Source organism: Pan troglodytes, chromosome 17 (assembly GCF_028858775.2).
Source record: "Pan troglodytes isolate AG18354 chromosome 17, NHGRI_mPanTro3-v2.0_pri, whole genome shotgun sequence".
NCBI classification, from domain to species: Eukaryota; Metazoa; Chordata; class Mammalia; order Primates; family Hominidae; genus Pan; species Pan troglodytes.
The window spans coordinates 60,935,628-61,206,221 of record NC_072415.2 but is presented as its reverse complement, the minus strand read 5'-3'; the positions used below and the strand labels follow the sequence as shown (position 1 = coordinate 61,206,221).

Genomic DNA, 270,594 nt, shown 5'->3' with positions numbered 1-270,594 from the left:
TGTTGCAATTTTTCCAATAGAGGCAAGATTTGGAAGAGCCCCATCATCAGACCACACAGCCTGGGTATCACTGAATGCAGCATTCATGGTGTTTGAGTTCAGAAAAACAACATAGCAAGTCATATTAATGTGCTAACAAGTTCGGGTGGTTTTTCAGGGACTTTTGGTGTTTTCTTTGTACACTGATTTTGGTTTTAGAATTACTTAAGAGCCATTAAAATATACAGAAGTTAAATAATTTTATGGCGGGGTGCGGTGGCTCACACCTGTAATCCCAGCACTTTGGGAGGCCAAGGCGGGCGGATCACGAGGTCAGGAAATCGAGACCATCCTGGCTAATACGTTGAAACACCGTCTCTACTAAAAATATAAAAAATTAGCCAGGCATTGGGGTGCATGCCTGTAATCCCAGCTACTGGGGAGGCTGAGGCAGGAGAATGGCGTGAACCCAGGAGGCGCAGTTTGCGGTGAGCCGAGATCGCGCCACTGCACTCCAGCCTGGGCGACAAAGCAAGACACCTTCTCAAAAAATAAAAATAAAAAATTATGTTCGTACTTATTTAAGTAATATGATAAACAAAATAATTTCAGTCATCCCTAGGGAATCATACGATTTCTGGTTTCCTTTGTGTAACAGAGGTTTGTACCTGACTCAGATGTAAAAACCATTACTCTCATGTTTGAATCAGATAGCTAGAATTATCTACAACAAAGGCTCATGCTGGAAGAATTAAAGCGAGGTCTTTCAGGGCTTAGGACTAGCAAAGAGAGGGGGCCCTAGGGAAGCCTGTTGTCCCTAGCATGTTTACTGGGAGCTGAGGTTAAGCAGATGCGGAAGAGGTAAAAAAAAAAAAAAAAAAGAGGCGAGGCTAACATCTAGGGAAGAAACAGCAAGCCTGTCTGCGGGGGCCACCAGAGGGCATGTTCACTACCAGCAACACACACACGCGCGCACACACCCACCCACACACGCCCACACAGCCCCGGAGGCCACGGGAGACAGGTGAGGCCATCGCCCTGGGAGTGACAAAGTGACTCCTCACCTGCTCCACTGCCTTGGGGGCAGGGGAGTGTATGACACTTCAAGCGCTCACTGGCTCTTCCTCGCCAGTGGATTGGGGGGTCCCAGTGATTAGGTCTGGGCTGTCATGGTCAGGAGGGCCACAGCTTTCTTCAGGTTGTTCCTCAGACATCTCAGAAACCACACTGACCACAGGAGCAAAACAAGAAGCACAGCTGTGCAAGAGGTATACAGCCAGAAGTGGCCAAATTTATGCCAGCCAATAAAGAAGCCCATAATGCGGCAAGACTCTAGTCCTGCCACCCGCGGTGTGGGGACACGACGAAGGAGCAAGTCCAATCAACAGTCCTCCGCGTCCCTCCAGCAGTTGAGTCAGGAAGTCAGGTGCCAGGTCCTCTCGGGACAGAAACTCCAGAGATCTGGGTTTTCTGCCCTCTGAGACTGGACCTGCGAGAATCTTCTTATTTGGAAGGAGGTGGTTGGTAAAGGAAGACAAAATAAGGCTGGAAACAGACCCAGACACATTTAGAAACAAACGGAGCAAATGAAGCACTGGGGAGAGTCACTTACTGAAAGCCAGACACCTCAGGACAATGTGGGTGGGGTGTTTCCAGGGAGGACGGAAACTTTCACCATCAACTTCCTGTCAACTGAGTGTCTGACCCCACCCCAAGTGTACTTGTGTGCTAGGACCGCCGTAATAAAATACCACACTGGGCAGTGTCAACAACAGACATTCATTTTCTCACAGTTCTAGAGGCTGGAAGTCCAAAATGGAGGTGTTGCAGGGCTGGTTTCTCTTGCTGCTCCTCTCCTCAGCTCGCAGCTGGCCGCCTTCTGCAGTGCCTTCACATGGTGCCCACCTTCTGCAGTGCCCAGCTTCTGCAGTGCCCAGCTTCTGCAGTGCCTGCCTTCTGCAGTGCCCACCTTCTCCAGTGCCCGCCTTCTGCAGTGCCTGCCTTCTCCAGTGCCTGCCTTCTCCAGTGCCTGCCATCAGCAGTGCTCACCTTCTGCAGTGCCTTCACATGGGCTTTGCTCTGTGACCGTGCATACGTGGCATCTCCTCCTCCTCTTATTGTAAGGACACTGTGCCACCATAGGAGGGGGGCCAGACCTTTATGACCTCACTTAACCTTAATTACCTCTTTAAAGGTCTGATTTCCAGGCCAGGCAATACCAGCACTTTGGGAGGCAGAGATGGGTTGATCAACTGAGGTCAGGGGTTTGGGACCAGCCTGGCCAACATGGCAAAAACCCGTCTCTACTAAAAATATAAAAATTAGCCAGCCGTGGTGGCAGGCGCCTATAATCCCAGCTACTGGGGAGGCTGAGGCAGGAGAATCGATTGAACATGGGAGGGGAAGGTTGCAGTGAGCCAAGAGCACACCACTGCATGCTAGCCTGGGCGACACAGTGAGACTGTGTCTCAAAATAAATAAATAAATAAAGGTCCGATTTGCAAATACGGTTACATGCTGAGGTATTGGGGGTTAGGATTTCAATATAGGAATTTTGCGGGGAGACAATTCAGTCCATAACACCGATAAAATCGCATTGTGCAAGGTGTGGAGGTCCTGGGCTGGAGCTCTGTCCTTACTGAGCCCCTACCTGCAGTGGCAGCTTCATTCACCTTCATGAGAAGATGAAGCAGTAGCTCCAGGAGTGGCCCATCTCTCACCCTTCCTCAGCCCCTGGCAAGGATGAGGTAACACCGAACTTTGGCCCAGACTTCTGTCTTTGAACTACAGGGCATTGAACCCACACTGAGAGCTCACTGTATCTATCATGGTGAAGGTGGAACAGAGACTATGTTCTAGGTAGACCTCCATGGCACTGGGCCCTGGGCACAGATCCAAAATCTCAGCACAGCATGGGCTGCCTCAGGTGCCCTTTTGGATGAAGAGACACCATTACTGAGACAGCTAAGCAATACATAGAGCTCCCAGGCCTGGCTAGAACACACGTCTGACTCCAGATGCAACATCACATGCTGGGCCATGAGTCACCTCTCTCAGACACTGCAGATTCTGAGGAGCTATGAGACTTAGACTGCTTTGCTGGCAGCTATACTCTATGCCTGCTCAATGGGTCTTCATCAAGTATAGTTAGTAGTATCGAGCTTCTACTTCCACTAATGTCAGAATAGGTAAACCAGAACAATTGTCCCACCAAGAACAACTAGAAAAGCTGGACTAATATGAAAATTATTGAAGGCATCAAAGAGCCCAGATGAGAGTGAAAAATTACTGAGCCAAGATCTCTGGAGAGCAGAAACTCAAGCAGATAAGGCAGGTTTCTGGGGCCTAGATGCATTTACTGATTGTACAGACAGCTGATAAGACTGAGCATGGCTTTTGAAAGCTTCATAGGCTGCTGGGCGTGGGTGTGCAACAACAATAGCATATAAATCAGAAGTGGAGTGAATGGAATTAATGTATTTCTAAGGCACTCATATTGTCTGAGAAGAGGTAAATGTACTAATTCCTTCTGGAATTTGATAACTCAAGTATGTTGCAATATCTGTTTGACCAACAAAGATCTTATTTTTAAAAATATGTAACTACTGGCTGGGTGCGGTGGCACATGCCTGTAATCTCAGCACTTTGGGAGGCCGAGGCAGGTGGATCACCTGAGGTCAGGAGTTAAAGACCAGGCTGACCAACGTGGAAAAACCCCGTCTCTTCTAAAATTACAAAATTAGATAGGTATGGTGGTGCATGCCTGTAATCCCAGCTACTTGGGAGGCTGAGGCAGGAGAATTGCTTGAACCCGGGAGGCAGAGGTGGCAGTGAGCCAAGATCATGCCATTGCACTCCAGCCTGGGCAACAAGACCGAAACTCCATCTCAAAAAAAAAAAAAGTAACTATCAAGTTAAGAGATGAGAAAATTGAATAATTTTTTAAAAGACAACAAAGAAAAGAGAACATAGACTAACTGGGGCAAAGAGAGAGTAAATAATAACATTTACACTCAAGTGAATCAGTAATTACATTAAATATAAATGGGCTAAATGCTCTAATTAAAATATAAAAATTGTCTGGCTTAATTAAAAAAAACAAAACCCAATTATAAGGTGCTTGCAGGAAGCATGCTTAAGAAACACAGAACGGTAAAATTAAAGTATGAAAAAAGATACAGCAATCAAAAACCTAAAGAAAGTTGGGGTAGCAATATTAATATCAGAAAAAATAGATTTAAAAGCAAGAAACATTACTAGAGGTAAAGAGGTCTTTTATAATAATGATAGCTTTAATTTACCAGAAAGATCTAGCAAATCTATATTTGCATGTATATAACAGCACTGACTCAAAAATGTAGAAAGTAACTAGAACTAAAAGAAAAAATAGACAAATCCAAAATTATAGTTAGGAAACCGTAATGCATTTTTTTCCCAAAACTTTGAGGAAAACAAACAAAAAGTCTGAAAGGAATCTAAAGGACACACCATAACTGGAGAAACTGACCCCAAATAGCCAATACCAAGACATATTCTAGTAAAATATTAGACTTTAGAAAAAAAAGGAGAAAAATCTTTTGGATACATAGGCAAAAACACCAAGTAACTTACAGGAGAAAGAAAATGTGCTTGTCAAAAAACATTTTGATAGCAACATTTTATGTCAGAAGAAAATGAGTACGCTATTTAAGATACTCAAGGAAAGAAGATAAAGGCCAAGATTTTTTGTTTATCTAGCCAAGTTAACTTCTTATTTGTTTGTTTGAGACGGAGTCTCTCTCTGTCGCCCAGGCTGGAGTGCAGTGGTGCAATCTCAGCTCACTGCAACCTCCGCCTCCCAGGTTCAAGCAATTCTCCTGCCTCAGCCTTTCAAGTAGCTGGGATTACAGGCGCCCGCCACCACGCCCAGCCAATTTTTTATATTTTTAGTAGAGACGGGGTTTCGCCATGTTGGACAGGCTGGTCTCAAACTCCTGACCTCAGGTGATCCACCCGCCTCGGCCTCCCAAAGAGCTGGGATTACAAGCATTAGCCACCGCGCCCGGCCAATTTTTTGTATTTTTTGTAGAGACAGGGTTTCACCATGTTAGCCAGGCTGGTCTCGAACTCCTGACCTCAAGTAATCCGCCTGCCTCAGCCTGCCAAAGTGCTGGGATTACAAGTGTGAGCCACCACACCCGGCCCAAATTAACTTTCAATATGAATATTGCAGAAGAATTACATGCAGAACATTAAAAAGGATATTAATTCTATAGCCTTTTCTTAGGAAACTGCTAAGGAATGGCATTTTGATGTGTGTGTGTGTAAAACTTGAGACTGCATGAAGGATATAAAAGAAAAAGTACACGTATGATACTAACTGTATGCTCCCTAGAAGAGGAAGAGCAAGAGCAGGGCGAAGTAGAATGGGGCAAGAATACACACACAAAATAATCTTTCCAACTGTTTTCAGTAACCAAATTTGGATAGTAGTATATCATTTTCCACTAAAAGAAACCACTGCTTCAGGGAAAGATGTCTGGGACAAGAATTGTACAAGATGAGCCTGGAGCATCTCGTTTTACCAGATGGAAAAGAAGCTTTCAGAAACACAGGAGCCAACTAGCACTCCAACTGCCCAAATATGGGACAATTTGAACATCAAGGGTAATTACTGCAATGGATGAAACACATCAAATGTGTTTAAATCCATTGGTTCATTAGAACACACACACACAAAAATTCAAATTGGTTACCCTTGGAGGATTGCTGAGAAACCAAGTCTCTATTTGGAAAACTGGTAGGGAAAGGGAAATAATTAAGCATTTATCTTGCCTTTTCTATTGAATTGTACAATTGGGAATTAAATAGTAGATGAGGTAAATTTTCTCTTTCTAGAAGTATTCTAGCAAATGAATGAAGGAGGAATGATAGAACTATAATATCACTATTTTGCAACCTTGAATGAATTGATGCACCTAGACATTGAACACCAATACCTTCTAAATCTCATAAAGAGGGAATTCCAGACATTTGGTGCCTCCTTATAGAAAAAAACAAAAACCAAGCAACTATTCATGAAGACTTGTCAAAAAACAACAACAAAACCAACATAATTCTGATTAGTCCTCTGCCGTCAATTACTAATCTACAAGAAATACAGAGGATAGAGGAATATGTTAAATTATGCCATGGAAATGTAATCAGCAAAATTCAGAATATGGCCGGGTGTGGTGGCTCACGCCTATAATCCTAGCACCCTTGGAGGCTGAGGCAGGCAGATTGCTTCAGCCCAGGACTTCAAGACCAGCCTGGGCAACATGGTGAAGGCCTGTCTCCAAAATAAAACAAAAATTAGCTGGGCATGGTGGTGCGCCTGTAGTCCCAGCTACTCAGGAGGCAAAGGGGGATCACCTGAGCCCAGGAGGTTGAGGCTGCAGTGAGCCAAGATTGCACCACGGCATTCCAGCCTGAGTGACAGAGCCTGTCTCAAAAAAAAAAAAAAATGAAAAAAGAAAAGTCCAGAATAAGAGAAACTCTACCAATGACCTGGTTTTTTAAAACAAATTATGAGAGAGACAGAAGAGGAAAACTACAAATTAAGAGACATATAAAAACAGTTTTTAAAAAGTCAAAATTAAACTGTAGTGTTTAGGTATTTATACTTGGATGACAAAATCATGAAGACAAGAAGATAATTACCATAAAAGTCAGAATAGTAGATATTCGGGTGGGGTAAGATGATGGCTATGATTAGCAGAGGGCACTTGCTTGCAAGCTTCTATCTTCTTACATGAGTGGTGGTTGCAAAAATATTCACCTTATAAAAATTCATTAAGCAGTACGTTGTTTTATGTGATTTTCTGAAGGTGTGTTATATTTAAAAATAAAAAGTTTTTTGAAAGTCAAAATTGTAAAAACATGATTCACAAATTTGACCTGACATATATATAGAACACTGAACCCAACAACTACAGAACACATATTTGTTTTAAGGACACAGACAATTTACAAACATATATCAGGTTTGGGGCCATTAATTTGCAACAAATGCCAAAAAAAATGAAGTCACAGAATATATTCTTTGACCACTGTAGAAATGAAATTTTAATCAATTAAAAGATCCTATAAAATCTCCATATGTTTGGAAATTCATAAACTTCTAAGTAACACTTAGATCAAAGACAGTATCAAAAAGTAACTTAGAACCAAATATTTATTTTCTTTCTTTTTTTTTTTTTTTTGACGTGGAGTTTCTCTCTTGTTGCCCAGGCTGGAGTGCAATGGCACGATCTCGGCTCACCGCAAGCTCTGACTCCCAGGTTCAAGCAATTCTCCTGCCTCAGTCTCCCGAATAGCTGGGATTATAGGCATGTGCCACCACGCCCAGATAATTTTGTATTTTTAGTAGAGACAGGGTTTCTCCATGTTGATCAGGCTGATCTCGAACTCCCGATCTCAGGTGATCCTCCTGTCTCGGCCTCCCAAAGTGCTGAGATTACAGGAGTGAGCCACCATGCCCGGCCAGAACCAAATATTTCTGAACCAAGTAATAATATGTAATATAAATCTCTAAACCTGTGGCATGCATCCAACACTATGCCTAGAGAGACATATATACCTTTAATTGCACAACTGAAAAGGAGAAATACTAAAAGTTGACGATCTAAGCATTCTTCTAAAAAAAACTTTTTTTTCAAAGAAGGCAAATTAACCCCCCCAAAAAGTAGAAGGTAAGAAATAGTAATGATAAAAACAAAATGAATAAAATACAAAACAAATAAAATAGAGAATTCAACAATGCTGAAAATTGGTTATTTGTTCAAAAAAAAACCAATCAATGGCCAGGCACAGTGGCTCACGCCTGTAATCCCAGTACTTTGGGAGGCCGAAGGGGGTGGATCACCTGAGGTTGGGAGTTTGAGTCCAGCCTGGCTAACATGGTGAAACCCCATCTCTACTAAAAATACAAAATTAGCTGGGTGTGGTGGCACGCAACTGTAATTCCAGCTACTCAGGAGGCTGAGGCAGGAGCATCACTTGAACCCAGGAGGTGGAGGCAGAGGTTGCAGTGAGCTGGGATCACGCCACTGCACTCCAGTCTGGGTGACAGAATGAGACTCCATTTCAAAAAAACAAGAAGAAGAAAGAAAGAAATCAATCAATAAGCTACTGAGTAATTTAGAAAGGGTGAAATCCAAACAACCAACATGAGGAATGAAATAGAAGCCATCACTGCAGATACCACACATATTCAAAAGATAATAAGGGAGCTGGGCGTGGTGGCTCATGACTGTAATCCCAGCACTTTGGGAGGCCAAAGTGGGCGGATCACTTGAGGCCAGAAGTTCCAGACCAGCCTGGCCAACATGGTGAAACCTCATTTCTACTAAAAATACAAAAATTGGCCAGATGTGGTGGTGCACACCTGTAATCCCAGCTACTGGGGAGGCTGAGGCACAAGAATCATTTGAACCATGGAGGCAGAGATTGCAGTGAGCCAAGATCCTGCCACTGCACTCCAGCCTGAGTGACAGAGAGAGACTATCTCACAGAAAAAAGAAAAGACACTTTGGGAGGCCGAGGTAGGGGGATCACAAGGTCAAGAGATCGAGACCATCCTGGCCAACATGGTGAAACCCTGTCTCTACTAAAAATACAAAAATTAGCTGAGTGTGGTGGCTCGTGCCTGTAGTCCCAGCTAGGCAGGAGAATCGCTTGAACCTGGGAGGCGGAGGTTGCAGTGAGCCAAGATCATGCCACTGCACTCCAGCCTGGCAACAGAGTGAGACTCCATCTCAGAAAAAAAAAGAAAAAGAAAGAAAGAAAAGAAAAAAGATGATAAGGGGATATTATGACAACTTTGGGCATTACACTGGAAAATTGACAATGAACAACTTCTTAACAAAAATACCCCTTAATCAAAACTGACACAAGAATAGAAAATCTAAATAGTCCATATATATCAAGGAGATTAAATTTATTACTAAATCCTTCCCCACAAAGAACACTTCACTTCCAGACAGCTTCAGTGGTAAGTTTTTACTTTTAGGGAAACCCTTTCACTACTGTTACACAACTTTTCCAGAGAATAGAAAAAGAGGAATAATTCCAAACTTATTTTTTATTTTTATCTATTTATTGAGATGGAATCTCGCTCTTGTCTCCCAGGCTGGAATGCAGTGAGCAGCATGATCTCTGCTCACTGCAACCTCTGCCTCCCGGGTTCAAGCGATTCTCGTGCCTCAGCCTCCTGAGTAGCTGGGATTACCAGCATTCACCACCACGCCCAGCTAATTTTTGTACTTTTAGTAGAGATGGAGTTTTGCCAAGTTGGCCAGCCTGTTCTCGAACTCCTGACCTCAGGTAATCCTCCTGCCTCAGCCTCCCAAAGTACTGGGATTATAGGCATGAGCCACTGTACGAAACTTATTTTTTTAAAACATAGCCTTGATACCAAACCTGACAGCAAAATTACAAAAAGGGAAAATGTTAAGTCCAGTGTCATTAATATCAATTTTTGAAATCCTTTAAAAAATTAGCAAACCAAATCCAGTGATATATAATATAAAAAGGATAATGTATCATGGCTAAGTGGAGCTTATTTCCAGACTGCAAGAGTGACAGCTTTGGAAAATCAATCATTATAATCTACCACACTTTCATAATGAAAGTGAAAAATCATATTATCTCAATAAATGCAGAAAGGACCAGTATAGCAAGATTTTGAAATACAAGATCAGTATAAAAATCAGTTGCATCTCTAGGGTCCAGCAGTAGTTTGGAAATTAAATTTTAAAACAGCATCAAAAAAATTAAATACCTAGGAATAATTCTAACCAAAGATGTTCAAGATGCCTATGTTTAAAACTATAAAAACATTACTGAAAAAAAGATCTAACTAAATAAAGAATGATATCATGCTCAGAAATTGGAAGACTCAATATTGTAAAGATATAAATTCTTCCAAAACCAATCTACAGATTCAGTGCAAGCCCAATCAAAGTTCCCTTTTTGTGGTAACAGGCAAGGTGATTTTTTTTTTTTTTTTTTTGAAATGGCGTCTCGCTCTTGTAGCCCAGGCTGGAGTGCAGTGGTGTGATCTCAGCTCACTGCAACCTCCACCTCCAAGGTTCAAGCGATTCTCCTGCCTCAGCCTCCCAAGTAGCTGGGATTACAGGCTCCTATCACCATGCCTGGCTAATTTTTGTATTTGTAGTACAGATGGGGTTTCACCATGTTGGCCAGGCTGGTCTCAAACTCCTGACCTCAGGCGATCTACCCACCTCTGCCTCCCAAAGTGCTGGGATTACAGGCGTGAGCCACCACACCAGGCCCAGATAAGGTGATTTTGCAATTCAAAAGGAGATCGGGTGCAGTGGCTCACGCCTGTAATCCCAGCACTTTGGGAGACTGAGGTGGGCTGATCACAAGGTCAGGAGATCAAGACCATATTGGCTAACATGGTGAAACCCCGTCTCTAATAAAAATACAAAAAATTAGCCAGGTGTGGTGGCACGTGCATGTAGCCTCAGCTACTCAGGAGCTGAGGCAGGAGAATCACTTGAACCCAGGAGGTGGAGGTTGCAGTGAGCCGAGATCGCGCCACTGCACTCCAGCCTGGGCAACAGAGCGAGACTCTGTCCCAAAAAACAAAAACAAAACAAAACAAAAAATTCATAAGGAACTGCAAAAGGTCAAGAGTAGCTAACATCATCTTGAAGAAGATCTCCTCTGTCAGGAAGCAAGATTCATTAGAAAGCTAAAATAAGACATTATACTGTTATACTGTATAACAAACATAGACAGACCAATTGATATGGTTTGGCTCCGTGTTCCCACCCAAATCTCACATCAAATTGTAATTCCCAATGTGGGGAGAGACCTGGTGGGAGGTGATTGGATCATGGGGGCAGATTTCCCCCTTGCTGTTCTTGTGATAGTAAGTGAGTTCTCACGAGATCTGGTTGTTGAAAAGTGTGTGGCATATCCCCCTTTGCTCTCTCTTTCCTGCTCTACTATGGTAAGATGTGCTTGCTTCCCCTTCACCTTCTGCCATGATTTTTTCTGAGGCCTCCCCAACCATGCTTCCTGTACAGCCTGTGGAGCTGAGTCAATTAAACTTCTTTTCTTTGTAAACTACTCAGTCTCGGGAAGCTTTTTATAGCAATGTGAGAACAGACTCATACACCAATGGGATAGAGATGGATCTATGGCACATGCACACTTATGGAAAAGGCAGTACTGCAGGACAGTGGGAAAAGGGTACTCATTTCTATTCAATAGCTCCATGGATATCCACATGAAAAAGGAAAAGAAATGTGACCCTCCCACACAGCATACACAAAAATCAATCTAGATGGTAGATCTAAAGATGAAAGGCAAAACAAGATTGCTTCCAGAAAATAATATAGGAAAATATCTTCATGCTGTCAGGGTAGGGAAACAAACAGAACACAAAAAGTACTGAACATAAAGGAAATGATTGCTAAGTTTGACTGCATTACATTTAGGAACTCCTGTTCATCAAAAGACACCACGAAGAGAATGAAAAGGCAAGCCGAGGAATTGGCGGTAATCGTTGCTGCACATATTAAAGGTCCCATCTCTAGGATGTAGAAAGCATTACCAAAAACTGACATCAAAAACCCAGTAGAAAAATAGAGTAAAGTATTGAACATGTTTTCAGTTTTAGCACCAGAGGACAAACAGAAAAAAAAAATTAAATCGACAGGCACTTCAGAAAAGATTTCCAAATGTCCAATAAACATGAAAATGTGCTAAACCTCATTGGTAATCAGCAAAATGCAAATTACAACTACAATGAGACACTATTACTCACCCACCCAGCAGCTAAAATTAAGAAGTCTAACAAGAATTGCTGAGTGTTGATGAGGAAGAGGATCAATGGAAGCTTCCAAAGACTGTGGTGGGAGTATAAATTTATACAACCACTTTGGAAGACTGACATCATCTAGTAAAGTTAAATATGTACATACTCTATGACCAGAAATTCCTCTCTCAGATATTTTTCTCAATGGCAATGTGTAACACTATGAGACTTGTACAAAAATGTTCATAATAGCCTCACTTGTAATATTAAAAAAATGAAAACTGTAAACAATGCAGCTGTCCAACAATGACAAAATAGTTAAATACATTATAATATATTCATACAATGGAATACTATATAGCACTGAAAACAAATAAACTGTACTCACTGAAAATGAATGAACTATATGCAACAATATGGATTAATATCCCAAGTTGCAGAAAAGTACTTAGAGTATATTTCCATTTATTGAAAATGTAAAAATGCAAAAATGCAAAATGAAACAAGCTTGTCCAGGCTGCAAACATATATGGTAAAACTAAAAGAAAAGTAGACTGATCAATACAGAATTCAGGGACATGGTTATCTCTGAAGGCTAAGGGGCAGGGATGGCACTGGAGAGGGCTAACAGGGGACTTCAGAGGAAATAGTACTGTGTTCTATTTCTTTGCCCAGGTGGTGAGTATATGAGTGTCTATTGTATCATAACTCTTCATACCTTACTTACATTTTATTGATATTCTTTTATACATACTCAATATTTTATTTTGAAAATATTTTTTGAATAAGCTGTAAGCATTCACAAAAGGTGAAAATTGCCTATAATGACATTTTGGCCCTACCCCAGGATTAAACACTCTTCATGATCTGGCAGTTCTCCAAATTTTGTTCTCTGTGCTTGACTAACACATATATGTGTGTGTGTGCGTGTCTGTGTGTGTATTGGGTAAACTATACATTCATTTTCACACAGGCAAACAAATGAGCATTCCCCAGATTTGGAGAACTAATGATAAGCAAGTCCCTATTAGGCACTTTTGGAAACAGAAACCCTACCCCAGAACCCTTGCTAGCTGTGCAGGGGAGAAGGGGCATATTGGAAGATCAGGAGATTTATGGGGCGTTCCTACTCGGGGACAAGATGCACATTTTTTTTTTTTTTTTAGTCTGCTTGCATTGTTCTTGTTTGTTTCATAATGTATTGAGTTGATTAAAAGGGCTCAGAGTCTGGTTGAGGAGATACGCATTTGTAAACAAACATCCAAGAATTCCTAGCAAATGAATGTACTCGTTCACCAACGAATCTTTTTTTTTTTTTTTTTTGAGACGGAGTCTTGCTCTGTCACCCAGGCTGGAGTGCAGTGGCATGATCTCAGCTCACTGCAGCTCCATCTCCCGGGCTCATGCCATTCTCCTGCCTCAGTCTCCCGAGTAGCTGGGACTACAGGCACATGCCACCATGCCTGGCTAATTTTTTGTATTTTTTAGTAGAGACGGGGTTTCACCGTGTTAGCCAGGATGGTCTCGATCTCCTGACCTCGTGATCTGCCCACCTCGGCCTCCCAAAGTGCTGGGATTACAGACATATGCCACCACGCCCGGCCTCACCAATGAATCTTAAAAGACAGCACAGGGCGGGTGCAATAGTTCATGCCTGTAAACCCAGCACTTCAGGAAGCCAAAGCAGGCAGATCACTTGAGGTCAGGAGTTCAAGACCAGCCTGACCAACATGGTGAAACCCAGTCTCTACTAAAGATACAAAAATTAGTTGGGCGTGGTGGCAGGTGCTTGTAATCCCAGACACTTGGGAGGCTGAAGCATGAGAATCACTTGAACCTGTGAGGTATTGCACTTCAGCCTGGGTGACAGAGTAAGACTCTGTCTCAAAAAAAAAAAAAAAAAAAAAAGCACAGGCTGTAGGAGTGAAAGAGAGAGGTACCTGTGTGTCTTAGGGCTAGAGTAGAACGACCTTAGGATTATAACAGAAAATCTGGATTTACCTCTTAGACCTGTGTGATCCTGGAAGAGTCAGATCCACCTTTCTTTCTTTTTTCTTTTTTTTTTTTTTGAGATGGAGTCTCACTCTGTTGCCCAGGCTGGAGTGCAGTGGCGTGATCTTGGCTCACTGCAACCTCCGCCTCCCAGGTTCAAGCAATTCCCCTTCCTCAGCTTTCATATAACTGGGATTACCGGTGTGCGCCACAACACCTGGCTAATTTTTGTATTTTTCGTAGAAATGGGGTTTCACCCATGTTGGCCAGGCTGGTCTCAAACTCCTGATCTCAAGTGATCACCCGCCTCGGCCTCCCAAAGTGCTGAGATTACAGATGTGAGCCACCGTGCCCAGCCCAGACTTATGCTTACTCAGGGGGAGTCCGGCTATAATGCAGCCCTCATTTTCCAAGGTGGATGACCAGAAAGTATCTTGTTTACTCATCAGCAAGAAGGCCTGGGAGGAGCGGAGGGCAGGGGTCTGGGCACGACAAGAAAGAACAGAGGAACTGTGCTTGAGAGAAATCTACCCAAGAAACAGCCACTCACATCCTAAGAAACACAGGGTGGTTTCACTAAAACCTCATCAGTTTGGCATCTCTCTTCCCTTTCCATTTCTTCCTACTGGGAAGTCCAAACTAGAGTTTGTGCTTTGAGTCCTGGCTGAGCTGCCAAGCAATTTGCCTCCGGAAGCCTCTGCTTCCTCATCTCTGTAATGGATCTGAATCGCCTATTGCCAAATTATGGACGGAGCAAAGCAAAATCAGGTAAGGAATAGCATTTTGTAAACTCGAAAGTGTTAGGCATTACTAGTTCCTTTTCTTCAGGGTAGCCTTTGCAGAACCACTGGAAAAAGAGTTTGCTAAGCAAATGAAGGGTGTCGCCACCTGGGCAGAGGGAAGGTTTTGCCTAGAAAACTATTATCTGGCATTTCAAAATAAACATTTGACCGCCATCACAAATGATTCTTAAATCATTCTTCCAGGGCCGGGTGCAGTGGCTCACGCCTGTAATCCCAGCACTTTGGGAGGCCGAAGCGGGCAGACGGCTTGAGCCCAGGAGTCCCAGACCAGCCTGGACAACACGGTGAAATCCCCTCTCTACAAAAAAACACAAAAATTAGCTGGGTCTGGTGGCACGTGCCTGTAGTTCCAGCTACTCTGGAGGCTGACGTGGGAGCTTGATCCCGGGAGGTTGAGGCTGCAGTGAGCCATGATTGAGCCACTGCACTCCAGCCTGGGCCACCAAGCAAGACCCTGTCTCAAAAAAAAAAAAATCATTCTTCCCCTAAGTCACCCAGGAACCCCTGCATGACAGGGCCTCACTTGACCACACCTGGATTGGAATGTCCCACACGTAGTTGGCTCTGAAGAAATGTAAGGCTGCAGGACTGCTCCAGGGCCTCAGCTGGGAACCCCGCCCATCCCTGCCTTGAATGGAACCTGTAATAAGCCTAGTTTCCTAAAGCTCCCAGGGAGGCAGGATCAGTGGTTGAGAGCCAGGCTTTTGTGGCTGCGTTGAGTACTAGTCACAACTCACCGGCTGTGTGCCCTTGGGCAAGTCACTTCATGGTAGCCTCTGCAAGCCTTCCGTTTCTCATCCATACAACAGGGACGGGGAAAGCCCCTCCTCACAGGGTTGCTGTGAGGATTACATGATTCCAAGCACTGAACAATGCCCAGCATTCAGGGAGTCTTCATAAAGTATTGGCTGTCACGCTCAGGGAAGAAAACCAAATCTAACTATGAAAAGCCAGTTTCCTCGGCGTAGCCTCATTGTGAGCTTTGGTGCCAGAGATGGACTCAACTGAATGGTGGCTTTTCTCCGTGAGCATCCTCTGGTCCTGAGAAAGGACAGCTAGAGGGGCCTTTGGCCTACGCCTCAGCGGACTCAGGTTTCGGCTGATACTCGGTGGCAAGTTCCTGAATAAGAGCCAGTAAGGCTTGTCACAAAGGTCAATGGTAAGCGAGGCCACCCACCCACGCCGCTGAAGCTGCCATGAGCTGTGACCCCAGCTGAGGGACCACAGGCGGACCAGCGAGGTTCCTGCGCATGCGCTATGCTGCTCACTTCCCGGCATTGAGGCGCTGCACCCAGCCTCCCCTCCTGGCGGGGACCCTCAGCCCCAGACACAGCCACTAGCCTAGGCATAATTCAGTGTTCCAGCTTACTTAGGAGAGCCCGGGAGTTCATTTCAAAATGTCAAATGATCCTTGGTGACTAATGGCCCCTGCTGTGCTGAGTATCTTCACAGAGGCTGTCCTTCCGCACCCCCAGGGCTCTGCACTCCGGGAACATCTATCTTGGTGTCTGTGGCAAGGAGCTGCCATGTCGTCAGATCGCCCAAAAAAGCCAGGGAGCCACAGAACTGCCTAGATCCTGCTGGGGTGAGCACTGGGGAAGTCTTGGCCAGAGGGCATTCTCTAGGAATGGAGGATGGGAACACATAAATTCAACCACCCAGAAAAAATAAGCAGAACGCTGGACAAGTGGATCTCACAGGGTGTACTCAGAAAACAATTGGATTATTTTATCATTTCCCCCTATAGTTTGCCCATTGAAACCTGCTCTGTGAAGATAGCTCTGATCCCACACATGCGTGAATTTCCAGCAGGTTCTATACCTCTCCTGCTCACTCCCAATTTTAAAAAGTCCTGTAGCCACTGTTTAAAATTTTTCATTGTGGAAATTTTCACACATCACCAGAAAGAAGACAATGGTACGGTGGATTGCCGTGTAACCAATCACAGCCATGTTGTTGTTATATGAATTCCCACCTCACCCCAACACATTTTTTTTCTGGAATTTTTTTTTTTTTTAATTGAGATGGAGTCTTGCTCTGTCACCAGGCTGGAGTGCAGTGGCGTGATCTCGGCTCACTGCAACCTCTGCCTCCCGGGTTCAAACGATTCCCCTGCTTCAGCCTCCTGAGTAGCTGGGACTACAGGCGCGCACCACCATGCCTGGCTAATTTTTGGTATTTTAGTAGAGGCAGGGTTTTACCATGTTGGCCAGGATGGTCTTGATCTCCTGACCTCGTGATCCGCCCACCTCGGCCTCCCGAAGTGTCAGGATTACAGGCGTGAGCCACCACGCCCAGCCTCTGGAATGTTTTAAAGCAAACCCTCTGATTAATTTTAGAAACACAAACTGCCTTAGTTCAGTAATGAGTAAATCCACACCAGCAGAATGATCCAGGACTCTCAAACTTCACTTTCAGCTAAAACTTATGCTGCAGCCTGGGAGCCTGCCTTTCAGCAGGGGGCCTGGGTGGGTGTTGCCTGTGTTCCCCACCTCAAGTTTCTCTTCCTTGCCCTCACAGCTGCCTATGGCTACTTCAGGGTCAAGAGCGGTGGGATAGTGAAGAGGGGCGATGTTCCCACTGGCCCTGACCGGCTAGAGGCAGTGTCAGCTACGAGTCCCAGAGCGGGCTCTTACTCTGTGCTCCCTGGGTCTTGCCTACTCAGAGCTGGCACAGAGCTGACTGCTGGACTGGACAACAGTGCATGAGCTGAGTAAACTGAGCCCGGGATTAAAAGGGGAGTCTGATCGCTGATGGTGGAAACAGATACTGGAGTCCCTCCTTACCTGCAGGGGATATGTTCCAAGCCCCCTAGTGGATGCTTGAAACCACAGGTAGTATGGAACCCTACCATCCTATATAGGGTAGGGTTACTACCCTACTATCCTATAAGGTTTGTTTTTTCCTACACATACATACCTATGGTGAATGTTAATTTATAAATTAGCCACAGTAAGAGATTAACAATAACAATAATAAAATAGAACACTTATAACAATATGCCAATATCACTACTCTTGCACTTTTGGGAGCATTATTAAGGCAAAGAAGAGTTACTGGGACACAAACACTGTGATTCTGTGACAGTGGATCTGATAACTGAGGCGTCTCTAAGTGACTAACTTGGTGGGGAGTGTCGGCAGCATGGACATGCTGGAAAAGGGATGATTCACATCCCGGGCAGGACAGAGCAGGACAGCACAGTATTTCATCATGCTCATCACGCTACTCAGAACAGCCACGATTTAAAACTTACGAATTGTTTATTAGCAGAATTTCCATTTGGTGTTTTTGGACCGAGGCTGACCTCGGGTAACTGAAACTGTGCGTGGATAAGGGGGACTACTGTACTATCTGACTGCTGGGCTGGACAGCAGTGTGTGCCAGGTAAGCTGAGCATGCTGTGGTCGTCTTTCACTATGAAGTTTTTTTTGTTTTGTTTTGTTTTGTTTTGTTTGAGAGAGAGTCTCTCGCTTTATCACCTAGGCTGGAGTGCAGTGGCACGATCTCAGCTCACTGCAACCTCTGCCTCCCGGGTTCAAGTGACTCTTATGCCTCAGCTCCCAAGTAGCTAGGACTACAGGCGTACACCACCATGCCAGGCTAATTTTTGTATTTCTAGTAGAGATGGGGTCTCAAATTCCTGACCTCAAGTGATCCACCTTGGCTTCCCAAAGTGTTGGGATTACAGGTGTGAGCCACCACATGGGGCCGATGAAGACATTTTCTCAGTGGAAAGAAAAATGTGGCCGAGGGGAAGGCAGGGAGAATATGAACTGCTTTACCTACTGGGGGAGATGCAGGATTCTCTTCCTGCTTAGGTAATCTAGCAACTCTCTTGGGAATGTGGCAATTGCTGGCACTTCTTGCCTTGGAACTGCACTTTCCGATTTGGTAGCCACTAGCCACAGGTGGCCATGGAGTGCCTGAAATGTGCTGTGAGTGTAAGACACAGACTGGAGTTCCAAAACTTGGGGTGAAAAAGTAATGTAAGATATCCCATTAATATGTTTATATTGATCACATATTGAACTGATATGTTTATATGTTGCATTAAATGAAATGCATTATTAACATTAACTTTACCTATTTATTTTTAATTTTTATTTTTTTTAAATTTTTAATATATTTTTGAGACAGGGTCTGTCTCTGTCACCCAGGCCGGCGTACAGTGGCGTGATCTAACTCACTGCCACCTCTGCCTGCCAGCCTCAAGCAATCCTCCCACCTCAGCCTCCTGAGTAGCTGGGACTACAGGCACCTACCAGCACACCCAGCTAATTTTTAATTTTTTTAATGTGACTACTAGAGATTTAAAATTACCTCTGCAGTGCACTCTTAGAGACTCAGCTAAAACCATGAGTGAAGTTATTACCTTTAGAAAAACTCCTTCCCCACCCCCCAAACTTGGTCTTGGAGCCAGTGAAGGTTTGAGCTGGATGAGTGTCTAGTTGGACCCCTTCACATTACAGATGATAGAACTGAGGACTAGAGACGAATGACCTGCTCAGCTTGCAGTCAACCATGTGCACTTAAGCTATGTCAAGCTGTTGCTGAAAAACAGTGGAAAAGGTGGGTGACAAACTTGCAGAAAATCCTTAGTACATTTATATTTCAAAATGAAATCTTTCAGTGTCTCTCACAGAATGACAGCTGCGGGGCGGGAGGGCTGGACTGCGGACCTTCCCCACGGCCTGTGGAAACGGCAGGCCGAGTGCCAGCCGGCACGTGGCTCCAAAGAGGTCTGGGTCTGAGGTCAGTGAACTGGCAGCCTGAGGCTGAAATCTGGCCCTCAGACCTGTTTTGATTGGCCCAAAGTGTTTGAAACTTTCTTGAATCATTTGCCAGCATTTAAACATTGAGAAATGTAAAAAAAAATAAATAAATACAGGTTTCTGACTTGTCTTGAAAAGTTTGCCCTGGCGGCGAAAGGCTTGCTTTCCTGCCTGGCCATGGCCTGCTGCTGCCCCGTGGAAGTGGCATCGCCCCCTCCGTCCCCACGGCCCCACTCTGCCCAACCCCTGTCCCCACAGAGGCCTGAAGCAGTTGGCAGCTACAGTCAACTGGGTGTCTAGTCTTCCTTAGAGCCGGGTTGAGAAGGCAAGTGGTGTTTTTCATACCTATGTCTCTACCAAAAGGCTAGGAAATCTAAGCTAAGCCAAAAGAGCTTCAGGTTTCAAGGAAAGAAATCTAGGAGTTCAAGACTAGCCTGGCCAACATGGCGAAACTCCATCTCTACTAAAAATAGAAAAAAATTAGCCAGGCAGGCGGCGCGCACCTGTAATCTCAGCTACTCTGGAGGCTGACAGGAGAATCACTTGAACCCGGGAGGCAGAGGTTGCAGTGAGCCAAGATCGTGCCACTGCACTCCAGCCTGGGCGACAGAGCAAGACTCCGCCTCAGAAAAAAAAAAAAAGAAAAAGAAAAGAAATCTATTCTCTTTTTAACCCAGCTGCTTTCCCCATTTGCTCATTGGAGGCACCTGAGTTTGCCATCCTGATCTGACTTTTTTGTTGCATCCTATGATGAAAGGGAAGGTGGTTCTTGTACCCATCTCCCATGGGGAAACTGAGGCACTGAGAAGTTGCCATCCACCAAATACAAGGACCTGGCTCTAGTACGATACCGAGGGTGAGGGTGTCCTGAGATCTGGGGCTTCTTCCCAGCTTTCTAATATTTCAGGGCCAAGTAACCAGGGTCTTCCCGGCCTGGGGGGCAGAATCCAGTTCAGTCAGCCACACCATGGCTGTTCCCAGGAGCCACAATCAGGCCCAGAAAAGAAAGGGATACAGTTTAAGCTAAACCAATGACAGGAGACATTCGAGAGAGCAGTGGCCTCTAACAAATGTTCACCTGCTCCTTTTCCCGCTGCTGGGACATCCTCTGTCCCTGATGGCACCCTACCTTTGGGGTCCTGGAGTACAGTCCTGTTTCCCAGGGTGTCTGGGGCCAGCCACACTCAGATGCTTCCAGCTTTCAGAACAGGCAAGGCAGGGTGCCAAGCAAGGGTGGGACCCAGACTGGAACTGGGCAGCCTCCACAGCCAGGGGCGTCTCTCAGCTTTCCACTGAAGGCCTTGGAAGCTCTTAATTGCCCCAAGAGACTTCGGGATTTTATCTTATTTGCAAATGGACAGGCAGTACAGGGCAGGCTGGACAGGGCAGGCTCCCTCTGCAGGGGAGGGAATTCGGCTTTAGTTATAACTAAGGCTGCCTATATTGTTAAAAAATTAGTCCACTTCAAGAAATGTGGTTACAAGAGTGTGGGAAGGGTAAGGGGGAGGGGAGGGTGGAGAGAGGTTGGTTAATGAATACAAAGTTGCAGTGACATAAGAGCAAGTTCTAATGTTCTATAGCACTGCAGGATGACTAGAATTAACAATAATTTATGTTTTCAAATAGCTAGAAAAGAGGATTTTGAACGTTTCCAACACAAAGAAATAATGGGTGTTTGAGGTGATGGATGTGCTAATTACCCTCATTTGTTCATTACACATTTTAGACATGTATGGAAGTATCACTCAGTACCTCATAAACATGTGCAATTATTACATGTCAACTACAAATTTTAAAGCAACAGGAAAAGAACAGTTAGTCTATTTTATTGGGAGGAAATGGGACAAGAGCAGAGCAGGAGATGCCCCTAGCTGCTAACAGAAACCCATTGAGATCTGTTCCCAAAACTGATTAACCAACATGAAACAGATACTTGCCTACTAGCCTGGACTGCAGAGCAATGCTTGGTAAGTGGCAAGGGAGGTGAGTCCTTCGTTTTACTAGGAAGTGAGTGGGAAGACAGATTTAGGGTGAGGGAGGTGGCTGCACCAGGTGAGCCTCTGCCTGCAGGATTCTCATTTGCCTGTTGTTTGGCAATCACAGCATTCGCACATCTATTTGCTTGTTTGTTTGGGATTTTTCCCTTTGTTTGTTTGTTTTTTTAAAGTATTATGTACCGATACAGAAAGAAAAAGTAATAAAAAGGGGGGGATGGGCAAAAACTGCCTTTGGTATGCTGAGTTTATGTTCGAATGAGGGGAAATAATATTGTTCAGGGGCCGGGTGCAGTGGCTCATATCTGTATTCCCAGCACTTCGAGTGGCTGAAAGGGGAGGATTGCCTGAGCCCAGGAGTTTGAGACCAGCCTGGGAAATACAGTGAGACCCCCCGTATCTACTTTAAAAAAAAACTTAGCCAAGTGTGGTTGCACATACCTGTAGTCCCAGCTACTCTGGAGGCTGAGGCAAAACGATCACTTGAGCCTGGGAGATTGAGGATGCATGGAGCCATGGTAGCACCACTGTACTCCAGACTGGGTAACAAAGTGAGACCTTGTCTCAAAAAAAAAAATATATATATATATGTATATATATACATGTATATATATGCATATATACATGTATATATATACATGTATATGTGTATATATACATGTATATATGTGTATATACACGTGTATATATGTGTATATACACGTGTATATATGTGTATATACACGTGTATATATGTGTATATACACGTGTATATACGTATATATATACACGTGTATATACGTATATATATACACGTGTATATACGTATATATATACACGTGTATATACGTATATATACACGTGTATATACGTATATATACACGTGTATATATGTATATATACATGTATGTATATATATACACGTGTATCTATGTATATATACATGTATGTATATATATACACATGTATCTATGTATATATACATGTATGCATATATGTATATATGTGTATGTATATATGTGTATATATGTATGTATATATGTGTATATATGTATGTATATGTGTATATATGTATGTATATATGTATGTATATATGTGTGTATATATGTATGTGTATATATATGTATGTATATGTGTGTGTGTGTGTGTATATATATATAGTTCAGAGTTGCTTATATTTGCATCAAGAAAATGCGGAAGGATGGCCAGGCATGGCGGCTCATGCCTGTAATCCCAGCACTTTGGGAGGCCGAAGTGGGTGGATCGCCTGAAGTCAGGAGTTTGAGACCAGCCTGGCCAACGAGGTGAAACTCCGTCTCTACAAAAAATACAAAAATTAGCCAGATTTGGTGGCAGGCGCCTGTAATCCCAGCTACTTGGGAGGCTGAGGCAGGAGAATTGCTTGAACCCAGGAGGTGGAGCTTGCAGTGAGCCGAGATCACGCCACTGCACTCCAGCCTGGGCGACAGAGCGAGACTCAGTATCAAAAAAAAAAGGAAAGAAAAATGTGGAAGGATATACAAGAAACTAACAAAAGTGGTTGTTGGGAACCAGGAGATGGGGACAGTTTACAAAGAATGTCGTCTCAAGTTATACATTTAAAAACTAAAAAAAAAGTACCACAGCAACTTCATGAAGAGTTTGAATAGCAAAAGAGGAAAACTCACCCTTAATCCTACGGTCATAAAAGCATGATACGGTGTGTTCATTTTGACATATTCTGTTCCTGTTTTTATCCAGATATTCGTATTTTATATATAGGTACAGACATGGAGCAAATAAAACTGTCTCCTAATTGTTTCACTGACCATCCGAAGTATTTCCTACGTTATTATGTTGGATTCATTTTGGCTGGCTGAATAAAATTCCACCAACTTTTTTTTTTTTTTTTTTTTTCGAGTCAGGTCTCCCTCTGTTGCCTAGGCTGGAACGCAGTGGCACAATCATAGCTCACTGCAGCCTCGAACTCCTGGCCTTAAGCAATCCTTTGCCTCAGCCTCCTGAGTAGCTAGGACTATAGGCGTGAGCCACTTGCCGGGTGAACTTTCTCATTTCAAAAGGCCAATGGTGCCTTTAAGACTCCTCCCCTACGCAAGGGATTACGCATGCATCTGGAGGTGGGACTATGGGCCTCTCTTTCCACCCTGAGCTCAGAGTGAGGGGCGAGACCCAGGTGGATGAGTCTGAAGCTTATCACTCAGCACAGTTATGGCTGCAACTGGGATTGATGGGAGAACAGAACAGACCCTCTTCTCTCAGTGCACAGGCAGAAATAGAGGCAGCTGTCCCACCCTTCCCCAAGGGCAACTGGGATTTGTTCATTCACCTAGCACTGCCTGAGTCCCCACAGAATGGTATAATTTCCCCCCACGGCTAAGTGTTCTCCAGTATTTGTTTACTTTTTAGTTTGAAATAAATATAGATTGCAAGTTACAAAAATAGTATAGCGAGGTTCCATGTAACCTTCACCCCCTCTATGCCCAGTGGTTACTTCTTACACAAGTACAGTACAACAGCATCCCAGGAAATTGACATTGATACAATGTGTGTATAGTGCTGTGCTATTTCTTCAGTGTGCAGCTTCCTGTACCCACCACCCATCAAGATAACTATTCCAGCCCACAAAGATCTCCCGCGTGCTACCCTACCCACCCCCACCATCCCTAACTAGCAATTCGTAATCTCTTCTCCCCCCTTTAATTTTCTCATTTCAAGAATGTTATATAAATGGAATCATACAATAGGTGACGTTTTGAGATTGGCTTTTTGGGGACTATTACAAATGAAACTATTATGAACATTTATGTATAGGTTTTTATGTGGATGTAAGCTTCCATTTCTCTGAGATAAATACCCAGGAATGGCATTGTTGAGTCATACGGGAAGTGTCTGCTTAATTTTTTAAGAAACTGCCAAACTGTTTTCCTGAGTGTCAGTACCATTTTATATTCCCACCAATAACGGATGAGCGATCCAGCCTCTCCACATCCTTGCCAGCATTTGATATTGAGCATATGACACACATGAGCCAGTCAGATCCTCCCCTGGACTTTTTTTTTTTTTTTTTTTTGAGACAGGATCTCACTCTATCACCCAGGCTGGAGTGCAGCGGCATGACTGTAACTCATTGCAGCCTCAAACTCCTGGGCTTAGCAGTCCTCCTGCCTCAGCCTTCCAAACAGCTAGGACTACAGGGATGCACCACCATGCTGGGCTAATTTTTACAAATATACTATTTTATTCTAAGGGAATATTTCTGTGGTTTCTGCAAGGGGAAAACCTAAAAGTGGTTAAAAACCAAAAAATAAAAGAAAGGATGATTTAGATGTTTCTCTTTTTGTTTGTTTGATGTTTTTTTCTCCCCTGAGGGAAAAATATTTAATTTTACACAATTTTCGTGAAATTAAAAAAGCAATAATCAGACACACACATCAACAGCTACACTTACAAGGAATGACCAATAATTATCAATATTTTCTCTTGTGAATAAATGTAGGGTTCTGGGCAACTCTGTGGACTAACATGCAAATGAAATCCTGATACAGTCATTTATCTGGGTATTGCTTGTTCTCAGTTAAAAGATATACTTTTTTTTCTTTCTGGTATTTCATAACAGTTTATCTACTATGCTAACAATATTTGATTTTTCATACCACTACAGAAGGGGAAAATGTTAGTGTTTATACAAAACATAAGATTCGTATAGTGGGGACTATTACATCTGCTGTTTCTGGATAGTTTATTAGCAGACTTATCAGACAATCCAATTATTTGTCCTCCATATCAAACAAGGTATGGAAGTAAGTTTTCCAGTCAGAAAGGACAAACACAGATGGAATTAATCATACAGAATCGGTGCAGATTTACTTCTTTCATACAGTTCTTGGTAACAAAAATGAGATTTGTTACAGACACAGGGACAGAACCAGCAAGTACAGAATGTCAAAAGGCCTACTTTTTCATTTGAATTTGACCTAAATGCCTTTTATTTGTTAAAAAAAGAAATACATCTGTCACCCCTACCTAAAAAATGAGATATCCTGAAATGTCTTTCAAGATTAAAACTTCTAAGAGGCTTTTTGACATCTCTCAATTTTATCATAGCATCAAATTAACCTTAGCTAAAGAAGTTCTGCAATTGGCAAACGTCATATAAAAGCTTTGATTCAAAATTTTGTGGGGAAGAAACTGCCAATGGAGATGAGGGAGATGGACTGATATGCCACACACACCTATGATTTGCAATCCTCATAGAACTACTGAAACAGCTAGAGTTTGGAATAATGCTCCAAGACCTGCTTATGGATATGCAAGACAATGTCTTTGTATCCTCACCCCAGAATCCCTATTTTCAAGTTTCATTGGGCAACAAGGTCATCTTCCAAATGCTTTGTATAGGAACCTACTAGGACCTTTTCTGCCATAATTCAGAGAGCTAAGTAATACCGTACATTTGTGGAATCACTCACAGGTTTGCCAGGAAAGAGACTCTTCTTTTTGAAATAACAAGGGTCTCCAGAAACTGGTGCAAAAGACAAAATAAGAGGAATTGTTTGGGAAGTAGGAAGGTAAAACAATGGGAGAAAAGCTGCCATTGGGGAAAAAATGAAAATAAAGGGAGAACCCCCATTTCTGTGTACTACAGCTCAGGCTGTGAGACAGCAGCAATAAAGGCCCACACCCAGAGACGCGGGCATTTTAGTGGGTTTCTACAAACATTTCAAGACACCTTGGGGTCTGATAGGCTCCACAATTTTCTGTGTGCATAGTTTGTGGAATATCATCCCCTTTATCTTAGTTTACCCACATCCGGACCCACCGCTGAGAAGGCTTGACCCAGAAAATGAAAGGGACACATTACTGTTAACAGCAGTGAAGGTCATTTTCCCTGATGTGAGGGGCCCATGGCAAAAGCTTCTGTCCTTCACATGATTGGCTTGGTGGTGAAAATCAAAATCAATGAAGACCACTTCACTATCTTTTTTAAAAAGTTGAGTATTTTTATTGGGTCTTCAAATCTGGCTCCCACAGTCCTCATTTGATGTCACTCTTCGCTCTGTACTGAGCTCTCCTCTGACTTTTATGGAGGGCTTGCCTAAGTAGCCTATTGCAGACATCAGGCTAATTTTTTTAAAAAACTTTTTGTAGACACAAGGGATCTCCTTGCTATGTTGCCCAGGCTGATCTCGGACTCCTGGCCTCAAGCAATCCTCCTCCCTCAGCCTCCCAAAGTGCTGGGATTATAGGCGTGAGCCACTATCCCCAGCCAAGAGAGTCAAATTCTTAACTGAGGTGGCTAATTGTGAAGTGTGTTAAGTATGACTTCCTGTTTTCTATATTTTTGATACTTTGACATCTGGAGCCTTGCTGACCTTGAAGAGACTGCCCTCCCAGGGATAGCTAATTCCTAGAAATAGCAAAAGATTCTCCTGCTGGTGTGCCTTTCACATGCACATGAACCAGTCCAGACCCTGTACTCCCCAGCAGCCTCCTTTATTGGGCTCTCACACTTGGGGCACTACTGACCTGCCCTGCTCACCCAGGCCCAGATGATACAGACAGGAGACAGGGAAATACTGGGTAGAAGAGGGCAGTCCCCCAGCAAAGGCCCCACCCTGAAGCCTGGATACCTGTGGCCCTAAATGGAAACAGGCATTCCTGTTTTCACACCCAAAAATTTGTCTTTGTGGCCCGCCATACCCCACTATCCTGTACCCATATAAACCCCAGATCCTAGGCTCCAAAAGGAGATGAGAAGACGAACAGAAGAACAGAAGAACGGCAGAAGGGTGTGACAGAGAGGAGAAAAGGAGCGTCTGAACGCCAAGAGGAGTTCAGTTGGGGGCGGTTAGAGAGGAGTTTGGCTGCTGGATGACCAAAATCCAGGAGATCATTTTCCCACTCCATTCCCTTTCTAGCTCCCCATTCATCCTGCTAAGAGCCACCTCCACCATCCAATAAAACCCCTGCATTCACCACCCTTCAAGTTCATGTGTGACCTGATTCTTCCAGGACAATGGACAAGAGCTTGGGATATAGAAACCTGTGACACTGGCCCTCTGCCCTTGTGAAAAGCAGAGGGTCCACTGAACTGGTTAACACTTAAGCCATCTATGGAGGGCAAAGCTAAAAGAGCACACTGTAACACATGCTCCTGAGCCTGCCTGTCTGCGTGCTCCCCCTCCCATAGGGGTTTCAGCGTACTGTGACCAAACACACAAGCCACACCACTGTCACACATCCTCAAGAGGGGTCAGGGAACTCTCCCATTTCACAGACATCAGACAATTAGGGCAGCCCCTACATCCCAGAACCTGCTGAAATTATTCAAGCTGGCCAATCCTACACCTGCTAAACCTGCTTACCTACCTTGCCCCTTCTTTCCCATGAAAACCACAATGACGGCTCTTGCCCACATTTTCCCCTTACATCCTCTGCCTCCTGACCAACTCCTGCTTCCCCGGGTGGCCCTGTGTGGTGCAGTGTGACCCCTCCTCTTGGGAACTGTGGGTAACAATCTCTTCAACGGCAGCTGTCTCCTGACCTGTTGGCTTCACCATACCTGATACTAATAATAAAACCTGCATTTTATTTTATTTTTTTATTTATATTTATTTATTTGTTTATTTTTGAGATGGAGTCTCCTTCTGTCTCCAAGCTGGAAGTGCAGTGGCGCGACCTCAACACTCCAAGCTCTGCGGCGCTCCACCAAACCCTGCAAGCCCTGCCTGTCAGGTTCAAGTGATTTTCCTGCCTCAGCCTCCCGAGTAGCTGGGACTACAGGCTACAGGCATGCGCCACCATGCCCAGCTAATTTTTGTATTTTCAGTAGTGACGGGGTTTCACCATGTTGGCCAGGATGGTCTCCATCTCTTGACCTTGTGATCCACCAGCCTCAGCCTCCCAAAGTGCTGGGATTACAGGCGTGAGCCACCGTGCCCAGCCAGAAAACCTGCATTTTAAAACACGAGGACCATGTGAGCCTGTAGTTGCTGGTGGCCACCTTACCCCACATGAAGAGAATGAACCCAAAGAATGCTGAGAATGAACCCAAAGAAACCTAGAGGATCTCAGCACTTTGGGAGGCTGAGGTGGGAGGATCCCTTGAGCCCAGGAGTTCAAGACCAGCCTGGACAACATGGTGAGATCCCCATCTCTACAAAAAAGTAAAATAAATTTAGCCGGGTGTGGTGTACATGCCTGTGGTCCCAGCTACTCAGGAGGCTGAGGTGGGAGTGACACTGAAATGCTGGAAAGGGAAGAGCGTGGCCGCTTTAAATGATATGGAAAAGGGGAAAGGAAGTGCTGGGTAGAGGAGAGTTGTGGTCCCTGGCTAGGGCTCCACCCCCACGGACCTAGGTAAGGACAGGCATTTTTCTGCCCAAATGTTGCATTCCCCAAGACTACCCTGGCCTGCCACGCCCACATCTTGGGCCTATAAAAACCCATGACCCCCTAGAGGGCAGACACAGAAGCGGCTGGAAGTCGGGAGGAATACATTGGAGGAAAAAGACAAGCAGCTGGTCTTTGAGACCCGAGAGCCCACCACCCGGCAGGAAGGCAGGCAGACCGGCCATGAATCAGCAGAATGATGCGGAGTTTGGATGGGGCCGTTGGAAGGGAGCTGGGGCCACTGAGCAGCCAAACTCCAGGGGAAAACCATCTCCCTTCTGGCTCCCCCATTGGCTGAAAGCTACTTCTACTCAGTAAAACTTTGCACTTATTCTCCAAGCTCACCTGTGATCTGAATCTTCCAGTACACCAAGGCAAGAACCCGGGATACAGAAAACCCTCTGTCCTTGGGACAAGGTAGAGGGTCTAATTGAGCTGTTTAACACAAACCGCCTGTAGAGGGCAAACTAAAAGACCCTGTAACACACGTCCACTGGGACTTCAGGAGCTGTAAACATTCACCCCTAGACACTGCAGTGGGGTTGGAGCCCCACAGCCTGCCCGTCTGTATGCTCCCCTAAAGATTTGAGCAGCGAGGCACTGGAGAACCGAGCCACTCCACAGGTCGCACACCCTGCGAGGGGGACAGGAGAACCTTTCCCGTTTCAGGAGGATCGCTTGAGCCCAGGACTTCAAGGCTGCAGTGAGCCATGATTGTGCCACTGCACTCTAGCCTGGGTGACAGAGTGAGACCCCGTCAAGAAAGAAAAGAGAGGGGAGGGAGGGAGGGAGAGATGGAGGGAAAGGAAGGAAAAGGAATGAAGGGAAGGAAAGAACACAGAAGAGACAGTGTCCTAATGGAGTCATTTCAGTTTCTACCAATCCCAGATGCCTTAGCTACATGAATAAGTACATTTTTTGGGCGGGGGAGTAGGCTTAAACTATTTTGAGTTGGATTGTCTATCCCTAGCACCCTGACTGGGGTGCAGACGGTCTGTGTGGACTACCCAGGCGCTGCGCTGTGGTCAGACTCAGCCCCCAGGAGTGCTGTGGGACCGTCCTGACTGTGCCTCACCGGCAAAGAAAGGACTGGGCTGTTGCGGGCAGGAGGCCCTGGGGGGAGCGTCCACTCAGGTGCCGGTTGGGAGAGTAGCTCTCTGCACTGTCTCCTCACCTTAAAGGGAAGCATTCAGGCTGGATGTTCCCATGGGCTCTCCCCTGTTCTTTTCCCCAATTTTCTGCAAGTTTTTGTTTCAAAGTAAAAATAATACTAAAATAGAGCACTTACTACAAGTCGGGCACTGTGCTGAGATTCATACACAGGGATTCCTTGGAGCCTCATAACAACTCTGTGAGGGGTGATGGCCGTCCGGTTGCACAGATAGGGAGCCAGAGGCACCCATGGATGGAGGCCCAGCCTGCCTGGTGATCCTGCCGATGGGCGCTGCAGAGCTGCTCGGCGTCCCTCTCCAGCGCTTCCATCTGCGGGAAATTCACCTGTAGTCTCATCCAAATCCTCATTTTCCTTCTTCCAGTCCTTCCTTCAGTCTTAACTCTCCCAGGCTTAATCATTAAAGAAAGCCTTTTTAGACTGTCCTCGAGAGTGTTAGCTTGTTATTTAAAACAGTTTCTTCTAAGTTCCCTCCCACATTCCCCCTCATGGAATTCCAAACTGGGCATATGGTAGGGGAGGTTCATGCTGGGGAACAGGTCAGGCAGAGGACCACGGCAAGGGCGAGCAGTGGCACCTTACAGTGTTCCCAAAGGCCAGGCAGCAGGGCCTTGGGACAAGACAGCACCGGGAGGGCGGGGCTAGACTCTGGAATGATGCTGGGGCAGAACGACTTGAAGACCCAGGTGTCGGGGTTGCATCTGTCTCCCATTTGTGAATAGTCCTGTGATGGGTGTTCTTTTCATCCTCCCCTCAATCGCATGTAGTTTTCCTTCCCCACCATCAAGACCACCAGCAGGCCGAGGCGGGAGGCTTGCACAAGACCAGGAGGTTGAGGCTGCAGTAAGCTGTGATCGCACCACTGCACTCCAGTTCATTAGATGCCATTTTTCTAACGTTCTTGTCCCCCAGCATGTCCAAAAATACATTCTCCTGGCAAGCCCCCTGCACTTTGACTCTCACCATGAAATTCCTTCCCGTTCCCATAATGATGTATCCTTAACATGTTGAGGGGTGGAGAGCCTCCCTCCTGAGTCACAGGTCCTTTGATCCCATTCACATGCAGACTTCTAGGGCACTTCCCTTTCAAAACCGTTGAATTTTTAGGAAACTGAAACCCAGAGAGACTTAAGATCCGTGTACCTCACTTTTCTCAGTTGTAAAACAGTGATAATATCCCCCCAAAGACTCTGAGAATTAAATGAGTAATGACATGTAAAGTACTTAGAATAGTGCCTGGCACAGGTTAGTGCTAGGTGTGAGCTGTTGTTGCCTTTAATTATTTTTGTTTCTCCTGGGCCTGGCTCTAGAATTTCCCCTTTGGCTCCTGATGCTGGGGGCTCCCCCAGCCTTTCAGTAACAGGGGCTGTTGGGGAGCTGAGCCTGGGTGCGGGGTGAGGACTGAGGAACAACTTTCCCAGCGATTCTCTGGGAGGTGCTCCCTGAGCAACGGGGACTGCTGTCCCCTAGGCCCCTGAAGGGGACGGGGTCCAGGAGGCCTGAGGCCCGCAGGGTCAGGTGGGGCCTCTGTCCTGGGGAGGCAGACTCCCCCACCTGCGGATTCTGGGTGGGTGAGGTCCTGGCGTGGTCCCTCTGCAAGACCGAGGCTCTTGAGGCCGTAAATCGACAGCGGTCACAGTGAGAGGTGACAGCATGCTGGCAGCCCTCACAGCCCTTGCTCACACTCGGCGCCTCCTCTGCCTGGGCACCCACTCTGGCGGCACTTGAGGAGCCCTTCAGCCTGCCGCTCCACTGTGGGAACCCCTTCCTGGGCTGGCTGAGGCCAGAGCCGGCTCCCTCAGCTTGCAGGGAGGTGTGGCCGGAAAGGCACGGGCGGGAACCAGGGCTGCAGGCGGCGCTTGCAGACCAGCGTGAGTTCTGGGTGGGCGTGGGCTCAGCGGGCCCCGCACTCCGAGCGGCCTGCGGGCCCTTCTGGCCTGGGCAGTGAGGGGCTTAGCACCTGGGCCAGCAGCTGCTGTGCTCAATTTCTCGCCAGGCCTTACCTGCCTCCCCACCGGGCAGGGCTCGGGACCTGCAGGCCGCCATACCTGAGCCTTCCCCCGCCCTGCCGCCATGGGCTCCTGCGTGGCCCAAGCCTCCCCTACGAGTGCCGCCCCCTGCTCCAAGGCGCCGGGTCCCATTGACTGTGGAGTGCGGGCATACCGCGCAGGACTGGCAGGCAGCTCCACCTGCAGCCCAGTGCAGGATCCACTGGGTGAAGCCAGCTGGGCTCCTGAGTCTGGTAGGGACTTAGAGAACCTTTATGTCTAGCTAGGAGATTGTAAATACACCAATCAGCACTCTGTATCTAGCTCAAGGTTTGTAAACACACCAATCAGCACCCTGTGTCTAGCTCAGGGTTTGTGAATGCACCAATTGGCACTCTGTATCTAGTTAATCTGGTGGGGACTTGGAGAACCTTTATGTCTAGCTAAGGGATTGTGAATGCACCAATCGGCACTCTGTATCTAGCTCACGGTTTGTAAATGCACCAATCAGCACTCTGTGTCTAGCTCAGGGTTTGTAAATACACCAATCGACACTCTGTATCTAGCTAATCTAGTGGGGACATGGAGAATTTTTGTGTCTAGCTCAGGGATTGTAAACGCACCAATCAGCACCCTGTCAAAAAGGACCAATCACATCTCTGTAAAACAGACCAATTGGCTCTCTGTAAAATGCATCAATCAGCAGGATGTGGGTGTGGCCAGATAAGAGAATAAAAGCAGGCTGCCTGAGCCAAAAGTGGCAACACGCTCCGGTCCCCTTCCACACTGTGGAGGCTTTGTTCTTCCGCTCTTTGCAATAAATCTTGCTACTGCTCACTCTTTGGGTCCACACTGCCTTTATGAGCTGTAACACTCACTGCAAAGGTCTTCAGCTTCACTCCTGAAGCCAGTGAGACCACGAACCCACCGGCAGGAACGAACAACTCCAGACGCACCATCTTAAGAGCTGTAACACTCACTGCGAAGGTCTGCAGCTTCACTCCTGAGCCAGCAAGACCACGAACCCACCAGAAGGAAGAAACTCCGAACACATCTGAACATCAGAAGGAACTAACTCCGGACACACCGCCTTTAAGAACTGTAACACTCACCGTGAGGGTCCGCGGCTTCATTCTTGAAGTCAGTGAGAGCAAGAACCCACCAATTCCAGACACATTTTGGCGACCACAAAGGGACTATCGCCTATCGCCAAGTGGTGAGACTATCGCCGAGTGGTGAGACCATCGCCTATCGCCTATCGCTGAGCAGCAAGGACTCCGCACCTTCTTAGGGGAAGAGTGTTGTTTTTACACTAACCAGTCAGGGATAGTACGATTTGCCGCCTGGCGTTTACAAGAAAAGGCTTCTGAAATCAGACGCCTTTCAAACTCTTATACCAACCTTTGGGCAACATGGCTTCTCCCCTTTCTAGGTCCCATGGCAGCCATCTTGCTGTTACTCGCCTTCAGGCCTTGTATTTTTAACCTTCTTGTCAAATTTGTTTCCTCTAGAATTGAGGCCGTCAAGCTACAGATGGTCTTACAAATGGAACTCCAAATGAGTTCAACTAACAACTTCTACCAAGGACCCCTTTACCAACCCACTGGCACTTCCACTGGCCTAGAGAGTTCCCCTCTGGAGGACACTACAACTGCAGGGCCCCTTCTTCACCCCTATCCAGCAGGAAGTAGCTAGAGCGGTCATCGGCCAAATTCCCAACAGCAGTTGGGGTGTCCTGTTTAGAGGGGGGATTGAGAGGTGACAGCATGCTGGCAGCCCTCGCAGCCCTCGCTCGCTCTCGGCGCCTCCTCTGCCTGGGCGCCCACTCTGGTGGCACTTGAGGAGCCCTTCAACCCACTGCTGCACTGTGGGAGCCCCTTCCTGGGCTGGCCGAGGCCAGAGCCGGCTCCCTCAGCTTGCGGGGAGGTGTGGATGGAGAGGCGTGGGTGGGAACCAGGGCTGTGCACAGTGCTTGCAGGCCAGCGCAAGTTCCGGGTGGGCGTGGGCTTGGGGGGCCCACGCTTGGAGCAGCCGGCCAGCCCTGCTGGCCCCGGGCAGTGAGGGGCTTAGCACCTGGGCCAGCAGCTGCTGTGCTTGATTTCTCGCCAGGCCTTAGCTGCCTCCCTGCGGGGCAGGGTTCAGGACCTGCAGCCTGCCATACCTGAGCCTTCCCCCGCCCCGCCGCCATGGGCTCCTGCGTGGCCCGAGCCTCCCAGATGAATGCTGCCCCCTGCTCCACGGCGCCTGGTCCCATTGACCACCCAAGGGCTGAGGAGTGCAGGCGTACAGCGCAGGACTGGCAGGCAGCTCCACCTGTGGCCCCGGTGCGGGATCCACTGGGTGAAGCCAGCTGGGCTCCTGAGTCTGGTAGGGACTTAGAGAACCTTTATGTCTAGCTAGGGGATTCTAAATACACCAATCAGCACTCTGTATCTAGCTCAAGGTTTGTAAACACACCAGTGAGCACCCTGTGTCTAGCTCAGGGTTTGTGAATGCACCAATTGGCACTCTGTATCCAGTTAATCTGGTGGGGACTTGGAGAACCTTTATGTCTAGCTAAGGCATTGTGAATGCACCAATCGGCACTCTGTATCTAGCTCATGGTTTGTAAATGCACCAATCAGCACTCTGTGTCTAGCTCAGGGTTTGTAAATACACCAATCGACACTCTGTATCTAGCTAATCTAGTGGAGACACGGAGAACTTTTGTGTCTAGCTCAGGGATTGTAAACGCACCAATCAGCACCCTGTCAAAACGGACCAATCAGCTCTCTGTAAAACAAACCAATCAGCTCTCTTTAAAATGGACCAATCAGCAGGATGTGGGTGTGGCCAGATAAGAGAATAAAAGCAGGCTGCCTGAGCCAGCAGTGGCAACCCACTTGGGTCCCCTTCCACACTGTGGAGGCTTTGTTCTTTTGCTCTTTGCAATAAATCTTGCTACTGCTCACTCTTGGGGTCCACACTGCCTTTATGAGCTGTAACACTCACCGCAAAGGTCTGCAGCTTCATTCCTGAAGCCAGCGAGACCACGAACCCACGAACAACTCCAGATGCGCCGCCTTAAGAGCTGTAACACTCACTGCAAAGGTCTGCACCTTCATTCCTGAGCCAGCAAGACCACGAACCCACTGGGAGGAACGAACAACTCCAGTGGGAGGAACGAACAACTCCAGATGCACCATCTTAAGAACTGTAACACTCACTGCGAAGGTCTGCACCTTCATTCCTGAGCCAGTGAGACCATGAACCCACCAGAAGGAAGAAACTCCGAACACATCCGAACATCAGAAGGAACAAACTCCGGACATGCCGCCTTTACGAACTGTAACACTCACCACGAGGGTCCGCGGCTTCATTCTTGAAGTCAGTGAGACCAAGAACCCACCAATTCCGGACACAACAGGACGTCTCCTGGAGGGCCCGGTAGCCTCACAGTGAAGATCCAGACTCCGCAGAATCCAGGTGCTGGGAGCGTCCGGGCGAGGCTGGGCCTGGCGGGCTCTCTGAAGGCAGCGGTCCGAGCCCACCCGGCCTCGGGCTCTGCACAGGGCCAGCCCCTCAGGGAACGCGGTTGACGACTCCGGGCTTGGTCCACTACGCCCACCTGGGTCCCGGGACATTGTCTAACAAGCCCGGAGTTGCTGGGAGGACGGAGGCACCTCGGGAAACGCGCGCCTGCTCCCTTCGCGGGGCAAGGGCGACACCCAGTGGTGGCCGTGGGAACTCGGCTGCGTGGTATCCCCAGCATGGGGCAGGCGCCCGGGCCCTCTGACCCCACTGCCCTCTTCCCTCTCCTCCCTCATGCCCTGCTCCCAGCCCCCAGCCCGCCCTGCAGACCCTGGCCCAGTTCCCAGGCTGCCGTCAGCACTGCTCACCCCGGCTCCCTCTGCCCCACAAGGGGCAAACCCTGGCCAGGGCGGGGGCACGCCGGCTCTTTCCCAGGGTCCACCATCCAGGGGGTCTTAGGTGGCCTTGAATACCAGGGACTGCCGCCCACCTTTAACTCCAGTCTCGCCCCGGGGTGCATGGCCCCGTTACCTGTGGGCCTTCACAATAAATGCAGCTCCTGCTAGCCCCTTCTCGCTGGGAAAATCCACCTCCCCAGTGCATTGAGGGGACCTCATGCTGTCACCTCGCAAAGGGCTCGCTCCACACCTAGAATCTGGAGCTCCCTTCACCTGCAGAGCCAGGACCACACCTGCCGCAGTGGTGAGCCTTGGAGGAGGTCACCATTCCCCAAACAGGACACTGAACAGTCCCTCTAGGCCAAGTTTATGACCGGCGTGTCCACTTCAAAGGCCACGGACATCTCCCAGACTTAACACTTTTCCATTATGTGTCCCTTTCACTTTCGGTAGCGAGGTCTCAGGAATGCCTTTCCAGGCTCCAGTCATATCGTTAAGATCGTTACGTACACTTTTCTCACTTTATGCTCACGCCAAACCTAAGAAGTTAGGTATTTCCGTCAGTGTTTTACAGATAAAGATACAGCGTCTTTCAAAGTTAAAAACGTTGTGAAGTTCCAACACGCAGTAACAGAGCTAAGATTTGACCTCGGGAGGGACAGATGCCATAATCTCTTAATCTGACACCCGAACGTTCAGTTACTGATTCCTGTAAACCTGTAGGAAGATGTATTATTGTGGTAGTGTGGTCACCCGCGGTGGAATATTTCGCACCTTTACTCTCCCTCCTGTCTGAGTAGTCCTTTGGTTGGTTTTCAGTGTACCAAGGACAGGTACTTCCAGCTCACCAGAGGTGACAGCTAAGTCCTCCTGCCCCAGTTCCGCCCTGGGTGTTCCTCTGACTTGCTCTGATCCCACCGCATGTGCCCCTCGGCCTTGGCCTCTGCAGGCTAAGGATCTGCATTCCCAGCGGGTTCCCTTAAGGACACTGCAATGTGGCCTGGCTTGGCCCAATACTATAATAATTTCTCCTTAAAGAAAGCAGCCTGCCAGGGCATTAAGTCAGCCACCATTTTGCTCAGCAGAGAGTCCACCTGCAGCCCCCAGCACAAAGCCTGGTTCACAGTGGGCACACGCTGCACACTTGAAGAATGAATGACCCCAGGCTGGATGGCTCACGCCTATAATCCCTAGTACTTTGGGAGGCCAAGGGGAGTGGATCACTTGAGACCAGGAGTTTGAAACCAGCCTGGCCAATATAGTGAAACCTGTCTCTACTGAAAATACAAAAAATTAGCCAGGCATAGTGGCAGGCACCTATAATCCCAGCTGCTTGAAAGGCTGAGGCACGAGAATCACTTGAACCCAGGAGGTGAGGGTTGCAGTGAGCTGAGGTCGCGCCACTGCACTCCAGCCTGGCCGACAGAGAAAAAAAATATATTCCCATGGTGCGCTCCCTGGTGTCAATCGGTATCTTTTCTTTTTCTAAGGACACCAGTCATAGTGAACTGAGGCCCACCCTAATGACCTCATCTTAACTTGATTACTTCTGCAAAGACCCCGTTTCCAAATAACGTGACATTCACAGGTACTAAGGGTTAGAATAACATCTCTTTTAGGGGGACACCATTCAACCCGTAACAGCAGTGAAGGGCAATGTACCTGTGGTCTCACTGTCAATTAAAACCAAAGCTCTCAGGGCTTGGTTTGTCACAGGAAAGGTCAGCGGCGTTTATGAGGTTGGGTTGCTTTACACACTGCAGAGATGTACTGGTTTCCCCCATGACTCCTTTCGCTTTTTATTGGTCCATCAGTAATGTTTTTGTGGTCACTGTAATGACTGTGTTTACTCCAGGCTTAAGTGCTTGTGTTTCTCTCTCTCTCTCTTTCGTGTTAGGTGTTAAAATGGACTATTAACTTGGAATACAGCCTCTCCCTCTTGGGAAGTGACAAGAATATTCTAATGTCAAGATAAGTCAAGCTGACCTTGCATTGTTACTGAAGCCCACGCTCCTCTGCCTAGTCCTTACCCTTCATCCCGGTCCAGCCCCGACCCTTTCCTGCTGCTGATCCTCCATTCTCAGCTCTACACACTGGCTGCTTGCCCTTCCTGAAATGCTCCTCGGGCTTCCACACTTGGCTGTGTCTTTCCTGGAAGCCCCTTTCCACATCCAGCTCATCCTGTTGGAATTCTCCCCAGTCTTCAAGGCCAGGTTTAAAGGCCATCTCCTCAGGAAGCCTTCCCTGATCCTCCAGCTTCCTCCTCAGAAAGTTGACCTTCAGTGCAAACACCAATCATGTGCTGCTTTAATCTGAAGTAAAGGTGTGTCTCTCACCCTTCTCCCTTCTCCTACGCAGCAGTAATGGAGAGCATCTGGAGACCTCGCATAGAAGAAATCGCTGGGGCTGCTGGGAGTGTTTCATTGAAAAAGAGAACACTTCCTGGAGTCATGAGTCATGTGCCCTAAGCTTCCTTCAACTGTTAATCATCTATCAGACTTTGAGCTCCTCATGGAAACTCTACCTGGGCTTCTTTGGAGGTCCTTTACACACACACACACACACGTGCATGCATGCATGCACACACACACAAATGCATACACACACACGCACACATGCACACACACGCATGCACACATGCACACACACACCCCTGTTCCTAGCACAAGCAGTGCCCACATACAACTTCCTGTCTGATGTGAAAGGTCTCTCTTTTGCACCCTCTTTGGTGGTATGGTGGGCAGAATTCTAAGATGGCTTCCAAAGCTTCCTGTTCCCTGAGTGCCTGTACCCTGACCTGAAGGATCCCTGAGACTGTGAATATCACGGATTTTACTCCTGTGATTCAGTTATGTCAGATGGTAAAGTTGATCTTAAAACAGGGAGATGATCTGGGTGGCCCTGACCTAATCACGTGAGCCTTTTGAAAGCAGACTGTTTTCTTCCATGGGTCATAGAAGGGGAAGTCTGAGAGCTTCAAAGCATGAGAGGGACTTGACGGTGGGTGGGTCCCGTGGCTGAGCTGGAGGAAGTCACGTGGCAAGCCCTGAGAGTGGCCTCTAGGATTTGAGAACAGTTCCCAGCCAACAGCCAGCAAGACAAAGGGACCTCAGTCCTCCAACTGTAAGAAAGTGAATTCTGCCAACAGCCCGAGGAAGTCTGGAAGTGGATCAAGCCTCCAGATGAGGACACACCTGGCCAGCACCTTGGTTTCAGCCTTATGAGATGCTGAAAGGAGGACCCAGCTACAATGTACTGGCCTCCTGCTGGATGTGGAAGTTCACCCTTGTGATCACAACTACTTGGGAGGCTGAGGCAGGAGGACTGCTTGAGCCCAGGAGTTCTAGGCTGTAGTACACTATGCCCATCAGGTGTCTGGACTAAGTCTGGCATCAATAAGGTGACCTCCTGGGAGTGAGGACCACAGGATTGCTCAAGGAGGGTGAATTGGCCCAAGTCCGAAACAGCAAGTAAAAATTCTCATGCTGATCAGTAGTGGGACTGCACCTGTGAGTAGCCACTGCACTCCAGCCTGGGCAACATGGCGAGACCTCATCTCTATTAAAACAAAACAAAACAAAAAAGGCTGCACTCCTGACCCATGGAACAGTGAGCCAGTAAGTTGGTGGGGAGGAGTATTTTCATCTGCTCTGCATGTTAAAATCATCTTACCTTAATACTAGTCAGGAAAATGCAAAGTAAAATGACATTATAGCATCGCTCTTAACCCAATGTGATTGACACAAATTCCTAAATATATAATATCCAATGTGGGCAAGGGCAATGGAATATATAAACACTTGAATACACATTTGGTGGCACTGCAAAATGATAAGGGCTTCTGGGAGACAATTAAAATTTTTAAATGGGCATACCCTTCAATCCAACAACTCCCCTTCTCAATATCTGTCCTAGAGAAATATACTCAGAGGCATGTGAGATATATTTATTGTACCATTTGGTACTATTTAGAAACAAGTTAGAGACCTATTAATAGAACAGTGGTTAGAGGAGTTGTGGTAGAACCATACTGGGAATACTGTAGGTTTCATACAGTGTTTTAAAACAAGGTAGCAGCTCTAAATGGACTAACGTGAAAAGATCTTGTGCATATATCAGTAGATGAGAAAAGGAATTGCAGGACAATATTTATAGGCCACATTTTAGCAACTGATTCGGAGACACACACTAATTACTTTTCAACAGCTCAGAAGGCACCTTACAATTGAGGGTGGCCCAGTGCCAGTCAAGCTGCATATCCTGAACATACGTGAACCCTTGAAATTTCAGTTAACAAACCACCTTAGGACCATTTGAGGAAGGAACAAGGAGTCCTGTCTGTTTCTGAAAGCTTTCTATGAGATCAAGAAAGTATCAGCATCAAAAATGTTAGGCCAGGCCAGGCACGGTGGCTCACGCCTGTAGTAATCCCAGCACTTCAGGAGGCCAAGGAGGGTGGATCACCTGAGGTCAGGAGTTCGAGACCAGCCTGGCCAACATGGCAAACCCTATCTCTACTAAAAATACAAAAATTAGCCAGGCGTGGTGGCATACGCCTGTAGTCCCAGCTACTTGGGAGGCTGAGGCAGGAGAATTGCTTGAACCAGGGAGGCAGAGGTTGCAGTGAGCCAAGATCAAGCCACTGCACTCCAGCCTGTGTGACAGAGTGAGACTCCATCTCAAAAAAAAAAAAAAAAGACATTGTAGGCCAGGTGCAGTGGCTCATGCCTGTAATCCCAGCATTTTGGGATGCCAAAGTGGGAGGATCAATTGAGCTTAGAAGTTCAGGGCCAGCCTGGGCAACATAATAAGACCCTGTCTCTACAAAAAATAAAAAATTAGGTCAGGCGCAGTGGCTCACGCCTGCAATCCCAGCACTCTGGGAGGCCGAGGCGGGCAGGTCACCTGAGGTCAGGAGTTCAAGATCAGCCTGCCCAACATGGCAAAACTCCCTCTTGACTAAAAATACAAAAAATTAGCTGGGCGTGGTGGTGGGCGTTTGTAATCCCAGCTACTCAGGAGGCTGAGGCTGGAGAATCACTTGAATCCGGGAGGCAGAGGTTGCAGTGAGCTGAGATCATGCCACTGCACTCCAGCCTGGGCAACAAGAGAGAAACTCCGTCTCAAAAAAACAAAACAAAAAAAATTAGGCCAGGCACAGTGGCTCACGACTGTGATCCCAGCACTGTGGGAGGCCAAGGCGGGCAGATAGCTTGAGCTCAGGAGTTTGAGACCACCTGGGCAACATGGCAAAACCCTGTCTCTACAAAAAATACAAAGGTTAGCTGGGTGCAGTGGCATGCGCCTGTAGTCCCAGCTACTTGGGAGGCTGAGGTGGAGGATCATCTGAGCCCAGTAGGCGCAGGTTGCAGTGAGCCAAGATTGTGCACACCACTGCACTCCAGCCAAAGCAACAGAACAAGATCCTGTCTCAATAAATAAATAAACAAATAAATAAATAAATAGCTGGGCATGGTGGTGCATACCTACAGTCCCAGCTACTTGGGAGGCTGAGGCAGGAGGATTGCTTGAATCCATGAGGTTGAGGCTGTAGTGAGCTATCATCATGCCACTGCACTCCAGCCTGGGTGACAGATCAAGACCCTGTTTAAAAAAAAAAAAACAAATTGCAGAATGAGTGTTGGCAGCCAGGAAGACAATCCCTGAGATACGTAGTGAAGCAGTCTTTTCTTCTTTTTGTTGCCCAGGCTGGTTTTGAACTCCTAGGCTCAAGCAGTTCTCCAATCTCGGCCTCCAAAAGTCCTGGGATTACAAGTGTGAGCCACTGCGCCTAGCCACTTTTTAATATTTTAAAAGATAATTGCCTGTTTAAACAAAAACAGTAACAATGTAATGTGGGGTCTATAACATATATAGAAATAAAATGTACAACCGCAGTAACACAAAGAATAGAAGAAGGGAAATGAAAATAAGGCTCACACATCATAAGTAAAGAAACAGAACTCTATATAAAGGTAGACTATGTTAAAAGTATATATTGTAAACCTTAAAAAAGCCACTGAAAATACAACAAAGAGGTAGTGCTAATAAGCCAGTAGAGAAAATAAAATGGAATCATACAAAATTGTACATCACTCCAAAAGAAATCAGGAATAGAGGGGAAAAGAACAAAGAAAATGTAGAATAAATAGCAAACAAATAGCAAGATGTGAGTTTTAAATCCAACTATATCAATAGTTATATGAACTATAAATGGTCTAAATACTCCACATAGAGAGATTTTTTTAAAGCAAGCTGGTCATCCTGGATGAAAAAAAGAAGACCCAACTATAAGTAGAAGGATGGGGAAAAGATATACCATGCATATGAATCAAAAGAAATGGAGTTGTTACAATAACATCTGACAAAATACAATTAGAGCAAAGAATATGATCAGGGGCCAGGCGTGGTGGCTCACACTTGTAATCCCAGCACTTTGGGAGGCCAAGGTAGGCCGATTGCTTGAGCTCAGGAGTTTGATACTAGCCTGAGTAACACAAAGAAACCCTATCTCTACAAAAAATAGAAAAATTAGTTGGGTGTGGTAGCATGTGCCTGTGTTCCCAGCTTCTTAGGAGGCTGAGGTGTGAGGATCACTTGAGCCTGGGAGGTTGAGGTTGCAGTGAGCCGTGTTCGTGCCACTGCACTCCAGCCTATGTGACAAAGCGAGACCTTGTTTCAAAAAAAAACAAGCAAGAAGAAATTATCAGGATAAAGAGAGACATTTCACTATTTAATTGCTAACTCATTAAGAGGATGCACAAATCCTACATGTAACCACAATCAACAACAGAGCTTCAAAACACATGTGGTCAATTGGTTTTTTGTTTGATTTTGTTAAACTTGTTATTTTATAAAGTTTTAGAGTTACAGAAAATTTGTGAAGATAATTCAAAAAGATTCCATATAGTTTGCATGCAGTTTCCCCTATTATTAACATCTTCCACTGGAATGGTACATTTGGCATAATTAATGAAACAATATTGATACATTACTATTAACCAGGGTCCATAATTTATTCAGATTTCCTTCATTTTTACCTAATGTCCTTCTTCTGTTCCTGGACATTAGGTCTGTATCCATAATACCACATTCCACTTAATTCTCATGTATCCTTAGGTTCTTCTTGGCTGTGACAGTTTCTCAGACTTTCCTTATTCTGAATGACCTTGGCAGTTTTTAGGAGTACTGGTATTTTATGAAATGCCCTTCACTTGGAATTTGTCTGACATTTTTCTTATGATTAGACTGGAAAAAAGACCAAAGAGGTAAAGTCACATTTTTATCACATCATATCAAGGGCACAGAGTAACAACATAGCTGTTGATGTGAACCTTGACTGCCTTGGCTGAGGCAGTGTTTGTCAGGTTTCTCCAGTGTGAAGTTACTTGGGCAATTACTTTTTCACAAAGGTGCTAAGGTGATTTAATGGAGGAGACAGAAAGACTTTTCAATAAATGATGCTTGAACAACTGGATATACTTATGGGAGAAAATGAACTTTGACACTTACTTCATAGCACACGTAAACATTAACTTGAAATGTATCATAGACCTAAACATGAAAGCCAAAAGTATAAAACTTCTAGAAGGAAATCTTTGTGATCCTGAGGTAGACAGATTTCTTAGAACACAAACAGCACAAAAAATAAATTTTAAAATTCATAAAGTTGTCTTCATCAAAATTTTAAAACAACTCTTTGAAAGTCACTAAGAACATGAAAAGACAAACTACAGATTGGGAGAAAATATATCTTTCTCCTTGATACAGGTCTTTATCCAGAATAATTTTTTTAACTCTTACAATTCATTAACAAGGCAAACAATCTAATTTTTAAGTGGCAAAATTTGAACAAATACTTCACCAAAAAAGATATGCAAATGGCCAAAAAACACATGAAAAGATGCTCAATATCATTAGTCATCAAGGAAATGCAAACTAAAACCACAATGAGATCCTGTTACATACTCATTCGCATGGGTAAAGTTAAAAAGACTCACAATATCGAGTGTCGGTGAGAATGTAGAGTAATGAAAACTTTCATTTTTCTCTGGTGGAAAAGTAAAATGAAGCAGTGGATGCAGTGGCTCATACCTGTAATCCCAGAACTTTGGGAGGCCAAGGCGGGAGGATTTTTTGAGGCCAGGAGTTCCATACCAGCCTGGGCAACATAGTGAGACTCTGTCTCTACAAAAAATAAAACAAATTAGCTGGGTATAGTGGTATGCGCCTGTAGTCCCAGCTACTCAGGAGGCCGAGGCATGAGGACTTCTTGAGCCCAAGATTTCAAGGCTGCAGTGAGCTATGACTGTGCCACTGCACTCCAGCCTGGGTGACAGAGTGAGACTTTGTCTCAAAAAAGAAAAAAAAAAGTAAAATGATGAAACCACTTTGGAAAAGAGCTTGAAAAATGTTAAACATACATTTACTCTACAACCAATCAATATTACTCATGGGGTTTACCCAAGAAAAATAAAAACCAATGTCATCTAAAGACTTGCACATAAATGTGCATACCAACTTTATGCATAATAGCAAAAAACTGAAAACAACTCAAGTGTCTCAACAGGTGAATGAACAAATTATGATACATTCATACAATGGAATAGCACACAGCACAAAATGATATGAACTTCCAATACATACAACAGTTTGGATGAGTCTCAAAAGCATTATGCTGAGAAAGACGCACCAAACACGAGAGTGTACAGACTGTATGATTCCATTTCTAGAAAAGGTCACTGTATATGGACAGGAAGCAATGGTGGCCCAGGGCCGAGGGAGTTGATGTACAAGAGGGAACACTTTGGGGTGATAGAAATGTTCTTTATCTCCATGTTGGTGGTGCTTCCATTTGTCAAAACTCATTGAACGGTAAACTTTAAATTGACGTGCTTTATTGTCTTCCTTGATTAAGTTGATACAATGCAGCATCAGAAGTCAAGAAGCTCTGCTCCCAGGAGTTGACGGCAGTCCAGAGTTTTCTGTGACCCTTGGCTCTGCCCCAGGAGGTCATTCTTTTTCCATTATCATTCTCTTTGGCTGAATCCGAAGAGAACATTTGAAAATATGACCTCTTAGGGGCTCAGCAGAAGACAAGGGCCTCCACTGTTGTTTTAGGTCTGGCGCAGTCAGTCTCTGGTGGCAACAGGACTCTCAAAACATTCAGCCAAAGGCATCTTTTATTTCCGTTGGAGTTGCAGCAGTGGGTGTGATTACCACACCCTTGATTTGGTATTTGCCACCTCGAAGAGCTTTAACCAGCCTTTGTTCCTCAGGACACTTCTTCCTTCTTCTGTTTTATCTTCTTGAGAGTGACATATTACTTCTGCTGCATTTCAAAGGTCAGAGCAGGTCACATGGTATCAACTTGGGGGAAAGACAGTATAATCTTCCTGAAACAGGAGAGTTCCCTGATTCCCCTTGCAGGACTTGTGACAGGGGTGTGGCTCGCCTGTTTGGTCACCCTGCAGCTCAAACCCCTAGGGGGAGTGTGCAGATGGGCAGGTGCAGAGGCTGGGGTGAGTGCTTTGGGCTCTCGGCCCTGCAGTAGTGTCTAGGGGTGGGTGCCTGCAACCCCAGTGTTACCAAGCTCTTCCAGCTTTGTGGTCTGCAGATGGCTTGTGTGTTAGTCAGTTCAATAGACCCTCTGCCTTATCACAAGGGCAGAGGTCCAGTGTGACAGCCTTCTGCATCCCAAGCTCTTGTCCAGCGTCCTGAAAGAATCGGGTCATGTGCAGGCTCAAAGAAAGAGTGCAAGGTTTTATTGGTGGTGGAGTGGGCTATCAGCAAGATGGATGGGGAGCCAGAAGGGAGGATGGAGTGGGAAGGTGGTCTTCCCCTGGAGTCGGGCCACCCAGCAGCTGGACTCTTCTCCAGCTGCCCTCAGCCAAACTCCCCTTGGTGTCCAAACATCCCTCCTCTTTTCTTTCTCTGCTGTGTTGTTCTACCATCAATGGTCTGCTGGTCTTGACATTCAGCCACTTGTGTGTGTGCCCGCTGAGCTCTTGGGTTTATATGGGCACAGGAAGGGGGGTGTGGCAGGTCAGAGTGGTCTTGGAAAATGCAACATTTGGGCACAAAAACAGGAGTGGCTGTTCTCACTCAGGTCCATGGGCACAGTCCCGAGGGTGGAGCCCTCACTAAGGACCCTGCCCTTCTATACCCAGCACTTCCCTGTCCCCCTCCCATATCATTCCCACCATGGATGGGTAGTGGATTTTTTTAAACAACAATAAAATCAACCACATTCACCAAATCCTAAAATAGGAGTGTACCCAAGATTCTGTTTATTATTTGCAGTGAGGTAAGTTTGTTTTGGATAAATAAAATGAAGATGACATCAGCCAAATATAGAGTTTGAACAAATCTTATAAATAGATCACCTAGTTCAGGGTTCTGTAACCAGGCTGTGCAACATAATCCCCCAAGGAACTTCAAATAATACATATTATTAGGCCCCAGAGAGTCTGATTTAGTAAGTCTGTTGGGATACCAGGAAATCTGCAGTTGTATAAAGCTCCCTGAACTCCTGGGACATTCGAGTGCCACCAGCTCTGCACCAGCACTGCTGCCAACCCCCACATCCACTGTCTGGAAACCATTACAAACTCTGATCCAGTTCACACCCAGCCCCTCTCATCCAGTGCAGGATGCTACTACCTTAAACGGGGGTATCAATGAAAAATAGAAGTGAAGTCAAATAAGACCTGGACCACAAATCTATAAATCTCAAATGGCAGCATAATGGGAAGCAGTGATGAAAACCTGAGGACTAGGAAAGGGTCTTTAGTCCTGAGATTATGGCAGCCCTCCCATTGGCATTGTGTGGGCACCAGAGCCCTAGACTGCTCAACACAGATCCAGAGAGCCAAGTAACTTTTATAAAACCAAGTAAGGAAAAAAATCCTGAGTTAGTATCCTAGCTGCAAAAAAGGCTGGCAAATGTCATCTTTTAACTGGATCTTTTCCTACCCAGAATAAGATTGGAGTTCTGTTGCAATGGAAAAAGGTGAGAAGACATATGGAGTAGGGAAACTCCATAACATTGGTTGAATAAATGAGTTACAAAGAAATGAATAAAATAGATTGATATATTTCATTGGGATAGACATTTTACTGAAATATTAGGTTTCTGACATTCTTAATTGTGTCCAGGTAGGCTGGTTCAGTAAGAACCAATTAAGTTGGCTGGGTGAGGTGGCTTACGCTCGTAATCCCAGCACTTTGGGAAGCCAAGGTGGGTGGATCACCTGAGGTCAGGAGTTCAAGACCAGCCTGGCCAACATAGTGAAACCCCATCTCTACTAAAAATACAAAAATGCTGGGTGTGGTGATGCATGCCTGTAATCCCAGCTACTCGGGAGGCTGAGACAGGAGAATCACTTGAACCTGGGAGTGTAGGTTGCAGTGAGCCAAGACCATGGCATTGCACTCCAGCCTGGGCAACAAGAGCAAAACGCAGTCTCAAAAAAAAAAAAAAAAGAACAAATTAAGTTGAAAACTAGAAATAGTGATGAATACGTGGACATCTGTTATTTTGTGGATCCTTAATCAGCAAGATTTTAGCTGAGTCATGCCCCAGTCACAAATTGGAAACAACCTGCTTATTACCTATGCTAAGTATTGTTCAGGCACTACAGAAAATACAGAGTATTCCTGCTGTAGCCTAAGTTCCCTCTTATGGAATCCCTACCTTCCTAAGCAGAGCCCAGCTCCTGCTACAGAACCCAAAGATGCCAAATCTCTGCTTTCCCAGCCTCTCTTGAGGCCAAGACAGGGACACATGATCTATGCCCTCCACCCACGTTTACCTGACGCACTTTGCTTTGTAGTCAACAGAAAGAAGTGGGGACTGTAAAGAATCTGGGCCTTTGGCAGGGCAGTTGCCTCCAGGCTCCAGAGGCAGCAAGGACAGTGATCTAGCAATAGCATCCAGGCCCCAGTGTTGGCGGTGCAGGAAAAGCTCACTGTGAGTCTCAGTTCAAGCCCAAGCCCAGCAACAGTAGTGAGGACTCCGCCAAACCAAATCTGCAATGGGATGTGGGGCAGTTCCTTCCTGACTCTGTGGACGCTAAGCCTGGGTGTCCTACTCTAGTGGAGATTCTGATTACTAAGCTGTATCCTTGACATAAATTTCTTATCTGCTTAAATTAGCTAAAGTTGGTTTCTTTGCTTACTAGATAAATCATGTCCTTAAGGAATTCATATTCTAGACAAGAAGCATAACACAGACTCCCTGAAACAAAAGGAAACAAAAAAGAGTAATTACACAAGTAAACTGGGTAGAACAAACCGGAAGCAAGAGGGATCATGCGGTGATCCAGGGATTTTGAGAAAGGCTTAGTGTGGATGAGCCATTATCCAAGTAGGAAGTGAGCCGGGCTCCTTCCCATGGCCACAGGGCTGTGAGACCTGCAGGCCCAAGGACCACCCTTTCCCTGAGGGTCCAGAAGAACAATACCAGAGCATCCATTGCTCTTCAGAGCCAGAGCTTCCTCAGCAGTGCTGGGATGAGCTGGGGTTCACTCCAGGCAGCTTCCTAGGGCTCACTCACTGAGCAGTGCTACTGTGATCTGGAGAACCTACTAATTTCATCATTCGAGGGAGCACAGCCCCCTACCCAGAGCAAGTTCTTCTCAGATGTGTCTATTTCCTAGAGATCAGCCTGATATGAAAGCAGCACAGCACTGAGAGGGACACAACCTCCTCGAAGAGAAAGTTTCCAGTCCACCCATCAACACTTCTCTTGGAGTACGTACAACAAGCAAGCACGTGCTAGATTTCATGTGTGGAATATTTATTTCTAAATAATTAGAAATAGATATTAGATCTTCCTTTCCAGCTCCTGGTCGGAGTTTCTAAAACCCTTATAATTTTCTAAGTGCTGAAAGTGGAAGAAGCATCTTTTGTTATATTTGGTTTTGTCTCCAGTTCCTGAAATAGCTCCAGGGTGATAAGAGTGAGAAGAGTGTCTTGTTATTTTCAACCACAGCTGAGTTTACATTAATGAAATGATTTTTGGGAAGCCCCTAAGGGTGGGGGAGCTGATTTTCAGGGGAACCAACCACATGATTAGAGGATTGGATTTAGTTTCCCCCTCCACCTCCAGGGCTGGAGATTTACTTAATTACCCATGGTCAATGATTTCATCAATCATGCCTTTGTAACGAAGCCTTGGTAAAAACCCTGAAGAACAAGGTTTGGTGCCAGGAGAGTTGTGTGAGTAGGTAAAGATAAAGTTTTTTTTTAATTTTAGCCTATAATCCCAGCACTTTGGAAGGGAAAGGCAGGAGGAGGGAGGATTGCTTGTGCTCAGGAACTCAAGACCAGCCTCCAGCTGGGTGCAGTGGCTAATGCCTGTAATCCCAGCACTTTGGGAGGCCAAGGAGGGTGGATCACTTGAGGTCAGGAGTTTGAGACCAGCCTGGCCAACATGGTGAAACCCTGTCTCTACCAAAATATACAAAAATTAGCCAGGCATCATTACATAATGGTAAAGAGATCAATGCAATAAGAAGAGCTATCCTAAATATATATGCACCCAATACAGGAGCACCCAGATTCATAAAGCAAGTTCTTAGAGACCTACAAAGAGACTTAGACTCCCACACAATAATAGTGGGAGACTTTAACATCCCACTGTCAATATTAGACAGATCAATTGAGACAGAAAATTAACAAGGATATTTGGGACTTGAACTCAGCTCTGGACCAAGCGGACCTAAGAGACATCTACAGAACTCTCCACCCCAAATCAACAGAATATACGTTCTTCTCAGCACCACATCGCACTTATTCTAAAACTGACCACATAATTGGAAGTAAAACATTTCCTTAGCAAATGCAAAAGAACGGAAATCATAACAAACAGTCTCTCAGACCACAATGCAATCAAATTAGAACTTAGGATTAAGAAACTCACTCAAAACCACACAACTACATGGAAACTGAACAACCTGCTCCTGAATGACTACTGGGTAAATAACAAAATTAAGGCAGAAATAAATAAGTTCTTTGAAACCAATGAGAACAAAGACACAACGTACCAGAATCTCTGGGACACAGCTAAAGCAATGTTTACAGGGAAATTTATAGTACTAAATGCCCACAAAAGAAAGCAAGAAAGATCTAAAATCAACACCCTAACATCGCAATTAAAAGAACTAGAGAAGCAAGAGTAAACAAATTCAAAAGCTAGCAGAAGGCAAGAAATAACTAAGATCAGAGCAGAACTGAAGGAGACAGAGACACAAAAAATCCTTCAGGCCGGGCGCGGTGACTCACGCCTGTAATCCCAGCACTTTGGGAGTCTGAGGCAGGTGGATCACGAGATCAGGAGGTTAAGGCCAGCCTGGCCAACATAGTGAAACTCTGTCTCTACTAAAAATACAAAAAATAGCCAGGCATGGTGGTGTGTGCCTTTAGTCCCAGCTACTCGGGAGGCTGAGGCAGAAGAATCGCTTGAACCCAGGAGGTGGAGGTTGCAGTGAGCCAAGATCATGCCACTCCAATCTGGGCGAACTTCAAAAAATCAATGAATCCAGGAGCTGGTTTTTTGAAAAGATCAACAAAATAGATAGACTGCTAGCCAGACTAATAAAGAAGAAAAGAAAAGAATCAAATAGATGCAATAAAGAATGACAAACGGGATATCAGCACTGATCCCACAGAAATACAAACTACCATCAGAGAATACTATAAACACCTCCATGCAAATAAACTAGAAAATCAAGAAGAAATGGATAAATTCCTGGACACATACATCCTCCCAAGTCTTAACCAGGAAGAAGTCAAATCCCTGAATAAACCAATAACAAGTTCTGAAATTGAGGCAGTAATTAATAGCCTACCAACCAAAAAAAGTACAGGACCAGATGGATTCACAGCCGAATTCTACCAGAGGTACAAAGAGGAGCTGGTACCATTCCTTCTGAAACGATTCCAAACAGTAGAAAAAGAGGGAATCCTCCCTCATTTTATGAGGCCAGCATCATCCTGATACCAAAACCTGGCAGAGACACAACAAAAAAAGAAAATTTCAGGCCAATATCCCTGATGAACATGGATGCAAAAATCCTCAATAAAATACTGGCAAACAGAATCCAGCAGCACATCGAAAAGCTTACCCACCATGATCAAATTGGTTTCATCCCTGGGATGCCAGGCTGGTTTAACATACACAAATCAATAAACGTAATCCATCACATAAACAGAACCAATGACAAAACCCATATGATTATCTCAATAAATGCAGAAAAGGCCTTTGACAAAATTCAACACCCCTTCATGCTAAAAATTCTCAATATACTAGGTATTGATGGAACGTATCTCAAAATAATAAGAGGTATTTATGACAACTCCACAGCCAATATCATACTGAGGGCAAAAACTGGAAGCATTCCCTTTGAAAACTGGCACAAGACAAGGATGCCCTCTCTCACCACTGCTATTCAACATAGAATTGGAAGTTCTGGCCAGGGCAATCAGGCAAGAGAAAGAAATAAAGGGTATTAAAACGGGAAGAGAGGAAGTCAGATTTGTGTCTGTTTACAGATGACATGATTGTATATTTAGAAAACCCCATTGTCTCAGCTCAAAATCCCCTTAAGCTGATAAGCAAACTCACTCAGCAAAGTCTCAGGATACAAAATCAATGTGCAAAAATCACAAGCATTCCTATACACCAATAATAGAGAGCCAAATCATGAGTCAACTCCCATTCACAATTGCTACCAAGAGGATAAAATACCTAGGAATCCAACTTACAAGGGATGTGAAGGACCTCTTCAAGGAGAATTACAAACCACTGCTCATGGAAATAAGAGAGGACACAAACAAATGGAAAAACATTCCATGCTCACGGTTAGGAAGAATCAATATCATGAAAATGGCCATAATGCCCAAAGTAATTTATAGATTCAATGCTATCCCCATCAAGCTACCATTGACTTTCTTCACAGAATTAGAAAAAACTACTTTAAATTTCATATGGAACTAAAAAAGAGCATGCAGAGCCAAGATAATCGTAAGCAAAAAGAACAAATCTGGAGACATCACGCTACCTGACTTCAAACTATACTACAAGGCTACAATAACCAAAATAGCATGGTACTGGTACCAAAACAGATATATAGACCAGTGGAACAGAACAGAGGCCTCAGAAATAACACCACACAACTACAACCATCTGATCTTTGACAAACTTGACAGAAAGAAGCAATGGGGAAAGGATTCGCTACTTAATAAATGGTGGTGGGAAAACTGGCTAGCCATATGCAGAAAACTGAAACTGGACCCCTTCCTTACACCTTATACAAAAATTAATTCAAGATGGATTAAAGACTTAAATGTAAGACCTAAAACCATAAAAACCCTAGAAGAAAACCTAGGCAATACCATTCAGGACATAGGCATGGGCAAAGACTTCACGTCTAAAACACCAAAAGCAATGGCGACAAAAGCCAAAATAGACAAATGGGATCTAATTAAACCAAAGAGCTTCTGCACAGCAAAAGAAACTATCATCAGAGAGAACAGGCAACCTACAGATAAAATTTTTGCAATCTATCCATCTGACAAAGGGCTAATATCCAGAATCTACAAGAAACTTAAACAAATTTACAAAAAAAAAAAACATCAAAAAGTGGGTGAAGGATATGAACAGACACTTCTCAAAAGAAGACATTTATGCAGCCAACAAACATGAAAAAAAGCTGATTATCACTGGTCATTAGAGAAATGCAAATCAAAACCACAATGAGATACCATCTAATGCCAGTTAGAATGGCGATCATTAAAAAGCCAGGAAACAACAGATGCTGGAGAGGATGTGGAGAAATAGGAATGCTTTTACACTGTTGGTGGGAGTGTAAATTATTCCAACCATTGTGGCAGACACTGTGGCAATTCCTCAAGGATCTAGAACCAGAAATACCATTTCACCCTGCAATCCCTTTACTGGGTATATACCCAAAGGATTATAAATCATTCTACTATAAAGACACATGCACACATGTGTTTATTGTGGCACTGTTCACAATAGCAAAGACTTGGAACCAACCCAAATGCCCATCAATGATAAACTGGATAAAGAAAATGTGGCACATATATACCATGGAATACTATGCAGCCATAAAAAAGGATGAGTTCATGTCCTTTGCAGGGACATGGATGACGCTGGGAACCATCATTCTCAGCAAACTAACACTGCATGTTCTCACTCATAAGTGGGAGTTGAACAATGAGAACACATGGATGCAGGGAGGGGAACATCACACACTGGGACCTGTCAGGGGGTGGGGGCCTGGGGGAGGGATAGCATTAGGAGGAATACCTAATGTAGATGACGGATTGATGGGTGCAGCAAACCACCATGACACGTGTATACCTATACATGTGCACATTCTGCACATGTATCCCAGAACTTAAAAGTATTAAAAAAAAAAAATTAGCCAGGCATGGTGGTGCACACCTGTCATCCCAGCTACTCAGGAGGCTGAGGTAGGAGAACCACTTGAACCCGGGAGGCAGAGGTTGCAACACTGCACTCCAGCCTTGGTGACAAAGTGAGACTGTCTCAAAAAAAAAAAAACAAAAACAAATAAAACCTAGCCTGGGCAACATGGCAAAACCTTGTCCCCACAAAAAATACAAAATATTAGCCGGGCAAGGTGGTACAAACCTGTAATCCCATCTACCTGGGAGGATGAGGTAGATAGGATCACTTAAGCCTGGGAAGTCAAGGCTGCAGTGAGCTGTGATTGCTCACTACACTCCAGCCTGGGCAACAGAGTGAGCCCCTGTCTCAAAGAAAAAACAAGTTTTTTACTTTAACATGAAATGTAAAGTATACTCCATGCTCTCTGAGAACTCATGGGTTGGAGAGAGAGGTGGTTTACCTAACAAGGCCACTATACAAAACAGGAGTTAAAGGAGGCTCTGAAGAGCCCTACAGGCTGCTTCATGGCCGACATGGACTTTCCCAGAGTTCTATAAGGACACCACGGGCACAGCAGCAGTCACAGGTTTCCCCAGCCCTGCCCTCTTCCTATGCTTCCATGACCTGCACTGCCCCTGATTTCTGCCTGAAGCAGCAACTGTGGCAGCTGCTGTGGACCCTGGCAGCTCTGCAGGTTTTCTTCAAGTAAAGGCTTCCCCAGTGGCCCAGCAGCCCTAGGTCCCCAAACCCACAGGATATTTGTAAAAGGTTGTTACTGTCACAACCATTCTAGTTCTGAAGGTGGGGAGTGGGTTTGTGGGTGCTCATTTTACCATTACACTGCATATCTTATATATTATGTTCCTTTTTATTTATCAAGCATTACACAGTATGTATGTATGTATGTATTTTGAGATGGAGTCTCACTCTGTTGCCCAGGCTGGAGTGCAGTGGCGTGATCTCAGCTCACTGCAACTTCCACCTCTCGACTTCAAGCAATTCTCCTGCCTCAGCCTCTCAAGTAGCTGGGATTACAGGAGCACACCACCACACCTAGCTAATTTTTTTGTATTTTTTGTAGAGACGGGGTTTCACTATGTTGGCCAGGCTGGTCTCAAACTCCTGGTCCCAAGCAATCCACACACCTTGGCCTCCCAAAGTGTTGGGATTCCAGGTGTAAGACACCACCACACCCATCCCAGTATTGTTTTAATTGTTTAAAATTGTTTTAAATGCCAATAACTGTAGCCAAAGGGGTTGTTTGCAAAATTCTAAGGAATTTTGCAAAGGATACTGTTAGCACTGGAGATCTCGTGGCTGATCCTCCTGCCTGTCAATTGTTTCCTGCTTGTAGCCTGAGTCAGATGATGGTGATACCAGCCGTCCCTGACGCCAGGACGAGTGAGACAGATTCTGTCCCTGCTGAACTCCTGCTTCCTGGGCCCATCAGTAGATACTTGTGGAGAGGCTTGGCTGCCTTCCCTAATTTAAATCCCCTACTCTTACCATGCCTGCGGTTACATTTCTGTTTCAGGGATGTTTTTAGATTTGCCCATTTCTATATGCTTTCACTGGCAACTCACTAAGGTCACATCCTCCAACTCTCGCTTTCACCTTTTTGGTCCCTAAGAAGAAACCTCAAGAATATTATCACTGATGGTGAAGAGATGTCCATGGATGACAACTATGAGGCAGCCCTAGAGAAATGCTAGTCCTAACTGGAGCTCTAAGACAGAGGGCCACCTCCAGAAGACTCAATTAATTAATGGAACTGAAAGGTTGTCTGATGTGACTGACCATAATGAAGGAATTTTATTATTCTGTTGCAAAGTTGGAGACTCAAATAAGAGCTACACAGAAAAACAAGCAAATGAACATAATGAGGCAATTAACTTCCAGAAAAAGGCAAAAAAGTTGTATAAGAAAGAAAATTGACAGAGTGGCCCAGCTGTGAATAACGAATTAATCAAAAGTTGTGATTTACTTTCTTCGGTGAATGGGTAATAATGGTGGTAGTAGTGGTATGAGAGAGCTAACTCAACATTTTCCAGAGTAAGAAGTCAGTAGATGTCTATATTTAATAATAAAAGAAAGATATGGCAATATGACTATGCTATTTAGAAAGATGTGGGTAAACCCAGAAAAAACAGCTGACAAACAGGAATGGGAGTGGAAAATGCAGAGGTAAGAGACTGTTGTCTTTCATCATAAGCCTCATAGTAATGACTTTTTAAAATTAAAACTTTGAGATAATTATAGATTCACATGCAGTTCTAAGAAATGACACTGGGCAATCCCATGTACCTTTAACACAGTTTCCTCCAACAGTAACATCTTGCCAAATGCTAGTACAATATCACACCAGGGTATCCACATTAATAGAGTCAAGATAGACAACATTTCCATCCCTGGAAGAATCTGTTACCCTTTTAGATTCACACCTACTTACCTCCCATCCCATGCCCTCCCTTGGCAACTACTGATCTGTTCTCCATTTTTGTAATTTTGTCATTTCAAGAACATTTTGTAAATAGAATAATCCATCTTTTGGGAATGGCTTTTTTTCACTCAACGTAATCCTCTAAATGTTCATCAAGGTTACTGCATGTATTAATAATTTGATCCTTTTTATTGCTGAGTAGTATTCCATGTGTGTATTACAGTTTATTCAACCATTCACCTGTGAAGGACATCTGTGCTGTTTCTAGTTTTTAGTTGGTATAAATAAAGCTGCTATAAACATTCAGGTACGTTTTCATACTTCTCTGGGATAAATGCCCCGGATTACAGTTGGTGGGTTATATGGTACGTACTTGTTTAGTTCCTTTAAAAGGAACTGCCAAAGTGTTTTTCAGGGTGGATGTACCATTTTACATGCCCACTAGCAATGTGTATATGTGGTCCATTTTCTCTGTATCCCCACTAGCAGTTGGTGCTGTCACTATTTTTTACTTTAGCCTTCCTGATTTATGTGCAGTGATACGTCACTGTGGTTTTAATTTGCATTTTTCTAATAGCTAGTAATGTTGAACATCTTTTCATGTGCTTATTTGCCATTTGTATATCCTTTTTGGTGAAATGTCTTTTGTCCATTTTCTAATTGGATTTTTTTTATTGTTGAGTTTTGAGAATTCTTTATACATTCTAGACATGAGGCCTTAATTGGATATGTGGCTTGTAAATATTTTCTCCCCATCCAAAATTTGTCTTTTTATACTCTTACTAGGGTCATTCACAGAGCAAAAGTTTTCCATTTTGATGAAATCCAATTGATCAGTTTTCCCATTTCTGAATTGAGCTTTTGGTATCAGGTCTAAGAACTTCTTGCTTAATTCTAGATCCCAAAGATTTTGGTTATTTTCTAAAAGTTTTATAGTTTGATATTTTAAGTATGTAGTGCATTTTTAGTTCATTTTTGTACAAGGTATAAGACTTGGGTCAACATTCATTTTTACGTGTGTCCAGTTTCTCCACCATTTGGTAAAAAGGCTAGCTTTCCTCCACTGAATCGCTTTTGCATCTTTGTCAAAAATCAGCTGTGTGTATTTGTATGGATCAATTTCTGGGTTCTCTTTTGTTCCATTGGTCTATGTGTCTATCCCTCTACCAATAACACACAGTCTTGATTACTGTAGCTATAATATCTTAAAATCAGGTAGACTGATCCTTCCCACTTTCTTTTTTTCAACATTGTTTTAACTATTCTAGTTTTTCTTTACACATAAACTTTAGAATAAGCTTGTTTGTACACAAATACATCTTGTTGAGATTTTGGTAGAAATTGCATTAAGCCTGTCAATTTTAATAAAATTGAGGGATAATCAACATCTTTACCATGTTGTGTTTCAATCCATGAAGATGGTATGTTTCTCCATTTATTTAGATCTTTATCAGCATTGTGTAGTTCTTAGCATGTAAGTCCTATACATGTTTTTTAGACTGACACCTATTTCTTTTTTTAAGTGGTTGTAATTGGTATTGTATTTCTAATTTGTGTTCACACATTCATTGCTAATAATAAAATTTTTGTCCGTAGAGCTTGTATCTTGTGTCATTGCTGGACTCATTTATTAGTTGTTTAAAAATACATTCCTTGGAATTTTCTACATTGATAATCACATCATCTGCAACTAGGAACCATTTTGTTTCTTCCTTTCCAATCTGTATTTCCTTTTCATGCCTTATTACACTGGCTAGAACTTTCAGCATTATTTTGAAGAGTGGTAAAATCAGACATCTTTGACTTGTTCTCAATCTTAGGCAGAAAGCATTCAGTTTTTCACCATTAGGCATAAAATGTTAGGTGCCAGTGTTTGCTAGATGCTCTTTATTAAGTTGAGGAAGTCTCCCCTATTCCTATTTTTCTGAGTTTTTATCATGAATGGTTGTTGGATTTTGTCACGTGCTTTGCCTGCATCAACTGATATGACAACATTTTCCTCCTTTAGTCTGACAATGTGATGGGTTAGATTGATTTTCAAACATGAAGTCTGGGATGCCTAGAATAAACCCCACTTGCTCATGATGCTTTTTTTTTTTTTTTTAATAGGTTGCTGAATTCCATTTGCTAATGTTTTGTTAGGGATTTTTGTGTGAATATTCACAAGGGATATTGATCTGTAATTTTCTTTTTTTGTATTATCTTTGAGTTTGTATTAAGGAAATACAAGTATCATAGAACGATTTGGGAAGTGTTTCCTTCTCTTCTGTTTCCTGGAAGACTACAGAATCAGTGTTGTTTGGTAAGAATTCTCCAGTAAAACCATCTAGGCCTGATATTTTTGGGATTTCAAAATTAAGAATCTTATTTCCTTAATAGCTATAGACTTACTCAAATGATCTTTTTTTTTTTTTTTTCAAATGATCTATTTCATATTGGATGAGTTGTGGTAGGTTTAAGAAACTGGTCTGTTTCAACTAGTTTGTCAATTTATGTGTGTAGAGTTGTTTGCAGCATCCTCTTATTATCCTTTTGATGTCTGCAGAGTCTAGTGATCTCCTGTTTCATTCCTCATATTGGAAATGTCTTCTTTGTGAGTCTTACTAAAGGTGTTTCCAATTTTATTTTTTCCAAATAAGCTATTTCATTGGTTTTCTCTAATGTTTTTGCTTCAATTTTATTGATTTCTGTTCCTATCTTTATTTCCATCTTTTGGGCTGCTTTCAGTTAATTTTGTTTTTTTTGTTGTTTTTTTTTCTTTGAGACAGTTTCACTCTGTCACCCAGGATGGAGTGCAATGGTGCAATCTCAGCTCACCGCGACCTCCGCCTCCCAGGTTCAAGCGATTCTTGTGCCTCAGACTCCCAAGTAGCTGGGATTACGGGCATGTGCAACCACGCCTGGCTAATTTTTGTATTTTTACTAGAGATGGGGTTTCACCATGTTGGCCAGGCTGGTCTCAAACTCCTGATTTCAGGTGATCCGCCTGCCTCAGCCTCCCAAAGTGCTGGGATTACAGGTGTGAGCCACCGCACCCGGCCTCGCTCTCCTTTTTCCAGGTGCTTGAAGTTGGGGCTTAGAGTATTGAGATTTTTCCTTTTTTTCCTAAGGTTTGCATTTAGTGCTATAAAGTTCTCTTTCAGCACTGCTTTTGCCATATTCCACAAACATTGGTGTTTTATTTTCATTTTCATTCAGTTCATGGTTTTAATTTTCCTTGAGACTTCTTTGACCCATAGATTACTTACATTGTTTTAAGTGTTTGGAGATTTTCCTGTTATCTTTCTTCTGATGATTCCTAGTTTGATTATATTGTGGTCAGAGAAAACTTTGACTTCTTTTACACTTTTTGAGTTTTTATGGCCCATGATATGACCTATCTTGGTTTATGTTGTTAGCATTTGAAAGGTATATGAATGTTGCTGTTATTGGATGGCTTATCCTATAAATGTAAATTAGATCTTATTGGCCGATAGTAGTGAGTTCTTCTATATTCTTGATTTTATGTTTAATTCTATTGATTGCTGAAAGAGAAATATTGTAGTACTCAAATATAGTTATGGATTTATCAATTTTTTTTCTTCACATATTTTACTGCTCTGTTGTTTGGTGCATACATATTTAGGATTCCTATGTCTTCCTCATGGACTAACCCTTTCATCATTATATGTTCCTCTTTGGTATTTTCTTTGCTCTGAAATCTATTTTGATATTAGTATAGACCATTACTGTTTTCTTTTAACGTTTAGCTGATATGTATCTTTCCATACTTTTTTCAGCTTGCCTTTGTTATGTGAAATGAGTTTCTTGTACACAGTATACAGTTGGGTCATGTTTTCTTGATCCATTCTGCCAGCATTTCTTTTAATTAGTATAGACCATTTATATTAATGTAAATTACTGATATGTTAGCATCTAAATCTCCCATTTTCCATTTACCTTTGTTCTGTTCTTTCTGTTCTTTTTCCTGCCTTATCCTGAGTTACTTTTTGAGAATTCTCAACATTTTTGAGAATTTCATTTTGATTTATCTGTAATGATTTTGTGTATACATCTTTGTATACTTTTTTCAGTACTTGCACTAGGAATTTCATTATATATTCATAACATCACAGTCTACTACTGTCATTTTACCAGTTTGAGTAAAATGTAGAAAACCTATATTCCTATAGGTTCCTTTACTCTTACCTGTTTATAATTGTTTTAAATAGTACCTCTATATACATTTTGAACCACCTCAGGCAGTGTTATAATTTTTGTTTCAACTATCAAATGTAATTTATAAAACTCAAGTTGAGAAGGAAATCCTACTTACCCATATTTTTGCTTACCATGTTTTTTTGGGGTTTTTGGTTTTTCCTTCCTGATGTTCCAACTTTGCTTCTATCATTCTTTCTTTTCTGCTTAGGGAACTTCCTTTACTACCATTCGATTAAGGTAGGTCTGCTGGCAATGGATTGTCTGCTCTCCCTCAACGCCTCTTGTCCATCTGTCTGAGACCTAGTGGTGGCCTAACAAAACTATCAAAATATAGATGTGGATGCCACTCCAAAAGTAGGCCAGAACTAATGGAATTATTCTTTTAGAATACAAAGGGCTGAGGAGAAAGGGCATTACAATTTATCAGTAAGACAACAGGGGTGGGAAAGGTTTGAAGAAGTGATGGAGATGCCCTAAGCTTTGAGACTGCCATTTGTGAGAGAGTTGTGACATGGGAGGAGATGGAATTAAGCACAAAGAATTAAGGGTCAAGAGCAGAAGGCAGAGAGACACACAACTGCCCTTTCACCTGAAGTGCTCCACAATGTTTTTCCTTTTTCTCAACTGAATGCTAACCTACTATCCTCTTCAAGTTCTAGCCTAAAATACTATAAATTTCAGGTTAGCAAACAGGTGAGAAGAAATCTCTCAGCCCGATAAACTCTCTGAAACTCATGTCAGCAAGCTTAGAAATAAAATGTTGATGTGGTCTTGTTATATACAAGCCATTGCCACGGAATCTACTTACCTGACCACCACTCCCCTCCCATTGACCCCTATTTCACAGAGAAGGCAGATGGGAGAGAAACAGCTTTCCTTATCCCTTAGCTGGGCAATGAAAGGGTCTCCAATTTCCAATTTGTACCTCTCCTTTAAGCATCCTGGTTCTTATAATTCCCTAGCTCCCATCTCTCTGATCACCATCACTTCACCTTCTCCTTTTAAAAATGAGAAAAGAATGGGGACTGTTATTCCAGGGTCATATTTTAAATGTCACATTTCCCATTTCAGTGGCCACAAGGCAATAAAGGAAAATGTTGACCTAAAGTTTGAAAATTCTCTAAGTGATCAGAAACCCTTTCCAGATCCAAGACATCCACAAGCTTAAGAAAAAGAATGAGCACATAATGATTTAGTTGGCTTTCTCTTTTAATCAAAAACATACTTTGTTACAGAGTTCTCAAGAAAGGTTCGACTATTTTTTAGCCACAGACTTTAACCAGGCAAAAGTATACAGAAAGCCACAAAGGAACTCCTGGGACTTTCAACTGACCAGTTGTCCCCAAAGCAGAAGCTACGAGTGGCTCTTCTCTGGCTTCTGGCATAGCTGCATTCCTCTGAATTTAGGGGAGGAAACAGTTGGGAAATACCACCACCAAATCTGTCCCCAACCCCCAACTCACTTCTTCTAAACTGGGCTCTGCAGCCCACCAGGTTTTCATCATCTATAAGCATTCACACTTTTCCCTTAAATCACATGTCCAATGCATTGAACAGAACTCAATACTTGAAGAAAGTTTGCCAACTCCATGTTTAGTCTTAATCAATCCAAGCCCGTGAGTCCTTCTATCAATGACAAGCAGCCTTTGCAACAGCAGCTGGTTTCATCCCTTCCTCTCCAGCTACCACAAAGCTGGCCTCTACCAGGACTCCCCAACCCCCCACCCTCAACCCAGCCCCAAGGAAGGCTCCCAGGTCCTTGAAAATATGAAGTTCATTAATTGTACTCATCCAAGGGTAGGCTAGAAGAGAGCTCTGAATGATCCAGCCAAAAGTCACTTAATCAAAATGGACCTAAAAAGAGCCAAGAATAAAGTTAATAATCATCTACTGGTATTGTTTTCTTGAGTCATATAAACCAGTTTAATTGACACGGTTCAAGGGAATTTCCTTGTTTTGAGCATAATATCACTAAGCATTAACAACAGGTTTTCAATCCATTTTCACTGAAAAAAAAATTACAAGCACACACCACTTAGGAGGGTGGTGTCACACACACCAACTCAAAAGCTATAATGTCATGACTCGAAAGCCTAAACTCTGACCAGAGTGTGTGTGTGCGTGTGTGTGCACGCAATTCAAAAGCTAGAATATCATGACTCAAAAGCCTTAATAAACTCTGACCTGTGTGTGTGTGTGTGTGTGTGCGCGCGTTAAGTGTTTATTGCAGCCCCTAAGGTGGTGCTAGGCCTTTGGTTAAAATTAAGTCTTAAGGGCATACTATGTAACCTTTTGTCCATAAAAGAACAGTAATAAAATATCAAGCCTAGTCTCCTTTGAATAAAATGGAAATAAGTAAAAAGCCCCCTCAAACAGCAGAACAAAGATAAGGAAGAAATCCAAAACTGCTGCAAGGTAGCCAAGGTCACTTAGAATTTCAGAGCTGGAATAATTAATCTACTCCAACTCCCTCATTTTACAGATGAGGCAACTAAGGCCCAGAGAAGATAAATGACTTGCCCAAAGGTCACACATCAAATTCGTGGCAGAGGGCAAACTAGAGAGTGCAACTGTCTGGCCCAACCCAGAGCCATTACTTTCAGGTTGAACAAGAACACTGGCTCTGGACCTATTGAGAAAGCATTTAAATAAACGGTGTGAAAAGTATCCACATCAACAGAGAGAAATGATTGTCTTCACCAAAGGTTTTCCTTAGTCCTTACTACATTAGAAAAAAAAAAAGAAAAAAAAAGGACAAAAAGTTTCATTCATTCATTCAAGTCTGATGTTAAAATCCCTGAAAACACTAGCAATTACTTTAGCTACTCCTTGGGGCAGGATGTCAGACCCTCAATTCTCATAAAGGCACCTATAGGTCAAAAATATCTGTACAGGAGTAAGGCCAGAAGGCAGGGCTTCAAAGGGGACACCAAAACAAAACAAATGGCCTTAGTTTCCCAAGGTTTGTTTTGCTTTGTTGTGTGTTGTTTGCTGGTGTCCTCCAGACAACGGTATTGCCTCTGGCTACTGATGCTAATTTAGTAACCCTTGTAACCCCAGTTTTTGTAAGAGCAGCATTCAAGTGGAAGCAATGAAACCTTTCAAAATATTATTCTAAGGGGGAAAATATGAATATGACTCATTTCTCTCTATCTCAACTACCTGAAACTCAGCAAGAATCAGGAAGCACTCTAAGCTACATCAAACTGATATCAAATGCCAATACAATGAGGTCTTTTTCAGCACTTCACAGGAAAGTGTCTTGGGTCCTGTCCCAGAGTTTGTACTTGTGTTTTAAAGAACGTTCTAGTAAGTTTGGTTATCTGGTTTCCTTGCCTAGGCAGTCAGAAATGAAGAATCAGAAAGAGAAGAAGAAAATGCTAAAAGGAGGCACACTAACACTCACATATGAATGGTAATTATCAGAGAGGGAAGAGACCAGGAGGGGAAGTGGGTTAAAAAAAAAAAAACTAAAAATTCAAAACCATAGCTGTCTGAGACCATTTAGTAAAGGCAACACAGTCCTGCCTGTTTTAGAAGCCCCTGAAGTCCACAAAGATAGCCAAGCACAGAAAGAAATGTTACCATCTAGTATATCCTCTGATATACATATTAAATAACTCCACCAACAAAAGGCTAAAAATTAAAACGTTTTACTTCTTAAATAAGGCAATTCTGGATGATGTGGAAAATTTCACTCCACAGTGATTCCAGATAAACAAGATAAGCAACCTAGCAGCACTGGGACAACTGCTAGGGATAAGGCTGGGCCTAGGATGCCGCTTTGTGGATGAATAAGGCCATGGACTTTTTACATACTTCTTGGTATGTTCAAAGAAATTACTTAGTTATCAGGGAAAAAAATGGAAAGGCTTGAACAAGATTGTCATAGCCTATTCTCTACAGTCTTTGCAAAAGAGGATATGAGATTATTTAGATAGCTATCTGCAACAAGATGGATTCTGCCTTTACGGGAAAAAAAAATGCATTACTTTAAGTTGAGTGTACCCCACCTACAAAATAATTGTTAACTGGCTTTAGAGGTAATTGCTTTCATATACTCATTTACCTCCGTAACCTAAATTTGCCATTTTCCCAATCTGCTATCATTAAATAAAATGCCAGTAAAGTTGGCAATAACGAAGGGAGCAAACTAGAAATTATCAACAAAAAGAACTCTGTTCCACTCAGAGAATAAAACTGCTTCTCCCAAAAGGCTCTCAGAAAGGGTGTGAACTAATGTGACTCTGCATAAAATAGTGAGTAACTATTAACCAGTTACCATCAAACCAGGCACAGAAACATTTACCATTTTATTCTTTAACCTCCATAGACACTTAAGGAGCATTAATAGTAAAATGTAAAATTTTCCTTCCCCAGATGACCATAGTCAAAGATACCTGCAACTCACCTTCCTACAATTAGCAATAAACTTTAAAAATAATAAGATGTATATCATCTGGGAGACAGGACATTTTATTTTGCCTTCAACTTGTATTACAAACACCCCCCTTTACACACCACACCCTGCCCCACAAAAATGGATTTTAAGTCTGAAATGCAGCACAGCTAATATGAGTTCAGTTTACTCACATGTCTCAAGTATGGCTCTCCTTAAGCCAGACCATGCAACCTGTAAATCTGCACTGTTCACAGGAGGAATGGGATAGGCAACCTATTTAGTGGTTACAGCAATACAAAACAGCCATGTTTCTGGAAAAAGCAAGGTTATATGGCAGTGATTTATTGTCATTATCTTTGTATACCAGGGGCAGTAAACTATTAAAAATGAGATAGACTATATCCCACGATCTACTCCCTGGAAAATAAAGGCAACACCATGAAGGATTCCCTTTGATAATGCACTGAAAGGCACTGGACAAACATGGAATGAGGTCTTACGGTGGGTGTACATGGCTCATCTCTCATTCAGCTTGCACTGAAATTCAACATTTTGAGAGTCTTTGAGATATGAATTAGCTAGAGAAAACCCACCCAGAACCATAACCTCATAATTTTACCCTTAAAGTAGACATAAAATTTTAAACCTGTGAGAATCTTTAGTCTTATTCATCAAAGATGACTACCACTAAGAAATAGAAATATAGATTAACAACCAAGCTCTCAGGAATAGCTGATCATAACATACTAGATGTTTTCTCAAAAGCGTGTGACTAAATCTAGGTACAAATATAAGCACTTAACAACTAGAAGTATTTCTATACTTTATGGCTCTTAGTAGAAAGAAACCAAGACAGGTGGCTTGGCTCCAAAGAGATACTTCCTAACAAATATTTTTCACATACTTTCCCCAGATGATTAAACATGAAAACTTTCCTTAAAGTAGAAAAGGGAACAATGAGGCCAGGGACAGTGGCTCACGCCCGTAATCCCAGCACTTTGGGAGGCCAAGGTGGGTGGATCACTTGAGGTCAGGAGTTCAAGACCAGCCTGGCCAACAGGCAAAACCCCGTCTCTACTAAAACTACAAAAGTTAGCCAGGCATGGTGGCGGGCACCTGTAATCCCAGCTACCAGGGAGGCTGAGGCAGGAGAATCAGTTGAACCCGGGAGGCAGAGGTTGCAGTGAGCTGAGATTATACCACTGCACTCCTGCCTGGGCAACACAGCAAGACTCCATCTCAAAAAAAAGAAGCAATGAATTATGCCAATGTATGATTAAGGTTTTAATCAAATCATCTGGATTTTTAAAAATCTGTTATTCTAAAACTCACTCCTATTCCTCATTCACAGTAAAATGGACCTAAAGTTAGCAATTTCTAGAGAAGATGTCTTTTTATAAAACTGCCAATAAAACTTAAATCACCAAACTTTTACAGAAGAAAATTAGGTGTTTACTGAAAGAATTTGTAAGTAATCTAGAGTACAAATGAGGTGGTAGATAAGTTATTTAAAGACAAAAGTCATGTGGCTTGGATCAAGATCTATGTTTAAATCACAGAAATAAGCAAACTCAGTGGTTTCTAGGATGGTCTATTTAAAAGACCTTCTGAGCAAGGCAGTAGAAGCTGTGTTCATTCCAGGTGATATAAGGAGGACTATCATCACACAAGTGTTTCTATAGCTAAAAGTTCTCCAGGCAAAAGTAAACACATCTGAAAGATAATCCTTGATTTTATTTCATACTATTTATCTTGTAGACAATCAGGTCTATTTCTGCTATAGTAAAATAAAAATTAAAAAAAAAAAAAAACCAACTCTATGGTACACAATGTCCATGGGGAAGTCCCGGTAGAGTGTGAGGGAAAAAAACAAAGCTGCCCAATAGAACTGGCTGTTGCCTGTCATTTAGTAGAAGGTACCTCATCACTGAGATTGGACTCAAAACTGCAAAAGAAAAAAAAATCTTAAAAATCAAACCTAGAATTCAACTTTGTATGTTGAGATTCAGTTTTATTTATGCTACCAGCTAGGTAAAAAGCATACATATTGTGTCTGTGGTACAGTCAATACATCTGCAACTTTTCTACTTAAATTCTCTATACAAAGTCACTGCCAATTGATATGATCATTGATGGCAAAGGGCTTAGAATAACCAAAAGATATAAAAAAGTTTGCAGTCTTGCCCCAAGATACAAAAACTGAATTTTAAACAATATCATAACATACATGATTTAAACATTATACCAAAAAAAGTCACATCAAATCAAGTACAAAAATATCCAAACTACCTATTATGAACTGTAATGTTTCCATTATTCTGCACAGTATTTAACATAGAATTTAGCAGTTTCCAAAATATTCAGTTTATTCATTATTTAGTTTAAGCATTGCCACTTTTGCAGAACAGTGAGACATTAGGTAGAGTGACGCTGCTTTTAGTGTTTTAAAAAATACAAAACCTTTCCCTATGAATGAAGGAAAAGAAATTCCTCTTATAGGCTTCTTAGCAACCAACCTTGTGCCTAGAAATACAGAAGAATACAACTACTGTTTAACAGGGGAAAAGTATACTTCATCAACAGTCATCCACTAGGAATAACAAACGTAATTTTAAATTTTTTTGTCTGGTAATTTTAAGGGATTCTCAATATACACACAGATTAAAAGTTTTTTGCCTTGGCAAAAATAAAACTGAAGTTGCAAGACAATCTGAATTGAAACCATCTTCACTAATATAACTTGCAAAAAATATTTTGGATGAAAGATTACAATACATTATTAACTTACTTTTTAAACACAGAGTAAAGTTACTCTTGGTAAAATTAACTCACCCACATGGCACATTATTTTTGAAGTATGTTCAACAATAACAACTTGTACACAAAATAACATAGGTGAATTAACTTTGAGAACTTCTCTGCCTTTAAAATCAGCAATACTGGATTTATTCTGTAGAATGATATACATATCGATGTTCTGCAGATAAAAGGCTCTAAGACGTTTTAAAGGGCTAAATTTTCTAGCACTGGAATGATTCCTTCATACATAACAGGTGAAGAATTAATGTGTTTCTCCTAATCTTCAAGCTCTGAGCCATGCCTGAAAAGTTCTGAAGAGGAAAAAAAAAAAATTGTTTTAATCCAGTTTCTGTCTGCTAGGAGCAAGGCAGCAAACACATTTTCAACCCTTTATGAAAAGATAAAGCAGAACAAAAGTGAAATATATCTTCAGATTATAAACAGGATTGTATTTTGTAGTCCACCATCCTGATAAGGTTAAGGGCCCCAACGGTAAAAGACCTCAGTCTAAAGGTTGTGGGTCTGCAATCGGCATGGTATGAAGTACTTCGTCTAGGAGCTGGAGGGCCCGGTGTAAGTGAATTTCAATCCAGCAAGGTGTTTCTTTGATGCTCTGTCTTGGGTAATCCGGTCCCCAGCCTTTCACAAAACTCATCCTGAGTATGCATAAGCGACGAAGGTCATCAACACCAATTCCAGCAGCAGCTGACAGACCTAACAGAAAAGATTTGGAAGACATCAGAGGGACAGGGTGATCTCTTCCCATCCTCCCTACATTCTAAATTAATCAAGTGACCAGCTTTCTGTATTTCATTCTCCTCAGCATATAACTTCTCTGCTAAAGTGCCAAGAAGTAACAGTAGATCTAAACTTTATCAACAAGCTGAACACTTTTGATTAAGGAACTTTACATTTTACATGTGTCTTCTAGCTACAACCAATTATAAAGTAAATTACCACAATCCACCAACACCTCACCTATTTTTTTCTTTAGAAGTGGAGGTGAAGGGATAAGAAACAACTTGTTTTTAAGAGGTAGTGCGTGTCCACAGGTTGCTTCTAAAAACCTTACTGTCTAAACAGCCTAGTTCAGAATAAGACATAACTAATAATGAAGCAGTTAATATTCTTAGTTCCACTAAGACCTCTTAGATGACCGAGATGAAGTCTCTCTCTCAATTTCAAAGCGTAACAGAGTAATACACTATTACTCAGTGGTGGCAACTGATGAGAATATGAAACTTAATAATAGTTCTGGATTCTTCAGTAAAAGCATGTTTTTAACACTGAAACCAGCAAATTAATGGTTTAGATCCCCAAATTATAAAAAATCAAATTCTCTCAATGAATATGCCTAATCTACCTCTAAATTGTAAACTCCTGAACATAAGTCACAATGGAGACTGCATCTAATTTTCCAGTCAGAACATACAGTCATATAGTCCATCTGCATTCATCAATATTACAATGAAACTAATGGGAGGAATTTGCATGTACTGTAGAGAAACCTGCAGGGCCACTGCAGTTTTCTTAGCCAGTGTGATTTGCTTACCACACTGAAGAGGTTAAGAACAGGGGTTGAATGAATCACTAGTTATGCCTTCAGACGTGGAAGATGGGTGCCACGTGTTTCCATCATAAAAGTCTATAGTCAGGAGTTTAACTCTGCAGTAAAAAATTCCCCATCAGTGTGAAACCTGGCACACAGTTCAATTTTACCCTAAAATTAAAAAAAAGTCTACAAGTTATCAAAATACCACCCTCACTTAGTTTTCTCTCCATGTTTAGCATACTTTAAAAAAAAAAATTGGAAAAGTGTCCAATTCTGAAATTGAAATATGCTTTCCTTACTAGAATAAAGCCAAGCACTTCAGTGATTACAACCCACCCTGGCTGGTGAGGCAGAATTATAATAAGCATCAACAAAAAAGGAGGAGATGGAACAGTATAATATAATAATCATCCCCTTTCTCCTTCATCCCATACTCCATTTTTGATACAAAAAGAATGCAAACAGGGTCATAGGCAAAAAGCAACTATTACAGAAGAACAGATTTTACCAATTCAAAAATGTCATCATCCCAGTAAAAAAAACTTTAATTTCTATTATTGCTCAAAGAAACTAATCAACTGAGTAAATCAAGATAAAAATATCAACTATTATACCTTTAAAAAAGAATCAAAAGCATACTTACTGATAGCTGGAGCTATTCCACCTACTGATCCCGGGCCAGGGATGTTTCCTGCCACGGCTGCTGCCTGGGCAGCTGCTGCAGCTTGTGCAGTAGCCGCCTGCTGTTGCATCTGTCGATGACACTGACGCAAATCAAAGACCTTTTAAGAAAAAACATTTCATACTATGAGTTCATAAAGAAAAATTCCACACATCAAAAACCAATGCCTGACTTATTTAAAACTCAGTTTCATTATACCTCTCACATGAAAAGAATTAATTAAAACATGTAAACTTTTATGTACATTGTGATTGGTCTAAAACTAGTTAGGAAAGGTGGCTTGGAGCTCACCAAGAAGATCATGTCAACATCATGATGGCTTTGGCTGCCACACGCCTCTGTATCTTTTATCTAGTTCGAAGTGGGTCAGCTATTACTGTCCTTGTGAAAATCTGTGTAAAATGTACAATTAAGAAGTCCCCCTCCCCCTTTCATAATCAAATTGCTGAATTTTCCTTAGGCTGGAGTTGATAGCTTTGGTCGCCTGGCCAACTTTTTGTCTTATCATTTTTGCTTATTTGGAGGAGTTTAACAAAATGGCACTGTCGCTATATAAGAGAGATCAACATTTTTCAGAGATGCGTACTTTAAGCAAATAGAAGCAAAATAATATCCAGGACTTGTTTTAAAATACTTGAGAAGAAACAACAACAACAAAAAGACTAGATCAAACAAATATAAAATTGTAACTACTTAATCCGTGTGATGGGTATATGGGATTTCATTAGTTTCTCTCTACATTTCTTTCTTTGTAAATGTTCATAATTTTTAAGGAAAAAAAAGGCCCAGTTTTAAATCCCATCACCGATACCTGCTAATTATATGGGCTGAGTTTCTTTTATCTATAAAATGGGAATGCTAAGTGTACATACTTTCATGAGGTTGTTGCAAACTTGGCATAGTATACAGTTACTTATTTTGTTTTTAGCCTCCCCTGTAGTCATTTATCTTTCAGGATGAGTTAAGGAGTTAATAAATAATTTTACTTTTATCAACCAAGTGAAGAACTGGCATAGTAAGGAAGGGGTTGCCATATCTACCCTTATATTTATGTAAGTACTGGAATGTTCTTTTAATATGCAACAAATTACAGATAATAAATCACAGCACCTTTTTTTCTGGGGAAAAAAAAATCTTCCTAAAATATTTGTTTATTTGCATTTTTAAAAAGCATTGGAAGATTACACAAAAAGAATTTGCAGGAAAGGAGAACAAGGACAGGTTCTGAAGCAAGGCTGCTCAATGTCCACTGTTTTTAAATCACTTTAATTTCTGAACCATGTGGCTATACTCCCTATCTAAAAGGACATGAATATTTTTTAAAGTCCCATTACGTACATAAGGGGCCCAATACAAGCAAGCATAAATAATCTTGAAAATAAGAGAAATCTGAGAATGCATAATTTTTTAGTTGATGATAAACAATAGTTTTAGAACTTAAACCATAATTTTCAGATGCTTGAAAAAATTCTGATCATCTTCAACCATGGTATTTACATGAACCACAAAAACAGACAATAACATACTCACTCCAAATAACAAATTGCACTCCTACTTACTCCTATTTCTCTACTCAGTGTCCATTTCCTCAAAAAACTTTTCCCAATTAGCACCAATGAAGGACAACACTCAGACTACCCTATTCTTTGAAGAGACATGAATTTGTCCAATATACATATATGTATTTCCTGGACTATTAGGTCCTAAAATACTTTAGTAAAGAAAGCAATGACAGGGGCATGGTGGCAGATGCCTGTAATCTCAGCACTTTGGGAGGCCCAGGTGGGAGGATCACTTGAGCCCAGGAGTTCAAGACCAGCCAAGACCCCAACTCCACAAAAAAATTTAAATTTAAAAGAAAGCATGACAAAGTCAGGTTCTAGAAATCAGAAAGCCCACAACACCCAGAAGTGAAACCACTACTTCCTCAAATTTCTCACAGTCCATTCGTTTCAGAACTTCTAGGCTATGACATTTGGAAGGCATTACCCAGTACAGAACAAAGCAGGGACTCAAACATTTGAAAAGGTAAATAGCTCTACAACCACTTTTTTAAAGAAGTAAATTAATAAACTTTACTTTTTTAGAGCAGTTTTAGGTTCACAGCACAATTAAGCAGAAAGTACAGAGTACCTGTCCCCACACCCAACCTTCCGCCACTATCAACATCCCCACTACAGTGGCACAATTGTTACAATCGATGAATTTACACTGACACATCATTATCACCCAAAACCCAGTTTACGTAAGGGTTCACTCTTGGTGTTGTACATTCTATGGGTTTGTACACATTTATGATGCTGAACACCTTTTCATATGCTTGTTTGCCATATGTGTATCTTCTTTGGTGAGGTGTTTGTTCATGTCTTTTGCCTTTTTTGTTGTTGTTGTTGTTGTTAAGATGGGGTCTTGCTATGTTGCCCAAGCTAGTCTTGAACACCTGGGCTCAAGGGTCCTCCCACATCAGCCTCCCAACTAGCCGGGACTACAGGCACATGCCACCATGCCTGGCTAATTTTTTTTTTTTTTTTTTTTTTTTGGTAGAGATGAGGTCTTGCTGTTGCCCAGGCTGATCTTGAACTACTCCTGGGCTCAAGCAATCCTCCTACCTTGACCTCCCAAAGTGCTGGGATTATAGGAGTCAATCACTATGCCCAGTCTATTCTGCCCATTGTTTATTTTATTGTTGCATTGTTTATTTTATTGTTGAGTTTTAAGAGTTCTTTGTAATTTTGGATAACAGTCCTTTACTAGATGTGTCTTTTGCAAATATTTTCACCCAGTCTGTGGCTTGTCTTCTCATTCTCTGACCCTGTCTTTCACAGAGCAGAAGTGTTTCATTTCAATGAAGTCAGGCCTATCAATTCTTTCCTTCATGGATCATGCCTTCGATGTTGTATCTTAAAAGTTCTCGCTTTTTCTCTTGGCCAGGCACAGTGGCTCTCTCCTGTAATCCCAGCACTTTGGGAGGCCGAGGCAGGAGGATCACTTGAGGTCAGGAGTTCCTGACCAGCCTGGCCAACATGGTGAGACCCCATCTCTACTAAAAATGCAAAAATTAGCCAGGCATGATGGTGCAAGCTTGTAGTCCCAGATACTTGGGAGGCTGAGACAGGAGAATCCCTTAAACCCGGGAGGCGGAGGTTGCAGTGAGCCAAGATGGCGCCACTGCACTCCAGCCTGGGTAACAGAGCAAGACTCCGTCTCAAAAAAAAAGTTCTCACTTTTTCTCTTATATTATCTTCTAGAAGTTTTATAGTTTCGTGTTTTACATTTAGGTCTCCACAACCACTTTTTTTTTAATCATCACTAACCAAGTATGGTGTGTGTGTGTGTGTGTGTGTGTGTATATATATATGTATATAATGTTATCTGGGAGTAGGGAATAAAACTTAATTATAATCTCCAAGATTCAAGTATGCCTTTAACATTAACACTCCCCCACCCCCACAAGTCATTTAAAAAAATAACCAAGTAATATGTCACACATAGGCTCTCTCCAATGTGTTGTAAATCATCGCAATTAGGATTGTTTCAGCCTGAATCTATGCTAACATCAGCAGCACATATTACAGGTTACCCACATGGATTAAACTTTATGACTTGCATCTGCAGATGCAGTAAAAATGATTCATTGGGCACCTCAGCAAACCTCCCTTCCACAGATTATTTACGTAATTATAGCACTCAAACCAGAAGACCTAAAATTATTCAGTTAGGTTCACTAATAACTAAAACCTACATTGCCTCCTGACTTCACACTGTAACTAATCCATTGATAACGGATACCATAACAGATTCCATTTGTTACATTGGATGATAAAAATTAAAGCTATTATTGAAATGCTACTGTCTTCCTTTCATAATTTGACTAAATTGTTGACAAAGGCAATTCAAAGTAATCAAAGGCTTTAAATATTCTTTTGGCTCAGATCCAAAAAATATTTCGGACCACCACTCCTGAGCTAATTTCTGCTTTAATTTATTTAACCATGTTTTCTGAATTTATTACAAAACCGTTACTTAACAAAGATGTGTGTCTCATAAAGATCACTGACAACATCTTTAGGATATTGTCTTTTACAACCAGGAGTCAAATTTTGCCATTTTCCTTTGACAAGGCTTAAATGCAATACTATATAATCTTAAATTAACATTAGGAAACAGTAATCCAGAATGAAAAATGCACCTGAACATAAACAAGATTGTGCTAAGGACATTCTAAGTTCTACCTGACTTAGGGAATCACAATGAGTGGTAAATGGGAATAAATTTAAATGAGGTTCATAATACCCTCTGACCTAGTCCACCAGTGGTTTAGAAGCATCTGCTGCCCCTTCCTCTAAAATAAATGTGTTCAAAAACAAACCCAACTCAATATTAACACAGGAAGTTTGCAAATCAAAACTACCACAATAAGATTATACTTCACACCTACTACAATGGCTAAAATAAAAAAGACAGATAACAAGTACTGATGAGAATGTAGAGAAATTGGAACCCTCACACCCTGCTAGTGAGAACATAAAGTGGTGCAGCCATTTTGTAAAACAGTCTATCAGTTTCTCAAAAAGTTTACATAGAGTTATCTTACAATCCACTTTTAGGTATGTACCCAAGAGAAATGAAAACACACAAATACTTATATACAAATGTTCATAGCAGTATCCTTCATAACATAGCCAAAAAGTGGAAATCAAGTCCATCAATGGATAAACTGATGAACAAAATGTGTGTGGAGCACTATTCAGCCATAAAAAGGAGTGAAGAATTGGTATGTGCTACATGGATGAAGCTTGAAACATTATGCTTAGTGAAAAGAAGCAAGTCATAAAAGACTATATTACATAATTCTCTTCTATATAAAATGCCCTGAATAGGCAAATCTACAAAGAGCGTAGAATAGTGGTTGTCTAGAGCTAATGGAAATGGAGATTTGGGGGTGATAGTTAAAAGGGTATATGGAGTTTTTTTCCACAGTCATGAAAATGCTCCAAAATTGAGTAGTAATGACTGCACAATGTTGTGAATATACTAACAATCATTGAATTGTCCAATTTAAATGGGTGACTTGTATGTCATGTGAATTCTCTCTCAAAATCTCAATAAAGCTATTAAAAACTTGAAATGCCCAGTGCTAAATAAAACAAAACAAAACATATTTTACTTTTGAAAGCAAAAGAACAAGGCCACTTAAAGAGAATTCAAACATTTGCTTCATTTAAAGCTTGTAAAATGTCATTTCATTACATCAGATTTTCGTTAAGTAAAAAATGACTACTATGTCATGAGAGAAGCAGGAAAAAAAGTCAACTTAGAAGGGTGAAAAAAACCACAATTTAGTCCTAGCTTCTTGGCTTATAAAATGAAATTACAGCTCTCCAAGTGTGTTTTCCTCATTTTAATTAAAAAGGGGAATGTGTGTGTGTGTGTGTATGTGTGTGTGTGTATGTGCATGCACACATTTGTGTACTCAAAGTGTGGGCACTCCTTCCAGGGGTGCATGCTATCTACATACAATTTACCCCAATAATATCATCTCCTGTGAAAACCTGATAACTTACAAATCCCTTAGTTACTGCTACCCAAAAAAACGAATGCAGAAAATGCCAATGGTTAAATTTTAAGGTATACAGTATTCCTCCCTTATCTATGGGGGATATGTTCCAAGACTTCCAGTGGATGCATGAAACTTTAGATAGTACTGTGCATATACTATTTTTTTTCCTATACATACATACCTCATAATGAAGTTTAACTTACAAATTAGGCATAGTAAGAGATTAACAACAACAGGTAATAATAAAACAGAACAATGTTAACAATATCCCAGCATCATTACCCTTGCACTTTGGGACCATTATGAACTAAATAAAGGTTACCGGATGACAAGCACTGTGAGACCATGACAGTCAATCTGAAAACTGAGCTCGCTACTCAGTGACTAATGGGTGGGTAGCGTAGACAGCATGGATATGCTGGCAAAAGGTTTTACATCCCAAGCAGAATGGAGTGAGATTTCATCATCTAATCAGAACAGCGCACATTTTAAAACCTATGAATTGTTTCTGGAATTTTTCATTTAATATTTTTGGACTGTGGTTGACCATGGATACCTGAAGCCATGGAAAGTGAAATTGTGGATGGGGTTGTACTTGTAACTGTCTCTTTCTGACTAGTAAGACTCTTCTAAAGAACAGTAATATACTTGGTAAACAGACATAATTATTTTAAAATCTTAGTTAATATAAACAAATGAGATTTTTTTTAATTCCAAATATCTTGTCCAACAAGGTATTTATCTACTTTTCATGGTAAAAGTATGAGATCACTATTAAGATCTGTCCAAGACAGTGGTTTATCAAGTGATGACTTGTCTCACACCTTGGGGGCTTTTCAAAGGTCATCTGTACCAAAATATAAATAAGTCACAATGTATCTATTTGACATCCAAGAAATTACACTTGCACGATTCCACATTATTTAAGCTCAATTGTTTTAAATACTACTCCATATCTGATTAAGTTTATAAATACTATCTGGCACACAGTATATATTCAACACCATAGTTCTCTATCCAGTCACTTTAAATTACATAAATAAAACAAGAGACTTCTGAGTCAAGATGGGTTAAGTGGGTATACATAATCACCTTCTCTCTCTGCTTCAACCACATACAAATAACAGAAAAACTATTTAAAATAGTCATCCTCTCCAAACTGATCATGAAATTCATATGGAAACAATCCATACATCCAAACTGATGATAAATAAAACCCACAGTGGAGAGCAGAGACTAAAGATAGGAAGTACTAGGGGTATACCAAGACCATAAACAAAGGGCAGGGGACAGGAATTTGACTTCTTGGAATAATATGGAGAGAGACAACAGCCAAACTCTCTGGGGGCTACAACTGGGCACCTGCCCATAAATCAAGTGCTGGTAAAATACAGCCAATTCAGAAGTACACCTAGGAATAAAATATTTGCCCACGGCAGGGAAAAGTTTCAGAGAAATCTAGGCAATCAGGAATTAGGCCCCAAGCATACCTGCAGAATGGAACTCAATTTCCTCAGGAGACAAAGTCCCCCTACTTCCTAAATTTGTAAGATTTGGTTCTGAGATGTGAATCCCAGATGCCAGGGTAAGGCAAAATTGCCACATAGGGTGAAGCAATGACAGGAAGAAAAAATAAATAATAAAATGAGTGAATTCTCTCAAAACAAACTTGGCCCACGAATACAAAATGGACTACAAAACATATAAGGAAATCCAAAGCCATTAAAAAATAACAACAAAAGGCCAGGCGTAGTGGCTCACACCTGCAATCCTTGCACTTTGGGAGCTGAGTTGGGCTGATCACTTGAGGTCATGAGTTCCAGACCAGCCTGGCCAACACGGTGAAACCCCGTCTCTACTAAATACAAAAATTAGCCAGGCGTGGTGGCATACACCTGTAATCCCAGCTACCGGAGAGGCTAAGGCATGAGAATCACTTAAACCCTGGAAGCAGAGGTTGCAGTGAGCCAAGATGGCACCACTGTACTCTAGCCTGGGTGACAGAGCAAGACTCTGTCTCAAAAATAATAATAATACAGCATAAATAACCAATACAGAAATTACTTGTGGAAAAAAACTGCAAAATACAAACAATTTCCACCTCATAGAGACAATTCCGTTATACATACCACTCTAGACTTATGGGTACATATAAACAAATAACAAATATCATGATATCATTTAACAAAAATGGGATCATAGTCTATGTATTGTCTATTTATTTATTTATTTTTGAGAAAGGGTCTCACTCTATCACCTAGTCTGGAGCACAGTGGCATGATCATGGCTCTCCGCAGCCTTGAACTCCTGGGCTCAAGCAATGCTCCCATCTCAGCCTCCCAAGTAGCTAAAACTACAGGCATGTACCACCACACCCAGCTAATTTTTTAATTTTTTTGTAGAGATGGGCGGTATCACTTTGTGGCTTACGTTGGTCTTGAACTCCTGGTCTCAAGCAATCCTCCAACCTTGGCCTCCAAAAGTGCTAAGATTACAGGCATGAGCCACTAAATCAGGCCTTATGTATTGTTTAATAACTAACTTTTCTATACACATGGATATCCTATCAATAAATATAATACTTTATTGTTTTATTCTATTGTTCTAACAGACTAAAACTATAACTGATGCTCTATTGTTGAAAATTTTAACAGGGAATTGATGCTAATTTATTAAGTGTAATAAATAGCACCGCGATTATGTTTTTCAGAAGTCTGCATAGATTTGTGAGTTACACAGGAGTATTTTATGAGTTACTCACACAGAAATATTTTATGAGTGACTATGCGGTTTGGAATTGGCTTTCAACGACTCCAGGAAAAAAAAAGTTGGGGGAGAAACACATTAAAGATTGGTAAAGTGCTGATAATTGTTGCAGCTGGATGATAGGTACATGTGGTTTATTATTTTCGCTATACTTGGTATGTTTAAAAGTGTCATACAAAAAAATTCCAACATTCTTTAACTGAACTATAACTGGAAATGAGAAACTGGGTTTGCTGTTGTGAGGTAATCAGGCAATTCCATTTTTATGGATGCTATGGGGCTACATTATTTTTATCCTAAGCAACTTCCTGGTAATAAGTTAAGAGATACAGTTAATTCCACCAATTTACAATCACTGACAATGAAAATGTTGAGGATGACACAAAATTAAAAATATATTTAGGCTATCTAATTACCACTGTCTTTCTCTTTCAAAAACAGGTTATATTATAAAGTAAAATTCAAATAGGTTGAATATATAACTAGTGAAAAATATTTCAGGCTTATCAGGTTCTTAATTTGAAAAGCTATTAATTTTAGAATTCCCTTCCATAAAATCCTGAAGATTGGCTAAGATGAAAGTCCAGAGTCTGATTCTTACAAATTTCAAGTTACAGGAATACAACTTTGGAGGCTTCACTCCGTATTTTCAAGAGCCTTTGTATTACTCTAAAACATGTAACAGGCCTGGCACAGTGGTTCACACCTGTAATCCCAGCACTTTGGGAGGCCAAGTTGGGCGGATCACTTAAGGTCAGGAGTTCGAGACCAGCCTGGCCAACATGGTGAAACCCCGTCTCTACTAAAAATACAAAAAATTGCCAGGCACAGTAGCATGTACCTGTAATCCCAGCTACTTGGGATGCTGAGGCACGAGAATTGCTTGAACCCGGGAGGCGCAGGTTGCAGTGAGCCGAGATCACGCCACTGCACTCCAGCCTGGGCGACGAGAGCAAGACTCTGTCTCAAAAATAAATAAATAAATAAATAAAATAAAAAACAAAATGTAACAAATTGGCAACCATAAAACTAGATTACTGATAATGTCAATAAATGCCCTCAGAAAATGTGTTTTTTATACTTAAACACAATTTCTTATTATTTAATATATAAAACATTTTTCCATTCCTTCCACCCAGATTTCAATTCTTTTGACAACAAATAGAGCTTTAAGTCTAAAATATTCAAATAAAATTGTAACTAACCTTTATATATGCACTTGGGTAGATCTTATGAACAGCATCTCCAGGTGCACGCCCAGCTTCTCTGTCTAAGTAGTAACTCTGTACAAAGACCGCGTGGTCACTAAGGCACCTGACCCAAACATCACCTTCACCTTTACATTCCAACTGCACACCTTTGCCTATGTGCAACCTTAGGAAGAAAAAAGAAATTACAGTTTATCTTGATAAGTATTTTAAATTTTAGTTCAGATTGTATAGCATGCTTAATATTGAAAAATTAAAAATAAAGATCACATAAAACCAAAAGATAGCTATTAACATTTTTGTATATTTCCTTTTTTCTTTTCCTGTTCATATCTAATAATGATGCACATATTTACAACACTTACTATGTGTCAGGAGCATGTAGTATGAATTCTCATTAAACCCTTACAACTCAATAAGTACTATTATTCTCATTTTTTTAGATAAGGAAACTAAGGCATACTGTCCAAATTGATAGCCACTAGCCACATGTGACTATTTAAATTAAATTAAAACTAATTAGAAATCCGATTAGTCAATCATGTGAGCTATAATTTAAGTGCTCAATAGCTACATGTGGCTAGTGGCTACCGAACTGGACAGTGCAAATATAAATCATTTTCTTCATCACAGAAAATTCTATTAGGCAGAACTGGCTTAGAGGTTAGGTAATTTGCCAAAGTCACATGACAGCAAGTGATAGAGCCAAGATTATGTTCTTTAGCACACACATCCTTAAAAGCCGAGATCATACAGTAGCTAAAATGGAATGTTCCTGTAATATTTCACTGTAAGCATTTCCATTTCATTATATAAACTTTTTTTTTTTTTTTTGAAACGGAGTCTCGCTCTGTCGCCCAGGCTGGGGTGCAGTGGCACGATCTCAGCTCACTGCAACCTCCACCTCCTGGGTTCAAGCAATTCTCCTGTCTCAGCCTCCTGAGTAGCTGGGATTACAGGTGGACACCACCACATATGGCTAATTTTTGGTAGAGACAGGGTTTCACCATGTTGGCCAGGCTGGTCTCGAACTCCTGACCTCAAGTGATCTGCCTGACTCCGCCTCCCAAAGTGCTGGGATTATAGGTGTGAGCCACCGCACCCAGCCTCATTATATAAACTTTTAAACATTTTAATGACTGTATAAAAAAGGAAAAATTTATCATAATTTACTTAACCATTTCCCTTTTATTACCAATTTTTTTAACATTATAAGTAAAACTTTCAGAAACATGTTCTCATTTAATATTACTTCCTTTCAGTAATTTGTAGAAATGTATGATCACAGAAAATAAAATTTTCAAACTGAATTCCAAAAGGTATACTTACTATTCGAAACATAGAAACCTACTAACATAAAAAAGGCTATCTTTTATCATTATATGTTAAACAACAAAAACATCGACAATTAAGATGGAGTGCTTACAAATTCTGAGTTTTCAACATGACCTTTATTCCTTTATTTATATTTAAGAACACATATAATGTACATGGGAAAACATAACCTTGAATAAAAGACAATGTACTATGCTCAATTTTTTAAAGTAACTATCTGACTATACAATCAATACCTTGCTCTCTCAATGGCTTCTGTCCTGTGGACATTGGAGAGTTGACCCAAACAAAAGCGATCTCCTCCAGAAGGGTCCACGTATCCATCAACAGTAACAATAGGGCAGCTTGAAGGAACCTTAAATGTCTCTCCTACCTGAACATCCATTTCAAAGTAAGCAATGGAACACCAATACTCAGGAGCTATAGGAAATAAATGGGAAAGAACATCCTCCCATGAGAGAAAGATATAAGGCTTTCACTTGCACTCCACAACACAGTTTTTCCTAAAAGAAAGGGTGAAGGGAGGGGAGATGGAAATGTAATGCACCCAAAACAACTGGATTAAAATAACATAATGCATTAAAAGGTAGGAATTTCCATGTCTTCTATTTCCTAGCTCAGTACCTAGCACTGTTCTTAAAACACTAATTTGTTGTTTTTTTTTTTAATTTCCAATTACCACTTATCCTCAAGTTCTAAAAGTCATTTTTTAATATCTGGAATTTGGTTCTTACCTCAAAGGACCAGGTCAACTGAGAATTTAAAGAACAGAAATAATCAGAATCTAAAATAAATTATTTTACCATGGTATTTCATTTGACTACACATATTCTCCATGTAGTCTCAACTTTTATTTTTTAAAAACACACTGACCCTAAGATGTATTCCAGGGAACTGTCCTTGAATAACATCGACTCATGACATATTTTTATAGATTCCCTAACTGAGAGAAAGTGCATAAGCAAGTCAGCTATCCCACCCTTGAGTTAAGGTTAATTATACTTTAATCACACAGTTGTTGTACACACAGATTCTCAACTGTCTCTTGGGTAGAAGGTCATTTGTCCCACCTATGCCATAGCAAAAGGTATTTTTAGTGAAGTCAGGTCATGTTAACTACCACAATTTTAACTTTGGAGATGTATTTAGTGTACTCATTTGAACAATAATATATAATTTTAAATCACTGGGAAAAAAAGAGGTGCTACTCTGGTTTACAAAGACAACTGATCAAGTATTTCTAATTTTTATTTGTAAACAACAATTATTACATCAAGCCCAAATACATAAAAATTATTTGGCTTTCCTGTTTTAACTCATTTAACAGATATCTACAGAGTATCTAGGGATCTTTCTGGGCACTGCATACACAGTAGAAAACAAAACAGCTACAGTCCCTGTTCTCACAGAAGTGCAGGGGCAGACAAATAAGCAAACAAATGAAATAACTCAGATAACAATGAACACTGTGAAGAAAATAAAACAGGGCATGGAACAGCAGATGATTGGGAAGAACACTTCAGACTGGATGGTAGGGGACATCCCATCTGAAAAGATGGGACCTGAATAACCTTTTATCTATGTGAAGACTGAACAGATTTCAAAGAGGAAGCAAAAGCAAAGACCCTAGGGTGGAAATAGGTTCGACATATTTAAAAGAAAGATTTATCTGTATCTCAATAAGCTGTTTATGAACTTTAAACTAGAATTTGAAGCAATAAAACTTTCAACAATCTTACTTTCAACAAAGTTACTTAGAATGACAAAAAAGAAACCCAGATCTTACGGAAAAAAAAAAATAACCTAAAATGAAGTATGATTGATGCTTAAAATTTTTTTAAAAGAAAACAACTTGTAAAAGCTATGTACCCTAATTACTTTTCAAAATGCTGCCAAGCAATAAAATACTTTCCAATGCAATGAGGAGTTACCAAAACAGATCACATGAAGATTGGATAATTCAAAAACTTAAAAACTCAAATGTTTTGCCATGTCACTCTAATGAACTTGTCACAAAGATAAATATTTGTTTAAATATATTTCATTATGCTTAGAACATAAAAACCAGTGATACACTAAGTGTCTTCACTGAGTGTCTTCTTAAAAAGCCAGTTTTGAAGTATTTATGAAATTATTTTCAGCCGGGCATGGTGGCTCATGCCTATAATCCCAGCACTTTGGTAGGCCAAGATGGGCAGATCACTTGAGCCCAGGAGGTCAAGGCCAGCCTGGGCAACATGGTGAAACCGCGTCTCTACGAAAAATAGAAAAATTGGCTGGGCGTGGTTGTGTCCATCTGTAGTCCCAGCTACGCGGGAGGCTGAGATGGGAGAATCACCTAAGTCTGGGAGGTCAGGGCTGCAGTGAGCCATGAGAGTGCCACTGCACTCCAGCCCAGGCCACAGAGTGAGACCCCGTCTCAAAAATTAAAAAACAAAAAAAAAAATATTGTCTACAAAAAATGTAATGTGAAGGTATCACATTATGCTACGGACAAGAAGCTTCAGCAAACAACTGATAGGTACACTGGTTAAACCAAAACTACAGAGATTGTCTAAGACAACAATTACCCAATGTTTCGGTGGCCAAAAAAAACACAACAAAAAACAGTAACAACACTTAAAAGTGGTCTTTACACAATCAGTCCAAATGTTAAATTGTTTTAAACAAGTATTTATAAAGCTAGGTAAAAAGAAAATGAGGGCCACGCATGGTAGATCACGCCTGTAATCCCAGCACTTTCGGAGGCCGAGGCGGGCAGATCAAGAGGTCAGGAGTTCGAGACCAGCCTGACCAACATAGTGAAACCCCGTCTCTACTAAAAATACAAAAATTAGCCGGGCGTGGTGGCGGGCGCCTATAGTCCCAGCTACTTGGGAGGCTGAGGCAGAATGGTGTGAACCCGGGAGGCAGAGGTTGCAGTGAGCCAAGTTGCGCCACTGCAGTCCAGCCTGGGTGACAGAGCGAGACTCTGTCTCAAAAAAAAAAAAAAAAAAAAAAAAAAACAAGTAAAGCCAGATTACTAGACTGTTTAGGGATGTAGTCATCACTTTAAAAGGGGCAGGCATGGTGGCTCATGCCTGTAATCCCAGCATTTTGGGAGCCGATGGGGCAGAGATCACTTGAGGCCAAGAGTTCAAGACCAGCCTGGATAACATGGTGAAACCCTATCTCTACTAACAATACAAAAATCAGCCAGGCATGGTGGCGGGTGCCTATAATCCCAGCTACTCGGGAGGCGGAGGCAGGAGAATGGCTTGAACCTGGAGGTGGAGGTTGCAGTGAGCCGAGTTGCGTGACTGCACTCTAGCCTGGGTGACAGAACAAGAGTTCATCTCAAAATGAATAAAAAAAAATTTAAAAAATAAATAAAAGAGCAAAAAAAAAGTGATATCCATAAAAAGCAGGACAGTAGCTACCTCTGGGGAGAAGGAAAGAGAAGGTTTTGACAGAGACAAAATTCATGGGGTAGGAGGGTTTCTGGGATGCCATAATGTTTTAGTTCTCAATCTGTGTAGTGGTTACATGAGTATTGGTTTTAGTGATGTTAGACTATATACTTACTTGTGTTACGTACTTTTCTGTATATTACATTTCTCAAAAAAAGAAAGTTTATGAAAAGGCTAGACCCCTTGACCTACAAAAATGTTTAAAATCACAACACACAATATAACACAGAAAATCCGTTACAGAAGATAATAAATATATATCGTTAAAAGAATGCTTCTGCCCCACTAACATCACCTTTTTCCTAACCAGAACAAGTATTTGCCTCTTAAATCAGCAAAAAGTTTATTTAACTATGACATCTACTGCTAGCCAGCACAGTAACCCTGGTTCTCACACTCTGGTGTCACTGTAATATGGCCTTTTGATCTAGAAATTCTACAAATTTCTTAAACTAAAATATGAGAAAAGTTATAAACACAAAGATGTTCCCTTCTATTTTTTTAAACAGCTAGAAAAAAAATTAAACCAACATAATCAATAACAGAACATTTACACAAAGAAAATTATGTAGACCTATTTAAGAATTGTATGTTACCCTTTGAATTAATCATTATGGGCGCTGTGTTTATGTTTTAAAAACCATTACTGGAAATATATACTAAGATATTTACATATAAAATATAGGATTTGCTTCAAAATAATATAGAATGAAGAAAGAGAGTGAGTATGAATGAAACAAGATTGGTCATTACTTGATAATGGCTGAAACTGAGGAATGAGTACAATGGGGGAACTTCCTGTATTATTCCGGTATGCTTAAAATTCTTTATGCTTGACTTATACACAGTGGAGTACTATTCAGCCATAAAAAAAATGCGATTCAGTCACTTGAGACAACATGGATAGAACTGGAGGTATTATGTTAAGTGAAAGAACCCAGGCAAAGAAAGACAAACATCACATGTTCTTATTTGTGGGATCTAAAAATCAAAACAATTGAACCCATAGAGACAGAGAGTAGAAGGATGGTTACCAGAGGCTGGGAAAGATAGTGGGGGATTGGGGGAAGGTGAGGATGGTTAATAGTACAAAAAGTAGTTAGAATGAATAAGGTCTAATATTTTACAGCACAACAGGGTGACTGTAGCCAATAATTTAATTGTACACTTTAAAATAACTAACAGAGTATAGACTGTAACACAAAAGATAAATGCTTGAGGGGATGTACACCCCATCTTCCATGATGTGATTATCATGCATTATATGCCTGTATCAAAACATCTCATGTGCCCCATAAATATATACATCTCCTATGTACCCACAAAGATCAAAAATAAAATCATTTAAAAATATTTTTTTTTAATTTTTCAAGCTTGGTGTGGTGGCTCACGTCTATAATCCCAGCACTTTGGGAGGCTAAGGCAGGAGGATCACTTGAGGCTAGGAGTTCGAAACCAGCCTGGACAACATAGCGAGATCCCATCTCGGAAAAAAATTAAAAAATAAATAAATAAATAAAATTATTAGCAGGAGGATTGCTTTAGCCCAGGAGTTCAAGACCAGCCTGGGCAACATGGTGAGACCCTGTATCTACTAAAATACAAACATTAGCCAGGCATGGTGGCCCCTGCCTATAGTCCCAGCTACTCTAGAAGCTGAGATGAGAGGATCGCTTGAGACCAGGAGGTCAAGGCTGTAGTAAGCTGAGATCATGCCACTGCACTCCAGTTTGGGCAACAGAGCCAGGCCCTCTCTCAAAAATAAACAAGTAAAAATAAAAATATAATTCTTCATAATTTTCTTTTAATTAGGAGGAAAATTGAGTTTATAGTTTCCAAAAAATTAAGGTGATTAGTTGAAGTAATATATTTGCATCTTTTTATGCTAAGAAAAACAGATACGAAGGGATGAGAAAAAAATTCAAAATCTATGTTTGTGTCACAAGGGACTTTCAGTATTTTATTTTCAAGTGTTTTCTGTTTTATTACCTCTATAGTTTCAAAAATTATACACAAACTTTGAACTGAAGAAAGCTACTTAGCTATTTACTCTTTTGCATACAATTTAATCAAATAGTTTCTAAATTCCAGTTAACCAGAGATCCTGAATAGAGTGAATTATTTTTCTTTTCGGCATGTACTTAAGATTCTTTCCTGGCTTTTTAAGCTATAGTTTTACAGATGTTCTATTTTGAAACCTAGTTTTATTCTGCTGCATATTTATGTATTCAATGCTGAAGCCAGCATTTCTGTAATTCCCATTTTAGCTGAAAAGATAGTTCTTTCCTTTTGGGGACAGTTAAACTGAATAAAATATAGACAGTCGATGTGTGACTATATTGACTACTCAAACTGTTGATTAACTCATGTCATGATGAGTATTGTACTCATCTGAGAAGTTAAGTGACCCCATAATTCCATTAAAGCCTGTGTTTGTGCGTTTCAATCACCACTAAATCAATCTAAATACAGGAAATCAATTTTGAAATACACTTACCAGGATGATTGGAAATGGGAGGCTGGAATGCAAGCTCATTGTGAACAGGCCCTAAAGAAAAGACAACAAAAATTCCATTTTTATTTATTAAAAGTTGTCTAATGCTAAAACTTTCAGTAAATCTTACTTAAATATAACTATTATAGGTTAGGAATTGTTTAAAACAAGCTTATGCAATGTCTAAGAACTTAAAAGTTTACAATAAGCAAATAGTCTTAAACTATTAATACTTTTGTGGATATTTAATAACTAACATTTTAGTGCTATCTGCCAAGTGCTATTATTACACAATTTACACATAATTTTATATCCAACATTTAATACAGATCATAAATGAATTATTCATGTAACGTCCAATACAGTACAATTTATAATGCAATGTATAATAATAAACTGTTAGGTCTATTCTAAAAACAAGTGCTTATGTTAATTAAGGATGTTTATTTAATGGAATCATAGCTAACATAATTGAAAACTGGTAATGTGTTAAAACATTGTGCTAAACACCTCACATAAATTATTACGTTTACTTCTTACAAACACCCCTTGAGGTAGATACTACTATTATTACTCTTGAGGCTTAATGAGGTGAAATAACTTGTCAATGGTCACACAGCCTGTTAAAGGTCCAAACCCAGCACCCTTCAACACTATAACGGCCTAGGCAGCCATTAAAAATTACATTCTCTTAAGAAATGGAAAAAATAGTAACATAACTGAAAAGAAGCAAGATATATGCAATACACACAGAGTAGGAGCCCCTGTCAATTTACATATACCTGTTTATATGACTGGAAGGAAAATAACAAAATATTAGAAGTGGCTGTTTTTGAGTAGCAGGATTCAGGGTAATTTTGCTTTTCTTATTTATACTTTTCTATATTTTCTAAGTTTTCTTTGGTACTATTAATATTATAATGAGAAGAAAGGGATTTAATGTATATAAGAGTTATACTCTCGATTTTACTAAGCCATATGAACAATGCTCCTATTCTACCTGAAACTACATGTTATCTGTAGGGTATTCCTCCCAATCATGCCAGCACAGAGTTATCTATAGATTCAACATTATCCAAAGTACACTGAATACTACGCTGAGGGAAACCTTGAGAACTTAGCACTCAAAGGGTTTCAATCCATTATGCGTGGATATACAAGACACAGATGAGATCTAAGAACATATACAAAGCAAACAAACAAATGAATGGAAATCAATGTGATGTTAATGAAACATTAGCAACAGAGAAATAAATGTATTTAGCAAACATCACTCCTCTAAAATAAAAAGGTAGGATAACTATGAAAAATAATACTGTTTACAAAAAATACTGAAAAGCACTATTTAATGAAACAAAATCACAGGATGAATAAAAGATGTAAAAACATTTTTAAAAAATAGAAAACAAAGCCCTACCAAAAAAAAAAAAATAGCCCTTACAACAAAAACAAGAGCTTACAGTAATGTCCGGGATGGGGCGGCATAGGCGGGTGGTGCTGAAGATGGCCGTTTTGGTGGTGAGGCAAATTAGGTGTGTATGGTGCAGTCCTACTTCCAGTCCAGGTGGTAGTGCTGTCTAAAAATTAAGGCCCACATGGGTTAATTTGCTTTTATAAAGGCTGCCTACTTTTTTCTCAACTATTTAAAAGATTTTTTAAAGTATGTACATACTATGATGGTAAGTAGCTGGCTGACCAGTAAATCCATTCTGCTGCTGTCCTGGCTGAGGCCCTGATGCTATCTGCAACAGTCCTTCACTATGGCTGCCCCCCAGTATACTGGCAGGCTGACCTAGAGGAACAAGAAGACATTAACATGGTACATTCATAGATGTCATCTTATGATTTCATATACTAAATGAAGGACCAATTTTATCTGATAACGCACAACTATAAAGATGGGCAAAAAGTGTAACTCACCCATGGCCTATCAGGTAAAAAACCTACAGTCATCTATAAAGGCAAACTTTAACTTGAGGAAGCTCAAAATTATTCCATTTTAGGTAATGTCTAACTAATTGTAGTGGCTTATTTCTTCACAAACATATTTCAAATGCCAGCAAAACACCACTGTACGTCTGGCCTATCATATTAACTTCTTCAGAGGTATGTCAGTTCATCCTGGCCACTCCATCCACCTCTCTCTCTGGACCTTTCTGATTAGGACCCCAAAAATCCAGGCTCAAGAAAATGTTGAAAACTGAAAATTAATCACTATCAGCACTGGTACTAGTAATGGCAGAATGCTAGGGTTTGACAGAGAAAAGCAGAGCAGAAAATTATTTTAAATAGGATGTGATAGTGAAGATGAGGAAGTTAAAAAGATCTAGCTCTGCTGTCCAATCAATATACCATTTACTGGTTAAAAACAAACAAAAAAACTACCAGTCTACTTTCAAATTTTTTCAAGAGCTTTTATAAACCAAGAATCATTTCTTTTCAAGAACACCATCATATTCCCAGATGTACAAGAAATTAATTGCCCTCTCTATATGTAATATACCAAGAGAATCAAGCTTCTCTTGGCTTGTATTCTATTCAAAAACCATCCTATGATATTGCTTACTGTCCTACATTTTTAAGGCTTTTTTTTTAAAGTGGAAATTTGGTTTCTTAAAGAGCATTAATTAACTCGACTGTTAATCCTATTTGGAAAGCACTAAAGTTATAATTATTTATAACTGGCATCACCTCATTCTTTTCTAAATGGGAGTATAATCAGATGGAAGAGAGTAACATGTCACCATTGCTCAAAGTATCAAAGAAAAGGAATATTTTTCTTTTCTTTACATATCACATTTCCTTAAAGCTAAGAATTACAAAACCAAAAGCTAAAGAGAATATTTCAATACTCCCCAAATTATTTATCTGTAAAAATGACATTTTAGCAACCTCCCTTCCTACTCATCCCCCAGATTCTGCAAGTTATCTTTAAAGGTTAATTATGGTTTTGTTCATATTTTTAACAATTCTATAGGCAATACTCTTAGCTAACTTACAAAAATTGTCATTAACTACACAGGATAAATTATTTTAATTTACAGGTATTTAAAAGGAAATTCTTAAAATATTCAGGTGTCAAAAGAACATAAATTGTAAAGTGACTCACTGTAGTTATCCATACTGAATACTTACTTCCCTTATACAATTCTAAGTATGTAAAATAAAGTTAAACAATACGACTAAATCAGCTCACGTAAAATAGCCTTTCAAATCTTCTATTTTAGTTCAACTTCTTTTCTTTTTTATCAATATACTTTTTGAGACCTAAGGGAACCCTCTTTTTTTTTTTTTTTTTTTTGGAGATGGAGTCTCGCTGTGTCGCCCAGGCTGGAGTGCAGTGACTCGCTCTCTGCTCACTGCAAGCTCCGCCTCCCGGGTTCACGCCATTTCTCCTGCCTCAGCCCCCGGAGCAGCTGGGACTACAGGCACATGCCACCACATAAGGGAACATTTTGACACAAGTTCTAAAACTTACAGTATTTACAGTATTCGATTATTAAAATCTACCCAATAAATACCAGGATAAAATTAGCTGCATTTCATTTCTATCACTTTTTCTAATCTTTGAATAGGATTCAACCTCAGGAAACAACACAGTCAAAATGAAGTCACTTTAGTAAGCATTGACAAAGGCACAGAAATTCAATCTCCAGATAATATAAACAGAAGTAGGTAGCTGTGCTCTAGCACTAATCTACGTTCAAGTGGCTATAATGTACCTTCTTTTATTTTCTATCACTACCCACTGTTTGTCAACCATATTCCTAATTTGGTAAATAAAAAGTAGACAGATAATAGAAGCACCAAGTGATTAAGGATCTGGGTTCTCAAGTGCTTAACCTATATGACCCATTTAGAATATGCTGCCTATAGTGAGACTTTCATCTCTTAGATAGCAAACCAAAAACATGTTGCTTTGAAGTGGTGTAATGAATTAAAGGGGAAATTCTGGTATACTTCACTTGAAAACTCACAATTACAGAAATCAGTCCCCCATTTATTCCAAAGATCAAAATTTCTATGTTGAATCTAATCTGATAGTAAAGCAAATAGAATAATGGTACTTTCGGTAGCAACTAACACAGTATTAACCCAGAGCTGTCAAAAATCTATTCTGATGTGGGTTTACATAAATTCCTTTAGCAACTGCATGCAACTAACACCATACACATGCCAAGATAATGCTCTATGATTAATTGAAAAAAAAAAAATGAAAAAAAAGCTACTTCATTTGCCAAGCAGCAAACTATCAAACCTTTGGTTACTGTGAAAATAAGTAACAGAACCAGGTCATATGATCATGCCCCCAAAAACCTGAACCTAGCAGCCCCTTCTGCCTCCTATGACATGGCAGAAAAGAAGGATCTTTCTAAAACAGACTTTTTTTTTTTTAATTACACATATATTTTAAAAAGAGATATAGAAGTTAGCTTATATCAAAATTGACTTAATTACTTAATGTCTATTTTGAGCAATATATAACAAATTTGTCAAGATCCCTTTGCACAGTGAGAAAATCAGACAACTACTATAAGGTAATATTGTCCCAGAAAAACCAAAATAAGAACACTGCATTAAAAGAAAGGTTGCAATTCCATTAACACAGACCTTCATAAACATCTTGGATCAAAACTACTTGTTAATTATTTAAATATTTCTCCAAAATATATCTGAGAGCTTAAGAGGCTACTTACTTCTACATGTAATAGTAATGTATAAATCAGATCATTAATTTAAATCAATATTATAATCAAAGCCATTACTTAAATTCCAAGTGATTGTGCATACCTGTTTAATACCTCTTTACCTATGAAAGATACTACAGTTACTTTTAATGTTTACTTACTTGGAGTTTCCCCCCAAGTGACTACACATAAATAAGCAATGATTAGGAAAACTCAACTTGCTGACTACATCTGATTCTAGAACTCACTTGTGGAAGCCACAGGAATGTTGGGAAAGTTGGCAGTGCTGGTAGCATTAGACTCAGATGGGGCTAACAGAGCTGGGGTGCTGTATGTCTCTGTCGACGCACGATTACTTGGTGGATGCTGGATGGTTTGAATTGAATGTCCTTCAGTGGACAACGATGGCTGTCCCTCAAAGTCATGCACATATTCATCCTTCACCATCATACTTGATGGAGCTATATAGAAAATTGAACATATTTTAAATTTTTATAAGCTTCTATTCCCAGAAAAAAAAATCTTATTAGCAAGTAATATAATAACATCTAAAATCAATTACAGTGTAAATTACTAACCTTAATTCAGAATTTTTTCATATTATTTTAAAAGCATACTACTTTACCAGCAAAAGTCATTTATTCAGCGGTAACAGCATGATATATATTTTATCAATCAATCTGACTCTCAAATTTGAAGCTAGTCTATGTTTCAACAGCCTCCAGCAACAATCCTAAAAAGGTACTCCTCAGTTTCTTGATAAACCTAGAAGAATAATCACCTAAATACATAAGGCAGGCAAAAACCGAATGGCTGGAAAATGTGTCCAGCTGAGAAAAACAATTATTTGGTCTAAATAGAGACTGAGTATTTAACTATATCTTTTTGTTAATTTCACACTGTGGAGATATGAGTGGGATCTGACAGATATCCAATCCCAGGATCTAGAATTATGGTTAAGCAACATATTCTTTAAAAATGAAGTGTACTGAATGTAATGTCCCCTACAGATTTAGAACCAAACGGAAAAATTCTAAATGAAAAGTCAAACTGAAATTTCCCTCTAGAAACCCAACCCAAATAAGAGTATTTGATTAATATATGGTGTGAGAAAACTCAGTAATCAACATCTTTCACCTATGTGATTACACCTTCATAAGCAAAGCTAGATTCCAGCTGATACAGCATAACATCTTTCCATTAACCAACCAGGAAATAGTTAGCTCTGCTGTATGAAAAAAAGAAAACTGAAACTGAACTGCATTAACAATGTTAATTCTCTGCCCAGAACCTTCCCATTTGTTTTCAGGTTATTGTTTTAAGGTTTGCTTTTTACCTTTAGCAACCAATCCTTTATTGCTTCTAAACTAACACTACTCCAGAACTTAACAATCCACTGAACTAACAGTAGGTTCTCTTCTTAAAGCAGTCAATTAGTAGACCACAAAAAGACATTCCCTTTTTCATTAAGAACCAGCATATCATTTCCCTTATCTTTCCCTATGTCAACCTTTGAAAAAAATCTACTACATGTAAATATCAGTTAAGTTACATGGGTACTTTTTATTAAATTGAGACTAGTTCAAGGCAGTAATAATCATCCACTGTGCAAGTTTCTATGTACAACCTCTTAAAAACCTCTTAAGAAGTATGTTCATGCATCAAAAGTCATGAAGATGATATTCTGAAGACCTATAAATCCCATTCCAAAGTTCCTCTTTAGAAATTTTATGGAAACAAAAAGATAATCAAAAGGATGCTTAACAAATTATGTATCAATAAAAAAAGCTGAACACAACCACTCATTAACATTGGCCAAATTATAAAAATAATAAAAAGAAAAAAATTGGGGCATAAAATTGGTATGTCTACACTTATTCAGCCTTATATTACACCCTTCAACAAAGTTCAATGATTTTCTTCATATAAATCCTGACATCTCTAATTAATTCCTGGACATTTTAGGTTTTTTTGTTGTTATAATGACTGGGATCTTTTTACCGACTTACTGGTTTTGCTAGCTGATTTGAGGATACAACTGGTCAACTTGGTACTCACTGCTTTTGCTTTTCAGATGACTCTTCAGTTTAATCAGCAATCATAACATCTTTATGTACCAACTGTATTCTGCTTTTAAACAGTTATGACCCATAAATCTTTCTTGCCCTAAATATGCTGGCTAAACTTCCCAAATGTAAGTTTGAAACTTCTACTGGTCTACAGATCTCTTTAACCCCAGATAATCCATAATAAATGTTTCTCAGGTAAAACTAAAGGTATCAACAAGGATAGAAGTCTGCAATATATTTTTGCCAAGAGAATCAAAGCAAGTTACAAAGCACTATTGTACACTATGATCATATGCATGTTTAAAAAATCATATACTGTAAGTAAAAAACCAAGGTCCAGAACAGTATGCATAGTATACGTTTTGTGTAAGAAAGGAGGTATGTATTTTTTGCATATAGAAACCCTGGAAGGAAACACCAGAAACTAAAAAAAGTGATTACCTGAGGTAGGGGGGAATGGGGGCAGGGGTGGGAGCACTTCTTTTCACTGTATACCTTTTTATAGTATTTTGATTTATGGACCATGTATTGCCTATTCAAAAAAATAAAATTAAAAAAACATATAGTATATATTTTTTAAAGTCCAGAAAAACAGATACCAAACTGTTAAATATTTCTCTTTATGGGCTAGCATTCAACAAATTCATTCACTGAAAAAATATTTCTTAAGCACTTCTGTTCCAGGTACTGTTCTAGTACTTGGGATATATCCATAAACAAAACAAATATCCCTGCTGTCATGGAGTTTGCAGTCTTTTGTAATATTTTTCCATTGTTTAAATATCTAATAGCAAGCACACATTACTCCGGCTCCTCCTAGTTGCCTATCCTTGGGCAAGTTCCTTCACCTCTCCAAGTAGCAGTCCCTTCATCTGTTAAAGTATAAATAATCCCACCTCCCATGTAGAAGTATCAGGAGAATGATGACACAATACTCAGAAATCATTTAGCTCAGTCTGACCTGACACACGAGTACCCAGTGTTAGCTATTATTATTTAACCATATTTTTAGAGTAGTTATACATATATATAGTGATTATAAAATGTTCTAAGAGGGCTGGGTGCAGTGGCTCATGCCTGTAATCCCAGCACTTTGGGAGGCTGAGACGGGTGGATCGCCTGAGGTCAGGAGTTCGAGACCAGCTGGCCAACATGGTGAAACCCCATCTCTACTAAAAATACAAACAAAAAAAAATGCTGGGCATGGTGGCGGGCACCTGTAATCCCAGCTACTCAGGAGGCTGAGGCAGGAGAATCGCTTGAACTCGGGAGGCGGAGGTTGCAGTGAGCCGAAATCGCATCATTGTACTCCAGCCTGGGCAACAAGAGCGAAACTCCGTCTCAAAAAAGGAAAAAAAAATGTTCTAAGAGGGCCAAAGAATATATTCTCTATAGGTGACAAAAAAGCTGAAACCACTGGGCCCACCTTAGGTCTGTATTCTTTATCATCACCAGCAACCAGGACACAGCACCTATCTCATGGTATTATCACTCTCTTATTTACTTTTTCTCTCCTCCACTAGAGTATAAGCTCACTTGAGTAGACAAAACATACCTTATTATCTAAGCATCCCTGGAACCTAAAACAGTACCAGGCAATACATGCTTATTAAATATTTGTTAAAATGAATACACAGGTCAACGTGGTCATAGAAAGTTTCATGAAAGGTAAAAGATAGGCTGGAAATGATTACCACAAGACTTTAACTCAAAAATGAAGGAACTGTCCCATTTTCTTAACTTTTAGTTACCTGGTCTTGTATCATTCCTTTGTCCAAATCTAGAAGGAGCTGTGAGAAATACCAGTTGTTTTCTGAGGAAATAAGGCACTGAAGACAGCCTTTACAAAACCACCACTAGGGGGATCTACAAGGCTGAATACAGCCCTACAGTCACTATAGAAAGGCTATCAACCCGTACAATCCCATCAATAACAGTGCATCAATAATTTTAGAATAGGGGAGGTGTGTGATGAGCACTCAGAATTTGAACCCCCTCACAAACAGCCCCATAGAGAGATTCAGACACACTTATCATTGCAGTCTCCCAACCTTTAATACCCACTGAGACAAACGTTTTCTCCAAAAACATGGATGGAAAATGGTGAAGATATGAAACATGTTTACTTTCAAAAAAAAAAAGAAGTGATACAATATCAATGTCTGCGTAGCAAAGAAGCAGAGTTTTCACCAATCTTAAAGCAACCCTTCCCAGACCACCACAACAGCTCCTAATAATAAACCCACACTTGTCAGAAACCTACTAATCACTAACAAGCACCACAAGGCAGTGAGTCTTCCTCCATTACCAGTGATATGGGAGAAAGGTGGAAAAAAAAAAACAAGTAGAATTGCATACTCTTCCTAAATTTTGGTTAAGGTCACCTAGCATTTCTGACCCACCTCTAAAATTCTACAAACAAAAAAGGTGCTAAACTACTACTAATTGCCCTCCAGAACAAGAGCACACCTTTCTAAGATGACAGTGGTTCCTTTTTTTTTTTTTTGAGACAGAGTCTCGCTTTGTCAACCAGGCTGGAGTGCAGTGCCACTATCTCGGCTCACTGCAACCTCTGCCTCCCGGGTTCACACCATTCTCCTGCCTCAGCTTCCCAAGTAGCTGAGACTACAGGCACCCACCACCACGTACGGCTAATTTTGTATATTTTTAGTAGAGACGGGGTTTCACTGTGTTAGCCAGGATGGTCTCGATCTCCTGACCTCGTGATCCGCCCTCCTCGGCCTCCCAAAGTGCTGAGATTACAGGAGTGAGCCACCGTGCCCAGCCTCCCCCTACTTTTTTTTTTTTGAGACAGTTTCGCTCGTTGCCCAGGCTGGAGTGCAATGGCGTGATCTCAGCTCACTGCAACCTCCACCTCCCGGGTTCAAGCGATTCTCCTGCCTCAGCCTCCTGAGTAGCTGGGATTACAGGCACCCGCCACCATGCCTGGCTAATTTTTTATATTTTTAGTAAAGACAGGGTTTCACCATGTTGGCCAGGCTGGTGTCAAACTCCTGACCTCAGGTGATCCACCCGCTTAAGCCTCCCAAAGTACTGGGATTACAGGTGTGAACCACCGTGCCTGGCTGACAGTGGTTCTTTATAAGAGTTTCTCTGCAAATTAATTAGTTCTTACAGAAATTTTAGTTTATTAAGTTCTAAGTAACAGAGCTAAAGATTTAATAAAACTCCATTCTCAAATATTACAATAAAAAACAAAAACACACACCCCCATTCACATTTCATTTTCTCACCTTAAAACACTTTTTCTTTTTAAAAATACAATTAGGTAAGCTGTGATGGGCATATGCTTTAAAGTAGCCTTGATTTATTTACTCAAAATGTAACAAGACTGAAAAAATACAAAAGAGTGCAATTTTAAACCATTCTCAACATTATCATTCATAAAAATGTTAGGCTGAAATGAAGGAAAATTAGAATACTGGTATTTTTAAAGGATATGTTATATGTGATTCCAAATTACCAAATATTCTGGGTATTTAACATCCATTTAAACTGGCTCTGTGAGATTTTCTTCAAAAATAGGTCTTAACTCAAAAAATATTCTTTATATTTGTTTTTGGTGCATTCCTCTATCATATTTTTTACAGTACTTTAGTTCATAAATTGCAGTTCAAATACAAAGAGCAATAGCCAATTTAAATCCAGTTTTAAATGCCCCTAACCTCAAAATCTACATTTCCAAAGCAGTAAGTTATTTTCTTGTTAATGTTACTGCCGCTCACACAAACTAATTCTAGGTCAACAAAAAAACAGAGAGGATAAGACAAAACAAAGAGAAAGTAATAAGAAACAGATTACCTACCATTACTCTGCAGTGTTAATCCTGAGAGATCTTAATTGTTTAAAGGGGAAAACAAATGAAACATTAATCATTACAATGAAAGTATTTTCCATTTAAAAACAGAGAATGTAAATTTAAACCAAAGATTACAAAAGTTCATGAACCATTTCAATTCAGAAGTAGCATAAACGCTATCTAACAATACATAACTAAGTATTCAAATTTATAATGCTTTCCATCTTATTTCTCAAAAACAATGTTCTAAATGGGCAAAATATCAACTACAATCCTCAGTTTTAGCAGTCAAAATATAAGTTTGTTCCTAAGTTCAAATTTAAATACGTATATTAAAAATGTCTGATTCTTTAACCTTATTTAAAGTCGTGGGCTATCTTCCAAATTTATAATTTAACTTACAAAAATTGAAACACTATTGAGATCCTTTTCCCTTTATGTTTCTTAGGATGAAAGCAAAGTCTGCTTACCAATTCCAGGTGATACAACTCGTTCGTAGTGATATGGATTCACACAGACACTATCACATTTTAAGTCAAACGCATACTGACAATATTTAACATGTTTTAGTTCATTTTTGTGAAGATCAGGCCACCTCCAGAGACGGGCATAGATCACATGAGGAAATCCTTTCCGGCCAGCCACCTAGAAAAATAAACGACCATTTATTCATGTGTCACATTATGCAAGACACTTTTATATATTCTGATTTAATCCTCACAATCCTACCAACTCAGTATTACAATCCCCATTTCATAAATAAGAAAACTAAAATTCACAATAACTAACTTGGCCATGTCATACATCAGACCTAGAATTTAAACCTTGGTATAATTTCAAGGCCTGTGCTCAGGTTTTAAAAATGCAAAAAGTGACTGGGCATGGTGGCTCACACCTGTAATCCTATCACTTTGGGAGGCCAAGGCAGGAGGATCGCTTGAGCCCAGGAGTTCAAGACCAGCCTGGACAACATGGCAAGACCCTTGTCTCCACAAATAATAAAAAATTACCCAGGCATGGTGGTATGTGCCTGTAGTCCTAGCTACTCAGGAGGCTAAGGCAGGAGAACTGCATAAGCCCAGTAGGTCAAGGCTGCAGTGAGCCATGTTTTGCACCACTGCACTCCAGCGTGGGCAAAAGTAAGACCATGTCTCAAAAAAATAAAATAAAATAAATAAATACGCAAAAAGACTGTGTTGCAGAAACTATGTGTAAAGTCTTGAAATAAAACTTTAAAATCTACGACAAAATTTCTGTAAGACTTATTTAAGCAAGGGAGCTGTATTATGAAGTTCTACCTGAAAAATGTGACCAATGAAACATTTGCTTACAGTGAAACATATCAGATTTCTAAATTATAAAAGGACTAAGTGTAATCCGGTTGTTTAAATGTACATACAATATCAAAAAAGAAAACAACACGACTGGGCACAGTGGCTCACGCCTGTAATCCCAGAATTTTGGAAGGCTGAGGCGGGTGGATCACCTGAGGTCAGCGGTTCAAGACCAGCCTGACCAACATGGTGAAACCCCATCTCTACTAAAAATACAAAAATTAGCCAGGCATGGTTGCACTTGCCTGTAGTCCCAGTTACTTAGGAGGCTGAGGCAGGAGGATTGCTTAAACCCAAGAGGTGGAGGTTGCAGTGGGCCAAGATCGCGCCACTGTACTCCAGCCTGGGTGACAGAGCAAGACTCCGTCTAGGAAAAAAAAAAAAAAGAAAACAACAGGCTACAAAAATGAATACCAAAGTGCTAAAGGTAGTTCTTGCGAGTGTGGGTTTTCTGCTTTTTATTTTTATTTTCCAAATTTTCTCCATTGAACATTTTTCTGAGTAGAACATTAAAAAACTTTAAAATTTTATCTTTTGCATATTCTTCCACAAATTCCCATAATGCATATTTGTACAGGATGCACAGTATCTGAAGAGATGGAGCACAAATTAAATTACCCTGTAGTAGCTTGAAAGGAAACGTAGCAAGTTTTTAAATCTGCCACCATAGAGGGTATAGAAAAACTCTTATAAGACTAACCTGAAGCCTCCCATCCAATGTTCTCTGTATGGTAACACATTTACTAGGATGAGCTCCATTTGTAGTTATAGCTGTTATTAAAGAATCCAATTCATCTTTTTTCTCCTTCAGCTTCTTTACCAAACTTTCAATTGCTCTTTTTGCAAATGTTTCACTCTCTCCACCTTGTCTATGGCACATCAAACTATGCACAATGCTCAGACAGGCATCATTACTTGTTGGTGTATTCGTAATAGACATATTGTCCATTTGTTCAAGTTTTTCCTTTTAAATCAAATATGTCTCCAATTTCTGAAGCAATTTTGATCCTTTGGAAACAGTGAAAAACAACAGCTAACGTTGCAAGGAAAAATGTTAGACATGTATTCAGGATAACCTAAAAAAGAAAAAAAAAAAAGACACACATCAGAACACATTTTACGAAGTAGATCTGACTACTTGGGAAAAGATGAAATTGCTCTGGTTAAGTCAGAGATTCAATGCACATAATTAAAATTTGATGCTCAGTTGAAAATTACTTAAAATTCTTACAAAATATTAGCCATTAAAAATAATTTTTAAAAATAAAATTACTTAACTAAAATGTCACTGTTTTTGACATTCCAAAAATATTAAAGTTAGGTCTTCTCATTATGATAGTGGCATGCTCAATCAAGTCTTACTGACTTTACTAGTCACCCTAAAGGAAAATCTTACCAGCACTTTTTTAAAGGATTACTTATGAGGATCAGCACTAGTTAAACCTAAAAGTCTATTACTAATATTTATGAAAAATTTACCATCGCCTGGTATAAAATTCTACCTAGCAGTTAACACTCACCTTTGTTAAGAGACCAATTAAAAAAAAAAAAAAAACCCAATTTAGAAATGAACAAAAGGATTCTAAAGGACACTTCTCCAAAGACGATGGCCAATAAGCACATGAAAGATGCTCGACATTAGACATTATGGAAATGAAAATCAAAACCACAATGAGCTGCTACTTCATACCTACTGAGATGGATATATCAAAAAGACAATAATAAGTATTGAAGAAGCAGAGAAATTGGACTCTCACTCCTTGCTGCTGGGATTACAAAATGGCACAGGTACTTTGGAAAACAGTCTGGTATTAATACAAAATGTTAAACAGAGTAAATATGACCCAGCAATTCTACTCTTCACACTTCTACTTGAGGGAAATGAAAACCCATGTCCACACAAACCTGTACGTGAATGTTCATAGCAGCGTTGTTCATAATGGATACAACTCAAATGTCCATCAACTGATGAATGCATAGATAAAATTCCATACAACGAAATATAATTCAACCATAAAAAAGAATAAAGTACTAACAAATTATAACATGGATAAGCCTCGAAAACACATGCTAAGTGAAAGAAGTCAGTGACAAAAGGTCACACATTATATAATCCCATTTATATGAAATATACAGAATAGGCAAATCCACAGAGACAGAAAGTAAATCAGTGGTTGCCAGGGCCTGGGAGGAAGGGGAATGAGGAATGACTGCTAATGGGTATGGTGTTTCTTTGTTGTAATGAAAAAGTCCTAAAAATTGATAATGGTGATGGTTGCACAACTCTGACTATAGTAAAAACCACTGAATTGTACACTTTCAAATAGTGAATTTTATGGTATGGAAATTATATCTCAATACAGCTGTTCTTTAAAGAGATCACTAAATTCCTCAAAAGATTTTACCTGTAAAAGCAGCAGGGTAAATTATTTTCAAAAAAATTAAAATAACAAAAACTTAAGATTAATAAAGAATCCATTCAACAGGTAGAAAACTAACTTATCTGATCCCAAGACCCCACAGAGAATAGGAAAAGGCCATTAGCTTAAGAATAAAGAAGATAAAGCAGGACTGGAGCCTGTACTTTGTGTGCATGGTTGTATTTTATTTGTTCACTGAAGTTGCATTCCAGACTTATTTTGCTTTCATTTTCTTGTACTGCATACTTGAATCCTTAAAGTATCCTCCCACAAGATTAATAAAACTCATCATTCTACCAAAATCTCTTCCTCTTCTGAAGACCTTTGTTAAAGTATCAATTCCACTCAATTACCTAGCCTTGGGAAGCTTTGCAAAAGATCTCTGACGTGCCTCTTTCCTTCACTATCCCTACATTCCGTTACAGTTACAAGATTCTTTACCTCAGTCTTTTCTATCTCTCCTCCCATTCTCCCTGCCACTGTTGTAGTTTTGAGCCTCTTCAGAATGTACATCAATCACCTGATATTGAAGACTTGCTCCTCCCTCTGTTGTTATCTCTTTTACATAAATGTCTGTCTCAACTCATAAACCCCATGCAGAGAAGCAGTTTTTCATATGTCTTAGAGCACTTGCCCACATTAATACACATGCTGAAGGTACACTTTCCAAATAACCAAAGATAACCTGCATGGGAGATTTTGGAGTCAAGAGATTTGAATTAGAATTCCAGTTTTCATAGTAGTCTGAAAATGAAGTTACTCTGAATCTGGATTAAAAGGAGGGTATACAGAAGCTCAAAGGAAAAATTCTGCATAACGTGTCTGATACATAGTGTTCAGTAAAAAAGCTACTATTGAAATATTAACATGCTTAATTGTGGCCAGGCACGGTGGCTCACACCTGTAATCCCAGCACTTTGGGAGGCCGACGCAGGTGGATCGCTTGAGCCCAGGAGTTTGAGACCAGCCTGGGCAACATGGCAAAACCTGATCTTTACTCAAAATAAAAAAATTAACCGGGTGTGGTGGCACACGCCTGTTGTCCTAGCTATGCGGGGAGCTGAGACTGGAAGATCACCTGAGCCTTGGGAGGTCAAGGCCTTGGTGAGCTGTGATTGTGCCACTGCACTACAGCCTGGGTGACACAGTGAGACCCTATCTCAAAAAAATAATAATAGTTTTACAAGAAGATTTTTCCTAAAATGCATTACGCATTTTTCTGCATTTTCTATTAAAATCTGTCTAAAAAAATGTAGGAGGTTCGCCAGGCATGGTAGTGTGGGCTTGTAGTCCCAGCTCCTCAGGAGGCTGAGGCAGGAGGACTGCTTGAGCTCAGGAGTTGAAGGCTGCTGTGAGTTATGATTGTGCCACTGCACCCCAGCCTGGGCAACAGAGTGAGACTCAGTAGAAAGGAAAGGAATCGGGAAAGAGGGAAAAGGAAAGATACGTTAAATTACAATTTAACAATTACGATTACAATTTAATTGTAAATTACATGTGTAAATTACAATTTAACACATTAGTTATTTGATTACATATCTGTCTCACATTGTTGCCACAAATTAGAAATCCAAGAAAACAGCAACAACACTCTCATTTTAGAAATTCCCAGCACCATGCACAGTTCCTGACACATACCAGGCAAGTGTTTCTGGACTGACCATAGCTTTTTATTCTGTGGAATTGTCTTACAACAAATTAGAAGAGTGCAGACACTTTTGAAGTCATTTTCTGATATTATATTCCAAAAGATGTGTATGAATCTACAATGCAATTAAAATGTTTAAGTGTAACTATTTCACCACAATCTCACCATCAAATGTCATCATTTCTAAAATTTATGCTATTCTGGGGCCTTAACGGCATCTCAAAGTTTGTTTTAATACCAAGTTGCTTTGAATACAAATGATAATGACCTTGCTTTCTTAAACAAACAGCTTTCTCATCTCTCTCTTTATTGTATTCCTATGACCACAAGTGCCTGAAACATAATTAAAAGTTATGCATATAGAAAATAATACTAGCAGGAATAATGAGATGTATTCCTACATTAAATGGTTCTAGATTATGGAAGTATGGTAGGCAAGAGCATAATATCGATATAAATAAAATTATATATTCTAATTAAAGGTCTAGCAGCATGACTGAACGTTAACATCTCTCTCAATTCTCTCATCTATAAAATGGAAACACCTGCCCTGACAACTTCACAAATTTATTGTGGTAATTAGATGCAACAATGTACATAAAAGAAATTTGGGAAACATAAATTGACCAATTCAACAAACACTGTATATACAAAGCACTACAGATACAAAAACAGGAAGCCCATAGTAAGAAATTGGGTCTGGACTCTCTCAGACCAACATCCCATTTTTTTTTCCAACAAATAATTTGTATCACTACCTTAGCTTTACTGAAACAAAATTCTAAACTACTTAAACATATTTTGAAAATTTAACAATGCCCTAACTATAACAAAAAGGAGGAAAAGCTTAATATATAATGTGTACTTCCACCTATAAATACTCAGGCATGCCAACTAAGTTAGAATGTATAATAAAGAAGTTAGATGCTAGCACTTATATACAGAATCATTACAAATATGACAGCTACAAATTCAGACCTTCCAAGACAAACGTGTTATACTGGCAACTCAAATAGCACAATGGCACTGCAGTCAGTAACATGGATTTTCCCAAATGGTGAACTCTTAAACAACTTGAACTAAGAAAATGAATTAACAAGAGGCTGGGGAAGGAGGACTGCTTGAGCCCAGGAGACCAAGGCTACGGTGAGCTATGACTGAGCCACTGCACTCCAGCCCAAGTGACAGAGTAAGATTTGGTCTCAAAAATAAAAAACAGAACAACAAAGGCCGGGTACAGTGGCTCATGCCTGTAATCCCAGCACTTTAAGAGGCCGACATGGTTGGATCACTTAAGCTCAGGACCAGCCTGGCAACAAAGGACGGTTGCCAGGACCAACCTGGCAACAAAGTGAGACCTCCTCTCTACAAAAAATACAAAAAAATAGTGGGGCATGGTGGCACATGCCTATAGTCCCAGCTACTCAGAAGGCTGAGGTGGGAGGACGGCTTGAGCCTGGGAGGCAGAGGTTGCAGTGAGCCAAGATCACGCCACTGCACTCCAGCCTGGGTGACAGAGCCTGAAGTAAGGGAGGGAGGCAGGGAGGGAGGAAGGAAAAAGAAAGAAAACAGAGAGAAAGAGAGAGGGAGGGAGGGAGGGAGGGAGGGAAGAAAAAAATGAATTAAAAGAAATTTAACTCCTGGCAAAGTGAATATATATTATAGAGTTAGGTTCTGGGCTAATTATATTTTCCTCCTACATGAATTTCTGGGGCATCTGAAAGTCTTGTGGGATGCAAGATAATTATTCGCTGTCTCTCACATTGCAGGATGGCATCCCTGGCCACCAATCCACCAAACCCATCCACAAATTTCTACAACATCCCTTAAAGAGCAGTACTTACTCCACTGAGAACTACTAATCTGGAAGACCCAAATATATTATTACATAAGTAATAAATGCTAAAAGAAGTAGGTATAAAGTGATTTGGGACTATAAATGAGGGAGCATGGAAAGTTCATAGGTAACCTAGGTCTTGGCACAACGTATCAGTCAGGATTGGCTAGTCTATGCTGCAGTGACAACCAACCCCCAAAAGATCAGTAGCTTAAAACAAAAGCTTATTTTCTGCTTAGGATATAATACACATTCATCACAGATCAACTGGGGGCACTGCTGTCATCGCTCAGAAATTAGACTGACAAAGGCTCCATTTCTACATATGTCCTTAAATGGCAGGAGAAGGGATAGGACAGCTCATATATCTTCTTTTAAAGGCTACCACTTCTGCTCATGTTTGACTGGCCAAAGTCATAAGGCCATGCCAGGAGTTCTCAACCAGAGGCAACTTGGTCGCTCAGGGGACACTTGGCAACATCTGGAGGCAATATATGGCCACAACTGGATACTACTGGGCATCTGGTGGCTAAAGGCCATGGTTGCTGCTAAATACCCTGCAATGCACAGGACAACACACAAAATAAATTATCCAGCCTAAAATGTCAACAGTGCCAATGCAAGAAACTCTGGGCCATGCCTAATTTCAAGGTAGGGATGAGGGAGACAAAGAAGCACAATACTACCATGTGCCAGGGGACAGCCATCAGAATATCGGTAGAATAGTATTAATGGATTACCACATATGAATAAGAATTTGCCAGGCTGAAGGAAAATGATGGGGAAAAGCAGAGACGGATAAGAGCTTTGTCTAGAGTAGGTTCATGGTAGAAACAGGAGAAAAAACAGCATTAGATTTGTATTAGAAAACTTCAGTGAGAGCCTGGAGAACAGCTTTGGAAAAGGAAATAGAAAACCAGTTAGGAAACAATTACCAGAAAAGCGGTAAGATCCTAGACTGGGGCATGGGCAATGGGCCAAGGAGGGGAGGGGGAAATCAGTGAGCTATTTCTAGGTAGAAAAGACTGGAGTCTTTAACCAACTGAAATATGAAGGGTGAAAAAGGGGGGACAAATAAAAGATGACCCATTTCTAGATAACTCAATGATTAAAAAATTTAAAAGCAGATATGTAACAAATTCAGCTTTAGATATCTTGAGTTTGAAGAGATGAGAAGTTAGGCCTATCTGAAAGGCACTAACATATACAGGTATTAGATGCAGTCAGGAGTTATGAGAGGTAAAGAGTTAGCAAGAAGAGACAGCTGATTCTTGTTATCTGCCTGTTGTGTTTTTCCTCTAGCCTTGCTATTAATTCTAAGCTGTCATCTGACGTTGACCATAGGTATACTAATAAATAGACTAGAAAGCCAAATAACCAAACTAATTAAGATACTCTCTAAAATTAAACAGGCTGAATACTGGCCAGAGAGAGGTTCTCATGTAAATTCATGTATTTTAGGTAAGGAGTGTTGACATGTTTTCTCAGATGTTAGTTTACTTTTGAATTAACTGTATTATATGTGTCAAACATGTATTTTCTAGAAGTTGTGTTTTGATCAGTGATCAATAAACTACTTACTATGGGAATATTTGAGAAAAGTGCTTAAAAATTTTTTTTTTTGAGACAGAGTTTCACTGTGGCCCAGGCTGGAGTGCAGTGGTGCCATCTTGGCTCACTGCCACTTTTGCCTCCTGGGTTCAAGCGATTCTCCTGCCTCAGCCTCCCCAGTAGCTGGGACTACAGGGGCGCATCACCACGCCCAGCTAATTTTTGTATTATTAGCAGAGACAAGTTTCACCACGTTGGCCAGGATGGTCTCGATCTCCTGACCTCATGATCTGCCCGCCTTGGCCTCCCAAAGTGCTGGATTACAGGTATGAGCCACCATGCTCGGCGCAAAAGTGCTTAAATTTAACTAGGGGAGGAGAAAAAAGCTGGGCCTGGTAATATATCAATGTATTACTAGGAAGAAACTCTAAACTTAGGCCAACAGGAAAAAAAGGTGTTCATGGTTAGTGCAACTGTCTGCAGCACAAGCTAAAGACTAAATCCTAGACGGCAAGTTGAGGTTCTTCAAACTGAGGGCAGTTGGCAAACTTCCAAGAGCACGTTTATACAGCAATAAAAGCAACAAAAAGTTTTTTTTTAACTTTAAAGATGAATGACAAAGGACAAATCGAGATGTATGCTTCTTGTTTACCTATGTGTCTTAAATTTAAATGTCATTTTGGTATGCCACCTTCAGTTTAAATGATCTTATTTAAAAATTACCCTTTTTGGATTAATAAATTAAAGGCTGTTAAAAGAAGAAATAACAAAGTACTATAGGTGGACATCAGTTTTTGTGTACCAGCATGTATTTCCCCATTTGTAAAACAGCAGTCTGATTTTCCAAGGAGAATCTCCCCATCTGGCCAGGTGGGACAATTCCCAGACTAATCAGAGCCACCCCCTGGCCACAGTGTTGTTTCTGATGAAAAAGAACCCAAGGCAGGCGAGTGACATAGCTCTAGCACTTCCAATGGAACTACAGGTTGGGGGAAAGGCCCTCTTCATGCTTCCTCGAAGCTGGGGATAGTTAGCCTGTAAACTACCTGAGAAACAGAAAGAAAGCAAAGTCAAGAGTCCTGGTGATGCTGCTTGAAACCCTGGATATAGCAATCTGAGGTCAGCTCTATCTCCAGACCAAGCCAATGAATTCCCCTTTTTACTTAAGTCTGACTCTTACATGTTCCCTGATAACTGAACAGAAACTGAATGACTAACATCCTTAGAAATAACAGCAATATAGTACAAACCATAAAAACAATTCAATCAATCAGTAATTTAGTCGATAATACATAGAAAGAGTTACTTTAAAACAGCAGCTGTCAAACTCTCTGATCTCAGGATCCCTTTATTCATATTCTTTTTCTGAGACAGAGTCTCAGTCTGTTGCCCAGGCTGGACTGCAGAGGCATGTTCTCAGCTCTCTGCAACCTCCGCCTCCCAGGTTCAAGTGATTCTCGTGCCTCAGCCTCCCAAGTAGCTGGGATTACAGACATGTACCACCATGCCCAGCTAATTTTTGTATGTTTAGTAGAGACAGGGTTTCGTCATGTTGGCCAAGTTGGACCTTTATTTATACTCTTCATTATTAAAGACACCAAATAGCTTTTATGCGGGCTATATACATTGATATTTATCATATTATAAATAAAACTACTAAAATTTTTGGTAGTTGCTTTATTAATTCATTTAAAATAATAAACCCATTACGTTAATATAAACATCTTATGAAAAACAGAATTTTCTAAAACAAAGTCAGGAATCAGAGTAACACTGTTTTACATCTTCACAAATTTCTCTTAATGCCTAGCTTAATAGGAGACAGCTGGATTCCCATATCTGCTTCTGCATTCAATCTGCTATAATATGTTGTTTTGTTTAAAGTACATGAAGAAAACGTGTCTCACATGGACAGCTAATTGGAATAGAGGAGTATTTTAACAGCCTTCTCAGAAAACAATGGATATTCATCTTTTATTCAACACCAAAACTCAAGTGGCAATTCTGAAAGGTTAGTTGCAATGTGGAATTCACTGTATCAGTGAACTTTTTGGCTCTGGTGTATATAGAAATCCATTTGTCTATGTTGTACTTTGAATGGATCGCCTACCCATGCACGATTTTGTAACATGAATTGGTCATTTGGGAAAATATTGGTTCAATGAGTTACACAGATCTTCCCAGTGTTGACACACTTCCTCATACTGCCCCCCCACCACCCCACCCCCAGTCTTGCTCTGTAGCCTAGGCCCGAGTGCAGTGGTGCGATCCTAGCTTAATTCAGCCTTGAACTCCCTGGCTGAAGCAATCTTCTCACCTCACCCTCCTGAGCAGCTAGAACTACATGCCACTACACCTAATTTTTATATGTTATTGTAGAAACAGGGTCTCGAACTCTTGGCCAAAAGCAATTCTCCCACCTCCGCCTCCCACAGTGCTAGAAATATGGGTGTGCATCATCGTGCCCAGCCCAACATATTTTTTTAATCACATTCCTTAATATCACCACCCATCTCATCAGCAAAGTCTTTAAGTATTAAGAAACTGGCAAGTCATAGTGACAGGAGTTTCCCAAAAATCTGATTTTCACTTGAAACATCAGATTTTAGCACTGGCTATAAATGTTCTCCTCGAAGTGGCCAGCTCACTTTATTCATTTCCAAGGAATTACCTGCCAAATACTCAAATCTAAATAGCTATCTGAGCTTATCTGTCATCCTGTTAAATAAAAATAAAAATGGTGTCCCACTAAAAAGCAGCTAGTCCAGCTTGCAGCTCAATCACACAAGTGCTTTTCCTAGAAAAGAACACTGTACTTCAATGTGCAGAAATGCTTTATGCATACTTCCCATTTAATCACACTGAATATTAAAAAGACATACTCCAGGGTAGAGATTTTTAAAATTAAACCTTTTTACCGCTGCAGCAAGGGGATTATTAAGTGAAACCGGCATTTTTTCAAATGCTTATGTGTGTTTGACTATAAAGAACACAATGAGGACTCATATGTTTGGTATAACTGCCTAGAGTCATTTTAAAGTGCCAGCAGTTTACCCACCACTGCTCCTTCACCACCCATACAAATGTCCTCACGGTGAAAGGGCAAATAACGTCTCAGTTTCATTATGAAAATAATTTTGATTTTGTGAACCCCTTAAATATAAGGATCCTAGGGATCTCCAGGAGTCTGTGGACGATACTTTGGGAACCACTGTTTTAAAAGATGGTGGAAACCAAACTGAATTTTAATAACTGATAACTGAAAAATACATTTCATAAAATGTATTTTTGCTTTTTTTTTGAGATAGTCTTGCTCTGTCAGCTAGGCTGGAGTGCAGTGGCACAATCTCAGCTCACTGCAACCTCTGTCTCCCAGGCTCAAGCAATTCTCTTGCCTCAGCCTCCCAAGAAGCTGGGATTACAGGCGTGTGAGTAGCTGGGATTACAGGCATGTGCCACCATGCCCAATGAATTTTTGTATTTTTAGTAGAGACGGGGTTTCACCATGTTGGTCAGGCTGGTCTCAAACTCCTGACCTCAGGTAATCCGCACCCCCCTCGGCCTCCCAAAGTGCTGAGATTACAAGCGTGAGTCACCGCACCCGGCCTCATTTCATAAAACTTTTAACTGAAGCAGAGTTTCAAGTCATCTAGCTTATTCCTTCAAAGGGGGATGTATCAAAATCCCCCGCAGGTTAGGCCAGCTCCACTAACTAGAATCAAGGGTGGGGCTGTACCTTTAAAAAGCACTCTGGAAGTCTGAGGTACTGTTAGTTTTACAAAGCATTGATCTAGTCTACAATCTTTACTTTACAAATTAAGTATCATGAGTATATGCAACTGATTAAAAAGACTAATTATATAGAAGTTGTATCATTTTTCCTTACAATTAGCCAGCCCCTTCATTATTTCAGCATCTATACACGTTCTTCCTTCAACTAGTTTTAGTAGGCATATTTATGATGTAAGACACACCTAATGTGTTTATGTACAATGATTCCTGGCTTAGCTTACCCCATTAAATATTATTTCCGGTCATCCTTTCACTAGATTATTCAATTTTTACAAGGACTGCCCATCTACTGATAACATATGCTCTAGAATTCACTAGTGAATATCACTGACAAATATCCTTAATTCATCTTATATTTAGAAATACATTTTGACTTGAAAAGACCTGAATAGCATACATTCATCCATATTAACATACAGAAATAATACCTTACTATAAAAATATATATTCGGTAGCATTCCTAGTTTTAAATCATAAATAAGATTTGGCTAGCCTGGGCAACAAAGCAAGACCCCCGCCCCCTCATCTCTACAAAACAGTTTTAAAAAATCAGCCAGGCGTGGTGGTGCATGCCTGTAGTCCTAGCTACTCTGGAGGCTGAGGCAAGATCTCTTGAACCCAGAAGTTGAAGGTTACAGAGGGCTATGATGATGTTACTGCACTCCATCCTGGGCAACCTGTCTCTAAAAAATAGATAAATAAAGCAGTAAGGATAAGCATACCAAAATAAACAAAACCTTTAGAATCAAGAGGCACTTTTTAAAAATAACACAGATTCCCGTGCCTCCTCCACTCCATTCCCATTCTGAAGCAGCATGTGTGTTGCAATCAGATGGGAAAAAATATTTTTATTTTTTTAAATAGCTCTTCCAGAGACAGAGATGAAACTACTCCATAGCCCAGCACTTGGGAACTACTTCAGGTGATGTAAATGGAGCGCTGAACATGCCCTAGATGATCTCTACAGAAGTACTAGTTAGCTGGGCTAGCTAAGCAAATGTCTCACAGTGTATTAATTAAGCCCTGACAGAAAAAGCCCAATGCAACCTGCCTCTCAGAAACCAGTTAAGTGACTAGTTAACTGGGGGCTTGAAAATGTAAGGTTTACCAAGTAGATTAACGCCCTAAGAAGACAATTTGCATTGGGAGTTATATTTATTTATTTATTTATTTTAGAGATGAGGTCTCACTTTGTTGCCCAGGCTGGCCTTGAAATCCTGGGCTCAAGTGATCCTCCTGCCTTAGCCTCCTGAAGTGCTGAGATTATAGATGTGAGCCACCAGACCAAGCCCACAGGGAGTTCAGATGCTAACTTGGGGACTTAAAGTAATTAGTCTCCAAAAGGAGTACAAGTAAGCATTTGAGAATATACTTTAAAAGAAAATCAACTTCCTATTTAAAATAGTGATGATATACTAACTTCTCATCATGAGAAATACAGCTTCCTAAAACTTACTACCAGACAGTTCAAATAAACTGAAAGTGAAGAAAGAAACAGAGGAGAAAGGAATAGGTGACAGGAAGGGGGAGAGAAAAGAAAGAGACAGACACAGAAGCAAAGCAAATGTGGCAATACTTTCAAAAGACCCGTAAAGTTAGATGTGTGAGATGGCTACACTGTACATGTGTGTAACACTGTGTTAAAGAATGTAAAGCTAACACAAGTGAAACAGTTCAAAAGAAAAAGTCAGAGGACCCTAACGGCTCAATCACTGCAGAGGGCTAACCTGGCTGCACCCTAGACCAACCAAATCATAATTTCTGGGGCTAGAATTCAGGCATCAGTATTTTGTAAAGCTCCTCAAGGGATCTAAAAGTACAGCCAAGATTGAAAACTACTTGCCAGGCGTGGTGGCTCATGCCTTTAATCCCAGCACTTTGGGAGGTCGAGGTGGGACGATCACTTGAACCCAAGAGTTCAAGACCAGCCTGGGCAACAGAGAGAGACCCCGTCTCTACAAAAATTTTTCAAAAAATTAGACAGGTGTGATGGTGTGTGCCTGTAATCCCAGCTACCGCAGCAGCTGAGGTGGGATTGCTTGAGCCTGGGTGGTAGAGGCTGCAGTGAGCTATGATTGCAGCACTGTACTCCAGGCTGGGGCACTGAGCAAGATGGAAAGAAAAAGGAAAAAAAGGCTGGGCGCGGTGGCTCATGCCTATAATCCCAGCACCTTGGGAGGCTGAGGTGGGTGGATCACCTGAGGTCAGGAGTTCAAGACTAGCCTTGCCCAAAACGGTGAAACCCCATCCTCTACTAATAATACAAAAAAAATTAGCTTGGCATGGTAGCGCACGCCTGTAATCTCAGCTACTCGGGAGGCTGAGGCAGGGGAATCGCTTGAACGCAGCAAGTGGAGGTTGCAGTGAGCCAAAATCGTACCATTGCACTCTAGCCTGGGTGACAAGAGCGAAACTCCGTCACAGAAAAAAAAAAAGAAAAAGAAGAAAAAGGGAGAAAGGGAGGGAGGGAGGGAGACAGGAGAGAAGAAAAGACCGTTGCCCTAAACATTGGGAGTAAAAAAGCAATAAAAAGATGAATTCAACACATTTACAAGTTTTCCAAACTGCAAAAAATTCTCATTTGAAATATAAATAATGAAATACAGTCTTTGGGCTGAACGGTCTTTACTGTTACCGCCAATTTTAAACTGATTAAAATGTTAACAGCCCTCTTTACAACTGGTCTTTGGTACTTATCTGATCTATAATATAATTTGCAGTAGCAACTCATCAAGGCTTAGATTATGAGAACCTTATAAATTGTAAGAATCCGACTACCTACCATCTTAGTTTTACATATGTAAGCACTACCCTAGTTTTCATTCACTCTCATAGTTAAAAACAAATGTTCCCGGATGCCAATTACACCAGGTAATAGTGTTAAGGTGACACAACCTAAAATACCTTGTTCCTGAGAAACTGGAATTCAGTCAAATTTCCCATTACCAAAATTACACATTTTAGAAAGAGAAAACAAAATCCAAAAATTCTAAATCTGACTTATGATCAAGCATATGCTTGACATATGCAAACAGCATTATTCTACAAGTAGCTCAAATGAATATATCTAGATATATTTGTGAACTGTTTGAATTTCTCATTTTAAAACAATTGAGACTTCATCAACTGTTGAACAAAAAGCCCAAAATGTGATAATTTTACAAAACTGTATTAAATGCTGTTACAGGACAGGCGCAGTGGCTCACGCCTGTAGTCCCAGCACTTTGGGAGGCCAAGGCGGGCGGATCACCTGAGGTCAGTTGTTCAAGACCAGTCTGGCCAACATGGCGAAACCTCGTCTCTACTAAAAACACAAAAATTAGCCAAGCGTGGTGGCACATGCCTGTAATCCCAGCTACTCGGGAGGCTGACGCAGGAGAATCGCTTGAACCCGGAAGGCGGGGTTTGCAGTGAGTGGAGATCGCGCCTCTGCACTCCAGCCTGGACAACAGAGCGAGCCTCCATCTCAAAAAAAAAAAAAAAAAAAAAATGCTGTGTTATGCTGGTGTAAGTCCTTTAACTGTAGAAAACAATGAAAACATTTTGGTCAGGTTACTTTTATACGCGATTAATGGTCACCTCAGAGTCACCCCATTCATCATGGCTTTAAGACAAAAAAAATTTGGGGGCGTAACCACACAGTCTTCTAGTTCAACAAAATAAGAGAAATCCAAACATATATAATGAGCATTGAAATGGCTAATACAAGATGCTTAAAGAACCACTCTAAAAAAAATCGCTGGATTAAAAATGAAAAAAATGGTTAGTCATGAACTAGAGAGGTACAAAATGAAGTAAGTCTAAACATCGACAAAACAACATGTTTTCACCAAAATAGGCAAAAATTTAGACAAGCCGAAATATGCAGTTTAAATATAATGAACCCTACAGATTCTGTAGGGTTAACCTCCCTAGCAGAGGCCTCAGTAACTCACACCTCAATTAGAATAGTGTCTAATGATGTTACTATAACACTGGCTCAATCAGAAAAAAACTGCTTCCAAGTGGGAGAGCTGGAGTGTGACTGGGCAGCATAAATTAGGTTAATTCTCGCTCCTTAATTTGCGGGGAGAAAGAAAAACTGAAGGGGAATACAGAAAAAGAATCCACACACAATCGCTCGACTAAAATGTAGCTTAAGAAAGTGAAGCACAGGTTTTTAAAAGTAAGATTTGCTGCTTCCTAGTAGAGGGAGAATTGCTTCAAACAGCAAAGCTATCATAAAAGATCAATCATTCATGTAAAACTTATTCCAAAATATTTCAAAGTGACTTTCTCGGCACAAATTTTCATTAAGTCTGAAAAACAGATTTGCAGTGTGGTTTCTTCTAAACTCAAGATTTACAATGAAGGCAGTGACCTAAACAGAAACATACACTCCCACTTCAAAAATAAAAAAAACGAAGATGCAATACTTCTTTAAAACTCGCCCAAAAACCTGGAAAGCAAAGAAAAAGCCACTTCTATTAATAGAGTCACAAAATGTTATAACGACTTTTATCAAAAGAAGCTTTTAGTTTTAATTCCAACAACTTAAACCTACATAATTCACCATCGTCTTTAGACCTAAAGCTACTCCAAATTACAAATGCTTGGTCCATCTCTATTACATTTGTTCTGTAACAAACCCATTTAAGTAAACAAAATCATGACAGCATTATGGAAGAAACACTAATTTTAAAAACCGTATTTTTAAATGTTAATCATTTTACAGTTTGGAATATTATGTACTAATCATATCAGAACTTTCCAATATAGAGAAAGTCCTTAGCATTAGAAAAAAGTTACATTTTAGAACTTCCTAGATTTCAACTGAAATATATATTATCTAGTCTCTGCAGGGTATGGCAAAAGTAATTTATGAAATCCACCATAAAAATTATTCAAATGCCATGTTCTAAATATAATTACGAAATTACGCATCTTTTTTTTTTTTATACTAAATGGTTTTTGCCAGCAAAAAGGAGTGAACCCACTTCTTAAAACACCCGAGTAACCAAGCTGCTACTAAGACTAGAAGGATGCTAATTCTGGCAAAAGTCAAAGGTTACTAACAAAAATTAGCTAAGATTATATGTTTGCAGAAAGTCAATTCAGGGTAATTCCGCTATTATCCTGTTGTGTTTATTATTCCTAAATAACTGGCAATTCCACCTTAAACTACGGTGCAAAAACTAAATGCATTAAGAAACTAATTTGGAAATAAATGTGTTTTTTTAAATAAAAACAAACGTACTTAGGTTTTTGAAGGGAAACAGCTATCAATCTTCAACAGGGCTTTTTAAAGCCTCTGCACCAGCAAATAAACCTTTCAGGTTAACTGAACACACTTGTGTCTTTGAAAATCTAGTTTGAGAAATCCTAACAGCAGTTTGGGACAAGTGATGGAGCCACCGCCCTCCACCCTACACCAATTTCACTGTCAGTACATGCAGTGCTAACAGTAAGATCAGCTGTGTCTTTTATTAGGAAGCATGTTTTATTGGGGGCAAGGAGGGATTCAGTTAGGTGCTAAGCATGTGTCCTGCATACCACTGTCACTCTCAGTACTCAAAAAGTAAACATATCAAAGCCAGAAGCGTAAACTGGCATGACAAGACTAGGAAGAGAAAGTAGGGGACAAAGACAAAACAGAAATTGGCTGGAGAAAATAAATTTAGACAAACAATTTACAACTTTCACTTAGACCCTAAGGCAACACATTCCAGCCGACCCAACGCGCTCAGCCGGGGCGACCGTGAAACTACTGAGAACAACAAAGAGGAGCGGCGGCCGCGGCAGGAGTCCCGTCCGAGTTTAACTTGATTCTCCCACGAGCTGCAAGCGGAGCTGGGGGCCGGAGGGACGCGAGGCACCGCCGCCCGGCATTCAACCGGCCCGCCCGGCCCGGCTCGTAAGGCGGCCGCGGTCGCCCTCCCAGAGGATTCCGCGCGCTCCCCGCCGCCGCCGCCGCCGCCGCCGTCGTCGGGAGCCCGCCCCGGGGCGGGGAAGCCGCGGGCGGGGTGCGCGGGCCCGGCCGGGGGAAGGGGAGGGGACATGGCGCGGTTACCTGGGCTCTGGCGGTGGCGAGGGGAGTCCGCTCTCCCGCCGCTGCTGGTCCGCGGACGCACCGGGCCCGTAGCTTTCCCCGGCGGCCCGGAGAGCTCCTCGGCCCCCGCCCCGAGGCGTCTCGGCCAGGCCGCCCCTCCTCAGCGCCGCGCCGCTGCCCGCGCGGGCCGGACCGCCTCGAGCTCCCGGGCCGCCCTGCGGCGGGGGGCCTCTCTCGCTGGGCGCCTGGCTCCCCTCACCCGCTCCCACCCCCTGGGCGGCCGCGGAGCCTAGGGGAGAGCAGGAAGGGCCTCCCGAGGAGAGCGGGAGGGCGCGAACGCAGGCTCCGCCACCCAAACCGCTCCGTTACCGCAGCGGCGACGACGACCAGGGCCGTGTTGTTGCTGCCAACTTGTCGAGAGGCCACTGAGCATGCGCGCGCGGGGACCACATCCGGGTAATTTCAGGGTTTGGCCCTTTTCCCCCGCAGCTTTCCTTTCTCCCGGCTGCCCCCGCCTCCCGCCCCGAGTGACGGGGAGGGTCGCTCTGCGCAGGCGCCTACAGGGCAGCGCCAGCCGGCGGGCGGCTCTGAATCTGGACCTGGGCCTGGGCCTGGGCCTGGGCCTGGGCCTCAGCGCGGGCGGAGGCGAAGGCCTGTTTGAGGGAGTGGTCGCCAGGGAAATTGGCATCTGGTTGCAAAAAAGTACCCAAGGAGCGCGGGAGAGCTCGGCGTAGAGTGGGCGTCCAGTAAGTGTTTATAAATAGCTATTAGCCCGGCCTTTGTTGTTTTTTTGTTTTGTTCTGTGTTGAGGACCTGCGTAGGCACAAAAATTGGCCTTCAACAGCCAGTCGACAGCTCTGGGGAGAAGGTGGCTAGGTTGTAGGAGTTCACTTCGGGAAGAAACAGACGCTGGCGGCACCTTCCTTCTCTTTCTGGCAGCCCCGAATCACGAGCCCCAGAGGTGTTTACACTCGAGAGACGCACAGGACAGTCAAGGAATCACATATTGAAGAGCCTTGCCAGGCGTTGCAAGTGTGAGTGGATTTTGTTGGAAGAGATGTAGGCGCACTCTCGGAGCTGGAGGGGAACTTCGAATCCTACGACACACCTGTTAACTAGGTTACCTGTTTGTTTGGTGGGGGAAGGCATAGGCTCTGCTTTTGACTTTATGCCTCTTTTATTTCACATTTTTTACAAGACGCATGCATTTCTTTTTCATTTAAAACGCATTAATGATTTATTTTCACCAACCAGGAACTACTTGGGAACTACTTTTAGTCCCTCCAAAACCAATGATTAGCCAGTTCTAAAGTCATTTCTTAGGTCACGTCGCCCAGAAAATCTCTACACCCACCGTACGCCTTCACCACTCATACTCAGTGCTTCATTCTATCCTCCACATCACCGCCTGGGCCATTCCCTCTTTTACCAGAAAGCCCCTAAAGCTCCAAACTGGTGTTCTCTTACCCCTGGGGTTTATGGAGACCAGTTTTAAGGGAATTCATTTCCACATCTTCCATTGCTATATATTCTATTTTCTAAAATTGCCCAGCTTGAGAAAGGAGCTGAGGACACAGCATCCCCTTTCAAAACTGTCCTCCCACCTTACAAAAGAAAGTCAAAATTCTCACCCACTACTAAGGTGCATGGGATCAATGCAGAACCTCCCCAGCAATCCAAAAGGGACAATTCAAAAATCGGTATCTATGCTGAGAAAGTAAATGACCTTAGTGAATGGATATTAAATTATTTTTCAAGTCAGATAGTTTTCAAATCTTTTCTGTCAACAAAACTGAAGGAAGATCTGTCAGCTGATAGATTACAAAACATGATTTGGTAACAGATCAATATGTGAATCTTAGGTAATATACCTCAGAAGAAGTTTTTAAGAAATTGAGACATTGTTATAACTAAACTTCTTCTGTTCCGTCTGTATTAGTTACCTATTGCTGTATAACAATCTCACCACAAATATAGAAGCTTAAAACAACAAACATTTATGATCTTACAGATTCTCTGAGTCAGGATTCCAGGCATGGCTTAGCTGGGTCCTCTACAAAGTGAGGCTGGAACAAAGGATCTGCTTCCAAGTTCATGTGGTTGTTGGCACCATTCAGTTCCTTGCAGGCTACAGGACTGAGGGCCTTAGTCCCTTGCAGGCTGTTGGCTGGAGACCCCCTCTGTTCCTTGCCATGTGGTGCTCTCCATAGGGAAGCTAACAATATGGCAGCTTGCCTCTTCGAAGCCAGCAACGGGAAGAGTCTCAGCAAGACACTGGTTTCAATCTTATGTAACATCATCACATACACAGTATCACTCATACTCTGTCACCTTTGCCATACATTGCTGGCCAGAAGCAAATCACAGGCGCCACCTACACTGAAGGGGAAGGAAACACACAAAAGCTTGAACACCAGGAGGTGGGAATCATATGGGGCCTCTTTAGAGTCTACCACACCATCTATTTATTTATGCAAATAATATTCCCTGTAAGCTCAACCTCTTCTCAGAATTTCCCTTCAGGTTCCCTTCACCTTTTTACTTAAGGAAACCCAACTTTGCCCTGGGACACTGCTCCTCCTTCCACCTCTCAAGTAGTGGCAACTGTGTTTTCTTTCTTTTTTTTTTTTTTTTTCATTTTTAAAATAGATCAGTTTTATTCTGCCAGTTCCATAAAAACAATGTAAACGCAAGCGTTCTGTACATCTTGCTGGTGAATTCACATAACGTTTAGTTCCCTGATCCTTGACCTCCTCGTCTTCTCCAGTTATTTTCTGTTTGGACTACTGGCCACAGGAGTGGAGTGGGATTGGGGCTTAGGAGAGACCAATGTGGCCTTTTGGTATGACTTGTTTTATTGCTTGCCCTCTCAGCACACTCCTGTTACTCCTAACACAAAGGTTGAGATTTAAGCCCTTAAACCTGTAGGTTTCACCGTCAGCTTTTTCTTTTTTTTCTTTTTTTTTGGCATAGGCATTACTAAGGACGTGAATGAGAGACTGGTATAGAAAGTGGTGAGGAGCCGAAGCCAACAAATTGCTTTAAACACAAGATGAAAATGCTCTGTTCTGTCCTCACGAAGAATCACCTAATACTGGTGTGAGGCATCTCACTTAGCTGTAGAAAAGTCCTTGGAATTAGATCTCAGATAGTTCCAGCTTTAAGACAGTAAAACCTTTTGGCAATGGGCTAATTGCCTTAAAGGAAAGAAGAGTTCTTACTTGAAAGACCTTGCAGGGGGAGAAATTGTCCTACAAAGATTCTTGGAAATGTTAGTGGAGATAACTGACATGGGTAGCTGTGGGACAACCAGGAACTGTCAACAGCCCGATCTCAGCAAAACCAGGACAGCCAGTTAATAGTTCTTCAGTTCTCTGATGGTCACAAATGTAATTTTATTTTATTTAGCCTTGTGGAGGTTCTGCAACAAATGTAATTTTAAAGGAATTGGGAGCCAGAAAGATAAATGCAACTTCTTCAACTATGTGACAGGGCAGACTGGTTAATCTGGGTTCCCAGAGTGTGGAGCAAGTGCCCTGCATCAGAGAACAGCCCAGGGGGAACTTGCATGATGCCGAACCCCACAGGACAGAATTACTTCCGGCAACTGTGTTTTCAACCTTCAGCTTCTTAGTGCCTGTAGGTGAGATAGGTTTCCTTCTTGCTTCTCAACATTGCTTCCAGGTCATCCCCCTCCTCCTCTAAACCGGCAGCTTTAAATCTTGCTGTCCGATACCTCTATCGCTGACCTCACCCCGCTTCATCTCTGCACAATTTGCTCCTGACAATCACTCCAATGCCACTTCTGTCCTAGTGCTAGGTGGTTATAAGATCTTCCCAGTACCCTGGCCTCTCAGTTCCTTTTCTTCTTCTCAAGGATCTTCTTTCATTGCTTCAATTTTATGATCTTACAGTTTCTCTGGGTCAGGAGTCCAGGCGTTGCTTAGCTGGGTCCTCTACAAAGTGAGGCTGGGATAGCGGATCTGCTTCCAAGCTCATGTGGTTGTTGGCAGCATTCAGTTCCTTGCAGGCCTCAGGACTGATAGCCTCAGTCCTTCCTGGCTGTTGGCTGGAGACTCCCACTGTTCACCATTAACCTCAGGTAGACCCTTAGTGCTGTTCAGCAATTCTCTTATACTTCCCTGATCCACTCTTCTGGATTTTATACCTTCTCTGTCCTCTAACTTACACATCCTCCCCTTGATCATTCTAGATTTTGTACCTTCTCTAACTTCAAAGTTGCACATATCCTAACTCAGCCACTTCCTCCCATGGTCATAATCACCGTAGCCTTATCAAACTCTGCAACTTCTTCATTATCTCAGTTTCAAACATCTCACACCCTGATCACCACCTCAGTTTTCCAGATCACTCCCTATAGTACTCTAACTGCAACAATTCTTGAACCCTCATATCTGCTGTCACCCAGCCTCAACCCCCAGCCAATCACAATCACTCTTACACATGCCCTCAGCCCCCTTGCCTTTTTTTCCCTTTGTTGTGCTTGCTTGGCAAAGCCACAACCCTGATTCAAGCTGGCACCCATGCATCTGAATGTGGCGAGAGAAGAACACAATCACACTGACTACTTTCACTTTAATTTCATCACCATGAACCTCAGATAGACCCTTAATGCTGTCCAGCAATTCTACTTCCCGCCTCCATTCTTCTGGATTTTGTACCTTCTCTGTCCTCTAAGTTGCACGTCCTCCCCTCGATCATTCTCAATTAATAGCCTTGTTTGAGAAAATTGAAGCAATGAGAGAAAAAATTCCACAGAATCTCAGCATCACCCACACCCACATACCAGCCTCTACTTTGCCTTCCCCACCCTCACATGGTTGAATTGCCGTGCTCCTAGCTAAAGAAGCATTGTCACCAAGACATAGATTCCAGTCCTATCTTGCCTAATCAAGATCCTCACTGTCACTCCAGCAATTATCTGCCTATTCTGTATTATCAGTATTTCTCTACTGGGTCATTCTGATAAGCTTACAAGCAGCTATGATTTTTCCAATCCTACAGATTCTTCTCTTTGACCTATTTCTACTGTCAGCTATCACCTATTTCTCTACTCCCTTTACAACAAAACTTCTAAAAGAGTTTTCTATACTTTGTCTGCAGTTCTTCTCCCATTCTGCAACAGCAGAATACATCCCATACAATACCATTTATACAAAGTTCAAAAACATGTCAAGCATGATACGTATGTGAAGACTCCATACATATGTAGTAGAATCATTACATGCGAGGTACACGTGTGGCGTATTTTAGGTCATCAGCTGAGTGTTAGGTTTCCCATCCTCTCTTAAACTCCATTCATGCTTTCATCCTTACTACCGTATCAAAACCACTCTTGTGAAGGCCAACAAGGAACTTCACATTGGCTAAACCCAATGATCTAGTCTCGGTTCTCATCTTATCTGTAACAGCTGACACAGCTCATCACTTGATTCTCTTTTTTTAACCACATCCTCTTGGTTTTCCTCCTTCATTCGTGGTTCCTCCTTCCCTGTCTTCTTTGCTGGGTTCCATCTCTTCTCTCAGACCCCTTAACTGGGGCTTATTCCCTGAACTCTTTATTTTTTTGAGACAGAGTCTCTCTCTGTCACCCAGGCTGGAGTGCAGTGGCATGATCTCGGCTCACTGCAACCTCTGCCTCCCAGATTCAAGCAATTCTCCCTGCCTCAGCCTCCCAGGTAGCTGGGATTACAGGCGCCCGCCACCACACCCGGCTAGTTTTTGTATTTTTCCGTACACAGGGTTTCGCCTTGCTGGCCAGGCTGGTCTTGAACTCCTGACCTCAAGTGATCTGCCTGCGTCAGCCTCCCAAAGGGCTGGGATTACAGGCATGAGCCACTGCACCTGGTCCCTTGAACTCTTTTTAATCTATACTCATTTCCGCGATCTCATCCAGTCTCCTGACTTTCAGTACCATCTAAGATATATAATATCATCATATATGATGACAACTCTTAAATTTATATCTCCAGCTCGGATCTCTTACCTGAACTCCAGATTCTGATATCCTCAAACATGTCACAAACTGAGCAATATTCTCCCTCAAACCTGTTGAACCCACTAGCTTTCCAATCTCATTTGATAACTCTATTGTTCAAGTTGTTCAGACCAAAAACCCTGAGCAGTTTCACTTTAATTTCATCACCATGAACCTCAAGTAAATCCTTAGTGCTGTCCAGCAATTCTGGATTCCCCTCGTTTTCTCACACCCATGTCTAATCCACAGAGCATCCCTAACCACCTCCACTGCTGCTCCCTGGTCTGAGCCACCATCATCTCATCTTTGGATTCATCTTCTAAAAGCTCTCCCTGTTCTCATGCTTGCCTCTTCCCAACATAATAGCTAGAGAGATCCTTTTAAAATAGAAGTCAGGGCCGGGCACAGTGGCTCACGCCTATAATCCCAGCACTTTGGGAGGCCAAGGCGGGCAGATCACGAGGTCAGGAGATTGAGACCATCCTGGCTAACCCGGTGAAACCCCGTCTCTACTAAAAATTACAAAAAAAATTAGCCGGGCATGGTGGCGGGCGCCTGTAGTCCCAGCTACTCGGGAGGCTGAGGCAGGAAAATGGCGTGAACCCAGGAGGCGGAGCTTACAGTGAGTGGAGATCGCGCCACTGCACTCCAGCCTGGGTGACAGAGCAAGACTCCGTCTCAAAAAAAAAAAAAAAAAAAAATTCAGACATCTTCACTCTGCTTAAATCCCTGCATTAAATGATCCTCATTTCATTTAGAGTAAAAATCTACATCCTTACAATAGTCTAAAGGGTTCTATAAGATCAGCATCACCACTCCACCCTGAGCATTACTTCTCTAATCTCATCTCCTATCAGTCATTCTCCAATATGTCCTAACGTTCCCGACCTCGTTTCTTGTCCCTAGAAGATGCCAGCCATGCTCCCAAGTTAGGGCCTCTGCACTGGCTGTGCCCTCTGCCTTGTACATGTTTCCCCCAGATATCTGCATTGCCAACTCTCTCACCTCCTTTGGTCAAAAGTTACCTCATTGAAGCCTATCTTGACCTTTTAAAAATCACAGCCCATTCTTAACTCTCACAGTACACCCAAAGCCCCTTTACCCTGCTTTCTGTTTTACTATAGCACTTCTGACATACTATATGATTTACTTATGTGTTGTGTTTATTGTTTATTGCCTATTACCCCCCGCTAGAATGTAAGCTCCATGAGGGCAAGGATTTATCTGTAGTGTTTACCAGTGTATCCCAAGTGCCTAGAGTAGCTATTGACACGTAGGAGGTGCTCAATAAATATTTGTTGAATGAATGAACAAGGTGTTTGTGCTTCTATCCATAGAAGTGAAAACTAGGATTAGGTTTGACCCAATTCTATTTCATTCAGCAAAAATATCCTTTAATTTTAATAGATACCAAAATATGTAATATTTTATGTTGTTTAGATCAATTAGATATTAAAATTATACAATCAAAATGAGCTTTTTAAGCTTATCAGACTCAGTCAAGAATTTTTTTTAAAAATTTTTTTTGTAGGGAAATATGATAGGTTGATCAATAAAAGACTCTCCAGCTTAAAATATTATATTAAAATATTGAGGGGTAAGTGGAATGGAAATACAAGATAAGAAAAAAAAAGAGTGATGTAAAATTTATTTTAAAGAAAAGCTTGTTCATGTATTTTTTAAATGGTTGATAGATGCATTATGATCTTTAAATTTCCTTGGATACGTTTAAAGAATGATGTAACAATCTTATTTTAAAATGCCAATACTTACGCCAGAAATAACAAACCTTACTATTATTTAAACTTGTGATGAAACATTTTAGATATGACCTTTAAAAGTACAAGAAGAAACAGTTTTAGCCAGGCGTGATGGCTCATGCCTGTAATCCCAGCCACTCAGGAGGCTGAGGTGAGAGGATTGCTTGAGCCCAGGAGTTTGAGGCTGCAGTGGGCCGTGATCATGCCACTGCACTCTAGCCTAAGTGACAGAATGAGACCCTATCTCTTATTTTAAAAAAAAGGACGGAAGGAAGGAGAGAGAAAGAAAGAAAAAGGAAAGAAAGGAAGGAAGGAAGAAAAAAACACAGTTTTTCACATTTCTTTTAGGAGAAAAGCAAGCAAGAAATCTTGAAGACCATAGTTCCAAAGCACTCAAAGGGAGCCAAGCTACTGCCAGTTCCACATAGATCTCTGATAGGCGCAGGCAAAGACTTGAAAGGTTTATTTTCCTTTTGTTTTATTTAATGGTTTTACCTCCTATGAATAGGAGCTTTCTAAGGGTGAGGAGAATATAGAAGTTTAATCTTTTCATCCTAGGGATGGAGACAGAGTGCTCTTCCCTCAAGCAAAGGACCTCCTGGCACAAGTTAGCATCATGATATTTTAGTGTCAACCCAATGTTTTGGGTTTGGTTTGGTTTTGTTTTTTAGAGATGGGGTCTTTCTGTGTTGCCTTGGCTGGACTCAGACTCCTGCGTTCAAGTGATCCTCCTGCCTCAGCCTTCTGAGTAGCTGGGGACTACAGACATGCACCACTGCACCCAGTTTAATCCAGTGATTTTTAAAATAATTCCAGTTGCTCCTGAAAATTACTTGACATCAATTAACCTAAATATTACAAGTGATTCCCACATGCCTAAAAGCAATAAAATAAACTCTGTCATCTCTTTGGCTTAAAGTATACAGCCATAGAAATGTATTACCTATTCAAAATATTAGATTGAAACTGGATTCAAACTTGAGATTCAAAATGACTGGAATCCAGGCTGTGTCTGGAATATTCTTGTTCCTGTCCTTTAGGACTCAGTGGTCCTCTAGGAATGGTGCCCTGCTGTGTCAGAGTTGGCTGCCCTTTCTTTCTGCTCCCAGACTAGGCTGTGAGTTCCCTGAAGATAGAGGTTCTCCTTCCCTCACATTCTCTGAGTGCCCAACACTGGGCTTGCCCATGGCAAGTGTCAGAGAAGCGAGAGATGAGGCTGGGAAGATGGATCTGGGGCCAGACAACGAAGGTAGCTGTGCTGATGAATTGAACTCCATTCAGGACCAGATATGTTTGGGTTTTTTTCTTCTTTTTTTAAAATCTTATTGAGGTATAATTTACATATTATAAACTCGACGCAGTGGACAATTTGATGCATTTGGGCAAATATATGCAATGTGTAACCACCACTACCAATCAAGTATTAGAACACCTCTATCCCTCCAAAAAGTTCCCTTATGCCCCTTTGCAGTCAGTGCCACCTCCCAACCATATGTTCCTGTCCCCAGGCAACCACTGCCATGCTGTCTGTTCCTAAGGCGTTTTTTCTAGAATTTCACATAAATGGAATATTTCCATGTGCAGTCTTTTGTATTTGGGTTCTTTCACTCAGTATGTTGTTTTTGAGATCCAGAATGTTACTGTGTATCAGTAGTTAGTTCCTTTTTATTGCTTAGTAGTATTTCATTTTATGTATATGCAAAGCCACAGAAACAGAGGTAGATTAACAGATCGGTGGTTGTCAGGGGAATTGGGAGGTATAGGGTTTCTTCATGAGGTGATGGAAATGTTGTGGAATCGGATAGTGCTGAGAGTTGTACAACATTGTAAATATACTAAGAGACACTGAATGTACACTTTGAAATGGTTAAAATGGTGAACTGTAGGAAAATTTTATGTTTAAAAAGCTAGATTTTAGCAAGCACCACAAGCATGTTACTAAGCGAATAATCTTTGCAGTCTCACTGACTTGATTCAAGTCCCCATGTCACTCCTTACTAGCTATGAGACCTTGGACAAATGATTCTAAGTCTCAGATTCTTCTTCTGTGAAGTAGGGGTAAAAATACAGCCCATCTCACAGAGCTGCAGTAAAAACGAAATGAGACAATGCACTTGAAGCACTTGGCATGGCGCTGACAAGTGCCCGATCAGTGGCAGCTTCTTGTTTAATCCACCTGCGCCTGCCATGTGTCAAGCCCATTACGTGTCTTCATCTATTTGATTCAACATGAAGGAGGGACTATTCCCAATTTACAAGTGATGAAACTGAACCGTTAAGAGATTAAAAAGTTACTTGTCCCCATATTGAGGGACATTCTGTAACATAACTAGTCTATAATTTTCAAAAATGTCAATATCATAAAAGACAAAGCCTGAAAAACTGTTCCAGATTAAAGGAGACTAAATACACAGGACAAGTAAATGTCATACATGATCCTGAATTGAATCTGGGGAAAATTTTTGCTACGAAGGACCTTATTGGGACAATAGACATGATTGGAAAATAGCTTATAGATTAGACTATAGGTATATAATAGATTATAGATTAGATATAATAGACTATAGATTAGATAATAGTAAGGTTTCCTGATTTTGATAACTGTAGCATGCAGGCCAGAACTAGGGCGAGACAACAGAGGCTCCTAGGGTACAAAGTTGAAGGAAGCCCTCTTGAAGGGCCACTCACGCTCAGGCCTTGTTAGCCTCCATCTAGTTCTAGCCCTGGTGTTGTCGTTATGTAGGAAAATGTCCTTGTTTTCAGAGCTACACACTGAAGTATTGAGGGTAAAGACATGCCAGTATATGCAATTAACTCTCCAAGAATTCAGGAATAATCATCATACACAGGTAGAGAGAAAAAAATGATAAAGTATACACTGCAAAATGTTAATAGTTGGTGAGTCTAGGTAAAGTATTTACAGAAGTTCTTTGTACTATTCTTTTTTTTTTTTTTTTTTTTTGAGATGGAGTCTCGGTCTATCACCCAGGCTGGAGTGCAGTGGCACGATCTCGGCTCACCACAACCTCCGCCTCCCAGGTTCAAGCCATTGTCCTGCCTCAGTCTCCCAAGTAGCTGGGATTACAGGTGTGTGCCACCACGCCCAGCTAATTTTTTTATTTTGAGTAGAGACAGGGTTTCATCATGTTGGCCAGGCTGGTCTTGAACTCCTGACCTCGTGATCCACCCATCTCGGCCTCCCAAAGTGTTGGGATTACAGGCATGAGCCACCATGCCCGGCCCTTTGTACTATTCTTGCGACTTTTCTGTGAGTTTGATTTTTTTTTTTTTTTTAAATTTTAGGTCACTTGTCCCTGTGATGAGGTTCACAGCAGAGCTGGAATTTGAACTCTCTGCCCACAGAGTGTGGCGTGGCGCTATCTGCAACCCAAATAGCTCTACCCTGAAGCCAGGGCCTGGGAGGGCCTGCTGATCAGATGCTTCAGAGCAGCATTTCTCCTACTTTAACATGCACACAGATCACTTGGGGAGCATGTTAAAAAGTAAATCCTGATTCCTTGGATTTGAGGGTGGGCTGGAGACTCTTCATTTCTAATAAGCTCTCAAGTGAGGCCAATACCGCTGGTTCCAGAGGCAAAGCCCTAGAATCCAGGGTCTAGAACTGTGTAGGACCTAAATCTAAGATGTACTGGGGAGGGGAATGATGGAACACTAAATTATTTAGGAGACAGTTCACAGTCATGATTCTACCCACCTAAAATGCTTTGTGATGAAAGTTAAATTTTCGGACATCATTTCCGTTGAATAAACATGTAGAGTGAGTCTACTGGTTGCCATATCTTAGAATGCAGAATTGAATGGCAATGGATATGAACTGAAACACAGTTTATCCAGTCTTTCCCTTCCCCCAGTAGACGCCAGATCAGACTTACATCTAGACAGATTTTAGTCCCTCAGGTGAACTTGGCATCTAACGGTTTTCCTCAGTGTCACAGGTACAAGAGAGAACATCACAAGCAGGGAGTGCTGGAAATGACAAGTTCATCCAAAACAAACCTGACACGCACGGTGGCTCACGCCTGTAATCTCAGTACTTTGGGAGGCTGAGGCAAACCATTTGAGGTCAAGAGTTTGAGACTGGCCTGGCCAACATGGCAAAACCTCGTCTCTGCCAAAATACAAAAATTAGCCAGGCATGGTGGTATGTGCCTGTAATCCCAGCTACTCAGAAGGCGGAGGCAGGAGAAGCGCTCGACCCAGGGAGGTGGAGGTTGCACTGAGCTGAGATTGCACCATTGCACTCCAGCCTGGGCTACAGTGCTATGGTGTCATTTCAGTGACAAAAGTTAATGAATATCTGTGTTACTTTCAACTCTGAGGAGGAAAACAATCTACCTAAACACCACCAAATTATTTCCATATTCTTTAAGCATTTTTCTTATTTATTTATTTATTTATTTATTTATTTATTTATTTATTTTTTGAGAGGGAGTCTCACTCTGTCACTCAGGCTGGAGTGCAATGACATGGTCTCGGCTCATTGCAACCTCCGCCTCCCAAGTTCAAGCAATTCTCCTCCCTCAGCCTCTTGAGTACTTGGGATTACAGGTGCTCACCACCACACCTGGCTAATTTTTGTATTTTTTAGCAGAGATGGGGTTTCACCATGTTGGCCAGGCTGGTCTTGTACTCCTGACCTCAGGTGATCCGCCCACCTCGGCCTCCCAAAGTGCTGGGATTACAGGCATGAGCCACCGTGCCCGGCCTCTTTAAGCATTTTTCTTGGGAGACAACCTTGAGGAAAAATAATTTTAGCTTAGACCAGAATCACAGTTACTATTTTTTTTAAACTTTTAAGAATAATCAAGAGTTACCTTTTTGAGGTAAGAATTAGGCCCAGCAGATGGGTATTGAAGAGAGAAGGAGACTGTGAGCGCTTGGGTGAGCACAGACCTCATGTCTGCTCCTCAGGACAAACTGTGTGTAAGGGGCAGAGAAGGGAGGGGATTCCAAGACCCAGCCCCTCCTCCAAGGAAAGATGGAAAATCCATCACTGCTCTGAGGCTCCCAGAACACTCGCCCCTCTAATGTCTGCTGTCCCTTTCTCCCAGAGCTGCTGCTGCCTCTCTGCTTTTCCTTCCTCCCCTTTCCTTTCCCTAGCCGACTTTTGCTTCCCTGGCACTTCTGACATGCTTCTCCCAGCTGCTGCCCTTGAACTGCGGCCCTCTTCCTTCCCTCTGTGCTGTACCACCCAGGGGAGCCGGCTCCCAGGATGAGCTGCAGCACAGTGCTTTCTCAGGTTGAGGGAGCCTCCTCCAGGACTCAGGTACCAAGGCATCTACATCTTTAATCAGGAAGGAAATAGCACCACATAACCCTGGGCATAGGTGTTTCCCTCCCTCCTCCTTTTCAGGGAGGCTGGTTCCCAGGTCACCTCCTACCTGGTTCAACAATAACATCCCCCATCTTTAAGAAAAATGCTGTGGTTCAAAAGCCCCTCTGGGCCCAGCTGCCTTCCCCAGTACACAGATCATCTCCATTGCCAGGGAGCTGCAAAGTGGCTCTGCACTTTGCCAGAGGCTACACTGGTTAGTTAGAATGCGGGTCCTGACTGCAGGCCTAACCACAGTCCACAAAAGCTCCCCAGAGAGTGTTCTTTGTTGGTAGGTTTGAAACAAAGGCCCAGGAATGCGGCTTACACAGTCCTGACCCTACAGCTGGCCCTCCATCCTCACTGCTCTCCCAGGAGAAGATGGGAACTGGCTTCTTCAGCCAAGGACAAAGCCACGGTGGACAATCGCAGACCCAGGCCCAAGGTTTGCCCTGTCTCCTGCCTCCATCTTTACAAATCTCATGCATGAGGCCAACTCCCCTCCTACTGATGACTCCATCTCCTCCGTTGATCTCATCCAAACAACCTCAAGCCACTCCACTGGCACTTGATTTTGTAGTCTTGTGTGTATACATTCCACTTCATTATGAGACGGTAGATAGAGGCTAAGACAATGGATGAGGTTTGAAGTCAAATGGACAAGCATTCAAATCCTGGCTCTATCTCTGTGCCCTCCTGGCAAGTTACTGAACCTGTCTCACCTTCAGTTGCTTCGGCTATAAAAGTAGGTATAACACTTGTTCAAATTTTTCTTTTCCTAAGATTTAAATGAAAATTCTCATCCAACAAAAATTTATTGAATTTCTACTCTTTGCCAGGCACTGCTCTAGATGGAGATACAGTGTGAGACAAATTTCCTGGTCCTTAAAGAACTTATTAAATACATTCTTTTTTTTTTTTTTTTTTGAGACAAAGTTTTGCTCTGTCACAAGGGTGGACTGCAGTGGCGCGATCTCAGCTCACTGCAACCTCTGACTCCCTGGTTCAAGCGATTCTCCTGCTTCAGCCTCCCAAGTAGCTGGGATTACAGGCACGTGCCACAACGCCCAGCTAATTTTTGTATTTTTAGTAGAGACGGGGTTTCACCATGTTGGCCAGGATGGTCTCAATCTCCTGACCTCATGATCCACCCACCTTGGCCTCCCAAAGTGCTGGGATTACAGGCGTGAGCCACTGTGCCCGAACTTATTAAATACATTCTTTATAAAGACACATACATGCATATGTTTGTTGCTGCATTATTTACAATAGCAAAGACATGGAATCAACCTAAATGCCCATCAGTAATAGACTGGATAAAGCAAATGTGGTATATATACACCATGGAATTCTATGCTGTCGTAAGAATGAACAAGATAATGTCCTTTGCAGGGACGTGGATGGAACTGGAGGCCATTATCCTTAGCAAACAGATGCAGGAACAGAAAATTAAATACTGCATGTTCTCACTTATAAGTGGGAGATAAATGATGAGAACACATGGATACATGGAACCACACGCACTGGGGCCTGTCAGATGAGATGGGATGAGAGGAGGGAGAGGATCAGGAAGAATAGCTAATGGATGCTGGGCTTAATACCTGGGCGACGGGATGATCTGTGCAGCAAATCACCATGGCACATGTTTACCTATGTAACAAACCTCCACATGCTGCGCGTGTACCCAGGAACTTAAAAGTTAGAAATGAAAAAAAAACAAACTTACATTCTAGTGGGTGATACATATGATGAACATGTGGCCAAACAATATAATATTAAAGTGATAATTGCAATTTTATTTAAAAAAAAAAAGACCATAGAGAATGATTAGATTGGGGGAGGAGGTGGAGTACTATTTTAGGGCAATCAGGAGAGGTTCTCTGAGAGGGTGACATTTGAGTAGGGACCTGAATGATGGAGAGAGCTATGCAAAAATCTGGAGAGAGCTGATGTTAAGATCCTGAAGCAGAAGTAAGCTCAGTGTATTCACATGACAGAAGTAAGGTCAACACAGTTAGGGCAGGATAAGAGAGGAGTGAAGTAGGAGGTGAGATGGGAGAGAAAATACATGTGGAAGAGGCTCCATAAATATTCTTTTTTTTTTTTTTTTTTTTGTGAGACAGAGTCTCGCTCTATCACCCAGGCTGGAGTACAGTGGCATGATCTTGGCTTATTGCAGCCTCTGCCTCCTGGGTTCAAGTGAGCACATCCAGCTAATTTTTTGTATTTTTAGTAGAGATGGGGTTTTGCCATGTTGTCCAGGCTGGTCTCAAACTCCTGACCTCAAGTGATCCATCTGCCTCAGCCTCCCACAGTGCTGGGATTACAGGTGTGAGCCACCACACCTGGCCCGGAAAAAACTGGAAACAATCCAAATGTCCATTCATAGGTGAATGGATGAACAGATTTTGGTAAATTCATTCAGTGGATGTTTTAGTCCATTCTGCGTTGCTATAGCGGAATACCTGAGACTGGGCACTTTATAAACAATAGAAATTTATTTGGTTCACGGTTCTGGATGCTGGGGAGACTAAGAGTATAGCAGCAGCATCTGGTGATGGCCTTTGTGCTTCATCATAACCTTACCTCTTAATGCCATCACAATGACAATTAAATTTCAACATGAGTTTTGGGGGGACATTCAAAACCATAGCAATGAAACACTACTCAACAATAAAAATGAAATGAGTTACTGACACATTCAAAAACATGGTGGTTGGGCCACCCAATTGGGGCATCTATATATTATATACAGTTAAGTGATTAGTTATGCTTATATAATATTTATAGTTTGGAATATTTATGTTGCACTTGTGGTGTTAACTAACCATTCCTGTGGTGCTGAAGCAGCATCACTGTCTGGGGTAAACACCTGGGGTTCATTGTCTCGTGCTGAGAAGATTAAGGACACGGACACACAAGGAGTGAATTTGGAAGCAGAGGTTTAATAGCAAAAAGAAAGAGAAAGGAGAGCAGCTCTCTTTTGTGAGAGAGAGAGGCATTGTCTGAAGGGGAAAAGCTGGCCTGCAGCAGACTGCAGCAGATTTTATAGGCAGGCTTGAGGAGGTGGTGTCTGATTTATGAAGGGCCCACAGATTGGTTCGACCAGGTGTGATGTTCACATGGCACAAGGAGACGGCTGGTTGCCCCACCCCAATCTTATTATGCAAATGGGCTTTCCACTTGGCCAGTGCCATCTTGTCTGCTTCTTACTGTACACATGGCTAGCAAAGAGAAGGAAATATGGAGCTACCATTTTAATCATGCCTAGTCCCAGGTAGCCTTTTCCTATTGGCACAACTGCCAGCATTCACCCATGCAAGCTTCCAGCTTGCTTGTCTATGCCTGCAGCTCGATTTTACAGGCTGCTCTTTGTTAGAAAAGAAATGATTTGGGGGCTGCTTTTCATTAAAAGAAAAACCTTATGAAGGACTTCCTTACCTTCACAATCTGCCTAAGTAATTTCTTTTTAACTCCTTTATCAGTGTTTCTCAAATTTACCTGATAATAATTACCTGGTGCAGGCCGGGCGCAGTGGCTAACGCCTGTAATCCCAGCACTTTGGGAGGCCGAGGCGGGTGGATCACCTGAGGTCGGGAGTTCGAGACCAGCCTGACCAACATGGAGAAACCCCATCTCTACTAAAAATACAAAATTAGCCAGGCATAGTGGCACATGCCTGTAATCCCAGCTACTCGGAAGGCTGAGGCAGGAGAATCACTTGAACCCAGGAGGCAGAGGTTGTGGTGAGCCAAGATTGCGCCACTGCACTCCAGCCTGGGCAACAAGAGCAAAACTCTGTCTCAAAAAAAAATAATTACCTGGTGCAGTAGGCTAAATAATGGCCCCACTATGTCCATGTCCTAAACCTTGGAACATGTGAATGTTACCTTGAATAGTGTTTTTGACTGTTTTCTGTTGCTATAACAGAATACCTGAGGCTGGGTAATTTATAAATAAAAGAAATTTATTTCTCACACTTCTGGAGTCTGGAAAGTCCAAGAGCACGGCACTGGCATCTGCTCAACTTCTGATGAGGGTTTTCATGGTGAAGGGCATCACATGGCAAAAGACCACAGGCATGCAAACTCAAGTCTCTCTTCCTCTTATAAAGCCACCAGTCCCATCATAGGAGCCCCATCCTGATGACGTCATCTAGTACTAATTACCTCCCCAAATCTCTGCCTCCAAATAGCATCAAGATATGAATTTGGGGATTTAGTTTTCAACACACGAAATTTGAGGGACACGTCCAAACCATATAGCATATGGCAAAAGGGAGTTTGCAGATGTGACTGAGTTAGGATCTTGAACTTGGAGATAATGCTGGATTATCCAAGTGGACCCAATGTCCAGTGGTTCTTATAAAAGGAGCACAGAAGGAGTCAAAGTTTGAGGAGAAGGTGATGTGATTATAGAAGCAGTAACTGGAGTGATGCTCTTCAAAGATGGTGGAACAGGACACAGCCAGCCACCAGAAGCTGAAAAAGGCAAAGAAATGGATTCTCCCCTCAGAGCCTCCAGAAGAAACCTCCTGTCAACACCTTGACTTTAGCCTAGCGAAACCAATTTTGGGTTTCTGACCTCCAGGACAATAATAAATCCATGTTGTTTTAAGCCACTAAATTTGTGGTAATTTGTTACAGTGGCAATAGGAAACTAATACACCTGGGGTACTTGCTAAATATACAAATTACCATCCTTCTCCTATATAAATTCTTATTATGGAGGTCTAAGCTGGGAGCCAAATAATCTGTTTTTTAACAAGGGTCCAGGGGATGTTTATCTTCAGGTCAATTTGGGAACTGTTGCTGTAGTGAACTGGGATAGCTCAGCCAAATTCTTTACCACTTTTCTGGTGACGGACTTCATCTGCTTTGGCTACAAGTGTGGAGACATAACCAAAGATTGGCCAGTCCTGGCACTCCATTGCCCTAGAGCTTGAGACTGGTTCACGGGCAGACATGTGGCCCACACTGACCAATCACAATCCTTCTCTAAGACATCATACATGGAAGCCATCAGAGAAACATGTTCTTTCTTTGTGCTGGGATTTGGTTTAACAGTGGTACCCCAGCATGGAGTATTGGCCTGCCACTGCTGGCAGTCAACTTCTCTTGACTACATCGAGGAAGGTCATTTGCAGTAGGAAAGAAGACAATAAACAAGAAAGCGGAGTAGAAATCCAGAAGGAGAGAGAGGGAAAACCCTACTCTCCTTTGAGCCTCAGATCCAATTGCATTTGATGCTGGTACCATCCCTGTTTTTTTGACCTATGAGAATCAATACATCTTATTATTTTTCAAGCTCATTGAATTGGTTTTCAGTCTCTTGAAATATATGGACTCCTAACTCTCACACTGGGGTGTTATCTGGAGTGGGAGGGGAATAAATTTTTTACATTGTCTGGCTTTCTTCTCTCCCATTTCTATGTCCAACATCAACTGCTTCATATTTGTCTATGCCAGTTTACACTAGTCTGATCAGAATGTATATACTAAAAAAAAGAATTTATATAGTAATTGTGTAAAAATTTTAGTCACTCTGTCTCCACCACTCACACTAACTCCTTACAGTATAAATATTTTCTGCCCCAACTGCATAGTCCCCAGCATCTGTATGTTCAGGCTGATTCTCTTTTCTGCTTCTAACTCCTGCTCCCTCCCATCTATTCAATGACAAGAAATTCTGGAGCAGTGGCTCTCTTCCAATAAAAACAAACTGTAAAACTCCTATGATTGCTTTTGTGCAAAGTACTACCTACAAAATATCTTCTGTGGTTATATTATATGGAGTTTTATAGGCATCTTTAGCTTGAAATTTAAGGAGCAAGGATATTGAGTGTTGACTGGGAGATTCTCTCCCATTATTTGAGTTACTTCATTGATGATTCTTTCTTGTCTTTCAATTCCAAAGTTTATCAGCTGTAGCAGATGCAGCTAAATACCATTATCTGCAACATTTGCCTGATATAAATCCTCCTTGCCAGGGGGGTGGCTCTATAACATTTACAAATTGGGATTAAGCATATGAGACTCATACCTTGCTGAAGGCTCACAACAGACCACCATTGGTAAGGTTCTTTGTAGAGTCAGGCTGTAAATATTGGTGGAAGAAAATAAAAATTCCTAACACTTTCCTCTACCAGTAAAGTAAAAAGGGCACTGGGCTAGCAGTCAAGAAACCCAAGTATGATCTTGGCTCTGCCATTTGTTACCATGTAGTAAACTTAGGCAAGTCAGTTAAAACCTCTAGGTTCTAATATCTTCATCTATAAAATGGAATTCATGATACTTCCATGCCTGCTTACTTCACTGAGTAGTTGTAAGAATTAAACAACGTATACAAATGTAAGGTGTTATTTTGCACTATACAAATATAAGGTGTAATTATGATGCCTTAGTCCTAGACATCTTTATTTATCTTTATTGGATTGTGACTATTCTACTTACCAAGATGGAAAAAAGTGAATTGCTTCTCATAAGCTAATTTATTTAATATCCATATGTTATGAATTAGGAATTATGCAAGCCCATGTATAGCATAGTAGCAAATTTGGAACATCAGTTAGGATACTACTATATGCAAAGGGTTGACAGTCAAAGTATGGAAACACATAATAATGTAAATAGATGCTATACATTTCTGCAAAACATGCCTAAAAATGGTCTTTAGCATATGCTTCCAAACTCTCTCTGGATTACAGCTTTCAAACACAACAAAAAAACCTAATGGATTTGGACCAGAGATCTTTAAAACCTCCTCCACCCCCACAACTATCTTTATTTAGTACTAAATTTAGAGCAGATGGAGAAACCAGCAAGCAAGACAATGCTACATCTGCTAATATATTAATACTGCTGAGCTGAGCAACTAGAAAAATCTTGAGTGGTCTGTACGTGTTAGCAGAGCTACAAATAATGCAAGGCTCCTGCTTTTGAGGAATTTATAATTTATATGATTTAGACATAGTGTTGTTAGCTAACATTTATTGAGGATTTACTATGTGTTGGGCACTATTCTAACTGCTTTACTCAAATGGACTCATTTAATCTTCCTAACAACCCTGTAAAATAAATAGTTATATTATGCAGTCTACAGGAAGACACTGAGTCTCACAGAGATAAAGTGACTTTGCCCAAGATCACCTGGCTAGTAACACAATTGGGATTCCAAAGCTCACACTCCCAACTATATGCTAAACTGCTCCTTTAGAAAGCCACAGATAGGGCCAGGCACAGTGACTCACTCATGTCTGTAATCCCAGCATTTTGGGAGGCTGAGGTGGGAGGATGGCTGGAGCCCAGGATTTCAAGACCAGCCTGGGCAACATAGCAAGACCTCATCACTACTTAAAAAAATTAGCTGGGCATGGTGGTGCACACCTGTAGTCTCAGCTACTTGAGAGGCTGAGGCAGGAGGATCGCTTGAGTCCAGGAGTTGGAGGCTGCCATGTGCTATGACCATGCCTCTGCACACCAGCTGGGGTGATAGAGCAAGACCCCATCTCAAAAAAAAAAAAAAAGAATTAAAAAAAGAAAGACACAGGTAGGAAGAAATAGAATGTCCTATGACTTCATTTCATACTTACCAAGTATTTATTATTTTTTAGAAGGGCAACCTACCCCAGTTAGAATGTTCTACAGGTCTGTATCATAGCACTTATGGTAACCCTTGCATACAGTAGGTGCTCAGTTAATATATATATTGATTTGATGACCAACAATATTATTTTAGATCTTTAGGTTGCTTTGAACCTAGAATTATCACAAGAACTTAAAGCAGCTGATCAGTGTCATGACACATGTCAGATCTCTGAATTCCGGCAAGTCCCGTGTCCAATACATGTGTTCAGACTGCATTGCCATTACCATCTTCCCTTCTGCTTTCTCCCTGAAGGTTGTAAGTTCCTTGAGGGCAAGGATAGTGTCCAGGTCATCACTACATCCTCAGTGAACAGCCTGGTGCCCGGTGCATGTTAGTGAGGAGTTTTAATCGTGAGTAACAGGAGCTCAGCTGGTATTTGTTAAAGCAGAAAAGGAAGTTGGAAGGATGCTGGGAAACTCCTAGGTTCCAGCATCCTGGAACTGCAGGAAGAGCTGCAGGAAGCAGAGGAGCTCCAGAAACTGGACCCAGGGCTCCATGCTGCTGGGACTTTCAAGCCATCTCTTTCTCTGCTAGGGAAAAACACATCCCTCAGAGCCCTTAATTCACAGCCTTCTAGCTCAATAATGTGACACATGTCAAGGGGCTACTTCCTCTTCCCTAACTCCAGTGAGAATGATCTTGAGGAAGTCATGGATTGGCCAAGCTTAGGTGGTGAGCTCATTTCTGACCAATCATCTGGAGCACACCACTTGGCCATACCTAGAGTGTGTGCTTATCCCTGGGGATAAGTGGAGTGTGGGATTAGGGTAAGAATGATGTGGAAGCATGCCAGGTAGCCAAAATAGTAGCTGTCACACACCAGTAGGTAACTGAGATAACTGATAATTGAGGATATGGGCTGGGAATGTGGAGTGAATTATTTCCTTAAAAAGTTGATTCCATATTGAAAAATAATAAGGCTTCCTTGTTATTCAACTTATATTCATTCATTCAACCAATAGTTTTTAAGGGTCTTATCAAGGGCCAGGCCTAGTTTTAGGTGCCAGGTATACTTACAGGAGACAAAACGGTCCCTATCCTCCTGCATTTCCATTCTAAAGGAGGGAGACTGGCAATTAACAAACAAATGTGCAAACACAGAATATGTCAGCTGGTAGTGTTATGAGAGTAATTAAAGCACGGTAAAGAGAATAGAAAGTGCAGAAGGGGGTTGCTGCTTTTTACAGAGAGAACAGGGTAGGTTGCTTTGATGAGGTGACATTTGAGCAGACAGCTGAAGATGAGAAGGTGAGCTCTGTGGACAGCTGGGGATGGAACATTTCAAGCACAGGAAGGAGCAAGTGGAAAAGCTGTACAGTGGGCACCGGCATGGTACAAACAAGAGTAGTAAGGAGGCAGAAAGAGAGGGGATGTCAAAGGCAGTGAGGTCAGAGCTTCAAGGCTTCCCTGAGCCTGGGCAGCTGTTGGGGTTGTGGAGAATTCTAGATGGGGTCAGGGGAGCCAGGCTGCAATCTGGAGGTATTCTGTGTAAGCATGTGTGATAATTTGCCTAAAGAGAGATCAGAAGAAAGGGACCAGAATTTCCAAGAATCCAATAAATTGTTGTGATTTATTTTCTCAATCTAAATTCACATTCAATTCTGAACCTGTATTAGGAGTTCTCCAGAGGGATAGAGCCAATAGAATATATGTATATATAAAAGCGAGTTTATCAGGGAGAATTGGCTCACATGATAGCAAGGGGAGGTCCCACAATAAGCCATCTGCAAGCTGGAAAAAGACAGAAGCTGGGAGTGTGGCTCAGTCCAAGTCCAAAAGCCTCAAAAGCAGGGAAGCCAATAATGCAGCCCTTAGTCTGAGGCTGAAGGCCCAAGAGCCCCCAGGAGCCACTGGTGGGGTTCCCAGACTTCAAAGGCTGAAGAACCTGGAGTCTGATGTCCAAGGATAGGAGGAGAGTAAGCAAGCATCCAGCACATGAAGAGAGAGAGCAAGGAGACTCAGCAAGCTGCTTTGTCCCCCTTCTGCCTGCTTCGTTCCAGCCTCTGTTGGCAGCTGATTGGATGGTGCCCACCCACACTGAGTCCCAGTCCAACAACTGAAATGTCAATCTCCTCTGGCAACACCCTCACAGACACAACCAGAAACAATGCTTCCCCAGTCATGTAGGCATCCCTCAATTCAATCAGGTTGACATCTCTATTAACCATAACAAGTCCACCCCTTGTCAACTTGGCACTCACACACACCTTCTTAAATCATACTTATCTCCAAATAAAGACAATAACAAGGTCATAATTCCACCCAACATAATGTAACTATCCTTTGTACAATTGAAAATGCATTAATCCTTAACTTAAATACTATTACATAAAATTAACAACACTTAAATGCTGATGTGACGTCAGTAAATCTTATGTTACATCATAAAGGAACAAGAAAAGACATAAAGATATCTGCTTAATTAACTTGTATCTGCTTAATACAAGTGTATATATGCACAAAATATTATTAACAAAATAAGGAGAGAATACTTATGACAATTACAGTCCTCGTTTCTGAAATGGGTCATGTAGTGGCAGCTGGTATTGATAACTGTAAAGTTAGCCGAAAGAAAGGACGAGAGAGAGAGAGAGAGAGAGACCCAAGGTCAGGCAAGGAAGTTTATTAACCTGCTGGGCTGTTCCACCACAGTCAGGAGGCAGCCCTGAGCTTACAAAATGAGGGGTTTCTATGGGGGAGAGAGACTCTGGGATTGTTTCTCAGTTAACTTTACCACATATCATCTCTTGACCGGCTTACAATGTATTATCTTGTGAAAATAGGAATTTACAAGAGGGTGTAACCTAGGTTTCTCCTGACCTCTCCAGTGCCACCCGGGGGGCTATAATCAGGATTTGCTCAGCAAGTCTGGTGACCTTGCTGTGGCGCCTAGATAAGGGTTTAGGAATGCAGCTGCAGAGTATTCAGGGTAAGGGTCAGCTGCATTGCAGGGCGGGGGGGGCGGGGGGGGGCAGTGGTCCCTGGGGCAGCTTGTCCCTAACCATAACTACCTTCTTCTACTACCCATTCTGTATTCCCTTTGTTATCTGGAAGCACCTCAGCTGGTTGTGGCTTTTTTACCTAGTGGCGTGACCCAAACCTTCATTTCTGAAGTCTAGGCCATTTGTAGTCCTGCCTGGATTGAGTTGCTGTAGTTTCCCATTGACCTTAATTACAGGGCAGGGTGATACTAAGAGACACCCTAAGGGATCTCCTTAACTGCAGACATTCTTCCTTTCCTCCATTGTGGAGTAGTAGTCTGATTTCATCTTGACAGTCTGGGTAAATCGCCCCAGGCAACACTGTAACTCACTTCCTAACCTGTTGACTCCGAAGCTTGAGGAGCCTAAAGTAGCTCCTCAAGCCACTTTTGTATTATGTCTCCTGGTAGCAGCATTTCTCCCTCTGGAACTAAGAACTCTAGGCAGCAGAATATAATGTCACTGGAACAAGAAGCAAACATTTTGCTAGTGGGTCACCAGGGGTGATGGTGAGTGGTGCCACTTCCACTTCCACTCCTTGATTCCTGGATCTGTGAATCCTGGCTATGGGAGAAACAGTACCATATACTAGACACTGATTCAGAGCATATACAGCCTTCTGGAGAAGACTTCAGTCCTATAAAGTATTGTCACCTAGTTGGCATTGTAACTGCAACTTCAAAAGGCCATTCCGCCATTCTATCAAGCCAGCTGCTTCAGGATGATAGGGAATACGGTTAAGACCAGTGAATTCCATGAGCATGAGCCCACTGCTGCAATTCTTTGGCTGGGAAGTGAGTTCCTTCATCAGAAGCAATGCTGTGTGGAATACCATGGCAGTGGATAAGGCATTCTGTGAGCCCAAAGATGGTAGTCTTGGTAGAAGAATTGCATGCAGGAAAGTCAAATCCATATCAGAAATAACTGTCTGTCCCAAGGATAAACCGCTGCCCCTTCCACGATGGAAGTAGTTCAATGTAATCGGCCTATCATTAGGTAGTAGTTCCACTCAAAACTAGCAGCCTTTTGTGTCACTCAATAAATGGGCCAGAGTAACACGCCCAAATGAGGAATGTGTTGCCTTGAAAATACAAATAAGCTCACTAGGTGTTGCACCTCTTTCATAGTTGTAGGAGAGGCGAGATGCAACAATTTATCCTTCACCTTAGAAGGAATATCTCAACAGGCCCCACACCACTGGAGTCCTAGAAATTTCACTGAGGCAGAAGGCCCCTGAATTTTAGTCAGATTTATTTCTCACCCCCGATATGCAAATGTCTCACCAAATAAGGCCAGAGTGGTTGCTACTTCTCACTCACTAGGTCCAATCAGCATAATGTCAGCAATGTAATGAACTGGTGTGATATCTTATAGAAGGGAAAAGCAATCAAGGCCTCTGTGAACAAGATTATGACATACAGCTGGAATGTCAATATACCCCTGAGGTAGGACAGTGAAGGCAAATTGCTTCTGGTGGGCCTTATGGGCAGCAAAGGAGAAAAGGGCATTTGCCAGATCAATAGTTGCATACCAGGCACCAGAGGATGTGTTAATTTGCTCAAGCAATGAAACCACATTTACTATAACAGCTGCAATTGGAGTCGCCACTTGGTTAAGCTAATGATAATCCACTGTCATTCTCCAAGATCCACATCTTCTGCACAGGCCAAATAGGAGACCTGAATGGGAATGTGGTGGGAATCACCACCCTCCGTGTTTCAAGTCCTTAATTAACTATTTTCCTAGGTAGAGGCATTCTTAATGGCTTCCATTTGGCCTTTCCCACTGTAATAGCCCTCATCCCACAGGCCAGGGAACCAATTTGGGAATTCTGCCAGCTACTAAGAATATCTATTCCAATTACGCATTCTAGCACTGGAGAAATGACCACAGGATGGATCCAGGGACTCACTGGACTCGCTATAAGTCAGACCTGAGATAAAACTCTATCAATTATCTGACACCTATAAGCCCCTAGTCTAATTGGAGGGCCACAATGATTTTTTTTTTTTTTTTTGAGATGGAATCTTGTTTGTCGCCCAGGCTGGAGTGCAGTGGTACAATCTCAGCTGACTGCAACCTCCACCTCCCGGGTTCAAGTGATTCTCCTGCCTCACCCTCCCAAGTAGCTGGAACTACAGGTGCATGCCACTAGGCCCAGCTAATTTTTTGTGTTTTTAGTAGAGATGGGGTTTCACCATTTTGCTCAGGCAGGTCTTGATCTCCTGAACTCAAGTGATCCGCCTACCTTGGCCTCCCAAAGTACTGGGATTACAAGTGTGAGCCACCATGCCCAGCCCCACAGTGATATTTTGGCTCCCCTAAAATCAATGACAGTTCAGAACCAGTATCCAGTAGCCCCCCAAAACCCTGATTATTTATTTCTTCAGAGCACAGTTACCCTGCTAAAAGGCCAGAGGTTTCCTTGAGGAAGGTTAGGAGAAAGAGTAACAGTATAAATTTTCAGCAGTATAGTGGGGTCCTTCCTCAAGTGGACCTGGCCTCCCTTTCATTCAAGGGGTTCTGGGTCTATAAACTAGCTTGAGTCTGGAAATTGATTGAAGGGCCATGATTCTCTGTTTTTATAATTCAAATTGGACTTTTGTTCACCTGACCTGGAAGTTTTCTGCTTATACAGATCAAGTAAGAATGTAGTAGGCTTCCTGTCGATTTCACTTCTAGGAATACAATGATAAATTAGCCAATGCTAGAGCTCTACAGGTTTCAGACTATTCTGATTGCTGTTTTGCTTCTGCTGTCCATTACTAACCATGCCCACCTTGCCTTTGATGGTTAAGTGCTGCCACTTGGCCTCTGCCACCTCGGGATCCAATTATTCCCATTGCATTTAAGTTTTCCAGTTGAGTGGCTGTGTTTCCCACTGTAAGATCTGACATACAGAGAAGAGCAATCAAAGAGCTCTTCAAGGATGCTGGTGCTCCCTTCACAGATCTATTTCACAAGGAACTGGTGAAAGGTGTGTCTTCTGGACCCTCCCAGTTGGGATGAGTAGGTCCTTACTGACAAATCCAAATCCACTCTAACACTCCAATCTCCCTAAGCCTTGGGATCCTTCCTCTACATTAAACCAAGGGAGATCAGGCATTTCCAGCTCACTCACAGTGGGCCATCTTTCGATCCATGTTTCAGCTAACCAAGCAAATAAACTATTAGAACCCTTTTTTAACTCCCTGAGCTGCAACATTAAATGCAGAATCTCTGTTTAGTGGACCCATAGGAATGAGTTCAGCCTGATCCAACTTTATGGTCCTTCCTCCATTATCCCACACTCTTTTTTTTTTTATACTTTAAGTTCTAGGGTACATGTGCACAACGTGCAGGTTTGTTACATATGCATACATGTGTCACGTTGGTGTGCTGCACCCATTAACTCATCATTTACATTAGGTATATCTCCTAATGCTATCCCTCCCGCCTCCCCTCACCCCATGACAGGCCCCGGTGTGTGATGTTCCCCATCCTGTGTCCAAGTGTTCTCATTGTTCAATTCCCACCTATGAGTGAGAATACATGGTGTTTGGTTTTCTGTCCTTGTGATGGTTTGCTCAGAATGATGGTTTCCAGCTTCATCCATGTCTCTACAAAGGACATGAACTCATCCTTTTTTATGGCTGCATAGTATTCCATAGTGTATATGTGCCACATTTTCTTTATCCAGTCTATCATTGATGGACATTTGGGTTGGTTCCAAGTCTTTGCTATTGTGAATAGTGCTGCAATAAACATACGTGTGCATGTGTCTTTATAGCAGCATGATTTATAATCCTTTGGGTATATACCCAGTAATGGGATGGCTGGGTTAAATGGTATTTCTAGTTCTAGATCCTTGAGGAATCGCCACACTGTCTTCCACAATGGTTGAACTAGTTTATAGTCCCACCAACAGTGTAAAAGTGTTCCTGTTTCTCCACATCCTCTCCAGCACCTGTTGTTTCCTGACTTTTTAATGATCACCATTCTAACTGGTGTGAGATGGTATCTCATTGTGGTTTTGACTTGCATTTCTCTGATGGCCAGTGATGATGAGCATTTTTTCATGTGTCTGTTGGCTGCATAAATGTCTTCTTTTCAGAAGTGTCTGTTCATGTCCTTCGCCCACTTTTCCATGGGGTTGTTTGATTTTTTCTTGTAAATTTGTTTAAGTTCTTTGTAGATTCTGGATATTAGCCCTTTGTCAGATGGGTAGATTTCAAAAATGTTCTCCCATTCTGTAGGTTGCCTGTTCACTCTGATGGTAGTTTCTTTTGCTGTGCAGAAGCTCTTTAGTTTAATTCGATCCCATTTGTCAATTTTGGCTTTTGTTGCCATTGCTTTTGGTGTTTTAGTCATGAAGTCCTTGCCCATGCCTATGTCCTGAATGGTATTGCCTAGGTTTTCTTCTAGGGTTTTTATGGTTTTAAGTCTAAAATTTAATTCTTTAATCCAGCTTGAATTAATTTTTGTATAAGGTGTAAGGAAGGGATCCAGTTTCAGCTTTCTACATATGGCTAGCCAGTTTTCCCAGCATCATTTATTAAATAGGGAATCCTTTCTCCATTTCTTGTTTTTGTCAGGTGTGTCAAAGATCAGATAGTTGTAGATGTGTGGTATTATTTCTGAGGGCTCTGTTCTGTTCCATTGGTCTATATCTCTGTTTTGGTACCAGTACCATGCTGTTTTGGTTACTGTAGTCTTGCAGTATAGTTTGAAGTCAGGTGGCATGATGCCTCCAGCTTTGTTCTTTTGGCTTAGGATTGTCTTGGCAATGCAGGCTCTTTTTTGGTTCCATATGAACTTTAAAGTAGTTTTTTCCAATTCTGTGGAGAAAGTCATGGGTAGCTTGATGGGGATGGCATTGAATCTATAAATTACCTTGGGCAGTATGGCCATTTTCACGATATTGATTCTTCCTATCCATGAGCATGGAATGTTCTTCCATTTGTTTGTGTCCTCTTTTATTTCGTTCAGCAGTGGTTTGTAATTCTCCTTGAAGGGTCCTTCACATCCCTTGTAAGTTGGATTCCTAGGTATTTTATTCCTTTGAAGTAATTGTGAATGGGAGTTCACTCATGATTTGGCTCTCTGTTTGTCTGTTATTGGTGTATAGGAATGCTTGTGATTTTTGCACATTGATTTTGTATCCTGAGACTTTGCTGAAGTTGCTTATCAGCTTAAGGAGATTTTGGGCTGAGATGATTGGGTTTTCTAAATATACAACCATGTCATTTGGAAACAGGGACAATTTGACTTCCTCTTTTCCTAATTGAATACCCTTTATTGCTTTCTCCTGCCTGAGTGCCATGGCCAGAACTTCCAACACTATGTTGAATAGGAGTGGTGAGAGAGGGCATCCCTGTCTTGTGCCAGTTTTCAAAGGGAATGCTTCCAGTTTTTGCCCATTCAGTATGATATTGGCTGCATTATCCCACACTCTTAATATCCATTCCCATACCTGTTCCCTGGATTTCTGCTCATGTAAATTAGAAAACTCGAGTAGTTGGAGCCAGCATCCAGTAGCCCCCCAAAAGTCTGATTAGTATTTGGAGCATAGCATGCCTTCTCATGAGTCATACCCTGAACCTCACCTCTAAGGGCCTGTAGGAACTAGAGTCCAGTTAGAGTCCAGAGGCAAGGACAGGTGGTGGGGATGGGTCCTGAGGAGAACCAGCATTGTCTTTCCTGGCAGCTGCCTCAAGGGAGGACATCCCTGTTTCCCCGGGCAATGCAGGGTTAATCTTAAAGATGGAAAGGCTGGTACTGGAGTGCGTGGGTAAAAGTATGTTGCCACTACTGGGGGTGGGGATGCCATTTCCTCTGGCAAAAAAGGCTCATTAGAATTTAGGAGTTAGGTGTCCCTAGCTTCATCAGAGTCCCCCATATTCCCATCCCAACTTACAGGGTCCCATTCTTTCCCAATCAAAGCCCTCCCTTTGACAGTAGACACTTGGTGAGGCTGAGCATGAACCTTCCATTGCAGGTCAGCCACTTGCATAAGAGCTTGTGTCTGATTTTCAGCAATTTCAGCTCTTTGTCCACAGAAGAGAAGATTCTTACCCAGGGCACCCTGAGAAACTTTTTGGCTATGTATGTGTATCTAGAACCAGGAAATAGAATCCCTCAGCTCATCCTTTTCGTTCATCACTTTGCCCAGTGAACTTAGGAGCAACCAGCCAACTTCATTATATTCCTTGGTTCTCCACAAATGTTCAAAGGTATCATATATAGAGTCACTAAACTCCTTGCCTCTTAGGAACAGGGAATCAGAAATACCAAATGCATTTATTTTGCGTAACTCTAAACAGTTCAAGCTAAGGACTATTAGTGCTGTCCATACTATTAGAAATAGAGTCTTTAGCATTTGGGTCTAATCAGATTAGATATCCAACTCCAGAAACCCCAAAACCGACAAAGGAAATTTATGCTTAAAATTATGTTCCTCTAGAACCACTCCTGATACCAAAACCTGTATTAGGTTCTCCACAGGGACAGAACCAATAGGATATATGTGTGTATATATAAAGGAGTTTATCAGGAAGAATTGGCTCACAGGATTATAAAGCGAAGTCCCATGACTGGCTGTCTGCAAGCTGGAGAAACAGAAGCCGGGAGCGTGGCTCGGTCCAAGTTTGAAAGCTTCAAAACCAGGAAAGCCGACAGTGCAGCCCTCAGGCTGAGGCCTACGGCCCGAGAGCCTCCAGGAGGCTGCCGGTGCAGGTCCCAGAGTCCAAAGGCTGAAGAACCTGGAGTCTGATGTCCAAGGGCAGGAGGAGAGGAAGCAAGCATCCTGCAGAGGAAAAGAGAGCACCGGAGAGGACCCAGGAAGTTGTTTCTTCCCCTTTTCTGCCAGCTTTGTTCCAGCCACTCTGGCAGTTGATTGGATGGTGCCCACCCACACTGAGGGTGGGTCTTCCTCTCCCAGTCCAGGGACTCAAATGTCAACCTCCTCTGGCAACACCTTCACAGACATATCCAGGAACAATGCTTCCCCAGACATCCAGGCATCCCTCAGTCCATTCAAGTGGACACCTAGTACTAACCATCACAGTACCTAATTCTAAACTCATAATTCGGCTGGGCACGGTGACTCATGCCTGTAATCCCAACACCTTGGGAGGCTGACGCAGGTGGATCACCTGAGGTCAGGAGTTCAAGACCAGCCTGACCAACATGGTGAAACCTCGTCTCCACTAACAATACAAAAATTACCCAGCCTGTAATCCCAGCTACTCGGGAGGCTGAGGCAGGAGAATCGCTTGAACCCAGGAGGCAGAGGCTGCAGTGAGCCAAGATCGCGCCACTGCACTCCCGCCAGGGGGACAGAGCGAGACTCTTATCTCTAAATAAATAAATAAATTCATAATTTGTACTTTTTCTTAGCAAGAACTCATGTTCATCTCCCCTTTCTTTCTCCCATGATGTAAACTTCAGGTTTCGCAAAATTTGGAACTTGATTTCCACTGAACCTGAGAGAGAGGGGGTGGGGTGGGGGCTGATCACACAGGAACTGGTAGACTTCGATTTGGATTTTGACTTACTCTTGAGTGAGATCCGATATTACTGGAGGGTTTTAAGCAGAGTAGTGACATGATCTGAATTGTATCTTTAAAGGACCACTCTGACTGCTGGCATTGAGAAAGACTGTCTAAAGCAGCACTGTCCAGTTGAAATATAATGTGAGCCACATAGGTAATTTTAAATTTTCTAGTACCCACATTAGAAACTGCAAAAAAGGGACAGGTGAAATTAATTTTAGTCATGTCTTTTATTTAACCTGATATGTCCAAAATATTATTTCAACCTATAATCAATGTAAAAAATGATTGAACTATTATTATACATTCTTCTTTTCATACTGTCTTTAAAATCTAGTGACTTTTTTCCACTTACAGCACATCTTAATTTGGACTAGCCACATTTCAAGTGTCCAATAGCAACATGTGGCAAGTGGCTTTAACACAAGTCAAAAGCAATGTGCCCTGGCCCCCAGTCTAGAAGGTTGGAGGCACTCCTTACCCCAGCCTCTGGGCTGGTGGAACACTGTGAGGGCAGTTTCCAAAACCCCAAAGGAGTTAAACCTCCTCTGAATGATGAGGGAACATCGTAGGCTCCAATTTGAAGTTTAATAGTGATAATGTCTGATCTGTATATAGCACTTTCTGTTCTAAGTGCTTTACATATGTTAAATCATTTAATCTTTTTTTTTTTTTTTTAAATAGAGACAGGGTCTCACTATTTTGGCCATGCTGGTCTCGAACTTCTGGCCTCAAGCAATCCTCCTGCCTTGGCCTCCCAAAGCACTGGAATTATAGATGAAAAATTATCTGCTTTTAAAGGGCTCCCTGATTGAGTTATGCTCACTTGGATAGTTTTACAGTCAACTGGGACTTTAATTATATCTGCAAAATCCACTCATAGTAATGCCTAGATTAGAGCTTTAATTAATAACCAGGAGATAAGAATCTTAAGAATTCTGCCTAGAGTTTTTCATCAAAAATGTTAAGTCAACTTTCCACAGATATATAACCTATGTTCAGAAAAGCACCCAAATCACATCTGAATAGATTAATTTTCACACAGTAAACACACCCATATTAACTCCTACCTAGATCAAGACTTTTAAAAGTTCTTTATAAATTCTTTGGTAGGCTGCCTCTGATGGCCCACCAATTACCCTGCTTCCTGGTATTTATGCTATCTGCAATCCCTTACCCTTGAGTGTGCACTGGATTTACTGATTCACTTCTAATGAATAGAATGTGGCAGAAGTAATGAGATGTCACTTTCAAGGTTAAATTATAAAAAGACTGTGGCTTGGGTGCTCATTCTATCTCAGGTTGCTTGACCTGAGGGAAATCAGCTGCCATGTCATGAGGCAGCCCTGCAAAGAGACCCATGTGACAAGGGACCAAGGTCTGCCTACAACTACATGAGGAAGCTTGAAAGTGGATCCCTCGCTTGGGTCTTCAGATGAACCCACTGCCCTATAGCTGGCAGCTTAACTACAACCTCATGAGAGATCTTGTGCCAGAAGTACCCAGCTAAGTTGTACCGAGATTCCTGACCCACCAAGATTATGAGATCACTGTTTTGGGGGTAATTTGTTATGTAGCAACAGCTAACTACTATTGAATTCTAGATTCAAATCCTTTATCAACTACAGCTATTGTAAATATGCTGTACTACTCTGTGGCTTGCTTTATCACTCTCTTGATAGTGTCTTTTATGAATAGAAGTTCCTAATTTTAACATTCAATTTAACTACCTTTTTCTTTATTATTCTTAGTGCTTCGATTTTGTTTTAGTAATCTTTGCCTACTCCAAAAAGGGAGCTTTTCTATATTCACATTTAGTGCTTGCCTCGGCAGCACATATACTAAAATTCTAAATTCACATTTATATATAAAATCCATTTGGAATTGATTTTTGTGTATTGTTTAAGGTAGGAATCAATGTAATGAATTTTTTCATTATTGAAATCTGATTGACTCTCCATTTATTGCAAAGGCAACTCTTTCTTTGTTGCACAGAAATTTCATATTTGTCATAAGTGACTAAATATGTGTGGGTTTTTTTCCCCTGAACGTCTTTCTATTCCATTGGTCTATTTGTCCTCCTTGCAACAATATTATACTAAGTGATTGCAGTTTTACTGTAAGTCTTGATATCCGATAATGTAAATCTTTTAATTTTGTTCTTCTTTTAAGATTGTCCTAGCTATTCTTGGTCTTTCCATGCCTATATAAACTTTAGAAACAGTTTCTCAATTTCTTCATAAACATATCCAAATAAAAACCTACAGTTATTTTGATTGGGTTGCATTGAAACTACAGATAAATTTAGGGATAAATGACATCTTTCCAATACTGAATATTCTTGGTTTATTAACATGGTATGCCTTTCCATTTATTTTACTTTTCTTCATCTGAATAATATTTTGTAGTTTTCAGTGGAGAGGTTTTGCATATATTTCATTAGATTTATTCCTAGATTTTTGATAGTTTTGATCCTTCTGTAAATGATATCATTAAAACATTTTCTATTAGTTTGTTGTTGGAATATAGGCATAAAGTTGATTTTCTTTATATTGACTGAGTATTCAGCAATCTTATTAAATTCATCTATTTATCCTAACAGGTTATTTGCTTATTCTTTAAAATTTTCTATGTACATAATCATGTCACCTGCTAATGATGAAAGTTTTATTTCTTCCATTCCAATCTTCATTCTATCTATCTATCTATCTATCTATCTATCTATCTATCTATCATCTATCTATCTATCTATCTTATTGGTCTGGCTAAGACCTTCAAAGCAATATAGTACATGACCAGGCACAGTGGCTAATGCCTGTAATCCCAGCACTTTGGAAGGCTGAGGTGGGAGGACCTCTTGAGCCCAGGAGTTCAAGACCAGCCTGGGCAACATGGAGAGACCCCACCTCTATACAAAGTTTTAAAAATTAGCTGGGTGTGGTGGTGCACATTAAGGGCATTCTCTCCTATCCCTTTTTTTTTTCTTTTAACAGTACTTTGAGTTGCTGTTTTATCTCATTCTTTTTTTTTTTTTTTTTTTTTTTTTTTTTTTTTTTGAGATGGAGTTTCACTCTTCTTGCCCAGGCTGGAGTACAATGGCACGATCTCGGCTCACCGCAACCTCCGCCTCCCAGGTTCAAGTGATTCTCCTACCTCAGCCTCCCCAGTAGCTGGGACTAGAAGCATGCTCCACCACGCCCAGCTAATTTTATATTTTTTTAGTAGAGATGGGGTTTCTCCATGTTGGTCAGGCTGGTCTCAAACTCCTGACCTCAAGTGATCTGCCCTCCTCAGCCTCCCAAAGCGCTGGGATTACAAGCGTGAGCCACCGCGCCTGGCTTTTATCTCTTATCTTAATAAGCTAAGAGTTCTTACTACAAATGACTATTAAATTTTATCAAAAAATGTTTTGTATCTGTGGAGATTGTCCCACAGTTTTTCCTCATTTATTTTATTAAGTGGAAAACACTGATTTTCAAATGTTAAATGAATCTTGCATTCCTGGAATAAACTCCTTTTATGAAGAGGTCTTATTCCTTTCATATTTCACTGGATTCAATTAGCTAATTATTTTCTTCAGGGTTTTTATGATAGAGACTAGCATGTAATTTTCCTTTCTTTTAATGTCCTTACATTTTGGCATCAAGGTTATGCTAAACTCATAAAATGAGTTGGAAAGTGTTCCCTCTTTTTCTACTTTCCAGAAGTGTTTGGAGAAGAAAGGTGTATTTCTTCCTCAATTGTTTAAAATGATTCACTAATCTGGCCCTCAAGATTTTTTTTTGTAAGAAGGTTTCTTTTTTATCACAAATTCAATTTCTTTAATAAATAGAAAGTCTGGTTAGTCCTATTTACTTTCTGTGTCAGTTCTGGCAATTTTTTTTTTTAAGGAAGTTGTTTCAGTAACTTTGGAGTTATTTATAATATCCTTTTTTATCTTTCTAATGTAAGATCTGTAGCAATATCTTACAAACATAAGATCTGTAGGAATATCTCATTTTTCATTTCTGATACAGGTGTTTTGTAGACAATATTTTTCATAATCTATTATTGGATCAACTGATGAATGGATAAAATGTGGTATATCCATAGAATGGAATATTATTTGGTCATAAAAAGGAATAAAGGATTGATACAACATGGATACATCTTGAAAACATTATACTAAAAGAAGCCAGTCACGAAGGACCACATAATGTATGATTCCATCTATCTGAAATGTCCAAAATAGGCAAATCTATAGAGACAGCAGATTAGTGGTTGCCTAGGGATGGTAGGTTTGGGAGATGGGAAGGAGTGGGTGTGAGTGCCAATGAGTATGGGGTTTATTTGGGGGATACTGAAAATGTTCTAAAGTTGATAGTGGTGATGGTTGCACAACTCTGTGAATATATGAAAAACTACCAAATTTTATGGCATGTGAATTATATCTCCATAAAGCTGCTTAAACAAATCTATCATTGGACAGATTAGATCCTCCTTCAGTTTTGTTCAAAACAAGTTGGAAACTACCTAACTTATAAAAGGTGTTAATCATTCATTTTTTTTCAACCTCAATATCAATATTTCAATTATCCCTTTCACTGGTATCCCAGAGGCTTTTCATTCTGGAACAATGCACAATACTACAGCAAAACACTTTGATTGCAATAGTTCTCAGGAAGATAAACTCTACGAAATATTTCATATGAGAATATGCCTGTGTATCCTTAGAAAAGTCTTTACATATCTCCAGGGATACTATTACCTAGCCTGAAGACCACTCTACTAGGCTACACTGCCTCTCGGTATAGGCATGCTGGGGAGGATTGTGCCCTATTATCTGCTAGCTGTGTGAAAATGTATTCCATGGGAAGGCCCTTTGTAAGCCAGTTGGGATCAGCATTTGAGTTGCTGACCCAGACATGGGTACTTCTAAGGTACCCATGTCTGGGTCAACAACCGTAATCCCAGCACTTTAGAAGGCCGAGTGACAAGGTCATTTCCAGCCCAGGATGTGTCAAGAGATATAGTCAGACAAGCCTATGACATCTGGAAGCCATAACAATGTAGAAAACAACCCAGATAACCTTGGTTTCATTTGGTGACAGTGAACTAAACATTGTGTAGTTCTCTACCTGAGGCTGCCTGAATGATTTCTGGCAATTAAAGGTAGATTTATATAGCTGGAAAACTTGATCCCTTGTCTTTCCCCTTTTACTTTTTCGTGGGTGCATTTCATCTTTGTACCTTCCATGTCTGCTGGGTGTATAATTAGCATCCTGACATCTGAGCAGCAGCGCTTCTCAGCTAGCTTTATTTAGGGGTGGAAATATTTTTTGCTTTGGATAAACTGAGGTACTGCTTCCCCCCAAAAAACTTCCTTGTTATACTGGACATGACAGCCTTTTAACCCTTGAAACATATCAAGGACACAGAAATATCTGTGTCTAGATTGCAGTTGGAGTTACCCTGTCCTTTAAGATATACAGAAATTGGCTCAACCCCTGTCACTCTCATTCCATGGGCTATGTTAAGGTCAATGTCCTCTTCACAATTTTCTGAAAATAACTGGGAAACATTGGTTCATATAATCACCTCTGACTTCAGCTCCTGTGAACTGTATTAGTTTGGGGATTGTCTCACTCTCTTCCCTGCTGTCCTTTCTCCCCCCAGGTCAACCTAGTCATGGAATTTAGAACTTGTTCTCTTTTGGTGGTGTGCAGGGCTGGGGAGGGATCCCCAAGTCATATGTGTCTAGCAGACTTCAAAGAAAGTTAGGCAGAAAGTAGGGATTTAATTCCAGGCAATGCAGGCAACATAAAATTGAGTATCAGATATCTGTGTTCTTAAAAGTTTTCCCATTTTTCCTACCTGCATAGGGCTCCAGACTCCTGCCTGGGGCTTGGCTGTCTCCTCTCTGTTCTGATTCCCCTATACATTGCAAAAGCTAACATCCCAACTTTTTAGGCAGAGTAAATCTTTTTTCCAACCATTCCCATGGGTCTAGGTTTCTGTCTGCATATCATATGACACAAAACTAAAGCTTTAAAATTAGTACTTAAAAGGATTCACCCCATTAAAGTCACAGACAACCATTATCCTCCTTCCCACTTTTATTTCAGAGACTAGGGGTGGGTATTTTGTTTGTTTTTAATATTAATCAGGAAGAATTCCTAGGAAAACAAAGCACTGCATATTAACTGAATAACAGGATGACGGGGAAAACTGAACCAGTCAACACTATTTATTGAGTGCCTAATATGTTCCAGGCACCAAGCTAGGCACAGAGGGAAACAAAAGACACAGTTCTGCTCTTGGGAAGCTTACAATGCTAATGGGAAAGAGAAACATCGCCCACAGAAGCAAAATGAAAATAGTAAGTGCCAAGCACCAGGAAGATCAGATGCAGGTGCTATAAGAGTAATATGCGGCCGGGCGCAGTGGATCATGCCTGTGTTCCCAGCACTTGGGAGGCTGAGGCAGGCGGATCACAAGGTCAGGAGATCAAGAACATCTTGGCCAACATGGTGAAACCCCGTCTCTACCAAAAATACAAAAATTAGTTGGGCATGGTAGTGCACACCTATAGTACCAGCTATATGGAGGCTGAGGCAGAAGAATCGCTGGAACCCAGGAGGCGGAGGTTGCAGGGAGCAGAGATCGCACCATTGCACTCTAGCCTGGCAACAGAGCGAGACTCCATCTCAAAAAAAAAAAAAAAAAGAGTAATATGCTACCTAGTGGGGAGGCCAGGGAAGGTTTCCCTGAGGCTGTGGCTATAGGGCTGTGATCTGAAGGCCCAGGAAGGGTTAACTTGGGGAGAGGAGAAAGAGCATTCCAGGCAGAGGGAGCAGGCCTTGCAAAGGCTTTGCGACAACAGAAAGCCCTGACAAAGGACTGAAAGAAGACCCACGTGGCTAGGGCTGCAGAAGTGTAGAGGAAGATTAGATTGGGAAGGTGGGTAAGAAATGACCATTAAGTTTCAAGCAGGGGGAACGTGAGACTCAAATGTGCATTTTGAAAAAAACAAAACACACAGACTCAGACTGCAGTATGGAGAATGGGACTGGAATGTTACAAAGGCTTGAGAGCAGCTGCTAACTGCCTGTAGCACCCATGGGGAGACACGCAATTGTTAAGATTACTCAGAGCAGCATCTTATCTGTGTGTGTGTTTTAATGTAATTTTTAAACTAAATGAATACACACAAATGGTTTAAAATGTAAAATAGTGCTAATACTATTAGGCTTATAAAAAATAGCGGTCCCCTGACCATCTGTCCCCACCCCCTTGACCCTTCTGACCCCTTCTTCCACTCTTAACTGTTCATCTGGTAGTCTCTCCTCCCCACCTTCTGCTTTTTAAAGACATACTATGCTTAGAGTACTATTTGTTTTTCACTTTTAGACATTGTTTACTTCCTACTAAGGAAGAAAATAATTTTGCGATCTTACCCGCCTCCCCGCTCTATTCTTATCCTGCCAAGAGGGAACATTCAGAGCATTACCAGCGCTTCCTTTTTAGTCTTCCCATGTAAGAAAAATACTGACTCATTCATTACATGAAAAATCCATCAATCAGTAAGGACAGAACCAGCACATTTCACGATAAATTTATACCTTTGTTAGTAAAAAAGTACCTTCACTGTACATCTATGATGGACATATTTGAAGCAGTAAGGATTTTTACCCCTAAAGTAAAAACTACCAAATTTTTAAGTTGGCATAAGAGTATTCAAGGAAATCACAATATGTCCTACTTGCAAGACATAACAAAGTTATTTGCACTGGGAGGTGAAAATAATCTTCATAGGACTAATGTCTTGGGGAAGAAGCGTTAGCAAGGTCATGAGCTGATGATACTCCATATCATCTCCAGATAGAATACCAAGACAGGCCACTCCTATTCACTGCTGCTAGGAGTGTAAAAGAGCATGGAAACCAGTGGGCAATTCCTACCCAGAACCTCCAAAAAGAAGTCAGATTTTCACCCTCAGAGAAATCAATTCTAAGGAAGGAAATACTCAGAGATACAAGGATTTATGCATAAGAATATTCATGATAGTATTATTTATAATAACGGAAAACAATCTCACTGCCTCCAAATAAAAAAACGGTTAAGTGATACTGTATCTACAGAATGCAATAATAGAAAATCATTAAATTCATGCTTTCAGAGAACACTTAATGCCGTGGGGAAATCCTCATAATATGCTAAATGAGAAAAACAGTTGAGGTCAGCCTACATGTAAAAATATACAGGTGTACATGTGTATAATATACACACATACAAACATAGGTAGAAGCACATACAAAATATCTAAACACACGCAAAACTTTTAAAACGCATAGAATAGACAGTTTTTTTCTCCCAATATGGTCTGCCACTCATATACCTCAGAATCACCTTGGGGGCTTATTAAAAATGCAAATTCTTGGGTATTACCCCAGACGTTTGAAAACAGAGCCTAAGTCTTTGAAAACAGAGCCTAAGGATCGCTGTCTACCTACACACCCTGAGTAATTCTCACCCACCCCTCAGTTTGGGGACCACTGGATCAGAAATAACAGCTCTCTGTGGGTGAAGGAATTACGAATAATTGTCTTCTTTTATTGCATCTTAAAAAAATTCTCTACCAAACATACGCTGCTTTTATAATTCAAAGTTCATTAAAAGTGCATTAATGAGGCATGAGTATTAAACAGAGCTGATTTAGGGTCTATCTGGGCAAGTGTAAACAACTTTGGAGAATTAGAACGTGCACTTCTTTTTTCTTGCGACGGAGTCTTGCTCTTTCACCCAGGCAGTGCAGTGGTGTGATCTCGGCTCACTACAACCTCCGCCTCCTAGGTTCAAGCGATTCTTCTGCCTCAACCTCCCGAGTAGCTGGGATTATAGGTGCCCGCCACCATGCCCAGCTAATTTTTGTAGAGATGGGGTTTCACCACGTTGGCCAGGCTGGTCTCAAACTCCTGACCTCAAGTGATCCGCCCACCTCGGCCTCCCAAAGTGCTGGGATTACAGGTGAACCATGGTGCCTGGCCACAAGTGTGCATTTTTTAAAATCTAAAATACAGAATGAGACTCTGTCTCAAATAATAATAATAATAATAAAATAAAATCTAAAATAAGTAGGTATGTATGGATTCCTTACAATTGAGTCAGTTTAGGACAAAGGAAGTAATACATTAAGTGTAGACATGGAAATCATTACCTCAATAAATTCTGCAGGTAAAAAATATAAATAGAATAATTTTGCAACGTATGGAGAATGGCATTTCTAAAGTTCCAAGATCTTCCTTGGCAAAAAGAGGATTCAGTAATCAAATAAATTTGGGACACAATACATATTATGGTCACCCTCCCCACTTAAGAGTCAAATCCTTGGGTAGATTACAGGTTCCGAGAAGTCCAATATAAACTTCTTTCTTAATTCTAGCTCCACAAATTCTTAGAATGTCTCTATCACTGAAAACAAATTCTAGCCCAGAAGAGGGTCTAGAAAAAGTTCTCATCATGGACTGATACTCTACACTTGACCCAACATATCGTTTCCACATTCCCATGGCCTCTGAGGGCTTAGCCCATATGTATTTATAGAGCCTGATTCTAAGGGCATGGCTCAAGTCAGCTACCAAGTAATGCTCAGGAACAGCAAAATTCGAGTGCCCAGGATACAAGATTAGAACATGTGAAGCAACTACAGATTTACTTTTATCTACTGGTCTCTTTCACTAGGCTGTGTGCTTAGGGCTGGAATTTTGCCATTTGTCTATTCATGTATATACTACCAACACAATAAAGTCTGGCACTTACTTAGTACTCAGTGAATGGGGCATCACCAAAGAGGTGGTGTAAATTCTTTCTGGTAAGTTCAGTAATGAAATGGGCTAGTTTCATTACCATGCACCACCACACCTAGCTAATCTTTGTAATTTTAGTAGAGACGGGGGTTTAGCCACGTTGCCCAGGCTGGTCTCGAACTCCTGACCTCAAGCAATCCATCCACCTTGGCCTCCCCAAGTGCTGGGATTACAGGTGTGAGCCACTGCCCCTGGCCAAGATGGAGTCTTGCTATGTCTCTACGGACTTGAACCCCTGGACTCAAGTGATCCTCTCACCTCAGCCTCCTGAGTAGGTGGCACTACAGGCACACACCACTGCACTCAGCTCTAGGTGGACATTTCTAAGGATGTGGCAGTGACTAAGACATAATAATCTCTATCCTCAGGGGCTTCATGCATTAGAGATACTCATCTGAGCCATTCTAGTCCTAGAGTCCTAGCCTCTGGCACAAGTTTAGGTACATTAGATGTCTAATTAATGCTTATTTGAATTGAATTTAGAAACCATGGCATGCTTTATGCATGATCAAAATTTGGCACTTTTTGCAGGCAGAGTCTATAGTAAGACAGACCATTCTAGAGACTGCATCAGAATGATCATATCTTAAGTAACCAGACCTATTTTGATCATTGTTTTTTGTTTTTGTTTTTTGAGAGAGGGTCTTGCTCTGTTGCTCAGGCTGGAGTGCAATAGCATGATCATGGCTTACTGCAGCCTCAACCACCCCAGGCTCCCACCTTGGCCTCCTGAGTAGCTGGGACCACAGGCACACCACCATGCCTGGCTAAGTTTTGTATTTTTTGTAATGATGGGGTTTCACCATGTTGTGCAGGCTGGTCTGGAACTCCTGGGCTCAAGCAATCCGCCTGCCTTGGCCTCCAAATGCTGGGATTACAGGCATGAGCCACTGCCCCCAGCCAATCATCACTACTTTGGAGTCTCCACAACTAGCCAGGAGTCAAAAAATTTGGCCAGAGAAGCCCCAGAACCCAGAGGAAATTGAACAGTACGTACTACAACAGTGTTTCTAAATATGTGTGCTGTAAAGCTCTCTAGGTTCCTGAGATGTTAACAGGTAGTACCTGGTGAAATAGGACTGAGAAAGGGGTTCAACAGAGCTGACAGGCCTCTGTACTGCAGGATTTCTCAACACCTTCAAGCAATGTGCTATGCTCCTTATATATGTTGTCTTGTTTAACAATCTATGACATAGGTCTTACTGTTTTTCCCATTTTTGAAATGAACAAGCTGAAGAAACTCAGAGAGTGGGTTACCTGCTCCAGACCACACAGAGGTACTACCACATATCAGAGAATGGGACTCTGGGATCAGGTCTTTCTGGCATCAAACACTGGTTTATGATCATTTGAAGCAATACTGTTTTTAGTATGTTGATGGACACTACACCACTCCTAGGAGGACAGACAGCAATAATGTGTTTCCCAAACTGATTTGACTGAGGAGCCCCTCTGAGTGAATCAGCACTCAAGGCTAGCTTTCCATGGAGCATGTTTTAAGAAACATTGTGGGGCAAATAACGTTTATTAATAGGGACATGTCAATGAAACCTCAGTTTAACAGATAAGCATTTTTTACCTCCAGGTTCATAAGCTTCACTTGATGGCTCATTTCTTTTGAATGTTATTTGGTATGACACTGCAATTCTAACACATTCACTCTTTAGGATTTGACTTACCTAGTAATTCCACTCATTATGTCACTAATTTTGGTAAACTATATTCACATCAAGAGTATAAACTAACTTGCTGTGTATCTCAATGGGCCTGCAATTTGCATTTCGGGGTGAGATGATTCTTTATTGTATATGACTGACCAAAACTTTGCAGGACAGCTAACATCCCTTATCCCTGCTGACTAAATACCAGTAGTAGTAGTACCACCACTACCACCACCGTACTCAGTCACTGTGACAAGAAAACATACCCATAATTTCAAATCTGCTTCTAGAGGAGCAGTGTCACCCCAGCTGAGAACCATGGGTTAAGACCCAAATAGAAAGTTTAATAAAATGTTAAAATAAACACCTAGCCAAACCCTGCATTCAGTATTCCAGCAAAGCTATGGTCATGCTATCATCAATCCTGCCTGTCCAACGTCTCATGACATTTCTCTCTCTTCTGTTAGTAACACAAACAGATTCAATACAAACTGCCAAAATACCATTTTTAGCCACGAGGGCTGAGTCCTGTGCTCTTTGCCAATAGCAGCAATAAAGCTGGGCAGAAGCTAAGCCCAGGACTGCATGGAATATTGGCTATCTGTGGTAGTAGCACAAAATAAGATGTATACCTGAATAGTCTATCATTTTGACAAATCTGGACTTCAAAAAGGATGCTGGGGTTTTTTTCTCTTAAAAAGATTTATTATCAAAAAGCTTGCTCCCTTTAAATACTGAGCCAATTCATCAATGCAGCTCCATTCTTTTTAGGATTATTAGGGCCCAAATAATTTCAGACTAAAACAAGAAATAAAAAAACTGGACTATAGGTTCAGTAACATATTCACAGACATGTCAGTGTGCACTCAGGAACACTGGTTTCATTTCTTGATTGGAATGCTTATCACCATAAAATCTTCTGCTAGAGTCACTTCTTGGAGATCTAACACTGATTCAGCTTGCTTTTTTAGTTCTGCAATGCCATCTGTTTCTCCTTCTCTGGCCAAGGCAACTGGTTTGTACCTCTGACTGAAGTGAGTCAGAACCAGCCTCTTTGCACGGCACAACTTTGCAAATGTTGCTGCCATCTGTGGTGTGCTGTGACCATGCTCCTTTGCTTTGTCCATCTGGGCATCATCCAGGGTTGCTTCGTGGATCAACAGGTCTGCTTCCAAGCACAGCTTTACTCCTCCATCACCCACAACCCCAGAGCAGTCACCCAATATGCAGATTTTTCTTCCAACAATAGGCTTTTTTAAGACATCTTGGGGAGAAACTGTAACCCCATTTTCCAAAACAACAGAAATTCCATTTTTCAGCTTCCCATAGGCAGGACCTGGTGGAACACCTAATGATGAAGGCAGATAACATTACATCATAGGAATGGAATTTATGACTTTTCAAGAGTCTATTTTAACAGCATTGCAAATAGCTAATGGAAAAGGCATCCATAATTGTTATAAATGTTTTACTACTTGTGGAAAACTGGATTTATACATTTTTAAAATTTCAGTGTTGATTGATATTAGCAATGCCTTAGTACTTGAAACATTTCCCATGCATACATGTCAGACAAGTTTTAGTCTCCTAAGTATCACTAGGGCCTTATCGTAGTCACTGTAACATTCTTGATTCTCTGCTGTGCACAGAAACAACAGTTTTTGAGAGTGCTTTATTTAATAAGCTCACCTTTGGGTAAAATTTGAGAGTGCATTTAAATAGTGATATAGTCAGGCTGGGTGCACTGGCTCATGCCTGTAATCCTAGCATTTTGTGAGGCCGAGGCAGGTGCAGTGGTGCACACCTGTAGTCCCAGCTATATGGGAGGCCAAGGCACAAGAATTGCTTTAACCCAGGGGGCAGAAGTTGCAGTGAGCGAGCTGAGATCACACCACGGCACTCCAGCCTGGACAACAGAGTGAGACTGCCTCAAAAAAAAAAAAAAAAAAAAAAAGATATAATCAACACCTAGTCAAAACAAGTACCTACAAAGTAACTTAATAAAAAAATTGTTAGCAGGATTGTTTGTATTACAAGATCAAGGAGCATTTTTTCAGGCAATTGTACATTATTAGTCTTCTTGGCAGAGAGGGGCAGTTCCACATTTATCAAAGTGGGCTTAAATCTCGTATTAATTTAAAGTAAGACCTGATCATCACTATAGACAGTACTTACAAACTAGTATAGTATGACCACCAATTCCAACACAGATCATGTTTAAAGTTTCCAAATATAATAGTATTTCCACAGGCTTTCAGGTAATAAAAATATCCTTGGCCTAAGTCACTTTTCCTCATTATCTAGCATTTTGTTTTAGTTGAGGAAGAGATCACATAAATAAAAAAACAAACACACACAAAATGCCACTGTGCTTTTTACAGGCACTGCCACAGCATGCCTGTGAAGGCAGTGACACTGGAGATATAATGTACCTGGACTCTACCTCGCAAGAGGTGCTGAAAAGATCCCCTCATGCATGCTGGCTTAGCGCTTAGCATGGAGGAGGTGTGAAGCCTTAGATGGGCCCCAAGCCCACCTCTGTATGCTTGCTTTCAACTACGATGAACCCTGATATCTAAAACTGGTTGAGGCACAGGGTTTTGAATACCAAATTAATTTAATCAAGGTTAAATTAGTAAGCAAAGTAGATACAGAAGTAAACTCTGAAAGCACATGGTTGCAGTTGTAAGGTTAAGAACGATGGCAAAAATTCTCAGACCGAAGATGTCATCAAAAACACGTATCAAAGGGAAGACATGAAAAAATAAAGCCTGGACCTAAAACCACCACCACTACCACCCAAATCACCTTGCCAACCAAGATAGTATAAGGTGAAGACAGACTAAGAATGTGGATCCAGGGAGATGAAGACAGGATTCAAATGTATACTTGGCTTTTGCTCTAAATAGCATTTTTTGGCCCCATGGATTTTCCTTAATAAGCAAACTTTGGGCAAAGGGACTAAGTGGAGAAAATGTCAGTTTTAGGCCTGGGATAGAGGAGTGGAAGCTTACTATGACATTTTTTTTTTTTTTTGAGACAGAGTTTTGCTTTGTCACCCAAACTGGAGTATAGTAACACTATCTTGGCTTACTGCAGCCTTGACCTCCCAGGTTCAAGTGATCCTCCTGCCTCAGCCCCCCAAGTAGCTGGGACTACAGGCACATGCCACCACACCCAGTTACTTTTTGTATTTTTAGTAGAGATGGGGTTTCGCCATGTTGCCCAGGCTGGTCTTGAACTCCCGAACTCAAGTGATCCTCCCACCTCGGCCTCCCAAAGTGCTAGGATTACAGGCGTGAGCCACCACTCCTGGCCTTACTATGACACTTCTTATAGCTTCAGTCAACAGGAGCCCTATTGATGAGAAGGGGGGAAAAAACAAAAAACAAAAAAAACACTTACCAAGGTCTTTAAGTTTCTGTGCATTGAGTTTACCTGGGCGTTTCTTTTCCACGACTGAAAACCCAAATGAGGGAATTCTGTGAAAGAGGCGAAATGCTTTTACAACAAATTGTTCATCATCAAACAGAAGGTATGAGTTTTCTTCTGAGTCTAACAGGATAGTTCTTCCTTGTTCCTCTTTGGGAGGACTGTCTGCTCTATTCACATGCGCAAATTCTTTTAGTTCTTCTGCAGGACATTGATCCGCTGTAGGAACCAGTTCATGAACCACATAATGGAAGACCAGCTCCGTGTGAGAGAGTTCCATGGTTCGCCAGATAAAGTCCCGAAGCCCTACAGGGCCATAGATTTCAATAGGCTGTTTGGACACCATGGAGCCACTCTGCAGGCTGATTGTGCAGAGGAGCCCAGGAAGGCCAAAGAAATGGTCTCCATGAAGGTGTGTGATGAAGATCTTGGTAATTCTCCCTTTTGATTGAGATAGAGAAATATGTTTGGAAATTTTTCATTAACTAAAAACCCATACAAAGCTATTTGAAACAAGCCTAACAATTTACATTAAAAATAGTAAATTGAATTTAAAAGTTCTACTTATCATCATAAACTTATTCATTTACATTTTGCTACATGATTCCAAAAACAAGAAGACAGGCTTTATTTCACCAGGTGGTTTTTTGTTTGTTTGTTTGTTTGTTTTTAATAGTTTTTTTTTTAAAGAGACAGGTCTTGCTCTGTCATCCAGGCTGGAGTGCAGTGGTGTGATCATAGCTCACTGCAGCCTTGACCTCCTGGACTCAAGTGATCCTACTGCCTCAGCCTCCCAAGTAGCTAGGACTACAGACCCTACCACTATGCCTGGTTTTTGTTTTTTTTTTTTTTAATTTTGTAGAAATGAGGTCTTGCTATGTTGCCCAGGCTGGTCTCAAACTCCTGGCCTTAAGCAATTATCCCACCTTGGCCTCCCAAAGTGCTGGGATTACGGTGCCTAGCCCCACTAGATGGTTTCAATAAGATATAACATTTTTCATAAGACATCTTCATATTACATAGTTTTACAGCTTTCAGAGTATTTTCATACATTTTCTGTCACATAAAAAAACAAGTAGGCCAGGCGCGGTGGCTCAACGCCTGTAATCCCAGCACTTTGGGAGACCGAGGCAGGAGGATCACCTGAGGTCAGGAGTTCGAGACCAGCCTGACCAACATAGAGAAACCCTATCTCTTCTAAACAAAAATACAAAATTAGCCAGTCGTGGTGGCGCATGCCTGTAATCCCAGCTACTCAGGAGGCTGAGGCAGCAGAATTACTTGAACCCAGGAGGCGGAGGTTGCGTGAGTCAAGACTGTGCCATTGCACTCCAGCCTGGGCAACAAGAGCGAAACTGTCTCAAAAAAAAAAAAAAAAAACCAAGTAAAATATACAAGTGTACCAAAATAATTCACTTAACTATTAAATAGATAGGCCTCAAGTATTAAAAGCATCTAGCAATTACATTGCCCCCTACTGCTCCCTCTGAGAAAAGCAAACATATATTCCAGGAAAACAAAATGTTCCACTGGCTCCAACTGACTGGACCAGTGCCTGAACCCAAAATTGCCTTTTAAGGACTCCCTATACTGGACAGCGATTAACCAATCAAGTCACGGCCTGCTTGTCTGGGTGAGGTGGAAGAAGTTGGAGAAAAAGGAAGAAGGGTGAGGAAGGGAGGGGAAAAGGAGGAGGGAGAAGGGAGGTAGGAGAGGGAAAAAGATGAAGAACTGAGAAGAAAGGTGGGCAACAGATGGCAGAATGCAGGAAGGCCGATCCCCTAAGCTATTATGTAAGGGTACTTGGGTCCATTCTTCCTTTCAGTCTGAACTAACACAACAGCTTTTTCAGTGCATATTGGCTTAGGTTATAACTTGGTTTAGCCAATGGTAAACTGAATTTATTGCTGGAATATGGCAGGATGCCACATCAGCATTTTCTGAGACACACCACATGACATTTCAAAAGTAACAACAAAAATTAACACATTTCTAGTGCAAAAGAGGCTTCTGGTCCTTTGCTCAAGGCCCACCTATTTTAAACATTTGATGCTATAAAAGTACAGAAACAGTTTATTGATACCATAAAAGAACAGGAATAGTTTACTGTAATGTGATTTGTTCTATAACATCAAGTGTTCTCCAAGCAAGTCTTCCCAGAATTACTACATCCAAGCCCAGCCAGCAACAGAGAACAACAGATTGGCACAGGCTGATTGTGGACTTTGCGAATCCCCAGGAGGCACTCTAGAAGTTTCCTCGATATGCTCCTTTTTGCTGTTTTTTTACTGCCTGAATTCCTCATTTCCCCCGTCTCCCTGTCCGGGTTGCCAAGCCACCTCCATGTGTGACCTGAGGACTCTGCAGACAAAAAAACTACAGCAATAGGGCCAGGTGCAATGGCTCATGCCTGTAATCACAACACTTTGGGAGGCTGAGGTGGACGGATCACCTGAGGTCAGGAGTTTGAGACCAGTCTGATCAACTTGGAGAAACCCTGTCTCTACTAAAAATACAAAATTAGCTGGGTGTGATGGCACATGCCTGTAATCCCAGCTACTCAGGTGGCTGAGGCAGGAGAATCGCTTGAACCCAGGAGGTGGAGGTTGTGGTGAGCCGAGATCACGCCATTGCACTCCAGCCTGGGCAACAAGAGTGAAACTCCATCTCAAAAAAAAAAAAAAAGAACTATAGCAGTCACTGAGTCCAGATCCCCCAGTGGCCTAAAAACTACCAATATCTGACTTTCTGGGCCCTTTCCCTATCCACTCTAAAACAAAGCCAAACTGAACACCAAAACAACCTGTGAACTCAAAGTGAGGCAAATTAAGTGAAAAACTGCTTCCTACAGTTATCACAGTTTCAAGGAGACAAATACTTCATTTTTCAAGAAACCTGATTTCAAAGGGAGAAGGAATGGCAACCACAATTATCAAAGGTATGAGGAAGCTTTCAAATGAAGACACAAAAATGCCTGAGTTCCCTTTCCCTTGGGAACAAGGAAGTTATGGGGGAATATGTCATCCACAGAGGAGTGGAATATTGAGCATTCTCTAAAAATGAAGACATAGGTATATTGACTGGATTTGGAAAAGCTGCAATATATTGTTTGTATACATTGCTCAGTTGAAAAAAAAAAAGCAGGTTATGCCAAGAGCAGTATAATTCTATGTATGCAGAACTATACACACACACACACTCCCATACTATCACCATATCTATGTACATAGAAAATTCACCTATGAGGGGAGACTTGGACTTTTCTTATTTACACTTTTCTGTTTTGTTTGAATTTTTACAATAAGCATTTATACTTTTTATATCATTTAAAAAATCATGCTCTTATAATACTTTTAATAATCATTTCATGTGTACACATAAGTATAGGGTGTAGAATAATATACATGGAAGACTTGGAAGAGGAGGAGGGTGGCAGGGGGTGGGGGGGTGTGGTGAGGGATAATTAGTTACCTGATGGGTACAATGTACATTATTTGGTCATGAGTACATTAAATCCCAGACTTCACCACTATGTAATATATCCATTATCCCTAGAGGTAGTACAAGCTCAAAGGGTTTCAATGAATCAAATAATGATAGGTCCATAATAGGTTATGGAGAGAAATTAGTATGTACTGAGGGTGCTGCATTCCAGTTTGAGACTAGGGGCATCTGAAGTACTAGAGAGTCACAGGTAATGCTCTAGGATTACTATCTCACCTTCCTCTCTACGGCCAGAAATTTTTCTTTTTTTTTTTTTTTTCGAGATGGAGTCTCACTCTGTTACCCAGGCTAGAGTGCCATGGCACTATCTCGGCTCACCACAACCTCCGCCTCCTGGGTTCAAGCGATTCTCCTGCCTCAGCCTCCCAAGTAGCTGGGTTTACAGGCACCCGCCACCATGCCCAGCTAATTTTTGTATTTTCAGTAGAGATGGGGTTTCACCATGTTGGCCAGGCTGGTCTCAAACTCCTGACCTCGTGATCCACCTGCCTCGGCCTCCCAAAGTGCTGGGATTACAGGCATGAGCCACCATGCCCAGCCTCAGAAATTTTTTTTCTAAGCGTATAGAAATGTAGTAAACTAAACGTTCCTTTGGGCTTTTGGGGTTGTGTTTTTTTTGTTTTCTTTTGTTTTGTTTTGGGTTTTTTTGGCCAAGATTAGATTTATCAATTGTATGTATGAATGCATGCATTTATGTTTATTTATTTATTCGTAGAGACAGGGTCTTGCTCTGTCACCAGGCTGGAGTGCAGTGGCTCAATCATGGCTCACTGCAGCTTTGACCTCCTGGGCTCAAAGGATCCTCCTGCCTCAGCCTCCCACTGGGACCACATCTGGCTTTTTTATTTCTTGTAAAGATGGAGTCTCTTTATGTTGCCCAGCTTGGTCTCAAACTCCTGGCCTCAAGTGATCTTCCTGCCTTGACCTCCCAAAATGCTGGGATTACATGCATGAGCCACTGTGCCCAACTCCAACTGTTTATTTAAATCCTATATAGACTGGGCACAGTGGCTCACAACTGAATCCTAGCACTTTGGGAGGACAAGGCGGGTGGATTGCCTGAGCTCAGGAGTTTGACATCAGCCTGGGCAACATGGCAAAACCCCATCTCTATTAAAAATACAAAAAAAAATTAGCCAGGTGTCATGGTACGTGCCTGTAATCTCAGCTACTCAGGAGACTGAGGCATAAGAATCACTTCAACCTGGGAGGCAGAGGTTGTAATGAGCCGAAATCGCACCACTGCACTCCAGCCTGAGCTACAGAGCAAGACTCTGTCTCAAAAAAAAAACAAAAAACAGAAAATCATATATAAAGGAACTGTAAAATATACTTGTGGTGGATACTTTAGGTGATCCCTGTGGCCCCTACCTCCTGGTGTTCACGTCCTACAATCCCCTCTCCTTGAGTGTGGCCGGGACTTGTGACTTGCTTCTAACCAGCAGAATATGGCACAAGAATGCAATGCGATTACGTTATGGGACATAAGACTCCATCTTGCTAGCAGACTTACTCTAGAGTCTCCTTCTCCCATGCTGGCTATGAAGAAGCAAGCTACCATGAAGCAGAAACCTAAAATGCAGAGAACTCAAGGAGCTCAGGGTGGACTGTCCTACCACTGTAAGGGTTCTGCCAACAACCTGAAAGAGCTGAGAAGCAGAATCTTCCCCAGTTGGGCCTCTGATGAAATTGTAACCCCAGCCAACACCTAGATTGCAGCCTAGTGAGACCCTGAAGCAGAAAACCTAGCTAAACCAGGCCCGAACTCCCTAACCTACAGTAACTAGGAGATAATAAATGCAAATAAGCCACTAAATTTATAATCTGTTATGCATTATTAGATAGTATCAGATAACTAACACAAGTATTAAATAAAAAGATGTATCCCCACAGCCAAACCTCTGGTACTCACACTTAACAATTTCTTGTTTCTATTTCAGTACACCTTGCCACCTCAACTCCTACTGTCTAAAATGTTAACTATCAAGTCTCTACTCTGGCCTGTGCCTGTCCAGAGGGCTCTCATGAAGGTTCTCATGAAAGGAATCTCTGTACGATCCAAGAAAAGCAAAGAATAGCACCTGAATTATCTCAAAGTTTCAACACAAGACAGTATATAATTACGGTTCAATTGTACCTACCTGAAGGCCATATGTCCCAAACAATATGCATTAGCTCCTTCCTCCAACAACTCTTTTCCTGACTTCTTCTCTAGGTCCAGGACATCACCATCAGTAACTTTATTAATTCTTCACTTCCTCACACACTAGACATTCAGTGACCATCTCCTCTTGTTTCTACAAGTATCTCTTAAATCGAATCTCTCATCTCCATCTCTATACTTCAATATCCTCATTCTCTCTCTCTCTCACACACACACACACATATACACAGTGATGATATGGTTTGTGTCCCCACCCAAATCTCATCTTGAACTGTAGCTCCCATAATCCCTACATCATGGGAAGGACCCGGTGGGAAGTAATTGAATCATGGGAGCAGGTTTTCTCATGCTGTTCTCATGACAGTGAATAAGTCTCACGAGGTCTGATGGTTTGATAAAGGGGAGTTCCCCTGCACATGCTCTCTTGCCTGCCACCATGTAAGACATACCTTTGCCTTTGCCTTCCACCATGATTGTGGGGCCTCCCCAGCCTTGCAGAACTGCGATTAGTTCATTAAACCTCTTTTTTTTTTTAATAAATTACTCAGTCTTGGGTATTTCTTCATAGCAGTATGAAAATGGCCTGATACAGTAAATTGGTACTGGTAGAGTGGGATAATGCTATAAGGATACCTGAAAATGTGGAAATGACTTTGGAACTGGGTAGCAGGCAGAGGCTGGAACAGTTTGGAGGGCTCAAAAGGAGACAGGAAAATATGGGAAGGTTTAGAATTTCCTAGAGACTTGGAGGGCTCAGAAGACAGGAAGACATGGGAAAGTTTGGAATTTCCTGTTGAATGGTTTTGACCAAAAAGCCCAGGCTGAGGTAGTCTCAGATGGAGATGAGGAACTTATTGGGAACTGAAGCAAAGGGATTCTTGCTATGCTTTAGCAAAGAGACTGGCAGCATTGTGCCCCTGCCCTAGAGATCTGTGGAACTTTGAACTTGAGAGAGATGCTTTAGGGTATCTGGCAGAAGAAATTTCTAGGCAGCAAAGCATTCAAGAAGTAACTTGGGTGCTCTTAAAAGCATTCACTTTTATGTATTCACAAAGATATGGTTTGGAATTGGAACTTATGTTTAAAGGGAACCAGAGCATAAAAGTTCAGAAAATTTGCATCCTGATGATGTAACAGAAAAGAAAATCCTATTTTCTGAGCAGAAATTCAAGCTGGCTGCAGAAATTTATGTAAGTAATGAGGAGCCAAATGTTAATCACCAAGACAATGAGGAAAATGTTGCCAGAGCATGTCAGAGGTCTTCACAGCAGCCCCTCCCATCACGTGCCCAGAGGCCTAGGAGGGAAAAATGGTTTCCTGGCCTGGGCCCAGGGCCTTGCTGCTTCGTGCAGTCTTGGGACTTGGTGCCCTGCATCCCAGTGTGGCTTAAAGGGGCCAAGGTACAGCTCAGGCGGTTGCTTCAGAGACTGCAAGCCCCAAGCCTTAGCAGCTTAGATGTGGTGTTGGGCCTGTGGGTGCACAGAAGTCAAGAATTGAGGTTTGGGAACCTCCGCCTAGATTTCAGAGGATGTATGGAAACATCTGGATGTCCAGGCAGAAATCTTCTGCAGGGGTGGAGCCCTCACAAAGAACCTCTACTGGGGCAGTGTGGAAGGGAAATATGGGGTGTGAGCCCCCACACATAGCCACTGGGACACTGCTTAGTAGAGTTGTGAGAAGAGAGCTACTGTCCTCCAGAACCCATAATGGCAGCTCTATTGACAGCTTACACTGTGTGCATGGAAAAGCTGCAGACACTCAACACCAACCCATGAAAACAGCCAGGAAGTGGGCTATACCCTGTAAAGCCACAGGAGTAGAGCTGCCCAAGACAATGGGAACCCACCTCTTGCATCAGCATGCCCTGGATGTGAGACATGGAGTCAAAGGAGATCATTTCGGAGCTTTAAGATTTGACTGTCCTATTGGATTTTGGACTTGCGTGGGGCCTATAGCCCCTTTGTTTTGGCCAATTTCTCTCATTTGGAATGGGTATATTTACCCAATGCCTGTACCCCCACTGTATCTAAGAAGTAACTAACTTGCTTTTGATTTTACAGGTTCATAGGTAGAAGGGACTAGCCTTGTTTCAGATGAGACTTTGGACTGTGGGCTTTTAAATTAATGCTAAAATGAGTTAAGACTTTGGGGGACTATTGGGAAGGCATGATTGGTTTTGAAATGTGAGGACATAAGGTTCTGGAGGAGTCAGGGGTGGAATGATATGGTTTAGCTATGTCCCACCCAAATCTCATCTTGAATTGTAGCTCCCATTATCCCCACATGTCATGGGAGGGACCCAGTGGGAAGTAATTGAATCATGGGGGGCAGGTTCTCTCATGCTGTTCTCACGACAGTGAATAAGTCTCATGAGATCTGACGGGTTGATAAAGGGCGGTTCCCCTGCATATGCTTTCTTGCCTGCCACCATGTAAGACACGCCTTTGCTCTGCCTTTGCCTTCCACCATGATTGTGAGGCCTCCCCAGCCATGTGAACTGCGAGTCCATTAAACCTCTTTTTTGTTGTTGTTGTAATAAATTACCCAGTCTTGGGTATTTCTTCATAGCAGTATGAAAATGAACTGATACAAGTGAACTGCAATTGCCTTGGAACTGGTCTCCCTGATGCTATTCTCTCTCTCCCAATACATGTGCCATCAGAAAACTCTGTCCTAAAACGCAAACGAGATTGCATTATTCCCCCTTAAAAACATGAATGGTTCCTTTTTCCCAGTAGAACAATAAAGTCTAAATATCTTACTATGCTACAGAGGACTACACAGTCAGCCCTCACCTTTTCAGCATTCTTAGTTCCATCTAGCCTAGCCAAGTACTCAATGCTCCCCAACATGCCAGTTCTTTCCTGGAAACTTCCTTACTTGTTGCTCACTTTGTTGTCTGTTCCCTCAATGTCCATCTCTACCTCTCTCTCAGAAAAACTTCTATGAATCTCTTGGATCCTAGCTCAACTGTTAACAATCTCTGGGATGCCTTCTATTAATGAATGGTCAGTTACTTCCCCCTCCTTTGTGCTCCAAAGTACTTAGAAAATACTTCCATTATTCTACTTATCACATTACATGATTGATTACTGTCCATTTGCATGTCAGTTTCCATCACTGGACCAAGAGATCCCTGAACACTAGAAGTATCTTTCCTTTAGTCACCAAGTGCCAGGTACTGTGAAGAGTTGTAGGAATAATGACTTCAATACTATTTATCAAGACCTAATAAGTGAGAGGCACTGTGCTAAGTTGCTAAACGTCTTATCCATTCACTAAAGTAAGTTCCATGATCATTTATATACTTAGTAGATGCCTAGTTGAACAGATATAACTAGGCATCTACTAGGTATATAAATGATCATGGAACGTACTTTACAGTATAGGGAGATAAAGAACACAGAAACAAACTAAATAACATAATTTCAGATACTGATGATGCTAAGAAGTCAATAAAAATAGGACAAAGTAAAGGAATGACTGGGGTGAGAGAGGAACTACTTAATCCAGGAGGATTTGGGAAAGCCTCTGAGAAGATGGCATCTGAGCTAAGATTTAACTGAGAAAGAGGCAATCACACAGAGAATAAATGATTACATGTAATTCTCATAACACCCTTTCTAAGTAGACTTTTTATCCCCATTTTCAAGATCGGGAAAGTAAAGTTGAAGTTTGCTGATATGCTAAGGTCACAGGCCCAAGACACAGCCAGGACTAGAACCCAGGTCTGCCTGACTCTGAGCTGAAGCTTTTCACCATTGGACTGCTCTATCTCCCAGGTGCTGGCCTCTGCTCACTCCATTCCCCCTGATTGAAATGCCCTTCTTCTCCTCAGCCCTGAAATTCCTCCTCCTCCTTTGACAATCCACAGGTCAACTTCTCTGAGAAGTTTACCCTGACAACCCCAAGAGGAAAACAGCATCTCCCTCCTCCAAACATTTCCTACCCTTTGCATCCTCTCATGAAAACTATCTCCTGGTGGAGGTAAGTATGTACACTGCTTCCTTGCTAAGGCAGTGTTCATCTAATATGCCTGGTGTATCCCACGACATTTCCCAAACCCCAAGCCTACATGAATCCTTGCTTTCAGCATCTACAGGATAAATGAAAAGCAAGTAAATAAGTAAATGAAGTTCAGTGGACGTGGCCAGATGCCTGCAGGCCTTCCAAGTCTCACCAGGGTCTAGCATTGAAGTGGGATGCAACCATCAGGGCTGTTTCTAAACAAAATGTCCAAGGAGAGCCAAGAAAATGAAGCAGAACAACAAAAAAATCTTAATGAGATAGCTGAAGGCACACTAACCTGCTTTAAGTTGGCTTTTCATAAGCTGTGTCTGTGTTCCCTCCCCACAGTCAAAGAGCCAGCACTCGCCTTCACACCGAAGGACCACAGCAGAGGCACCCCGGGTTGGAGATGGGTATGCTGCACCCGTCCCCAGAAATGTCACATCCATAGACATCTTCCACCCTGCAACAGAAAGATCATCTGGGGATTATTTCATATCACTGTACCAAAAACATATTCCTGTAATATTTATCTCTATTATTACTTTTTGGTTATTTAGAACAGTCTGGATTCTTGGTCTCTCATAGTATTCCACACATATCCACAGTAAGGTTTTAATAACTTGGCTAAAACTACAAGTTAACAAATCTTGTATAATTGTTCACACACCCAAACAAACAAAAATAACCAAACCCAGGCAATTAAAAACTATAGCTGAATTCTAACTATATGATGTTCTCAAAAAGGCAAAACTATGGAGACAGTAAAAATCGTGCTTGCTAGTGATACAGGGTGAGAGAAGGAAGAATGAACAGGCAGAGCACAGGGGATGTTTAAGGCAGTGAAACGATTCTGTATGATACAGTAAGACAGACATATGTCATTATACATTGGTCAACTGTACACAGAATAAACACCACTAGAGTGAATGAGCTCTAATGTAAACTTTAGTTGACAGTGTATCTGTATCAATATTGGCTCAACAACTGTAACACATGTAGCACATTTTTCATTTTTTTTTCATGAGCCCTTAAGCTTCTGAACATATACCGCATTAATGCAAGATGTTAATAAGGGGAAACTGAGGGGTGAGGGATAAGAGAGTATATGGGAACACTCTGTACTTTCTACTTACTAATTTTTTTAAAAAAAATCCTTCTAATAAACACTAAACAACAACAACTCTAGTTGAGATACAGGGCAAGAGATGGTATTTAATGATACTCACCATATGGTGTCTCTGATGCCCATAATGATCAGCCCTTTCCCTTTCTCTGAACAATCATAACAGTAATGCTCTATTATGCTCTATAGTCATGCTGATATTTCACAATAATGCTGAACAAATGTCTCACTCCCTACATGACATGGTCCATGACTCACGAGGACTTGGGACTCTGCTATTTTAAGTGATCAGCAACAACCTGTTGAATGTGCAGGTTTATTCCAACTCCTGGCACTATTCCTTTCACTATTTCTAGGTACATCTGACATCACTGATATACTTCTGAGATGGAAGATATGTATCAAACAGAATGTATTAGAATGAACTGAAATTTATACATAACTGATTATAGATTATCCACATTGATGGCAGGGAAGAAAACAAATAAGCTTAAGAAAAACTACTGTAAGAGAATTTGACTGACAGCTAGATATAAAATATACAAAAACTTCAGTAACTCTTCTCAGTCTTAGCAATAACAAGATAAAAACAGAAATGGGGGAAAAACCCATTCTAAGAGCAAAAACAAAATTACCAGAAATAAAGTTAGCAGGAAAGGAACAGCACCCAAAAGATTCACACGAATAAAAGATACACATTATGTCCCTGATAGGATGACTTGATATCACAGAGATGTTCATCCTTCCTAAGCTAATGTAGATGTATTTGGTGGAAATTCTATCAGACTTCCAGTGGGATTTATTTTGGAACAGAAACAATCCAAAAATCATATGGAAGGAAAAATAAATGTCTGAGAAGGGACGAGAAAATTCCAAAAAGCAGTGAGTGGTGACCTGCTTTTCTAGGTATTAACATTTACTACAGCAATCTGACATAATTAAAACAGAATAGGCCGGGCACGGTGGCTCATGCCTGTTATCCCAGCACTTTGGGAGGCTGAGGAGGGTGGATCACCTAAGGTCAGGAGTTTGAGAGCAGCCTGGCCAAGATGGTGAAACCCTGTCTCTACTAAAAATACAAAAATTAGTCGTGCATGCTGGCGCACACCTGTAGTCCCAGCTACTTCAGGAGGCTGAGGCAGCAGAATTGCTTGAACCTGGGAGGCGGCAGTCATAGTGAGCCAAGATTGCACAATTGCACTCCAGCCTGGGTGACAGAGTAAGACTCTGTCTCAACAAATACATACATACATACATACATACAAACAATAATATTGGCACAAAAATAGAGGCAAAAGGGAAGGGAAAGTTCAGAAATAAACCAGCTACCTATCGGAATCAATACAGTATATAACAAAGGTGTAAAAAGTGTGGTTTCTTTAATGAATGGCACTGACATAATTGGCTATTCTAGCAGAGAAAAAAGCAAAGAAAGATGCTCACTTTGCATTGTATATAAAAATACACTTCACGTAGTTAAGAAATTTAAATGTAAAAAATCCAATAACGTGTTCAAAAAAATTAGGAGAATGTTTATACATTTAACTGTGGAGATGGGAAGCCCTTATTGGCAAGACATAAAATCCAGAAATTTTAAAAACAGACATTTTCACTAAATAAAATCTTTTATATATATTGAGACTCATAAAGTCAAAGGACAAGAAAAAAAAACCTGAAAAAAAAAAGTTTGGACCCCCTTATGACAGGGGGTTAATGCTCCTAAAAAAAAAAAAGTTTATGCAAATGCATTCAAAATACAAAAATACTTGTGCAACAGAAAAACAGACAAAGGATATATATATATATATATACACACACACATATATATATACATATATACACATATATATATACATAAATATGTATATATATGAATCACAGAAGAAATCCAAATGGCCTATAAGCATGAAAAGGGTTCAAACAACTATCGTGTATCTATTTAAAAAATTTAAATTAATAAATAAAAGGGTTCAGTCTCCAGGTAGTTAGTGGAATGCAAAATAAAGAACAAAGAGGCTGGGTATGGTAGCTCATGCCTGCAATCCCAGCATTTTGGGAGGCTGGGGTGGGAGGATCACTTGAGCCCAGGAGTTTGAGACCAGCCTAGGCAACATAGTGAGACACTGTCTCTACAAAAAAATTAAAAAACAAAAATCAGCTGGACATGGAGGCATGTGCTTATAGTCCCAGCTTTTCAGGAGGCCAAGGCAGGAGGATCATTGGAACCTGGAAGGTTAAGGCTGCAGTGAGCTGTGATTTCACTGCTGCACTCCAGCCTGCGTGACAGAACAAGACCCACTCTCACAACAAACAAAAAGAGAGACCATTTACCACACATCAGCTGGCAGGCAAATATCAATAGAGCAATGCTAGTCAGTGCTAACCAGGATGACGGTAAATGGCTACTGTCACAAACTAATGGTGACGAAGTTATGAATTGCGATTAGGCTTTCGGAGAATAATTTGGAATATATATTACCAGTAATAATGATGCTGTTGATAATTATATGCTTTCACCCAGTAATCCCATTTTTGGTAATCTACCCAAATAATAAAGAGCTATGTAAAATGACGTGTATTGTGTTGCTCTCAAGATGGCTAAAATATGAAAGCAATCTAAAAATGTCAATAGGAAAATGGCTGAATATTTTATTGTACATTTGTGCTATTATTTAGTCTATCAACTATTAATTCTGCAGCTAATAGAGTCTTCTGTAACTACTGTTGTGGAGGGATGACAAGGAGAAAAGTTACAGATGGCTATGGTATGATCTCGCTTTTATAACAATACCCCAAACCCCTCCATTTATGTAAGACAGAGAAAGTCTGATGTGGGAGAGGATACACACCATCCTGTTAATATGGGTTATCTCAGGGGTAATTAAAGTGATGGGGTGGGGGCTGTGCGGGGGGTTAACTTTTCTTTTAAATTTATTGCATTATGTTTCAATGAATGGCATTTTATTTATTTTTTTTAATTTATATTTACTTAATGCTGATGATTTTTTTTTTTTTTTTTGGAAATGTGTCATATGGCCAAACATGCTTCTCTAACTACACACTACCTAGTCTTCCCTTCCATTTTGGGAAACAGCCCCTCCCCATATTTCCTGCCCCCAACCCTCATACATAAGGTGGTGCATCTCTACCTTAAGCACAGCGTTGAGGTTATTGCTAATATCCCTTTCATGTGTTACTCTACATTATCACCTCCAAGATCAAGTCTTCCTCTGATAAGAAAGGAGCTTTATTTGCAGAGGCTTCCTTATTGATTTGCAAGATAGGTAAGAATAAACAGAATGCAGAAAGTTAACATTTGTAAAGGCAAATTAACTGCAGAAGGAATAATAGAATATAATCACTTTGTCATCCCTAACAAATAATGGATTTAGATCAGTAGTACATAACCCCGGGGGCATATTAGAATCACCTGGAGAGCTTTTAAAACATATCAGTGAAGGTCAGGTATGGTGGCTCCTGCTTGTAAACTCAGCACTTTGGCAGGCTGAGGTGGCAGGATGGCTTGAGGCCAGGAATTCAAGAGCAGCCTGGGGAACATGGCAAGACTCTGTCTCTATAAAAAAATTAGCCAGGCATGGTGGCATACACCTGTAGTCCCAAACAAAACAAAAAACCCTATCAATAATTGGGCTCCATCCCAGAACATTGAGATAGGAAATTCTGCAAGTGAGACATGTTTTAGTATTAAAAAATAAATAAATAAAATAAAAAGCCTTCTCCTGTGATCCTAACATGGAGTCCGATTTGAGAATCACTTAGTGAAAGGCTAACAGAGAACTGCAATGTATGGATCAGGTTGACCTAAACTCACTACTCAACTAATTAATCTTTTTTAAAAAAGTTTTATTCTGAAAAACTTCAGACACATACAGAAGTAGAGATTAGCCTAATGCAATGCCATACACCCATCATTGAACTTCAACAACTGTTAACTCATAGGCAATCATGTTTCATCTATACACACCACCCCCATTACTCCAAGAATACTTGGTAAGACAAACGGTGTGCTGTCTGATGGGAGTACACCATTAGGCAGCACGCATTGTCTAGCTGTCTCTCTTTCTGACGTTAACAGCCGCTAGTGATCATTGCCAGGATCCATTATTTCATTAGGGGTTGCCAAAAGGTGATATTCTCTCATTTCTTTTGCATGTATTTGCTGGCATTCCCTGGTCAATTGTTACCCTACGGTGCTACTTGTACATAAAAGGTCCACAAAGAGAGGCAAGATGCTATCTAACTCCTGGTGTGATACAATGTGAAAAACACAGTAATCCCCCATTAAGTTCTCTTGCCAAAAAATCGAACCTGACCTGAACAAGTCTGCAGGTCTAAATACCTGCTTATTAAAGGATACCAGAGATGGAAAAAGCAAAATCCTGGTTGTAGAAAACGTGAACCGTACAAATGACTTGTTCAAGTAAAATACAGGGAACAAAATAAAGAGCAAAAGATTAAGAGAGATCTAAGAGACATCAACCAAATATAACGTGTGTAGATTGTTTGGATACTGATTTGGACAAACTGGGTAAGAGGAGAGAGACAACTAGGAAAATGTAAATGCTGACTGGATAGTAGAGGGTAAAATGAAGTGCTAAGTACACTGATAATGGCTTTATGTTTTAAAAAGGTGTTATTGTGTTTTATAAACATGAACAAGGTAACAGATGGAATGGTACATTTCAGATTTGCTTTAAAATACTACATTGGGGGAGAGGGTAACAGATGAAACAGAATTGATCATGAATTGGGAGTTCAGTATACTATTCAATTTTCATATATGACTTGAAGGTTTCCATAATAATTTTAAAACAAATATAATGAAAACCCTCCAAATAGGTCGGGAAGTAATCAGAAATTATTTAATCAATGCTGCATGTTTTGGGACATGCACCATTCTAGGCACTAGGAATTAAATGCGAGCAAACCAGATTAGGTCCCTGTCTTCTTGGAAAAAAAAACAAAACAAAAACCCAGCTGCTTGCTTTCTCAAGACTGTGATCCACGTTCGGCGAAGTGCATATTCCAGTCGTGATCACAGTACTGTCATTTCACTCTGGGCCCGTGGATCTCGGTCCTGGCCGCAGATCACAATTCCCCGGTGATGATGGGGCATCAGCATTTGGAGGCTTCCCAAGCGATTCTACTGGTTGCCGGGTTGAGAACCGGCGCTCCTTCGTTTTCAGGCAGGCAGTGTCAACCCTGCAATCACCCTGTGGTGTGCCTAGGGCAGATATCGCTGTCCTCCATCTTAGAGCTGAAAGAACCGAGGCCGGGCGGCAGAGAGTAAGAGGCCAAGGCACAGGCAGGGCCAGAGGCCAGATTTCCGGCCTCTAGAGAGCCCAGGCTCCCCCACGAGACCGTGTTGGCCTCGAAAAAGGCTGGGTGGGCGGCGGCGCCGGGCGGCCGAGGCTCCGGCCCGCCGAGACTCCGGCCCGGGGCGGTGAACGAGGCGCGTCCTCGCTCCCGGGCGCTCCCCAGGCTTAGGTCCCCAGCGCCGGGCCGTGCCTGGTCGAGCCGGCGAGTCCCGAGGAAGCGCGCGCGCCCGCCCCCCTCTGGTATGCCCTACCGCACTCACCCTCTCCCCGAGGCCCGCGCCAGGAGCCGAGGGAGGCGCAGGCCCTCACCCTGGCCCAGCTGTCCGCGGGGCTACAATGCGCCCGGGCGGAAGTGCGCCGCCGGCCGGGTCCCGCGCGGCCGCTCTAGGATGTGAGGGAGGTCCGCGCTCGGTGGCGCCCGCGCGGGACCTGGCTCTGGGCGCGCTTCCGGGCTCCCCCCGGGCCGCGAGGGCAGTAATTGAGTTTCCCTCTTTCCCAGGTCGCTGTGTGTCAGGTGATGGCTATCGCCCTGAGGACCAGAGCGGGATAAACCAAAAGGGAAAAAGTTACTCTTCTTTTGTTTTCCGTGTAATATTTTCCACATAAGAGTGTTCGTCCTGATGTTTTGCTCATACATATGTGTCATTTTTGGTCTTTGGTTGGGATGAATCTTTACTGCCTTTCATCCACTAAGATCCTTTGCCTGACCATGCACCTTCATAAAGCCCCGTCCATATTCCATTTTCCTACTCTAGGTTGGAATATTTGCTTAACATCTGAAGCTGATTGTGCCGTACTCACTCCAAGCCTTGGTGTTCTCTTAGGTAGCAGACGTGGGATTGAAAAACCCAGGCTGGCTGTATACAGAACGGGCACGTGGCGATTACAGACCACAGGGAAAAACTCCTTCAGTTTGAATAACAACTTTTAAAAAAAGTATTTCAAGCTCCTGTGTACTGCCAGATGCACTGATTTCGTGCTCAGCGTACTTGAGGTGGTCAAAATATCCAGCAGCTGGCCGGGCGCCGTGGCTCACACCTGTAATCCCATCACTTTGGGAGGCCAAGACGAGCAGATTGCCTGAGCTCAGGAGTTCGAGACCAACCTGGCCAACATGAAAAACCTCGTCTCTACTAAAAATACAAAAAAAAAAAAAAAAAAAAAATTAGCCGGTCATGGTGGCACACGCCTGTAGTCCCAGCTACTCGGGAGGCTGAGGCATGAGAATCGCTTGAACCCAGGAGGTGCAGGTTGCGGTGAGCCAAGATCGCACCACTGCATTCCAGCCTGAGCGACAGAGAGAGACTCTGTAAAAAAAAAAAAAAAAAAAATCCAGCGGCTTCAAAATAGGAATTGGAGTGGTGTTTCTTGAAACTACCAGGACAGAGAGACTGCCACTTGTTTAAAAATCATTAACTGATCTACTTCTACTTATTGGGCTCTTTTAACCTTTATTCCAGTATTAATGGAGCTCTGACTTTGTGGATAGTATTATTTTGGGGGCTGAGAGATTTTAAAAATTTGTCATGGTCCCTGGTTTTGGGTTTTTGTTTGTTTGTTTGTTTGTTTGTTTGTTTGTGACAGGGTCTCACTCTATCACCCAGGTTGGAGCGCAGTGGCGCGATCTCAGCTCACTGCAACCTCTTCCTCCTGGACTCAATCAATCCTCCCACCTCGGCCTCCCAAGTATCAGTAGCTGGGACTACAGGACTACAACCTCCCAAGTAGCTGGCACTACAGGCAAGCCACCACACCCAGCTATTTTTTTTTTTTTTTTTTGTAAAGATGGGGTTTCACTGTGTTGCCCAGGCTGGTGTGAAACTCCTGAGGTCAAGCGATCCACCCGCCTCAGTGTCCCAAAGTGCTGGGATTACAGGCGCGAGCCACCGTGCCCTGCCGGTCCCTGGTTTTAAGGAGCCTACACTCAGTCAGGAAACAATCCACTTAAAAGGATATGGAAAAAGGGAGATCACTAGCTAAGAGATGAGTGAGGAAGAGGTAGGATTTGAGCTGAATCTTGTAGGATGCTGACACTTGAATTAATGTGGAAATAAAAAAATAAAATGGACTTGGTCAAGTGGGGTCTAAATTAACAAAGCATTGAACACTGGAACTTGAACTTATCTCTCCTGACACTTGCCTAGCTAAAAGTTCCTTAAGAAGACACATAGCATTCTACAGCTTGGTCTTGATCACAATCAGCGAGGACAACAGTCCCCAACCTTTTTGGCACCAGGTACCAGTTTCATGGAAGACAATTTTTCCTTGGGGGCAGGGGGTGGGCATAGAGTTTCGGGATGAAACTGTTCCATCTCAGATCATCAGGCATTAGTTAGATTCTCATAAGGAGCATGCAACCCAGATCCCTCACATGTGCAGTTCACAATAGGGGTCACAGGTCTATGAGAATCTGATGCCCCAGCTGACCTGACAGGAGGCAGAGCTCAGGCAATAATGCTTGCTGGCCTGCCGCTCACCTTATGCTGTGTGGCCCAGTTCCTAACAGGCCACAGACCTTACTGGTTTGCAGCCCAGGGGTTTAAGACTCCTGAGCTAGGGATCTCCCAGAGCAGTATTCTCCATAGACCTGGCTAGGACTTATTTCTGCCCATCCATCAAAGCTTCCTACTCCCTTCTCAGAGGTTATCACACTTTTAGAGAATAGTGGATAGAACTGTTTGTTCATTTAAAAAATTTTCTATCATGGGAAATTTCAAACATATAAAAGTTGAGAAAATTATGAATGAACCTTTACATACAATCATCACTAAACTTCAACAGTTAGCAACATCTGATCCATCTTGTTGCACCTATAATTCCTCTGTATTAGTCCATTTGCATTGCTATAAAAAATACCTGAGACTGGGTAATTTATAAAGAAAAGAGGTTTATTTTGGCCCCCAGTTTTACAGGCTGTACAGAAAGTGGCTGCCGGCATCTGCTTCTGGTGAGGGCCTCAGGAGGTTTACAATCATGGCAAGGTAAAGAGGGAGCAGGCATGTCACATACTGAGGCAGCGAGGAGGAGGGGCAAGGCTTCTTTTAAGTAACCAGCTCCCCAGTGAACTAATAGAGAACTCAGTCATCACCAAGGGGATGGCACTAAGACATTCATGAGGGATGCACCCCCATGATCTGACACCTCCCTCTAGGCCCCACCTCCAACACTGGGGATCACATTTCAACATGAGATTTGGAGAGGACAACCATCCACAGTATCACCGTCTCTCTCCAAAGGCAACAACAACAACAAAAACAAAACCCTGGATTATTTTTTAGCAAATTCCAGGCAAAATATCATTTTATTCATAAATACCTCTATGAACATTTAAGGACCCTTTAAAAAAATCTCATCACAATATAATGATGGTCGGCATTGTAGTATGTAAATATATATAAAAGATAAGGACTTTAAGAATAGAACCATAATATCATTATATTATAAAAATAAGAAAATAATTCCTTAATATCATCAAATATGCAGTGACTGTTCAAATTTCCTAATTCTCTTATAACTTTTTTAATTTTTAAATTTTTTTATTTTTATGGGTCCATGGTAAGTATATATATTTATGAGGTACATGAAATATTTTGATACAGGCATACAATGGGTAATAATCACATCAGGGTAAATGGGATTTTCCCCTGTTCTGTAATGTTTTGTCATTACTTTCTTTTCTTTCTTTCTTTCTTTTTTTGAGACAAAGTCTCGCTCTTGTCCCCCGGTCTGGAGTGCAGTGGCGCAATCTCGGCTCACTGTAACCTCTGCCTCCTGGGTTCAAGTGACTTTCCTGCCTCAACCTCCCAAGTAGCTGGGATTACAGGTGCGTACCACCATACCCAGCTAATTTTTTTGTACTCTAAGTAGAGACAAGGTTTCACCGTGTTGGCCAGGCTGGTCTTGAACTCCTGACCTCAGGTGATCCACCCGCCTCGGCCTCCCAAAGTGCTGGGATTACAGGCGTGAGCCACCACGTCTGGCCGTCATTACTTTCAATGTCAAAAACCACAGTTACTTTTGCAGCAACCTAATAATTTACATTCCCACCAACAGTGTATAAGGGTTCCTCTTTCTGCACATCCTTGCCAGCATTCATTATTGCCTTTCTTTGGGATAGAAGCAATTTGAACTGGGGTTAGATGATATCTTATTGTAGTTTTAATTTGCATTTCTCTGATGATCAATGATGTTGACCACCTTTTTATAGACCTCTTGACCATCTGTATATCTTCTTTTGAGAAAAGTCCTATTAAGACTTTTAGCTCATTTTTAATTGATTAGATTATTTCCTGTAGAGTTGTTGAGTTCCTTATAAATTCTGGTTATTAATCCTCTGTCAGATGGGTAGTTTGCAAATATTTTCTCCCACTCTGTGGGTTCCTCTTCACTTTGTTGGTTGTTTCCTTTGCTGTGCCAGAAACTTTTTAACTTGATGTGATCTCATTTGTCCATTTTTGCTCTGGTCGCCTGTACTTTTTGGATATTACTCAAGAACTCTTTGTCCAGATCATTGTCCTGGAGAGTGTCCTCAGTGTTTTCTTTTAGTAGTTTCCCTAGTTCTATGTTGGGAGCCGAAAAGGCCAAAGGTATCGTGACCAACTCAGCATTCCACTGGAGGCTATATGATCAAACAGCAAACTGTTTATCATGAATGCAGGATGTGGGCAAACTCACACTGTGCCTGCCACCAGAAGGTTTGCTGAGGGTGGTCACTGCCTGGCACCGGGCTCCTTGAGGTTATCTACTGGGACATCTAGAGCCTATTGTTCGAGGAATGCAGTTTTGCAAGCCCACTGTGGACCGAGCACCTGACCTTTTCTGCCACCCCACTTCTCACTATCTCTTTTACCAATAAATACGAAGGGCTGTAGTAAGTCTGGGTCCTTGTCCACTAGAAGCAAGGTGCCCCCGACCCCTTCTTCCAAACATACCTGTTTGTCTTTGTCTTTATTTGTCTTTGTCTTTATTCCCGCATTCACTCTCTTTGTTCAGTCCACCAGGGATCAAGGTCGGTAACAGTTCTAGGTCTTGAATCTAAGAACACAGTTTCAGTGTTATAATATTCTGCATTTGTCTGTGTACTTACTCTTACCAGTGAGTTTCCTACCTTCAGATGATATCTTTTTTTTTTTTTTTTTTTTGAGACAGGGTTTCACTCCCATTGCCCAGGCTGGAGTGTAATGGTGCTATCTCGGCTCACTGCTCTGCCTCCTGGGCTCAAGCGATTCTCCTGCCTCAGCTTCCCAAGTAGCTGGGACTACAGCTGCACACCACCACACCCAGCTAATTTTTGTATTTTTTGTAGAGACAGGGATTCACCATGTTGCCCAGGCTGGTCTCGAACTCCTGGGCTCAACCTCCCACCTCAGCCTCCCAAAGTGTTAGGATTACAGGTGTGAACCACCATGCCTGGCCCAGATGATATGTTATTGCTTGTTAACATCCTTTTCTTTCAGATTGAAGAATTCCCTTTAGCATTTCTTTTAGGACAGGTGCAGTGTTGACAAAATTCCTCAGCTTTTGTTTTTCTGGAAAAATCTTTATTTCTCCTTCATTTTTGAATATTTTCATTGGATACAATATTCTAGGATAAAAGTATTTTTCCTTCAGCACTTTAAATACATCATGCAATTCTCTCCTGGTCTGTAAGTTTTCCACAGAGAAATCTCCTGCCAGACATATTGGAGTTCTTTTATATGTTATTCTATTCATTTCAAGGAAGGAAGGAAGGAAGGAAAGAAAGAAGGACTCACTAGAGGGGCCCTACAGTTTATTTTAACTAACAGAAGAAATAATTAGCAAATTCGAAGCTGGGTCAACAGAAATTATGCAATCTAAAGAATAAAGAGAAAAAAGAATGAAGAAAGATAAATAAAACCTCAGAAAAATGTGGGTCATGGTTAGGCACATGAATGTTGGTGTATTGAGAATATCAGGAGAGGGAGAAAGAAGCAGAAGAAAAGAAATTATGGCTGAAATTTCTCCAAATTTATTGAAAAACAATAATCTCCACATCCTGAAGCTAACAAACTCCAAATAGGATAAATACAAAGAGACCTACAGACAGGCACATCATAATAAAAATGCTGAAAGGCAAAGACAAGGAGGAAATCTCGAACATAGCAAGTGGAAAATGACTCATCACTTACAAGATTAAGAGATGACTTCTCAGCAGAAACAATGAAAGCCAGAAGGCAGTGGGATAACATATTTAAAGTGCACAAAGAAAAAAAACCTGTCAACCAAGAATTTTATATCCAGCAAAGCTATCTTTCAAAAATGAAGATTAATAAAGTCTTTCTCAGATAAACAAAAACTGAGAGAATTGTTGCTAGCAGAACTGCTTTATAAGAAATACTAGGCTGAGTGTGGTGGCTTATGCCTCTAATCCCAGGATTTTGGGAAGCTGATATGGAAGGATTGCTTAAACCCAGGAGTTTGAGACCACCTTGGGCAACATAAGGAGACCTCTTCTCTACTAAAAAATAAAAATAAAAAAATAACTACACAAGCATGGTGGTGCACACCTGTAGTCCCAGCTACTTGGAAGGCTGAGGCAGGAGGATCACTTGAGCCTGGGAGGTTGAGGCTGCAGTTAGCTGTGACCACACCATTGTACTCCAGCTTGGGTGACAAAGTGAAACCCTGTTGGAAGAAACAAAAACAAAAAAGAAGCTGGGCACGGTGGCTCACACCTGTAATCCCAGCACTTTGGGAGGCCAAGGCAAGGAGATCACGAGATCAGGAGATCAAGACCATCCTGGCTAAGATGGTGAAACCCCATCTCTACTAAAAATATATAAAAAAGTGGTGGCTCATGCCTGTAGTCCAAGCTACTCGGGAGGCTGAGGCAGGAGAATCGCTTGAACCCAGGAGGTGGAAGTTGCAGTGAGCCGAGATCGCGCTACTGCACTCCAGCCTGCATGGCAGAGCGAGACTCCATCTCAAAAACAAAAAAAGAAAAGAAAAAGAAAAAGAAAAAGAAAAAAGAAATACTAAAGGAATATCTTCAGGCTGAAAGCAAATGGCCTCCAGATGATAATTAAAATTCCCATGAACGAAAACCAAAATGCACTAGTAAAGGTGCACTCCTTGTAGCTGAATGGCAAGTTTTTTTCTGAAGGAAGTTCTAAGAAGCACAACCCTGTATCAATACACAAAATTCCTCCTCATTCCTTTTTACAGTTATCTAGTACTTGCTGTGTGATTTTGTATCATTTTATTCAGTCAGTCCTTTGGGTTGTTTCCAGTTTTGCTTTCTGCTTTTTGTTTTGTTTTGTTATCACAGTATGGTAACAAATAGTCTTGTTCATAAGTAATTTTTTATTTTTGCAAGTGTATCTTTGGCATAGATTTATACCAAGTGGGATGGATGGCTTAAAGGGTAAATACACATATAATTTTACTATATATTGCTAAAATTCCCTCCATGAGCATTGTGCCATTTTGACTTCCGTTAAGCAATTTATGAGAGTGCCTTTTTCCTCAGATCTTCATCGCCAATAATGTTGTCAAACTTTTGGATTTTTGCCAATCTAATATCTTAATGTAGTTTAAAATGGCATTTATCTTTGATAAGTGCACTATGTTGAGTATGTTTTTTCATAAATTTAAGATCCATTTGCTTTTTTTTTTTTTTTTTTTTTTTTTTGAGATGGAGTCTTGCTCTGTCACCCAGGCTGGAGTGCACTTGCATGATCTTGGCTCACTGCAACCTCCGCCTCCCAGGTTCAAGTGATTCTGCCGCCTCAACCTCCCAAGTAGCTGGGATTACAGGTGCACGCCACCAGGCCAGCTAATTTTTGTATTTTTAGTAGAGACGGGGTTTCACCATGTTGGCCAGGCTGGTCTTGAACTCCTGACCTCAAGTGATGCGCCTGCCTCAGCCTCCCAAAGTGCTAGGATTACAGGTGTGAGCCACTGCACCTGGCCCCATTTGTATTTTTTTCTGTGAACTTTTTGTGCATATCTTTTGGTCAGTTTTCTATTGTATTAGTGGCCTTTATCTTCTCTTTTTTTTGGTGCTTTCTATATATTAGGGATAATAACTCTTTTTTTTTTTTTTTTTTGTAACAGGGTCTCACTCTGTCACCCAGGCTGGAGTGCAGTGGTGTGATCATGGCTCACTGCAGCCTCGATCTCCCTGGACTCAAGTGATCCTCCCACCTCAGCCTCCCAAGTAGCTGGGACCACAGGTGTGTGCCACCACACCCAGCTAATTTTTGCATTTTTTGTAGAGACAGGGTTTTGCCATGTTTCCCAGGCTTGTCTCAAACTCCTGAGCTCAAGCAATCCCCCCACCTCGGCCTCCCAAAGTGCTGGGACTAAAGGTGTGAGCCACTGCGCGTGGCCAATAACTCTTTAACTATGAAATAAGTTGCACATCTTTTACCCAATTTTTCATTTGTCTTTTTTCATTGCTTAACCACATGGACTTTTCCGTCAAAATACAATTTAAATCTTGATTTTGTCCCATTGTATTTGAGTGACCTGGATCAGGTGGTCATTTAACTTTTCAGAGCCTCTTTTTTTTATTGGTAGAATGAGGTTAATAATTGCTCTTTTTGCCTTAAACTTTTGCTATAAGGACTAAATGGTGCTTGTTGAAATGCTTTGTAATGTGTTATTCAAATTTAAGTCATTTCAAAGTGATACTTAACACATCTAATAGTATAATTTATACAGATAAGAGAAAGCTGCTTTCTCTTTTCTCCCTTGCTCTCTGCTTAGAGGTAATCTACATGTAATATAATAGTGGTCTCCTAGAATCAGTAAATGAACCTTGTCTACAGAGGTAATTAACATAGAATGAAGCGGGAAAATAGTGCCTTTGATTACAAATTAGTAAAAAAGTAGTAGGCAAGTTTTAGAGCCAACAAACTGCTAACATGGAAGGCTTCGTCACTATTTTTCTTTCAAATTATAGTCAGAAATTGTTGATCATTTGATTATGTGAAATCAAGCACTGCTTAAACCTATAGAGTAGAGAAAGAGCCCTGTACTGGTCCAAAGGTAATGATTAACCTCAATAGATTGTTCACAGTCAGTTACAGAGTCAGCTCCTTGTTCTACTCTTTACCCCCTTCTCACTATTGTGCTTGACTAGTCAAAAGAAAGAAAGAAAGAAAGAAGGAAAGAAAGAGAGAGAGAGAGGGAGGGAGGGAGGGAGGGAGGAAAGAAGGAAGGAAGGTAGGAAGGAAGGAAGGAAGGAAGGAAGGAAGGAAGGAAGGAAGGAAGGAAGGAAGGAAAGAGGGAAAGAAAGAAGGAAAGAAAGAAGGAAAGAAAGAGAGAAAGAGCCCTGGACTGGGTGAGAAAGAGATTTTGAGACTATATAAAATAAAAAACACAACTCCTGTCCTCATTTTGCGTAAAGTCTGGTTGAATGATCTAATATATACACCCTTATAAACAGCTAAGATCTTCTTCATTCGATGTCAGTTAGAATTATTGGTTACTAGAACAGAAGTTAATTTTGGCTAATTTAAGCAGACTGAAAGGAAACTGGATAATCCACAGAACTGACAGAAAACATGAGCTAATGGAGGCAGCAGGAACCACAGTCAACGTCTTGCCTCAGAGCCTTCTTAGGGCATTGCTATGGACACACCACCAGTAGATACTGGCCTCTGTTCTTGGTTGCCATGAGGTAGGGAGCAGACGGATCCTCCCCACACCAGCTTTGGCTTCTATAGAGGAGGACAGAACACCTTATCCCCTGCAACACCACACATAGTGAGAAATCACTCCAAAATAACAGAGTTGAATGTCAAGTGTCACCCAAAACGTGTCTAATACACACCTCAAACTTAACTGACCCAAACAGAACTTTTGCTTTCTTCACCTAAGCCTGCTTCTTCCTCAGTTCATTCTACATTGTGTGTGTGTGTGTGATAGTGGCACTTGGATTTCACTCAAATGAACTATTTCCATACCCTTCTTGATAGCATTTTTAAATACTATCCTTCCAAATCTGTAGTGACTCTTTTCTAAGTGAAATTGGGACAGATGATCTGTTACAATAGCTACAATTTTATTTTATTTACTTAATTATGTATTATTTTATTTATTATTTTTTTGAGATGGAGTTTTGCTCTTGCCACCCAGGCTGGAGTGCAATGGCGTGATTTCGGCTCACTGCAACCTGTGCCTCCCTGGTTCAAGCAATTCTCCTGCCTCAGCCTCCTGAGTAGCTGGGATTACAGGAGCCTGCCATCAATCCAGCTAGCTTTTGTATTTTTAGTAGAGACAGGGTTTCACCATGTTGACCAGGCTGGTCTCAAACTTCTGACCTCAGGTGATCCACCTGCCTTGGCCTCCCAAAGTGCTGGGATTACAGGCGTGAGCCACCATGCCCAGCCTATTTATTTATTTCTTGAGTCGTAATCTCACTCTGTTGTCCAGGCTGGAGTGCAGTGGTGCAATCTCGGCTCACTACAACCTTTGCCTCCTGGGTTCAAGCAATTCTCCTGCCTCAGCCTCCTGAGTAGCTGAGATTTCAGGCACCTGCCACCACACCTGCCTAATTTTGGTATTTTTAAGTAGAGATGAAGTTTCACCATGTTGGCCAGGGTGGTCTTGAATTCCTGACCTCAAGTGATCCGCCCGCTTTGGCCTCCCAAAGTGCTGGGATTTCAGGCACGAGCCACCGCGCCCCACCTGTAATTTGCTTTTAAGTATTTCAGTCTACTGATGTATTATTAAGTATTTGTCAATTAATTTAAGCTTTAATTTTAGGGGGTGGTCAGCCAATAAGAGTACTGGAGTGATTGCCTTAAATCAGGAAGAGCTGCACTGCAAAAGTAGCTACCACAAGACCTTCTGCTATTATTCTGATAGAAAACCAATGATTTGCAAATTAGCATACTGAATGTCAAAAAATGGATTTTATTGGTTTGTTAGCATGATGAATGTTAGAAAGAAGCTCTCATTGGTAAAATGCAGGGTATTCAATATAGGTAGATTGGCTGAAATAATTCAGAGATTTTCTCCACCCTTGGATTAACAAACTAAAGAATCTATTGAGATTATAGGTGCCTTGGAGTGGCACCTGAGCTTGGATTCCCTGGCTGTCTTGGGGAGAGACTTTTCTGATTTCATGATGCCAAGTAGAGGGCATAAAAATCCTGCCTCTGGGTTGTTCTTCTCCTTGAGCGAACCTTTACTAAATTGAATCTCTCCCCACATTTCAAATGTTGAATCCATAAACCTCAATGTGACTGTATTTGGAGATGAGGTCTTTACAGAAGGAATTAAGGTTAAATCAAGTCATAAGGGTAGGGCCCGATTGAGGATTTGTGTCCTTAGTGCTGGAGTTCCAGCCTCCAGAACTGTGAAGAAATAATTTTTGTTTAAGCCACTCAGTTTCTGATATTTTGTTATGACAGCCTGAGTAGACTAAGAAGTATGAATTGTTTTGTGTCTGCTTATTTTTTAAATTATTTAGCTATTCTTCTTCTTCTTTTTTTTTTTTTTTTTTTTTTTTTGAGATGGAGTCTCACTCTGTAGCCCAGGCTGGAGTGCAGTGGTGCAATCTCAGCTCACTGCAAGCTCCGCCTCTCGGGTTCATACCATTTTCCTGCCTCAGCCTCCCAAGTAGCTGAGACTACAGGCGCCCGCTACCACGCCCGGCTAATTTTTTGTATATTTAGTAGAGATGGGGTTTCACCATGTTGGCCAGGATGGTCTCGATCTCTTGACCTCGTGATCCACCTGCCTCGGCTTCCCAAAGTGCTGGGATTACAGGAGTGAGCTACCACACCCGGCCAGTTATTATTCTTATTATTTTTTGAGACGGGGTCTCACTCTGCCACCCAGAATAGAGTGCAGTGGCACAGTCTCCGCTCACTGCAGCCTTGACATCCCAGCCTCAAGCGATCCTCCCAATCCAGCCTCCCAAGTAGCTGGGTCCACAGGTGTATATAAACACACCTGGCTAATTTAATTTGTGTAGAGACAAGGTCTCACTATGTTGCCCAGACTGATCTCTAACTCCTAGGCTCAAGTGATTCCCCTGTTTCAGCCTCCCAAAGTGCTGGGATTATAGGTGTGAGTCATCATGCCTGGCCTGTGCCTGCTTATTAATGAATATTTGCTTAATGAATGTTTGTATACATGGCAGAATTTGGTCTGAGACTTGTTTTTATTAAAACCTAGTAGTAAGGTTGTAGGGGGTAGCTAACCCTTACCCACCTCAAACCTCTTTGGTATTGTTATTGACTTGAAAGTACCTGTTTTGGGAGCATGTGTCCGAATTGGTTTAGGTTAGCTCACAACATGGTCTGGAGTTGAGACAGTATATCTGGAAAAAAGATCATATCAGAAAATCTAGAAAGTCTAATTACCTTACCAATAGCTCTAATAGTTTTAGTGTTTCTCATCTGCAAAACTACATCCTGAATCAACTGCTCTGTTAGTCTGGGTCATCCAAGAAGGAACATCTCAGTCAGGACTCACTGCAGCCTTGACCTGCTGGGCTCAAGCAATCCACCCTCCTCAGCCTCCCGAGTAGCTGGGACTACAGGGGCACACTACCATGCTGGCTAATTTTTTGTATCTTTTGTACAGATGAGGTCTCACTGTGTTGCCCAGGCTGGCCTCGAACTACTGAGCTCAAGAAATCCTCCCACATCAGCTTCGCAAAGTGCTAGGATTACAGGCATGAGCCACCATACCCAGCTGATATGCAAGTAATTTTTATGAGAAGAAATGTCTGTGAAGGTGGGGAGGGAGCCAGGAAGAGCCTGCAAGAGCCTTCATAGCATCATACAGATCTGATCCCAAGTGAAAGAGAGGAAAGAAAGAGAGGTTGAGTGAAGAAGTGCCTTAGGTTGAAGGACAGTTCTGAGCTTGGCAAGGCCACGGGGCAGGGCTTGAGCTAAAGCTATGCATCAGAGGACTCTCCTGTCTTCCAGGAATAGGCCTGTCATACCATCCCTGCTGTGAGAAGTCACTGGCTAAGAGCAGCCCACAGGAGGCATGGCTTCCATGTGAAAGCCATGATGAATTTCAGAGCGCAGCAATTGGGGATGGTAGTTACTTATATTCCCAGCAGTTGGAGATCTGCAAGGTTGTAAGTGTAATTTTTAGATCAGCTTGAGAAAGAAAATCATTTGTTTTTGAAGTTGTATTCTATTCAGTTTAGACACAGACCAGGTGGTATTTGAGGTCCACACTGTTCAGGATTCAAGAACAGAGCAGTTGTATTTGGGGAAGGAGGTGCTGCTGACCCACTGCTCTTGCTGAGGTATCTGGGTGTTATTTGCTATAGAGGCAACGATAGGCCTTTATTGGTCTGGCTACCTATTTCAGCCTCCATGCAAGTTGGGGCCTGTCTTTCACCATGCCAGCCCTCCCAATAAAGAAGTATGATGGAGTTGTCAAAAAATGGTGTAGGCCGGCCGGGCACGGTGGCTCACGCCTGTAATCCCAGCACTTTGGGAGGCTGAGGTGGGAGAATCACCTGAACTCAGGAGGCAGAGGCTGCAATGAGCTGAGATCGCCCCACTGCACTCCAGCCTGTGTGACGGAGTGAGAACCTGTCTCAAAAAAAAAAAAAGAGGCATAGGCTAGTTTTTCTCAACCTATCCCGGGAAAAGAAAGGGCCCTTTGATGAAGGTGATGGACTCTCTCCCTCCAAGAGACACAAGCATAGGATCATGTATTATTTCAGGGGCTTCGTGGACTCCTGGGAGCTATTCATGAATCCTGAGGCAAAAAAAGAACTTTTATCTGAGGGTCTCAGTAGGTATTTGTTATTATATAATTCCCCCCTTCATCACAAAATCAACATAGTCTCTCCTGATTTAGTATCTTAACATTAGGGTCTTGGTGTTTGCGTGTGAGAAGTGGGGAGAAGAAAAGGCGACAGAGAATTCCTTTAGTATCATAATTAAATCAAGTAAGGAGAGGAATAGGGTAGGAAGCTCAACAAAAGGGAATGAAAAGATGAGGAGCAAAACTAGTACTCCATATGTGAATTTAAGTCCAACAATACATTCCCAAGAGATCAAGTATTCTGGAGAGAGAGAGAAAGAGAGAGAGTGTGTGTTAAGGTTTATATTACCAAGTTTTAAAAGTGTCCTATACACAGAGCCTTTAAAAACAAGATCATAAAGCATTTTATGCGTAAGAAAATTTTACTAAGAAAATATAAGAACACACATCTCATTACAACATATCACAAAAGAGAAAAAATAATTCACATAATTCTGAAGTTTTTAGACTGATTCTTGGAACCATTTTTAACAAGTCAATCTGGTATAATATGTTCTATACAAGGCATTCCTCTTAAACTAGCATTCCCATAAGCAATTACTACAAGACTACCCATTCCATCATCTTATCAATACAAAGATGTGAAAGGCTAAGCAATGACTTGCGATACGTGGCTTCCTTGAAGTCAATAATTAGTGCTTGGTATGTTAACAAAGGGAACACAAAAATATCAACTGCAAAAGTACTGTTTTAATTTCAGTTAAATTTAAAGGTCATTAGACAAAGTATAATAAAACATTGGGCAGGCATTTTATGTTGTCATATATTTAGCTAAACTAGGTCTTTTAAGAAACTTCTTATTTCATACACATTTTTATATTACTACTTTCTAATTATTCTCACCTTTCAATGGAATATGTGTATACAATACATAGATATCACTTAAAATATACCTTATAATTGAATTGCAAATTGACAGGTGGATTCCTAAAGTGAATATTATATAAGCACAACTGAAATTTATTTGCACAGAAGTGTTAACAGTTGTTGATTCTGTGAAGATTACCAAATCAAAAGATGTTAGTGAATTGGCTACTGAGACTTTTTGGTGTAATTTATTAAATTCAACACCAAATCTTTAATGTTCGTGTCGAATACTTAAAATGCTGAAGACTAAATGAATAAGACGTCTATATTATATTTGAATTATAAATGGGAACAAAGTAAAAATCAGATGAACTGGTAAAAGACTAAGTGAGGCCGGGCGCGGTGGCTCACGCCTGTAATCCCAGCACTTTGGGAGGCCGAGGCGGGTGGATCATGAGGTCAGGAGATCGAGACCATCCTGGCTAACACGGTGAAACCCCGTCTCTACTAAAAATACAAAAAATTAGCTGGGCGAGGTGGCGGGCGCCTGTAGTCCAAGCTACTCGGAAGGCTGAGGCAGGAGAATGGCATAACCCGGGAGGCGGAGCTTGCAGTGAGCTGAGATTGCGCCACTGCACTCCAGCCTGGGAGACAGAGCAAGGCTCTGTCTCAAAGAAAAGAAAAAAAAAAAAAAAAAAAAGAATAAGTGAGAATTCTCATCTGAAGTAACAGTTCATGAAGGTATTAGATGAAATTGCCTACACAGAAGCCTTTCTTCACTGAGAGGGGTTTGAGCTAAAAACCCAGGCTCTGCCACACATCATAAGACCTTTGACAAGTCATTTAACCTCTCTGTGCCTCTGTCTCTGTCTGTAAATCAGGCACAGAAACAGAGGGTAAACAGAGGATTAAATATGTCAGATCCTTAGAACAGTGTCTGGTATACAGTAGGTATTAACCACAGACTTTAGTTTGTCATTATCGGCCCACTGTATATACCAAATGTGTTGGTGATAATCCAATGGCTGTATAGGAATCAACGATTTGCTAGAATATATACTTAAAACTAGGAAAGGAAAAATTACTTTTCTAGAACATAAAAGAAAATCCTGAAAACCACTGAATATATACCCACAAGTTTCCCCTAGTCTTAACATTAAAAAGTGTGCTGAATGGAGGAATAACTCCCAATTGCAAAGTTTTTATTTGGAAAAAACAAGATTCTATAGCCATATGAAAAGTTTGTTGACAAAATGCTGTTTACCAAAAGACACTAAGCATTCAAATCACTTGACTTAATGTGTCTATTTTATGCAACTGAACTATGAACATATTTCCATATTTACTTTTCTCTTTGAGATGCACAATTTTCCTTATTCAAGAAAGGAAAATAATGTTTTTAAAATCTAATCACTAATCTATCTAAGTAACTTCTGGCAAGAATAGGATTTGTAATATCAGTCATGTCTTAATTAGGCCCATCTGAACTTACTGAAATTTGAAATAAAACACTGAGTTTTTTCTCTGCTTACATTAAAAAAACTTATCCTGATTTCAGATGAGAAAGTTTTCTATGGTCAAATTGCTGTGAACTTTTTAAATATGAAGTACGTTACTTCAGCTCACCTGTAGAGAGTTTCATTTTAATAATTAGATGCACAAAGTGCAAATCACCAATCAGTTGAGAGCTATATGAATACATGGCACCTGAACACGTGTGGTCTTGTCTTGGATGGAAACAGGATGCTGGTGCCATTTCATTCTTAGGACTTCCCTTTAAATGGAAGCCCAGTAAAGAGCTATGGGTTTATATTAATGTTCTCGAGTATTACATAGGCTCACCAGAGCTGACCCCATTTTGGTGAATTCAACAGAACCCTGGAGATTTTTTTTTTTTTTTTGAGATGGAGGCTCGCTCTGTCGCCCAGGCTGGAGTGCAGCGGCGCGATCTCAGCTCACTGCAACCTCCGCCTCCCGGGTTCACGCCTCAGACTCCCGAGTACCTGGGACTACAGGCGCCCGCCACCACGCCTGGCTAAGTTTTTGTATTTTTAGTAGAGACGGGGTTTCACCGTGTCAGCCAGGATGGTCTTGATCTCCTGACCTCGTGATCCGCCTGCCTTGGCCTCCCAAAGTGCTGGGATTATAGGCGTGAGCCACTGTGCCTGGCCATTCTGGAGCTTTTTAAGAGCATGAAGAAGTTTAAAAAAAAAAAAAAAGAGACAACATAACACATCAAAGAAGAGAGGAGAAAAGAATATTATAACCTCTGTCATAAAGCTAGCAGAAACAAACAAACCAAAAAAAAAGTATGAAAAAGTTATCCTTGAAGGATACTGACTGGGCTTGAGAAAAAAAAGCTATGGGAGCATTTGAAGTATTTTTCCCAAGGCAAGGCTTTCTTCACTCCGCCACCATCCCTTTTGGGTTTTCTGTTATCTGAGAGCCAGTAAATAATGCTTCATACTCCTTAATAATGATGTTTTGGTCTTAAGTCATTGGCAACTCATTTGCAAAAATGTAAAATCCTATTTCTCCAGAGGCTGACAATTTACAGAAAAAGGACAAAGGATGAGGCAAGTCATGTCATAAGAAAACTAAGAGAAATAAATGTCCATTTGATAGCTAATCTTTTACAAATGAAAATTGGTTACTAGGTTTACTAAGTATGCTACAAATCTATAATTTAGAATTAAAGAGTATTCTAGTTTTTATGTTTTCAGAAAAATATGTTCAAAAATTCTCTATTAATTGTTGTTCTTGTAAACAGCCTGTAAAAACATAATAAAACTAGATGAAAACTATTCTGTGTAAGAACATCATTTCTGTTGATCTTTTTCATGTAACTTGAAGTATATGACACATAAACGCTAAAGAACTGCTCACTACATGCAGTATCCTGGAGCAATGCCTCTCAGCATGTTGTTCACTGTACCAGCAGCATAGGTATCACCTGGGAGCTTGTCAGAAACAGACATTCTTGGCTGGGTGCAGTGGCTCATGCCTGTAATTCCAGCACTTTGGGAGGCTGAGGTGGTTGGATCACTTGAGGTCAGGAGTTCGACACCAGCCCAGGCAACGTGGCAAAACCCCCACTCTTCTAAAAATACAAAAATTAGCTGGGTGGTTGCATAGACTTGCGCCTATAGTCCCAGCTACTTAGGAGGCTGAGGCGGGAGGATCGTTTGAGCCCAGGAGGTGGAGGTTGCAGTGAGCCAAGATCACGCCACTCACTGCAGCCTGAGTGAGAAAGGAAAAAGGAAGAGACCCTGTCTTAAAAAAAAAAAAAAAAAAAAAAATGCAGAATCTGAGGCCCCACCCCAGGCCCTATGCATCAGCATCAGAATCTTGTTAGTTCTCCAAAAGATTCTGCTGCCTGCTTTAACGCAGTGATTGTGAGGGCAGAATCGGTGTGTCAGGGGTCCTCCTGAAGAGACACCAGCCAGGGCTCTGCCCCCGGGGGCCTGGAGGGAGGAGGAGCAAAGGGACCTGCATTTTAAAGCTTCACAGTGATCTGAGGCAACTTCTTGGTTATGAATCCAAAAATTTTAAAATATTTTAACTAAAATCTTGGACTAAAACTTCTCATTGTCAATAAACCTTACCCTTGCTAGTAATCCAATTTGTTCCATACAACAGGTGGTGGTGGGAGATTAGAAACACATGTATTCTTATCTTTTCCTACTACTTACTGACACTCTAATCATCAGAATTTCTTCTCAATTCAAAATAAAAGATTCTCTATTGCTGTTATTCAAAATAATTACCTTCTTGCTAGGTAAAGTCTCATTGAAGGTCATGTTTTAATTTCTTTTCCAGCTTGATGCCATTCTGGCCTCCCCCGATTTCCTCAATGCTAATAGTCCTTCCTGTATTCTTAGCTTAAATATTAAGCAATTTTACTTTAATTTACATCCAATAATTGATACTTGTTGAAAGATTGGTAAATAACAATGAAAATTGGGAGCTTTTTAAAAAAATAGAATTGTTTTATTTAAGCAGGCTATATGCCATTTAGCCTATTTTTTTCCTTAAAATACTTAATAACTTCCATGAAGACTGTACCAGACATACTTAATAAGCAAACTTCATAGTAAAATTACTTTAATTCAGCATACGTTCCTGCCTTCAATAAACACTAAGCAAGAAACAGGTTTATATTTATTATACTTCTTAGGTTGAACTAAAATCAAGATTTCACACAGAGAGTATGTTTAGGCGTGATTTTGTTTTGATAAAGGGAACATGAAAAACAGAAGCCTCTCAGCCAGGTGCGGTGGTGCACACCTTTAGTCCAAGCTGCTCAGGAGGCTGAGGCAGGAGGAGAGCTTGAACCCAGGAGTTCCAGGCTGCAGTGCTCTATGACCCCCGCCTGTGAACAGCCACCACCCTCCAGCATGGGTGACATAGCAAAACCCCATATCTAAAACAAACCAACCAAAACCCATAAATCTTTTGTCTTTAATTAAAAGAAAGGAATTGTGACCATATGTTATGAAAAAGACTTCTGACTTTACTAATCTGTTCAATGAATTAACCAACTGCATTTTCCCATACTCCAAATGGCAATGCCATTGCAACCATTTTAAAATTATTAAATTATATTCAGAATTATGATGAATTGGACCAGGTGTGGTGGCTCACGCCTGTAATCCCAGCACTTTGGGAGGCCAAAGTGGGTGGATCACCTGAAGTCAGGATTTTGAGACCAGCCTGGCCAACATAGTGAAACCCCGTCTCTACTAAAAATACAAAAATTAGCTGGGTGTGGTGGCGGGTGCCTGTAATCCCAGCTACTTGGGAGGCTAAGGCAGAAGAATCGCCTGAACCGAGGAGGCAGAGGTTGCAGAGATCATGCCACTGCACTCCAGACTGGGCAACAAGAGTGAGACTCTGTCTCAAAAAAAAAAAAAAAAAAAAAATTGGCTGGGCGTAGTGGCTCACGCCTGTAATCCCAGCACTTTGGAAGGCTGAGGTGGGCGGATCGCGAGGTCAGGAGATCGAGACCCTCCTGGCCAACATGGTGAAACCCCGTCTCTACTAAAAATACAAAAATTAGCGGGGCGTGGTGGCGTGTGCCTGTAGTCCCAGCTACTTGGGAGGCTGAGTGCAGGAGAATCGTTTGAACCTGGGAGGCAGAGGTTGCAGTGAGCTGAGATCACACCACTGCACTCCAGCCTGGTAACAGAGTGAGACTCTGTCTCAAAAAAAAAAAAAAAAAGAAAAGAAAGAATCAATTTGTATTCATAGGCAGAAGATGAAAAAAATGAAGTCTCTTTTTTCCTACAGAGCAATATCAAATACTGTGCATGCTCATATTATCGATGAATTATCTGTTGTTGTTACTATCCTAGAATGAGCATTTAAGTTTTCTTCCCTAAAAGCAAGCATGGTAGGCAGATACATTTTCCTTTAGAATTCTTCAATATGCAAGCCACACAAGAAAACTGTTCTGGATAGCCATTATTACCCATTTTACTGGGATTAAAAAAGGCATTTCCCGGATGAACACCAACCTTATTCATCCCCACTTAGCTCTAAATTAATTTTGGTGGTTTAAAAAAATTAAGTCTGCCTTCAATGGAGAAAGAGTTGTCACTACTAATGATATTCAAAGAAACAGTATCATAGTAACATTCCAAAATTATCTCAAGTAATAAAGAGCATCAGTTCTGGAATAAGGGCATAGTTTCTCCAGTTAAATATGACTCATTTTGATGTGAAGCATGACTAATTTAGATTTAAAAAGTCATGTGATGTTCCCATATGAGTTAGGTATCTTATACTCCCTCCTAGAATCATCTAGAAGTAACAAAAATAGGTGTTTTCCATAAGCAAATCTAAATTTCTAGTTGGGCAATAAGATAGCATAACTGAAGCAATTAAATGCAAGATATTTATTAAATAAAAAGGTTACACTATGATTTTTATACACTGTTGAAAACAATGACTTTTATTTACTTAAAGCCAGCAGTAGTTCCCATTACTCTCATAATGTTATAGTTAAGGCTTGATTTATTTCCAGAAAATAAATAGGGTAAATTTTTAATATTTCCCTAGCTCTGTCTGCTATAGGGAATTTCAGAGTATGAAGCTAAGATGAAGCAGATATATAAGAACATTTTTAGATAATGACAATTTTTCCTTAAAATTTGGTGAAAATTTAGTTTCTTCTCAAAATTCTGTACTTCTATCCATAAAAGTACATTTCTATTTTAGTAGCTCTGTAAGAACTAGGCCAGAGAAGAGTATTACCCATAATAGTAAATAGCAAATACTTTGGAAAGTCTGAATTAGAGTACAAGTGAAGACATTCACAAACACACTTTTTACATCTCCTGGATGTGGTATGGGCTGTATGTTAGAATTAAAGCATCACAACTATCTGATTGTAGGGTGCTGGTGGGCAATGCAATCAATCAACACGTCTACCCCAACAGATGTGGAGATGCATGGAAAAAATACATCAACCAAAGTGGTCAGGGAGAACAAAACACAGAAAACACCATAAAACTGAAGACATTATCTCTTCTTGTCTGAAAAAAGGGGTTCCCTGGAGCACAGAAAGTATTTATCGGGGAGTGCTTCTATTCTGTTATCATAGGAGGGCTTGATGCAGATTCTGGCCATTCATACACATCTGGCAGCAGGGAATCATATTCACTCCGCCATATTCTTTCTTTAACATATTTGGCCTTGTCTTCAGGTTCTGGGTATCGGAAAGCCATTTTATTAGCATATAGGTATTCTGTAACCTGAAAAATAAGTAAGGTTATTGTGTAGGCTCTGAGTATTAACCTATTAGAGAGACAATATACTATTATAACACAGGAAAATAAGTTTAGAAGAATGGCATTTTTCTTTTTTCACAATAAAAAATAACATTGCTTTGACTCCTTTCAAAACATTTGGAAACTATGGAAAGTTTAAAAGATCAAACACATTTAAGTTCTACTGTGTCATTCTAGTAAATACATTTAGATAACCTGCCCAGCCTATGTCATTCCTCCCAGTCTTGCTGAAAGAGTGGCCTTTCTAGAGGGGCACAGAGACTATTTCCTAATCATAGCCAACTTGACCAGGAAGAAAACCTAACCCAAGGTGAGAGAGAGGTTTCTGCTCTAGAATTTGGATTAAGAGGCATAGTAATTATTATAAATCAGGATTTAGACACTAGAACTATAAGGTCAGGTGAAGTCAGGGCTAGAACCTATACAGGGGAACTGACATCACTATCACTGAGTGCCAGGCACTTTCTATGTGTTTTACAAGGATACCTCCTTTACTCTCGACAAGAACCCCAGGAGATAAGTGCTATCATTATTCTCATTCTGCATATGAGGAATGAGAGGAGTTTAAGTAACTTGCCCAAAGTAGTTACTTGAGAGCTGTTTCAAACCCAAAGCATTCTGAGTCTAGATATTAGACCCTCAACAGTAAGCTCGACTACTCCCCACCAAAGGTGGCTTGAGTGAATTTCAAATTCTCCACCCAAGCCACACACCATGATTGGTGGTGAGAATAAGCCCTTGAGCCTCAGTTCTGATATAAAATGAGGAATGTGAAACACTTCCTCACAGGGTAGCACAGTGCCTCTCACACAGTAAAGTTCTGAAGTCATGGTTTTATTTATTTATTTATTTATTTAAGATGGAGCCTTGCTCTGTTATGGATTTATTTATTTATTTATTTGAGATGAAGCCTTGCTCTGTCACCCAGGCTGGAGTGCAGTGGCACGATCTCAGCTCACTGCAACCTCCATCTCCTGGGTTCAAGCGATTCTCCTGCCTCAGTCTCCCCAGTAGCTGGAACTACAGGCATGCAACACCATGCCTGGTAAATTTTTGTATGTGCAGTAGAGATGGGGTTTTGCCATGTTGGCTAGGCTGCTCCTGAACTCTTGACCGCAGGTGATCCGCCTGCCTTGGCCTACCTAAGTGCTAAGATTACAGGCATGAGCCACCATGCCCGGCAGGTTTTATTTTAACTTAAAAAAATGTAGTGACATATGGTAGAAAAAATTCAAACAATTATAAGATGTCGCTCTCCTCCTCTAATTCTCATTCCAAATGGTAACCATTATTAAAGTTTCATATTTCAACTTTCTAAAAGAAAAATCTCAGAATAAGATGGTTATTAAAAAATAATCCTTGGTACCAAGAACTCAATCTCAGTGTATTTTGTGATAGAAAATGTGTTCAATTGTTTTCTGTTCTATTATAGAAAACATATTTTACAAATATTTTATTATCACTGACTAGGAAAAAGTAGGGAAGGGCTAGATCCTCAGTGGCAGGTAACTGCAATAAAGATCTGAGGTTAAAAACCTAAGGGCTGGCTGGGCACGGTGGCTCACACCTGTGATCCCAGCACTTTGGGAGGCTGAGGCAGGTGGATCACCTGACGTCAGGAGTTTGAGACCAGGCTGGCCAACATGGTGAAACCCTGTCTCTACTAAAAATACAAAAATTAGTCAGGCGTGGTGGCGGGCACCTGTAATCCCAGCTACTCAGGAGGCTGAGGCAGGAGAATCACTTGAACTTGGGAGGCAGAGGTTGTGTTGAACTGAGATTGCACCACTTCACTCCAGCCTGGGCGACAGAGTTGAGACTCCATCTCAAAAACAAACAAACAAACAAAAAACCTAAGGGCCAAATAAACATAACACATGTCATTAGTACAGTTTGTTGACCAAATTGCTCTTCTCAGTTTTTGTACTAAACAGGAAAAACAGGAATGATATAAAAAGACAGGCAGAGATTTTTGCTTCCAGGAGGATGGAATAAACACACTTTTCCTCATTCCTTCCGACCTTGGAGAGCTGAATACGTGGCCTGCCTGATGTGAGGGGCAGTGGGAGGTGTTCTGAAGCCAGTGAGCAGCATAATTAACATAAATAAATAAATATAAATTTATAAATAAATGAATGAAGGAGAGAAGGCGGCAGACTAGACACAGAAACTCTCACTTGTGGCAGAGCATGGGAGGGAGAATGAGGCAGTGGCCACCATGCATACAATAAGAAGTCAGCTAAAATTTTAAGGAACTGCCAAAGGTCAATGTGAGCTAGTGTTTTATTCTGGAACAACTGCAAGCTTTAGACATAAGGGGGGCTCACACTCACTGCAAATCTCTTTCCCACAGGCTGGTGTAACCACAGAAAAAGATTACGGGCAAGGCATGAGATTGGAGAAAGCTCCTCTTGGTCCTGGAGGCATGCAGGAGGTGACTGGTGGCTGTCAGAGGAGCACACACAGCCCTGCTCATAGAGCCAAAGGGGTGAATCAGTGGCTGTTTGTGGTGGGGACAGACACAAAGCTCTGCCTCCTCTACTCACCACTTCCTTATTTGCTCCTAAAAAGAAAAGCCTATGCCACTGCAGACACAGCACACTCTCTACTCCTGTCTCTGGGGAAACACAGAGACATGAACCTGGGCCTCTGTTGCTATACTAATCCTAAGCAGAGGTCTCCTTCTATGACCTCATGTACTACCTCTCATTTGGACACACCAATTATTTCTCTCTCTTTTTTCTTTCTTAGAGACAGGGTCTTGCTCTGTCACCCACACTGGAGTGCAGTGGTATGATCATAGCTCACTGCAGCCTTGGCCTCCTGTGTTTAAGTGATCCTCCCATCCCAGCCTCCTGAGTAGGTGGGACTACAGGCACATATCACTGTACCCGGCTAATTTTTTTTTTTTTTTTTTTTTGGTAGAGATGAGATCTTGCTTTGTTGTCCAGGGATGGTCTTAAACTTACAGCCTCAAGCCATCCTCCTGCCTTGGCCTTTGAAAGTGCTGTGATTACAGGAGTGAGCCACTCTGCCTGGCCCAGTAATCTCTTAACTGACTAAGATCTTCCAAAATCTCTCCCACCTGTAATATCATTCTATAAATTCTAAAGTTGGACTCTATCATCCTAGTTCTGGGCTCTAAAATCTTCAACTGTTTTGCAGTAGAAGGTAATCATACTCCTTAGCCTGGCATTTGTATATTTGTACAGCTGGCTTTAATATAACTTTCAAATTTTCTTCCATGCCATTTCCCTACCTGTTCCCCCAGGCTCAACTATTATTCCCTGAACATACCATCCTTTACCAATTCCCAATCTTTGCTTAGGTTACAGGCACCAAAACAATGTAATAATAAAATTAACAGTCGAAGCTGGCCACAGTGGCTCACATCTATAATCCCAGCACTTTGGGAGGCCAAGGTGGGCAGATCTCCTCAGCTCAGGAGTTTGAGACCAGTCTGGGCAACACTGCAAACCCCCATCTCTACCAAAAATGCAAAAAAAAATTAGTTGGACATGGTGGTACATGCCTGTGGTCCCAGCTACTTGGGAGGCCGAGGTGGGAAGATCGCTTGAGCCTGGGAGGCAGAGGTTGCAGTGAGCTGAGATCACGTCGCTGCACTCCAACCTGGGTGACAGAGTAAAACTCTGCCTCAAAATAAATAAATAAATTTAATAGTCAAAATGATAAAATTTTATGATCAACTGTATGGAAGTTGAAATTGTGGCTGATAAATTCCACAGTCAATCCTAATGTTTAAGAAAAATCTTAGTAATCTAGAAATAGAAGACTACTTCTTTTAAAAAGTAGAAAATACTTATTTCAATCAAAAGCTAGCATCATATTTAATATTAACATACAAAGATGTTAGCCAGGTGTGGTGGCATGTGCCTCTAGCTACTCGGGAGGCTGTGGCAGAAGGATCACTTGAGCCTAGGAGTTTGAGATCAGCTTGGCAACATAGACTCTGTCTCTAAATTGAAAAAAAAGTACAAGAATACTCTTATCAACCTAATTGCTTAAGACTATTCTGCAGTTTCAGCTAATTTATAGTTAGAGAAAAATGGACTATGCATATTAAAAAAAGAAAAAATTACTTGCAGACAATTAAAAACTCAACAATTCCAAATGAAATGAGAAACTATTAAAATAAGATTGTTCAAAAAACTGGTCATCAAGTAAATTCATAAAAATGAATGTTTTCAAATTAGTATTATTCCTACCTTTTCCTATATATTAGAAATGATCAATGAGAAGATACTTGGAAAGAAAAAAAGTCTTTGTTAGAAAAACAGAAATTTAAAAATATTTAGAAAAAAGTAAAAATGCCATATTCAGATGAAGAAAACAAAATTATACTGAAACACTTTTTAAAAAAGATCTTAATAAGTAAAGAGAGATAGTGATTGGAGAATACTCAATACTGAAAGACCCAACTTCACCAATTTATAAATGCAACAATTTCATACAAAGTTGCAGAGTTTTTTAAAATTAAAAAAGCAGATACAAAAACTTGTCCAGAAGAAAACAATTTAGAACAGTCAAGAAAACACTGAAAAAGCATAATGATGGGAAAGATAAAGTACTGAATGTTACATTATACACATTATAAAATTTAAAACAGTGTCAGATAGTAAACAAAAATGGTCAGGAATAGAAATCCCAGGAACAGATTCAATTCCCAATTAACTGTAAACAACGGATGCATTAATCAATAAATAATGCTGGGGCAACTGGTTAACTACTCAGGAAAAAATGTTTCCCTTTCTCATATCATACATTAAAATAAATCCCAGAGAGATTAAAAAAGTTTTATTTTAGAAAATGCAAGTAGACAGTTATGATTTTGGAGTGACAGAAGGCATTAATATTCATAAAAGGTGAGGAGAGAATCCACAAAATAAACAAATAATTCCATAAAAAACTTTTAAAAGACATGTCAAACAATTCTATAAAGTTAAAACAAATGACAAATGGGAAAATATCTGCACCACAGCAAACAGTACATATACACTTAATATATATATATTAATTCTTCAATCTCACTAACAATGCCTTAATAATGAGAAACAATTTTACCTATTAAATATGCAAGATTAAAAAAATAATTATAAGTATTGGCAAAAGTGTGGAAAAAGATACACTCATATCTAATTGCTGCAATGTAAATCAGTACTTTTTCTGAAGAGCTCATTTGACAATATGCATCAGAAGCCTTAAAACACCTTAAAAACCTTTGTTCTTAAGCTTAGAATTTATCCCCCCAAAAAAAAAACCATCACAGCCCGGGCGTGGTGGCTCACGCCTGTAATCCCAGCACTTTGAGAGGCCAGGGCAGGTGGATCACCTGAGGTCAGGAGTTCGAGACCAGCCTGACCAACATGGTGAAACCCCGTCTCTACTAAAAATACAAAAAATTAGCTGGGCATGGTGGTGGGCATCTGTAATCCCAGCTACTTGGGAGGCTGAGGCAGGAGAATTGTTTAAACCTGGGAGGCAGAGGTTGCAGTGAGCCGTGAGCTGAGATTCCGCCACTGCACTCAAGCCTGGGCGAAAAAAAAAAAAAAAAAAAAAGAAACCATCACAAATACACACAAAGATTTATCTGTAAAGATAGATGTTCATTACGCTGTTATTTCTTTCTTTCTTTCTTTCTTTTTTTTGAGATGGAGTTTTGCTCTTGTGGCCCAGGCTGGAGTGCAATGGCACGATCTCGGCTCACTGCAACCTCCTTCTCCCAGGTTCAAGTGATTCTCCTGCCTCAGCCTCCAGAGTAGCTGGGATTACAGGTGCCCACCACCACGCCTGGCTAACTTTTTTTGTATTTTTAGTAGAGACGGGGTTTCACCATGTTGGCTGGGCTGGTCTCGAACTCCTGACCTCAGATGTTCCACCCGCTTCGGCCTCCCAAAGTGCTGGGATTACAGGTGTAAGCCACTGCGCCCAGCCTACAGTGTTATTTCTAACAATAAGAAGCTAAAAACTTAAATGTCCGAAAACAGAGAAATGATGAAATAAATTTTGAAAAAATAATAAAGAGAATGCCATGCAGCATTAATGATCACATACATGAGAATTATTACTAAGTTACATGGAAAAGACTTACAATATATTAAGGGGAAAAAGTGCAGTTAGAAACCAATTATAAGAATGGGCACAGGCCAGGTGCTGGCTCATGCCAGTAATCCAAGCACTGTGGGAGTCCAAAGCAGGAGGATCGCTTCAGGCCAAGGGGTTAGAGACCAGCCTGGGCAACACAGGAAGACCCCTATCTCTATTCTTTAAAACAATTTTTCAAAAAGGCACAAGTGACTACATGCATGTGTGTATGCATGTATGTGTTTGCAAAGAAAAAAGACTAGAAGGCAACAAACCCAAAATAATCACGTGTGTTATATTCTGGTAGTAAGAATATGGGCCTAAAATTTCTTCTTTGCAGCCTTCTAAATGTTTCAGATTTATCTTAATAAACCTGTATTTCTTGTATAAGAAAATGTCATTAAAATTAATGTGAAGAAGTTTAAGTTATTACTTACTTTAATAGCAATGTTAATAGAAACTTCCTGAATATTAGCAAGTGGTGGGTAAAGTCTCCCTTGGGCTAGCTCTTCATCTGTCAATTGGCTTGTCAGGGCCTGAAGAGAAAAACAGCATTTTGCTTTTGTTTGTTTAAATAACAGAATAAGGACCCAGTAAAATGGAAAAAGCATTGGGGAAACAGAGAGTAATACAGGTAATATAATTCCTCTTATTTCTTGAAGGAATACACTTAAACCACTGCAGAAATTAAAACTGTTCATCACTAAACAATAAATAACCAGATTTAAAGACTTATTGATTATATTCTGCTTTATATTACACATGTAGAGCTTGGCTTAATTGCAATGGCTACTTTGAAAACAGACATTAATTGTATTAATGTGAGTTCTTCAGAAATACTTCAAAGTCTGGAGCTCCCATAGGCCAGCACTCCAAATAATACCAGTACTTGTCCATTAAAAACATGCAAGGAGTTATCTATGCTGTCACAATATATTCAGATATACAAATTGCAAGTATAGTGTAAGTGTTATTAAAATGAGAGGATTCAGTTTACAAAAATTTAAGTCATGATTAAAAAAATTAATTTTATGCATAAATAGGCAAATCATAAAAGTAATTTGAGTAACTTCCTTTTCATTAATAAGGCAGATTTAACCCATTCTCTGCCTTTAATTTTCAGATCTACTCATCTTTATAATTCATCCTTTATAAAATAAACAACATTTAAAACATTTACCTTTGCAGCTTCTAGGAAAACACTGTCACTAATATGCCGGGTGTTACAGAGAATAACAGCTAAAGCCACACCTAGAACACATTTTAAAGTTTACTAGTATGGTCACTTTTCAAATTATGAAAGAAGTAAATTCCTATATTCAGGCAAATAAATGGTAATCCATCCACATCGCAAACAGCTCCCCCCAAACAGAAAACAGCCAAGAAGAAACAGAAATCTGAGTTAAAATCAAACGATCTTTAATAATTCTTATTCGCTAAGTAATTTCAGAAATATCAAATGGCTTTTCTCAGTTTAGTTTTTACATTTATGAAAATGACAAATACATACAATTCATCAACGCTTGTTTTAACTCCAGTTCCCAGCTCACCTCTAACACTCCACTTCTTGCTCTACAGAGGCAATGACAATTTTTTTTAGCTGATTGTTTCTCTCTCTCACTCTTAAATAACTTATGTTTCTTGTGATTTTTTTTTCTCTCTCTCTTTTTTTTTTTTTTTTTTTTTTTTTTTTTTTTTTTTTTTTTTTTTTTTTTGAGACGGAGTCTCGCTCTGTCGCCCAGGCTGGAGTGCAGTGGCGCGATCTCGGCTCACTGCAAGCTCCGCCTCCCAGGTTCACGCCATTCTCCTGCCTCAGCCTCCCGAGTAGCTGGGACTACAGGCGCCCGCTACCACGCCCGGCTAATTTTTTTGTATTTTTAGTAGAGACGGGGTTTCACCGTGTTAGCCAGGATGGTCTCGATCTCCTGACCTCGTGATCCGCCCGCCTCGGCCTCCCAAAGTGCTGGGATTTTTTTTTTTTTTTTTTTGCCTTCTCTTATTGTGCTGATCTTGCATTTTCTATTTTGGAGATCACTGACTCCTTCCTGTAGGAGTAAATATTTAGTGCTCTTTCATATTTTCAGCTTTCTTTCTTCTTCCCAATATAGTTAGAGCATAATTGTGGTTCAATCAATATTCAATGTTTATATCATGGTTACTTTTCCTTTTCTGCATAACTTTGTCTTTCCTGAAGTTAATAATTGTCCTTTTTCCTTTACTTTGATTTTTTAGTATTTAACATTGTTATTTCACCCTTGAACTCTCACTCAATTGTCTACATTTTCTTCTATTTTAGCTACTTTATATATTCTCGAATTTCCTGCTCTAGAATAAATCTGCTAAAGCTCCATTCTGGTCTGGTTGTCCCCCATTCCAGCTATGGAGCTGTCATCCTAGAAAACCCCTTTATCATTACAGGCCTCTTTGCTTCTTTCTAAGTTGATTCCATTTCCCAAATTCAACTTTTCCTAGTTTATTACTCCCTCTTTTGGTAGGGTACATTCTCCCAAGGCTTTCTGAAGAACAGTGCATGGGAGATATATATTTTTTGAAATCTTGCATTTCTGAAAATGTGTTTGTTTACTTCTTTCTACTTATATTTGATAGTTTGTCTAGGTTTAGAATTCTGGCTTGGAAATATTTTTCCTTCAGAACTGTGAGGTATTATTCCAATACCATCTAGCTTCCAGTGCTGGTGAGAAGCATCAATCTGAGTTCAGAGCCTTTTCAGGTGATTGTTTTCGTTTAATCTCTGGATGCATGTAGGATCCCTTTTAAAAAAATTTTTTTTTGGCAACAGGGTCTCGCTCTGTCACTCAGGCTGGAGTACAGTGGCACAAGCTCACTGCAACCTCAACCTCCCTGGACTCAAGCGATCCTCCTACCTCAGCTTCCTGAGTAGCTGGGATTACAGGCATGTACCATCACATCTGGCTAATTTTTTTATTTTTTGTAGAGACAGGGTTTTACTATGTTGCCCAGGCTGGTTTCAAACTTCTGGACTCACGCAATCCTCTTGCCTCAGCCTCCCAAAGTGCTGGGATTACAGGCATGAGCCACTGTGCCCAGCCAGATCCTTATTTTTATACCTAACGGTCTACAATTTCATAACACTGTGCTTTGATGTGCATTATTTTAATTCATCATGTTTAGCATTCAGTGAGTAGGCGCTTCCTATCTGAAAACACGAGTCTTTCAGTTTTGGGGAATGTTCATGAAGTCTTGAGGATTCACTTCCCTCCATTTTTCTGTTCTTGTTCCCTGACATTTATATTTTCTGATATTGTACCTCTTGGATTGGCTCTCTAATTTTCTTTATTTTCCTTCTCCTGTCCTTTGCTCTCTTTTTAGGTGACTTAACTCATCTTTTTCTTCTTTCTGCTATCAAACTTTATTTTTAGGAGCTTGTTTTGCTTTCTATTTTTTTAAAAAATAAAAATCTGTCTTTATAGGATATAATATTTTGTCCCCCTGAGGATATTGATAATTTTTAAAACTTTCCTTCTCTTCCCATTATCCTTGTTTTTTTTCCCCAAGATGTCTTTTTCTGTTTGTCTGCTTTGGTCTCTTTTATGAAAATCTTTAATAAAGAGACTTTCTTCAGATGACTAGTAATCTTCAAGCATTTCTCACATTTAAGAGTTAAGAACTAGAGAAAATGATTGGAAGCTATGAGCATGAGGGTGGGGTTTACCTCCTCTGAGCATCACCGCACATGCTTTTAAACTTCCTATTTTCTAGCACCTCTGTCCTCAACTATGTCTGGTGTCTCCCAGCCTAGAAACACTGTTTTACTCTATTCAAAGAATATCCCAACTGGCTTTGAGGAAGGGTAGTCACCAGATTACCTCATGACTGAGAAGATCACATGGTTAATAGCATTTTTTTAAGTAGAGAATGTGGTCCATTTAGATTTAATGTGGTTTTTACTTTTACTTTTAGTTTTTTTTTTCAAGTAATTGGGGCAGATTTAGCCCCCAAACATTTAGTCTCATCACTCTCATCTCATCTTGTCTTGCCTATGTTCCTTTTCCTCGTTTTTCTTGCTTTTCGGATTTTTGTTGTTTCATTTCATCCCAACATTACCTTACCATAAACAGGAAGTCTTTGTAGTGTTTTAATGGTTATCCTAAAATTTATATCATGCATCTTTAACCACCAACATTCTACATTAAATTTTTTTCTGAGACAGGGTCTCGCTCTATTGCCCAGGCTACAGTGCTGTGGCACGACCAAAGCTTGCTGTAACCTCAAACTCCTAGGCTCAAGTGATCATCTGTCCTCAGTGTCTGGAGTAGCTGGGACTACAGGCACATGTCACCACACCTGGCTAGTTACATTTTTTTTTTTTTTGTAGAGACAGAGTCTCCCTATGTTGTCAGGGCTAGTCTCAAACTCTTGGCCTCAAGTGATCCTCCCATCTTGACATCCCAAAGTGCTGGGATTATGGGTGTGAGCCAATGTCCCCAGCTCCACATTATAATTTTTAATTTACCTTCCTGTCAATCAATGTAAGTCCCACATAACAGCTTAACTCTATTTAACGGAGCTATTGTTGTTGTGCTTTTTAATTCTCTCTATATATATTTTTCAAAATCCCATGTGATGTTTGTTTCACTCTATATAAACAACATTCATTTTGTTGTACCCACTCACTTATTCATAACTTTCTTTGCTTTTCATTCCTTCCTACACCTTAGGGTTTCTATGTGGGATTATTTTCTTTTTCCCTAAGGAACAAAATTTCCTTTCCTTTAATATAAAAACAGTCTGCCAGGTGGTGAATCCCCGGTTTTTTGTTTTTCTGAAAAATGTCTTCATTTTGCTTTAATTCTTGAAGGATATTTTTCACTGTGTAATGAATTCTAGGTTGGCAAGTATTTCCCATAAGCAACTTTAATAGGTCATTACGACTGCCTTCGTATCTTATTGTCACTGAGGAGTCTGCTGTCAGTCTAACGGTCGCTTCTTTGAAGGAAATCTTTTTGTTCTGACTGCTTTCATATTCTTCTCTTTGTGGTGATTCTGAAGCCTCACAATAATGTTCCTAGATGTAGATTTCTTTTTATGCATCCCACATGGGTTTCTGTGAGCTTTTTGAATATTGATTGTTAATCACCAGTTCTAAAAAAAACCTCAGCCATGAGGCCGGCACATGTTGCCTCTGCTTCATTCTCATTTCTTCTAGGACTTCAATTAAAGATCTATCAATGAAATGTATGTCCCTTACCTATTTTTTTTTTTTTTTTTTTTTTTTTTGGTCTCTCTGTGCTGCATTCTGGATTGTTTCTTCTGAGATATTTTCCAGCTGATTAATTCTCTCTGGTCTAATCTGCCATAAGCCTCATTCACTCATTTTTTTTTTTTTTTTTTTTTTTTTGAGACAGGGTCTTGCTCTGTCACCCAGGCTGGAGTGCAGTGGCCCAATCATGACTCACTCCAGCCTTGACCTCCCAAGCTCGAGTGATCCTCCCATCTCAGCCTCCTGAATAGCTAGGACTACAGGCATATGCCACTATGCCTGGCTAATTTTTTTTTTTTTTTAATTTTATAGAGATGGGGGTCTCACTACGTTGCCAGGGCTGGTCTCAAACTCCTGGGCTCAAGCAATTCTTCCACCTTGGTCTCGCAAAGTGCTGGGATTACAGGCATGAGCCACTACACCCAGCTCACTCAGTTCTTATAGATTACTACGTTTTTCAATTCTAGAATTTAGTGGTACTTGTCTTAAGTTTTCAAGATTGGCTTTTATCTCTATAAACATAATAAGCATATTTGTTTCATAGCATTTACGGTATATCCAGGGTTTCAGTGTGTCTGTTTTTCTTGTTTTCGCTGGTTTTGGCTTCTGTTGTTATGTCTCTTTATGTGCCTCATTATCTTTTTTTTATTTTTCTACTTAGGTTGTACTTGAAAATTTATAAAAATAATTTGAGGACTAGGATGCCATTATCTTATTTCAGAGAAATTTTTGTTTGCTTCTGCTGGGCACTTGTGGGCACTGGCAGTCCCGAACAGAGGCTTGAGGTTTTCTAAATCACCCATTGCTGCTGCAAACTATACCCCCAATCCAAGGTACAGCACTTTAGGGTTTCAGTCCAGAGTGGGAGGTAGTGCCAGACTCGGACATGGTGCCGATCTTGTCCACTTTCCATGAAAAGCACAGCTGTACCTCTTAGCCACTTTCTTCCTGGTCTATATTTCCACTGTAAAACTGGCTTCAAAAGCTTGTTCTGTGCATTTGTTCCCTCCCTAACCTTGGTCCAGAATTCTCCAATATTCCATTAGAGCCAATATCTTATCCCTTTGACCCTTTTAAAGTCTTAAAAAAATTTTTCATCCGGTTGTTATAGTTGCTCAACTAGGTCATTCAAATATTAACAGTTTTATTTTTAAGTTGCTTTATAAACGGACTTTCAGCCAATCCTCCTGTTTTTAGGCTCATTTCTGCCTCAAATGCCAGGTCATTTTATTTTATTTTTTTGAGACAGTCTCACTTTGTTGCCCAGGCTGGAGTGCACTGGCATGATGATGGCTCACTGCAGCCTGGACCTCCCAGGCTCATGCGATCCTTCCATCTCAGCCTCCTGACTAGCTGGGACTAGGGGTGTGCACCACTACACCTGGTTAATTTTTTTAATTTTTGGAAGAAACAAGGTCTCACTATGTTGCCCAGGCTGGTCTCAAACTCCTGGCCTCAAGCAATCCTCCTGCCTCGGCCTCCCAAAATGTTGGGATTACAGGCGAGAGCCACCATGCCTGGCCAGGTCATTTTTAATGTCTATATTTATGGTATCCATAGCTGTTATTTAAGTTAGGACTTTAAAGTGTTATATAAAAATAATCAACTGCTAAATTCCTTAATACTCAGATATGATATAAAAAATGGTTTTGCTGAATTTAGAACAACCATTCGACCCAGCAATCCTATTATTGGCTATATACTCAAAGGAATATAAATCATTCTACCATAAAGACACATGCATGTGTATGTTCACTGCAGCACTATTCACAATAGTAAAGACATAGAATTAATCTAAATGCCCATCAATAGTAAACTGGATAAAGTAAATGTGGCACATATACACCATGTGTATAAATAAAAAAAAATACTATGCAGCCAAAAAAATGAATGAGATCACGTCCTTTGCAGTAACATGCATGGAGCTGGAGGCTATTATCCTAAGTGAACTAACACAGGAACAGAAAACCAAATGCCGTATGTTCTCACTTGCAAGTGGAGCTAAGTGATAAGAACTCATGGACACAAAGAAGGGAACAACAGACACTGGGGCCTACTTAAGGGTAGAGGGCGGGAAGAGGGTAAGGATCAAACAACTACCTATTGGGTACCATGCTTATTACCCGGGTGATGAAATAATCTATACATGAAACCCCCTGCAACACACAATTTACCTATATAACAAACCTTCATATGTACCCCTGGAACTAAAAAAAAAGTTTAAAAAAATAGCTTTGTTAAAATCAGCAGAAAAGTATTTCCTTTCCTGCCCTCATGTCTTTTAGGCCATAGAAATGTTACTGAATAGAACACATTAATTTTGAACATTATCAAGTTCTAGAAAGAGATTATGGATGACAGGACAGTTTCTATTATAGAAGTTAGGTCTCAAGAGACATATAGGAAAACACGAGGGGCAAAAAAAAGGAGAAAAATATAGAAAAGTACCAGGATATTCACAGACTAAATACCCTCTTTACTTTGACAACAGTTATACATGCTTGCCTGATGCCAGCCTATATAAACTTGTCATATCTTAATTAGAGCCTGCTGTCAGCTAGTCAGGGAAAGACCTACCAGAAGAAAAAAGACACAAGTGCAAAAGAAAATCATACAAAATTCCTGTTTTACTCAACACAGTCTTGCTTAAAAGAAAGAGACAACTGAGGATCACCAGAAATTTATGGAAAATACAGCACAAAGGCAGAAACATTGAAAGGAATCCTAATAATTCTCCAGAAAAAGCTCAAAGAGTACTGTAACCGTTTTTGCTTTAAAAGTAGCTATTTAGAAAGAGCAATTCTAGAATAAAAAAGGTATTGGGAATAAAAATAAGTTGTTGAACTGAGGTAATGATAAACGATATTAAGCAATTATTATTAATTTCCTTTGGTGTGATACCAGTATACTGGGTGTATCTTAAAAAATAAGAACACCTGGCTGGGCGTGGTGGCTCACACCTGTAATCCCAGCACTTTGGGATGGGCAGAACACCTGAGGTCAGGAGTTCGAGACCAGCCTGGTCAACATGGTGAAACCCCATCTCTACTAAAAATACAAAAATTAGCTGAGTGTGGTGGTGCATGCCTGTAGTCCCAGATACTTGGGAGGCTGAGGCAGGGGAACTGCTTGAACCTGGGAAATAAATCTATCAGTCACGATGGTAACCATCAGAACTCCCAGCAAATTATTGACAATGGTTCTGAGAAGTATGATTAAGGAGGTACACCAAGGGGAGATAGAAAGGGTTACATAATTTTGTGCCATTCTGTTCCTCTGCATTTTTACAAATCATGCAATATATTATTTCTATAATAAAAACAAATTTAATTAACAATATGAATAAATTTTCAGAGAAAGTGGAGCATGCTGAATTTGATGAATTCCTTGAGTTTCCTTGTACATTTATACCAAAATTCTGTAATACTGTTGCTCAGTTCAATCTCCCATTCCAAAGAATTCCATTAAGTATTTTTACATAATTAACTATTGCTCTATAACATAAATAATGGTGGCATTTACCTGGAAAAATATATACATTGTTTCCTTGACCTGGTGTAAAGACTCGCCCATCTGTAAGTTTCACTGGCCCAAATGGACTGCCACTGGCAAACAAACACCTGCCCTGTTAATAAAATGAAATAACTTCAATTTTGTTATTTTCTGTGGATGAGAAAATTGAGGTGAATTGATACAAAATCAAGTCCTGGAGTAAAATAGACGAATATATTACTTGGAAACAAGGCATAATATCCTATATAACAATCTTTTCGTTACAATCCTTTTGTTAGAATGAGGTTTGTTTCATGTGTAGTATACATTCAATAAATAAATAATAAAGTTAAAAATCATTTATTACTAAAAATTTAAAAACCAGACACTTATTTTTAAGAAATTTAAGGCCAGGCACAGCAGCTTACACCTGCAGTCCCAGCACTTTGGGAGGCCAAGGTGGGCAGATCACTGGAGGCCTGGAGTTTGAGACGGCCTGGAACAGAGTGAAACCCCTATCTCTACAAAAAATACAAAAAATTAGCTGGGTGTGTTGGCCCATGCCTGTAATCTCAGCTACTCAGGAGCCTGAGGCGGGAGAATCACTTGAACCCAGGAGGCAGAGGTTGCAGTGAGCCGATAGCACGCCACTGCACTCCAGCCTGGGCAACAGAGCGAGACTCCATCTCAAAAAAAAAAAAGAAAAAGAAAAAAAAAGAAATTTAAAATGTAGACGGCCAATAAATACCATTCCATATTATAAAGACCAATATAAACACCGATGAATGAAGGGGAAATACCAAAACAAATGGCTGTCATTTACTATATATCCGCTAAAACTAATTACCAAGTGCTTTATATGTGTTAACTCAGTTAATTTTGCCATCATGAAAACTTCATCATCATCTCCATTTCACTAATTTTAAAAAATCAGAAAACTAAGGCTTTAATATTTTCAAATACTTTCTCAAAAGTCACACATCAAAACTGTAGTAGTTAAATCTTAATCTAGATTTTTTTGTAACTCCATAGCCACAGGTTTTCAATGATGCTATAATACCCAGCAGTAGGCAGTTTATAACACAGGCATGTGGCATGACCACAGTATCACTCCAGGAAAACAAATGGCCTGATGCCTTGTTAAAGAAGAATACTTCTCCAAATTTGTCACATCTATCCAATTTTGATACTATGCTCTATAATGGCATATAATAAACGTTACTGGCATATTCAGTATTTCTAAGAGAATTAATTGTGTTATTATTCTTTATAGCATTGTAGACCCTTGGCTTTAGTGGATTTAACATTCAAGATTTTGACTCCAGGTAATCTGAAGGTCAATAATGCAGAGTAACCACTACTTTTACAAGACATACTTTCCATTTCAAAATGATACAAGGTTTAAGAGTAGAAGCAAGCTAACTATGCTAGTAGGGCACAGCTGACTATCTTAGACTTGCAACTCTATATTGTTATATCATTTTCTACCTATTCTATGGATAGCTATTACAATTATCTATCTGTTCTAAACATTACTTGTGACTAAAAATTTTGTTTCTTTGACGATTAAGGTTAGTTCATGGTTAATGTCATACATGTTATCACAATAAGTACGTAATTATTTTTCTGGCACCATTAATTTTAATAGTCTTATAAGGTAGATTATACAATATAGCACATCATGGAAAAAATGTTCTCATGGTATCAGTAAGTTTGGAAATTTAGAAAGATCTTGGGAATCTCTTCAATAATGACAAGATTCTATAGCAGTTCACGTTCTCCAGGTCACCATCCCTGCCTCCCTGCCCATTTAACCCAATAATTAATCCATGGCTTAAACATGGCCAGGTTTTAATGATAATAGTATATTCTTATTCTGAAGTCCAACTTGGTCTATGTAAGCAGCTGGCAATTCAACTATGAAGATTTTTTTTTAGAGTATTTTTCTCGCTGAGCAGCAAACGGTGTTGGAGTAACACCTCCCTGGTGAAAACAAAACGGGACTAAAAATTTAACAGGTGACGACTAGTCAAAATTCTATGCCATTATTTCATGTAACACTAAGAAAGAATTTATGTAAAAGTAAACTATGACACCATGCTCTTTTATTTATTTATTTTTGAGACAGGGTCTCATTCTGTTGCCCAGGCTGGAGTTCAGTGGCACGATCACAGCTCACTGCAGCCTCAACCTCCTGGGCTCAAGCAATCCTCCCACCTCAGCCTCCCAAGTAGCTAAGACCACAGGTGTGCGCCACCATGCTTGGTTAATTTTTAAATTTTTTATACAGACAGGGTTTCGCTACGTTGCCTAGGCTGGTCTCAAACTCATGGGCTCAAGCAATCCTTGATCTTAAAACTGATGAAATATAGTATATCAAACTAGTCTCCTTGGCGAATTTTTATTTATTCCAATAAAGTACATTTATTACAATAATATTTATACAAAAAACAAAATTCTTAAATGAGCAGTCTTCTGGTGATATACCACTACTACTCGAAACACTTAAATTTTTTATATTTTGGAAATGTCAACGATCCACGATGCATTTAATATATTTACCAAATAGTCATTGTAGAAGACTAAGATTTAATTTGGGGAAGAATAACCATTAGTTTTAAGTAGTAAAACCTGGTGAAGAGGACAGGCAATCAAGCTAAAAGTAATAAAAAGATAAGACAGTATACTAAAGAGACTAATTTTTAAATATCTAATTTTAAATATCTAATTTTAAATATCTAATTTTTAAATATTTAAGTATGGTGATTTTGTGATTGATTTAGAAGAAGAGATTTCAATAATTATTATATCAATTGGAAACCAACAGTCATGAGAATTTATTTTGACTAACGGAGTGGTCAAAAAGGTCAAAAAGGAATTTTGAGAGAATACATGTGTCAACATAAAGGTTGTTTTTTTGTTGTTTTTTTTTTTTTTTGAGACAGTCTTGCTCTGTTGCCCAGGCTGGAGTGCAGTGGCACAATCTTGGCTCACACAGCCTCTGCCTCCTGGGTTCAGACTATTCTCCAGCCTCAGCCTCCTGAGTAGCTGGGACTACAGGTGTGAGCCACCACACCTGGCTAATTTTTTTGTATTTTTAGTAGAGACAGGGTTTCACCTGTATTCTTAGTTGGCCAGGCAGATCTTGAACTCCTGGCCTCAAGTGGTCTGCCCACCTTGGCATTCCAAAGTGCTGGGATTACAGGCACGAACCACTGTGCCTGGCCTACACAGTGTTTAACAATGGGGAAAAAAAAAAAAGAATGCCAAATATATCAAGAGTATGAATATTAAGTTCAGGAAGTTCTGAGAGTTCTGCTTTGGCAATGATTTTCTGGGTTGTTTCATACCAAATTTTCCTCTGGTTACAATTTTAAAAACCAGATAAAATACATTTTTAAAAATTTTTGTAAGCAAGCAGAGACCTAACAAGATCGTGAGAGTTTGGTGTTGGGGAAGAGAGGTTTCCAAGATTCAAAAGAAGAGGGAAGCAAGATATATGAGCCTAGCATTTGAAGCTCTTCCCCTCAAGATGACTGCTGATTTCCAAATCAAAAGCTGTGACTGAGACCCTGAACAGCAAAGCCGCCCAAAGTCTCATGATGACAGAGAGGAAAATGGATGTTCAGGGACCATTAAGGATGATAGGTGCTGATAAATACCACAGGACTTTTGATGATTCATACCCAAAGGGGTGGATATCAGGAGAAAGGGCAAACTGGAAATACCCCAGGCCTCATGTGGACCACATCCTGACTGGATTATGGAGATCTACTTGAAAAAGTAAAGTCCCTTTCTCCAAAAATAACTTTATCCACAGCCTTAAATTATTGCTATAGTTCTTTTTCTACACTATCCATCACTCAATTAAGAAAAACAAAAACAGTCGGGGCACAGTGGCTCATGCCTGTAATCCCAGCACTTTGGGAGGCCGAGGTGGGCGGATCACAAGGTCAGGAGATAGAGACCATCCTGGCTAACATGGTAAAACCCCATCTCTACTAAAAATACAAAAAAATTAGCCGGGCATGGTGGCGGGCGCCCAGTTACTCGGGAGGCTGAGGCAGGAGAATGATGTGAACCTGGGAGGCAGAGTTTGCAGTGAGGTGAGATGACGCCACTGCACTCTAGCCTGGGCAACACAGTGACGCTTCATCTCAAAAAAAAAAAAGAAAAAAAAAAGGACAAATTAGCCTTACAAACAAACCTAATAACCAAGACAGAACAAAAGATAGATAATAAAAATGAGTGAGATATTTGTTACCATCAGAAAATTTTAATTGCAATTCACATATTCAAGAAATTAGGTGGGGCACAGTGGCTCATGTCTGTAATCCCAGCACTTTGGGAGGCTGAGGCAGGGGATCGCTTGAGGTCAGCAATTTGAGACCAGCCTGGCCAACAAAGCAAGACCTTGTCTCTACAAAAATAAAAATTAAAAAATTAGCTGGGTGTGGTGGTATTTGCCTGTAGTCCCAGCTACTGAGGAAGCTGAGGCAAGAGGATTACTTGAGCCAGGAATTGGAGTCTGCAGTGAGCTATGACTGTGCCACTACACTCCAGCCTGGGCAACCAAGAGAGACCCTGTCTCAAAAAAAAAAAAAAAAAAAATTAAATGACAAGTTATAATTATTGTTCAAATTATGAGGTATAACAGTACTGTGGTATATATATATATATATATATATATATATATATATATATATATATATGGTTTTTTGGGTTTTGTTTTTGAGATGGAGTCTTGCTCTGTCACCCAGGCTGGAGTGCAGTGGTGCGATCTCGGCTCAATGCAAGCTCCGCCTCGTGGGTTCACACCATTCTCCTGCCTCAGCCTCCCCAGCAGCTGGGACTAAAGGCACCCGCCACCACATCTGGCTAATCTTTTTTGTATTTTTAGTAGAGACGGGGTTTCACTGTGTTAGCCAGGATGGTCTCGATCTCCTGACCTCATGATCTGCCCACCTCAGCCTCCCAAAGTGCTGGGATTAACAGGCGTGAGCCACCGTGCCCGGCCCTGTGGTTATATTTTTAAAAGAATCCTTAGCTTTTGAGAGATACACTGTAATACTTTTCTACTATAAAAAACGTTGTTTTAAAGGAGTGAAGATTAAAAAAATGTATCAGATTTATTACTTACTCTCAAGGATGTAGTCTAGCAATTATAGCTGCTAGACATCATTGTAAACAAGCCTTTAAAAATCACTTCCTAGAGCCACTTAGATCACTTACCACAACAATATAGAAAGTAATTGTGGAGATTACAACTACATCCTTACAGAATGGTAGGAAAAAAACCCAAATGTCAAGTGATTTATAGGCAGATATTTGTAATTGGGCTATAATCCCGTGGTAGTGTCAAAGATCTAAAAGTAGTGAATCTTAAACAGTTTGGATGTAAATAAAAATTTGTTCTCCACAGCGCCAGATGACTCAAAAAAAAACAGCCTTAGAAAAGACAAACACTGATGGTGAAGATGCATTTGAAGAGAGTAAAAAGAAAAGTTTCATGAAATGTGAGTACAAGAAAGTAGTATTTAGAGATTGATTATTTCTACAGTACATGATTTTAAGTCTGTTACTAAATTAATAAATTACTATACAGATAAAACACAAATTCTACAAATGAAAAAATATAGCAACTAAAAGTAAGAACCTAACAACAGATGAGCACAGCTGAACAGAGAATCTGCAAACTGGAAAATAGGGCCAAAGGAAATCACCAGATTGAAACACAGAAAGCAAGAGAGATAGTAAATATAGAAAACAGTGTAAAAGATAAATGAGATATATCTCTAACCATATAATTAGAGTCCCATAAGATGAGAGAGACAATGTGGCCAAAGTAGAGATACTGGCTGATATTTTTTCAAAACAGAAAAAACAAAAACCAAAAACAGACATCAAGCCATAGATTCAGGAGCAGTATAATCCCCATGTGGAATAAATACAAAGAAAACCACGCATATGTCCGCCATAGTCAAACTGTTAAAAACCTAAGACAATGCTATATCATCAAAAATAAAACAAAAGTCAGAAAACAGTAAAATGATATCTTCAAAATGCTCAAGTATTTACCAACTTTTACGTCTATGCAGAGTGAAAATATCCTTCAAAATGAAGGCAAAATAAATTACCAAGAGAATTCATTAGACCTACACTTTAAAAGGAATTCTTCTGGTAGAAGGAAAATGATCCTAGGTAGAAGCACTTGCAGGAAGAATAGTGATAAATAAATTAAAGTGTAGGTAAATCTGAATAATTTTTGTAAAATATAACAATAATGTATTTTGAGTTTAAAATACATAGAAAATTAAAATTCACAACAATAGTGCAAACAGTGTGAGGGCATTACAGTGGAGTTATAAAGTACCTGTTTCCCATAATTGGTATAAGCAATAATTAATATCAGACTTTGATCACCCATAGATGCATGCTGTAATCTCTAGGGAAACCACTAGAACAACGGTGTAAGAATGTATAACTAATAAGCTAGTGGAGGGAAAATAATATACATATCAATTCATGTGATTATTAATACCTCTGTAAGTGTATATGCTTCTTCAGCCGTGCACTCTGCCTGTGCTGTAGGATTACTTAATGCAAATATTACAGGCCTTTCATTGATAGAGGCCATGGCTCTGATTACATCAGGAGTGAAAAGACGGCCAGCACCTGCAACTCCTGTAATAAGTAAGGGGGAAAAACAGCACTTCATTATAGGTATAAAAGCAATGCTTATCAATAGCATTTCTACAATAGGCCTACAATAATAAAAACACAGGTAATATCTCATTACAAAGATAGCACTATCTCAGCAATGCAAAATCTATGAGAACACAATCTCAAATCTGAAAAGAAAAAACAGTAAGATGCTGAAAGTTCTCACTTAAATATTTATTGTCTACTATACACATAGTAAATTATGGGAAATTTTATTCTTTTAACTTTTTGTTTTTTGAGACAGAGTCTCGCTCTGTCGCCCAGACTGGAGTGTAGTGGCACAATCTCAGCTCACTGCAACCTCTCCCTCCTGGGTTCAAGTGATTCTCGTGCCTCACCTTCCCAGGTAGCTGGGATTAAAGGTGTGTGCCACCACGCCCGGCTAATTTTTGTATTTTTAGTAGAGATGGGGTTTCGCCATGTTGGCCAGGCTAGTCTCAAACTCCTGACCTCAGGTGATCCGCCTGCCTCGGCCTCCCAGAGTGCTGGAATTACAGGTGTGAGCCACCATGCCCAACCAATTTTTAAAAAGAGTATATGACTATCTTCATCACTCTAATTGGGAAGATAAAACTTGCTACCACATGAATGAAACTTGACATTATGCTAAATAAAATTAGCCAGTCACAAAGAGAAAAATACCATGTCATTCCATTTATATGAGGTAGTTAAATTCACAGAGACAAAAAGTAGAATGGTGGTTGTTAGGGGGTGGGGAGTGGGGAAAATGGGGGGTTGTTTATTTTTATTTATTTATTTTTTGAGATGGAGTCTCACCCGCCGAGGCAGGTGGATCACCTGAGGTCAGGAGTTCGAGACCAGCCTGGTCAACATGGTGAAACCCCATCTCTACTAAAATTACAAAAATTAGCTGGGCGTGGTGGCGGGTACCTGTAATCCCAGCTACTTGGGAGGCTGGGGCAAGAGAATTGCTTGAACCTGGGAGGCGGAAGTTGCAGTGAGCCAACTCCAGCTTGAGTGACAGAGTGAGACTCTGTCTCAAAAAAAAAACAAAAAACAAAAAACAAGAAAACAAAAAAACTTACAGCTATACAGCAAATTAAATAGCTCCGCTTTTAAACACTTTTACATTTTCTGCTGAGAATGTAATGCCATGATGACATAGTCTGATGGCATCTATGCAATGCCTGATTCAAAACACACTCAAAGTTTTCAGCTTTGTTGCCCACGAAAACTTTGAGTCTGCATAGAATTTTCCTGGTAAAATCTGCAAATGGCTTTGGTTTTTTTCATGTTTTGAGTCCAACAGTCATACCAACTCTAAAAGCAAATCATGATCAACTACACAGTGTCTAGGACCTAAAAGTATAAAGCAACATCTGGTAACTGAATTTCATGCATGGTAACCAAAAAGTTATCACAGAAAACATTGTACATGCTGAAAGCTAGGTAAAACTGCCAATTCATTTTTAGTAATCCTACATGGTAATTATGACTGGCAACATACAGTTAGGGAGTAAAATTATTTATCAGAAAAACTTTACCTACCGATTATAGTTGAAGGCTTCAGTATATTCACTGCATCTTCAAAAGTATCAGGTATGCTCTCTGGGGCTGAGTGAGTAAATGGTTCCTGATAACTATCTATTTTTGCTTTCCGTCCCTAAATTTTGAGATAAAATACAGTATTTTTTTAGTCAATGCATATTAAGGATGAAATAAAAAGACATCATTATGAGTTACACATTGTTTCTACAATAGAAATGTCTTTTCATTTTCATTTACTTTCCTCTTCAACCCATATCTTCCAACTCTATCTTCATCATGTCCATAAACTCAAATATAAAACAAAAATCAAATCTACCATTATTCCTAGAAACTTTCTAGTTCCTCTCAAAAACGCATTTACACTATGAGGTCTTCCTAAGTCCAATGTGGCACAAAAGCCTACAGTCCTTTTTCTGGGGTAGATGAGTTTTGGAATTAAGAAATTTTCATATTTAATTTAATTTGATTGATTTATTTTGAAATGGGGTATCACTCTGTCGCCCAGACTTGAGTGCAGTGGCAGCCTCTACCTCCCCGGGCTCAGGTGATCCTCCCACTTCAGCCTCCAGAGTAGCTGGAACTATGGGCACACACCACCATGCCCGGCTGATTTTTTTGTAGAGATGGGGTTTTGCCATCTTGCCCAGGCTGGTCTCAAACTCCTGGGCTCAAGTGATCCGTCCACCTCAGCTTCCCAAAGTGGGAAGCTGAGCCACCACATGCATGAGCCACCACTCCTGGCTGAGAATTTTTCATATTTTAGAAATACAATATGGCGTATATCAAATATTACATATTCTCCCTCCCAACAGATACTCCACAACTGAACAAACTTATGAATAGTCACATCAAGTACAAAAGGTTAAGATTACAAAGAGCTTCTTATTAGTTTGAGTCAGGTTTCGCTTCTAGGTAAATTCAAGGCAATCAGATTGGTCACAAAAATAAATTTTGGAAAAAATTTTGGAATTTCAAAGCCTTTAGGATTTCAGAATTGCAGACAGACACCATGGACTTGCACTACCAAGAGTTCAGAAACAAGAGGAACAGGGAATTCTGGTTAAAGATGGCTGAATGAAGAAACATGCTTTCCTTTCCAAATCCCAGGTCAAAAACCATAAAAGTTAAATTTGTAGTAATGCCACAAAGCCAGAAGAGATACCACTGACAGACTAGAACAATGAAGAATTTCTCAAAGATTTAAGGCAGACAAAAACGTACTGAATGCAAAAACCAACTGAGAAGCTCATATTCTTATTTTGGTAAAAAAGAAGACTTCTGAAAAAGTGTATTTCCATCAGAACTCCAAGATAACTCCAGATAAGAACCTGCAGGGGCTAGTAAAGCAGGACACTATCATCAATCGGCTGAGAAAACCAGGCTGAGCAAACAGTGACATAAGAAGCCACTGTTTTCAAAGTTTCAAAATGAAGGGCAGTGTTTAGGATCACCAGGAGACACTGGAAGCCTAATGCCCATAGGCCAAGCTACCTGCACACTGGAAAAGAAATATATAATCTGATGATGAATATGGAGATGGACAGGGTTCTCACTTTGTGCTAAGTAAACACATTGTAGCTACCAATACTGTGTTAGACCTGACCTACCAATATGCTAAAGAATCACAACATATTTGATGAAAACCAACATTACAAAAAGACGTACCAAACTAACTGTGAACTAGTCAAAACATACATCCCCCAATAGCCTTCTAAATATGTGATGTTTTATCCTTGTGCCTTACATACTAGTAAATATGGTAGTTACAGCCTCTTTGGGAGGCAGCACAGTTTAATTATTCAGAGCACAGGCTTCACAGTCAGGATACTTGGTTTTGAATCCTACCTCCGTCACTTATAAGCTGATGACTTTGGAAAACTCCCTCGACCTTTTAAACTGTTTCTTCATTTGTAAAACTTCACAGGATTTTTTGAGATGATTAAAGGAGATAACACATGTAAAGTCTTATAACAATGTCTGGTATATAACTACTATTACATTTTAAATTACATGTAGTTTGAGCACTCAAGATTTTTCATTCACATACTTTAATTTTTCACTTTATTTTTTGTACTAATAGAATACTGGTTCTAATTAACAAGAAAAGATTTTAGAACTGGAACAAAGTACATTTAGATAGCTTGCTCCACAGACATAAATGCCAAGCGACAGCTATACCATTATATTTTAATGTGTACATACAAAAACATAACAGCATTGTGTACTGGATTGGTTTAACTATGGAACAGTTTACTTATATTCAATGTGTTACACAGAAGATATATGACATTATTAAGCTAGTGAAAATGGTAATCAATGCTAACAAAGGTAGTCAGGCCCAAAGGTACTAAGTTAATCTGGGAGATAGCTCTTTATTATCCATAAATTGGTTTCAGGAGCACATGCTTTTTTCCTGGGGATAGGGTCCACAGATTTTTATTAGATTTCTTCAGGGGATTATGATCTCCAAAGGGTTAATAATTTCTGCTCACGGCCAGGCACGGTAGCCTCGGGAGGCTCAGGCAGGAGAATTGCTTGAACCCAGGAGGCAGAAGTTGCAGTGAGGTGACATCGCACCACTGCACTCCAGCCTGGGTGACAGAGAGAGACTTCATCTCAAAAAAATAATAATAATAATAATAAAATTAAAAGAATTTCTGCTCAAATATCAAAACTACTGCAATACTGCAATTTAATTAGGAAGTTCTCAGTTCCTATTAAAAACCTAGTTTTAGGAGTGTCAAACATGATCATACTTGTACAATGGCCATTTGATCTCTTAAGAGCAAGACAACAAAGCAAGAAAGAGTAAGTCTGATGCCAACATAGAGATTATTAATTCAATATGAAGCAGAAGTCTTTGTAAAAGACAACAAGTCTAGGGACATCTGTTGAAAAGAGAGTGGAAGGTCCCAATTGGTATAATTTGGAGATTCCAATGAGAAACAAGATTTTAAGGAATAATATTTTAAAAATCCAACTAAAAATATAATACACTCTTTTGCTTCTCCAAATTTTAAATACCTTACCTTAACTAATAAACCATACTTGTCAAACATCCAGATTTTCTTTTGTGCCTCTTGTTCTGACAGGCCATTTTCTACCATAGACATAACTATAAGATTTGCAATTCCAAGAGCAGCCTGTTCAACAAAACATAAATTTTAATATATACTAGAGTACGATGCAATGCTTGAATTACTTTATATATGAAGATTATATGCCATAAGAAATATTTGGTTTATTTTTCCCTTACAAATCAAACAAAAATTCTTCGTGATATTCTCTCGAAACATATTTTAAATTACCTGTTTTACAGCAGAACTCTTGATTTCATATCCTCTACCTCAACAAAATTACAGGCTCATTATGCTCTTTCATAAACATCAATATTCTGCCCATTTTCTAACTCTATAAGAGAGGATAGGCTTAAGTTTCAAAAAGCCTACAAAACTTACCTCTCCTGCTCCAAGGAATAAGATTTTGTGTTCAGAGATTGGTTTACTAATAACTTTTTGTGCTGCAAGAAGACCTGCTAGAGCTACTGCAGCTGTCCCTGTAAGAAAAACAAAGATTTTTACAAATAAAAAATGGGCACATTAAAAATGTTTAAAAAGTAGGAATCAAAACCCTAAAGTTTTTTTGCTTTACCTTGAATATCATCATTGAAAGTACAATATTTTTCTCGGTACTTTCTCAAGAACCTGAATGCATTATGATTTCCAAAGTCTTCAAACTGAATGAGTGTGTTCCGGCCATATCTAAAAACAGCAAAACCCACAATAGTTGTGTTGAAAATAACACTATTAAACAGCTTTCCACCTAATATTCCCTATGATAGCATTCAAAAATAATGTATTATGTTAGTTCAATTAAGGCCATCTGAAAAATTTCAGAGCCTGTGAAAGACTAGATCCAAAATGTAGAAATTATTTAATAAAAAAAGTATGAGGTGTTTAAAAAGAATGTGGCACAATGATAAACCCATGGGATATCAATCTATGTAAACTATTTTCAAGTGTCCAGGAGGACACTTCCTTTGACTCTGAACCTCAAAAAATATATATTTGATATGTATATTCTCATTACATTAATAGTTAAACAGCAACACAAGAAAGTATATATTAAATAAGAAATTGAAAAATAATTGCTATTTGAGTTCACTGACATTCAGAAAAAGAAGATGTTAATCGTCTAGGTGAGCTCAAGTAGTAAGGGAAGGCTTGAAAAGGAGGTGGGCCCTGAAAGAACAAAAAGTAAAGAGCTAGGAAGAAAAGCAGGCTGTTATTAGGGTGACCCTGAATTTTCAACAGTCTGGCTATATATTTCATGGTTTACATTAAGAGATAAGGGAGAAATTGGTTAATGCAGGTTGGGACCAAATAAGGGAGGATCTCGAATGCTAAATTAGAGAAGAGGGACTTTCTTCTGCATCCCATGTAGAAACAGTGAAGGCTGCAGAGAAAGGAAAATATTCACATATGACTCCCTTTAGGAAGGATAAACCTGCCAGTGATACGTAGCTCATATTGGTGTGGGGAGACGCCAGTGGCAGAAGCAACTAGGAGGCTACTATGATACGAAGACAAGAGATCTGAAGCAGAAGATGCAGGAAGCAAAAGGAGTAACTATGAACTATTAGGATGAATAGAAATTGATAAGGATCAACTGGGAAATGAGGAAGAAGCTGTTACAATGTGAAGGTAATGGGGTAACTAAGAAGGTACTATTTGGTTGTCCAAGATAGGAAAGTGAGAGGAAGAAGGAGAGATGGCAATTTCTGGGAAGATGTAACGTTCAGCTTTAGACTTGTTGACTTTGACTCTGAAAAGGAATTAATGTTTAAATATCTTCTACGTGCCAGCAATTTTAAAGGTAGGCCAGGGTTAGATCATTAAGGTAAAGAGTTTGACTTTATCCTATGGCAATAGGAAACCAATCAGAGATTTCAAGCAAAAGAATGACATAATGAAGCACACGTTTCAAAACAATTAATCTGGTATTAAGGTGGAGACGAACTGGAGAGGAGAGAAACTGGAGGAAGAATTAGAAAACTCCAGAAGAGAGATAAGGAGAGAGCAAGATTGCGGCAATGGAAAACAGGAGACATTTAAGTGGTAGTACCCACTGAATTTGAGGAATATCTGACTGCACGGGAGACTGATGGAGAAGGCAGAAGGGTCAAAGATAACACTAAGATCAAAGTTTTGGCAACAGGATGAATGTTACTGCCAATAATAGAAGCTGGGAATACAGAAGATAGGTTGTTTGGAAAGGAAAGGAGTTCAGTGTGGGATCATAACAGAATATCCAGATGGAAGATTCTGATTATTAGAAATGCAGGCCTCACAAGAGCAGTGGAACTACAGATGGGTTTTTATGGGTTTAGTAGTAACATGCATAAAGGTCATAGTTGACATGGCTGAAAGAGAAGAGGACTAGGTAGTTATCCATATTTAGTAAGAGACAGCAAGAACCTGTGAAGATGACAAAAAAAAAAAAAAGAGAGAGAAAGGTGGGAGAAAGACCAAGTTAGGAGGAAGCTGTTTAGTAGTCAAGAGAAGAGAGAGTTTCAAGGACATAGAAGTGGGAAAACCTGAGTTGACGGTGCAAAGAGGTAGAGAAGTGGGAGGACCCAATGGTCAGAGAACTTAAAATACAAAAGCTGCACAAGAACTTCAGTGGAATGGTGGGCGTGAGCCTGAAGGTCAAGGCTGAAAAAGGTACTGAGCAGTAAGCGTTTGATGGAAGCAGTGAGGGCAGACTTCCCTCAAACTGTCAGGTAACTCAAGAAAGCAAGGCAGACCATGGGTACCACCTCATATCGGCACATCTAATCAGGCAGAAACAGCCAGGCAGAACAAAGTTCTCAAAAATTTAATCGCCTCCTGCTTATCTACACAAGAAAGAAATAAAGGAAAACAAAACAAAACTTTGGTTCTTACCCCGCCCACCCCATTAAAGGTGCTTTCATATACTCAAACTTTTAAAAAATACCTGTCAGTAATAGCTTTCATAAACTCATCAATCAGGTCATCATACTGTTGTGTGCGATCTCGTTTCTGGTACAAGCCCATGTAAAATGGGTCTTTTAAGAGTGCCTACAAAATAAACCAAATGTAAAAATAAAATAATTTATATAATCAGTTTAAACACATACAATAAAAATTGCAAAATAAAAAATTACTAATACAATTTTTTAAACGTATTGCCCTACAAGAAGCTTTATTTTTTCTTTTTTGAGACAGTCTCACTCTTGTCACCCAGGCTGGAGTGCAATGGTGTGATCTCGGCTCACTGCAACCTCTGTCTTTTGCATTCAAGCGATTCTCTTGCCTCAGCCTTGTAGCTGGGATTACAAGCGTGTGCCACCACGCCCAGCTAATTTTTTTTTGTATTTTTAGTAGAGTCTGGGTTTCACCATGTTGGCCAGGCTGGTCTCGAACTCCTGACTTTTGGTGATCTGCCCGCCTCGGCCTTCCAAAGTCCTGGGATTACAGGTATGAGCCACCATGCCCAGCCCAAGAAACTTTTAATAGACTTAATTTACTATTATTTATATAAATATTAAAAGTGGAGTTTAAGGAAAAAAAAATCTAATCATAAAACTTTCCCTTATTAAATTATCATTTTCAAAAAAGGAATATTGTACACATTTTTAAAAATACAGGAGGAAGATAAAGGGGGAAAATGATGTTACTCACGATATTATCAGTTCCCACATCAATACACACTGGCAGGCATCTATCAGGCCGTATTCCTGCACAAGCTGTATACAAACAGAGTTTTCCTACTGGAATTCCCATTCCATAGACACCCAGATCTCCAAGACCCAGAATTCTCTCTCCATCAGTCACTACAACAGCCTTAATCACAAAAAAATGCAAATTAAAAGTTGTCAAAAATGGGGCACTAAAGAAAAGCATTTTTAAAAAGATTGATTCACTTCATATATATTTACTCTTTGCTCTTAAAAATAAAATTGTTTCTTGGCTAATTTCCAATGTAAACCAACCAAGCATACTTAAAATTCTAGGACTTCTGAGTATTATGAGACATTAACTAGATTTGATTTCCCTCTGACTTTGGTTTAGGAATAGAATTCTTCTGACTAGAGGACCAACTTAAATATCTTCAGAAAGATTAAATATGGCAGAGATGAACAAGATTCTGATGGAGAGATTACCATAAGAGAAAAATAAGAGTTTAGAAATAAACAGCATGGTACTCCAACACAATAACCTAGGCCAAACAAAAAAAACCTTAGCAACTGTGAAAAAGAAAAAGGTCTAGAACAAAAAAAATACCTACTTATAAGGAAGGTCTTAAGATGATACTGTGAGTTTAATTATTTGACCAAATTTTTGCTAGAGTATTCAAACCAACGATCATTCAATGTTTATTTTGGAAAGGAGTATAAAGACAGGTAAGATTATTGCCTACAATAAAATTTACAAAAGCCTACCCAAAGATCTTGAAATAAGTTATAACATTTTATTTTATGAAAGATAACTAAATAGGCCAGGGCTTATATTTGCTATATTTAACGTTTTTATATTTGCTAAGGTTCTAAATCTTAGATTTAAAAGAAAAAAAGGCATAACCAAACTTCTCTAACACCATTCATAAACAAAAGTTTTTATGGCATTTTAATGTATTTTCTTTACCTAGAATAATATTAGTGAAATAGAAAAGGAGATTGAGAAGGCAGGAGACACCAGTGGTGCTGATACTGAGAGGGCTCACCTTGTATTCTAGCTCTAATTTCTTTCTCAGAGTCAAACTTTATACCAGTAGCCCATTTTATAACTACTACTATTATCATCACTTCAGCTGCAAAGCACTAAATCTGCATGTATATAAGTGCAAAATAAATGAGAGCAACAATGAAAAACTGTTCTTGGAGATTTAGAGGTAATTTACAAGAAAAGAGAAAACATTGTGAAAAGGAGGGTTGTGCTATTAGTACCTTAACATGATTTTCTGGCCAGTTATCCACAATTGATCTAACATGACCTCTGTCTGAGATCGAAATAAATAATCCCCTGCAACAGAACAAAAACACCTTTGCATTTCACAACAGCTTTGTTTCTAAGTTTTTGTTCATAATTGAAATATTTTGATATTTTAATAAAATATCAAGACATGGTATAATTTCCAAGCAGATTTAGCTAAGTCACACTGGTTTATTTTCAAACATTTTCAAGTACTTCAAACTGTAATTACTGTTCATAGCAGATGCAACAAAGATTATTGTTAAATGATACAGTCATTTTACTCAAGAAGAAATGTAACCACATCTCATGTTCAAATAAACTCAATACACCACCAGGAAAAAAAAAAAAAAAATCTAAAGCAAGCCACCAATGCAGGAGAGCAGTACAAGGCCAACTAAACTATTGTTAAAACTTACTGAAACTGAAAATTTGAAATTTGAAGGAGCAGGAAGGGAGAGAAGAAAATTACAGTAAAATCACACAAAAGATGAGACACCTGAAGCATCAGGAAAAAGTGAAGTTACTTTTACTTATTTAATATTATTTTTTAATTGGCAAAAATTGGATATACAGTTGACCCTTGAACAATGTGGGTGTTAGAAAATCAAGTCAAAAATTTACATATGATTTTCCAAAAACTTAACTACTAATGGCCTATTACTGACCAGAAGCCTTACCAGTAACACACAGATTGACTAACAATTTTTTTTCTTTTTTGACTTGGAGTTTTGCTCTTTCACCCATGCTGCAGTGAAGTGGTACGATCTCGGCTCGCTGCAACCTCTGCCCCCCCACCGAGGGTTCAAGCAATTCTCCTGCCTCAGCCTCCAGAGTAGATGGGATTTTACATGCCCGCCACCACGCCTGGCTAGTTTTTGTATTTTTAGTAGAGACAGGGTTTCGCCATGTTGGCCAGGCTGGTCTCGAACTCCTGACCTCAAGTGATCCACCCCCTTCAGCCTCCCAAAGTGTTAGGATTAAAGGTATGAGTCACTGTGCCTGGCTGACTAACACTATTTTGTATGCCATATGAATTCTATACTGTCTTCTTACAATAAAGTAACCTAGAAAAAAGAAAATGTTATTAACAAAATCATAAAGAGGAGGAGGAGGAGGGGTTGGTCTTCCTGTCTCAGGGGTGGCAGAAGCACAGGAAAATCTGAGTATAAATGGACCTTCACACCTGTGCTGTTCAAGGGTCAACTGTATTTATCATGTACAACATGTTTTGAAATATGTATAAATTGTGGAATGGCTAACAAAAAGTCATTTTAGACACAGTATATTGTTACCTAATTCAGATAATCAATCCAGATTTCAAAAGAGAAAGCAAAGAAGGAAGGGAGAGAAGGAGGAAAAAAAGAAGAAACGCAGGTTCTAGAACACAGGTCAGGCAGACATGAGGGCCAGTGGATCCTCATTGCTGTCAAACTGATCTTACATTTAACTTTCTCATTGGTATCTTAAATTTGGCACTACTATTACAGTTCAAATCAGTTTAGTTCAGCAATTTCTCAATCTGGCTATATAATGGAATCATCTGATAAGCTTTAAAATGCCAGGGTCCCACCTCCAAAGATTCTGATTTAATTAGCTTAAAGTTTAGATCGATCAACCAACCAATCAAGATTTAATGACCATCTACAAAAACAAAATGAACAACAAAAAAAACCCATAGCACAATACATTGCATAAACAATATACAGTGTTTGCCCTCACACATAAGCCATGCTCTTCATGTTTCAAGTCAGTTCTCAACTCTGGGTATACATCAGAATTACACCAGGCTCTTTTGTGAAACTCCTAAGTCTAGACTAACTGAATCTGAATCTCTGGGGGTGGGGCTCAGGCATCAGTATTTCTAAGTTTCTCTCTATCTTTTAATCATGCTAATAAGAAACTATAAAATAGCTGAACAGCATGGTTATGTCACAGAAATGTTTTAGTTACAGTAATTGTTGGCAGCATCTAGGTTAGAACAGTCTGTTTCTCAGTGTCTTCCAGGGAACACCTGCAACACAATCACTGAAGGTGCTCACTAAAATCCGGACCTCCAGACCTTTTTTCTTTTTCATCAGAAATCTTGGGGATGGGGAGGAGAGGAAAGTTGGCAGAGATCAACATTTTGAGTAAGTCCCACAGGTACTTCTTACACACATTAAAGTTTGAAAGCCACTAGACAAGGCGACAGGAGACTGAATTTCTACACGTGGAAGAATGTGTTAATTGGGCATGGGGAAAATATTATAAGGATTGAGAAAAGTAATAATGGATTAGAGGAATAAGAAAACTCAGATTAAGTGAAAACAGCATATGTGTGTGTGTGTGTGTGTGTATATATATATAATATTGCTTATAATTTTCCAAAGAACTGTCACATTGGTTTCTGCAATAGCTCTTTGATAGGTCCTGCTATTCCCATTTTACACATGAGGAAACACATTCATGGGGATCACGCGACTCATTCAAGAACTTGAGTCAGTCCTTGCCATTTCAGTACTCTTCCCACTTATAATGTTTGTAGGTGCTACAACTATTTGGAATGAAAATTCATTAAAAAAAGGAGAACAGGCCAGATGCAGTGGCTCACGCCTGTAAATCCCAGCACTTTGGGAGGCTGAGGCAGGCTGATCACTTGGAGTCAGGAGTTCAAGACCAGCCCAGCCAACATGGTGAAATCCCATCTCTACTAAAAATACAAAAATTAGCAGGCATGGTGGCGTGCACCTGTAATTCCAGCTACTAGGGAGGCTGAGGCACAAGAATTACTTGAACCTGGGAGGCAGAGGTTGCAGTGAGCCAAGATCATACTGCTGCACTCCACTCCAGCCTGGGTGACAAAGTGAGACTCTGTCTCAAAAACAAAAACAAACAAATTGAAACTGATTAAAAAATGAGAAAAAAAATCTCTTAATTTGACTTTATTGACAAAAATTTTAATGATAATTCTGGATAATCTCCCACCAGAATTAAGACTTTTTTTGGTGGGGGAGCAGGTTCCAGAAGAATGTATGTAATTCCTCTAACAATCACAATAATTTAAAGAAGATTAGAAATGAATTATGCTATTTTTACAAAGATAAAAGTTATGAATATGTTGGGATTTTGTTAATCTCTTTTAATCAAAATTACGTTTTTCTGAGGTGGGAAATGTGATTTGGCTAAGAAACATAAAATAGAAATGTAATGGGTGTTATGGAATGATATTTTCCTTATTCAATAATCATTTACAAGCTTTTTTTTAAACAAGCCTTACTTAGGTCTTCTAAAGATGTGTCCATACTGGGAGCAGGCAAGACCAACCGTCGGTGTATATACAATTGGCATTAAACTCTCAATGTCATCTTGCAGTATTCTATAAAACAATTTCTCATTTCTTTCTTGTATTCCCATTATGTAGATATATCTGAAATGAAGCACAGTAAATAATGTCTAAGTCAGCCTGCATTACATTAAAAGTCTTGGCTTATGAAAGTTAAACCTAAATGTCTAAAATTGAAATTGAGCCCCATTCTCACATCACATTCTAAAAAAAACCCAAAACCTTAGATTATTACTATTTAACACCCAGGACTAAAAATTAACAAAAATATGAGGGTACTTAAATAGTAGATGATGATGACAATGAAGTAACAATAGAAACAATGTTTACTAAACCCTAACTGTGGGTCAGGCTCTGTAGAAGGCACTGGAAATGCAAAGATCACCATGAGGTCCTTACGCTTAAAGAATCAGTCTTCAAGGAGACTGACATATAAACAAGGAAGCAAAATAAAGTGGCATTAATTCAAACATTTGCTTAACACTATATGCCTGGCACTATTCTCCAGGGATATAAGAAGTTACCTCTATTTTCAAGGAGTTTATAACCCAGGAGGGTTAGAAGCATTATGAGGTCTACATAGAGTGCAGAAGCAGCACAAAAAAGGCAATTGTCAATTGATGTCAATAAATATAGAAATAACTTGTTTTTAAATTTAGAGAACAGGGAAATATCAGCTTGAAAGCTTGAAAGTCAGTAATCATCTTGAATTAAATACGTCTAAAGCAGACGTATCTTTCCCCCGACCTTGTTTCTTCTGCTATCACGTGACCAAATGCGAAACCCAGATTCCATTCTTGATTTATTCCTCTCCTACCCTCCCCAACACCAATCCTATAAATCACCAAGTCCTACAGAGTCTACCTGCTAAGTAGCTTTCAAATATATCCATTTGCTCCCTCCACCCTTGCACAGTACAAGCTACCATCATTTCTCAGCTGATTTACCTCAAAAGCCTTCTTACCAGTCTTTATAAATAAAATTTCCTCCTACGCTCCAATTCATTCTTCTCTTAAAAACCTAACTGTGATCATTTCTGTTCTCCTTAAGTCACTTCCAAATAAATCATTGTAAAATAAGGCTCAAGCTCCTAAAATAGTTAACAAAACCTCTGCCTACTTTTCAGCCTCATCTTCTTCATGTTGACTTACTTCAGCTCCTCAAATGCATCACAACTCAACCTGGACTTGCTGCGTTTGATGCACCATTTGCCTGCACTCTCTCTCCAGGTATAGTCCTATACACGTGCGCTCCAAATGCAGCTCAGGTGGCGTGCTCTCTGGGGGCCCTTTTCTGTCCACTCCCCTCCCCTATCATGTATACATACACGCTTTAGACTTTCCTGTTTTTAGGTCCCATGATAGCCTACTTCCCTCTGTTAACTCTCACTCCACTCCTTGACTTTCTGGCTTCCTCCAGTCTAGACAATACCATAAGTTAGAAATGATCACCTCATATACTTCTATAGTTCCAGGAACTATTAATAGCAATATGTGGCATATAACTGGTGTGCAATAAATGAGGAGAAGTGATCCCTTCAATTTTATTTTCTACATAGCTAATAGTGGAAGAAATGGTATCAATAGATAGAAATTAAAGGGAAGAAGACTTCTCTGCAGTACAGGGAAGTAAACAAACTGGGCTGCTAAAATGGAATGGATGGCTTTGTGAGATGGAAGTAATGTTAAGGAAAGAACAGATGACCTATGAGGCATGTGATAGAGGGAAGCTGTACAAGTCACGGATCTCCTCAATGTTACCACTTTCAATCTTTATTTCACTTTAGTCAGTCTTCTGTGTGCCTCAGTGATGGGCAGCACTCACCTAGGATCATTATAGCTCAGCAATGGTGAATGCCCTTATCCACTCTTGGATCACAATCCTCTACCATTTTGGGTAGCCATATGATGCCCTCACTTCGTCATCCTTCAGAGGGATCTCTAGCTCTTTGACTGCTTCATTTTCTTCCAATTCTATGGGCTCCCTTCAGGATCCTCTTTACTTCCTGCTCTGAATCCCAGGATCAAATCTCTCACTCTGAGCAAATCTCTCCCTGTCATTACTGTTTAGGAATCCCCACATGATTTATCACTGTACTACCCTTCCACAGTGTCTGCCTTTCCACCAGAGATAGTGAACTCTCTGAAGAGAAGGGCTGAGTGTTTTCATTTGTGGAGTTTCAAAGCTTAGAACAATGCCAGGCACATTAGCAGTCCTGAATATTAACTGAATGAATTTATGTAACACCTGCCTTTGCCAGCCCAGCAAACTCCAAGCCTGAATCAGTGTTACATTTCATTTTTTCTACGGAAAAATAACATTGCTGTGCAGAATGGCACCAATACAAACAAGATCTTGCCACCAGGCCATCAGGGTCTGCTCTCACCCCTTTAACCTGCTCTTGTTTAGCCTTTCTTTTTCTTTCTTTTTTTTTTTTTCTGAGACAGGGTCTCACTCTGTCACCCAGGCTAGAGTGCAGTGGTGCAATCATGGCTCACTGCAGCCTTGACCTCCTGGGCTTAAGTTATCCTCCTGCCTCAGTCTTCTGAGCTGCTGCAACTATAGGTATGCGACACCATGCCTGGCTTTTTTTTTTTTCTTTCTTTCTTTTTTTTTTTTTTTTTGTAGAAACAGGGTCCCACTCTGTTGCCCAGGCTGGTCTGGAACTCCTGGGCTCAAGTGATCCTCCCACCTTGACCTCCCAAAATGCTGGGATTACAGGCATGAGCCACCAAGCCTAGCTTTTGTTCAGCTTTATCTTATAGCCACATGGCTCTTCCAAGCATTTCTCACTCTCCTCACCAACTCTACCCAACCCTGGCCCTTCTAAATCTGAGCGATGACTTTCATATTCAATGTCATAAAGGAAAGCAAGATCATCAGTTAAGATTGAGAGTTCATTACTTCTGCTCAATCATCTCCATACTTATCCTTACTATCTGTATTTATGTTTATTCCAGCTTCAGAGAATGAGCTGTTCTTTGTTCTTGCTCAAGACCAGCCACTCTATCTCCGCATTTGACCCTATGCCTTTTTCCTTTCCCTAGACCTTGCTCTATCAATGATCCTTTCTCCTGGGCTCATTCCTCCTAACTACGAAGAAACATTAAATTTTCTTCCAGCTTGAAACATACTTAATCCCAAGTCTTGCTTTACTTATTATTTAATATCTTCCTTCCCTCCTTACCTGAACTTCTTGTAAGGGTAGTTTACATTTCCTCCCCCTCCATTCATTTTTCAATCTATCACAGTATCTCTTTTGCTCTATCACATCAAAGAAACCACTCTTACCAGTCACCAATAATCTCCTATACTTAACAAACTCAATTGATATGCTTAGTTCTATATGCAGACCAATCCCTCTACCCAGAATACTTTGCCTGCTACCTGTAACATCCTGTTTACAATTCAGCTTAGGCATCACTCCCTTCAGGAAGCTTTTATCTGATTCCCCAAGTTGAGCTAGATGCCCTCTGCATGCTCTCAGAATATATCTGCTTGTACCTTTTTCCCATTGTACTGTACATTGTGGTCTAGAGACCAATAGCAATCATAGCATAACTGTCTGTTGATGACTTTTAGAAGACAGGGCTATGAGTTACTGGGTTGGTCATATATATTAAGTTTGCTGCCTGGTGCAGTGGCTCAAGCCTGTAATCCCAGCACTTTGGGAGGCCAAGGCGGGCAGATTGCTTGAGTCCAGGAGTTCGAAACCAGCCTGGGCAATATGGGCAATATGGTGAAACCCCGTCTCTACTAAAAACTACAAAAATTAGCCGGGTGTGGTGGTGCACTCCTGTAATCCCAGCTACTTGAGAGGCTGAGGTAGGAGAACTGCTTGAGCCCGGGAGGCAGAGGTTGCAGTGAGCCGAAATTGTGCCACTGCACTCCAGCCTGGGCAACAGAGTGAGACCCTGTCTCAAAAAGAAAAGAAAAGAAAAGAAAAAGTCCAGGAGCAGTGGCTCATGCCTGTAATCCCAGCACTTTGGGAGGCTGAGGCAGGTGGATCACCTGAGGTCAGGAATTTGACACCAGCCTGGCCAATACGGTGAAACTCCATCTCTACTAAAAATACAAAAATTAGCCAGGCGTGGTGGTGGGCGCCTGTAAACCCAACTACTCAGGAGGCTGAAGCAGGAGAACTGCTTGGACTTGGGAGGTGGAGACTGCAGTAAGCTGAGATCGCACCACTGCACTCCAGCCTGGGCAACAGAGCAAGACTCCATCTCAAAAAAAGAAACAAAAAAAGTTTGCCAGGGGTAGCTTTGGGTACACCTCTTTTTTATTCTCCAAAGTATCCTAGATTAGGTGATATAGTATATGGTCATCCTATCTATTACCCACTTTATAGCCTCAGTGGCTGGTACAGTGTCAAACACAAAGCAGGTGATCAATAAAAGTGTTGAATAAAATGAGTGCAAATTAGATGGTATCCTTTGCTTCTAATATTCCATTCAAACCTGAATTGCTCTGACTGTAAGCATAAAAACTAATTTGTTAAGTTTTACAATAGTGAATACTTGTGAAGTATTCACCGAAGTGAAAGAAACACAATCATTATAAAAGTAGTTAACTGACAAAACACAAACTTATATAAGATTGTGTATTTCTCGTGCCATAATAACCATAATGCTCATAAGTTTTCTAATGAGAATACCAATAAAAAAAGAAACATCTAAGCAACTCTTACTTTTCCAAAGGGCTAGTCATTTTCTTCAAGTTTCTATGAAATCGTAAGGCTTGAATATCTTGTGTCTCTATTTTGGGAGGTAGAAGTCCTTGAAGACCAAGCATTTGTCGTTCTTGTAAAGTAAATGCCATTCCCTAAAGAGGAGAAACAAAAGGATTAAAAATTATTACTTACTGGGGTAGCAATGACATTGTTCTTCAAAATATAATTTAAATGCAAATTTGAAAAATCAATGACATATTATTTTTTCCCAGGCTTTCAAAACTTTGTAAGACTGATGTCAGTATTGGTCAGGGTGTGGAAAATAGTTATTCTCACAAACCACTGCTGGGAATATAAACTAGTTTAGGCCTTTGGAAGACAGTTTTAAAGTATTCTTAAATTTTTTATATACATATTATTCATCAAGCAATCTGACTTCCAGGGAGCCATTCTAGAGAAACATTCTTAACGGCATACAAAGGCATATACAAAAAGTTTAGTTGTAGCATAGTTTCTAGTTCTCTTGGCTATTACAAGCTAACAAAAAGCCCATTAACTATGAAAGAGTTAAGCATCCTACGGTATATTCATACCATGAAATATCATTAAAAGGGGATAGAAGAAATGATGCTTAAGAAAAAATTAATCTATGTCATAAGAAAATCTTTTTCAATTTCTGGTATTTGACTCTGGATTAAATTCTTCAAATCAAAGTAATGTCAATGAAAATGCTGGAGCAAGGCCTTTGGAAAATCTTTTCCTCCATAAAAGCAACAAGAACACTGAAAAAATAACCAGAAGCAACATCTTCAACATTCTGGAAATTTACCAAAGGAATGCAGCAATCAGGGAGCAGTTAGTCAGGAAAAATGGCTGGATTTCAGTAAGCAACAAGCTTTGTGAGTTTTAAATCGAAAACTAACACCTCACAATTACTATGAAAATCAGCAGCCTGGAAGCCACCAGGGCAGGAAGAAGGGGCTGGAGATTCTTCTAAGCCCCATTCCAGGAAAATGTCATTATTTGACCTGTCTGGTGGTTCCCTGGAAGACCCCACCTGCAAGGCTATCTTCATTTGACCTAACTTGGCGCTCACCCCATCTGAAAAGCCATTTCCCCCAGAACTGCTTGTTGAAAACAATCAGAGGCAATAATTTAGCATAGCAGCTGCCCAAAGCAGTGGATAGCAGTTGAGAAAAACAACAGGGTAACAAAAAGCTCACAAGGAAAAGCTAAAGAATGAGGTTGGAGCTTTCAAAAGCCGTGAGGTATTACCGGGACTCTAGAAGGTCACATACATGAGCTGTGGACACATCCAGGAAAGACCTGAAAAGACCCTAGCTCACACCTCTGGCTAACCTTGAGGCTCTGTGCAAGCAGGAAGTGAAGGCTTCTGGGTAGTTGTAAACTGCCTGGTTCAGTGCTGGAGGTATGCCGCAACATGCACACAGAGCCGCTTGGCAAAAAATGGGAAATTTACTAGTTCCAAGCATTTAAGTCTTTGTCTAATTATCAGCTGACCACAAAACTAACCAATCAGAGACTTCAGTGGGCATGTACAAGAATACAGACTTTATAAAGAATAGTTTGGAGGCCAGGCACGGTGGCTCATGCCTGTAATCCCAGCACTTTGGGAGGCCAAGGTGGGCAGATCACCTGAGGTCAGGAATTCGAGACCAGCTTGGCCAACATGGTGAAACCCTGTCTCTACTAAAAGTACAAAAATTAGCCAGGAGTGGTGGCATGTGCCTGTGGTCCCAGCTACTCGGGGGGCTGAGACAGGAGAATCGCTTGAACCTGGGAGGTGGAGGTTGCAGTGAGCCAAGATCATGCCCCTGTACTCCAGCCTAGGCAAAAGAGCGATACTCCATCTCAAAAAAAGAAAAGAATTAGTTTGGAAATATCACTAAACAAGCAAAAGTAGCAGCAATACAACAAACCCTGGGAGGAGTATTTGATTTCCTGAACTGCTACCTTATTTAAAATGTCCAGTTTTCAACAAAAAATCATGAAACTGTCCTTGAGGAAGCCTAAACATTGTACTTACTAAAGACTTTACATTCACATCTTTGAATACATTCAAAGACTTAAAAGACACCATGTCTAAAGAACTAAAGGAAAGTATGAGAATAATGTCCCACCAAATTGAGACTACCAACAAAGAAATTAAATGGAAATTCTGGGAATGAAAGTACTGCAAACCAAAAATAAAATTCTAAGGTCTCCCAACCACCTGAATGGACTTCCTCCTTAGCTAGGGCACTCTTAACATATAACCTGAAAAGGCTGGTTTAGGTTATGATGGCATGGGGGGTCAGACATGCCTCACTATACTCCTCCAGCATTAACATCAACACAGACCTTAAGCCTGATAAGAAACATTTACAATCTATTCTCTCTGAAGCCTGCTACCTGGAGGCTTCATCTGCATGAAGAAACTCTGGTCTCCAAAGCCTCCTATCATAATCCAGACATTTATTTCTATTGATAATAACTCAACCAACTGCCAATAAGAAAAAATTTAAACCTGCCTATAACCTGGAAGCCCCCACTTCGAGTTGTCCCACCTTTCTGGACTGAACCAATGTGTATCTTAAATGTATTTGATGTCTCATGTCTCCCTAAAATGTACAAAACCAAGCTGTGCCCCCAAAACCTGGGATACATATTTTCAGGATCTCCTGGGGCTGTTTCACAGGCCATGGTCACTCATATTTGGCTCAGAATAAATATCTTCAAATATTTTACAGAGTTTTAATCTTTTCATCAACAGTACAATAAATGAAAATAAAAAATTTACCAGAGGGGTTCAACAGTAGATTTGAGCAAGTGGGAAAGAATCAGCAAACTTAAAAATAGGTCACCCAAGATTATCTAGTCTAAGATAGAAAGAAAAAAGAATAAAGAAATATGAACTGCCAGGTGCGGTGGCTCACGCCTCTAATCCCAGCACTTTGGGAGGCTTAGGTGGGTGGTTCATGAGGTCAAAAGATCAAGACCATCCTGGCCAACATGGTAAAACCCCATCTCTACTAAAAATACAAAAATTAGCTAAGTGTGGTGGCATGTGCCTGTAGTCCCAGCTACTCGAGAGGCTGAGGCAGGAGAATTGCTTGAACCCGGGAGGCGGAGGCTGCAGTGAGCCGAGATCATGCCACCGCACTCCAGCCTGGTGACAGAGGGAGACTCCGTCTCAAAAAAAAGATGAACAGAATCTCAGAGACCTGTAAGACACCATCAAGTATGCCAACATATGCATAATGAAGTTTGAGGAGAGGAGAGAAAGAAGCAGAATAATATTTTAAGAGATAATGCCCCAAAACTTCCCAAATATGAGAAACATTAATCCACACATCCAGTAAGCTCAACAACTCCAAGTATGATAAACTCAAAAGAGATCTACGCCTAGACAAAGAGAAAAACAAGTTTGCAGATGGAGCATAGTCTAAATGCATTACCATACTTCTCTAAAGAAATAATGTCGGCCAGGCGCAGTGGCTCATGCCTGTAATCCCAGCACTTTGGGAGGCTGAAGCAGGTGGATCACCTGAGGTCAGGAGTTTGAGACCAGCCTGACCAACATGGAGAAACTTCATCTCTACTAAAAATACAAAATTAGGCTGGGCGTGGTGGCTCACGCCTGTAATCCCAACACTGTGGGAGGTGGAGGCAGGCGGATCACAAGGTCAGGAGTTCTGAGACCAGCCTGGCCAATATGGTGAAACCCCATCTCTACTAAAAATACAAAAAAAAATAAGCCAGGTGTGGTGGCGGGTGCCTGTAGTCCCAGCTACTCGGGAAGCTGAGGCAGGAGAATAGCTTCAACCCAGGAGGTGGAGGTTGCAGTGAGCCGAGATTGCACCACTGCACTCCAGCCTGGCTGACAGAGTGAGACTCTGTCTCAGAAAAAAAAAAAAAAAAAACAGAAGAAAACATAATCCAATTATATGCTGTCTGTAAGGGACACAAATAAGTGGAAAGTAAAAGGATGGAAAAAGATATACCACACAAATTGTAACCAAAAGAGAGCTAGAGTGGCTATACTGACAATAGACAAAACAGACTTTAAAATGAATGCTGCTACTACAGAGGACATTTTACAATGATGAAAGGGTGAATCTATTATGAAGATATAACTATTATAAATATAGACATACCTAACAACAGAGGTCCAGAATACATGAAGCAGAGCTAACAGAATTGAAGAAAGAAAGACAATTCAACAAGTTGGAGACTTTAATACCCACTTTCAATAATGGAGGAGACACTAGACAATAATAAACATGTGTCTCATGTTCCTCCTTGTATGATTTTATTGAAGGCTGGGAAATACAAAGAAGGTAAAACCAAAACTGTCACTCTTGCGTCTTTTTTTCCAACTCTAGCAAAAGGGTAAAGGAAAAGGCTAAAACGTATGTTTAAATGAACTATGCAGTTCATTTAGAAGTGCTTTGGGCCAGGCACAAGTGGCTCATGCCTGTAATCCAAGTATTTTGGGAGGCCAGCGCGGATAGATTGCTTGAGCCCAGGAGTTCGAGACCAGCTAGGGCAGCATGGTGAAACGTCATCTCTACAAAAATACAAAAATTAGCCAGGTGTGGTGGCACATGCCTGTAGTACCAGGTACTCAGAGGCTGAGGTGGGAGGATCTCCTAAGCCTGGAAGGTCAAGGCTGCAGGGAGCCATGACTGTGCCACTATACTTCTGCCTGGGTGACAAAGTGAGATCCTGTCCCAAAAAAAAAAGTACGCTTTGCCTATCCTTATTGCCAAAGATAAATGGAGTTGACTACACAAGGTTGCACTGCCTATTTCCTATTTAGATTTAAGGGACACTCAAAAGTGATTTATTTATAATGCAGAGTAAAAAAATAAAATGATTAAATAATTTTATGTATAGATATTTATGTTAACAGTTGATTAAGTTCTTAAATTTGCTAGGCTGATGTTAATAAGTGAAGCAAGCCTGTGATGATGACATTAGTTTAAAATGAATGGCTTGATTAGTTTAGTATTAAGCAGAAATGATCATCCTCTCATCTACTCTTCTCCTACTTTCTCCATCTCCCTTTGCCACTTCTCCCAAGTCTCCCTTTTTCTCATCTATGCAACAGCAATTCCCTCCCTCCCAATTTACATAGCAGAGGTGTACTTCCTCCAGCTGATCCTGAAAGACCCTGAACTATTTCACTTTAGGCACATGCAGTTTCTCCACATGAGTCAATATTGACACAAATCTCTTAAACAGACACTTGAACATTCAGGTAAACATGTTAGGGGACCAGTAAAGGTGCAAAGCTGGGAGTCTCATCAGCCACTGGAATTCCAAATCCAAAGGCTACTACACTATTATGCACCCATATATTTATTATACAGCTTATCAAACATTTTAGAGATATATTTATAGTATACTTTTCCCAGTGGTAAAATTGCATATAAAAGTATATGTTATAATCTTTTTTTTTTTTTTTTTTTTGAGACGGAGTCTCGCTCTGTCGCCCAGGCTGGAGTGCAGTGGCGCGATCTCGGCTCACTGCAAGCTCCGCCTCCCGGGTTCATGCCATTCTCCTGCCTCAGCCTCCCGAGTAGCTGGGACTACAGGCGCCCGCTACCACGCCCGGCTAATTTTTTGTATTTTTAGTAGAGACGGGGTTTCACCGTGTTAGCCAGGATGGTCTCGATCTCCTGACCTCGTGATCCGCCCGCCTCGGCCTCCCAAAGTGCTGGCATTACAGGCGTGAGCCACCGCGCCCGGCGATAATCTTAAAAGTAAGTATACTTTTAAGAGAATCATGGCCAAATAAAAATAGATGATAGAGGCCAGGCACAGTGGCTCACGCCTGTAATCCCAGCACTTTGGGAGGCTAAGGCGGGTGGATCACCTGAGGTCAGGAGTTCGAGATCAGCCTGGACAACACGCTGAAACCCCGTCTCTACCAAAAATACAAAATTAGCCAGGCGTGGTGGCACATGCCTATAATCCCAGCTACTTGGGATGCTGAGGCAGGAGAATCACTTGAACCTGGGAGCGGAGGATGTGGTGAGCCAAAATTGCACCATTGCACTCCAGCCTGGGCAACAAGAGTAAATCTCTGTCTCACCAAAAAAAAAAAAAAAAAAAAAAAAAAGGTGATAGAATAATAGCAATGTGATTTTTAAATCTTTTCTAGTCATATTATTTGTGTAAATAACCAGAAGAAAATTCTAAATTTATTAAAGAACTAGCCAGGAGAAGTTAAAATATAAACAAATAAATTAACAAAACCCTCAGAGAACTAATAACCAGAAAACCAGAGTTCCAGATACAAAGCTTGAGCATGTCCTTAAATCTTAGGGATGGAATCTACAAAATAAAGGAGTTATTGATTCTCTTCTTTAACACTCCTTCTCGAATTAAGTTAATGGTTTGCATAGGTATTTACTATGTACTTAGCTCTTTTAGTTCTGGCAATCTATGGTTCATTATTCTAAATAGAGTCCATTAGGATATTTGAATTTGGCTGAAATAAATTAAGAATCTGTAGTAGAATCTCTTCACGATCTTACATCTTGAAAAGAATACTTGGTTTAAAAGAGATGTTTAGTAGTATTACGGGAGGAACTAGAAAAAGAAAAAAACGTAGATAGCAGGAGTTACTTGAGAATTACTAGGTTATATCAATAGTGTTCAGGTGTTTTTTTAAAAAAATTTCAGAAGGACTCCTATACCTTTAGCCCACTGGGTCATCAATAAAAATGTTGGCATCTCTCTTGCTAAGGCAGCCAACACAGAGGCAGGAAGAACAAAAGTGAAAAAAAAAATTGAGGGTCGGAGGCTATGTACATAGTTTAGAGTTGGCTCACCTTGTAATCAAACAATTGTACACTTTTACTGCTGTAATCATAATAAACCTCAGCCTGAATCCTTCCCAAATTTCTTGTTTGAGCACTCTACCCTATGGAAGCATTATTAAAGTGTAAAAGAAAGTATCACTTATATCTACCTCTAAAAGCTTTAAATCCACACTAAAAATGAATAGCCAATTAATTTGTTATATATTTTCTCATCTCTCTGATTCAACCAAATATTTATTTTCTGGTACTCATTTCATACTTTAAAGCACATTTTATCTGTATCTTTAAGCCTTGTACAATCTAATATAAGACATATCCTGAGAGTAACAGAAATAATCTAAGACTAAAACAACTCTTTAATACAAATCAGACTCTTTAATACTGATTTACGTTTGTAATGAGAAATGTAAGATAGAAGGCAAACGATTCAGGAGATAGAATCCATTTACACACATTTATATGCAGGAGATAAAATGCATTCCCTTAACCTCAATACGGATAGGCACTATGTAGCCAGTGCCTCACTAGCACTCAAATGCTTGTTTAGACTTCTGAAAATGTGTTAATTGAGATGAACTTGCACTAAAAGGGCAAATTATAACTAAGTGGCAAGCTCTGTTCATCACAAATCCACAATTATTCACATCAGATGTTCTATGGCTTATGTTGTTTTGGTATAGAAATTAGGTGTTAATACATAAATTTGAAATAAAATATACTCATTGTATTAGCCCATTCTCATGCTGCTATGACGAAATACCAAGACTGAGTAATTTATAAGAAAAGAGGTTTAACTGACTCACAGTTCCACATGGCTGGGGAGACCTCAGGAAACTTACAATTATGGTAGCAGGCCCCTCTACCCAGGGTGGCAGGAGAGAGAATGAGTGCTGAGCGAAGGGGGAAGTCCCTTATAAAGCCACCAGATCTTGTGAGAACTCACTCACTATCACAAGAACAGCATGGGGGGAACCACCCCCACAATTCAATTACCTCCACCTGGTCCTACCTTTGACACGTGGTAATTATTAAAATTCAAGATGAGATTTGGGTGGTGATGCAGAGCCAAATCATATCACTCAACTGAAAACTTTTTAATGTAATTTAAAATTGTTCTTGGCCGGGCGTAGTGGCTCACGCCTGTAATCCCAGCACTTTGGGAGGCTGAGGTGGGCAGATCACGAGGTCAGCAGATCGAGACCACAGTGAAACACCATCTCTACTAAAAATACAAAAAATTAGCTGAGCACGGTGGCAGGCGCCTGTAGTCCCAGCTACTAGGGAGGCTGAGGCAGGAGAATGGCATGAACCCAGAAGGCAGAGCTTGCAGTGAGCCGAGATCACGCCACTGCACTCCAGCCTGGGCAACAGAGCAAGACTCCATCTTAAAAAATAAATAAATAAATAAATAAATAAAATTATTCTTACTTTTTTCCTTCTTCCTCCCCCTATTCTTATTTTTTAAAAAACTGCATCACTCAATTTTTAAGACTTTGTAAGATGAAATGGGCTTTGTAATGCAAGCCATGAGGAGTGGCTGTAAATACAGATGAAGCTTCACTTGCTCAAAAAATGATAAGAAAACACATAAATCAGTACATTGGGAAAAGAGGTGTGAATAGGGGTATTTCCTAACTTGTTTTACAAGAGTAGGTAACAAAACTCCTATATAATCCAAACTTATTTTCTGGAAACAAAACCTATGTTTAATTATCTGTGAAACTCCGAGCACCAATCATGTCAGATTTTGTTTTCCTATGTGCTCATCTGTTTATGCATTCATCCATCTACCCAGCATGTACTGAGGCTCTGTGTGTGCTAAGTACTCTGGGGTAAGATAATGAGGATACAGACTAAGATATAGTCATTGTCCTCAATGGAGGAATGAGATAATTCCAACTGAGTATGATACATGGTATTGACAGAAGTGAGCACAAGAATGCTCAAAGGACAGGGGAGTAACTCACCCAGTGTGGTGAGGAAGTAGGAAAAAGGGTCAGTGAAAACTTCCTAGAGCAGTGGTCCCCATCCTCTTTGGCACCAGTGACCAGTTTCATGGAAGACAATTTTTTTTGAGACAGGGGCTCACTCTGCCACCCAAGCTGCAGTGCAGTGGCACGATCTCACTGCAACCTCCACCTCCTGGGCTCAAGTGATCCTCCCACCTCAGCCTCCTGAGTAGCTGAAACTATAGGCATGCACCACAGTGCTTGGCTAATTTTTTTATATTTTTGGTAGAGACGAGTTCAGGCTGGTAGAGACCAGGCCAGGCTGGTCTCAAACTCCTGACCCCAAGCAATCCACCTCAGCCTCCCAAAGTGCTGGGACTACAGGTGTGAGCCACCACAGCCGGCTGAAGACAATTTTTCCTTTCATGTCTTAGTTGTTATTGAAGTCATTGATGATAGTTACATTTTCATGAGTTTTTATCTTGTTGACTCTATTTCAGGGGGTAGGGAAAGGTTTCAGGATGAAACTGTGCCACCTCAGATCATCAGGCATTAGATTCTCATAATTAGTGTGCAACCTAGATCCCTTGCATGCGCAGTTCACAATAGGGTTTGCACTCCTCTGACAGGAGGCAGAGCACAGGCGGTAATGCAAGCCATGAGGAGTGGCTGTAAATACAGATGAAGATTCACTTGCTCAACCACTGCTCACCTTCTGCTGTGTGGGAAAGGATGCAGAGCTGAATTTCAGAAAATTATGAGAAAAGTTAGCCAAATGAGCATGGGGAGAAAAGGAGAAATCCAATTTTATACTTGTATAGCCCTTTAAATGTTTCCAAATGCTACTACCTATATTATTTACATGAAAAAACTAAAGCCTAGAGAAGTTGAAGGGTTTGCCAAAGTTTCATGGCTAGTAAATGGTAAAGCCCAAATTAGCACCTAAACTCCTGCTTATAACCTAGCATAATGGTGTCCCACCTTTTAAAGTGTAAGAAATTTTGGCCAGGTATGGTGGCTCAAGCCTGTAATCCCAACAGTTTAGGAGGCCAAGGCAGGCGGATCACTTGAGCCCAGGAGTTCAAAACCAGCGTAGACAACATGGCAAGACCTCATCTCTACGAAAAAATACAAAAAGTAGCCAGGTGTGGTGGCACGTGCCTGTAGTCTCAGCTACTCGGGAAGGTGAGATGGGAAAATCACCTGAGCCCAGGGAGGTCAAGGCTGCAGTAAGCCGTGATAGTGTCATTGCACTCCAGCAGGGCAACAGAGTGAGAACCTGTCTCAAAAAAATAAAATAAAATGAAATAATACTAGGTTTCTACTTGGGATAATAAAAAAGTTCTGGAACCAGATAGTGGTGACGGTTGCACAACACTAAATGAATGTAAAGTCACTTAATTGTATACTTTTAAATAGTTAAAATTGTCAATTTTATATTATGCTTCCTTTACCACAATAAAAAAGTTTTATAAACAAAGAGCAGGTATACCTTGAGTATACAGTGATTACAGACATACATTTAAAAAGATTCAGAATTCAATACTGCCTTTAATTACTATTTTATTAATTACAGCAGCAACATATCCTTAAAGATAATATTTACAAAAATGTGAAAAGTTATTAAGTATACAATATTTAAAGCACAAACGAGATTTCTTTACATGGTAAGTTCCTGAGGAGTCTATAACCCATGAATTGGGAATCACTGGTCTATGTTCTTTAAACAAAAATAAACTCTTCCTGATGTTTAAGGGGTTTCCAGAAGCGGTCCTTCAATGATGTGACCATATAGATGCTATTCAATCTTAGGGATTTCAGAAGGCCAGAATGTTAGACATTTTTTTTTTTCTTTTTCTTTTTCTTTCTTTTGAGATGGAGTTTCGCTCTTCTTGCCCAGGATGGCATGCAATGGCACGATCTCGGCTCACCCCACTCTCCACTTCCGGGTTCAAACGATTCTCCTGCCTCAGCCTCCCAAGTAGCTGGGTTTATAGGCATGCTCCACCACGCCCAGCTAATTATATATTTTTAGTAGAGATGGGGTGTCTCCGTGTTGGTCAGGCTGGTCTCGAACTCCCAACCTCAGGTGATCCGCCCACCTCAGCCTCCCAAAGTGCTGGGATTACAGGCATAAGCCACCATGTCCGGCCTAATTTTGTATTTTTAGTAGAGATGAAGTTTCTCCATGTTGGTCAGGCTGGTCTTGAACTCCTGACCTCAGGTGATCTGCCTGCCTCAGCCTCCCAAGGTGCTGGGATTACAGGAGTGAGCCACTGTGCCTGGCCGACATTATTTTCTTTAGGGAAGTATGGTAATGCACTTAGACTATGCTCCATCTGCAAACTTGTTTGCCACTCAATGTACTTTATAAATTTCTTATAATCTCTAAGTCCCCAGAATAGGTTTTAAATAAATTATTTCCATAAGGATAAAATATAAAATAAAACCAATATATTTATCAAATGCGCCCATAGCACTGTAAAAGATACACAGAAGTATTTGAACGGTCCCTGCCCAAAAGGAACCTGAAATATAGTCAAGAAGATATAAACTCAGGAAAATGTAACTACCATCAATGACTTCAATAACAGCTTAAACCATGAAAAGAGGCACAAAGCAACACCTATTGATTACTTGCCACAGGAACAGGAAGAAACTGCTATGGGGTTTCAGAGAAGGGAGTAATTACTCCAGTCCATGGTGGTGTAAAAAGGTTCTACAGGAGAACTGGATTTGAAATGAGGTGCATCTTAAAGAGCAAATGAGATTTGGAGAGGTCAGGCACAAACAAGAGAGGATCAGAATATCCTTCATTAAGCTTCATTTAACGCACTAACTGCTTGCTGAACTCATTCTGTGTCACGTACCAAGAATACAAAGGTGAGGTGCTCTGTGTGACCCATGGTCAAATTCCCCTTTGTAGGCCTGAAACCCCTCAAAACTTATCATAGGATAACAATTAACAATTAACTATTTTCCCTGATAGTGGGAAACAAACGGGACTGGCAAGTTTTTTATGACTGTTCTTTTAAAATAAGTCACACTTTTCATTTGAATTTACCTTTCCCCAAAAGGTAAATTTCATATATTGCAATAAACTCAATGTATCCTCTTGCAAGCTTCTTGTAAAAAAAATCTCTTCCCAGAACTTTTACTTACTATTTAATATTGCCACTAAAAAACAGACAGGCACTTGTCCACCGAATCAAACATAGATGAAGGATGAAGTCGTGACTGGATCTCAATATTGCACGTCACTTTTGTCACAAGAGTACAATAAAGAGCCAGGAGTCTCTCTATTTTGAAGCAGTCATGTAATCATTCTAATTAATGGGCAAAATTTTTTGTGTGCAATGGTTTGTGTCCAAAAAGATAAGTGGAGGTGGGGTGATGTGGACTTTACATAAAGGTTCATTTCACAATTTTGACCCTACTTTCCAAGGGCCTAACTGATTAGCTCAGGGTGAGTACCTGGTATGAGCTGGGGAAATGTAAATATCTCACATGTGGCCCAAAGTCCTGGCCAAAGCACTATTCCGGGATTTTTTATTTTTTAAAGCTAGAACTAGGAATCAAAGTCAATCCTTTTCTGGTGGTAAAAGTCATAAGGATGAAATTGAGGAGGTATAAAACAACTACAATTTTGCCATGTGGAGAAGCGTGAAAATTTCATGTAAACAACTATCTCTGAACAACCTTAGCATAAAGCTACAAAAATATGTCACACCTTATCAGTCTTAAATATATCAAACTTTAATAAGAAGAGAGAAAATGTACATTGATATTAATGTTACTAACCTTGTTTGTTCTTGGGTTCAGCATAAGTGGCTTGCCTTTTTCTTTTATGTGCAAATGTCGACATGCCAAAGTACAAGTGGTGGAAACTACTCTTAACCGGGACAACATCTTTTCTTTCACCTGAAAAAAACAAAGCAAATAAACCACTGAAGAGAATCATATTATAGGCCTTCATGTCCATTGGGTATCAGTTTTCAAAACACATTTATGTTTCCACAGGCTGCAACAGTTTTAAAAAGGTAACAAGAGGCGAAGGTGAAAACTTACTTTTTCTGATAACACTCTTATGTTCTTGGGAAATAATCACTGCTACTCTTTAAGTACCACCTACTATGTATCAGACACTGCAAAAAACATTTAACCTCTTTCTAGTCACACAAGTGTGGCAAGGTATGCATCTCCCACTTGTAACAGAAACACATTAAGAGGTTAAGAAATAAGGTAACATAGTAAATAGCAAAGTGAGTTCCATTTTAATGAGTGAGAGTTTAGCTTGAAGGTGGAAAAGTAAATAATAAGAAAGTAGAGACACAGGAAGAAAAACTATCCTGATTCTTAATCTAGACCTAGAATTTTAATGGACTATGTTTAATGTTTAAATTTAACGTACTAGAATTTTTTGTCTTAGAAAACCTGTTATTTAATATAAACAAATCATATAAATTGGCTAGAAAACATATAAAGTAATTGTAATTACTTTATATAAAATAATGTATAAAATAATTGCATCCATCATAAACATGGACATTTTTAAAGAGAAAACTATACATTAAATCTAAAATATTTAGTGATAATAGAGTCTTCTACTTACCAATTATCTCACCAAAAATCAGAATTTGAAATGCCTATTTATTTCTTTAAACATTACAAATCATTGCAATTATTACGCTGTTAAGTTTTTTAAAATGGATTTATATTTGTGGAGAAATCCATGATATGTGTGAGGGGGCAGCAAAACCATTTACATAAAGATTTTTTTTTTTTTTGAAGCTCATATACCATAAAAGTAACCATTTTAAACTGAACAATTCAGAGGCATTTCAAAAATTATTTTTGTTTTTTTTTTTTTTGAGATGGAGTCTCGCTCTGTTGCCCAGGCTGGAGTGCAGTGGCATGATCTCAGCTCACTGCAAGCTCCACCTCCCGGGTTCACGCCATTCTCCTGCCTTGGCCTCCCGAGTAGCTGGGACTACAGGCGCCCGCCACCACGCCTGGCTAATTTTTTTGTATTTTTATTTTTAGTATATAAGGGGTTTCACTGTGTTGTCCAGGATGGTCTCGATCTCCTGACCTCGTGATCTGCCTGCCTCGGCCTCCCAAAGTGCTGAGATTACAGGCGTGGGCCACCGCGCCCGGCCAAAAAGGGATGTTTTAAATGTGTTGCTTGATCACTTATTCCTGGACACTGAAACATCCAGTTTGCAAGTAACTTTGCTGAAGTTGTTTTCTGCCTCCCATACCACTTCCATCCATCAACCTTTGAAATCAAGTGTGATTTGATGTTTCAAGACCACTTGTATGAGGCTTAGAGTTTCATCAACACATCCATGTATGGATGGTAAGCCTGATATTAAATATGACGCAGTCAGGGTTAGAAGTCCTTCAACATTGCCAAGAATGTTTCACTCATATTAAATAGTCATAGATGTAATTAAACTGTAAATAATTAAAGCATGAAGGACATAAATGAAAAGAATGTGTGAATGATTTAAAAGGTTTCCTGTTCTTTGTCAAAAAAGTGGAAAACACTGTACAGGTAGCCAGGCCAAGATAGTAGGGATGGTTTTGTTCACAGCTTCAAAGAAGAAATTTAAGAATTAATTGTGGGCCTTAAGAAAACACTGACAAAGAATGTAGAAAATGGGAAGAGCAGAAAGAGTAAGAGGAAAAGGCAGCAGTAGAAAATCTTCAATGTATTGTTAAAAAAATGATTTAATTTCTGAATATGTTCTGTCAGTAGAACAAAACTACAAAATCACACGTAGGAGATTTGAGACCCTTTTAAGAAATATCTGAGCTGTTCAAAAGACAGTAAGATAGAAAAATAACCAGTAGCTGAGCCTACACAAACTTTTTGAGTCAAACACAAGCCAATTACTTCCTCAGTTACCAAGGCTAACTACTGGGGAGGCATCAAACTCTAACAAATTCCTGATGGCCTTTTCAGGGGAAAGGTAACAAATTATTGAAATTATGTATTTTGCTCATCTGAATGGTCTTATTCATTAAGCAGGTGCTACATCATTATCCTCATCCTTTTTCATTGCTGGATTTTTATCATAGCTGTAATAGTGTAGCAGAAATAACCATGATGAAAAGTAAGTGTTCAGGTTTCTTTCTAGAAATTAATTTATGCTACCATTTTGATGCTTTAAGTTCAAAATACCATAAAATTACAATTTTGCATATACACTCTTTATTACTATTATTCTGTATATTTATGCTTATTATTTTATAATAAGTATTGAAGCAAATTTAAAGGTTTTTTTTTTTTTTTTTTGAGATAGAGTCTTACCCAGTTCCCCAGGCTGGAGTGCAATGGCACGATCTTGGCTCGCTACAACCTCTGCCTCCGGGTTTCAAGTGATTCTCCTGCCCCAGCCTCCCAAGTAGCTGGGATTACAGGCATGCGCCACCATGCCCAGCTGATTTTTTGTATCTTTAGTAGAGACAGGGTTTCACCATGTTGGCCAGGCTGGTCTCGAACTCCTGACCTTGTGATCCGCCCACCTCGGCCTCCCAAAGTGTTGGGATTACAGGCGTGAGCCACTGCACCTGCCCTTAAAGAGTAATTTTTTGCTATACTTTTCACTTCATGACTCCACTGAATTGTTTTTCTTAGAATAAAAAAGCAGCATTATTTTGGGCCCATTTACAACGAAGGTCTAAAGCTGCAGATGATATAACTGCCACCTAGAAAATCTGAGACAATCAACTGAAAAAAATACTAGAACTAATAAGAAGACTTCAGCAAAGTGGCTGATTATATCAGCAATAATAAATTAAGATATGTAATAGGATAAAAGATTCTATTTACAATACTAATACAAATTATAAAATACCTAGGAATACACCAACACAGAAACTAACAGACATAAAGAAGTCCTAAATATATGGATAGAAATACCCATTTCTGGATGGGAATAGTCAACAGTAAACATTTCAGTTTCCCCTCAAACAATCCACAGTTCTAAGGCAATTCCAACAAAAATTCCAAGAATATTTACAGAGCTTAATTTTTTATTTTTTTAGAGACAAGGTCTCATTCTGAGCTCAGGCTAGAGTGCAGTGGCACAATCATAGCTCACTGCAGCCTTGAACTTTATGGAGCTTTAGACTCAGCTTAAATATATATTTGAAAGAGCACATGTGAGAAAATCCAAGAAATTCTGAAAAAGAATAGGTAGAAGGATTTGCCACTACAGTTAGCAAAACCTTTCAAACAGATTAAAGATATTAACATTTTTTCAAAAAGTAAAGAAACTGTAAAGAATTACGAGTCCAGGCCGGGTGCAGTGGCTCACCCCTGTAATCCCAGCACTTTGGGAGGCCGAGGCAGGCAGATTGTTTGAGTTCAGCAGTTCGAGACCAGCATGGTCAATATGGTGAAACTCCGTCTCTACCAAAAAAAAAAAAAAACCCACACACACACAAATAAAATTAGCTGGGTGTGGTGGTGTACACCTGTGGTACTAGCTAAGGTGGGAAGACTGGATGAGTCTGCGAGGCAGAGCTGCAGTGAGCTGAGACTGTGCCATTGCACTCCAGCCTGGATGACAGAGTGAGACCCCATCTCAAAAAAAAAAAAAAAAAAAAGAATTATAAGTCCAATTCCAGGTGGGCCTCCTGGTGTCATGGAGTAACGGGTCTGTGACCAGTGCCCCCCACAAATTTGTGTGATACTAGAGACACCATACATACACATCATCCTTCACTGTCTATGGCAACAAGAGTCTTCTGCTATCTTAGCCTCTTTGTGGGAGTGAATTCTTTTGGGGATCATGTGGACCCACATCTGTGCCATTTAAAAAATGCCACTCATGTCTATGGTATTCTAAACCTGCAAAGCTACCTCTGGGACTTTCCATGAAAAAGGCTTATTGGCTTAGGTGCTTATGGAATAAATTAATTGGCTGTATTTATGAGAAAATTTTGCAGAGACCTCTCATCTTTTCAGAGACCTATGAAAAGACACAAAAGGAATATAGCAAGCAGAATTCAGATTTAAAACAAAGTAAAACTCCTTTGTATGCTCAAACTGCCTGCTTTGGATCCCCTGTGGGATTTATAAAGAAGGCCACTCCACCTTGTAGTCTGGTAGTTCAGATTAACCTTCCTCGGTGTCTCCTCTGACATATTCAAACTCCCTCTTGAAAAAGCTTAAATTCTCTCTATTTGAAATAAGCTAGTTTAAAAATTGTTGGTAAAATAGGAATGTCTCAAAATTGTCAATATTAAATATAATTCAGACATTTTTGCCTTGGGTCTACTGGTTAGATTTACACAGTTTCTTCTATGTATTTTAAGGTCATCAAACTATTGCTCCTGAGATATTTTTAATATTTGTTTGATTTGTCTGAGCTTATGTTTTTGGTTTTGAGCCTTTAAATTCTGCAGTCTACACAGGTGACCATGGTGAGGCCCAGGTACATACGTTTATCTTCAGTACCTGGGCCACCAGCTGCAGGGCAGAGCCAGGCTCAATATGGCCCTGCCCTCCTGGTCCAGCAGTGCCTCCTGGCCATGCTAGAAGGGGTTGGGTCCTCCAGACGTAGTCGTAATAGCTCTGTCCAGAACTCTGTACCTGGTACATAGCAATTAAAATTGCTTCCTACTAGGTTTTATACTGGAAATTAGTAAGAGTCAAAATTGTAATATATGTAATTAAAACAACTAGATATAAAGAAAAACAATGCTTTTACAAGAAAGGCAGGATGTTTTTTGGTGAGGAAGGTTATAAGAAAGACAAAAGATGTGTTTTTTGTTGAAAAAAGGAATTCTGTCTAGTTTAGAGGTTATTTAAAGGTTTCATAATGAAGGAAAAAATGATATAGATAAAACTAAATGGATAAAACAAGTTGGGGAAGAAAAAAACCTGAAATAATTTTGTAAGTAGTTGTAAAAAATTTACAGAAATCTTATGTTGTGTGGTCAAAGCTGACTGAGATTGAATTTGTTTATAAGGTTTTACTAAAATTCACTTTAATAATAATACATTGAGGCCCTGCACAGTGGTGCATGCCTGGAATCCCACCACTTTGGGAGGCTGAGATGGGTGGATCACTTGAGCTCAGGAGTTCGAGACTAGCCTGGGCAACATAGTAAGACCTTGTCTCTACAAAAAGTACAAAAAAAGAAAAAAATAATAATATATTGAATTTGGTTTTCTCTTCTGAAGAGGATTTTTGTGTAGTATTAATAAAAAATAACAAAATATTATAGTTTGCCTTTTGAGTAAGCTGCAAAATAGAAGAAACATTCTGTTTGCATCATGCTGTCTTTATTAGGCCTTTTGATTTTTTTTTGGAAAATGGGGTTGCTTTTCTATCAAAGAGTGAGGATTATTGATTTTTGAAATCTCTTGATTTTTGAAATCACTTCAGCTAAATGAATATTATTTCATTTCATCACAGTGACCTTTGATACTATTTTTGATCAAGTGTTTTAAACCTTTGACATAATTAACAGGCTTCCCCAAATCAAATTTCAAATTCTAAATTACATCTTTTTGACCTTAAACTAACTCTTGGACATTCCAAAAGGGCCTGTGGAAGTCCAAGCGAAACATATTAGGCTTATTGGGCATGTTAAATTATATGGGAAGCATTGCCAAATAAGAATAATGTTTAACCATTTCCTAGAATCCCATTAACATGAACAGGTTAATATGTGTTCCAAAACTGTATGAGATTCCTAGAAATCTGATACGTCTTAGGAAATGTTGTCAGTCATAATTCTAATGTTAAATTGTTATATGTCACAGAAATAACTAAATTTCCTTGTCAAATGTATCATTATTATTATGAACTCTTAACAAGTCTTTAACCATGGCCCATTTTTAAGTCTTCTTATCCGCAATAAATTGCTTTATTCTAATATGTCTTCAAAAAATCCCCCTTTATTATAAAGGATACAGATGAAGAGCCAGATAAAGAGATGTAGAGGGCAAGGCATTGGGGGCAAGGGGATGCAGGGTTTCCATGCCCTCTCTGGACAGGCCACTCTGCCAGCATCATGTGTTCAGCAACCCAGAAGCTCAGCAAATCTTGTCGTTCAAAAGTTTTATAGAGCTTAATGTCCAGGACCCCCTTCCCCAAAGCTCATGGATAGGGCTGAAAGTTCTAACCCTCTATCACTTGGTCTTTCTAGTGATCAGCCATACCCTGAGGCTGCCTAGGGGCTCTACCCTAAGTCACCTCAGGTGACTAGCATACGCTCAGGTGTGATCAAAAGGGGATCATTATGACAAAAAACACTCCTATCATGGGGGGGAGGGAATTAATGGATAAAAATATACAACTTGACAGAAGGAATAAGACCTAGTGTTAGATCAGTAAGGTGAATATAGTTGATAATAATCTACTGTACATTTAAAAATAGCTAAAAGAGAAGAACTGGAATGTTTCTAGTATAAATACAAATATTGAAAGTGATGGATATCCAGAATACACTGACTTGATCTTTACAAATTATATGAATATATTAAATTATCACACGTACCCTGAAACTATGTACATCTATTATGCATCAGTTTAAAAAAAAATTTTTTTAAAGACACTCTTATCATTCAGGAAATCCAAGGGTTTGAGGAGCTCTGTGACAGAATCAGGAAGATCAATATATTTAGTATAATACCACACTATTTAATACATTGTTATGACCCTGATATCCTTTATAGAGCTTCCTTCCTAAAGCATTAGAGTATGTATCATATTACCAAGTACATAAACCTAAATAGTGCTTTATTCTAATTAGATTTACACACTTAGATTTTCCTTGAATCACAATTATAGTTATCACGAGTCTTAGACATCACCTAGTTTAAATATCTTAATTTAAATGAAAAAAAAAAATAAAACCCAGAGACAGAAATGGACATGTCCAATATCACTCAGCTTACTAGTGGTAGTCCAGGGTTTTTATTTTGTTTTCCCTTCCTGTTCCAAAATTTTCAGCCTCTAAGCCTTTGGTTCTGTTGTTTTTGTTTCATAAATGTATTCCCTCCCATTCCTTTCTAAATCCCATTTTTCAAGACAAAATTTCATTTCGTATATTTTCTTTTCATTTTTTTTTTTTTTGAGACAGGGTCTTGCTCTGTTGCCTAGGCTAGAGTGCAGTGGCATGATCACAGCTCACTGCAGCCTCGACCTCGGGGGCTCAAGCGATCCTCCCACCTCAGCCTCTCAAGTAGCTGGGATGACAGGCATGTGCCATCATGCCCAGCTAATTTTTGTAGTTTTTTTTGTAGAGAAAGAGTTTCACCATTTTGCCCAGGGTGGTCTCCAACTCCTGGGCTCAAGTGATCTGCCAGCCTCAACCTCCCAAAGTGTTATGATTACAGGCGTGAGCCACTGAGCCTGGCCTCATTTCTTAATTAAGCAATTTATCCACCACCTAACTTCTTATATAGCTCTTTAGTTATCTATTTCTGATATTCCATTTTTTCACTTCAATTATTTTATGTCTATATTTCTATTTGGTTCTGTTTTATGGTCACCAGTTCATGCTTCATAACTTTAAATTCTGGCTTCATTAAATATTTATTTTAAAGACCTTTTCTAATGTCTTTAGTGCCTGGATATAAATTTTCAGTCTCTTTCATGGCATAATTTTTGTCTATAAGCTCACTCTGCAATCTTTGATGGTGGTCCCATACACGTTGTGTGTTGTGGAAACCAACCCTTGGAGGCAGTTTTAAGTTTGCTTCTATATGAGATCCTGAGGGTTTACAGGCTAAAACTAGCTTCTACATTAGTTTCTGTGTTAGATGGTTACATACCTCAGGTAGAATTCCAAAGCCAAATTCAAACAAGTTGAGGTTTAGGATTCTACTTATGGTGTGGGATGGATGGTTTAATTCTCGTCTCAACCTCAGTGAGGATACAGTCTTCATTTATGGAGAGAAAAGTGTTTCCCCATTCTCAGCTTCCCAAAATATGTCTAGTTTTGATTCTGAAGGTTGAACAGGCCCTGAGAACTCAGTTTCCATCTCCTGGCAAGCAATAAACACTTCAGATCCTAAGTAGTATTCATGTACTGTATTTGTTCCCTGTCTACCCATGGAACATTTGTCTTCAATCAAGCTCACTGCTATAGGTTCTTTCTTCACTCCTGCATGTGGAGATTTCTCTCTTGCTTTCAAACTTGGCTCTGTGTTGTTTCAATTTTACTTACCATCTCTGTATTTTTAGAGCAAGAAAGGGAGATTTCAACATGTGACTAATCGATCACTTTAAACTGGAAGTTGATTCAGTTTAAACATATATTATACTTATTTACTCATCTATTGAGCACCTACGTCAGGGCCGGAATGAGGCCTAGGGTTAGTATTGCTCTCATATTCTTACTTAACACTAAAGGAATCCATGTCTTTTTAGCTGCTGTGAAACTTACACCATCAGATTTGGTTTTCTTTTTTCTTTTTGAGACAGTCTTGCCGTCACACAGGCTGGAGTGCAGTGGCACGATCTCGGCTCACTGCAGCCTCCGTCTCCTGGATTCAAGTGATTCTCCTGCCTTAGCCTCCTGAGTAGCTGGGACTATAGGCATGCACCACCATGTCCGGCTAATTTTTTGTATTTTTGGTAGAGACGAGGTCTCTCTATGTTGCCCAGGCTGGTCTCAAACTCCTGGCCTCAATTGATCTGTCAGTCTTGGCCTCCCAAAGTGCTGAGATTACAGGTGTGAGCCACTGCGTCCAGCCAGATTTGGTTTTCTCTAGGTAAACATCAAAAGCATTAAACAGAATCTATTAAATCACCACCATGCAGTATTCTCTTAATGTTCTATTACCAGTAAGTTATAAAGTCCTAAATAAAGCTCTCCTTTGTGCTTTTTAAAAGAAATATGAACCTGAACAAAACCAAGAAAAAGAACTTGGCCAGGTGCAGTGGCTCACGCCTGTAATCCCAACACTTTGGGAGGCTGAGGTGAGCGGATCACTTGAGGTCAGGAGTTCAAGACCAGCCTAGCCAACATGGTGAAACCCCATCTCTACTAAAAATACAAAAATTAGCTGGGCAGGGTGGTACGTGCTTGTAATCCCAGCTACTCAGGAGGCTGAGGCATGAGAATCTCTTGAACCTGGGAGGTGAAGGTTACAGTGAGCCGAGATCATGCCACTGCACTCCAGTCTGGGCAACGGAGTGAGACTCCATCTCAAAAAAAAAAAAAATCTAACTTACCCTTTCTCAATTTTAAATTAAAAAAATAGACACATACCTGTATAGGCTTCCCAAGTTTTCCTTTTTTTTTAAATTTTAAATTTGTGTGGGTATATAGTATAAATATATATACACACACACATATATAGAACCAGCATTGTGTACTTATGAATTGTCTTTACTATCTGAATCTAATAATGGATATCTATTAAATGTGTACAATCTAGAAGAAACAGTGGTAGAGCCTGCTTTGAGCAAACTCCATTGATTTTATTTTTAAGAGAGAGAATTTGCTATATAAAAGAATTCTTCACTGGACTTCTTTAAATAGCAAGATTTTTCAGGCTATTTTTAAATTTTAAGTTACTCAAATTTGACTTTTATACATCTTTTCAGGATTATCTTGCATAAAAGGTCCATGTCACTTTATTTCCATTTATTATTATGCTGCAGAAAGTACCAGCAGTTGGCTTTAAAAGTACAAATTATATATACATGTTTCTACACTTTTAAAAATTATTAATCAGTATCATATGAATAATAATGTTAATTATAGCAGCACAGTGTTAAAAATATATATATATACCAAGTAGCTTTCTCCCCAGAATCCCCAACATGGTGACAAAAGTATTATTAACAAAATTGGGATGGTTGATACTCTGCTAAGTGGCGAAAAAAAACCATTTAAATTTTATAAATTGTCATTTTAAAAAAGTTTTACATATTTTTTTTTAGAGACAGTATCTCACTCTGTCACTCAGGCTGGAATACAGTTGTATAATCACAGCTAACTGCAGTCTTGAACTCCTGGGCTCAAGTGATTCACCTGCTTTAGCCTCCCAAGTAGTTGAGACTACAGGTACAAGCCATTGTGCCCGGCTAATTTTAATATTTTGTAGAGCTGGCGTTTGCTATGTTGCCCAGGCTGGTCTTGAACTCTTAGCCTCAAGCAATCGTCCGATCTCAGCCTGTGAGTTGCTGGGATTAGAGGCATGAGCCATCACACCCAGCTAAAAAGAAGTTCTAAAAGAATTCATCATATGTTTGTGTGGCTCTTCCAGGAGAGATAGCATTATTTACTACAGTTAAAACCTTGGTTCTGGCGTGGTGGCTCATGCCTGAAATCCCAGCACTTTGGGAGGCTGAGGCAGGCAGATCACCTGAGACCAGGAGTTCGGGATCAGACTGGCCAATATGGCAAAACCCTGTCTCTACTAAAAACACAAAAAATTAGCTGGGTGTGGTGACCGGCGCCTGCAATCCCAGCTACTCGGGAGACTGAGGTGGGAGAATTGCTTGAACCCGAGAGGCGGCGGCTGCAGTGAGCCGAGATTGCACCACTGCACTCCAGCCTGAGCAACAAGAGCGAAACTCCGTTTCAGACACACACACACACACACACACACACACACAAACACACACAAACTTTGGTGATTAGTACTGCAAGGTAGGCAAATCTAAAATGGTATGGAATACATTTTATTTTGAATCAAAGGCAATCCCCAAAAAATACATTTTGGAATCAGCAGTTAAGATCAGGTTGCTGATATACGAAATCTTCTATTTTCAACTCCTAGTTAAAACCTTGCTCCTATCAAATAATGAATTTGGGCCTGGCGCAGTGGCTCACGCCTGTAATCCCAGCCCTTTGGGAGGCCAAGGCAGGTGGAACGTCAAGATTTCGAAGCCATCCTGATCAACATGGTGAAACCCAGTCTCTACTAAAAATACAAAAATTAGCCGGGCATGGTGGTGCGTGCCTGTAGTCCCAGCTACTCGGGAGGCTGAAGCAGGAGAATTGCTTGAACTCAGGAGGCAGAGGTTGCAGTGAGCCGAGATCACGCCACTGCCCTCTAGCCTTATGACAGAATGAGGCTCTGTCTCAAAATAAACAAATAAATAAAATAATGAATTTGGCTTGTATATAAAGATAACACCACCTCTCAAATCTACCTCATATAAAACTGTGATGATCAAATGAGAGAATATATGCAAAAGAGTATTATAATTAAAGATAAAACATATATTATTCAAATTATTAGAGAACTTAATTTTATTAGCAAGTGATATAGTAAAATAAAATATAAAAGTAATTTTAACAGTGTCTTTAGTAGGCATAATTTAAAAAAAACTTAAGGAAAAAAACAATCTTTGCCGAAATCGGAACTTAGAACACTTACAGACAGAAACAGACAGGTGGGCTTAATATCTGCTGGAGACAAGACAGAACGAGGAAAACACACACCTAACTCCTTATGTTACACAAAGATGACAGAAGGAGAACTATAGGAGCGAGTGAAGTAAAAACAGGAAATAAAAGAAGGTGGGGATTCGAATTTTGAATAAGTAAAATCAAGCTATTTACTGGAGAGTTTCTTTTTTTGTTTTTTAGACAGAGTCTTGCTCTCTCACCCAGGCTGGAGTGTAATGGCACAATCTTGGCTCACTGCAACCTCCACCTCCTAGGTCAAGCAATTCTCCTGCCTCAGCCTCCCGAGTAGCTAGCACTACAGGTGCCCACCACCATGCCCGTTTACTTTTTTGTATTTTCAGCAGAGATGAGGTTTCACCATATTGGCCAGGCTGGTCTCAAACTCCTGATCTCAGGTGATCCGCCCACCTTGGCCTCCCAAAGTGCTGGGATTACAGGTGTGAGCCACCACACCCAGCCGGAGAGTTTCTTGAATACTGGAATATGCCCGTGGTTTCTTGCCCTGGTATGGTCACTGCCTTGCCCCTTCCATGAGTAAGCACAGACAAAAGAACTACCTCAAACAGGGAAGCAGTGGAACTCACCCTCTGGGTGGTATTTACAAACTGGACTGGGACTAAAGCTGTTAAGACATTGGCTGCTGGAGACTATTCTCCCTGGCCCCCTACCTGGGGGGAGAAGGAAATAGTCAACACCTGAGAAAGACTGTTCACAGGAGACCAAAACCCTGGACACTGTTCACTAGAAAGAGCTCATGACAGGGCAACAAGCACAGGCTTTGCGGTCAGACAGACTGGAGAGTGAATCTGGACTGGACTCAGCTAATTACCAGTTCAGAATCAGTTGTGTCACCCAGGCATTCCTGAATGATCTCTGAATTGGTGTTAGTTTAGGAAATGTTTTTGACTGGTCTATGACCAAAGGAGAAAAAACTAACACAATGTAATATAGTTTTTCATAATATTAAATTTATTCTGCTTTTACGTTGTAACTATGACCTTCCTACCTTTGTGGTGGTAAAAATGTCCCTTTTTTAAGGAAAGGATCAGGACAGTAGATTGCAGTAGTTTTTTTGTTTGTTTTTTTGAGACAGAGTCTCAAAAATCACTGTCGCCCAGGCTGGAGTACAGTGGTGTGATCTCAGCTCACTGCAACCTCTGACTTCCAGGTTCAAGCGATTCTCCTGCCTCAGCCTACCGAGTAGCTGGGATTATAGGTGTGTGCTACCATGCCCAGCAAATTTTTGTATTTTTAGTAGAGACGGGGTTTCACCATGTTGGCCAGGCTGGTCTCGAACTCCTGACCTCAAGTGATCCATCCACCTCTGGCTCCCAAAGTGCTGGGATTACAGACATGAACCAATGCGCCCGACCAGATTGCAGTAGTGTTTAAGAAGATTCTCAACCTTGACAGAAATAAAAGTTGGAGATCTTATGTCTGGTCCCAATTGTCCCCCGCACATAACAGTTTTTTACTTGTTGGCAAAGTCCAAAAGTCTGGAAGCCATTGACTTAGATGTTTCATTTTTCTCATCAATAAAGTGGGGGAGGGGAAACTTGCAGAATTCTGTGTAGTAATGTTGATATATACATATTATTAATAGTGTCAAGCCTTTAGAGTTTTACAATAGCATCACTATAAAGAGCTTGACTACTTGATTTCAAAGTTTGCTTTAAAAACCCCATACGAAATAGTCTAGCAGAGTGGTCAAAGGGCAAGTTCTGGAGTCAAACTGCCTGGATTTAAATCCCGTGGCAAACACCTGTAATCCCCAGCACTTTGGGAGGCCAAGGTGGGTGGGTTGCTCGAGCTCAAGAGTTCCAGGTCAGCCCGGGCAACATGACAAAACCCCATCTCTACAAAAAATTTATAAACTAGCTGGGGGTAGTGGCACACACCCGCAGTCCTGGCTACTTCGGAGGCTGAGGCAGGAGGATGGCTTGAGCATGGGAGGTTGAGGTTGCAGTGAACCATAACAGCACCACTGCACTCTAGCCTAGGTAAAAGTGAGACCCTCTCTCAAAAACAAAAACAAAACAAAATAAATCCTGGCTTTGCCATTTGCTAGCTCTGTGATGCTGAGTAAATCACAACCTCCCCAATTCGCATTTTCTCATCAGTAAAATGGGAAAGTTAAACTAGAAGACCTATTTAATAGGTTGTTTTAAGATTTAAATTAGATAATCCATTAAGATGCTTATCACAATGCCCTCTAGGTGCTCTAGAAAGGCTAGTTATCATAAGCATTACTATTAGTAGTTGTAGACTAAGGTGGTCACAAGGTGCCTTCTAAATGCCTGCTTGTTTCTGCATCAACATCTTTTAATGATCAAATTAATATAAGAGGCTATAAGGATAATCATGATTAACATTTATTCAAAATATTTCAAATCAAATCTCAAAGTCAAGAATGAGAATCTGGATGGCATACAAATACAGGCAACATCAAATGTCATCCTAAACAAGTATATACAGAATATATTTTTTATCACTTTTGAAATTTGTACATATTGATCAAAGGAGGTATAATATGCCACCATAAAATCAAAATCGTAACTTTCAAATAAAAGTTAATTTCTAATAAAAGTTATCTTTTTATAAAGTCAATGTAATTTTTATTTAGTGTGAATTTTGTCCTGTAACATTAATCCTTAGTAAATATAGGTTTTAATGTTATTTGTGTTTTAAAATATGGCTAGTTCACCGGGCATGGTGGCTCACTCCTGTAATCCCAGCACTTTGGGAGGCCGAAGGAGGTGGAGCACTTGAGGTCAGCAGTTCGAGACCAGCCTGAAAAACATGGTGAAACCCTGTCTCTACTCAAAATACACACACACACAAATTAGCCGGGCATGGTGGTGCATGCCTGTAGTCCCAGCTACTCAGAAGGCTGAGGCAGAAGAAGCGCTTGAACGCGGAAGGCGGAGGTTGCAGTGAGTGGAGATCGCAACACTGCACTCCAGCCTGGGCAACAGGAGCAAAACTCCGTCTTAAAGAGAATAAAATATGTCTAGTTTGTCTGAAATTCATCAAAATCAATTAGAGTTTTTAACTTAATATACAGATTATACATATATAGCTATAAGTTTTTAATTTTACAAAAGAAGTTCCCAAATGGTAAATGGGTTTTTTCCTTTATGAATATTTTGTTTTCATAAATATATTAAAAGACAAAAACATATAAACACCCTCTAAGGGTGTCACCCATAAGCAGTTCTCAGGAATAGCTACTAAGCATAAATACATTATTCTCAAGAGAATATTTCTACAGAAGCATAGCCCAACATTTCCTATTAATGCATGATAAAAGTCATATTAGGAGCTAGGCGCGGTCGCTAACGCCTGTAATCCCAGCACTTTGGAAAGTCAAGGTGGGTAGATCACTTGAGGTCAGGAGTTCGAGACCAGCCTGGCCAATATGGTGAAACCCCTGTCTCTATTAAAATTACAAAAATTAGCTGCCCTCAGGTGATCCACCCACGTCGGCCTCCCAGAAGTGCTGGAATTACATGCGTGAGCCACCGCGAACGGCCTATATGTATGTTTTTAAAAACAACTGTTTCTCTCATCTAATTTACAGAATATTTGTAAATTGAAAATCAAAATTATGGGTACAACATCGCAATTAGCTTAACAACATGAGCAATGCTTAAGGAGCATACACGTTTAAGGGAGTGGGGGTGGAGGATGCAGCTATGAAGTTAGACCACTTGAGTTTGAATCTAGGCTTTGTCACGTTAAAACTGTTGTCTTAGGCAAGTTACTTAACCTACCTAAACCTTAGTTTCCTGGTTTGTAAACTGGAGGCAGTAACAGTATCAACCTCAAAGGGTTATTTTGAGATAATCCGTGAAGAAACTAGCGCTCTGCCTGTCACTAGCAATTAATACATGCTACTATTGTTATCGTTATCAACTGCAACACTAACAGAAATAGCAATGCCCACCTCTTTGCTTAGAGGTGATAGCCACAAGCATCAGGAAGGTAAATCCACAGACAGAAGATGATAAAACGTTTTGTAAGAAAGCACGTGATAATTTGATCACGCTTCTCACCACAAGCAACGTAAATTTTCTAGAATTATCTCTGGAACCAAAAAAGAAAGTCCAAACCTAGGACCACCTAGGTAACACCACATGCAGAGATAGTTATCGCCAGCGTGAAAGAAACACCTGCCAATCCCGGTCCACAGATGGCATTTCATAATAGACGGAATCGGTCCAATCTCAGAACTCTCCAGCCCGCAGCAAGTCTTTTTTTAAAGGGAGGAGCCACACACACAGCCTAACTCCTGCCGTTAACTCGGCCCGACTGAATAAAGGAGATAGACTTGCCAAAGGGTTTCCAGCCACAGAAGTCCTTTTGTGGAGGGGTGCAGAAAGAGCGAGAAAGAGATGCTGGCGTTTGGAGGCCCAGGGCCTCGCTCCCGGGCGAGAGCGGGGCGCCCAGGCACCAGCGGGCGGAGGAACCTGGAAATCGCGCGCCGGGTAGAGCCGCGGCCGCTGGAACCTGGGTCGCCGCGATGTAGCCGGTCCCTCGCCCTCAGCCCAGACTCCGCGGACCGTTTCCCTTCCCCCAGCCCCCACCTCCAGGCCGGCAACGGCGGGGGCCGCACGCGCGGAGGCCGGAGACGCGGCAGCGCTGGGCTCTCGGGGCCGGGCCAGGGGAGGCCGGCGCCCGCTCCTCTCCCGGACCCCCGCCCGGGCCCCACCGCGCCGGGCCTTACCAGAGGTCTCGCGCCGCGACAGGTGGTACACCCGGCGGAGAGGCCGCGCCCTGCCGCCCGCCCTGGCGATGCTCAGCTCCCGCGCCGCCCGGCCCTCCCCTTCTGCGAGCCTCCCGGAGCTGCCGTCAGCTCAGGCTCACACTGGCGCGGGCGGCCCCACACCCAGAGGCGGCCCGAAGAGCGGCCGGGTGAGGGGAGGGCGCGAGGAGCCGGCCAGCCGCGGGGCCGGGAAGGCGTGGCCCACGGTGGAGACGGACGGGCTCGCGGGCCAATGGGAGGCAGGAACCGGCCGGAGGGGCGGGCTCCGTCTGGAGGCTTAGCTGCCGGCGCCGGGGTTCCTGTCCTCCGCGCCTTCCTCAACCCAGCTCCTGGAGGTTACGGTTCTGAGGCGGGGCGGGCGGCCTCGTGGACGCGATGCTGAGGATGTGAGAAGTGCAGTGCAGAGAAGGAGGTGGAGCTCCGCCGCTCCATGAAGGAAGCCGGGGCTGGCCGACCGCGCCCCCAGCACTCCTGGCCCGGGGGTCCCAGTCTCCGAACCCGCGGAGAACAGGGAAGCTGGGAGTTGGGGTCTGTCCTGCCTGAGCCACAGAGGAAGGGGGAGAACAGGAGGGCAGGAGACGGCAAAGGAAGGAGGAAGAGGACCCAGGAAATGCGAGGCTTCCGCACTTCAGCGACGCTTTCACTTTCCGAGCTGTTTTGTGTGCAAAGGACTTGCTCTTCTGCAGAATTCTTTGCCACTCCTCATGGCTACTGGCAAGGTTATTTGCCTGCGGTGAATTTACCAATCACCTCCACTGTCACAGTCACCATAAATAGATGTTCAATGTTCTGCCTCAGAAAAGCACCGGAACACTTAATTGTCTTGTCCTTGAAAGCAGCAGGGACCGTGCCTTCCAACATCCCTACCCCCGCCCTCCCAACGGTTGTGACATGGGAGGATATTTCTTCACCCTTATTTCAGAAAATGTTATCACCCAAAACTCTTTACTATAATGAGCTTGTGTACTCTTAAAACAAGGCATGGTAATGACAATTTCAAAAATAAGATGTAAAATATAAAAAAAGAGGCAAGGCAGAATAAAATTAAAAGTGATGGAAATGTAGGATTGAGAAGATGGAGTGGAAGTAGGGAAGAGTGAATTGCTCCCTCCTAAACTCTGACAATTAAATAAAATCTGGGGCAATCGCCCCTCTCTGAACATTGAAGGGTGGGGCCTGTGAGGAGGAAACTCCAGTTAGGTGATAATCCAGAAGTGTGGTTGCTATAATAACCACCGCAGGCAAGGAGAGGTTATAAATATGCATGACCTAAAGTAACTCTGCTTGCCAGGAACTTACAAGATGCAGCAGGTTGGATGAAGGAAACTAAACATTACCAGTGTCTTTCTACATAAACGCTTCATTAGTAGAGGTCAAATTCTTTGTCTTTGAAAGACAGTTGTGGGGGTGTTGGGGGGTAGATGGGGAATGGGGAGATGTTGGTCAAAGGGTAAAAAGTTTCAGGAGTAAGTTTTAGAAATATCGCACAGCATGGTGACTATAGTTCATAATGTATATTTCGCAATGGCTGAAAGAGTAGATTTAAAATATTCTCACCAAAAAGAATTAAGTATGTAAGGTGATGGATATATTAGCCTAATTTGATCATTCCACAATGTATTGAAACATTACATTGTATCCCATTGCATTAAAGTATATACATTTTTTTTCTTTCGAGATGGAGTCTTGCTCTGTCGCCCAGGCTGGAGTGCAGTGGCGTGATCTTGACTCACCAAAACCTCCGCCTTGCAGGTTCAAGCGATTCTTTTGACTCAGCCTCCCAAGTAGCTGGGATTACAGGCACCCGCCACCATGCCTAGCTGATTTTTGTGTTTTTAGTAGAGCCGGGGTTTCTCACCATGTTTCCCAGGCTAGTCTCGAATTTCTGGCCTCAAGTGATCTGCTTGCTTCGGCCTCCCAAAGTGCTGGGATTACAGGCATGAGTCACCCGCGCCCGACCATAATTATATACAATTGTTTGTCAATTTAAAGAATTTAAGGACAGTTTGTCCTACATTCGAATAATCCCAGATTGAAAGTTGTAGAGAGCTATCATGGAGGGAATTTATTTTGCTTAAATTGAAGTCAATTTATTCCTTATTAAATACCCGCTACCGTCAAGGAGGTAGACACTGCTGTTTTCTGGTCTGCTCTGACAACAGTTTCCTTCCCCTTAGCCACTTACAGTGATTGGTCAAAGACTTCCTAATGAAAACAGAATTCCATCCTGGCTAACTCGGTGAAACCCCGTCTCTACTAAAAATACAAAAAATTAGCCGGGCTTGGTGGCGGGCGCCTGTAGTCCCAGCTACTCGGGAGGCTGAGGAAGGAGAATGGCGTGAACCCAGGAGGTGGAGCTTGCAGTGAGCTGAGATCGCGCCACTGCACTCCAGCCTGGGCGACAGAGCGAGACTCCGTCTCAAAAAAAAAAAAAAAAAAAAAGAAAAGAAAAGAAAAAGAAAACAGAACTAACTTTTTCTGCTACTGTGCACACACAGTCACCACAGAACACAATACTTCACCTTTAGTCACCAAAATGTGTGTGGGTTGCTCTTCACCAACAACCAGTTCTTCAGCTGTGACCTGGTGGGTGTCCTATAATTTAACTCAATTCTGATGCTATCTACCAGGAGATAGTGTCGCATCGCACAGGTTGAGGGCTCAGTCTCACAAGAGTGTCCCCCACTTCAGATGCCAGTCACAAGTCCCAGGTTGCCATTACCCTGTCACTGGGTTATATTAATTTGCTAGGATGGCTCACAAAACTCAAGGAAACACTTTACGTACATTACAAAGGATGTCATAAAGGACACAGATGAACAGCCAGATGGAAGAGATGCATGGGGCACAGTATGTGGCAAGGGGTGTGGAGCTTCCATGCCCTCTCTTGGCTTACCACCCTCCATATGCCTTCACGTGTTCAGCAATCAGGAAGCTCTTTGAACCCTATCCTTCTGAAGTTTTATGGAGGCTTCCTTACATAGGTGTGATTGATTACATCATTGACCATTGGAGATCAACTCAACCCTTATCTCCTCTTCCTTCCCAGGAGGTCAGGGGGCAGAGGATGGAGCTAAAAGTTCCAATCCTCTAATCACATGGTTGGTTCCCCTGGCAACCAGCCCCCATCCTGAGGCTATCTAGGAGCCCACCAAGAGTTGCCTCATTAGAACAAAAGATGCCCCTGTCACTCAGGAAATTCCAAGGGATTTAGAAGCTTTTTCTCAGGAACCAGGGCAGAGACCAAATATACATTCCTATTCTATCACAATGTCACAGGCTCCTTTTCCTTTACAATATAGTGACATATGGCTATTGAGTACTTGCAATGTGGCTATTTTAAGTTGAGATATACATTGGATTTGCAGACAGTGCAAAAACATGTAAAGAATGGAAATATCTTAATTTTATTCTGTATATTTTCGGTTCATGCAACATATTATTAAAATTATTTTTTAAACCTCTCTTACTTTTTAAATGTGGCTACAGAAAATTTAAAATTATATACGTAATTCCCATTTGTGGCTTGCACTCTATTTCAGTTGGATCATGCTGGTCTAAGGTGACCCTGTTAGAAACACATAC

At 40.9% G+C, this 270,594-nt stretch overlaps 3 protein-coding genes and 1 long non-coding RNA gene across 18 annotated transcripts; 1 reads left to right on the top strand and 3 right to left on the bottom strand.

Annotated features, from left to right (window-relative positions):
• Positions 1-61,064: 61,064 nt before the first annotated feature.
• Positions 61,065-116,378, bottom strand: SMAD4 (SMAD family member 4). 7 transcript variants are annotated; one of them, XR_010151939.1, is made up of 14 exons: positions 114,516-115,196; positions 102,090-102,214; positions 98,732-99,107; positions 97,168-97,342; positions 96,704-96,733; positions 91,057-91,269; positions 87,793-87,912; positions 87,581-87,697; positions 86,124-86,174; positions 80,414-80,597; positions 78,840-79,008; positions 69,270-69,408; positions 68,627-68,794; positions 66,266-67,788 (listed from the first exon to the last, which is right to left on the bottom strand). XR_010151939.1 is itself a non-coding variant. In XM_054671788.2 (13 exons), the coding sequence occupies exons 3-13, from the start codon at positions 98,978-98,980 to the stop codon at positions 67,577-67,579; spliced, it is 1,659 nt and encodes a 552-aa protein (XP_054527763.1). In that variant the 5' UTR covers positions 98,981-99,107; positions 102,090-102,214; positions 116,227-116,378; the 3' UTR covers positions 61,065-67,576. The 7 variants fall into 7 exon arrangements, 3 of the variants coding, with proteins under 3 accessions (XP_054527763.1, XP_001155601.1, XP_063651783.1); XM_054671788.2 differs by lacking the exons at positions 68,627-68,794; positions 114,516-115,196 and adding an exon at positions 116,227-116,378 and having other exon boundaries at positions 61,065-67,788; XR_008540632.2 differs by lacking the exons at positions 102,090-102,214; positions 114,516-115,196 and adding an exon at positions 115,329-115,740.
• On the top strand, positions 115,830-173,946 carry LOC107969495 (uncharacterized). 2 transcript variants are annotated; one of them, XR_010151940.1, is made up of 3 exons: positions 115,830-116,053; positions 126,031-126,152; positions 126,369-126,847. It is a non-coding gene; the product is annotated as an uncharacterized LOC107969495 (long non-coding RNA). The 2 variants fall into 2 exon arrangements; XR_008540634.2 differs by lacking the exons at positions 126,031-126,152; positions 126,369-126,847 and adding exons at positions 171,038-171,150; positions 171,520-173,946 and having other exon boundaries at positions 115,945-116,053.
• On the bottom strand, positions 157,748-178,089 carry ELAC1 (elaC ribonuclease Z 1). Its single transcript, XM_001155672.5, has 4 exons — positions 177,897-178,089; positions 171,470-171,634; positions 161,469-161,936; positions 157,748-159,411 (listed from the first exon to the last, which is right to left on the bottom strand). The coding sequence occupies exons 2-4, from the start codon at positions 171,624-171,626 to the stop codon at positions 158,945-158,947; spliced, it is 1,092 nt and encodes a 363-aa protein (XP_001155672.2). The 5' UTR covers positions 171,627-171,634; positions 177,897-178,089; the 3' UTR covers positions 157,748-158,944.
• A 20,009-nt stretch (positions 178,090-198,098) lies between these two features.
• On the bottom strand, positions 198,099-267,663 carry ME2 (malic enzyme 2). Of its 8 annotated transcripts, none has more exons than XM_024350844.3 (16): positions 266,971-267,663; positions 250,650-250,769; positions 238,085-238,218; positions 233,329-233,478; positions 230,045-230,120; positions 228,780-228,941; positions 228,073-228,176; positions 225,727-225,836; positions 225,534-225,631; positions 225,105-225,218; positions 222,076-222,190; positions 220,385-220,527; positions 213,874-213,976; positions 206,290-206,360; positions 205,547-205,645; positions 198,099-198,971 (listed from the first exon to the last, which is right to left on the bottom strand). In XM_024350844.3, the coding sequence occupies exons 2-16, from the start codon at positions 250,755-250,757 to the stop codon at positions 198,804-198,806; spliced, it is 1,755 nt and encodes a 584-aa protein (XP_024206612.1). In that variant the 5' UTR covers positions 250,758-250,769; positions 266,971-267,663; the 3' UTR covers positions 198,099-198,803. The 8 variants fall into 8 exon arrangements, 4 of the variants coding, with proteins under 4 accessions (XP_024206612.1, XP_024206613.1, XP_054527760.1 ...); XM_024350845.2 differs by lacking the exon at positions 266,971-267,663 and adding an exon at positions 266,191-266,930; XM_054671785.2 differs by lacking the exon at positions 266,971-267,663 and adding an exon at positions 259,263-259,586.
• Positions 267,664-270,594: the final 2,931 nt, after the last annotated feature.

Bases quoted from the DNA above. Each gene is read 5' to 3' on its own strand.
- SMAD4 (XM_054671788.2), bottom strand. From the start codon at position 98,980: ATGGACAATATGTCTATTACGAATACACCAACAAGTAATGATGCCTGT. The intron at 69,409-78,839 runs GTTAGTTACAAT...TTTTCTTAAAAG, and splicing joins ACCCAAGTGCATATATAAAG to GTCTTTGATTTGCGTCAGTG. The intron at 67,789-69,269 runs GTAAGTATGCTT...CTTTTCTGTTAG, and splicing joins TGGAATAGCTCCAGCTATCA to GTCTGTCAGCTGCTGCTGGA.
- ELAC1 (XM_001155672.5), bottom strand. From the start codon at position 171,626: ATGTCTATGGATGTGACATTTCTGGGGACGGGTGCAGCATACCCATCT. The intron at 161,937-171,469 runs GTTAGTGTGCCT...CTCAATCAAAAG, and splicing joins GAAAAGCCAACTTAAAGCAG to GGAGAATTACCAAGATCTTC. The intron at 159,412-161,468 runs GTAAGTGTTTTT...CTTCATCATTAG, and splicing joins ACAGAAACTTAAAGACCTTG to GTGTTCCACCAGGTCCTGCC.
- ME2 (XM_024350844.3), bottom strand. From the start codon at position 250,757: ATGTTGTCCCGGTTAAGAGTAGTTTCCACCACTTGTACTTTGGCATGT. The intron at 233,479-238,084 runs GTAAGAGTTGCT...GCTTCATTTCAG, and splicing joins ATGACTAGCCCTTTGGAAAA to ATATATCTACATAATGGGAA. The intron at 228,177-228,779 runs GTGAGTAACATC...TTTATTTTGTAG, and splicing joins ATGTGGGAACTGATAATATC to GCACTCTTAAAAGACCCATT.